General features: G+C 46.2%; 10 protein-coding genes, 1 long non-coding RNA gene and 1 pseudogene across 29 annotated transcripts; 7 read left to right on the forward strand and 5 right to left on the reverse strand.

The window, feature by feature from the left end:
- Positions 1–12,445: 12,445 nt before the first annotated feature.
- LOC139029816 (zinc finger protein 34-like) lies at positions 12,446–21,128 on the reverse strand. 10 transcript variants are annotated; one of them, XM_070450616.1, is made up of 4 exons: positions 20,897–21,128; positions 16,959–17,144; positions 15,466–15,864; positions 12,446–14,509 (listed from the first exon to the last, which is right to left on the reverse strand). In XM_070450616.1, the coding sequence occupies exons 2-4, from the start codon at positions 17,061–17,063 to the stop codon at positions 13,808–13,810; spliced, it is 1,206 nt and encodes a 401-aa protein (XP_070306717.1). In that variant the 5' UTR covers positions 17,064–17,144; positions 20,897–21,128; the 3' UTR covers positions 12,446–13,807. The 10 variants fall into 10 exon arrangements, with proteins under 10 accessions (XP_070306717.1, XP_070306710.1, XP_070306716.1 ...); XM_070450609.1 differs by having other exon boundaries at positions 16,959–17,168; XM_070450615.1 differs by lacking the exon at positions 20,897–21,128 and adding an exon at positions 18,350–18,517.
- Positions 21,129–24,975: 3,847 nt separating this feature from the next.
- On the reverse strand, positions 24,976–48,138 carry ZSWIM9 (zinc finger SWIM-type containing 9). 5 transcript variants are annotated; one of them, XM_070450617.1, is made up of 4 exons: positions 47,870–48,138; positions 46,465–46,740; positions 38,406–38,718; positions 24,976–27,926 (listed from the first exon to the last, which is right to left on the reverse strand). In XM_070450617.1, exons 1-4 carry the CDS (start codon positions 48,097–48,099, stop codon positions 25,740–25,742), a joined length of 3,006 nt encoding a protein of 1,001 aa, XP_070306718.1. In that variant the 5' UTR covers positions 48,100–48,138; the 3' UTR covers positions 24,976–25,739. The 5 variants fall into 5 exon arrangements, with proteins under 5 accessions (XP_070306718.1, XP_020744030.2, XP_070306719.1 ...); XM_020888371.2 differs by having other exon boundaries at positions 47,866–47,948; XM_070450618.1 differs by lacking the exon at positions 47,870–48,138 and adding an exon at positions 47,433–47,729.
- LIG1 (DNA ligase 1) lies at positions 48,011–74,601 on the forward strand. Of its 2 annotated transcripts, XM_020888396.2 has the most exons (28): positions 48,011–48,384; positions 51,089–51,156; positions 52,216–52,305; positions 53,528–53,666; positions 54,961–55,087; positions 56,080–56,175; positions 57,647–57,754; positions 58,180–58,296; positions 58,513–58,588; positions 61,057–61,137; positions 61,434–61,490; positions 62,247–62,419; positions 63,057–63,223; positions 63,622–63,698; positions 64,447–64,538; positions 64,733–64,832; positions 65,438–65,523; positions 66,058–66,173; positions 67,155–67,250; positions 69,415–69,525; positions 70,051–70,122; positions 70,513–70,657; positions 70,819–70,901; positions 71,612–71,764; positions 71,874–71,927; positions 72,497–72,640; positions 74,107–74,199; positions 74,340–74,601. In XM_020888396.2, the coding sequence occupies exons 2-28, from the start codon at positions 51,140–51,142 to the stop codon at positions 74,421–74,423; spliced, it is 2,754 nt and encodes a 917-aa protein (XP_020744055.2). In that variant the 5' UTR covers positions 48,011–48,384; positions 51,089–51,139; the 3' UTR covers positions 74,424–74,601. The 2 variants fall into 2 exon arrangements, with proteins under 2 accessions (XP_020744055.2, XP_070306722.1); XM_070450621.1 differs by lacking the exon at positions 48,011–48,384 and having other exon boundaries at positions 58,183–58,296.
- A 3,905-nt stretch (positions 74,602–78,506) lies between these two features.
- Positions 78,507–86,846, forward strand: CABP5 (calcium binding protein 5). 2 transcript variants are annotated; one of them, XM_020888477.2, is made up of 7 exons: positions 78,519–78,569; positions 78,994–78,996; positions 80,262–80,292; positions 80,858–81,001; positions 81,920–82,029; positions 84,488–84,635; positions 86,821–86,846. In XM_020888477.2, the coding sequence occupies exons 1-7, from the start codon at positions 78,519–78,521 to the stop codon at positions 86,844–86,846; spliced, it is 513 nt and encodes a 170-aa protein (XP_020744136.1). The 2 variants fall into 2 exon arrangements, with proteins under 2 accessions (XP_020744128.2, XP_020744136.1); XM_020888469.2 differs by lacking the exon at positions 78,994–78,996 and having other exon boundaries at positions 78,507–78,569.
- Positions 86,847–87,819: 973 nt separating this feature from the next.
- On the reverse strand, positions 87,820–201,353 carry ELSPBP1 (epididymal sperm binding protein 1). 3 transcript variants are annotated; one of them, XM_070450625.1, is made up of 8 exons: positions 199,244–201,353; positions 103,183–103,271; positions 102,678–102,767; positions 98,130–98,267; positions 96,084–96,230; positions 94,873–95,031; positions 93,581–93,745; positions 87,820–88,141 (listed from the first exon to the last, which is right to left on the reverse strand). In XM_070450625.1, exons 2-7 carry the CDS (start codon positions 103,250–103,252, stop codon positions 93,588–93,590), a joined length of 762 nt encoding a protein of 253 aa, XP_070306726.1. In that variant the 5' UTR covers positions 103,253–103,271; positions 199,244–201,353; the 3' UTR covers positions 87,820–88,141; positions 93,581–93,587. The 3 variants fall into 3 exon arrangements, with proteins under 3 accessions (XP_070306726.1, XP_070306725.1, XP_070306727.1); XM_070450624.1 differs by lacking the exon at positions 87,820–88,141 and adding an exon at positions 91,246–91,664; XM_070450626.1 differs by lacking the exons at positions 87,820–88,141; positions 102,678–102,767 and adding an exon at positions 91,246–91,664 and having other exon boundaries at positions 199,244–201,350.
- On the forward strand, positions 114,138–122,460 carry BSPH1 (binder of sperm protein homolog 1). Its single transcript, XM_020888498.2, has 5 exons — positions 114,138–114,225; positions 119,363–119,383; positions 120,383–120,412; positions 121,319–121,450; positions 121,841–122,460. The coding sequence occupies exons 2-5, from the start codon at positions 119,380–119,382 to the stop codon at positions 121,981–121,983; spliced, it is 309 nt and encodes a 102-aa protein (XP_020744157.1). The 5' UTR covers positions 114,138–114,225; positions 119,363–119,379; the 3' UTR covers positions 121,984–122,460.
- On the forward strand, positions 145,443–148,034 carry LOC139030030 (uncharacterized). Its single transcript, XR_011482356.1, has 4 exons — positions 145,443–145,578; positions 145,660–145,692; positions 147,261–147,401; positions 147,863–148,034. It is a non-coding gene; the product is annotated as an uncharacterized lncRNA (long non-coding RNA).
- On the forward strand, positions 164,465–178,123 carry SULT2A1 (sulfotransferase family 2A member 1). Its single transcript, XM_070451902.1, has 6 exons — positions 164,465–164,667; positions 167,146–167,354; positions 173,023–173,149; positions 174,788–174,882; positions 176,372–176,549; positions 177,787–178,123. Exons 1-6 carry the CDS (start codon positions 164,532–164,534, stop codon positions 177,897–177,899), a joined length of 858 nt encoding a protein of 285 aa, XP_070308003.1. The 5' UTR covers positions 164,465–164,531; the 3' UTR covers positions 177,900–178,123.
- On the forward strand, positions 199,137–217,225 carry LOC110150756 (sulfotransferase 2A1). Of its 2 annotated transcripts, XM_070450622.1 has the most exons (7): positions 199,233–199,321; positions 202,841–203,098; positions 207,583–207,791; positions 208,856–208,982; positions 212,763–212,857; positions 215,020–215,197; positions 216,795–217,225. In XM_070450622.1, the coding sequence occupies exons 2-7, from the start codon at positions 202,963–202,965 to the stop codon at positions 216,905–216,907; spliced, it is 858 nt and encodes a 285-aa protein (XP_070306723.1). In that variant the 5' UTR covers positions 199,233–199,321; positions 202,841–202,962; the 3' UTR covers positions 216,908–217,225. The 2 variants fall into 2 exon arrangements, with proteins under 2 accessions (XP_070306724.1, XP_070306723.1); XM_070450623.1 differs by lacking the exon at positions 202,841–203,098 and having other exon boundaries at positions 199,137–199,321.
- Positions 217,226–221,601: 4,376 nt separating this feature from the next.
- On the reverse strand, positions 221,602–223,313 carry LOC139030031 (retina and anterior neural fold homeobox protein 2-like; annotated as a pseudogene).
- A 7,272-nt stretch (positions 223,314–230,585) lies between these two features.
- CRX (cone-rod homeobox) lies at positions 230,586–236,056 on the reverse strand. The gene is made up of 3 exons (XM_020913819.2): positions 235,957–236,056; positions 235,077–235,228; positions 230,586–233,518 (listed from the first exon to the last, which is right to left on the reverse strand). Exons 1-3 carry the CDS (start codon positions 236,054–236,056, stop codon positions 232,871–232,873), a joined length of 900 nt encoding a protein of 299 aa, XP_020769478.2. The 3' UTR covers positions 230,586–232,870.
- Positions 236,057–263,474: 27,418 nt separating this feature from the next.
- Positions 263,475–265,176, forward strand: LOC139030032 (tetrapeptide repeat homeobox protein 2-like). The gene is given in 4 exon segments (XM_070451903.1): positions 263,475–263,499; positions 263,953–264,122; positions 264,611–265,154; positions 265,157–265,176. Coding segments are annotated over 4 exon segments (759 nt in total).
- Positions 265,177–271,716: the final 6,540 nt, after the last annotated feature.

Here is a 271,716-nt window from a genome sequence, read left to right on the forward strand (position 1 = left end):
ATTTCACAGTATAAGGGTCTGTTCCCACAATAGGGAATTTTTTTTTTTAGCCTTAAATAGCAGGCATACTGTGGTTGATAAAACCCAAGCTAACCAATATTCCATGTGTATTTTTGACTGCAAAATATCTCCAATTCATATCTTCTTGTAAGCAATTTTATGTGCTTGTTACAAAACCAGAATTAGTCAGCTCACAGATAGAGTGTAAGAATGGTATGACCTCCATTAAGGCTGACATTCAAATTCACAAGGTTATTACCTCATTCATGTTTCTTGGAACTTGGAGTTTTCATGATTTCTGATTTCCTGGACTTTGTAATAAAGTAAGAAAAAAATTAGAAAGAATTTTTTTCATTATCTTTTATCATTAACATCATCTATACATGTTAAAAAGGAAACTAATAGAATCGTCAGCTTCAATTTTAGAATTTTTTTAAGTGATATACAAGGTTACTGGAAGCAAAGTCAGTATAAAAATCATCTGAATTTCTGTATTCCAGTAGGATAACTGTTTTAAAATGAAATTTAAGGAATTATACATCTCAACAACATAAAAATTTCTTGAACCTGGGAATTAATATATATTTAGTAGAAAATATGTAAAGCCTCTAAGATAAATGATGCAATCAAGCAGTTTTAAATGAAAATGAGTATCCTGTAATTCAATTTGAGATCAAAACTTATATACATAAAAATAGAAAGATGCTGGGAAAAACAAAAGTAAAGATAAGATTATAAAATAGTAATTAAATGAAATTGAGAGGCGTTGCATTATATCAAATGTAAATAAATATCAGTTAAGAGCTTCCCTTATAGCTCAGTCGGTAAAGAATCTGCCTGCAATGCAGGTGACCCGGGTTCAATTTCTAGGTCGGGAAGATCCCCTGGAGAAGGAAATGGTAACCCACTCCAGTATTTTTGCCTGGAGAATCCCACGGACAGAGGAGCCTGGCAGGCTACAGTCCATGGGATCACAAGTGTAGGACACAACTTAGCGACTTAACTACTACTACTAAGGTGTAGACAATAAAGAGACCCAGAAAAAAGCATTCAAAAAGAGATATTTGTCAAGTGGAATTGTTTGGAATTTTAAATAGCTGTTAAGAAACAAAAAAGTCAAAAGTACAATGTAGAAAATATGTTAGAGTTTTAGAAGAAAAATGAATTGTAGACAGTGAAAGAGTAATGAACAGCGGTTCATTATTTAAGCAGTTTAAGAAATTTAATTTAAGAAATACTAAAAAAGGAAAAGAATGAAGCATAAAAAGCAACGTACCTGAAGGAAAAGAAGTCATGACAATATTGTGAGAAAGAAGATAAATATATTCACATCAAACAGAAAATTAGCAGATTATATCTGAGCAAATGATGAAGTCTCTGTAAGGAGGCTTGGGATTGGGAGTGAAAATATTGAAAAGATTTTTAGGGACTTCCCTGGTAGTCCAGTGGTTAAGACTCTGCATTTCTCATTGCAGACGGCATGGGTTCAATTACTGGCGGTGGAACTAGGATTCCCCCTCCTCCTCCAGAAAATTAAAAAAGGATTTTATACCTCTTCATGGCTCTCAAACTGGAGTGTTTCCTTACAGAAAGCAACTGGCTTCCCCAAGAAGGTGAGGCATCTTGGAAAGACGGGGTCTGACCCGCAAAGACTGTATATCAGGGACCAGATGGCAGAGCGTCTCCTCCCCGTGGGTCTCCTTGTCACCTGTTGTCTCCAGCACCTTGTTTGTTGGGGTCATTCTGACTCGCCCAGAGGGCCAGCAAGTCGCTCTCCCAGACGCAAAATGATTCTCCTGGTAAACTTATTAGGTTTATTGACAGCAGGCAAAGGCACGATCTGGGGACTTACTTTTCCCATGTTGATCTACATCATTAAGTAAACGTCAGAGTCTAGACAGGTGATCAAAGTTAGTTTCCACTCCCTGATGGAAATTCCCACAGGACCTGATAAAAGCCTATGTCAGAGCAGCATCTCAGAAGATACATTCACTTTTCCAACTCAGCCTCCTCTTCGGAAGCTTGTTTTTTAAAACATCTTTTCTGACACAAAGCAATATATAACATGGGCTTCCCAAGTGGCGCTAATGGTAAAGAACCGGCCTGCCAATGTAGGAGACTTGAGAGACCTGGGTCCGATCCCTGAGTGGGGAAGATCTCTGGAGGAGGGCATGGCAACCCACTCCAGTATTCTTGCCTGGAGAATCCCATGGACGGTGAAGCCTGGCAGGGGACAGTCCATGGGGTCACAAAGAGTCAGACATGACTGAAGTGACTTAGCACAGCAGTACAATATATAACATTGAGTAAATTTAAGGTGTGATGATTTGAAGCTTCTGTATATTGCAAAGTGATTATCATAATAAAAGTTGGATACTTCACATAACTACCATCATTTTTTTGTGTGATAAGAATATATTTAAGATCAGCTGTCTTAGCAACTTTCAAGTGAACAATACAGTATTGTTAAGTATACTTTACTGTGCTGTCCCTTAGATTCCTCCAAACTATTTATCTTAGAACTGGAGATGTATGGCCTTTGACTAAGAGCTCTCTGTTTCCCCAACACCCCAGCCCCTGACAGCCGCCCTTCTGCTCTGTTTCATGAGTTTGGATGTTTTAGATGTCACACATAAGTGAGATCATACAGCCTTTGTCCTTCACTATCTGACCTAAACCGTTTAATGCTCTCAAGGTCCAGCCAAGGTCTTATAGGTTTCTTTTTAAAATTTTAATATTTATTTATTTATGTAATTTTGCCCATGTTGCACGTGGTCCCCCAATTAGGGATGGGGCCTGAGCCCCCGGCAGTGGAAGCTAGGAGTCTTAACCACTGGTGGTGGTGGTGTTCACTCAGTCGGGTCTGACTCTTTTTGACCCCATGGACTGCAGCCCGCTAGGCTCCTCTGTCCACGGGATTCTTCAGGCCAGAATACTGGAGTGGGTTACCATTTCCTTCTCCGGGGGATCTTCCTGGCCCAGGGATTGAACACAAGTCTCCTTCATTGCAGGCAGATTCTTTACCTTCTGAGCCACCAGGGAAGCCCCCAATATCTAAAGTAAACTGATGCAAAACTGGAATTTGGTTTTCTATCTGTTGAGAGGACAATTTTTTTTTTTAAAAATTGGTCTGCATTTGATTGTTGTTGTTGTTGTTGAGTCGCAAACTCCCATCTGACTGTTTTCAATTCCATGGATTGTAGCCTGCCAGGCTCCCCTGTCATGGGATTTTCCAGGCAAGAATACTGGAGTGGGTTGCCATTTCCTTCCACAGAGTATCATCCCGAACCAGCGGTTGAATCTGCGTCTCCTGCACTGGCAGTTGAATTCTGAGCCACCAGGGTTTCTAAAAAACTTTTTCCTTACCTTTAAGTCATTTGCCTAAATAAAAAAAAATCTTGTGCCATGTCAAAATAATTAGTTATGTTCTATGTTATCTTCATCATGTCTTTGGTTTTTAAGTAGATATGGTCTTGATAGCATTAAAAGATCTAAGTTTTCTCTTAGCTTCTGTATTTACCTACGAAATCATTGTAATTTTGGTTAAATGGATAACTAAGCATTGTTTCTAACTGACCTATTTGACTAAGTGCTTTAAAACCCTTTAATATTTTTTACAAACTTTTAAAACATTAAGTTAAATTCTAAACAAGGTCTTTTTGACTTTGGACTAACTTTAAGATATTCAGAGGCCCCTGAAATATCTCAAAGATTTTTTTTCAATCTCCTTATTGAGAAAAAAGAGATTAAACTAACTAGGTATATTTGATATATTAAATTACATGGGAAGCATTGTCAAATAAGTAACATTAACACTTTATTAACAATGTGTCTATAGAGGTATGTTATAACTGTCCCAGAAATTGTAGGAAATTCCTAGAAGTCCTATAGGTCCTGCCATAAAATTTTATCTGTCATCAAAATTAAGGCTTATACAAAAAGACTGAATTAGGGTATCAGGAAAATACCCTGGGCTTCCCTGGTGGCACAGTGGATAAAAATCTGCCTGCTAGTGCAGGAGACATGGGTTCAATTCCTGGTCTGGGAAGATCCCACATGCCGAGGAGCAACTAAGCCCTTGAGCCACAACTGCTAAAGCCTGTGCACCCTAGAAACCCATGCTCTGCAACAAGAGAAGTCACCGCAATGAGAAGCCCAAGTACTGCAATTAAAGAGTAGCCCCTGTTTCCCACAGCTAGAGAAAAGCCCTTGGAACAATGAAGACTCAGCGTAGTCAAAAGGAAAAGAATAAACATTTTTTAAAAAGAAAATACCCTAAATGACTTTTATGAAAAAAAAATATATACAGTCACCCTTCTTAATTCAGGGTGTCATATCCTTCAGACAACCTGATGGATATTCTTATAAAATGTTTTATCTATTTATATAAACTCAACATCATAAACATAATTTCATCAAGATGAGATATACCCCCTGATATAGGCCAAAAGATCTTCTATAGGTTATCAAATCCCTGGATGCTGGATATAAAAAACAATCTGTAATACAACATCCTTTGTAAAGGACTTTCTCTATTTGACACTTATAAAGACACAAAAAAGGAATATCTTCAAGAGTAGAAATTCATCATCTCAGGCAATATGATGCAAAGAATCATTTATATAAGACTTTATAAGATGAAATTACTAGAGGAGCTATGAACTGCCTTAAACTTTTTGAATAGTGAGGAAACATAGATTAAAATTTTGAATTGTCACTTGACCCCCAAAGCCACCTTTAGAAGTCAATTCTATAACATAAGAGCACCTATATGCAGAGCAAGAACATGGAAAGATATTCCCTGAACCGTTATATGTAGTGGGGAAAATAAAACCCATTGAATTCCTGAGAATAGTGGAATAGTTGAAACCAAAGTGGGAGAATCCATATCATGAAACAATCTCTGATTCTTTCACTGAGTTTTGTCTATAGGTGCCGATGTATTTTGTTAGGATGAGGTGACTTTGTCACACTGTTGGTGGAGCTGACCCTGTCATTTTGGGGTCCTCAGCTACTGGTCATCCTTCTACTGAATCTTCACAATGTCATCTCATCTCCTGCCCCATGATAGTGTCCAGAGATTCAAGGTCACCTGCACGATGAATCTCCTCTTGCCCAGGCAAGTTACCATCTTGCTTAGGTCCTGTCTACGTGTTGGGACTTCAAGCCTGCAGTCACATTCCAGGGCAGCTGGACACTTGCGTCTCCAGGTCTTGGCATACCTGGTCCTGCTTCCTTTCTTTAAAATGTCTGATCATTCAGATGATGAGTCTTTGGGTTTCTTGGTGTGATTTTTTTCATCCAGTATGGGAAGGGGCAATGCGTATGTCTCCTTCGCCATTCCCAGCATCCTAGATGGCTGGATTCATGTGTAGCCCATATAGACGCCCAAGGAATACAGGGATAAACAAACAAATGTTGCCACACTCTCCCTTACTCTTCAAGATCAAACTATTTTCTCTTGTGTAATTGTCTCTCGTTTGAAAAAGATTTTTTTTTTTGCCTAGCTACTAGCATGCTAAAACCTTAACAGACATAATGTCCGGCAACAATATTTCAGTTAAAAAAAACAAAACCTTTAGTGGGCAAAGCCTGGATAAAATAGGGCAATTATGAATGGCTGGGTTTTTGGATTGGTGAATATCAATAGGCTGCAATTAAAAAAAAAAACAAAAACAGATGGGACTTGCCTGACAGTCCAGTGGCTAAGACTGTGCTCCCAATGCCAGGGCCCCGGGTTTGATCCCCGGTCAGGGACCTACATCCCACATGCACTAACTAAAGATCCCAAGGGCCACAACTAAGACCCAGTGTAACCAAAATAAATAAAAATAAATATTTTTTTAAAAAAGGAAAACCTGCCATTTGGAACAATTTGGGAAACTGAGGATTATTATGCTTTTCGAGATAAGTCAGACAGAGAAAGGCAAGCCACATGATCTCATTTATATGTGGAATCTAAAAAAGCCTAATTCAGGATAAATATCCAATGGTGTTGCTTATATGTGGTGTCGAAGAAAGTGGTACAAATGAACTTGTTTACAAAACAGAAATAGAACCACAGATGTAGAAAACAGTCGTATGGTTAAAAGTGGGGGTGGGGAGGGGGGTAAACTGGGAGATTGGGATTGACATGTAACCAATGCTGTATACAAAGAGATAACTAGTAAGGACCTGCTTATAGCGCAGGGAACTCTACTCAACACTCCGTAATGGCCTATATGGGAAAAGAATCTAAAAAAGAGTCTATTTATGTACATGTATAACTGAATCACCTTGCTATACACCTGAAACAAACCACATAATTTCAGTAAAAATTTTAAACATAATAAAAGATATCATAATTTAAAATTTTAAAATGAAAATTGAGAAAGCCTGACTCCTAGGAACAGACTACAGAATGTGATTGTCAGGGGCTGGACAATGGGGGAAACTGAGAGATCTTGGTCAAGGGATACAAACTGCCATTTCTAAAATGAATAATTTCTGGGACTCTAGTCCATAGCCTGGTTACTATAGTTAACACTAATTAACAGTACTGCACTGTATACTTAGAGTGGCCGGGAGTGTAGATCTTGAATGTTCTCACACACAGAGAGACACAGGCACACAGATAATTGTGTGAGATGCCTGAGACACTGGCTTTATCTCTGTAGTCATTGTGCAATACCAGCTGACCTACAACATAAGGTCAGGGGCTCTGATGCCCGCAAGATTGAAAATCTGGTGAGCCCTCTGTATCTGTGGTCTTGGATCAGTGAGTTCAGTCCACCGTGGATCACGTAGTACCACAGGACATATGTAGTGGGAAAAATGATCCACATATAAGTGGATCTGCTCATTTGCAAACCCATGTAGTTCAGCATATCAGATCACCACATTATACTCCTTAAACTTACACAACGTTACATGTCAACTCTATCTCAACAAAGCTGCGGGAAAAGTAGGCAATAAAAGCAGGAGTCATAATATATATGGAATTTAGAAAGATGGTAACGATGACCCCATACGCGAGACAGCAAAAGAGACACAGATGTAAAGAACAGACTTTTGGACTCTGTGGGAGAAGGCGAGGATGCGATGATTTGAGAGAATAGCAATGAAACATGTATATTATCATATGTGAAATAGATCACCAGTCTAGGTTCGATGCATGAGGCAGGGTGCTCAGGGCTGGTGCACTGGGATGATCCTGAGGGATGTGATGGGGAGGGAGGTGGGAGGGAGGTTCAGGATGGGGGACACGTGTACACCCATGGCTGATTCATATCAATGCATGGCAAAAACCACCACAATATTGTAAAGTAATTAGCCTCCAATTAAAATTAATTAATTAATTAATTTAAAAAGCAGGAGGCATAAAAGGTTAAAGAGGGAAAGTGAACCGTGATTTCTGAGGAGCTGCTCTGAGGTCAGAGTTTAACAAATCCTGGGGGAATTTCCATCAGCAAAATGAAAACTGACTTTGATCATGTCTCTCAATTCTGAAGTTCATGATATAGATCTACTGGGGAAATGTACATCCCCAGACCGTGCTTTTGCCTCCTCATCAATAAACCTAATAAGTTTACCAGGAGAATCATTTTGCATCTGGGAGAGCAATTTGCTGCCCCTCTGGGCGCGTCAGGATGACCCCAACAAACAAGGTGCTGGAGACAGCAGGTGACGAGGGGACCCGCTGGGAGGAGACGCCCTGCCATCTGGTCCCTGATATACAGTCTTTGTGCGTCAGACCCGGCCTGCCCAAGATGCTTCCACCTTCTTGGGGAATCTGACTGCTTTCCTTAAGGATCTGAGACTCAGCCTCGAGAAAGGGACAACGGTATGGAGACTTTTCAGTATTCCCATTCCCCATCCAAAGCTTCCTTATGGAGTCTGCCATTTTTTTCAGACTTAACCTTCAGTTAAATTTTCTGTTCAATACAGCGTATTTTATCTCCTTTCTTATATTATTGCCCCCATTCTCTTTTCTATTGCTTTTGCTTTCTTCATTCTTTCATTTCTTTTACTCATTAGTATCACTGACAGCTCTCCAATACTGTTTCACTGTCCTTCTTTTTGTTCCCATTTAAAACCATATCACATTTTCTTTATTGTATTTTGACTTTCAGTGTATTGTTCACAACTATTTGAAAATTCCATATGGTCCACATATCAGCTAATATCACCCCATATTTATGTTTTCTTTTGTCTCTTCTTTATTCCCTACATTTGTGCTGTGCTTCGTCACTCGTGTCTGACTCTGTGAGACCTCATGGACTGTAGCCCACCAGGCTCCTCTGCCCCTGGAATTCTCCAGGCAAGAATACTGGAGTGGGTTGCCATTTCCTTCCTCCAGGAGATCTTCCCAAACCCAGGGATCGAACTCACATCTCCTGTGTCTCCTGCATTTGTAGGCAGGTTCTTTACTGAGCCAGGGGGAAGCCCTTTCTCTACATTTAGTTGTTATAGATTTACATGTGATAAAATTTGCCTCTTAGTTTCACTTCATTCCTTTTCCAGCCATGAGTATGTGTCACTTTTATTTTTCTATTTTAATATTTTATTTTTAATAGGTATTATCTATTAATTGTATTTTTATGGATAATGCCATTTATCTCAAATTATTTTACATCATTTTCAATTAAAATGCTTTAATCACATGTAGACAAATATATACCATTATTTTCTCTTAGAGGTTTTACATATTTCTAATCATACATTAACTCCTAGGTTTAACAAATTTTATGCTATATTAATAGCACTTTAAATTGCACTTAAAAACTATTTTTATGCTGGCACATAGAAATCCAAAAAAATTTTTTTTACTGACTTTGCTTTCAGTAATCCTGAAAAGCACTCTTATATAGTCTGATAATTCAACCAATGATTCTATTGGTTTCCTTCTTTACATTTATATACTGTCAATGACAAAAAGTCTTCCTTCTTCACTTTCTTTCTTTACAGTAAAGCCCATGAAATCTGATAAAATGAGGAATAGAAGGAGTGAGAGAAGATATTTTTACTTAGAGCTGATCTCAAATGTAAAGCTTTTCATATGTAACCTGAATTAGGAGTCTTGTCATCATTGATGCTTTTGTCAGGGTAAGATTACTTCTTTCTATTGTTAATACCTAAATATTTCTATCATAAATATATGTTGAATATCTTAAATTTTATCCTATGATCTTCTGCATATATTAAAGTGATCATCTACTTTTGTTCTTTTAGCCTACTAGTTTGGGAAATCATGCAGATGAAGGTTCAACTGTTCAGCTTATGTTTTGTGTTCAGATAAACCTTTGGTTAAGTGCCTGATGCTTTTATGCACTGTAAACATAATTTTACAGTTATTCTGTAACTTTTTAAAAAAAGTTTTTGTTTATGAAATAGAGTTGGCATTGTCTTTTCCATATTTTGTTATTTTTTTGCTTCCAAAGTTATGTTAAGCCCATAATATGATTGATGGAATATTCTGTTATTCTCTCCTTAGCAGTGGCTCATAGATGTTATTTATATCTGGTAGTGTTTGACACACTTCAGCATCGAAGTGTTCTTTGATATATCTTCTGGATGAATTCTTCCTACAGATCAGTGCTATCATGAGGAACTTTATATACTTATGTCTTTCTATTATTTCAATATATTTGGGGGGGTGAGTTAAAGTCTTCTGGAGTTTTGTCCCCCAATCTCCTAAATTTCCAAATTTATTGGCATAGATAATGGTGGTGGTGTTGTTCAGTTGCTAAGTCACGTTGGACTCTTTGACATCTCCTAGACTGCAGCACACCAGGCTTCCCTGTCCTTCACCACCTCCCAGAGCTTGCTCAAACTCATGTCCATTGAGTCGGTGATGCCAGCCAACCATCTCTTCCTCTGTCACCCTCTTCTCCTTTGGTTTTCAATCTTTCTCAGCATGAGGGTCTTTTCCAGTGAGTTGGCTCGATAATTGTAGTATCATGTTATTTTTCTAATAGTTGTCAACTTCTCCACTGCTGTCCTAACAACATTTTTAAATTCTGATATTATTTGTGAATTCTCCCTTTTTTAGAAACCTAATTCTATATCAGAGGTTCTCAAGAATTCCTGGAATTGAGGGTCTGGAAGTGACACATCTTGGCCTGAAATACAGAAGAGTTAAATGTTCCTACCCCTTACCTTCACACTGAACTGTCAATCCTTATACCCTTTCACAAGCTCCATTATGTAAAACTTCACAATATAATTGATTTTATTTTAAACCTGGCTGACTCCATTATAGTGTATAAAACATCAATCTCATAATGTTTCCAAGCGAAGTGATTTGGGGACTTTTCTTCGTATTTCAAATTAGTATTGGGTTCATGGGGAACTCATTGCTTTTCATGCTTTGTGTGTTTATCTTCTTAGATAAAAATCACCTGAAAAAACCCATAGATTTGATCTGTATACATCTGACCTTGGTCAATGCTTTGACCATCTTGTTCAAGTTGATACCAAACATTGTGTCATCCTTCGGAGTAAAACATTTTCTGGATGATGTTGGTTGTAAGGCAACTTTGTACATACATAGAGTTAGCCGGGGTCTTTCCATCTGTACCACTGCTGTCCTGAGTGGGTACCAAGCCATTACTATCAGTCCTGTTCATTCTAGGTGGGCATGGCTTAGATCTAAACTCTCTATGTGCATTTACTCCTCTTTCCTTTTCTTCTGGATCACCAACATGCTCATCTATATCTACATCATTGAAACTGTAGAAGCCGATCACAATTTCACGATTGTTGGTTTGGAGTATTCTACACTACACTGCCAAACGAATCAGTTGGGACAGAATCATTCGGTTGCATTTGGAAGTGTTGTAATAATTCGGGATCTCCTCTTTGTGATCCTCGTGATGTGGTCCAGTCTGTACACCGTGAATCTCCTCTACAAACACCGCCAAAGGGCCCAGCACATTCACAGCCCCAGCCTCTCTCCCCAGTCATCTCCTGAAATCAAAGCCACCCACACTATTCTTCTGCTGGTAAGTTGTTTTGTTTTCTTCCATTGCTCAAATAACTTCATTGTCTTTTATTTGTTTCATAAACCTGAGAAAAATTCAAGACTGAAGAGAATTACTGGGATATTTTCATCCTGCTACCCAACCATCTGCCCTTTTGTGCTGCTGAAAAACAGTAAGATTACTTCCAAATTGACTTCTTCCCTTTCCAAGCTGAGAATCATCTTTTCTCGAAAGATATTCAATAGATGGTCTCATACCCACAACTTTCTGTGACAACCAAAGAGTCTCCATAATTTATAGAAGGGAAAAAAAATGCTGTGTGGCTCTTGAATTCTGAAATGGAGCTGAGTATGAATTGGGACAAGTTCTCCATTAAAAAATACATACAGATTGGAAGTCTTGGAATGAAAAGAGCACACCAATATGAAATTAATAATTTCCATACTACTCGTTTACAATATTTTGAGTTAAAATACGTTATACAATGTGATTAAAACTAACTTTATCTGCTTGATTTTGCTCTATTAAAAATGTGGCTGCTACCTTGCTCAATCAACTCTGGAAATACAGTAAGTCCCCTACATACGAACCTGCAGGTTGTGAACTCTCAAAGATGTGAACGTGCGTTGGCAATCACGTCCAATCACATGAGTTAGTTCACATAGCTGGAGTACATTGTCTCCTGCACGCATCCTCTATAAATGGTTGTGTTTTGCATCCTTTACTGTACAGTACTATGTAGAGTGCTGTGGTACAGTACCTTTATTTCAAGCCAGATCTACAAGCGGATGACTTCATTGAACTCCCTGGTGTGCAACGAGGAGCTTACTAATGAAACTGATGAAGATCTGATGGAATCAGAAGCCCAGAGAAAGGACGACGAGAGACAAGAGGAAGAAGAACTAACGGAAGAACCGAAGAGATTCACGAGGCAGGAAGGGGCAAGGGGATTTTCTTCATTCCAGGAGGGACTGTTCGCGTTTTGAAGCACAGGACCTGACCGTAGAATGGTACAGGGAGGTTGCGACAGCCATTCAGAATGCAATCCAGCACTACCGTGTCATCTACGAGGAGGAAAAAAAAAAGAGCTACGAACCAGACATCACCAGATCATTTTTTCAAGGGAGTAGATAAAATTGAATCCAGCAAGGAACCAGAATCTGTGCCATCAACGTCAGGAGTGGGTGAATTTGTGGCTTGCCTTCTGTCTCCTATTGCTGACGATGCTTCTGCCATCCCCCACCAGGTCTCCCTGGTCTAGTCAGTAACTCTTCTCTCCTGTTCACTCCATGCTAGCCCCTGTATGCCAGCTACTGTACTGCACTACTGTACTTTTCGAGGTTCTTTAAGATTAAAAATAGTTTCTTTATTTTTAGTGTCTGTTTTTTTATGTATTATTTGTGTGAAAAGTATTACAGATCTATTATGGCACAGTACTATATAGCCAATTGCATTGTCGACTTAAAAAAAAAATAGCCACCACCTAAAAGTTGATAGTTATGTTTTATTCGGTGGGAATTTTTAGGACTTCAAGCCTGGGAGGCAGCATCTCAAATGACCCTGAGAGAACTGCTCTGAGGAGGCAAGGGGACGAGCCAGGTCATACAGAGGTTTTGCAACAAAGGGCAGGTAGTCAGAACATCAAATGATTATTGTTAATTAAGGAAAACCAGATATTCCAAGTGAAGGAATTCAGCGCTTTTTTATGTATGGGAAGACACAAGATGACCACATGACCCCATTACCACATTAATGTTTTAGTTATGAGGAATGCCGAAAGAGTCAAAGCATCACCTAACAGGCTACACCCGGAAGCAGCTGTGATTTGATCAAAGTTATTACCATGTACATTTACACCACATAATACCAGTGTGTTGGGTTTGAATGTGTGTACTTTCTGCCCTGGAATGAGATTTATAAACTTTCCTCTTAGCTTTTAAAGGGGGAAAAAAAAAGGCTTTGTTAAAGATCCTCTGCAAAGTCCTTCTCAAGAATATTAAGCAGCTCACATGGGCGTGTGCAGCAATTCTTCAAATGTCACAGCCACTGCCGGGCACCCCTCATGCCTTCAAGCCTTAGACTTGCACCGTCCAGGATGGCAATAACTAAATACCGGTGGCCGTTTAAAGGCAAATTGATTCAAATTCAGTGAGCTTAAATAGTCACTTATGTTTTGACAAACTCTGAATAAGATCTGTACCTGAGTTAACAGAATCTTATGGGAATCAATTTCCTGGTTATTGACAGTATGCTGGGGCTTCCCAGGTGGCTCAGTGGTAAAAAACAAAAAACACGCCTCCCAGTGCAGGAGACACAGGTTCAATCTCTGGGTTGGGAAGATCCCCTGGAGAAGGAAATGGAAACCCACTCCAGTATTCTTGCCTGGGACACCCTATGGACAGAGGAGCCTGCCTGGTGGGCTACAGTCCATGGGGTCGCAAAGAATCGGACAGGACTGAGCACGCATGCGGGCACACGGTGCCAGAAAGACTATCTAAGATGGTATCCATGGCGGGGAGCTGGGTGAAGGGTACATGGGAAAGCTCTGTGCTAATTTTTGCATCTTCTTGTGAGTCTTAAACGACTGAAAATTAAAAAGTTACACCCCTCCAAAAAAAAAAAAAAAATCACGTCCACAGGGGCACTAACCATGTTTGAAACGCTCAAAGGAACCACAGGTGCCTGGTCGCTAAGACACTGGACGGCCTAGATGCAGAGTGTTTCTGCAGAGATGCTATTGGACGGCGTTGTTTGAAACCGGGCGTCCACTGGATCCGGTTCCCTCCCATTCCAGCTCTGGGGACACGGAGCTCTCACTGGCTTCCTCGAGGCCCCACACCCCACCCTCACCCATCCAGATGCACGCTCTGATGCTGCAGCAAGTTGCTGGGATGCGCAAAGCCCTTGCCACAGAGACTACACTCGTAGGGCGTGTCTCCCGTGTGCAGCCTCTCGTGGACCGCGCGGTAGTTCAGGTCCTTGAAGTGCTTGGGGCAGAAGCGACAGGCGTGGGGACGCACGGGGCTGTGCACCCGGCGATGCTGCAGGAGCAGCGAGGGCCTGGAGAAGGCTTTGCCGCAGGCATCGCAGGGATAGGGCCGCTCGCCCGTGTGCGTGCGCTGGTGGATGGCCAGGTAGGACGATTGCTTGAAAGCCTTGCCGCATGTGGCGCACCGGTAGGGCCGCTCCCCCGAATGCACGCGACGGTGAGAGGCCAGCGCGTTGGACTGCTTGAAGGCCTTGGCGCACAGCGGGCACACGAAGGGCCGATCGCCCGTGTGCACGCGCTCGTGCACCCGCAGGCTGTGACTGTGGGTGAAGCGCTTGCCGCACACCCCGCAGGCGTGCGGCTTGTCCACGCAGTGCTGCCGCCGGTGGAGAAGCAGGGCCGGCCCGGCCGCGAAGGCCTTGCCGCAGTCCGGGCAGGGGAAGGGCCGCGAGGGGGCGTGCAGCGGCTCGTGGCGGTGCAGCTCGTAGGGAGTCTTGAAGCGCTTCGGGCAGGACTGGCAGGGGAAGGGACGCTCGCCCGTGTGGATGCGGCGGTGCTCCTGGGGACAGGGACAGCACAGGGGGTGAGGACATTCATCTCTGCACGACACGCCTCTCCAGACAGATTCACCCCTAGTCCTCGCAGGTCTCCAGGAAAGAGGCCAGGTCAAAGGATACATTTGTTGTGGTTTAGTCGCGGAGCCACGCCCGACTCTTTTGTGACCCCATGGACTGTAGCCAGCACGCTTCTCTGTCCATGGGGTTTCCCAGGCAAGAATACTGGAGTGGGCTGCCATTCCCTTCTCCAGGGGCTCTTCCCAACCGAACTGAACTCGCACCTACTGTTTGGCAGGTGAATTCTTTACCACTGAGCCATCAGGGAAGCCCATGAAGCTACACTTACCAACTGTCTAAGCATTTTTTAAAATTACAAATCAAACTATCAAATAAAATAAGTTCTTCCTTCTCCCTTAACAAATAGACCTTCACCATGATCTAGAAGCCTAGGTTCAACTTCACAAGTTTTGGAATCCTCAGAATTGCACACTAGAACTTGGTGGCCCAGGTCACCTGGCACCTTGCTGCCAGCTGGTTGGGGCTTTCCAGGCCTCAGGGGATATTGCACCCACAGTTGGACAGCCCTGCCCAGATGCCCAAGCCTCCCTGCCTCCCTTCCAGGCTAGAGGGATATGCCTGCTAGAGGGAGCAAAGTGCACCCTGGGGATGGTGGATATGGAGGGAGTCTTGGAAGCAGCCTTAGGGCTCTTTGGACAAAGAATTCCAGGGTCCCTGGACCCAATGGACGTAAGTGAGCAAACTCCGGAAGATAGTGAAGGACGGGGAAACCTGGCGTGCTGCAGTCCACGGAGTCGCAAAGAGTCAGCGACTGAGCAGCTGAACATTCGGTCCAACGCCCTTTCCCGCAGACCCCGCCCCTTCACATAGGCCCCGCCCACCTCTGACCCAGCCCCCGCCTCTCTTGGCCCCACCCCAGGCCCCGCCCCGCGGGCCGCACCTGTAGGTTGCTGGCTCGCTTGAAGCGCTTGCCGCAGGCGTCGCAGCCGTGCGGCCGCTCGTCGCTATGCACCAGCCGGTGACTCTTGCAGTCCGAGTGGCGTTTGAAGGCGGCCGTGCACAGGCCACAGCGGAAGGGCCGCGCGGCCGTGTGCACCACCTCGTGGCTCAGCAGCTCCCACGCGCGCTTGAAGGCCTTCCCGCAGGCGGCGCAGCTGAACCGCCAGGGCCGCGCCAGCCCCTCCCGGCCCTCAGAGCTGGCGCGGAGCAAGCCTGGCCCCCGCTTCTCGGAGCGCTCCTCCGCCGAACCGTCGGGCACCAGGCGCGCGGTCGAGTACGCCCCGTGCTCGTCGATGAGCTGCACCAGGGTCCCCGCCTCCGCCTCGGCTCCCCCGGGCGCCTGGGAGAGGTGGAGAGAGGCCACAGTCCTCAGGTCATCCGCCCCCCCCCCGCCCGGCCCCATTCCCCCGCTGACCAGGCGTGACCGTGGCTTGGAACTGCAGCTGTCTCATCTGCAAAATGGGCAGATAACGGGACCTCCCTCTTGGAGCGGCTACGATGCGGATCAAATGGGTTAAGATTGAAATCCTGTCCCCTCACTCCACGCCTGCCTCTTCTGATGCCTTCATCTGAGGAAAAGGCAGCTTCTTTCCTTCCAAGTGCTCGGGGCAAAAACCTGACACCTCTTTCTCACACACCTTCATCTAATCCCTTATTGAACCTGTTGGCGCCAACTTGAAAATACATCCAGAATCGGACCACATCTCAACACCTCCACAGACAGCACCCTCTTATGATCACCCTCTTATGATCATCTCTTGCTCGTGTGGCGTGCTCAGTCGTGTCCGACTCTTTGCGACCCTATGGGCCGTAGCCCGCCAGGTTTCTCTGTCCATGGGATTCTCTTGGCAAGAATCTGGAGTGGGTTGCCGTGCCCTCCTCCAGGGGATCTTTCCGACCCAGGGATCGAGCTCGCGTCTCTTATGTCTTCTGCACTCGCAGGCGGGTTCTTTACAGCTGGTGCCACTGGGAAGCCCCTGCATCTGTCTGCTCTCTTGGGTTCCCTGCCTCAGACCCCGATCCCCAGGTCTGTTCCCCAAGCGGCCGCCAGAGGGCGCCTGTTAACACCTACGTGAGCTCACGTCGGTTCTCCGCTCAGTGCCCTCCCCCGGCTCCCCTCTAACTCAGAGAAGAGCCGGAGTCCTCACCAAGACCCAGGAGGCCCTGCATGACCCGCCTGCGTTCCCCCTTTGACGTCATCTCTCGCCGTCTCCCGTAGGCTCACTAGGCTCTGGCCACACCCAAAGCCTCCTCAAGGGAGTTGGTGCCTGGAACCCTCTTCCCCTCCCTCACCTTGATCGGGTCTTTGGTCAAATGTCACTTTCCTTCTCATCAAGCCAGGAGGTGATAGACCTGGGGATAAAACTCACAGCTGCTTGAACCTCTATGCAGACTGAGACCCAGCTCCTGGGGTGGTGGGGGGTGGGGTCTCACCTCTTCTGGGTCCTCAGCATCCTCAGGGTGTGTCAGGTGAGACGGATGGAACCCCAGACGGTCTGGGGGTCCTCCAGGATCCACTTCTCCATCCCCCGGCTTCATGAGGTGGAGTCTGTCTTTGATCAGCTCTTGGGTTCTGGATGCTGAAGTGAGGGTGAGGCAGGGCTGCTACAGGTGAGGCTCCTAGTGGTGAGGAGGCAAAGGGGACTGTGGAAGAAAGAAGAGAAGTGACAGGGAGGGTTTTCTCCACGCCGCTGGTGTTGAAAGAAAGAACTCCTCCGAGTTCTCATCTGCCCTGGCGGGGGAGGGGGGGGGGAGGGGGGGGGCAGCAAGGAAGGCCATCTCTCTCCAAGACCCTCCTCGGAACAATGGCAGACATTCCCATGGCCTCCACCACCAACTATACACTGTACTCTCCCTCGCCACAGCCCTGAAACAGGTTCACGTGTGTCCTCGCCCAGCCTCTTCCCCGGCCTCCCTGCCTCCAGTCTGTCCTCTCCAGTCCATCTCGCTCATGGCCCCAGGCAGGTCTTTCTACACCTAGAGCTGATCTTGCCCCTCTGCAGCTCACAACCCGCAAGTGGCTCCCCAGTACCGCGGGACAGCGTCAGGCCCCTCAGCCTGGCCGTCCAGGCCCCTCTGATATGTCCCCTGCATCCTCTCCAGCATCACTCTCGTTCTGTTTGCCCGCGGACCTTACATTCCAACAGGCAGACCCTCCTTCTGCAAGTAGGTCCTTAACTCTTCCGTCAATGGGGCGTTCGCACCTGTTGTTCACCCACATCTCAGAGCCTCTGTTCTCTGTCAGAATCCAACTCCTGCCTTAAGGCACAGTTCAAACCTGTTACCTGTGCATCCATTCACCCTGACCCTCCCCATTCATACTCGCAGAGGTCATTCCCAAACATTGCCCAAATGTCTCCAAACAATGGTCTCTCCCAACCATTCATCCCCCTCAGTCGGACACACAATGAACTCGCCCACCCCAACGCCCACTTTCGCACCCAATGAACTCGCCCATCCAGAGGGCCCGCCTGCTTTTTTTGACAAAGGTCTTCCAGGCCCCGCCCCCTTGACACAATCTCCTGAAGGCCTCCCCGCTCCTCCTCTGTATGGACCCCCTTTCCCCCCTCCCCTCATTTTTTCTTGACCTCCGAGACAAGGGTCTCGTCTGCTGAATGGTCCCTGTCTACTACCCCCACCCCTCTGCTGGAAACTTGGTATGTCCTGGAGTGGTGGAAGAGAACCGGAATCGGGCGAGACCATTACCCGAGCGGGGCGGGGTGCGAAGTATAAAGGGAGGCCCTTCAACTAGGACTGAGCGGACCTCTGGCTCCCCCAGTGCCTTTCACATTCGACCCGTATCTTCCCAAACTTCGTCGCCTCACCTCTCGGTTCAGGTATATTGCGGATTCACAGGAGTCTGCAGGCACAATAGGAATGGAGGCCGCGGCCCATCCCCCACCCGAATGCGCATGCGTAGTGCATTTCTGGTACTGTGGCTGGTTTTTATCAGGAGGTTGACGAGGGGTTTTTTCTGTCCCTCTGTAACTTCACTAATCTCCACTTAACGTCAAACCACTGCTTCAATCTCTCAAAAAGAAACGGGAGAAGGCTGATATATAGTAATAACCAATTACTGATGTGCTTAACATGTGCTGAATATAAGCACAGTATTCTCAATTTTCAAAACAGCCTAGGTGCATTACTATTATCCCCATTTTCCACATGAAGAAACTGAGGCTCAGATAGAAGAAGCCTCAACAAATGCGTGACAGCCGTATTGGTGGCCTGCTGTGTATGATTCCGTTCAGACATTCTTTGCTAAAATGAGAGCCATTGAAAGTGCAGGGGTGGAGGTTGAGCGGGGAACTACCCTCCTCTCTGCCGTGTGTCATTAGGAAAGTCACTGAACCTCTCTGATTTAATTTTTCCCCACCTGGAAAACCGTCACGATACCCACTTCCTTGAGTGTTTGGGATGATCCTGTAGGTAAACCACCTGGCATAATGTAGTAGAGGGTTAATTAAATATCGGCCTGGGGGCAGGCATAGGATTTTGATGAGGGAAGAAGACCAATTATGAAGAGAGTTCTGTACTATCTACACAAAGAGTTACTGCTACCCTTTACTACAAAGAACACAGGCCTACAGTCTCCAATGGCCTTCAGCAGACTGGTTTCAAACCATATTTTTCGAAGCCTAGGGTTCGTCCCAGGTTCATGAGACTAAGCTTGGGGGTGGGGCAAGGGGGCAGGACGCTGTGTATACCAACTCCAGCTTTAACTTCAGTAATACTTTTGATGATGACAGGCAGTCTTCCAAACATATTGCATGTATTATTCCTTAGTTATTCTTCAAACTTATGAGATGGATACTACTATTATTTCCATTTTACAGATGAGGAGACTGAGGCATTCGGCATTTAATAATCCTGCAAATAGCAATGAGTTCCACGGAACATCCCAAGTCCTCCTCTTCCACCCCCACATTTATGTGTCTTTTTGTTTGTTTGCTTTGTTCATACATTTTCTTTTAAAAGTTTTTTATTTTTACTTTTTAATTGGAGCACACATTCGTTTTCTAATGTAACACTTATGTCCCAATTCCTTTTTTATCACTTGAATTCCTGGTATTAGTTCCTCTTCTATGTCCCCCGACTGTACTATGATTATAACACTCCTAATCTCCCCTGTAACACCACAGCTCTCAAATTCTGAATCGCCTCCATTCGTTTAATCAACAAAATTTATGACGTGTCCCCTCTGTGCCAGGCACTCTTCTGGGCACTGGAATTTTTCATGGTAAACAGCACAAGACCTCCCCCTAGTGGGGAAGATGAGCAATTAAAAGATAAATGATGAACAATATACTTTTTTAGATTCTGATGAAGTTTCTGAAAGAAATAGAGATGGGATAGTTGCTCCTGGTGGGAAGAGGGTGGTGGCTACTTTAAATAGGGCTGTCCAGGGCATCCTCTCCTGGGAGGCCTGAAAGGCAAAGAGTTGGATGAGCAATCCAGGTAGAGGGACTGGAAGGGGCAAACAATGAATTAAGCTGGTCCTGTTTTTGGAAAGTGATGGAGCCCGCTGTAGGTGAGGCAGCATGGCAAGCGATAAGAGATACGTCTGGAAGTTAGGAGTCAGGAAACTCCAGTTCCGTTTAGCATCCCAGTTCACCTTGTGTATCAGCGCTGGCTAACAGAACTTTCTCTGATAATGGAAATGTTCTATATTATCAGTGTCCAATACAGTGTTTGCAATGGAGTGACTATGACTGAAGAACAGAATTTTTAATTATATTTCACTGTAAGCCACATGCGGCTACCTGCTACGGTACTGGACAACATAGTGGTACAGTGTGAGCTGCTCAGTCATGTCGAACTCTGTGATCCCAGGGACTGTCGCCTGCCAGGTTCCTCTGTCCATGGAATTCTCCAGGCAAGAATACTGCCGAGGGTAGCTATTCTCTTCTCCAGGGGATCTTCCCGACCTGGGAAGGGGATCCAACCTGGGTCTCCTACACTGCAGGCAGATTCTTCACCGTTTGAGACACCAGTGAAGCCCATACAATTTACACCTCAACATCAAACTCTTCCTGTAACTCCCCCACTAACCCCAAACATTCCAATGCTTCCTAAAGCCACCACTCGTCTCTGTAAGAATCCTGTAACAACCGCACAAACAACCCTATTCTCGTTCCTGTTCTTTTTACATATGAATTTGCTAAAACCCCCCCACGCCCCTAGGATCTCATAACGCCCCCAATTTCACACCCGATTCCCCATCACACTCTCCTGGGCACAGTGTGTACAGAGCACCTGCGTACAGATGCTCCTCCGAGCATCTCAGTTCCTCGGGCTGTTATCCTCTTTTCTCCCATGACAACCCTTATATCCCTTCATCTCACCCCCATCCTCATCTGCCCCAGGGTTACCATGGCAACGCCCGTCTCTGATCTCTCTCTGCCCGCAGTCCCCCGCAGCAATCCTCTGCGCACCTAACCAGGCTCATCACTATGGAAACCGGAGCAGTTTCCTCCACCCACTTCACGGTGAGTTGTTCTGAGACCCAGACCCTTTAGACCCGAGAGGGCCAGAAGAAACTAGGGGGCCCCACAATGCTCAGCGAGCAAAGGGTCCCCCCCCCCGCCCATTCTTCTGCTTCCATCCTACCCAGCACCCTACGCCCGGAAACGCTCTAGTGGACCTCCGGGCGGCAGATTCTACTGCGCAGGCGCCCATGCTTAGCGGTCGGGGCTGCAGGCGCTCAGCTTGCCGGGAGTTGTAGTTTTCTGGCTGCCAGAGCGGAGACACCGGTGGCCAATGGGTGAGCCGGATAAAAACAGTTACTGAAGCTGAGAATCGTCTGGCAGGCTCCAATGTCACCATAGCAACAGTGAGGCATGATGAAGCACTAGCCCTACAAGCCAGTCTGCCATTTTTATTCTTTCATCTTTCTAGTTCAGTGCTCACTTTGCACTGGACACTGTTCTAAGCACTGGAGATACAGTGGGAAACAAGTTTATATTTTGACAGAGAAAGAGGGACTATTAATAACAATGAACACATTCTTAGAGCAAATCGCTAGAGCAAACGGTGTATTAATAGGTAACTGAGATGCTTTGGGAGAAGAGGGAATGCAGATCATGTGAGAACATCCGCACACACCCTAATTCATCTATCTCACAAAGCCCTGTGAGAGAGGTACTGTTGTCCCCAGTCTGGAACAAACAGAGATTAAGCTACAGAAACAGAGACTAAGCAACGGAAGGGCACATGGCAAGGAGTGGGGCTGGGATTGAACCAAAGTGCTGACCTGGTAGAGATGTGTGGTGTGATTTCAGGCAGTGATAGTGCTTGTGAAAAATACAGCAGAGAAAGGGGATGGGATGGCTCTTTAAATGGACAGTTTGGGGATGGCTTTTAGAAGAAGGTGCCATTTGAGCAGAGGCTTGAAGGGATTGTGCTGGGCATGGAGGCGATGTAGAGGTCCGAGGGTCACTGAACGTTAGAGTTTTCTCTTGCCTTCCCCAAGGGCAAACTGTTACACATGATGTTCCCTCTGCTGAGAATGCACTTCCCCATTCTTACCCTGTCAAATGCATCCTTCAAGATCCAGTTCTCTGAAGAAACTTCTGCTCTGTCCTGTTTTGCTGACCATAAACCTCTTCTTCCTCTGCACGCACATCCGATCCCTTTGTCACAAGAAAGCTGCCGGGGGTGATTTTATTTCTGTACATCCAACCAAGCCAGGGGTGTGTGTGTCTTTCACTCAGTTGTGTCCGATTCTTTGTGACCCCGTGGACTGTAGCCCACCAGGCTTCTCTGTCCATGGAATTCTCCGTGCAAGAATACTGGAATGGATTGCCATTCCCTTCTCCGAGGGGATCTTCCCAACCCAGGGATCAAACCTGGATCTTCTGCATTGCAGGTTGATTCTTTACTGTCTGAACCACCAGGGGAGCCGCATCAAGCCATGCCCTTGTGTGAAAAAAAATTTTTTGTAAGATTTTACCCCCTCTCTTTTTAAAAAGTTAATTTATTTTGCTGCATCAGGTCTTAGTTGCTGCACAAGGGATCTTCCTTGTGTCACATGGGCTCTTTCACTGCAGGGCACTGACTCTTTAGTTGTGGCATCTGGGCTTCTGTAGTTGTGGCATGTGGGCTTAGCTGCTTCTCAGCATGTGGGATCTTAGTTCCCCCAAAAGGGATGGAACCCACATCCCTGCATTGCAAAGCAGATTCTTAGTAACTGGACCACCATGGAGCCCCACTCCTCTCACCCCACATGAAAAACTGAATGGCTTCCCACTGCTCCCACGATACTCATCTCCTCCTGTTCCTCCTGTACCTCCTGTACCTTTAAGGTCCTGATGTCATTGTCCACATCTCTCCCTTTCTCATACCCTGACCCCCTTCTACTACCCCTTTTTCAATTTACAGTATGGCCGAGATCTTTCCCTCCTAGGACTCTCCCTAACCCACGTCCAAGAATCTAAGCATAAAACAGCTAAGTGGGGAGGTTTGGGACATTGACGTGCACTGGACCGTGGTGGGGTTTGCCTGCTCAGAATTCCTCCTGCCTCCTTTCTTGAACAACTCTCCCTCTCTGGAACTTCCCTGGTGGTCCAGTGGCTAAGACTCCATGCTCCCAATGCAGGGGACCTGGGCTCAATCCCTGGTCAGAGAACGAGATCCCACATGCTGCAATGAAGACCCAGTGCAGCCAAATACATAATAAATATAAAAAAACCCCAAACTCCTCATTCTCTGTGATCCTGTACATTGTCTGGCCTGTCTTCCTTTTATAGGAATAGGCAGATGTCCAGGCTGACTGATCAGAGCAGTGATTCTCCGAGCATGGTCTTTAAACCAGATGCATCAGTATCATTAGACGTGCAAATTCTCAGGCCCTACCTCAGACCTACTCAATCAGAAATTCAGGGTGATGTCTATGTCTTAACAAGGCCTCTGGGTAATCAATTTCCTGAGGCTTGCTCAAGTTTGAGCAACACATAAACAAGAGACAATGAAAGACAAAAAAAAAAAAAAATCAATGCTTATTGTTAAATAGCTTTGAAGTGTCATGGTTGTTACACAGCATTAATGTAACCATAGATAACGGATACCAATACACTTAGTACATCCAATCAGTTTCTTCTTTGAGACTTGATACAGGGATGCTGATGGAAAGATCTGTGGGGATCAAAATCTGAGGATATGAGATTAGGGCTCCAAGTCACTTTCTCAGCCAAGGGAGATAGCCTTCTTTTAAAAGAAACCATACACAAAAGGCAGAAGCACAAGGGACAAACCTGGCATTATTTGAGCTCCTGGGTCCAGCTGCATGTGAAGCCTCTGATTTCCCAGGGATGTGAATGGCTGGACCACCTTTTATGTCAAGCTCCTTTGTTGCTACTCAAAGTGTGCTCCCCAGCCCAGCAGCAACCGCATCATTGGAGAAACTTATACAATCTTGGGGGCTCCCCTGGTGGCTCAGCAGTAAAGATTCTGCCTGCCAATGCAGGAGATGCCAGTTCCTTCCCTGGGTTGGGAAGATCCCCTGGGGAAGGAAGTGGCAACCCACTCCAGTATTCTTGCCTGGGAAATCCTACGGACAGAGGAGCCTGGCTGGCTACAGTCCATGGGGTGTTGAAAGAGTCAGACAGGACTTAGTGACTAAACGACAACAATACTAAAATATTGGGCCCCATTTCCGACTGATTGGTGATTTATCCATTCATAAATTTTGAGGAGTGCTGAGCTATTTCTGCTTGGATTTTTATCATCTGCAGGAGAATTCAGTCCTCCACACCACCTACAATAACAGAAACCCCAACTCCAACTGCCATTAAGTATTAACTTATCTTTATCTTACTTAGGAAGTTCCCCAGTAGGCAGACTCCAGATACAGGTGTTTTTTTTCTTTCCTTTTGGCCATGCAGTTTACAGTATTTTAGATCCCTGACCAGGGATTGAACCCGGGCCCTCAGTAGTGAGAGTGCAGAATCCTAACCACTGGACTACCAGAGGATTCCCCAGATTTTCTTCCCCTCTTAGCTCTGTCGTCCTCAATGACATCCTTCATTCTAACATTTTATTAGGAGGCTTGCAAGCAGCTCTAGGCCGAACTATCACATTCTGGGGCTTCTCCTTAGGATTGAGAGAACTTTTAGAAGTCTCCTGCCCTAAGCAGACCCACTGGCCTGGATCAGGCCACATGCCCCATCTTAAACCAATCACTGGCAGTGGCTGAGACTGGCATGGACTAGTCATTGGAGCAAAGCATCCACAGATGGCAAGCTGTCCCCACGGCCTACTGGTCCAGGCAAGGGAGGATGGGGCCTGAGCTGCCATGGAGATGGATTCATTTTGGGTCCCCACGTTCCGTCAAGCCGCTGTAGGGCCTGTTGATAGGGGAAAAAAAAAAAATCGAGGAATGCTGAACCTTTTCAACTGTCTTCTGGGCCTGGGCCTCCCACCCACCCCCAACAAGCCAAGAACTCAGCACGAAAACCAAAATAGTACTGTTTTATTCCAATCTTGAAGCTCCAGAGTCCAGACGGTTCCCCTGCCCCGCTGGAGAGCCCCCAGCCCATCCCATCAGACCCCCAGGGCCCCCCTCTCATTCTGTCTCTTTCTGGAATGACCAACCAGTAGGCGAAGGCGATCCAAGACTCCAGGCCTCAGGGAAATCCCCAAATCAACCCCCTCCCGTTTCTTTTCTCCCCTTCCTTTCTTTTGCCGGTTCCCTTTCCCCTTCCCTCGGCTTCATCCGCTTCTCCTCCGCCCCTCCCCCACCCTCCTCCTGCTTGTCTCCATTTCTTCCTCCGTTCTGCCTCTTTCCTTGTCCTCGCTCCTCCGTGTCTGTGTCTCCTTTGTCCTGCCTCCCCTCCCCTCTCCTTCATTCCCCTTTGCTTTTCTCCCTCCTCCTGCCAGACTCTCCCCACATCCTGGTGTCCTCCCCTCCCCCAGCTCTATCCCCTTCCTTCTCCTGTCCCGACCTGACCCTGTCTACACTCTCTCACCCCGACTTTCCTCTCCGAAGGAGAATCCCTTGGCCACCACCATCTGCCACGGGAGGGACCTCAGAGACCACACTGTCGGCTCCCCCTCGGATCCAGAGAGGCCAGCTGCCAAGATGGGGTCCCTGGGTACCCTAGGAGGTGGCCGGGGACAGAATGGGGTGGCCCTCTTGGCCGCAGCCCTGTTATCTTTGGGATCGAAGCGTGCCCTCCCGCCCCCACCGTGGAGGGCCACGGGCAGGGGCCGGCGGGCTCAGGGCTCGGGGGCCCTCCCCCAACAATCCCTGAGCAGGTCCATGTGGAATAAGGCTGCCCCGGTGAGGAGGCGCGCGGCGAACACGTGGCGGCAGGGCAGGCGGCGCGCGGCGTGGATGGAGCAGGTGCAGCGCGTCAGCGCTCCGTCCAGGAAGAAGTCCGAGGTGCCGTCCTGCAGGGCGAAGCCAGCCCCGGTCCAGTGGAAACCGCGGGTCCCGTGCTGCCGGGCAAAGGCCAGCTCTTCGGCCACCAGCTCCGCCAGTTCTGGCCCGCAGGCTGCTCGGAACTTGGCCAGCGGCTCCCAGTCCACCTCCTCGTCCCCTGACGGGCAGCACGGCCTCTTTGGTTCCCTTGGGCCTTCTCCTCCACTTCCTTCCTGCAAGCTCTCCCCAGGGGCCGGGTACCTCCTCCTTCTCGCTGCCCGCTCTGGGTCACCCTCCGACACGGTCTCCCCTGGGGTGCTGCACGTGACTCCATCCCCCAGCCCTAAACAGCCCCCTCCTAGGTCCCCACACTCCCTGCCCTGCCCCCCTCTGCTCTTGGGGCTCCCAGCCTGGGCACCTCCTCCCTCTCCATTCTCCAGGCCCGCCATCCTTGGGTCCCCCAGCTGGATCAAAACTACATCCTCTAGGCCCCTTCTTCTTTTGACACCCAACCTCGCTCCTCCCTCTTCTCTAGTCTCTGGCCCTCTCGGCCTCTCATCTCCCCACTGGGGCCCCCTGGGGCCTCCATTCTCGGGGACCAGTTCCAGGGCCTTCTCCACAGGGACCCCCCTCCAGTTTCTGACCTCCAGCCCCCTCTCCTTCTCGGCTTCCAAATGCGGCCCCTTCCAGTCCCTGGTTTTCAGGCCACTTACCCACTCATCGTGCAACTTGGGCCCCCTCCAGGAGCTCCCATCATGACTCCTGGCCCTCTCGCAATCAAACTGGGTCCCCCTCCCGTCTGCGGCCTCCAGCACCCTAACCCTTCGATCCTCCAGCTGCGCCAGCCTCCAGGTATACCCTTCCAGTCCCCTCAACCTCTGGTCCTCCACCTGGGCCCCCCTCCAGATATAACCTTCCAGTCCCCAATCTTTCTCACCCTCCAACGGGCCCCCCCTCCAGTCTCTGATCTCGGGCGCTCTCAAGCGCTCCTTCTCCAACTGGGACCCTCTCCAAACACTCCCCTCTAGCCCTCTCACCTGGTTTTCCAACTGGACTCCTCTCCAGTCTCGGATTTGCAACCCTCTCCCCTTCTCACTTTCCACCTGAGCCCCTCCCCGGTCTCTGGTCTCCAGCCCTCGGGCCCACTCCTTCTCCAACTGGGCTTCTCTCCAAAAACTTCCCTCCTTCCGCGCCCCTCCCCAGTCTCCGGTTTCTAGGCCCTTCAACCTCTGGTTCTCCACCTGGGCTCCCCTTCCTGGCTCCCCCTCCAGCCATGGGCCCCCGTCATCGGAGACGTCGGGCGCTGCCTCCCCAGCGGCGTCGGCCCACTGCATGGCCACTAGATCGCGCAGGCACTGCGCCACGCTGCGCGAGGGGCTCAAGCGGCGCAGCAAACGCCGGCGGTGGCCGCGCACCAGGGCGCACGCGTCCAGGTCGCGGGCCGCTTCGAAGGCGCGGAAGCGCACCCACATGTCCCGGCGTGGCGCCCAGTTGCGCTCAAAGTAATCGACGAAGGCGGCCGGGCCGTGGGCGCGCAGCTCGGCCAGGGCCTCGGCGTAGGCGGCGGGGGACGACGCGCCCGCCAGGCGACACAGGCGGGGCCATAGGCCCGGGTCCTCGCGGCCGGCGCCGCCCAGCTCCTGCGCCTTGCTGAAGAGCGTCTCCAGGCCCTGCGCCCTGCAGATCTGGACGCGCGCGCCAGGGAGCAGCTGGCGCACGGCGGGCAGCTGCGCCGCCACCTCGGGCCCGGCAGTCAGGCAGCGCACGCGGCCCTTGACGTCGGGCGCGCTCTGCAGCAGCGAGGCCAGCGCGAAGCGCAGCAGGCTCGGCGTGCCCGGGCGCGCTACGCAGCAGGCGGCCTGACGCGCTCGGCCCGAGCCGTCCACGCACAGCACCGCCAGCAGATCCAGCGCGCCCTGCAGCCCCGGCAGCCGGTCCACCAGAAGCATGCGTGGGAAGCGCCGCAGCAGCGCCCGGGTGCGTGACGTCAGGAAGAACACGGTCTCCACCACCGCCTGGTCCTCCACGAACACCAGCTTCACCTGCGGACGGGAGAGGAGAGGCGGGGAGAGCTGTCAAGAGGCGCAGGGGTCGTCGCCCTGCCCACTATTTCCCCCTCGGCGGGAACTGGGACTCCATTCATTAATTCATTGTTGCTGTTCTTGTTCAGTGGCCAAGTCGTGTCCCATTCTTTGCGACCCCATGGACTGTAGCACTCCAGGCTTCCCTGTCCTTCACTATTTCCCAGAGTTTGCTCAAATTCATGTCCATTGAGTCTGTGATGCTATCCAACCATTCATTCATTAGTGCCTGCATTTATCCATTTGACCAGCAGGAGGCAGTGCAGGGGAATGATTTAAAACCCAGACTCCGGATTGTCCGGGGGCTTCCCAGGTGGAGCCGTGGTAAAGAATCCGCCTGCCAGTGCAGGAAACACAAGAGATGGGGGTTCATTCCCTGGATGGGGAAGAGCCCCTGGAGTAGGAAATGACAAGCCACTCCAGCACTCTTGCCCGGAAAATTCCATGGACAGAGGAGCTGGCGGGCTGCAGTCCATGGGGTCACACAGACCAGGACACAATTGAGACACTGAGCCTGCAGGCCAGATTGCCTGGATTTGCGATGCTGGCATTACTATCTAGGAGCTGTGTGGTTTTTGCCCACTAGACAGCATCTCTAAACCTCAGTTCCCCCCACTACAAAGTGGGTAGTCATTCCTTCCCACACTCAAAGGCAGTCTAGGGTAGGGGTTCTCAAAGTGTTAAGTCCTGGACCAGCAGCATCAGCATCACCTATTGGTTCCTTGACAGAAATGCATCTTCCCAGGCCCTCTGCAGCCCTGACGAGTCAAAAGTTCAGGGGGAGGGGCCCAGCAATCTGCCTTGACAAGCTCTCCCAGGGTTCTCCAGGGCTTCCCTGGTGGCTCAGTGGTATAAGAATCTGCCTGCAAGGCAGGACACATGGGTTGGATCCCTGGGTTGGGAAGATCCCCTGGAGGAGGGCATGGAAACCGACTCCAGTATTCTTGCTTGGAGAATCCCATGGACAGAGGAGCTTGGTGGGCTACAGTCCATGGGGTCACAAAGAGCCGGACAGGAAGAAGCGACTGAGCACGCATGCACGTGCTCAGCACCTGGGGTTCCCAGGCATGCTCAAGCCTGAGAGCCACTGGTCTAGAACTCAAGGGCACAGACTGCGGAGCCAGTTTGCCTGGCTTTGAGTCCCTGCACCACCACTTTCTAACCTTGTAACCTTGTGCCTCAGCTTCCTCCGTAACCTCCTTGTTTCCCAATTCCCCCTTCTGGGAAATGAAGAGTCATTCCTTTATACATGGATAGTCAGGTTTAGCATAGCATCTGGAGGTAGATGGCCTGAGCTGAGACCCTAGAGCCCACACTTCCTGGCTGTGTGTTGCTTCTGACCACTTCCCTGAGCTCTATCATTCGCAAATGATGATGATGAGAGTGTGATTGGGCAGATGAAATGAATGGAAGTATTTAGAACATCTCAGGGCACAAATGGGTTCCCCTGGTGGCTCAGTGGTAAAGAATCCTCCTGCCAATGCAGGAGACCTGGGTTCAATCCCTGAGTCAGGAAGATCCCCTGGAGAAGGAAATGGCAACTCACTCCAGTATTCTTTCCTGGGAAATCCCATGGATAGAGGAGGCCGGCCAGTAGTCCATGGGGTCGCAAAGAGTCAGACATGACTTAGCGACTGAGCATGCATGCATGCAGCACTGACAAATAACATCACTATTATTCAACGATACTCAATAACCAGTAAGTGCTCTTGAAGTACTTGTTATTATCGTAACTATCATCCATCCTTAAAGACCAGGTGCCCACAAAGGCCTTCTCTGACCACCCCATGTAAGCAAACACCCATCTCTCTCTAGCCACTTATAGCCATGGCACTTACCCCCCTGAAGCGTGTTACATTTTTATTTGCAGTTTCACTTGTTGCCTGTTTGTCCTCCCTAGGATGTCAGCCTCACAAGGATACTACTTCATTTCACTTTTGCAGTCCTTGGTGCTTTGAATGGCACCTGGCCTGAGCCACAGCTCAGTACACCCCTAGTAAGTGAGGGAATGAATGCATGAGTGTGTAGTGATTGCCACTGGCCACATCTCTGGAGTGGAAGTTCAGGGAATGCTGGTTTTGAATCCTAGTTTCGAATTCACCATCCACTTTATAGCTTAGTCCCCAGCACTCAAGACTGACTCTTAGCTCCTCTGTTTCTTCATCCTCCAGATGCAATTCATCCCCTGGGGACTTCCCTGGGGGCCCAGTGGCTAAGATTCCTCACTCCCAATGCAGGGGGCACGGGTCCAATCCCTGGTCAGGGAAGTAGATCCCACGTCCTGCAACTAAGAGTTCATATGATGCAACTGAAAATTCTTCTGCATGCTGCAACGAAGACCTGAAGCAGGCAAATAAATATATTTTTAAAAATTCGACCCATCCCCCAATTCTAGCAGCAACCTTTAAAATGAGTCCAGAATCTGACCCCTTCTCCCCATTCCTGTAGCCACTGGTCAGAGCCATCACCATCTCTCACCTGGATTGTTGTAGCCATTTCCACCTGGGCTCCCTGTCTCTCCCAGTACCCCACAGAGCTGCCAGGGGGCATTTTCAAGATCAGATCACCCCCTCCCCTGCTTGAAAACCTTTCCCAGAAATTCTGATCACACCTGGTCTTTAAGCATGGATGATAGTCAAATCCAGAGTTCAGCCCACAGCTCTCTGGCTGAATGATTGGGTCCTTGGACCTCATCTCCTGTCCCTCTCATCTGCCTTGGCCTCAGCCACTCTGGCCTCATTATTTTTGCATGAAAGTCACTTAATGGGGTAGGCAGATTAGTGGCAATGAGCTTAGGTCCCTTCTACGAGGCAGGCAGCTAGGCTGTTTCGGCCAGGCCCTGCAGAGCTGACCCATAGTTGAAGAACCAGGATTGGAATATAGTTTAAGCATAGATCTCTCCACAAACTATTCTACCATAATCTGACCTCATCCCTCAAAATGGGTTAAAAAGCAATGCACAGTTCTCCACATTCAAAGGAAAAGAAAAAAACAAACACCAAAACAACAACAACAACAAAAATTTCAATTAAAAAAAAGCCTAGTGGAGTCCAAAAAGAACACAGAAATTGTCTTCTTCACCCTAAAATTATACATTCAGCATCTTAAGGAGCAGAGGCATTCGATACATTTTATGGAAAAGCCTAGTCAGCTTATCACTGAACCAGTTGCAGCACCACAATCACTTTTTCAACCACCATTAATTTTTATATCTACAATTACTTTATGATTTATCTTAGCAGATGTTTCCATCTAGGACAGCTCTGTTCAATACAGTATCAATTTACATTTAAATGAAGATTTTAAAAGATGTAAAAATTCACTTGCTCAGTCACACCGGTCATATTTCACTGCTTAACGGCCACGTGAGGTTAATGTCTACTCTATGGGTCAGGGCAGACGGGGCATTTCCATCAACACAGAAAATCCTATTTGATGGAGCTGGTGTAGAATCCAATGTAAAGACAAAAGTCGTCGGATGCTAACTAGACTTACTGAGGCGATCATTTCACAATATATACAAATATCAAAACCCTTATGGGGACTTCCCTGGTGGTCCAGGGGTTAAGAACCCACCTTGCAGTGCAGGGGATGCAGGTTCGATCCCTGATTGGGGAACTAAGATCCCACATGTCGTGGAGCAAATAAGGCCAGCGCCGCAACTTCTGAGCCAAACACACTCTGGAGTCTGGGCACCACAACTAAAGAATCATTGTTCCCAAAGGAAGATCTTGCATGCCACAGCTAAGACCAGACACAGCCAAGTAAATAAATAAAAATAAGTAAAGATAAAAAAAAAAAACCCTTATGTTGTACACCTGAAACTAACAGAATGTTATATGTCAATTACGTCTCAAAAAAAGAAAAAGAAAGGATAAACAACAAGGTCCTACTGTATAGCATGGGCTTCCTGGGTGGCTCAGACGGTAAAGAATCCTCCTGTAATGCAGGAGACCTGGGTTGGATCCCTGGGTTGGAAAGATCCCCTGGAGGAGGGCATGGCAACCCACTCCAGTATTCTTGTCTGGAGAAACCCCATGGACAGAGGAGCCTGGTGGGCTACAGTCCACGGGGTCGCAAAGAGTCAGACACGACTGAGTGAGTAAGCACAGTAGTGTATAGCACAGGAAACTATATTCAATATCCTGTGACAAACCAAAATGGAAAATAACGGAAAAAAGAATGTACATGCATGTACAACTGAATCACACTGCCAATCAACTACACTTCAATTACAAAACAGAAATGAAAAGAAAATATTAATAGATACAATGGGTTAAAAGAAACCCAGAACAACCTTACATGTTTCCCTTGTATTAAGTAAGTTCTTATCTTTTTCTCCTTGGGAAAAAGAATAAGAGAATAGCAAATGGCGCAAAGGGCTTCCCAGGTGGCGCTCATGGTAAAGAACTGCCTGCCAATGCCGGAGATGTAAGAAGTATCAGTTTGATCACCAGGTTGAGAAGATGCCCCGGAGGAGTCCATGGCAACCCACTTCAGTGTTCTTGCCCGGAGAATCCCACGGACAGTGAAGCCTGGCGGGCCACAGTCCATGGGGTGGCAAAGAGTCGGACACGACTGAAGAGAGGCCATTTAGCACACATGCAAAATGCTGGGAAGAACTAACCCCACAGTTCTGAGAAATTAACTTTTTCAACCGCCACAACAATCCTGAACAACAGGGCCCGTTATTCCCATCCCATTTTTCACACGGGGAAACTGAGGCACAGAGTGGTTCAGTTGCTTGTCTGGGGTCACACAGGTAGTAAGCAGCAGAGCTGGGATTTGAACTCAGGCACTTTGGGCCCAGGGTCCGTGCTTCTGACCACTAGACCCTTCACAAAAGTGATCGGCCCTGCCTCCCAGGCTTCCAGGGTGAGGTGCACAGTGGATGGTAGGGCACGAGCGGGGGTGGAGTGGCCGGGGGAGGAGCAGCTTGGAGGATGAGAATGAGCGTGGGTACTGTCTCAGACACACAGATCGGTGGCCCTGGGATGCAGCATCCATAGGCCAGATTCCACATCAGAATGTGATGTGAATATCGGAAACCATGCCACCTAACACTCCTCACCCACACATCTTCCTATATTCAGGCACACAGCCTCCTTTTTCACATGTACAGAATAGCAGAACACCATGAGGACAGTGTCCAGACTGTCACCCCCAAAATGAAGGAATACAAATAATAGCTAAATAGCCAAATCATATAGTTTCCAACTTTCTGGGCTCTGTTCCTTACACACACACACACACACACACACACACAACTACAAAAACAACAACCCTAAACCCTATGAAAGTATTAGTCGCTCACTCATGTCCGACTCTTTGTGACCCCATGGGCTGTAGCCCATCAGGCTCCTCTGTCCATGGAATTCTCCAGGCAAGAATACTGGAGTGGGCAGCCATTCCCTTCTCCAGGGGAATCTTCCTGACCCAGGGATTGAACCCAGGTCTCCCACATTGCAGGCAGATTCTTTTATGGTCTGAGCCACCAGACTCTAAACCAACCCCCCAAACCCTATGAAATAGTATCTTTGATTATCTCCATTCTACAGATGAACAAACCAAGGTCCAAAGAGGTTATGTATTAATAAGTTATGTTCACAACTTACTGGATGTTCCCCAGCCAGGAAATGGTACAGCTAGAATGTATATCACGTTTTTAGTGTACGTCCACATAAATAAAAGCAAATTTCTAGCTGTTACTATATCACCCCCCAAATGACTTTCCTGATGTGAAAAACAGGACACAGAGAAGATTCGCTTTGGGAGCCAACAAGAGGCAGAAAGGCTGAGACTGAGCTGTGAGAGATCAGGGTAACCACAGACCAGGGGGTACATGAGCCCCAGATTCAAATGGGGCTCTGGGACACCCTCGGTGAAATGGCTCTATGTGCTTGTCTTTTTTTACCCGCCAGCCAGCCAAGTGGTTGGAGTTTTCTCAGGGGGATTTGAGCGGCCCCAGAGGAAGAACAAAAGATGCTAGCGTCTGGCAGGTCCCAGCATACAGAGCAAGATGCAGGAAAGTGGGTGTGATGTGCTGCCTTGCTGGGGGAGGGGGTGAGGGGAAAGAAGATTAAAAATAAACACATGCAAATGTTATCTGTGCAGAGAGCTGTGCGTTCCGTTCTGTGCAGAAGGCACTAGCCACATGGGGCTACTGAAATTTCCATTCATGTAATTCAGTGAAGAATTCAAGGGACTTCCCTGGCAGCCCAGAGGTTAAAACTCCACACTTCCACTCCACTGGGGCATGGGTTGGTTCCTTGGTGGGGGAACTAAGGTCCTGCAAGTCACAACTTAAAAATCCGGCACAGCACAGCCAAATAAAATAAAAGACTTCAGTTCCTCAGTCAGACTGGCCATATTTCCATATTTCAAGCACTCAATAGCCACATGAGCTAGCCTACTGGACAGCAAGACACAAATCATTTCTAGCATCACAGAAAGTTCTGCTGGACAGCACTGGGCTATAAAACAGAAAGAGACAAATGAATAAGCCACTGACTACTCCAGCAGCCTCTAGGGAGGAGCCCTGAGGGACAGGATATGAGAAGGGGACTTGTCACTACATACCCTTCGTACCTTTTGAATTTAGGACCATGTGAATGTCTTACACATGCAAAACACTAGTATTTAAATTTTTATTTTAAAAGGAAGAGCCCTTTCACTACTCCGTGTCTTGGTTTTCTAGAATTTCTTCATTTCTTTCAAAAGTATTAAGGCAAGTCGACATATAATCCTGCAATCCCACTCCTGGGCATATATCCAAAGAAAACTGTTAATTTGAAGAGATACATGCACCCTCATGATAACAGCAGCATTATTCACAGGAGCCAAGACATGGAAGCAACCTAAATGTCCATGGACAGAAGATCAATGGATAAAGAAGATGTGGTGTGTGTGTATATATACATATATATGTGTGTGTGTGTATATATATATATTTACATATATATAAAAATGGGTTTCCTAGGTGGCATTAGTGGTAAAGAACCTGCCTACCAATGTAAGTAGACATAATATACCAGGTTCAATACCTGGGTTGGGAAGATCCCCTGGAGGAGGGCACAGCAACCCACTCTAGTATTCTTGCCTAGAGAATCCCATGGACAGAGGAGCCTGGTGGGCTACAGTCCATGGGGTGGGAAAGAGTCAGAGATGACAAAGCGACTTAGCGTACACACACACACACACACACACTGGTGCGCGCGCGCGTGCGTGTGCACAATGGAATATTACTCAGCCATGAAAAAGAAGGAGGTAATGCCATTTGTAGCATCATACATGGACCTAGAGATTATCATCCTAAGTGAAGTAAGCCAGACAGAGAAAGACAAACATCATATGATAATGCTTATATGTGGAATCTGAAAAAAGCATACAAATGAACTTCTTCACAAAACAGACATAAACTCAAAGACTTAGAAGCAAAAAGACTTATGGTTACCAGAGGGGAAAGGCAGGGGGAGGGATAAACTAAGAGTTTGGGATGAACATACACACACCGTGCTGTGCTCTGGTTAGTCGCTCGGTCATATCCGACTCTGTGTGACACCATGGACGGTAGCCCACCAGGCTCCTCTGTCCATGGGATTCTCCAGGTAAGAATACTGGAGTGGGTTGCCATGCTCTCCTCCAGAAACATATACACATTACTATATATAAAAGAGATAAGCACCAAAGTTGAGTATAACACAGGGAACTAAACTCAACATTTTGTAATAACCTATAAGGAAAAAGAATAGCTATATGTATACGCATAACAGAATCACTGCTGCATACCTGAAACTAACACAACACTGTCAATCAACTATACTTCAATTGAAAAAAATTAAGGCAGGGCAAGTCACAGACCCAGGACCAACCTCAGTTTAGGCTGGATTTCATGACAGTCTCCAAACTGGGAGCTAAAAGGATGACCCACTGACTTTGAAGTCTTTCCAATATGAACATGCTGCTTCTTGCAGCGGTGACCCTACACAGAGTGTTTCCAGGTAAGAGCTGGAACTGACAAGGAGGGGCGGGAACCTCATTTCCAAACTGAGGGATATACAGAGTGGTAAAGAGTATGTCCTTGGATCCAGACTGTGGGTCTGAAGTCCAGCTCTGTCGCTAAGTAGCTGTGTGACCTCCGGCCAGTTACTTGCCCCCTCTGTGCCTCAGTTTCCTCATTTGCAAAATGAAAATGAGGATGGTGAACTCCTTCCTTGTCGTGTGCTGGTGAGATTTTAAACAAATTACAATTTATAAAGCATTTAGGGTAGTGCCTGGCACATAGTAAATCCCTGATTAACATTAGTGAAATTATCAATATTACGTGTGGACAGAGGGCTGGGTGTGAAAGAGGGCTTGTTACTGGGCATGAGATGGGGATGGGAAGAGTGCTTGGACTTGATTCTAGAGAGTGGGTTTATTACTGGGAAGGGTTAATTTTGACTCCTTGCTGTTTCTATGACTTTAACCCTTGGGTTTTTTTTTTTTTTTTTTTTTTGCTGTTTTTGTTGTTTGTTATAATCATACATGATGGCCTGCCTCAGAGAACCCTGTCTCCTTGGTCTGACCCTTAAGCTAAAGTGCCTTTGTTTAGCTCACAGGGAGATAACCTGCCCCTACCTACCTATGAATGACTGTAAAGAAAAACTAACACATTCTCTTGCCTGAGACTTGCCATTCTAGGAGGTATTTTCAAGAATTAAATGGTCTTTTAAACTTGTTTCCTCACCTCCCTCCATCTCCTATCCATAAAAGAACATCCAGGCCCTGAGAATGTTACCGAGTCCAAGCTCGCTCTGCTTGCTGCACAATAGGCCAACGAATCCAAGAGATAAGGTGAGGTGTTGAGGCAAGGAAGAGACTTTAATCGGGGAGCCAGAAGACAGAGAAGATGGCAGGCTAGCACCTCAAAATAACCATCTTACTGGGGTCTGGACACCAGGTTGTTTTACAGATCAGAGAGAAAGAGGCAACAAGGAACTAAAGTCAAAAGGCAGAATAGAGAGGGAGATGCAGTGGGGAAGTAAAGTGAGAGGGTCTTCAGTCTTGCAAAACATCTCCAAGGGAATGTCCAGCCTTCAGAAGGGGTGTGTTAATCTCTTCTATTCACAGGTGGGCAGGGACAAACTATCTCTCCATGAGCTGAACAAAGGCACTTTAGTTTACAGTCAAGCAGAGGGGCAGGGTCCTCCAGGCAAGCCACTGAGTATGATTATAATAATAAAAGCAAGTCAAAGAAACAGTTTTCAACATGGAGTCAGAACTGGCTTCCTCCTGGTAACTAAGAAGATGGTTATTTTGAGACATTAGTCTGCCTTCTTCTCGGTCAGCTAGCTTTCGGCATAAAGTCATAGTCCTTCCTTCAACACCTCGTCCCTTGGATTTATTGGCCTCTCATGCAGCAAGCAGGGTGAGCTTGGATTTGGTAACAGGTTCACACCTCATCTTTATCCTGAGTTGGGACCTCTTCCATGCATGAAAGAAAAGCACAGCCAGAAGGAGAAAGAAGAAACCAATCTTCTTTCCTCCCCCCTTCTCTCCCTCCCTTCCTTCCTTCTTTCCCTTCAAGTCCTCCCTGGCTTTGAAGTCGGATCAAAGCAGCAGAGAGATTCCTCACTGAGGAGCAGTATTCTCACTGTTCCTCCAGCACCTGGATCTCCCCCAGCATCAGAGCCTCTGCAACGACTGTTCCCTCTGCCTGGAACCCGCTTCCTTCTGAAGACAGAATGGTGGTGGTGGGGGGGGTTCCCTCCCTCCAGTCTGTCTCCTCAGCTTCACCATCATGTCCTCACAGAGGCCTTCCGTGACCACTCACATTAAAAGAGGCCCCTTACAATGGTCCCTGTCCACACCCTTGCCCTATTCTCCTTTACGATTCTTCCCCAACCCCCGCAACCCCCATTCATCTTGTTAGGTAGTTAGAATAGGGAAAAGGAGTCCAAAATGGCGGTGGCTAAAAGACAAGGAAGGGGAAAGCCCGCGAAAATAGAACAGAGGAAGGTCAAAGGAAGGTCCAAGGACCGGAGTGAGGACTTCAGGTAGAACAGCGCTCCTGCCCAAGCCCAATTTGCATAGGGCAGGCCCAGGGGGAAGAAAAAAAAAATATAAAAAGAGGAGCCAAAGGGCTCTCTCTCTCTCTCTCTCTCTCCCATGTGTGCGTAGGTTCTTTCTCTTTCTGTCTCTCTCTCCACAGCCCCCCAAGGTTCTACTGCAGGGCGCGATCCTACAGGATGAGTTCTCTGAGGGACTGTGTGTGTCTTGCTGGGCCGCCTCTCACCCCCATCGCGTGCCTCCATAAGTGCTGAATGAATGCGGAAAGGAATGAAGGAAAGAAAGACAAGAATGAATGAATGGGAGGATGGACGGACGAATAAAGGAAAGACCCGCGAGACCTGGGCGTGGCTCTCCCCCGCCCCACGCCTGCCTCTCGCGAGACCCCACCTTGGCCTCAGGGTCGGTGCGGAAGAGCCCCTCGAGCACGTGCAGGGCGTCCAGGACGCCGTGGTCGCGGCCTTTGCAGTAGGAGAGCAGGCGGCGCACGTCGGCCGGCGCCACGAACTGCTTGGAGATCTTGTTGGTGGTGCGCACGGGCAGGCAGGCGTTGGCCAGCAAGTGGCCCGGGCGGAAGTAGTAGGCGAACTCCAGCGGGCAGGCCGGGTGTGAGTGGGTCAGCTGGCACTCCGTCACCACGAGGCGGTCCCGCAGCGGGCTCAGCTTGACGATGATGAAGGCCGGGCAGCCAGGCTGGGGGGGCCTGCGGAAGGATCACGGCGCCAGTCACATCACCCCGCTGCCCGCCCTCTTCTGCCCTCTCTCTCTCTCTCCTTTATTCTTAGTTTTTACCAGTAAGAATTGTTTCAAGGTGGGGGACGGATCCATTCAGTATGAGTTCCGGATTAAAACATACACAGTACTAAAATAAAATAAATACACTACTATATATAAACTAGATAACCAACAAGGACCTACCGTATAGTGCGGGAACCTATACTCAATACCCTGTCATAACCCACAATGGAAAAGAATCTTAAAAAAAAAGAATATATGTCTTAACTGAATCTCTTTGCTGCACACATGAAACTGACACAACACTTAATCAACTATCTTTCAATAAAATTGTTTTAAAAATAATTGTTTTGAGCATAGAGAAGAGTAGAGGGCCTTAAGAATATGCCGGCTGTGTGACCTTGGGCAGGTTGCCTCAGGTCTCCCGGCCTCAGTTTCCTCTTAAAAGGGAGGTAAAAATCATACATTTCTCATAGGGTTGTTGTGAGGATTAAAAGAGTTGCTACCTGGAAAGTATTGGAAAACAGTGTCTGGAACATGGGGGAGTGCTGTATATTTGCTAGAATTCTGTATCCACCACCCCCAGCTCTATTAAAAGTGAATGCATGGTTTATTTTACCTACCTTAATCAATTGGAAGAAATACAACATTTCATATACTCCCGTATCCGCTTCTGACTTAGCAATAACAACATTGCAAGCTGAGGCCTTCTGTGAACTCTGTCCCAACAAAATCCCCTCCATCCTTCTGTCCCTAGAGGTAGCCACTCCCCAAAGGGGGGTACTGAGCATTCCCACATGTGATTTTATGTATTCATAAGCAATAGAAAGTATGTTACTAGGTTTTAAAACTTTGTACACATGAAAAGGTGCTCAAACTGGTTAGGTATCAAAGGAACACAAAACTTGACGATGAAACATCTATATTATATATAGATGTAGATACAGATATGGTGGAATATTACTCAGGCATAAAAATAAAATAATGCCGCTTGCAGCAATATGAATGTACTTAGAGACTACTGACATTAAGTCAAAGACAAATATACAACACTGCTTATACGTGGAACTGAAAAAAATGACACAAGCTTATTCACAAAACAGACTCAAAGACATATAAAACAAAGTTATGGTTCCCAAAGGGGAAGTAGGAAGGGGGTGGGGTAACTTAGAAGTTCGGGATTAAAGTATACACACTACTATATATAAAGTAGGCTCCCTGTTGGCTCAGTGGTAAAGAATCTGTCTGCAATGCAGGACACACAGTTTTGATCCCTGGGTAGGGAAGATCCCCTGGAGAAGGAAATGGCAACCCACTCCAGTATTCTTGCCTGGGAAATTCCATGGACAGAGGAGCCTGGTGGGCTGTGGTCCATAGGGTTGCAAAGAGTCAGACACAACTGAAGCAACTTTGCACGCACACATGCCCACAAAGACTGTCACATCTTAGTCAAAGGAGCTGTGCAAATGTTATTGTATAGGGCAAACAGACTTTGCAAATATGATTAAATTCGGATTTGAGATGAGGAGATGGTACTAGGTTATGCAGACGGGCCCAGTGGAATCACAAGGGTCCTTAAATAAGGGGAAAAATGAAAGAGGAGCATCAGAGTCAGAGAACGATTGAAAGATGCTATACTGTTGGCTTTGAAAAGGGAGGAAGAGGCTGCAACCAAGGAATTGGGGTGGGCTCTAGAAGCTGGAAAAGGCAACGAAACAGATTCTCCCCTGCAGCCTCCCGAAGAAACACAACCCTGCAGACAACTTGATTTAGCCCACTGAGACCCGTGTTGGACTTCTGACCTTCAGCAGTGTAAGATCACACATCTGTGTGATGTGTGTGGTAAGCCACTATGCTTGTGGTAATTTGTTACAGCAGCAACTAGAAACTGATACAAGCATCACACTCTCTATAGCCTTTCGTAGCTTTCTCACTCATTAGCTCTCCAAGACTTTTCTCTTTCATTATTTGCTGCCTAATATTCCACTCTACAACTATGCCAACTGTTAGGTTGCCCCCAGTTCTCCCTTCTTACAGACAACACGTGAGCTAACACTCCCTTACACATCTCTATGTGCGTGAGCAAAAGCCCATCTCAGACAGAAGTTTTCAAACTGCAGGGTATGGCCTATCCTGGCACCTGGCATCAACTTAGGGAATGCCATCCGGCACGGTGAAAAACAGAAGAGAATAAGGGAAAAGAAAATCAGGGTACCAAAAAAAGAAAAAGAAAAAGAAAATCAGAGTGTATTTCTCTGATAATATTTAAATTGACATCTGTTGTCCAAAAGTGGGGGCCGTGTTTCTCCATGGGGAGGTGAGACTGGCATTTTTGGTAGATTTCACATTTATAGAGCAGGGGTCATCAAACGTACAGGTCCTGTTGTACCATAGACACAACCATGGATGATATGTAACTGAATGGGTGTGTCTGTGTGTCAAAAAAACTTTATTTACAGGGATGAGCTGCAGGTTGCATTTGGCCCCAGGGCTCCTAGTCTGCCAACCCTTCTAACATAGACCATCTGGGGCCTGGTAGAGTTAAGAAGGCTCCTGGGTGGTAAATGCCAGTAGCACACCCCAACCCCTAAATGCTCCCACGTTCTTTCTAAACAGTCCTTGAGGAGGGTGATCCTTCTCAGGATCAACCTGAGAAACCTCCAGTCTAAATACTTGGAATTGTCTCTGTTAAATCGGAGACAATTCTTTTTTTCCCTCTATGCACAAAGTAGAATCCAAGAGTTTAAGAGATTTTAAAAATCCACAAAAAGCATTTGAGACTTTTTGCCTAACAAAGTAACAGAAAGAATGCAAATTTAGAAAAATCTTCAGTGTACAAATCATTCTAAATAAAATATAAATGTGAAGCCACCCCGATGGGCTTCCCTGGTGGCTCAGATGGTGAAGAATCTGCCTGCAATGTGGGAGACCTGGGTTTGATCCCTGGGTTGCAAAGATCCTCTGCAGAAGGGCATGGCAACCCATTCCAGTATTCTTGCCTGGGAGAATCCCTATGGACAGAGGAGGCTGGTGGGCTACAGGCCATGGGGTCACAAAGAGTCAGACACGACTGAGCGACTAAGCACAGCACAGTGGAGCCACCATGGTGGTAACCGATGAAACTCACAGAATTTCCAACATGCAGCCATTTCTAATCTAAACAAATGACAAGTTCATGGGGTTCTACCCAGTACATTTGTCTAGGAAAACTCATGGGCTTTCTCTCTGGTCTGACCTCTTTGGGCCTGGGTGTTTCAGCCCCTAGAACAAGCCCCAACTCTGGGGAAGCCATGTATCCAGAAGAACGGATGTACCAGAGAATGGCACGTGCCCTCTATGGGGTCCCAGTATGTCACACAATGGTCTATGGCAGCCTCAACATGCCACTTCTCTCCATCTAACTGGGGGAATAATATCATGAGCCCCTCTCACTGTCAGCTCCACATGGGCAGGAATTTTAGTCTGTTTTGTCTACTGCTGGATCCTCAACACCTAGAACAGCTCTGGCCCCTGGGAGGTGCTCAGTAATACATGAGTGAATGACTGTATGCCACTGTCTGAACCCCAGGTACACCCCTGATTACTCATCCCACCAAAATCACCCACCACCAAGTCCTGCCAATCACACCTTCTAAACTCCAAACCATTCATTCCCTCCCCTTTCCATTGCAACCAACCTACCATAAGTTCTTTCCCTCTTCATGTAACATCCTTCTCCCTTCTTTTCATCTAGATAACTCCTACTCATCCTTCACAACTCAGAGCCAGCATCACTTCCTCCAGGAAGCCCTCCCTGACCATCCCTGGGCAGATTCCATCACAATATTGGCATGATTTGATTGATGCGCATCTGTAATGAATGCTCCCCACTGAAATCACAGCACCTAAAACACATACACCCTGCATATAGTAGATGCTCAAAACAAAACTCGATGAAATGAATAAATGCAAGATGCCTAGGACCAAAATATCCTTAGGGTGTCAGCACATTCAACTCTCACATTAATGATCCATGATTGAAATAAAGATGAGAGGAAAAAGAGGGAGATAGGATGGTAATTAAAAGCCTGGGTTTTGTGGTCAAATTGTGTGGGTCTAAATTCTGGTTTTCCCTCTTAGCAGCTGTGTTATTTTGGGAAAGTCTTTTAACCTCTCTGTTCCTCAGTTTTCTCATCTGGAAATAGAGGCTAATAATCATACTGACCTTGCAGGGTCGTTGAGGATTCAGTGAGATGATTAAAATATATGGTGAGAAAGGGGGCTGACATCTAATGAACATTTAATTAAAAAGTAGCTGCTATTTTCAAACATCTTTTTTCCTTCTAAAAGTACCCTTCCTAGGACTTCCCTGGTGGTTCAGTGGTTAGGACTCTGCACTTTTGCTGCCCAGGGTGCAGGTTCCATCCCTGGTTGGGGAACTAAGATCCTGTAAGTCTTGCCATCAAAAAAAGTACCGCTGCTGTGTTCTGCATTCCACTCACACAGTTCTTCTGGATATTTCAGGTTCTCAAGATCTTTGTGTTTTCAAAGGCTGGTGTGTGTTGGGAAAGGTTGGGAGTTCTGTTCTAAAGAGGGGAGTGCTGTGAGAGCTGGGGGAGATACACCAATGGTGATTTGGGGGTCACTGTGCAACCTCCAGGAAAGGATGGGCTAGAAAGATGGCCCTTCTGTGTGTTTCCTGGACCCTCAGCCCCAGCTGCCTCTCTGGTCTCTGGTTTCCCAAATCTAGTCCATCCCCTATCAGGCCCCAGAGGGTTTTCCTACCCCCAGAGCTGACCCTGCTCACAGCCCCATGGAGCACCAGCATGAAGTCCCAGCTCTTAGACTCAGCTCTGCAGGTCCAGGCCTGACACCATTCCAGCCATGTCTCCGGACCTTTCTCATGAACTAAATACCCAGACACTGTCCTTGGTCCCTGGACACTGGAGAGGCCCTGCCTGAGCAGCTGGAGGGAATACGGGGCTCAGAAGTGATGGGCCCCCATGTCCTCAGCCACTTCATCAACCACCTCCATTCCCAGGCTCTGCATCCTGGGACCATCCCACTGTCCTCCCAGTCACCAGGCTCAAGCCCAAGGCACAGTCCTTGCTCCCTTGATGCTCTGTCACTCCCTCCCATCCCTCCTGCCACCGGGTCCCTCTGAAATGTGTAGAGGGACAGTGCCTGCATGTAGTATGTGCCATGTGTTTTTTAAGTCACAAACATACATAACACAAACATATAGAGAAAATACCACCTACTGGTCACCTCTTCCAGGAAGCCTTCCGGATCTACCCTGGGAGCTCTCGGTAGAGCTGATCATTCCTCTTTAATCCTCCTCCATCTTTCTCATTTTTTGTTGTTGTTGTTGTGGTGGTGGTGGTGTTTTGTTTGGTCGCTAAGTTGTGTCCAACTCTTTTATGATCCCATGGACTATAGCCCCCCAGGCTCCTCTGTCCATGGGACCCTCCAGGCAAGAATACTAGGGTGGGTTGCCATTTCCTTCCCCAGGGATGGAACCTGCGTCTCTGCGTTGGCAGGCAGATTTTTCACCACTGAACCACTAGGGAAGCCCATCTTTCTCGTTACTTAGGGCCATTTTTTGGGGGTGGTGGCCTTTGTCTCCTCCATTAGATTCCTGAGCTGCTCAAGGGCAGACGTCAGCTCTCTGGGTTCCACATGCCCTGTGGAGAGCATGAATACAGTGGGGGCTAAGTGTCTGTTGCTTTCAATTGGGTTCTGTTAACGAGGAGAAAAAAACAAGGAGAGATTCCAGATTGTGCCTGAGCTCCCAACAAGCTCTCATGTTCTAGGTATCCGGGTGATAATGAGTGTTTGATACTGTTCTACTTCTAGCCCTCCAAGTCTGTTTCTAGAATAAGCAGTGGGTAAGCTACTGAAAAGACCCTGATGCTGGGAAAGATTGGGGGCAGGAGGAGAAGGGGATGACAGAGGATGAGATGGTTGGATGGCATTGCCGACACAATGGACATGGGTTTGGGTGGACTCCGAGAGTTGGTGATGGGCAGGGAGGCCTGGCATGCTGCAATTCATGGGGTCGCAAAGAATCGGACACGACTGAGTGACTGAACTGAACTGAAGCTACTGAGAATAATCCTCACAATAAAAGCTTAATCAACTCTGGATGAGAACTGTAGTTACTAAGCAACCACCTGGGCTGAATGATCTCAATCTATTCGCTCATTGAATCCTCACAAAACCTATTGATCAACACTATCGTGTGTGTATGCGTGCCAAGTTGCTCCAGTCATCTTCAACTCTTTGTGACCCTATGGACTCTAGCCCTCCAGGCTCCTCTGTCCATGGAATTCTCCAGGCAAGAATACTGGAGTGGGTTGCCCTGCTTTCCTCCGGGGCATCTTCCTGACCCAGGGATCGAACCAGCGTCTCCTGCATCTCTTGCATTGTAGGTGGATTCTTTACCACTGAGCCAACTGGGAAGCCCATTAATATATTACTTCTCCCATTTTCCCAGGGAGGTAACTGAGGCCCAGAAAGGGGATGTCACAAGCTCAACATCACGGGCTGATGAGCAGTGGAGCTGTGGGGGGCCCCAGGCTGCCGGCTTCGGGCTCTGTGCATGTGACTGCTATAACAGTTCTTATGTATTGAGCTGCCCCGTGTTCCAGGCACTGGAAAGCCGCCTTCCTGTTCATGGTAACCTTACAACAGCCCTCTCCACAGATGAGAAAACTGAGGTTTGGAGATGTGAAGTTTGCCGCCCAAAGAGACCCACCCAGGAAGTGGTAGAGCCAGTCTCAAGCAGCCTACAGGCAGAGCCTGTGTTAAGCGAAGCTCTCTGTCCCCGGCTCCCCATCCAAGGGTCTCCAACTCACACATGGGCAGGGGCCAGACAGACGAAGGAAGTGGCAAAGGAGGAGGTGGCAGAGAGTGGTGGGGTCTGGGGCAAACCTGAGAGCCAGATTGGGGTGGCTGTCTGCCACACGGGAACAAGGTCTCAGCCTCCTCCCGAGTCACAAGGGAAGCTGGAAACCCAAGACAGTATGGGGAATGTGCAGGGTTTAAAATTAGGGTCAGTTAAAATACCCCTGGCCACTTGGTTGTGCCTCCTAGTCCTCTTGGATTCCTCAAGCCCTCTGAAGCATTACAGTTAGAGGGAACTATTATCCGTGAGCTTGTTCATATCATGTCAGTCTTCTCTCGCTTTTGAAAGCAGAAGGGCTGGGAATTTGTCTGTCTTGCTAAACTCCCCACCTCCCCGAAGTGAAATATCCCTACCTCCTGGCAGGGGACCTAGCCTGTATTTACTGAATGCATGGATATTTTTTTTTTGACTATTTTTGTCCTGTGGCTTTCTCTGCAGCTAGCCTCTTTATAGGTGTCCTAAATCTGGCTCTCATCTGTTTTTCTGGCTGGCTGGTGTCTTTGGTGCTATGTCTCCATGTTTTGGGAATTTTCTTTTTTAATGTCTCTTGGGTGTGTGTGTGTCTGTCTCGCTCTGTGCCTCTCCACGGGTCTCTAATAAAACCTCTAAGTGGAGGCCACACTTTGCAAGTGGCTCTCCATCCCTCTAGCAAACTGCCTCTGTCTCAGGAAACTTCCCTCCTTGACCCTCTTAGTCTCTCTTCAAGGTGTATTTAGCGGTTTCATTTGACATCTCTCCCCTCCCGGTCTCCCGGGTGCGGGCTCGCTGCTTCCTCCTCCCCCAGGACGCACAACACCCCCCCGCCAGCCCCCAGCCCGGCTCACGCACCCCACGGCGGGCCGGCTGGGCGCGCGCACGTCCTTGCACACCAGCCGCACGTAGCTGTACTTGAGCACGTCGATGAGCGTGTAGAGCGGGGGCGCGCTGGCCCAGCGGCAGCGCGCCAGGTGCATGGAGCTCTTGACGAAGAAGAGTGCCAGCCGCTGCTGGCACCACGCGTCGAAGAAGCGACTGAACTCGGCCCACGAGAAGAAGGCCCTCTCCCGCAGCTCCTGCTCCTCCTGCCCCGCCGCTGTGCCGGGTGGAGGCTCCATCCTGGGGCGCCTGGGTGGGAGAGGTGGGGAGGACACCCGGATATCAGATCCATCCTCTCCCGAGGAGGTCTCCCGCTTGCTCCAGTCTCCGCCTGCCTCTTCAGAGCTGACGCCTCTCTCCAGGTGGGACCGGGGGCGGGGGGCGGGGAGCGGGGTGTACCCGTTCATCTCCAGCCCATCTTTGGCCTCCTCCCACGCCCAGCTATATTCCTGGGACAGTTAGAACCTGCCAGGCTGATCTTTTAACTCCAGTTCTGATCTCCTCCTTCATAGACGTACGTGATCCCTAGGACAGCTGCGGTCCCCCTCCCAAAATATGACTCTTAAAACTCAGTTGTGCACCCCTTCCCGAATGTGTTCCCAGCTTCCAAGTAGGATTTCCTCCCCTTCCGGATGTGCCTTCTGCACTTGGCGGTAACCTCTAGAGCCTCCGTTCATCTAGAACGCCCACTTTTATGTGCCTATACGGGGGCTGTAACCCACATCCAGCTGCGAGCCACCCCCCCCCCCCCCCCCCGCCCATCTAAAGTTGCTCGATCTCCGGATGTGCTCCGCACCTCCAGTCATAGATCGCTCATCCCCTGTCTTATTCTTCATGCACCTGTGGCTCTCTCCTCCCCAGATGTGTCTCAGATACTAGGCGGCTGTTGCCCCTCTCCCAGATGGGGCCCCATGGGTTGCCACATGCAGCTGTGCCCCTACTTCCAAGAGATGCTCTCGTATCCAGACGTCCTCCCCACATCGAGTATGGCCCCTTCGCATACAGGTGTGTGCCCCATTCACTTATGGCCAATTCTCAAAAGTGTCACCAATATTCATCTGCGGTCCCCATCTGCCCAGATGCACTGCGCGGCCCAGCTGTGGCCCCCTCCTCCCACGTCCAGCTATTATCCTCCCCCAGATTCGCGTCCTCGCCCTAGACGTGGCCCGTTGTCGTTAGACGGGCTGCATCGCCCCAGATGCTCCCCCACGTCCAGCTGCGCCTCCCCCCCTCTTGGAGCCACTCCCAGCCGGCTCCAGGCTCCACAAACCCTCCCAGCCCTGCCAGCCGCGGCACCTCCCATCCCTGCTGTCCCACCCAGCTGTGCCTCTCCCCTCCCCCAGATGTGCACCCTTCCCGCCCCTCCCCACTCACCTACCCGCCCCGGAGCGGCGTCCACCTCCCACAATGCCCCGCGCCGCGGCCCGGCCCGGCCCGGCCCTTGCTCCCGGGATGCCCCGCGCAGCCTCCCGCCTCTCTTCCCGCCGTGCCTCGCGCGGCGGCTCCCACCGAGTCTCCGTTTTCCCGCTGGTCACTCCTCAATCCAGAGCAACAGTGGCTCGGGGCTGTTTCCCAGCGTGCTCTGCGGGAGGGCTCGCCCCACTTCATTCCCTTTCCAGGGAGTCTCACGTCCGGGAGACTACAACTCCCAGCGTCCTCCTCGCGACGGCGGCGCGGACGTCGCCCGGCCCCGCCCCCCGACTCGGCCCCGCCCCCGCCCGCTGAAGTCTGCGCGCGAAGTCGGTGGCGCGAATTTGGGGACTGCCGGGAGATTGCGGGCGAGACGCTCAGGACAGCGGCGCGCGAGCCTGGCGCGAGGCAAGTGGCACCAGCCGGGGCTTCAGGGCTTTTGAACAGCGCGCGTCGGCAACTCGGGGCTCCAGCTTTCGCCGAGTAGGTCGGCTGCAAAGGAGAGGACACGGGGGCACGCTGAGGTGGCCGGGAGCGCGCTGCGTAGGGGAGTGCGCGGGCTGCGGGCCGCCGGAGGGGCGGGACGGCGTCCGTCAGAGGTTCAGGATCAGGTAGAAGGTAGACGAAGACCGAAAACTCTGCACGGGACAGGATCCGAAGAGAGGCCTGGATGGACTGGACTACCTGAAAGGGGCGTGGTTATATAGTGATGAGGGGGCGGGAAAGGCTGTCGGTGGGCGGGGTCATCCGGAAGTTGGTAGGGCCGGGGAGGCGGGCCCACCTGGAAGGGGGTGGGCCTAGGGAAAAGTTTAATAGTGGGCGGGGCCGGGGAAAAGGTTGAAGGAGAAGGGTCTGCTTTAAGGGGAGAGCCCAGGGAGAAGGAGGTGGGTCGGGGGGTGGGGCAAGTCAGTGGTAAGATCTAGGCCTAAAGCAAAGGCCTTTAGAGGGGGCGGAGTCAAGGGAAGAGACGTGAAGGTGTGGGTTCCAGGGGAGGGGAGCTGAAAGGTCTGGGCTTATTGTGGGCTTCTCAGGTGGCGCTAGTGGTAAAGAACCCGCCTGTCAATGCAGGGGACTTGAAAGACACGGCTTCGATCCCTGGGTCTGGAAGATCTATCTCCTGTTGGAGGGCATAGCAATCCACTCCAGTATTCTTGCCAGGAAAATCCCTACCGTCCATAGGGTCACAAAACTCTGAAACGACTTAGCATACACAACACTGCGCTTGTTATTGCCAGGGATGGTGGAGGGAGGGCTAGAAGAGCTTGGGGAGGGAAGAGAGAAAGATCTTGAGCTCGTTTTATTGGGTCTGAGATATTGGTTAGATATCCAGATGGAGATATCAGCATAGAAAACTAGAAATATGAGTCATTGAATTTTTTTTTTTATATTTATTTACCGACACCAAGGTGAGGGTGTGGTATGAAGAAAGAATTTCAATAGAGCAAAGAGTCAGATGTTTCTAATCCTGCTGATGGGCCAAGATGAGGAACAGGAGGTGAATTCTGGAATTAGCAACCCAGAGATCCTCTATCACCTTGATGAGCAGGGCCAGCTGAGGGATGTGGAGAAACTGGAAGGTTCAAGCAGGGATGGGAGGAGAGAGACTGGAGATGATGCCTTGGGACAGTTCTTTCTATGATGTCTCTGAAAAGGGGAGGAGAGATGGAGTGATAGCTGCTGGAACATGTAGGCTCAAGAGAAGGGATTTTGTTTGATTTTTAAGGTGGGACAAATCACATCAGATTTCTAAATCGATAGGCATGGTCTAATAGAGAAAAGTTGATCTAAAGGAGAGAAAGGAGGGGTTACTGGAGCATAGGGTTTGAGGAGGTGAGAGGGCATGAGATCTGGTGCGCAGGTAAAGGGTCTTATCTCGGGTGAGAGCACAGCTGGGTGGTCGAAGTACCTACAGCTGGGATTCGCAGTGGTGCGCAGGCGCAGCAGGAGGTAGATAAGGCAGTGGGAAATTGCCTTTCTTGAGTTTGCTTGCATTTTCTCGGCGGCGGAGGGTGAAGTCGGTGTTGGCGGCTGAAGAAGCCGCTTTGAAGTGTAGCCTGAGAGAGCTGGAGAATTGAATGGTCTTGGGAAATGGAGAGGCTCGGACCGCAACCCGAAGGACTCCTGGCAACCAGTCCTGCTCTCCTCTGCGGGTGCAGGAACAGGGTGGGTGGAAAGTTGGCTTCAATCAGCAGCTTCGGGGTTTTGCCCGGTGAGACGGAGGGCAGGAGGCAGGGCCCAGAGAGCGATGAAAGGTGTAACGGAGTCTGACAGAGTTAAGTAAGGAAGGGAGGACGTGATGGGGAAGGACAGTGAAAAGAGGGAGCATTGACTGGCTTAGAGACTTAGGGAAGGACTGGGGAACATTTGAAGTTGGAATAGAAATAATATTATAGGAATGGAAAAGAGTTTTATTTGAGCCAAACGGAGGATTCTAGCCCAGGAGAAAGCCTTTCAGTTCTGAGGAACTGCTCCAGTGAAGCGTGGTTTTCAGCAGATTTATATCTTGTTAGAACGAAGAGTGGGCCTCCCTGGTGGCTCCATGGTAAAGAATCTCCCTGCAGTGCAGGAGATGCTGGTTGATCCCTGAGCTAGGAAGATTCCCTGGAGAAGGAAATGGCAACCCACTCCAGTATTCTTGCCTGGGAAATCCCATGGACAGAGGAACGTGGGGGCTGCAGCCCATGGGGTTGCAAAAGAGTCAGACACATCTTAGTGACTAAACAACAACAGAGCGAAGAACGTATATCAGATGTGACCAGGGACACATTCTTTCAAGTTTTCAAAAAGAAGAAAAAGATTAACATATACATACAGGCATTATGGCCTGGGCACCTGGGAAAGGAACCTTGTCTTTGAAGAGCTGCTAGTCTGGGTTCATAGGAAGGAAGGCTTTTAGCCCTGTCTTCAGAGTAGACTTTTTATTTCTGGCAAATGCATTCTCTTCTTTAGTTGGTTAAAGCAGCTGCATATTATGTTTGACAGCCCATATGTCAGGTCTGTCAGTGTGAAGTTGGAGCCAAATGATGTAGATTTCAGGGTGATTTCCCCAAACCTCAATTCATGAAAGTTTCTCCTCTCCCATCAGAGGTGTGTGCGTTCCGATCTCCACACAATCAGTGTGTTTTGTGTTTGGATCTCTGCACGAAAATGAGTATTCTCATCAAGTATTTTTGGATGTTCTTTTCAGAAACTGGTGACCAGAGAAGAGGAGGAGGGGGGAGAGAATTCTGATACCATCATGCAGCGAAGTATCATGTAAGGACCCCCACCCCACTCACCAGCAGCTTCTGTTCTCCAAATTCTCTGCTCCTGTCTCTACCTCTGCCCTTAACTTAGAAGAACTTGGATTAGTCTTCATGTAGGAATTTCCAGGAGTTGAGCAGTATGGAGAGTGGGGAGGGGGATTGGAAAACCAGGTGGTGTAGTAACTGAGAATTTTAGTTGCTGCAAGGTTCAGAGACCCTAGCCCTGTGGTTCTCAATCTGGGGCAGTTTTCAACCCCCGCCCCCAGCAGGGACTATCAGACATTCTTGGTTGTCACCACTTGAAGGGAGAGGGGGGCTTCCCTTAGCATCTGGTGGGTAAAGGCAGGGCAGGCTGTTAATATCCTACAGTGCCCCAGGTAGCCCCCCACAACAAAGTATGATCTAGCATAAAGGGCCAGTAATGCCTGGGTGGAAGGGAGGCCCCATTACTTTACCTTTTCCAGAGCACATAACACCTCCAAACATTTCATATTAGCTACTGGCTTCCCTGGTGTCTCAGACAATAAAGAATCTGCCTGCAATGTGGGAGACCCAGATCCTGGGTTGGGAAGATCCCCTGGAGAAGGAAATGGCAACCCACTCCAGTATTCTTGCCTGGAGAATCCCCGTGGACAAAGGAGCCTGGTGGGCTGCAGTCCACGGGGTTGCAAAGAGCTGGACACACTAAGCAATGAACACATTACTTAATGTCTGCCTACTCCTGGAGCGTCAGCCCTTTGAGGGCAGGGACTTTATGTGTCTGGGCTGCTCCTGTGCCCCTGGGTTCCCAGGACAGGCCCTGCCGCATAGTAAGTGCACAGTTAATACTTGTAGAATGGAAATTGGGATGTGTCCTAGGTCTCACGTGAGAGGTTAGCTGAGGCAGAAAAGTACATAGTGCTGCCTCCTCTGTCCGAGCCTCAGTTTCCTCATCCATCTAAGGGGATTGTTCAAAGTCTTCTGTGGTGTGCCAGTAATGGGGACAGACTTCAGAAGCTGTGGCATGTAGCATGTGTTGGAGGGGTATTGGTACTGTTATCATTCACTTCCCCCTCTTCTGCTCCTCCAGGTCATTTTTCCAGCCCAAGAAAGAGGGCAAAGTGAAGAAGCCAGAGAAGGAGACATCCAACAGCATCAGAGAAATGGAGTCCCCTCCAAAGTACGTTCTGGGGCTGGGAGGTCGTGAATCTGTTCCTTTTGTCAGTCAGGACTTTCTTGGCTGCAAGTGTTAACAAACTCGGCTCAGAATGTCTCAGGCCTCCATGGGGAAATTTTTGTTTCTTGTAACCTGAAAGGCTAAAGGTAGTGTCAGCCTCAGGTATAGTTGGATCCAGGACCTCCGAGTTGTCTTCAGGACTCTGGCCCAGTGTCTTAACTTCATCTGGCGCCGACTTCCTTCACAAAGCAGGGACCCTGCCACTGGCTGCTTCTGAAGAGAAGAGAACAGTGTTCTCTCTGCCACCATTCTTGTCATAAGTTCTTGGGAAGAACGTGTCCCTGTACCATTCAAGGTAGATTTAGCTTACCTTCCCAGTTTGGGGCCCTGAGAGAGTAACTTCACTTCCTGCGCCTAGTTTCCTCCTGGGTAACGGGGTATCATGATCTGTATCAGGCTTTCAGTGTGGACTTGATGCATTAACACACTAACAACTTACAGAACAGGGCTGATTCATAAAAGATGCTCAGCAAGTGATAAAGATCAGGTCATGATTTATCAACATTTCTGACTTTGAGATCCACCCTTTCTGTTTTTATGTTGCTGGGAAGTGTAGTCCCTACCTAGAGGATCAGGGTCTTACATGACTGACTGAAAGAAAGTCTCCAAAGGAATACTGGAGGCCATTGTCTGCCCTCGGTAGGGACTTCATGTGTTCCTCCAGCATCGCCCACCACAGGGTGGGCACACAGGAGCCCTCCAGAGAAGTGGGACAGGGAGATGGGTATTTCAGGGTATATGCTGAAGGCTTTCCTGGCGGCTCAGTGGTAAAGAATCTGCCTGCCAATGCAGGAGACACAGGTTCAATCCTTGCTTCAGAGAGATCCCACATGCTGCAGAGCAACTGAGCCCATGTGCCATAATTACTGAGCCTGAGCAGTATAGAGGCTGGAAGCCATAACTAACATACTAAGTTTGAGCACCCTAGGTCCCATCTGCAACAAGAGAAGCCACTGCAATGAGAAGCCCATGCACCACAAGTAGAGAAAAGCAACAAAGACCCAACATAGCCTAAAAAAATATATATGCCAAGGAGGCTTCTCGAAAATGTTCACTGCATGCTTGAAAGGCAAGGAAGGGAATGAAACATAATGAAATTGCTGGAGAGTCTGGGGGCAGCGTCCCCACTGTCTGCTGGAAAAACCTCCATTTTTTCACTTTCCAGGGTGGCGCTGAAGGAGCGGAATAGAGTGGAGTCCGAGGGCGACTCTCCAGTGAAGAGGCCGGGGAGGAAGGCGACCCAGGTCCTGGGCAGCGAGGGCGAGGAGGAGGAGGAGGAAGCCCCCACTACCCCCGGAAGCCAGGTGGGGCCCCAGCAGCCTGCCCCCACTTGCCAGATGCCTCATTCCCTTTGACCTTGGAGCTGAGTGCAGCAGCTACTCAGGAAAATTCTGGAGCTGATGCCCCAGGGGGCAGAGGAGTTCAGTGGCTGTGCCTGGTTTCTGTGCTCCTAACCCCGCCTCTGCCCTGGGGCCTGGGTGTGGCTCCTTGCCCTGGTGATGCCTTGGCAGGCAGCCTCAGGTGGCTCGGGCAGCTCCGGGTAGCTTCCCCCATCACAGGTGGCATGGAGGTGCTATGAGTTGATTTACATGGTGATGGGAGAGAATGCCTGCTGTGGAGGAAGGGTTCAGAACCCACGGAGTCAAAGGCTTTCCATCTTCCCCAAGCGCATCGGTTCACTTGCTCCCCTCATTTAAGTCATTTCTTGCCTGTTGTCTGCTCTCAAGATAACATCCGAAGTGCAGCACTTCTCAGTCTGTCGATGGTGAATGGACATCCTGTTTCCCCCACTGCTCACCCCACTTCCGTCTTCAGCTCTCCCCTCCCCCCAACCCTGGGGTTGCCAGCTCAGGACAAAGACAGTCCTGATGGAGCCTCCAAGGCCTCTCTTGAGCCGCCTCTTGTCATCTGTCTTTTCCTAGGCTCAGTCTGCCCCAGACTGTATTCTGCTTCTGTATTGTTGCTCACCATCCTTAGATGAAGTTGTCCAAGTGAATGCCCACATTCAGCCAGTGGGAAGAGCAGGGCACTCCACTTGCATTTAGGTGAATGTTATTTGAACCACTTGCCCTTACATTGATCGGGTAGACCTGGGGCTTCTGACCTAGCTGCAAGGGAGCCTGGGAAGTTTTTGGTTGGGCCATATTATGTGCTGTGCTGTGCTTAGTCGCTCAGTCGTGTCTGGCTCTTTGCGACCCCGTGGACAGTAGCCCACCAGGCTCCTCTGTCCATGGGGTTTCTCCAGGCAAGAATACTGGAGTGGGTTGCCATGCCCTCCTCCGGGGACCTGCAAAGTCTCCCGCATTGCAGGCAAATTCTTTACCATCTGAGCCACCACTTTTTGGTTGGGCCATATTATGCTTAGCTAAAAATCAAAGATCTTGTCACTTTAGGGGAAACAAAAAAGAATTGTTACCATGGTCCATAATAGGGACAGTCTGGGTCCATGAAACTACATAGAGTGGAGTGATGGCCCAGGTAAGAGGCCAGAGCTGGGGCTGAGTCACTCTGTTCTCTCAAGTGTTTGGAAACTGATACAGCTGGGTGCTGCCTCCTTCCTCCTCCAACTCGGGAGTTGCTCTTTCTCTCTCTTTCCAGAAGCCTGCTTCAGATTCTCCACAGGCCTCACCTCCCAGTCCTGTCATACTGCCTGAGAGCAGCCCTTCCCGCTCCAACCCCTCTCCAGCGGTTGTCTCCCCATCAGGGATCCCGAAGCGTCGCACGGGTAAGGACCCCCGGGCCATGCTGTTTCAGCTGCCTGTCTTTGTCCACCTGTGGATTTCTCCACCATTGAGCCATCCTCCTGACAGCTCTGGTCTTAGCATTGTGTTTAAGAGCATGGCTCCACCAACCCCTGACTCTGTGACCTTGGGCAAATGACTTCCCTTCTCTGGGCTTTCTCACTGGTAGATTGTATGAAATCTAAACACATCAAGTATTTCTGATGAAAATTCAGTGCCCAGTTGAGATGTGCTTGTAAGTGCATCAGATATTGAAGACCTAGCATAGGAAAAAGAATGATACTGATTTTAAATATTTGAAACATGTTGGAATCATCATATTTTGGTTATGCTGGGTTAAGTAAACAAGATTACCCAAACTTAAATTCACTTGGTTCTTTTTCCTTTCCTCAGTGTAGTCACTGGAAAGTTTAAGACAACACATGTGGCTCAGTGTGTGTCACTGACGATGCTGCTATAAGGAATGACGAGCCCGCACGGGGGTAGCTGCGGATTGAGGCAGGGCCCAGGGGAGGGGCAGTCTGGCCTGGGTCTTGGATCAGGGTCTTGGTCTGGGTCGGCTCTGTTGAGAAAGGGTGACAGGGAAATGTTGCTGCCATGAAAAGCACATGTGAAGGCCTCGGGGTGGGAACAGCACAGCAGGTGGGGGAATCCCACACACCTCGGAGTCTCTGAGAATGAGATGTGATGTGGGGAGCAGGGAGGGCTTGAGGACAGTGTGTGGTGAGAGGTGAGGCAGAGAGGAGGGCGGGTGCTGGCTCCCACGATGAAGGAACCTACCTGCCACAGTCACACGGCCAGGAAGCAGAAGCCTGAAGGATGAGGCCTGCACCAGGGCGGTGGCTGGGGGGGGGGCAGGCAGAGAAGGGCAGGGCCCCAGAGCCTTCTCAGGGGCCATCACCACGAGGGTCTGAGCCCACTGTGGCAGGTCCGGTGGGCCAGCAAGGAGGCCACACTGAGCCCTTTGTCTTTCCAGCCCGGAAGCAGCTTCCCAAACGGACATTTCAAGATGTGCTGAAAGAGCAGGATGAGGACGAGGACCCAGAAACTAAGAAGAAGAAGGAGGAAGAAGGTGAGATCCTGGTCGGGAGGGAGGAAGCAGTGGAGAGGCTAACTCTGTGTTTCCGTGTGTGTGGGATCTGGAAAGGTGGGGGCCTGTCTGGGAGGACAGGGTGTGGGGACCCCACTTGATTTGACACTTCAGCTGGGAATCCACACGTGTCCGTCAGAATCCCACACCGCCGCCCAGGGAATTTTGTCATGAAAGCATTCTGGAATGCATTAGCTTGGCCATCTTAATTCATACAGTTTCCTATTTTTCTCTCTTTTTCTTGTATGGAAAATATTTTCCTCTATATGATTTGTTTTTAAGTTTTGCCAAAAAGCAGAGAAGTGTACAAACTTCCAGGGCCCATAGTGTCTTAGTAACTGCCTCATTGCCCCAAGGGCTTTACTGTTCAATTTGTCGAGTTATGTCCAAACAACTATTTATGTTCTAGCAGCTTGGGCATTTGAGAAAATAATATACATAGCATTGAAAGGAAAGAAAAATAATTTTTCACTCCTAAATAATCACAGTTGGTTTCTAACAGGATGTTTCCTGGGCACTGCACAGTTGCTCAGACCTTGGAGTCCAGTTGAAAACTGCTGTCCTTGTTTTCTGTTCATGTTGATTTTCATGTAATACTTGGTTTTTACCACACCACCCATGAGTACCCAGCTTTGCAGAAAGCTATGTCATGAATTACCAAGAATGTGATCTAATAATGACAAGTGAAATGCCCTGAGCTAGTGGTCACACGGTGTCCAGCCCATTTGCCTTGAAAATGTAAAATATCTTACCTGGGAAATACAGCCATAAACATCTGGTCCACAGATCATTTGGGGCCTTTACAAGATTATAATAATCAGTCTTTGTCACCGTCATTTGTTTTAATAAGAGGTCCTTATTGGGTTTGTCCTCTCCAGGTAAGGTCTGAATTTGGTGGAGATCTGATTTTTGGTTGGCAGTTTTTAGTCAGTAACAAATTTTACTGTAAATGATGCAGTTTTAGCCCTTATCTGTGTCCAGGGGTTTTGGGGGCCAGGTCAGAGGATGACTTCTTTCTGCTAAGACAGATTATTCCTAAGTCAGTTGATGCAGTTATTATTATTACCCCGGAGGTGGGGATTTTTTATTTTTTCAGTCCGCTTAAAAAAGCTTTATTTTTATCACTAACAAGTTATCATTGGCATTTTGAACCCTTTCCAGTTCTATTTCACCATGAATAATTCAAAAATTCAATAATTCAATAATTCAAAAATTATAAGAAAAGCCTGACCCTCCCCGTTTCTTAGCTATACAAGCAAGCATTGGGGTTGGCTTCCCTCAAGGTCCCCATGTGGCCCAGGGCTGACCAACCCTCACACCTCCCATCACTTCACACATGCGTGGTCAGCACAGCAAAGAAAAAACGGGGCAGAGTGTCTTGGGAATTCAAATGCCCTTAGGGAGGGGTTCACAGTGACATTTTTTGCCATCTACCTTTTTTGTCTGTCATCAGAAGCAGAGACACCAACAGAAAGCCTCCCAGAGCCTGAAGAGGGCAACAAGGAAGAAGCAGAAGGCAGGGACCAGCCCCCGACGCCCCTTGAGCCCCAGAAGACCACCAGTGAGTGTCTGACCGTCTTCCTCCCTGGGGCCCCCTCTCTCTGTTTTTTTTTTGGGGGGGTCACATGTCTTTGGAGGACAGTTAATGTAAATAAGGCTTAGATAAGACTTCAATAAGATTCTCCAATGTCTTGTCTGAAAGCAAATTCTAGGGGAAACTTTAGGTTTTGTTACTATTGTTATTTTTATTGTTGTTTTTCTCCACACATGTGGGGGAAAAAGAGCCGGTCATCCTCCAACAAGTTATCTTTCAGAAATCATAGGCACCGAGGACTTCCCTGGGGGGTCTAGTGGCTGGGACTCTGTGCTCCCAATTCAGGGGGCCTGGGTTCCATCCTTGGTCAGGGAACTAGGTCCCACATACCTGTGGCCAAAAAAGACATTTTTTTAAAGTTTGCATCACCATCTGACCTCTCTCACTTTCAGCAGAGTCCTCGCCAGAAAGCGTTTCAGAGCCCGAGGTGATGGTGAAGCAGGAACCACAGGAGGACGGCCAGGCTCAGCTGCCCCCCAAAGCACCAAAGACCCTCAGCAGTTTCTTCTGTGAGTGTCTGCCCCGCACTTCGCAGGGCCGTGCAGGGAAGAGGTGGGTGGGTCTTGCTCTAAGGAGCTCGGCCTTCCCGTGGGTGAGAAGGCCTAACTCGCCCCTTCTGCCGTGTTCCCGCCCCAAGCATGGGGCGATGCCACCTGGAGAGTTCTTGGGAGCTGGGGGCTGTGGGAAGGAGAAAGGGTCCACTGTTCCCCTGCTTCATTCCCCAGCCCCCCGGAAGCCAGCTGTCAAAAAAGAAGTGAAAGAAGAAGGACCTGGTGCTCTGAGAAAGGACGAGACCAAGGGGTGAGTCAGGATCCATTAAGAGAACAGCAGATGAAACAAAGTAAGCCAGTGAGTCCCAGGTCTCACCGGTCTGATTGTAGGTGGGCCTCCAAAACGGAGACCAGTAATCACCTAGTATCCTTTCAGTGTTAGAATTTTGTGATTCAGGTTTAATTATTCTAATAAAAAATTTGGGGTTCTTAATGACAACTTTGTACCCCAGTCGGAACCTTATTAGTGAGATTAAATGGCCCCATTTCAGCACGTGACTGCACTGTAGGAACAGTCGGCTCCTTTTCTTGAGCCTCCTCTGTATGAAATCACATCCAGAAGGTTTCTTTTATGCCTTTTTACTTCATCTCTGCAGGCCTGTGCAGAAGCTGGTGTTTTAGCCAAATCACAGGCATTGAAACCAGTAGCCCAGAGCAGCTAGGTCATCTTCCCTGGAACACACAGGGAGGGTGGGGGTAAGGCCAGGCCTGAAAGCGGAGTTCCCCTGATTCCTAAGCCGGGCCTCTTTTCTGCACCACTGTTGTGCCTCTGGGCACGCATCCGTGCTTATATTACTTGTAAGTTTCTCTCACCAACTTGGTGTCTGACATGAAGTACTACGTCCTGATTTTTACTTCTTGGGATACTGTGATCGTTTTTCTTACACCGTTCTCAACCTGATCACTGATGGCTGCCTGCAGGAGACAGACAAGCTGTCAGGACCTCCAATTTCCTCACCTTTAATATGAAGACTTGTTAATGGTAGAAAGCACACCCTTTTATCCATTGTAAACGGTGTGCCCATCACCAGACACTGCCCTCCATATCTGGATGCATTGAAGCCTCACAGCAACCCTGTGCATCGATTCTCTTGGGACTCCCATTTCACAGATGGGAAAAGTGAGGCGTGGAGGCAGGAGAGTGCTCTGGAGTGCTTGGAAATCCCAGCTCTACCTTTGTCAGCTGTGTGACCTTGGCTAAGCGACTTAGCCTTTCTGGGCCAGTTTCCTCCTGAGGGTTTGCAGACTAACGTCTGGCCATGCCCACACTTGGCAAGTAGTAGCTGTTGTTATTAATTTTGATTGCCTTGCTTAGACCACAGATGAGTGTGGCAGAGTTGGGATTTGAGCCAGGCAGCATGGCTGCAGAATTTCTTACACCTCAGCTCTGCCATTTCTCCTTGTAATATAATAGGAAGAACCAGGAGGGTGACCGCTTACCAAATACTGAGGCCATACAACTCACTGTGCGTGCTCCGTCCGGCTCAGCCATCCTCAGCCCTGTCTGCACAGGATCAGCTGAAGAGCTATAAATAGTCGGCAGTCTTCTCCCTCACCCCATGTTTGGCAGAGACATAGGTCTGAGGCTGGGGAGTCAGTGTTGTAAAAATGCTCCCCACAAAGCACAGGGAACTCTCCCCCTAATTTCTTCCTTAACCTCAGGACGTGTCAGGGCAGGGACTCTGGGTAGCTCCATCATACGGTTGGTTCAGAGGGAAATTGCTTCCTCACCAGGACACAGCTGGTCACTGATGGAGCAGCGATTTTAACCCAAATGAGTGTGACTGCAGAGTCTGGACTGCGGTGGCTCTGACGGGGTAGATGTGAGGCATTTCCCGAGGCACGTATGATGTAGAAGGTTAGAACAGTCTCAGAACTGTGCTGCTTACTAGCTGTGTGACCTCGGGTGAGCTACTTAACCACTCTGTGCCCAGTTTCCTTATGTGACTAGGTGGGATAGATGAGTCCCTGCCTGCAGGACTGATTTGCTAGCAGATGGAGTGCCCTTAGCACGGTGCCTGGCTCCTTGGGGCACCCAGGGACTGCACCTTCCTCCTGTTCTAGCCAGAGTTAGGGCGGGTCTGACCCAGAGGCGCTGGGGGGATCCTTGCCTCTCAGAGTGGACTCCGAACAACATGGGCTTCCCAAGTGGCTCAGTGGTAAAGAATTCGTCTGCCAGTATAGGAGACATGGGTTCAATCCCTGGGTTGGGAAGATCCCCCAGAGGAGGAAATGGCAACCCACTCCAGTATTCTTGCCTGGGAAACCCCATGGACAGAGGAGCCTGGCGGGCTACAGTCCATGAGATCGTAAAGAGTCAGACACAACTGAGCGACTAAACTGAACAATATTCGGATCACACTGCTCCACTTCAACCACACTGACCCCTTTCCTGTTCCTCTAACATGCCAGGCGTGTCCCTACCTCAGGGCCTTTGCACTTGCAGCTCCCCTCTAGAATACTCTTCTCCCTGGTCCCCACTCTGCTAACCCCTCACATCATTCTGCCTGGATGTCTCCTCTGGCCTTCCCCAACTGTCCTCTGAAGCAGCATCTGCCTTTCTGATTCCTCCCCCTACTTGGTTTTTGTTTTAAAAATGTTTTAATACCTAAAATGATGTATTCTCTTCTGCTTTTTGGTCTTGTTTGTTTTTCACCCCCAACTCTCACACTCCTCGACCCAGGCATCTACCCTGCAGCCTCCCCTTTCCCTCCACAGACACCTGGACCCACCAAGCTACAATCCTGCCAAGAACAACTACCATCCCATTGAAGATGCCTGCTGGAAGGCAGGCCAGAGGTGAGGCGTGGCCCTTCCCAGAACCCTTCCTCTGGTCCCTGGCACTGCGGGAGGCCCTGTCCCCGGAGGCTTCAATGAGAGATTTGCCAGTCCTTCCCCCCACACAACCCTCAGTTTTGGGGAGACCATTGGCCGCTCTGAAGGGGATGGAGAGAGAGAACCCCAGGCAGGAGTCAGACAGGACATGTGCGAGCACCTGGGGATCAGCAGGTCACCGGGAGGCGTGTGGGGGCAGGGGGCTGGGCGGGGGGCAGTGGGGGTGTACACATGCTCCTGTTTTCCTTCTCCTCCCCCAGGGTCCCTTATCTGGCTGTGGCCCGGGCGTTCGAGAAGATTGAGGAGGTCTCTGCTCGGTAATTAACCAGACCGCCTGGCCGGGGCCGGGGGGCCTCTCCTGGTTCTGTCCCAGTGGCGCTGGCTGTGCCTCCAGCTGTTTAATCCTCTTAACCCCCTCCTGGCTCAGCTGCACCCTCACACACGAGACCACAGGTCTGGCCACAAGAGCGGCCACAGGCCATTGTTTCTGCCTGGTTTGTTGGTCAGAGCAAGACAGGAGGGTGACCCGTGATCCCTGGCATGGGGAGACAGGCCTGGCGGAAGGAACTGGATACTAAGCTCAAGTAACCAAGAGTACCTGCAGCCTGGCTGATACTCCCGATCCTCAGTGTTAGAGAAAACCCACGTCTTGTTTGTAGTGAGAACCTATCTCAGCCTGATACTCACTAGCTCTGTGACCTTGGCAAGTTACATAGTCTTTTGTGCCTCAGTTTTTTCACTTGTAAAATGAAATAATATCTAGCTCAAGGCAGCTGTGAGAATTCAGGGAGTCAGAGAGCACTTTGAAGGTTTAATACCAATGCCTGGCACCCGGAAAACAGTCCATACGCATCAGCTGTTACTTCCTGTAGATGATCGTCCCCTTCCTCGTTGTCAGATGGGGTTCCTCTCCCACCAGCAGCCTGTGACAGCCCCTGTGGCTCGGGTCACACGCCCGAGGGTGCTGGCTGGGAGCCTTCTTGTCGTCTCTCTTCCTGCATTTATCACCATGCTCCCTTACCCCAGTGTGACCTTGAAATGTCACGTGTTCTCACCCCCATCCCCTCCTCCAGGCTCCGGATGGTGGAGACGCTGAGCAACCTGCTGCGCTCCGTGGTGGCCCTGTCACCTGCCGACCTCCTGCCCGTCCTCTACCTGAGCCTCAACCGCCTGGGGCCGCCCCAGCAGGGCCTGGAGCTCGGCATCGGAGAGGGCATCCTCCTCAAGGCAGTGGCCCAGGCCACGGGTGAGGCGCGGGTGGTGGATGCCCCGGGCCGGGTGGGAGGGGCTTCCAGGGAGGCCATGGAGAGGCCAGGAGATGATGGGGAGGGACTGGGAAGGGACCACTGACAGGCTGAGAGCGGAGGGGCCAGATGGTGGGGGGGGTGGGGATCAGGACCAGCACTGCACCCAGAGCAGGTGGGAGAGGGGGAGGCTGCAGGCACAGAGCAAGGCCGAGGGTCGGGGCTCATGGAGGTTGCAGAGGTCCTTAAGGGCTTTGACCAGCAGAGCCATGAGGGGAGCTGGGGACAGAGTGCAGTTGTGGGCGGGCCCAGCAGTGACCGGGAGAGGCTGGCCGAGTGGGCGGGGCCTGCCTGCCCAGGGCCTGGGGTGCTCTGTTTACTGTGCGGGTGTCGGGGAGCCGTGGAAAGGTCCCAGGCAGGGTCACTTCTGGACCGCTGTGGAGGACGGACAGGAAACCAGGAGGCCAGGGAGGAAGTCGGGGCCGAGATCCAGGGCTTTAAATCCCATCTCCATACTGATGGTGCCGCCCCAGACGACCCCTCTAGTGTAGACGGGCTCATCATCCCGGCTTCTGGAGAGGGGAGTCCGGCGGCCACACCCCTCCTGGCGCTCAGCCCCCGATCCCTCTCCCCCACAAGGTCGGCAGCTGGAGTCCGTCCGGGCCGAGGTGGCCGAGAAGGGTGATGTGGGGCTGGTGGCCGAGAGCAGCCGCAGCACCCAGAGGCTCGTGCTGCCCCCGCCCGCACTCACCGCCGCCAGCGTCTTCGCCAAGTTCCGGGACATCGCGCAGCTGGCAGGCAGCGCTGTGAGTGGGCGGGCGGCTGGCCCTCCCCAGACCCTCTCCTCCTGGGGACCCGGAAGGCTCTGGTTCGATTGCTCAGGGCTGGGTCGCCTCGGTCCTTCCTGCTTTTGGGATCAGAGCTTCTCTCCTCTTGCTGCTTTCAAGACTGCGGGACCCTCCTCCTGAGACCACAGCCCCGATGTAGTGCGGGCGTGGGGCTCCATGAACACCTGCTGAGCAGAGCCGGGGTGGGAGGCCAGAAGGAGAGCCAGCTTCTAACTGTTCTCTGCGCTCCGGGCGGTGGGACTGGGGAGCAGGTGTGGGAGGTGGGCAGGTCTCCAAGGGTGGCAGCTCCCCAGGCAGCGAGGATGGCGCCCCTCCCTTCAGCCCCGTTACTGACCGCCCTGCCCCCTTCTCTCCAGTCCACAACCAAAAAGATAGATGTCATCAAAGGCCTCTTTGTGGCCTGCCGTCACTCAGAGGCGCGTTTCATTGCCAGGTGAGGGTGTGGGCCTGTGAGGCGGGAAGGAGGGCTGGCAGGCGCATCACTGCTGATGCCCTGACCACCCTCGGATGGGAGCACTGTGAGCTGGGCACGGAGCCCAGGCGCTCCTCTTCTCAGCAGTGCTGGCTGGAAAAGGCTGGGCTCGTGGGTGAAGTGTGCTGCAGTCGATTAGTGATGTCTGCCCTGGCCTGCGTGGGAGCCTTTGCCTGCCGCTATCACTGGGATGTTTCTTGGGTGCCCTGGCCTATGCCTCGCGCTTTCTGCCATGAGCTCCTCCCTGCAGCTCGGGGGGGGGTGGGGGTGGGGGGTGCTGTGATCCTCCCCCCGTTTAGAGAAGGGGAGATGGAGGCACAGGAGGTGCACCCTCCTGCCCGAGATCGCTGGCTCAAGCAGGGCCCGTGCGGGGACAGGTTCTTGGCCATCATACCTGGCACCCTGGGGCAGGCTGTTCCAGGCCTGGCTGTGCCCTGGTTCCACCATCTCTGCTTTGTCAGAGGGCAGCTGAGGAGAGAGACGGAGACCTTGCGAGGCCCCTAGTTCTGCCCGCAGTCACTGCCCGCGGTCGTGACGCTTCATGGCCAGCCTCCGTTTCCTCCTCTGTCAAGTGGGGCTGTGTGATCGCGGGTCCCTTCCAGCTCTGGAGGCTGCTCTGGTTTAGAGGAGAGGGTCGCGGTGGGGAGACTGGAGGAGGGAGGAGCAAAGGGCTCAACAGGCCCACCCCCATTACCCGCTGTCCCCCCAGAGCCCTGAGTGGACGGCTGCGCCTCGGGCTGGCCGAGCAGTCGGTGCTGGCGGCCCTCGCCCAGGCTGTGAGCCTCACGCCCCCCGGTCAAGGTGAGCCCCAGTGGCTGGCCCCACGCCCACCACTCGCGTTAACCTGGCCACCTGACCCCCACCCCCACCTGGTTCCTCTGCCCCTCCAGGCCCCGTTCCCTGAGGAGCCTTTCACCAGCACCCACTGTGGACCCGGGGGTGGCTGAGGGGGGTCGGGCCCATCCCAAAGCCCCTTCCTCTGGGGTTCATCCTAGAATGCCCCCCCACCTTGGTGGATGCCGGGAAGGGCAAGACAGCAGAAGCCAGAAAGACGTGGCTGGAGGAGCAAGGCATGATCCTGAAGCAGACCTTCTGGTGAGACCTGGGGGCCCGGCAGGGGAGCCCGGGGGGCGTGGGTGACTTGGGAGGGGCCAGCAGCCAGCAAGCATCCATAACCCTCATGGGGCTGGCGACAGAGCCCTGGGTGGGGATCCAGATGATACGGGCTCTGGGCACGGGGAGGTGACAAAGATCAGGGAGGCGGCCAACAGTGGGGGGTCAGGGACACAGGGACGGGGAGAGGCGGAGATCCTGACAGCCAAGGAGAGAAGCAGGCAGAGGCTTCTGAGTTCCAAGCAGGACTGTGCGTGTGGAAAGGCCACGAGAAACCCAGACGGGGCCTGGTGACGGGCACACTGTGAGGGTCGTGACGGTCATGGAGAGGACTCTGCCCCTGCGTGGAGACCTGCAGACTGTCGCTCTCAGGCCGGCCCCAGACCAGTTAAACTGGAGTCTTGGGAGGTGGAGGCCGGCCTGGAAGAAACATGAAGGACCACGACAGACGGGTCGACAAGGGGAGTTGAGGGAGGCAGGAGCCGGCCCTGGGAAGGGGCGACAGGCAGGCAGTGGTGGGTCTCGCAGCCAGCGAACAGGGCTCTAGAAGGACACCCCCGCCCGCCTTGTTCTTGCCCCTGCCCCAGCGAGGTGCCTGACCTGGACCGGATCGTCCCCGCTCTGCTGGAACACGGCCTGGAGCGGCTCCGGGAGCACTGTAGGCTGAGCCCAGGTACTTGCCTCTGGGAGGTCCCTCCCGCCCCTCGCCGTCCATCCACGGCCTCGCCCCAGGCTGGATGCCATCGGGCTCCCCTCCCTCCGTCCCCCGGGGTGGCCAGCACAGGGCCCTCTGCTCAGAGAGCACCCCTGTCCCGAGCCGTGCTTTGTCTCCATGGAGTTCCCGCTTCTGTGTTGGAGCTGCTGTACCGAGATACCGAGAGGCAGTGCGGCAGACAGACAGCATCTCCTTCTCCTGTATATGGAAGGACCCGGAGGGGGGCAGGCGGCAGGGGAAGGGCCGCGCCGCGCTCCAGGGCTCACTCACCCAAGTTCCTTCTGTCTTCACGTCGTCATCCCAAGGCTGTCGCTCTAATATGTGTGACCAGAGACTGCTGGCGTTTCTGTTTTAGTTTTCGAGAAGGGGGCGACCAGACTCTGTGATGACAGAACCCAGGTGTTGCTTGCATCGCTTCTGAGTGCAATTAGCAGTCTCGACCCCGCCCACCCCCAGTAAACTCTATCTGAATTCACTCTCCTCCCCTCCCAGGGGTTCCCCTGAAACCAATGTTGGCCCACCCCACCCGGGGTGTCAGCGAGGTCCTGAAGCGCTTTGAAGAGGCAGCTTTCACCTGCGAGTACAAATATGATGGGCAGAGGGCACAGGTAAGGGGGTCCCTCAGACCCAAGCTCAGGGCCGGCCGGGCTCGCCATGACTCCTCATCTGGTCGCGCACGGCCCTCAGGGCAGTGGTGTGGTGTGGTGTGATAATAGCCACCTGATTGGCTCCTCTGAAAACAGATCTTACTAGGTAACGTCATCAGAGTCCAGACCCACGGCAGTGGGAGCCCAAGCGTGGGCTGCACTTGTGCCCTGCCGGTGGGCGTGTTAATGTAACAGGTGCCCTGCGTCCCCCTCAGGTTACCTGGACGTGTGTCCCGGCTCCCAGGGCCGGAGACGGCCTTGGTCTGGGCTGTGAGGATACTTGTGGTGGCTCTTCTGTCCTGGGGGGAGTGGGGGCCGCTCCCTGGTCTCACCTGGGGACAGGTAAGCGAGCTCGGTGGGCGCCATCCTATGGTATAGGCTGCACACAGTAGATTCGATAGACTCAGCATAGATGGATCTTCGCAATACAGTGCTGAGCAGAAAATCAGTAAAGTGACTTAAGATAGCGATAGCTACTTACACACATGTATATTTGAAGTCACGTTATACACATATATACTACTATTTCTTGGGGTAATATACACGTTGCTGCTGCTGTGGCACATAATATAGTTCTGCTCAAGGACTGTGATCCAGACATATTAAAATGAATACATTTAAATCATAAAAAACAAGAATGTTATTTACAGCACCACAACATCCAGACAAATCAACACCCCGCCCCCCCCCCCCCAAAGCACCTTTGCTAGCCGGGAGAGGAGGGTGTGGACTGGAGATGAAGACGAGGTGGCAGGGGCTCCACAGACAGGCCTCGGAGGTGCTCTCTGAACCCAGGAGAGGATTCACTCAGGTCTCTGCCTCAGTTCCTCCTGCAGAGCTTCTGGAACCTCCTGCCCATGGAAGTGGGGTCAAGAAGAGAAAGTCGGGGCTCCCGGGGGTAGGCCCGTCTCTGAGTCCCTCTCCCCTCCCCCACGGTGGCAGATCCACGTTCTGGAAGGCGGGGAGGTGAAGATCTTCAGCAGAAATCAGGAGGACAATACCGGAAGGTACCCCGACATCATCAGCCGCATCCCCAAGGTGAGCTCCTGCCGCCGGCTCCACCTGGGGGGTCTGGGGGATGCTGGTAGGGGAGCGGAGAGTGGAGGGCCAGCCAGGCCGGCCCAGTGCAGCGGGCGTGATTGGAAGGAGATTGGAGTGTGTTGGGTTATAGATAATAGAACACCTGCAGATTTTTTTTTTCCCCCATTAAATCTGAAGGCGGGTGGCCATGGGCTGGCTCAGCTGAGGACCAAGGTCTTCCCGAACCCAGCTGGGTCTGCTGTCCTCTGCTCACTGCCTTTTCATCCCAATGCCTGGCCCCTTGGTCTTCAGGTAGCCGCCACACTTCTAGACAGAAAGACAGATGGGAAAGGGATTCTAGCTGCTGTCCCCTCCCATGAGGAAAGTTAGCACTTTTCTGGGCACCTCCCATCAACCCCGGCTGACTGAGGCTTGGGGGTCCCCTGTGCAGTACCGGGTCACGGGCACTGGTGCAGCCAAGGCTGGGAAAGGCAGGATCATGCTCTGACGGGGAGAGGGTTTGGCATGAAGCCTGCACGTTGGCTGCACAGTCTGTAAATAGGGATCGATCTCTAGGGCCCTGGAGCCAGGCTGTCTCTGCTCCCAAGGGCCATTTGCACCTACTTTAGGAGATCTCAGTCAAACAGGACTTTGTCATTGTTCAGTTGCTAAGTCGTGTCCAACTCTTTGTGACCCCATAGACTGTAGCCTGCCAGGCCCTTCCATCCATGGGATTTCCCAGACAAAAAGACTGGAGTGGGTTGCCATTTCCTTCTCCAAGAGATCTTCTGACACAGGGATTGAACCCCAGTCCAGGCGGATTCTTTACCACTGAACCACCAGGGAAGCCCACAGGGGAGCAGCCTTCCGTAATTACTGAGGACGTTTGTTCTTTCCTAGAGCAGCGAGGACAGAGGGACAGCACAACGCAAGCATTAATTGAGCTCCTGTGATGTGCTAGGTGCTGTTTATTTTTAAAACCAACTTAAGGTGTAGTTTCCATAAAAGGTTGATTTTATGTATAGAGTTTGAAGAGTTTGGACAAGGTCACCCAGCCACATAATCAACATATAAAACATTTCCATGTTTTTATCACTCCAGGAGAGTTTGCTTGTGCCCCACGCCAGGCAGGCCCCTCTCCCCACCCCCACCATCCATCTCCTGTGGCAACAACCACTGATCTGCCTTTTTCGTTGGTATAAATTCGTCTTGCCTGTGCTAGAGCTTCATGTAAGCGGTCACAGTACAGGGTCGGTGAGATCTGGCTTCTGTCACCCATTCATTCAAGTGTTTACTGGGCGTCTGCTCTGTGCTGAGCCCTGTGCTGGAGGCAGCGACTTTAACCCAGACGGCAGAGCAGGCAGGTCTTCATCAGAGCCCTGCTGTTGCCTCTGAGTGTACTCAGAGATCAGGCTCTGAAGAAAAGGTCCAGCGTCCTGTGAGCCTTTAACAGAATAAGACCTAGCCTTGGTGTCAGGACCGTCACAAAACACAGCCCAGGATACAGTGCGGATGGCCCTGGGAGCCATGCAGATGCTCAAGTTCAGAGCATGTGCAAAGGCCCTGTGGTTGGAGGGGCACAGTCCATTCCAGAACCAGGAAGGTTTGTGTGTGGGGGTGCAGAGAGTGAGTCTGAGGGGCTAGGTGAGGTGAAGGGGTGCGGGGGCTGGCCGAGGCGAGGTTCCAAAGCTCTGGGGAGCCGTGTGTTTTCAGCAGGGGTGAGCACCGAGCAGACGTGAGGTTTGCTGAGAGCAGCCTGGCTGCTGTGAGGAGAGTGTATTGGACAGAGTCAGTGCAGGAGCAGGGGGACTGGTAGGATGCTGTGGCTTAGGCTGGACTGGGCTTGGCGAGGTGGTGGCAAATGGACGACTTAGAGGTTTCAGAGAGAAAATGGACAAGTTCACGGCTGAATTGAATGTAAAGTGGTCAGAAGAGGAAGATAACAAAGGCTCCTGGGTTTCCAGCTTGTGGGACCACATAGTAAGTCCTCAGAAAACCTAGTTTTTTCCCCCTCTCAGTGGGGACCAGAAGGGGTCTGTTTACACGTGTCTCTAAGGCTGGCATCACTTTGTCATTGGATCTTCCCCATGTAGAAGGGAAAGAAACTGGTTTCTCTCCATCTGTCTTTTGGCCTCATCCACCACCTCTCGTGAGCTCTGGGTTTTCCCCTTTCACCTCTCAGATTAAACTCCCATCTGTCACATCCTTCATCCTGGACACAGAAGCTGTAGCTTGGGACCGGGAAAAGAAGCAGATCCAGCCATTCCAAGTGCTCACCACCCGCAAACGCAAGGTAACCTCTGCCCCACTCCAGCACCTGCCGTCATCTTCCACCCAATCCTGCCCTGTCCCAGACAGACAGAGTTGTCAATTGGAATGTAGTTCTTTCAGCCTTTTACAATGTGGCTGCTACAGCTCCAGCCATCATGTTCTTATCCCAGCATGCCAAGTAGGAAGGAGGGAAGGGTTCTTTTCTTATTATGAAAGATCTGTTCCAGGAGCTCCCTCAACCTGCACCCCAGAAAACTTCTTTACTCTCATTGGCCAGAATTGTCATGTCATCCCACTAGTTGTGAGCAGGCTGGGCAAGCAAATAACTAGCAGAGAGGAATGAGATGGTTGCTATCATAATTCAGTGCCAGTGGCTGGCATCATCGCTGTGCTTATAGGCATGCAACCTTTTGGCTGGGAGAAGGGGAGAGTGGCAGGTGACTGGGTGTCTGCCTCGGGCGTGATGGGAGGGGACCCAGGGACCCACCCACCTCCATCTCACCTTTCCCCATCCCCCACTCCGGGTCTCCATCCTGCCCCAACACAGGAGGTGGATGCGGCAGAGATCCAGGTGCAGGTGTGTCTGTATGCTTTCGATCTCATCTACCTCAACGGAGAGGTGAGTTCCGGCATTGTGTCTCGGGTGGTCGGGGGATGAAGGGGGTATGTAAACCTGGGAACCAGCGGGCTGAGCTGGGAGGTCACACTTGGGCAGCGGCTCTCAAAGTGTGGCCCCTGAGGCCTCCCCTTTCCACCTCCCCATCTGTGTGACGGTCCTGCAACCAGAACAACCTACTGCAGCCTGAGGGCAGGAGCAGATGTGAGAATCCAGCCTCTATTAAGCCAGACACTAGAGCATTGCCTAAAATGTAAACTGACGCCCTGTTTCACACTCATCTCCATCAGCCACAGGGTGACCTGTGACCCACCTGCTTCCTGCTTTGCCCGAAGTTGGGCTTTTCCTCTTTATTTTCATGGTGACGTCCGTCTCTCTCATCCCGCCCCGCAGTCCCTGGTACGTGAGCCCCTGTCCCGACGCCGGCAGCTGCTCCGGGAGAACTTCGTGGAGACAGAGGGTGAGTTCGTCTTTGCCACCTCCCTGGACACCAAGGACATGGAGCAGATTGCCGAGTTCCTGGAGCAGTCGGTGAAAGGTGAGGGCGTCCCGCGAGGTCTGTGCCCCTCCACACTGTCCCTCCCCGCTCCGTGATCTGCACCCACCCCGCCCCACCCTAGACGACTGGACCAGAGTCCCGCCCACGGCTGCGGCGAGGCTGTGAGCCAGGGTTTCACGTGGCCCTCCTGTGGTCCCTAGACTCCTGCGAGGGGCTGATGGTGAAGACCCTGGACGTGGACGCCACCTACGAGATCGCCAAGCGGTCACACAACTGGCTCAAGGTGCTGCCCACCCCCTTACCCCACCTACCCGCTGAGCTTGGGGCCCAGAAGCCACCTGAGCTTCTGTGCCCCATCCCCACCTCACCCCTTTCGAGCTCTGGAGCCCTTTGCTCTTTCCCTCCCACCTCCCGCAGCAGCCACCTCGGCCCTGCGGCCCTCACTGCTCCCCGTGAGCAAATTCACCAAGGGCTGGTGGAGAACTGCCTGTCTGGGTGCCCCAGATGGCGAGATGAGGGAGCCTGGGGAGCTCTCTGTTCTTGCCTTCCGTCAGGAGGTCAGCCAGGATGCAGATGGGATAGAGATGGGGAGTAACGAGTAGGGTAAAGTCGGGGGCAGGGCCACAGCAAGTGCAAAGGCCCTGGGGTAGGAACAAGCTCCTGCCTGGCACATAGTTGGCACTTAATTTAGTTTATGGAATGAGTGGATAAATGTTCTCCCTGTGAAGCAGTGGAATGTCCCTGCATACTGAAGGAAGGGGGGATCTGGGGTGACCCCCCGAAGTCTCCCCATCTTACCCATCCCCTCCATCTCCCCTCCTCCTCTAATCAGAGTGGCCCCTTTCTCATCAGCCTTTTAGCCGAGAAACCTGTCCCTCATCCGCTCTCCTCCCAGTGTCTGTCCTGGGTCTTCTTACCCAGCCCCCCCCCCACACCAGCAGTGGGGTCCACACCTGACTCCCCACCCTCATCTCTGGCCCTCCCTCCCCACAGCTGAAGAAGGACTACCTCGAGGGTGTGGGCGACACCCTGGACCTTGTAGTGATTGGTGCCTACCTGGGCAAGGGGAAACGGGCCGGCCGGTACGGGGGCTTCCTGCTGGCCTCGTACGATGAGGAGAGCGAGGAGTTCCAGGCCATCTGCAAGGTGCCGGGTGGACCCTGGAGGCGGGGGGCAGAGAGGAGCAGACCCGGCTCATCCTGGGCCCGCGGGAGCTGGGGGGAAGCAGAGCTACTGACCCCTGTCGTCCTCACAGCTCGGAACTGGCTTCAGTGACGAGGAGCTGGAAGAGCACCACCAGAGGCTCCAGGTGAGCCCTCCCCACCCGCTCAGGGTCCCCGTCCTCTGGGGACCCTGCTCCTTGGCCAGGGGAGCCCAGCACGTCCAAGTCCCAGTCCCAGCCCCGCCAGCTCCGGGCAGAGACGCCATCAGGGAGCCCTATCTGCCGCACTCAGGGCCGGGCGTGTTGTTGGCTCCCCGGGTCCACCCTCGGAATGCCAGCGCAGCCCTTCGTTGTGGGGTGTCCGCCGTCCTGGTGCCAGGCGTCTGGGGCGCGCTCTGGCTTCCTGCGTGTTCATGTCTCTGATCTCTGTGTCCCCGTCTTGGTTCTGTCTCTCTTGGTCTCTGACTCCCGTCTCTGGGTCACTGCTCCTGTCTCTCTCTCTCTGCCTTTAATTTCTTGTCTTGGCTCCCAGGGTCTTCATTTCTTCCTCCTCCCGTTTCTTTCATCACCCCTCGCCCCTGCCAGCATTTTAATTTGAGGGGTGTCTGTGTCTCCCCTTCCCCATCTTCTCCCTCTTTCCTTACTGCCCTCCCTCCCCCAGCCCTCATCCTTGACTTAGATCCAAGACTCTCTCCCCCTTCTCGCACCGGCTGCAGGCCTTAGTGCTGCCCACCCCTCGCTCCTATGTCCGGGCCGACGGCGCAGTGGCCCCCGACCACTGGCTGGACCCCAGCGACGTGTGGGAGGTGAAGTGCGCAGACCTCTCCCTGTCCCCCATCTACCCTGCGGCCCGGGGCCTGGTGAGTAACTGGGGGACCCTGAGGAGACCCTCCGAGAGAATCCTAGCTGAGTGGCAGGAGAGCAGTGGGAGGGGATTCTGGGGCCCGTGTCTGTGCTTCCGGGGTGATGCTTCGGGAGACCGGAGCTGGCGTTTTATTTGGGTTTCAGACAATGATATCAGTCTCATTAAAAAAAAGAAAAAGAAAAATTCCGCAGGAGTAGAAAACAATGAAATTGATTTCTTTGACTTTCAAATTTTTACATTTTCTGTCTTTAATTTTATGTTCTTATTGGAGTATAGTTGATTTACAAAGTTCTGTTAGTTTCAGGTGTAGGGCAGAGTGATTCAGTTAGTTTTGTTTAGTCACTAATCGTATCCGACTCTGCGGCCCCATGGACTGCAGCGTGCCAGGCTCCTCTGTCCATGGAGTGGAACCTGTCTCCTGCCCTGCAGGTGGATTCTTTACCTGCTCAGCCATCGGGGAAGCCCGCATTTGTATCACTTTTTTTTTTTTTTAAATCACTTTCTTAAATATCAGTCTCACATTCAGCTCTTAAGTAATTTTTGAAAACAGTTCTTTTCAGTAAAAACTTAGGATACTTCCTGCTGACCATTTATGAGAAAAAGAAACTACTGTTTCTTGATCAACGGTAATTCGTTTTCACGTTCCAGGTTTTAATGTTCCTTGGCTAACTTCTCTCACTAGTGATTCCATTCTCCACGCCTGCCAAAGGGTCTGTGTCCCGGGGGACCCCCACTCCCTGCCACCGACCAGCACTAGGGCAGCTCTTAGCATCCTCCTTCCAAAGAACAGGAAATATAATTTTTTAAAATTGAAGTCTAGTTAACTGAAGAACAGGAAACTTTAAAAGTGCACTCCCTTTGGGATTTCTTCTGACCCTTCAAAATCTGGCATGCGCATTTCTGCTTAGCAGCAGACTTCCACTTAAAGGCAAAGCTTATATACTTGTTACCTCGTTTCCTTCTTGAAATTTCTCACTCCTTCACCTGGGGCAGTCAGGGTTCCCTGGTAGCAAGCAATGGGAGCAGCATTTATCACACACCTAAGTGAAGCAGGCACAGCACTTGTTCACACTCATCCTCAGAAAAACACCAACCTTCCCATTTAACAGATGGGAAAAGCGAGTCCCAGGGTGCCTAATGCCCAGGTTCACTTGGCTTCTGAGTTGGGAGTCGGGATTTGAACCCCAAAGTCTGGTTTTAGAGTCCGCCTCTGGCTCTGTGCCCTCTGGCATTTCAACCCTAATAATAATGGCAACAGAAGCCTCAGCAGCCCCCAGTTCTTCTGCCACTTGGTGCAGCCCCAAACACTCGATTTACCTGATGTGATTTTTACAGTGACCCGTCACTTAGCCCCATTGTATGGATCAGGAGACTGAGTCCCAGAGGCACAGGAGCAGGGAGGAGACCTTGGATGGGGAATTCTGCCTGCTCTCTTTACCACTTCCCCCACGCCTCCCCCAGGTGGACAGTGAGAAGGGGATCTCCCTCCGCTTCCCTCGGTTTATTCGTGTCCGTGAGGACAAGAAGCCAGAGCAGGCCACTACCAGTGCCCAGGTGAGGCCCGTGGTAGAGGGGTGGGCTCACCTCGCCAGGCCAGCCTCTCGGAGAGCATGGGCTGTGGGCTGATTTGGCCGGGAAGAAGGTGGGGCCCCCCCGGGGCTTCTGACTCCACCACCACCACCCTCTCACCTCAGGTGGCCGGTCTGTACAGGAAGCAAAGTCAGATTCAGAACCAGCAGGGTGCTGAGCCGGACTCCGAGCAGGAAGAGTTCTACTAGAGTTCCTGCTGGCCCGGGGGGCTGGGCGCAACGGGGTCGGGGGTGTGGCTGCTAGTGCTCTGCACGCTGGTGTTGCCCTGCGCACGTGGGATTTGAAAGTCAGGTGTGTGTGAGGGGATGGTTTCAGTGGGGGTCTGGGGTTCGGTCATTTTTTTTCAATAAATAATAATTGAACACCTGCTCTGTGTCCTTGCTGGGCTCTGGGGGTATGGCCTTAACAGTTCACATTTTGGGAGTGTAACAGTGTGGCTCCCCTGGTGGCTTAGCAGTAAAAAATCCACCTGCCGGTGCAGGAGAACTTGGATTTGATCCCCAAAGGTCACCTGGAGAAGAAAATGGCAACCCACTCCAATAGTCTTGCCTGGAGAATCCCATGGACAGAGGAGCCTGGTGGGCTACAGTCCATGGGGTTGCATAGTGTCGGACACAACTCAGCAACTGAGCACACATGCACATGCAAGTGTGGGTGTGATGGCTGGAGCAGGGGCTGCCACCTTGTGATCATGAGGAACAAGCCAGAAGAGTCACAGAGAAAGTCACCCTGGTAACTGTTAACCAGTGAACCAAGGGCAGCAGCTGCCTAACTGGACTTGTCATGGGGGTGGGGTGGGAGTGGAAGAAAAAAATAAATTCCTTTGTGATCACACCACTGTACAAATGGGGTTTGTTTCTCAACATAGTTAAGAGTTCTACCTTAAAGCATTGGCAAGTTAATGTGCATCCATATTTATCACGTTCAAGTAACATATTAAGTGTTAAATATTGTATGTCTGGGGATCCCAGTGACCAGCTCTGTGTGGAATCCTGAGGTTCCCTTAGGCATGGAACAGGGTCTTCCTGAGGAAACTGGAACCAAGGACACTTCCCACCCACACCCCTGCGGGGCCCCTGTGAGCACACTCCTCAAGCACCCATGACTGCCCATGTCACTCTGCCAGGGTTGGGCAGGGATCTCACTAGTGACCCTCATGACACCCCTGCTAGGGAAATGCTTTCATTATCCCCATTAAGCAGATGAGAACACTGAGGCACAGGATGTGAGTTATTTTCCCCAAGTCTACCATTGAGGGAATGGAGGGCCAGGGTCTGGTCTGGGCAGTCTGCACTCAGCCCCCAACTGTAGTGCCTGGCCGTGAGCCCCACGTGCTGCTACAGGGTGTGGAACCTTATCTCACCGGCAGAGAAGGGACCTGGTAAGGTCTGGAGTGAAAAAATCATGTTGGAATACATGGACCCTGAAGAGATGAGCCTGGAGCTGAGGGGAGTGGTGGAGACCACGTTCTGGTGACATCGACTTCCTCTTAAAAACAGTTGGAACCCATCGGGAGAAGATGCTTAGAGCTGGGCTCTGGGGAGAGTCGGCGGGAGGGCAGTCAGGTTTGCAGGAACAAAAACTCATAGTCGCATGTAAGTTGGAATGTGTCATTTTGATTTGCTACATTACTGGTGACCTTCATTTTAACTATTTAAGAAAGTATCTATGGGGTCTCCCCACTATAAAGTGACTCTTTTGGAAATAGTATTTTGTACATGTGTGTGTGGTAAGTCGCTTCAGTCACATCTGACTCTTTGCTACCCTAATGGACTCTAGCCCGCCAGGCTCCTCTGTCCATGGGGATTCTTCAGGCAAGAATACTGGAGTGAGTTGCCATGCCCTCCTCCAGGGGATCTTCCTGACCCAGGGATCAAACCCATGTCTCTGTCTCCTGCATTGGCAGGAGGGTTCTTCACCACTAGTGCCACCTGGGAAGCCCGGTATTTTGTGTGGAGGTGCTTTAAGCTATCTACGTATTATCAAACTTTACTTTTTATATTTGTACAGACTCCCAGTTCCCTATTTCTCTGATATAGTTTGTTGTTATTTTGAGTTTCAAATTGCCCATCAAACAGTCAGTGGAGCTTTTTTAAGCTTTTGTTGCCTAGTCGCTAGGTAGTGTCCAACTCTTTTGAGACCCCATGGACTGTAATCCACCAAACTCATCTGTCCATGGGATTCTCCAGGCAAGAATACTGGAGTGGGTTGCCATTTCCTTCTCCAGGGGACCTTCCTTACCCAGGGATCAAACTTGGGTCTCCTGCATTGGCAGGCAGTTTCTTTACCACTGAGCCACCAGGGAAGCCCCTGTGTTCTTCTGGCATGCCCCATAACTCTCTGAGCACATTCTTGCTTTACAGCACAAGAAGACATAAATTTTAGGCTCATCCTATAATACTTGTCCTTCTCCAGACCCGAAATCAGCCATTGCTTCCAGGAGTCTTGGTTGCTATTTGGTGAAGAATGGTCAAGGTCTGGAAGCTAGAGGTATTCATTAATACTAGGCTGCGTCCTTTTAGCTGGAGAATATATGCTCCTGAGTCCCTACACACACGTGATGTCTGTGTTTGTTTGTATGTGTTCGTGTGTGCTGAGTTGCTTCAGTCGTGTCTGACTCTGTGCGACCCCATAGATGGTAGCCCGCCAGGCTCCTCTGTCTGCGGAGATTCTCCAGGCAAGATTCCCAGAGTGAGTTGCTGTGCCCTCCTCCAGGGGATCTTCCCAACCCAGGGATAGAACCTGAGTCTCTTACATTTTCTGCGTTGGAACGCAGGCACTTTTTACCACTAGTGCCACCTGGGAAGCCCGTTTATTTGTGTATCCCTCCCTATATATTGAAGTCCATGAGTGTATAACAGTGCCTCCAGTTCCAATCCAACACCACAGAGCTTGTTCTCCCTTTTCCCCTTTCTGTATTAACAACTCCCTTTTCCAGCAGCGAGAAACCCGATTCCCATTATCCTTAGTATAATCCCATGTGTAACCAATCTCCCTTCTCCTTTGCCATCTGCTCCTGTGGGGACACCATTCTCGCCATGATCTGGCTTCAACACCCTACACCACGCCACCTCCATGAGTGGATATCTTCACTCTCCTCACAGTGCTAACCCTTATCCTAGGTGATGTGATACCTGCATGTAGATAAACCTCGTCACCCAGCTCATGCTCCTGTTTCCCATACCAGGCTGCTCTTCCATGGGTTCATCCTCACCTTCCCAGGCCCCAACGCTCTGGGCCATGCAGACACCCTTATCGTCTCCCCACCCACCCACCTGTTTTATTTTTCTTTTTGTCTACACCACGTGGCATGTGGGCTCTCAGTTCCCTAATCAAGGATCGAACCTGCGCCCCATGCAGTGGAAGCCCAGGGTCTTAAATTCCCCCACCGGGGAAGTCTCTTCATCGCTTCACCATGGCCTTTGACTACCCCCATCAGCATGGATGCCTACCTTGCCCCTCCTGCCCTGAAATGTTCAGGAAGAAAGGAAGGGAGGAGATGAGCAGAGGAAGATCAAACACCACCCTCCTGACTCACTGGAAAAAACCCTGGTGCTGGGGAAGGTTGAGGGCAGAAGGTGAAGAGGGCATCAGAGGATGAGATAATTGGATGGCACCACCGATTCAACAGACATGAACTTGGGCAAACTCTGGGAGATGGTGAGGGACAGGGAAGCCTGGTGTGCTGCAGTCCAAGGGGGTTGCGAAGAGTCGCACACGACTTGGCGACTGAACTAGCCACTATACATGCCTATTGCCAAAGTCAGGTTGTCACGTGATGTTCGCATCCTGCTCATTTACTCACTTTCCTGGCTTACTCCAGAGCTCCTGGAAGCCAGGGGCCGTGTCCTCTCCATCTTCACGTGCACAAAGGCCAGCAGAGACCTGGCTTAGGCCAATCACACCACATGCCTGTTGGAACATTGTATGAATGGATGCTCTCTGCTCTAATCCTCATTTTTGAAACTATCCTCCAATTCTATTCTGGGGATAAAAGGTCAGAGCCTGACACTGGGTCCCCGCCTCCCTCCGGTCTCCCTCAAGCCAGATGGGGAGGCAGGAACAACTGTGATCCCTCCCCAACTCGAGTAGAGATTTCCCACCCAGCTGTCACAGCCCCAAGGGAGCCAAGGTGACCGGGGGACAGGCAGGCAGAGTTGGCCGAGGACTGGCGGAGAAGCCAAGGAGGCTGAGCCACCAAAGGGGGACCCGAAGTGGGGGGGGCGGCGTCTTGAGATTGGAACCTGATGAGTTCCACCATGACACCTTCCATGCAGTTTCCCATGGGCCCTGCCTGCATCTTCCTAAGAAAAGGCATCGCGGAGAAACAGCGGGTGAGGCTGGGGGCAGTGGGGAAGGACGGTGGGAAGGCAAAGGGAGCTGGGACGCGGGGAAGAGAAGGGCTGTGACCGGTACAGTGGAAGAGGGGAGCGGCACGAAGTGAGAAGGTTAGAGGGAGCACGGTGGGGACACGTGGGTCAGGGAGGGGAGGATGAAATCAGAAGTCAGGATCGAAAGGTGGAAGATGAAAGAGGAGGCAAACAAAAGGGGAACTGGGGTGACGTCACTGTTGACCAGCATCATTCTTTTCTACGGACACCCATAGTGATGCCAGTGACAATGGTGGTGGTGGGAATAAGAGTAGCTGCCATTTATTATTTTTAAATTTGTGCTGGGTCTTAGTTGCTGCATGTAGGATCTAGTTCCCTGACCAGGGATCAAACCTGGCCCCCGTGCAATGACAGCATGGAGCCTTAGCCAGTGGATCACCAGGGAAGTCTGTAGCTGCCACTTAAGTCATTGCTGTGTGCCCAGACTTGTGCAAAGGGTTTCACATTCTTGATATTATTTAATCCTCACAATCAATGACTCTTGAGGTCCGTAATACCTTCATTCCCATTTTACAGATGTGGAAGGTAAGGCTGCGAGTCATGAAGTCCTTTGCTTTAAGCTTTGACAATTAATGAATGGCAGGGCCAGAACCGTTTGATTCCAATGGGCATGCTTTTCACTGTTAGTCTTCAAGACTAACTAACTGGGGGGAAAGTGAAAGTGTTAGTAGCTCAGTCGTGTCTGACTCTTTGTGACCCATGAACTGTGACCCGCCAGACTCCTCTTTCCATGGAATTCTCCAGACAGGAATACTGGAGTGGGCTACCATTCCCTTCTCCAGGGAATCTTCCCGACCCAGGGATTGAACCTGGGTCTACTGCATTGCAGACAGATTACCTTCTGAGCTGCCAGGGAAGTCCCAACTGGAGGGGGGAAGGGGATACTGAAAAAGAGAAGGTGGGGAAAAGTCTCCAAGGATAAAGGGAGGTATGGGGGGGGGGGTGGTGAAAGAGGCCAGGGGTTGATGGAATTTCCCTGGGGATGTGATATGTGCTCAAGCCTGACCCTTCAGGTATGTCCTGGCGTGGCTAGTGGCAATATGAAAGGTTTCAGAAATTGATCATCCTGGCAGTGCTCATCCTGCCTGGCTGCCACTGAACACAGCTCTGACACCAAGAGATTCTCACCCAGCCACTTATGAGCTGTGTGACCTCAGACAGGTTCTTTAACCTCTCTGTTCCTCAGTTTTCTCTTAAGTAAGATGGGAATGGTATTTGGCTCTACCTCACAGTATGGTTCTGAAGTTTAAATGAAATGATTGTGGAATCCCAGCATAGTTAGCACTCTGAATGTGTTAACTGATTCTAAGTCTGACTTTCCTCATCTGGAGGAGGAGATTGGATTCCATGGCCACCAGGATCGGTTTGGCACAGTCCACTGGGGAAAGGCAGGAGAAGAGAGACCAGGGTCCAAGGATGGGAGAGAGGAAATGAGAAGGGGCTTGGAGGAGTGGGAGGAGCAAACAGCCAGGGAAGGGGAGTCAGGAGGTGGGAGAAGGAAGGTGAGAAGGGGAGAGGGGAGGGAGAAGGGAAAAGAACCAGGAAAGGATGAGGATGAGACGTGCTTGGAGAAGTGAATGTGGATCTCCGATTCTCTTTCCAAATCCTGCCCCCACTCCCCGCCTTCCTTTCTAGGAAAGACCGCTGGGACCAGATGAGATTGAAGGTAACACTTTCTCCCCCAAACATCCCGTACCACCATCCGCCCATTCACCTGCACTCTGTTCCTTTGTGCATTTCAGTACAAATCCCTCAACGCAAAAGTTTTACATCACTCTCTCTTCTCACTCAACTGTGATTTTGTGGCGGTTTAAGTACTTCCCAAAGTGTTCAGAAGCCATCCTGACCCCCAAGTGTCTCAGAGACCCATGAATGATGCCTGAGTTTTAAGGATGAGTCCAGAATTGTTCTTTTTTGTCTCTTGGTGATTTTGAAGTTTCTCATTACTTCACCCAACAATGTGAAGGACTTCAGTGCTATCATTTAGTGGTCTCGAGAATTATTCTTCTTGCTAACACACTTCATATATCCCTCCTATTGGACATCTTTAAATGTATTCTTTTACATTTAATTTAATTTATTTAATTTAATACATTTAAAATGTATTCTTATTAAATGTATTCTCTTTTGAGGAGTCTTGAGTTGGTGCCTCATTGACAGTTTCAAGGGATGCTCCATTTCCCCAGTGACTATTTCAAGTTACCCCAAAGTTCATGTCTCTTAACTTTCAGAGCTTCGGGAAGCATTTCTTGAGTTTGACAAGGACCGAGATGGGTTCATCTCTTGTAAGGACTTGGGGAATCTCATGAGGACAATGGGCTACATGCCCACGGAGATGGAACTGATTGAACTGGGCCAGCAAATCCGGATGAACTGTGAGGCTTGGGGGTGGGAGGAACGATGGGGCTTTGGGCGAGGGTTAAAAGTGAAGTTAGGAAGGATGTGGAGGTTGAGAGTAGAGTTGGAGATGGGGAGGAGGGAAGCAGGGCTAGAAGTCTGGAAGGAAACAGCTCAGACTGTACTTAGGCAAGCAGCATTTGAAGTGGCTAAAAGGGTGATTTTTAAGATAGATTTGGGTTCAAGTCCCAGTTCTGTTGTTTACTAATTGTAGTCATTATGAGAAGCAGAGTTAACCCCACTCTTGAATCTCAGTGAAGATGTTATCACTCCTTACTTAGTGAGATTGTAGAAAGGAAGGGATAAAGACGTTAATACAGGTAAAGGCTTAGCCTCCAGTAAATGCTTATTAAATATAGGTCATTGCTACCACCACTAAGATTCATCAGTGGAATGTGGGATTGGACCTGTATTTGACGCTGAAAACATACTAGGAGTTGGAGCCTAATTGTTGCTGAATAATGTAACAAAAAAGATGGGTCTTTAGATGGAGACTAGAGTTGATTTTATGATTGATAAGATTGCTCATGGGTTTGCATCTGAGCATGTTCCTGAGTAAACAACACTGAATTCAAGGAGATTCACCTCTGGAAGGGATTTGGTGCTCATTTAATTCATACTCTCTCTTCTCCAGATCTACAGATGAGGGAGCCTAGGTCTGAACCAATTAAGAGATTTTTCCTAAGGTCACATCAACAGTTAGTTACTTCCACTGTACGTCCTGCTCCTGTTCAGATGAGAGGAGCAAGAGGGCTTGAGTTGGCTGAAAGAGGAAGCTCTTAGAAGGCAGAGAGATTGGAGCAGATCTATTTCTTGAACAGAGTTGAAGGGCACAGTGAGGGAATGGAATGTGGGGGCGTATGAAGTCTCACCAGACCTGCCTCTTCTGTCTCCAGTGGGTGGCCGTGTAGACTTTGATGACTTTGTGGAGCTGATGACCCCCAAATTGCTTGCAGAAACGGCTGGGATGATTGGTGTCCAGGAGATGCGAGATGCCTTCAAGGAAGTGAGTTGCCTAGTGTTGGAGGTGGTGGAAGGAGACCCCAGGGTTCTATGATTAGTCATTAATGGGGGACAAAACCCTAGTGGCTCAGCAGTAAAGAACCCACCTGCCAGTGAATGAGACTTGCAATATGTCCATGTACATATATATAATTGTATTTAATTTTGGTTAATTTCTATTAACTTCATTTCTATTTGTATTCAATGGAATATGATTTCAGTTCATTTAAGTCTGAAAATGAATACTCAAAGCAATTATTGGAAAACTTTGATTTGGAACAACTGGGTGTGCCAGTCTACCTTCTCAACTATGTATTTTACCAAATTTAAACACAGATCAGGTATTTCTTATAACATTTGTGTCTGAATTGAGGTGTGCTCTGAGTGTAAGATATACGCTGGATTAAGGTTTACTATTTTAGCTTAAGTGTCCTTGGAGGCTGGCTGTGTTAACTAGCCATGCTAAGGACATACTAAATAAGTACTCCAGCATGGTATTATACTAAGTCTTATGAAATACAGCACTGAAAGTATATAACAGCTTTTCAATGACTGTGAAGCTGGGGAGATTCCAAATGGGAGAAAAACATTTGATTTCATTGTCCTCCCAGCCCTTTGATCCTCCTCTGAAGCCCATCAATAAAATAGTTTAATCCCAGAAAAAAACAAGAATGTAAAATAGCTCATTAATGAACTTTAAAAGATGTATTATTTATTTATTTGGCCATTCTGTGGGGCGAGTGGGATCTTAGTTCCCAGCCAGGGCTCAAAGCCGGGCCCCCTGCAGTAGGAGCTCAGCGTCTTAACTACTGGACCACCAGGGAAGTCCCCATTAATACTTTTAAAATTGATTACATGCTGAAATGATATTTTAAAGTAAAATCAATTATAGAAAATTAATTCCACTTGTTCCCTTTAAATGTGTGTGGTGGGGGGACAGCTGCTAGAAGAATTTGAAATTACCCGTGAGGTTCCCGTATTTCTTCTGGACAGGGCACTGCTCTAGGGGAAATCAGATCTCAGGATTAGGAAGCAGCTGGTAGGGACGCTGGAAGGCAGGAAGGCATGTCTGAGGAAGAGCAAGAAGCCTGTCCTATTTGGAGAGGCATGAGCCGGAGATAGAGGAGAATGAGAAAAACAAAGTCTCAGAGATGCTGAAGGCAGGTCCTCACCCCATAGGAGCGTGCCTGTTGTGGAGCGGTGGCAGGAGGGAGGGACAAGACCAATTGGTGTTCTTTGTTTTTAATAATTTTTATTATTTTTTTGGCCACACCGCACAGCACCTGGACTCTTAGTGCCCGACCAGGGATCAAACCCACGCCCCGTGCTGTGGAAGAGTGGAGTCCTAACCACGGGATCGCCAGGGAAGTCCCTGACTGGTGTTTTACATGAACTCGAATGTCAAATTCCGACGGGTAGAGAACAGATTAGGTAGGACCGCAGCGGCAGCTGGAACCAGACAGGAGGCTGTCGGCCATGATCCAGGCGGGAGAGGATTGTGGTTTGGACCCCGTTAGCATCGGTGTAGCCGGAGGACAGTTGGCTCCCAGACAGGTTTGGACGTAGAACTGACATTCTAAGACTTTCTAGTAGGTTAAAGGCGTGCAGGGACTTCGCTGGTGGTTGGGTGGTTATTACTCCGCACTTCCCCTGCAGGCGGTGGTGCCTGTTCGATCTCTGGTCGGGGAACCCAAGTCCTGCAGGCAGTGCGGTGTAGTCAAATTTTTTTTTTTTTTAAAGATGTGCAGCATCCCAAGGGGTAAGCATGGAACAGGGAACAAGAGTCTTTGAACCTGCCTTCAAGGAGCTGACATTTAGCAGATGATGTACCAAACCTCTTAACTGAGGGGGTTTTTTGGCCATAAGTTGAGGGATCTTAGTTCTTCCAGCAGAGATGAGCCCCAAGCACCAAGTCCTAACCCCTGGAACCACCAGGGAGTGCCTTTCTCTCTCTCCCCACCTTTTTTTTTAAAAAAACTTTTATTGCAGTATTGTTGATTCACAACATTGTGTTAGTTTCTGTGAACAGTCAAGTCATTCAGTTATAGTGTGTTAGTCGCTCAGTTGTGTCCGACTCTTGGCCGCCCCATGGACTGTAACCCGCCAGGCTCCTCTGTCCATGGGATTTCCCAGGCAAGAATACTGGAGTGGGTAGCCGTTCCCTTCTCCAGGGGATCTTCCTCCCCCAGGGATCGAGCCCGGGTCTCCTGAACCACAGGTAGATTCTTTACCAACTGAGCCACCTTACACAAATATATATATATACACACACACACATATATTCTTTTTAAAAGCATTCTCTTCCATTATAGGTTATTACAAGATATTGAGTATAGTTCCCTGTGCTTTTCAGTAGGTCCTTGCTGTTGAGTTGAGTCCTTGACTCACAGTAAGGGATCAGTACACACTGTATTATTATTGTGGTTGTTGCGGTTAATATTGTTCCCTGTGCCCCGCTTCAGTTTGATGCCAACGGCGATGGGGCGATCACGCTGGGGGAGCTGCAGCAGGCCATGCAGAGGCTCTTGGGGGACAAGCTGACGTCCCAGGAGATCTCCGAGGTGGTCCAGGAGGCTGACGTTAATGGAGACGGCACCGTCGACTTTGAAGGTGACGCTGTGTGGGGACAGACACCCCTATCTCCCCAGGGTGATTGTTTTTCCAAGTTGGCCATTCCTTCTCATTCTCCCTCAGTTTGAAGTTGGAGGAGGCAGGGTTAGATTTCAGAACTGTGTTGCCTCCCTTTCTGCCCATGGCATTTCCGAAAGCTCATGCCTCTCACCTCTCCTTGTATTAATATCTGCACTTGGCCGCTCCTTGGAACACCCTGTCCAGAAGCCGATTCCGACTTCACCTCTCCCATCCCTTCCTTGTTCCCTGGGCACCTTTGTCTTAGGAACAGGATGTCCCATCAGAAGGAGAGGGGACTAGTTATTTCCTGGGACGCTGGGGTCAGGTTCATGGGGTTCAAGTTCAGGATCATCTTTTACTAATGGTGTGGTCTTATCCTAGTCACTTTCTGTCTTTCAGTGTCAGTTTTCACATCTGCAAAATGGGGGTAAGGATGACACCTTACTCCCAAAGTTTTTTTTTTCTTTTTTTTTTTTATTGTAGTGGTTTTTGACTCCCAAAGTTTTAGTGAAAAGCTAAAAGAAATCATGCACTAGAGACTCCTCTGCTTGTATGCTGTCTAAAGCAGCCTTCATCTTTTCACTGGTTAAGCCTCAGTTATGCCCCTGGATAGTGCCCCCCTCCCCATCTTTCTGGCCAGGCTCAGCATCCTTGAGCTCCCATAGCACCCACACCTGCCTCTGTGGTGATGCTGACACATGACATCATGATAGCTTCCAGTCGTTGATTACCTGTTTCCTTCTGAGGCCACAGACGAAATGGTTCATCATTATACCCCCAGTTCCTGGCACAGAGTTCAACACGTGTATTGAGTGATTGGGCTTTCCAGGGGGCCCTAGTGATAAAGAACCCGCCTGCCAGTGCAGGAGATGCAAGTTCTATCCCTAGGTCAGGAAGACTCCTGGAGGAGGAAATGGCAACCTGCTCCAGAATTCTTGCCTGGAAAATTCTTGCCAGAGGAGCCTGCTGGGCTACAGTCCCTGGGGTCGCAAAAGAGCCAGACACAACTAGTGATGGAGGACACACACACATTGACTGATTGAATAAATGAGAAAGATTGGAGTCTTGAGAGGAAGGGATGGGCAGTCATTTCTGTGGGAGACACAGATAGGGCATGTCACGGTCTCATTGTGACATTCTCTGGTGCAAAAATTTCAGCATCTGACTGCTGTCTATAAGGCAAAAGTCTAAAATCCTTAGTTTGATATTCAAATGCATCCATGATGCCCCATAGTAGACATCAATGAAAATCTGGAAGAAGTAGAATTTTTGAGGAACTAGACCCTCGGGCCAACCACAGGCAAGAGAAGGACAGATGAGCCTTGAGACCTGGGTGGGACCAATAAGTTCACCTGACACTGAGTCACAGCCAAGTCAGGTACAACTGGGGTTCCTTCCAGGGTTTTCCATTCACCATCTACACGATCTCCGGCACATTGGTCAACCTCACCAGCCTCAGCTTGCTTATCTGTAAAATGGTATTTAACCCTCCCGGATTGATTGAAAAGATGAAATCAGAGACTCACAATGACTAATTATTGAACTCTGTGTCTTCTAAGCATTATATGGTTAAACCACCTGAAAGATCTTATAAGGTAAATAGCAGAAATCGAGGTGTAGAGGGATCAAGTCATTAATTTCCCAAAGATCTTTAGTGGTTTCTGACATGTAGTAAGGGCTGAAAAAATTAATGACAGCTGCTCTTACAAACAGGTCCTCACTTGGTGGGGGAGGGATAAATTAGGAGCTTGGGATTAATACACACACTAATATGTATAATATATGTGAAAGAGATAAACAATAAGGACCTATTGTAGAGCACAGGGAACTCTATTCAGTATTCTATAATAACCTGTATGGGTAAAGAATCTGAAAAAGAAGAATACATCTATGTGTATAGCTGAATCACTTTGTTGTACACCTGAAACTAACACAACATTGTAAATCAACTGCGTGTGTGCGTGCTAAGTCACTTCACACATGTCTGACTCTTTGTGACCCCATGGGCTGGAGCCTGCCAGGCTCCTCTGCCCACGGGGATTCTCCAGGCAAGAATACTGGAGAGGGTTGCCATGCCCCTCTCCATAAATCAACTATACTTCAATAATTAAAAAACACACACACAAATCCCTATTCTGCCTCACCAGAAATTTTGTTTCTGCAGAGTTTGTGAAGATGATGTCTCGTTGAGGAGGTCCTGGGATCCCCAGCCTCTCTTCACCTGCTCAACGTGGATCAAGTCATGGTGGAGGGGAGGACCACGTGCCCCACGGGCCCTCCAGAGAGAGAGGTGGAAGGGTGGGTGGAGACTGGTGTTGCAGCGCTATGGCTTGAGGGTAGCCTAGAAACGATAGCTTTGGCCAGATGGGGTGGTGTTACATCCCTAGAACTAGATTAAGGAGGAAGAGATCTGTGTGAACAGTACTGGGGTCTCCTTGCCACTCCCCCAAATCCCAAAGAAAGACTAATGACATCTTTCAACTCGTAATCCTAAATCCTTCCAACCTGGCAGGGTCTCTTCCCCCACTTCCTCTGGGTGAAAATAGTCTTTTCTCCTGTTTGATTCAGAAAGTTCAACACAGCATCTACCTTTCCCCCTTCTTGCTTCAACTGCCTTGAATCCCCTTAGTTTCTTCCTCTCGGTAGAAGAAGGCATGTCCATCATGAGGCTAGAAACAGGGTTCTTGATGAGACTGGGTTTGGAAAGGGTTAATTAAAGAGGCATCCAAGTGAACCTACCAACCCCTCCCCCCAACTTGATTTCCTGGAAACACAGTCTCTTTTCATCTCTCTAGCCCCCAACTTCCTTCTCCTTGTGTCAGATACTCCGGTCACCGAATTAAATCACAAATCTGGATTATCAAGGTTTAGAACAAGCTGATCCCCCAGGGGATTAGCCCCCCTCGAAAGGACATCATGCAAAGAGAGAGAGGATGGACACCTCCAAATCCTTGGCTCAGCCGGGTCACCATGAAGCCATTCCTGGAAGCCCCCTGCCTCCTCGTCCGTCTGCCCTGGGCCGTACAGAGATAGTCCCTCTGTTAGACTGGAAGTCAGTTCTCTCCCTCATACCCTGGCCCTGATCTGCATTAGCAATTGGAAAGATATATTCCTCCTTACCTCTGCCTTCGGTAACCCCAAGGTCCTCCAAATAAAGAGTTCATTTGAAACCTTCAATTATTTATTCGTAATTAGTTGACTGAGCCAGGTCTTAGTTGCAGCACGAAAGATCTTTAGTTGCAGCGTGTGGGATCTGGTTTCCTGACCAGGGATCGAAACTGGGTCCCCTGCACTGGGGGCATGGAGTCCTAAATGTGTGCTCAGTCGCTTCAGTCATGTCCAGCTCTTAGCGACCCAATGGACTGTAGCCTGCCAGGCTCCTCTGTCCATGGGATTTTACAGGTGCGAATACTGGAGTGGGTTGCCATTTCCTTCTCCAGGGGATCTTCCCAACTGAGGATTCGAACAGGAGTCTCCTGAGTCTCCTGCATTGGGAGACAGATTTCTTTTACCACTGAGCCACCTGGGACGCCCCCTTATCCACCCAGGAGGTCCCTCTTTTTCACCTTTAAAGTCCTAAGTATAGACCTGAGAATGGCTCGCCTAGTTCAATAGCCTCCCTTTAAGAAAATTTTAATTTAAATTTTAAAAAGTGGAATCAGAGTAATGTTTTCTAACTTTGCTGTGGCCGTGCTGTTTTGCCATTCTTCACTATCCCAAGACTATTTTATGGTTTTTCTTTTATTTTCTTCATTCCTTCCTTTCCTTCTTTCCCCCTTCTACCTTTAATTTATTCAGCAGCAACGTCTGAAGTGCCTGCTATGTGCCAGACATTTTTCCAAGCATGAGGAAAAATGAGGCTATAGCAGTGAATAAAATAGCCTCAAACTCTGGACTCAAGAAGCTTCCATTATAATGTGAGGAGATAGACATAGAACAAAATAAATGAGTAAATATAATCATATCTAGAATGTTAGAAGGTGATGAGATGTGGCGGGGAAAGGAGCAGAAATGGGTTGAAGAATGCGAAGGTTCTGGAGGTGGGGAGGGGTTGCATTCTCTGTAGGCACATCAGGGAGTTTATGGAGCCCTGGAAGCATGTCTGGGAAAGGGCAATTCAGACATGATAGAGTGCAAATGCAAAGGCCCGAGGCAGGAATTGCACCTGGAGTTCTGGAGGAATTGTGAAGAGACCAGGGTGGTTGGAGAGGGGTAGATGGTTTGGGGTCTGAGTGGATCAGGAGTCAACTCATGCAAGTATGCATTCTTAGAGGCCATTTTGAGGACCTTGGAGGGTACGGAACAGAGAAGTGTCATAGTTCATATCCCATTTAACAGATGACTTCAACCTCCTATCTTACCCATCACATCCCATCTCTACACTCATCGAGTCACCCATCCAATCATTCCTGCACCTGCTCAAACATAATATTTTCTGAGTCCCTGATATGGGCCTGGCACTGTTCCAAGTGATGGAAATAGAGCAAGGATAAGTTACTTGACTTCAAGAAGCTTGTAGTCTAGAGCCCCACAAGCCAATGGGATCTCCCGGTGATAATGGAAATGCTCTAGAGTTGCTGCGCCACCCAATACGGTAGCCACCACCTATGTGTCACTATTGAGTATTAGATGTGGGGAGGCTGAAAATATGGGAGTCATTTGATTTTTATTTCAGTAAGTTAATAACATTTTCTTAGTACACTATTGGTTTTATGAATTATTTGTTAAATAGCCCCATGTGGCTGTGCTAAGTCAATTCAGTCGAGTCTGACTCTTCACAACCCTATGGATGGTAGCCCGCCAGGCTCCTCCGTCCACGGGATTCTCCAGGCAAGAACACTGAAGGGTGTAGCCTTTCCCTTCTCCAGGGGATCTTGCCGACCCAGGAATGGAACTGGGGTCTCCTGCATTGCAGGTGGACTCTTTACCAGCTGAGCTTCCAGGGAAGCCCCAGTGGACAGTGCGTGTTTGTGCTATGAGCCTGGGATTAGTCTAGGTCCTGGAGATAGTTAAGTGATAAAGTCTTTACTTTCTTGGAGCCTACAGTGTGATGTGAGGGGAGAAGACAAAAATGATCATTTAAGAGTTCAGACTAGGATGAATACTTTGAGGAAGTGGAGTGGTTATACCAAGAGAATTGGAGGGAAGGCACATATGCAAGTCCATATGAAATTTAATTTACTGAAAAGGTCAGAAGGGCACTTAGAGATGAGCTGTCTCCAGTTGGGTTTCCAGGGTTTCTCCCTTGTCTGAGAGTGGAGGAGAGCATGAAGGAGGTTTATCAAACTGTATCCTTGGGATCGATACTTGGGAAGGAACTGGGATTGAGCAGAGGGAGAAGCTGAACAATGGTGCAAGCTCAACAATCTCAGCGGAGTCCACAGGCGCTCTTGACACAGCTCTTCCGAGTTGTCTCATTTGGGTTGAAATGGCTGGGTCTTTAAATCTGCCCGTAGTTAATTCTTGCATGTGGACTGTCCTGGGGCGGGCATAAGCTCGGGCAAGGGAGGTCTCTCTGAAGCGGAGGACATCCCTGATTCCGGCTTGACTGCTGAAGGCTGCCTGCAGACAGCACTCCCCAGAGGTGGGCGGCAAGTCTTCTGTAGACCTGGTGACACACACCCCTCTCCATCACGGGGCATTTCAGCAGAGACTGAACAAGGTGAGGAGGAGAGCTGCAGAAGCTCAAGAGGAGAAGGGAACCCCAGCACCAGCAAGGCAGAGGCTGGAGTGAGCTTGATGAGTTCAAGAAACAGAGGAGCAGTTTGAGTAGTGAGTGAGGAGGTTGGGGGGCAGAGGTAGAAAATGAGATGCGGGAAAGCGCCAAACAAGGCACGGAGATGTGGGATCTGGGAACAGGACGATGATGCTTACTAGGGTGTTTTTATATGACTGAGTGAAGACCTGTGCTCTGGCTGTTAAAGTGAAAAAGACCAACCATTCAGTTTTCATGTGTCTCTCACATCAATGCCACATCATGTGAACGTAACGATCAGACTGGCAGTGAATGAGGCTGAAAGGCTAAAATCTATTCCTAATGTCTGGCAGTGGTGAGGGACAATGGTAGTAGTTGTTCAGAGGGTTTTTCTGTTTTGTTTTTAAATATTCATCTTTGATGGCGACGGGTCTTCGCCGCTGTGTGTGGCCTTTCTCTAGCTGCGGTAAGCGGGGGCTGCTCCGCATTGCGGTGCATGGGCTTCTCACTGTGGTGGCTTCTCTTGTTGCAGAGCACGGGCTCTGGAGCTTGGGTTTCAGTAGTTGTGGCAAGGGGGTTTAGTTGTTCTGCGGCATGTGGGGTCTCCCCAGACCAGGGATCCAACCCGTGTCCCCTGCATTGGCAGGCGGATTCTTATCCACTGCACCACCAGGGAAGTTCACTGAGAGGGATTTTATGGAGGAGGACAGGGAGGGAGAAGAGGAGGAGGAGAGGGAAGAGGAGAAGGAAGGGGAGAATGGAGAGGAAGAACACCAACAACATGAGGTTGCATCTGGGCTCACAGGAAACAGATTCTGTGATCGATTATTGATGTCTGTCACAGGCACCATAAAGGAATAGTTGAGGCCATCTTGCAATGAATTTTCTACCCTCCATTGATGTACTAATTTATTTATTAGTGATTTAATAAGTACCTACAAATGCTCCACCCAAGTCTGTAACTTCCCAGAAAGAGACAGCAGGCTGCAATTATTTCCTAGAGTCCCTGGGCTGAGAATCTGATTTCTGCACCGTGTGACTCACCAGTGCTTCCTTCCCCACACTTTTGGATACCTCACCATATCTGTCATTCTAGGAAGCAGAAAAGGCAGCCCCAGAGTTAATGTGGGGCTCCCTTTTGGTGGTTAGACCACATTTTCCCTCTTTTCTTCACAAAGGACCAAGTGATGAAGCTAGATGGTGAACAGGTTCTTTCTAAAGGCGATTATCTAAGCTTGAAAGATTCGATGAAAAAGATGAAGCAGGTTCCAGACTTAATATGTCAGCCTTCCACTGGAGACGTGTCTCCTTCCCTTGAAAATAAAATCAAAAGCCAGTGTTCAGGTAACGGGTACACACTGACTCAAATGTAACGTGAATTAAGAAGTGACTTCATGTTGATTTTTAAGACTCAGTTGGGAATAAGATGATGCAGCTGAGCCAAGAGCAGTGAGATACCCCCTGCCCCTCACCTGGCTCGTGGGATCAAGTCAGTGAATAATAAGCACCTCAACCTCACGTATGCTGTAATAGGTTCGGTAGGAGCAGGACTAGCAAGGAGATGGTTCTGCTCTTTTTGTTTGTTTGCTTGTTTTTGCTTGCTTGTGGCACGGCATGTGGGGATCTTAGTTTTGCAAGCAGGGATCTATCCTGTGCCCCCTGTAGTGGAAGCATGGAGTTCTAACCACTGGATCACCAGGGGAATCCCGAGATAGCTCTCTGATGGTTACAAATTTGAGACTGGAGACTAAAAATGTTCTTAGACGTAGCCACAGATTGAAGACCACTGTGGATTTTTGTTTTTTTTGTTTTTTTTTTTAGTATTCACCCTGTTAAGATGGGGGCTTCTCAGGTGGTACAGTGGCAAAGAATCCACCTGCCAATGAAGGAGACACAGGGGACATAGGTTCCATCCCTGGGTTGGGAAGATCCCCTGGAGAAGGAAATGGCAACCCACTCCAGTATTCTTGCTGGGAAATCCCATGGACAGATGAACCTGGCAGGCTACAGTTCATGGGGTCACAAAGAGTCAGACACGACTTAGCGACTAAACAACAACACCAACAACTGTTAAGATGGCGCCTAGAGTCCCAAACAGACTTCTTTGCCTTTCCTCTGTACATGAAAGATAATTTTCACCATCAAACTAAATTTCAGGAAGAGTCACCCATTTTGGTTCTATCAGATAGTAAAGCGTCTGCTACAATGTGGGAGACCCGGGTTCGATCCCTCGGTCGGGAAGATCTGGAGAAGGAAATGGCAACCCACTCCAGTATTCTTGCCTATAGAATCCCAAGGACGGAGGAGCCTGGTAGGCTACAGTCCACGGGATCGCAAACAGTCAGACATGACTGAGCGACTTCACTCAAGCCACATGCAATCGCAAGGATAAATACTGTTGGAATCACCAGCGTGGTCACATATCTGATGAGAGGGCTTCTGTTTACTTTCAAATTCTAGAATTACAATGTGACAAGGTCAGTGCAGAAGGTCCAGAGAGAATTTTTATAGGCATTAGAATGTGGAAGCTGGAAGGAAAAGAATAGAAAAAAGGAAGGATGAAATGGGTCCTGTGGAGACAGTTGATGATGTATGGGCTGAGGTTGGGGAGAGGGTGAGAGGTGAACCTAAACTTTTTGTTGGTTAGCTACTCAGTGAAGCAGGTAAGGGATCAACAACAAGGTTTCTGGGGACGTGTGTGTGTGTACTCAGTCACAAAGTCATGTCTGACTCTTTGTGACCCCATGGAGCATAGTCCACCAGGCTCCTCTGTCCATGAGATTTCCCAGGCAAGCATACTGGAGTGGGTTGCCATTTCCTTCTCTGGGGGATCTTCCCAACCCAGGGATTGAACCTGTGCCTCCTGCATTGGCAGGCAGATTCTTTACTGCTGAGTCATCAGGGGGACCAGAGAGGTCTTGGTTATCTCCTTTCAAGGTTGTCCTTTCATTTAAAGTCTCAACTCAAGAAATTCCACTTTCTGAATTTTTCACACCCAAATCCTCCCAGGCCTAAACTTTGGAATGACACATTTCTGGTTCTGAAATCATTCGCTCGCCTCCTCACCCTGCTCCTCTGCTTTTCAGAGACATCCCAATTTCTTCTAGTCTTCTATTTTGGGAAGTTGTCCCAGCAACCCCCACCCTGGCTAAGTTCACCTTTTCTCTGAGAAATAGAACTTGTCTTGCTGGAAAACTCAGCAAATCACGCTGGAAGGAAAAGAGCTCACCTTTGCATCAGCAGTACACCCAAGTGTGGTCCCGGTCATAGTTGTAAGAGGTTGCACACCATAAAAGGTTCTCCTTTGATCCTTTAGTGGTGCAGTTAAAATAATTCTTGTTTTTGTAGTTGAACGGGAAGTGGCAAGGGAAGCCAGGAACCAATGAGGAAATTCCTAGGGAGGAAATGGAGATAAGACGGTGGTTACTCCTGTGTCTTTACACTACAGTGAAGGCTTCATCCTTACTTAAGCTTGTGTTGTTTGATCTCTGCTCAGAGGCTCCTGCCAAAGGGGTGATGTATTGTTGTTGTTGTTGTTTAGTCGCTAAGTCGTGTCAGGCTCTTTTGCAACCCCATGGACTGTAGCCAGCCAGGCTCTTCTGTCCATGGGATTCTCCAGGCAAGAAAACTGGAGTGGGTTGCCATTTCCTCTTCCAGGGGACCTTCCTGTCCCAGGCATGGAATCTGAGTCTCCTGGGGCCCCTGCATTGGCAGGCGGATTCTTTACCACTGTGTCACCTGGGAAGCCCAATTTGTTCAAGAGAGAGTCCAGTCATCTCTATCTGGTAGACGAGATAAACCCAAAGGTTTGGTTGTTTTTAGATGTTAGTGGATCTTGTATCTAATTTAGCAATCTTGCTTCAGCTTGGCATTCTTTTCTTCACTGACTATATACAATCGACCCTCAGTAGTCACAGGTTCTCTGAGGATTCAATATTCCACTTGAGGAATGCAATATCTGGTTGGTGAATCTGTGGATCCACAACCCACAAATACCGAGATTGGGAAGATGACCTGGAGAAAGGATAGGCTACCCACTCCAGTATTCTTGCCTGGAGAATTTCATGGACAGAGGAGCCTGGCAGGCTACAGTCCATGGGATCACAAAGAGTCGGACACAACTGAGCAGCTTTCACTTTCAACTCTTCTACACCATTTTATATAAAGGACTTGAGCATCCTTGGATGCTTCTTGTAAGTCCTTTGACTTGGCTTCACCATCTTTCCAGTTCCATTATTAACAGATTTTTCAAAACCTTATCATATAGTGTACTCATTATTTGTATGAGTGTTGGCCCCTTTCTCTTGAATCTTAAGGAGACCACCTTTTTGCCTGTTGTATTATGGCATTCTTTATGCTATTTGTTCATCAGATCTCTGAGGGCAGGAATCTGCATATTCATCATCATAGCCCCAGTGCTCGGCTCAGGGTCTGTTACACAGTAGGGCTGGAATAGATGTTTGTTGAGTGAATGAATGAAGGAATCCACCCATGCCCACCCAATCCCCTTCCCCATAGTACTGGTGTCGGCACAAAGACTCCACTTTCCGTCCTTATCCATGTTCTCCGTGGTTGGACACCAGAGCTTATTGTTTTCATCCTCAAGGCATTCAGAGACCACATTATTTCTGTACATGGCAGGGAAGATGCAGGGCTTGCTGAAAGAGTTTCCCCCGTACTCTGAAAATAATAATGGAAATGAATATAATTAGAACCTTATGTTCCCAGGTGGCGCTAGTGGTAAAAAAAGAAAAAAGAAAAAAACAACCCGCCTGCCAAGGCAGAAGACATAAGAGATTCGAATTCAATCCCTGGGTTGGGAAGATCCCTTGGAGGAGGGCATGGCAACCCACTCCAGTATTCTTGCCTGGAGAATTCCATGGGCAGAGGAGCCTGGCGGGCTACGGTCCATGGGGTTGCAAAGAGTTGGACAGGACTGAAGCAACTTAGCACACACACATGCAGAATCTTACATAGGAAGAAGTGTACTTGTAGATAGGTGCTTTGTATGCATTTTCATCTCTAGAGGCAGCAGTGCTTAGTGAGAAGGTAAAAAGGCACAGGCTTTGGAGTCAAATGGACTTGAATTCACATTTTAACTCTGACATCACCTTGGGCCATTGTTTTATTCAGACTATTTACTGAATAGTGGGAAAAAAATAGCATCTGGTAGAGCTTCCATGGGAAGATTCAGTGGGTTATTATATATAGAGCTTCTGGATCAGGATCTAACACAGAGAAGGCACGAGAATGAATGGGGGTTTTCAGTTAAGAGGAGCCTAGAAGTAAGAGTAAATGTTAAGATGCATTGAAATGCAGTTTGGGTGTGGCATTGGGTGAACCTAATTATTGTTGATTCTAGAAACAGAAATCCTTGAAAACCAGTGTCAGAACTACAGTCCATGGTTTTGGTCTGTGGTTTTTCACAGACCAAAGCACAAGTGGTTTTTCACGCTGGCCTTGGGGACTTGTAATGCAGGAGACCCTGCATTGATCCCTGGGTCGGGAAGATCCCCTGGAGGAGGAAATGGCAACCCACTCCAGCGTTCTTGCCTGGAGAATCCCATGGACAGAGGAGCCAGGCGGGCTATAGCTCACGAGGTCACAAGGAGTGGGACACGCCTGGGCAACTGAGCACGCGTGCTTACTGCCCTGCCCCATGCTCACGAGAATCATCACTGGCCCCCAGCCCCGCCCTCACCAAACACACCCTCCTTGTTGCCGTGCCTCACCGTTGGTTTCACAGTATTTCCACTGCTGCTTCTCATCAAAGCTGGAAGTGACTGAGCACCACTGCCTTCCAAAGAAACTGCCGTCTGTGATGCAGCCATTATGGGGCTTTCCTCGGTAGATGAAGGGAAAGACACACCGTGGGTAATCTGCACAGAAAGAAGTCCATGAGTGCTTTCACTTTTCTCTGGTCATTAATTTTTGGCTGCAAGATCTTAGTTCCCCAACCAGGGATTGAACCTGTGCCCCCTGCATTGGAAGAGCGGAATCCTAACCATTCGACCACCAGGGAGACCCTTGTGGACCTCTTTTCCAGCATTAAAAAATATATATATCTACTTGTAATTTTCTTATTCAGTTTCAGCCAGTTGATCCCGATTTGTTTGAACTGCAGAGGACTTTGCAATAGAGGCACTGCAGGCTTACCTTGTTTTTAGTCACTTTGTTTTATTGCGCTTTGCAGAGATCGCATTTTTCACACGTTGAAGGTGTGTGGCAACCCTGCCCTGAACAAGTCTGTTGGGGCCATTTTCCCAGTAGCATTGGCTCACTTTGTGTCTCTGTGTTACATTCTGGTGATTCTCCCAATAGTCCACACTTAGGAATTATTATTGTGTTTGTTATGGTGGATCAGTGATTTTTTTCCCCCTTTTTATTAACGCTTAGTTAATTAAGCTTAGTTAATTAAGCAATGCTTAGTTGCTCTGAGGCAAATGGGATCTTCCAGGACCAGGGATGAAACCCATGTCTCCTGCATTAGCAGGCAGATTCTTTACCACTGAGCCACCAGGGAAACCCAATCAGTGATATTTGATGTGATGCATGTAATTGTTTTGAGACACCATGAAATGCATAACCTATGGATAAGAAGTTGCTTCTAATGGACAAGAAAAGAAAGTGCTTTCCTGAGATGAAAACTACTCCTGGTGAAGACGCTATGAAAAGTGTTGACATTACAACAAAAGATACAGAATACTATATGAAGTTAGTTGATAAAGCATCAGCAGGGTTTGAGAGGACTGACTCCAATTTTGAAAGACATTCTACTGTAGATAAAATGCTATCAAACAGCACTGCAGGCTACAGAGAAATTGTTCATGAAAGGATGAGTCAATAGATACAGTAAACCTCTTTGTGTCTTATTTTAAGAAATTGCCAGTCACCCAACCTTCAGCACCCATTACCCTGATCAGTCAGCAACCATCAACATCAAGGTAAGACCCCCCACCATCAAAAAGATTACAACTCACTGAAGATTCAAAGGATGGTTAGCATTTCTGAGCAATGAGATAGCTTTCAAATTAAGAGTAGGTACTTTTTTAAAAGACATATAATGTCATTGCACATTTAGACTGCAGTACAGTGTGACATATCTTTTATATGTTCTGGGACAGCAGAAAATTCATATGACTCACCTTATTGCAATATTTGCAATGTTTCCCTTCTGGTAACTGTATGTTTGTTTTCTGTGTCTGTGAGTCTGTTTGTTTTATAAATAAGTCCATTTGTATAATTTTCTAAGATGCCAGTTATAAATGACACCATGAGATATTTGTCTTTCTCTGATTTACTTAGTGTGATAATCTCTAGGTCCATCCACATTGCTGCAAATGGCATTATTTCATTCCTTTTAATGACCGAGTAATATTCTAGTGTGTGTGTGTGTGTGTGTGTGTGTGCGCACACGCACATGCGTGTATCTCACATCGTCTTTATCCATTCATTTGTCGATGGACATTTAGTTTGCTTCCATGTCTTGAAGAGCACTATTTTTAACACCATTATCCCTTTTTTTTTGGACTATGTCATGTGGCTTGTGGAATCTTAGTTTCCTGACCAGGGGTTGAGCCCAGGCCCTTGGCAGTGAAAGTGCTGAGTCCTCAATACTAGACCACTGGGAATCTCCTCACTCTCTGATCCTTAACATTATTACCCATTATTAACACTCAGTGTTTGGTCTGCCAAAAAAAAGATCATATTATCCACATTCTCGTTTGTGATCCTTGCTCTGACGACACCTGCTGACAGGACGAGATGGTACCACTCACCTTCCGTCATGCAGTGTTTCCACCGTCCGTCATACACGGCTCTGGTCGAACACCAAGGGAATAAGCTGTTGGTTCTGGTGCAAGAGAAGTAAGTAGAACCCTTGTAGGTGAAGGGGAAGATGCATGGATCTTTCTTATCTAAAGGACAGATGGATAAAGTAGGGGATTAGTCCCAAAGAAGGAGCCAAGGATGAGACTTGGTCTGCTTTATATGATGGCCTGAAGTCTGCATGTATAGTCTTTGCATCTAACTTCCTAATGACATTTAAGAACATTTCCAGCTTAAGTTTGGACCCAGAGTAGTAGGGATGAGTTTCATGAACTATGAAGGCAACCAAGATACATTATGTCTCCAAACCAGCATGGCTACCACAAATGTCATACAAGACACTTTTGGTTAGGGGGTTCCCTGGGAGTCCAGTGGATATGACTTCACGTTCCAGTGCAGGGGATGTGGGTTCACTGGGGTAGGGGTTCGATTCTTGATTGAGAAGTTAAGATCCCACATGCCTGGCAGCCAATATATAAATATATATATATATATATATAAAACAGAGGCAATATTGTAACATAGTCAATAAAGACTTTTTAAAAAATGGTCCACGTCAAAAAATCTTTGAAAAAAAATTTGGTAAATTACAAGATTCCATCTGGTCTTGAAAAGACACACATGAAATAATTTTGAATCACAGACTAAAAAACCATTTCATTTTTCAATGCTTTTTCAATCCTTCTGATGACGTAAAAGAAAAAGCCTAAATTTAATGCTAGTATTTTGCTACCATGTCTCTAATACTTAATAATCTTCCTTTTTAACAAAAAAAAAAAAAAAGAGAGAGAGAGAGCGAGCAGGACTCAGGCTCAAAACACGATTAGGACAATGGTATCTAGTAGAGTTTAATAATAGGCTTTTGCTCTCATAGTATTTATTTTTATTGGTACTTCCTATTTATGGCAGTAGTAGTGCTTTTATAGATTACAGGGCTGATGCTAACAATTCGTTTAAAATAAACGTATTCAGGAAGCGTAAGCACATTGAAAGAGAAACGTTGAGTACAGAATATTTCTGATGGCATGCAGGCGGTGGCAGGTATGGAGGGGGTGAACTTGAATGAGTAAAATTTAGGAAACACAACTCTTGACCTTTCTGTCTTTCTGTACCAGGACAGGGACTTTATCTTTTACACCACTTATCCTGAGAACCTAGAAGAGGGACTTGATCATAGCAGGTGCTCAAAAAATAACTGACAGAACAAAATAAGTTTGGGAAACACCATGTGAAATAGCATTAAACAGATTTCTTCAATGATGGATTCATCACAAAAGTCCCTTTGCAAATGAGGATTTAGTTAACAAGAGTGAAACAGAATATATTGAGTTGTCCTTTTTATTTTTTTTCCCCTTTACTCAACAGGGCTAGAGATGAGTGGTCCCTGAAACACATCTTAAGAAATGCTGTTCTGGGACTTCCCTGGTGTCCAGTGGTTAAGATTTCGCCTTCTGACCTAGGGGGTGCGGGTTTGATCCCTGGTCTGGAAGTTAAGAGCCCACATGCCTTGAGGCCAAAAAAAGAAAAAAGAAACATAAAGCAGAAACAACATTATAACAAATTCAATAAAGACTTTAAAATGATTCACATCAAGAAAAAAAAACACCTTAGAAAAATGAAATGAATGCTGTGCTAACCCAATTCTTCATTTCATGGAGAAGGAAGTGAGGACCCATACAAGGAGTGATTTGAAGTTAATACCTTTCTTTTTCTTTTTTGTTTTTTTGAGCAGAACTAGTAGAGTGAGAGCTTCCCTGTTGGCTCAGTAGTAAGGAATCCACCTGCCAATGCAGGAGACATGGGTTCGATCCCTGCTCTGGTAAGATTCCCTGGAGAAGGAAATGGCAACCCACTCTAGTGTTCTAGTTTGGGAAATCCCATGGACAGAGGAGCCCGGCAGGCTACAGTCCATGAGGTCACAAAGAGTCGGACACAACCTAGAGACTAAACAACAATTAGAATGAGGACTTGGATTTTTTTTTAGCAGGATCGGAACGGCCCTTTCTTTCACTTTGCCGTCTCCTCCACATTCCTCTTTCCCTCTCTCAAAGATATAATGATGGGTTACTATGAGTAAGATGCTCTGATAGGTTATGTGTGTGTACACACATATGTGCATGCATGTGTGCGCATGTATGTGCATGCCTGTCTTCCTGCATGTGTGTTAGCTCATGTTACAAAGATGGTGAGGCAAAGCTTCCATACATTCACCAAACCCAGCTTCCTTCTCTTTCTGAGCTCGTAGCCAGAATCCATTTTGCTGTCTCTCTCTCTAGAGGTTTTTTGATGTGGACCATGTTTTTTAAAGTCTTTATTGAATTTGTTATTGAATTGCTTCTGTTTTATGTGTTGGTTTTTTGGCTGAAAAGCATGTGGGATCTTAGCACCCTGATCAGGGATCGAACCCACACCGCTGCTGTGGAAGGTGAAGTCTTAACCACTGGACTACTGGAGAAGGGTCTGCAGCTTCTCTTGTAGTTAGGTGGGGCTGTGGACTGAGTTATGACTCATAAAATGTGGTTAAAATGATGTTATCCTTTCCTGGCTCAAAAAAAATTTTCCAATCAACCCTCCACACTTTTTTGTTTCTCTGCCTGCCAGCTGGGCATAGAATGGTGGATCTCAATGGAGAAGGGGCAATCATTACCTCCCCTCCTCCAGGGGACATTAGACAATGTTTGGAGACATTTCTGGTTGTTACAAGAGGGAGAGGGAGGAACTGGTAGCTGTGCTACTGATATCTACTGGGTAGAGGCCAAAGGATATTGCTAAACGTCTCTTTTTAAAATGTATTATTGGCTGTGCAGTGTGTTTATTGCTATGCATGGACTTTCTCTAGTTGTGGCGCGGGGGAACCACTCTCTAGTTGTGGTGCACGGGCTTCTCATTATGGTGACTTCTCTTGTTGCAGAGCATGGGCTTTAGGGTGCGAGGGCCTCAGTAGTTGTGGTGTAAACGGGCTTAGTTGGCCCCTGGCATGTGGAATCTTCCCAGACCAGGAATCGAACCTGCGTCCCCTGCACCGGTAGGCGGATTCTTAACCACTAGACCACGGTTAGGATGTTGTTGTTATTTAGTTGCTAAGTCTTGTCTGACTCTTTGTGACCCCATGGACTGCAGATTCCTCTGTCCATGGGATTTCCCAGGCAAGAATACTGGAGTGGGTTGTCATTCCCTTCGCCAGGGGATCTTCCCCACCCAGGGGTCGAACCCGAGTCTCCTGCATGGTGGGCAGATACTACTCAACAAAAGTTAACTGTCGTCATCATCAAAGATTGTCCTCACCCAGGAACACCCCTGAGTATAGAGGATGCTGGAGGTGGTGGGGAGGGGGCAGGCTGGTACCCCGTGTACATAGAATTAAGTTTATCCTTGGGAGCTGTTAGCAAAAATCAACACTGATAGATACTATTAGCATCTGTAAAGTAGTCCAGCAGATGGTCTAATCTTCTTAACTGGGTTAAAACCCTCCATAATCCGAGACTTGCTGACCTCTCTGTTCTCACTCTGCGATTAACATTCCCTTGACCTTCCTCCATGTTCTTTGTCTTTGGAGTTTTGCTCATGTTCTTCATCCTGCCCACAATGACTTTGCTCTCTGCTACTCATTCATCAAGACCTAGTTCAGCCTGGATTAACACACTAGCTTGCTCTTATAATACTCTGGGCCAATCTTTGTAAATGTAGTTACCATTTTTAAAAAACTTTTTATTTTATATTGGAATATATCCAATTAATGATGTTGTGATAGATTCAGGTGGACAGCAAAGGAACTCAGACATACATACACACATATCCATTTTCCCCCAATCTCCCCTCCCATCTAGGCCACCCACATGACATTGGGCAGAATTCCCCACACTCTGCAGCAGGTCCTTGATGGTGATCCATCTTAAATATAGCAGTGACATACTCAGTTTTTAAGATAATATTATTAGTTTATGTATCTCTCTCTTCCATTCATCATAAGCACTCTGAGTGTAGGGCATGAGTTTCATTTACTGTTATGTTTCTGGACCAAAGCACAAATCCAGGCACTTAGGAGTCGCTCAACATATATGTATTGAAAGGACTTCCCTGGTGGTCCAGTGGCTAAGACTCCACACTCCCAGTGCAAAGGGTCCAGGGTTCGATCCCTGCTGGGAAACTAGAATCCACATGCTGCAATTAAGAGTTCACTTGCTATAACTAAAAGATCCTGGGTGCTGTGACTAAGATCTGTCTCAGCCAAATAAATAAATAAATATAAAAATGTGTATTGAATAAATTAATCTATAAACATGTGCATGTGGGGTCTTCCTGGACCAGGAATTGAACCTGTGTCTCTGGCATTGGCAGGCAGATTCTTTGCCACTGAGCCAAAAAGGAAGCCCCACAAGTTTTTTTTTTTTTTTTTTAATGAGTATAAAAGGAATGTCCAAGTAGGGGATTCTGAGCTTTCAGTGTACTGGAATTATAGAGCACCCCCCTTTATATTAAAATATTTATATCCCCCTTACCATGTGCTGATTCCCCTGGTGGATCAGACGGTAAAGAGTCTGCCTGCAATGCAGGAGGCCCGGCTTTGATCCCTGGATCGGGAAGATCCCCTGAAGAAGGAAATGGCAACCGACTGCAGTATTCTTGCCTGGGAAATCCCATGGATGGAGGAGCCTGGTGGGCTACAGTCCATGGAGTCACAAAGAGTCGGACATGACTGAGCGACTTCACTATCCTGGGCTGAATCTTTGAAAGAGGCTTGTGTCTGTTATTTTATTTAGGCTTCAACATCGTCCTATGAGGTAAATGCCATTATTCCTCTTTCAAGGCTGAGGACTGACGTCAGAGAGGTTACCGGGCATGACCAAGGTCACACAGAGAAAAAGTGGCAGATCCAGGGGCCACACCCCATGTTGGTCTGAGATTTCTACTAGGCTATCTTCTCCCCACTTGGATCCAGTCATCTTTACTTCATTCATTCTTTCCAGGTCCCAAACCCTCCCCATCGCTTCCCAGCATACTCACTTCCAGTTGTTTCATAGGAGTAGAGGAGGAAGGCCATCCACCCCACCAGGTAACTGGGCCATCCATTCATCTCGGCTGGCTTCTTCTTTCTGGATTGAAGGAAGACAAAAATTTGGTTCCCATGGGTTTCCTTCCTCTTCCACTAACTCCCAGGTTTGATGTCACGCAGGCTGTTTTCTTTCTATCCCCAGGGGGTAAGGAAAAAATAGCTTATTCTTACAAAGTGAAAAGTGAAAGGGTTAGTCATTCAGTCGTGTCCAACTCTTTTGATCCCACAAACTGTAGCCTGCCAGGCTCCTCTGTCCATGGGATTCTCCAGGCAAGAATACTGGAGTTGGTAGCCCTTCTCCAGGGGATCTTCCTGACCTTTGGATCGAACCCTGGTCTCCCACATTCCAGGGAGGTATATCCATATATATATTCTGTCATTATGGAGAGAAAGGTGTGATGGAAAGGAAAAATGAAGCATTTGTTGAACACTTACTATATTCCAGGCTAGACGCTCAACATACTTGATGCCACTAGGTTCTCATGCACCACACCCATCTCCTCGGCTGGCTATTAAAAGTACCTTATCAATCAGCATTACTATCCTCGTCAATCATAATTTCTATTGGCTCTGGTTGCCTCTATGCCATTTCCTCAGTGACACATAAATATGCCATTCTTGGCAGAAACGACAATGCCGGTCTCAGCCTAGGCGGTCTGGGTTTCCTTAGAGGCCCAGCTACTATTGCCTTATCAACTACTGGCTCCCAGTTACTGAGTGCCTCTTGTCTGCTAGATGGTCTAGGTTTTGTATCCACTTTGCTCCTTCCAGCAGGTGGAGGAGCCAGCATGGTGATCATCCCCATTTTGCAGAAGGAAACTGGAATTTGGGAGGTTGCATAACTTATCCGAAGACCACAGATGGTAAGTGACAGATAGCAGGTTCAACTGCTGTCAGTATTCTTCCCAGTCTCTTGAGTTACTCCCCCAAGAGTAAAGTTTTGCTCTTCCCGTCTCCTCCCTACATCCTATCAGTCATCAAACTCAGGTGATTCTACTTTTTGAATAGCTCCTGTATCCACCCCCCTCTCTCTGTCCCTGCCGTTACTGATCAAAGTCCGGGTTTTACCGTCTCTCCCCTAAACGCTTCTTGTGTTCCCCTTGATGATACATTGGCCTCCAGTCTCTTCTGGTCTGCTATACAAGGCTGCTGAAATAGAATTTCCCTGCTGACTTTACGATTAACTCCTCTATCCAAACTTTATTCCATTTTTTTTCCCCATTTTCCACCTCTGTACCCCCTCAGATTTGAGGAGTGACAAAAAAAGGGGGGAGATTGAAACCAAGCAATCCCCAGACTGGGCTTTTCTCTGGAGCAGACCCCTTCACATTCCCAAAGAACTGTTCAGTCTCCTGAACATCTCTTGAGTTTCAGAAAGTCTGGCTCGATGGTTCAGGATCAGAGGAATGAGAACGTGCAGTGACAAAGAACAGCAGTCGGGCGGGAGAACAGAGGCTGTGATAAAGGCTAACCGGGGCAAGGTTTTCGAGGTCGGGAAGTCTTTTCAGATAAAATGACATGTAAACTGAGACCCGGGGGAAGAGAAGAATGAGCAGACATGAGCGTGTGAGCGTGTGTCTGTGGCTCATCTAGGCAGAGACAGCAGGATGTGAGAAAAGGCTTAAGATGGAAAATAGCTAGATGTGTTCAAGGAACAAGACGAGCTGGAACTATATCACTCCAGTGGGATTTAGTGGTGTCACTAGATACTACTCATATCTGGCGCTATGAATAATGCTTGGTGAGGCAAATAGAGTGGACCCTGCAAAGTCATCCTTGTTTTCTAAACACAAGTTTGCGACTTCTCTGGTGGCACAGTGGCTAAGACCCTACGCTCCCAATGCAGAGGAGGGTCCAGGTTCGATCCCTGGTCAGGGAAGTAGATCCCATATGCCTCAATTAAGTGTTTTCTTGCGGCAGCTAAAGATGCTGTGGGGCAACTAAGACCTAATACAGCCAAGTAAATAAATATATATATATATATTTTTAATGCAACTGGAGGGCTTCCCTGTTGACTCAGTGGTTAAAGAATCTGCCTGCCAATGAAGCAGAAACAAGTTCGATTCCTGGTCCGGGAAGGTCTCACAGGCCTTGGAATAACTAAGCCCCTGCGCCACCACTGTGAGCCTGTGCTCTAGAGCTGGGAAAGTGCAGCTACTGAGCCCACACACCCTGGAGCCCGTGCTCCGCAAGAAGAGAAGCCACTGCAATGAGAAGCTTGCGCCCCGCAACTAGAGAGTAGACCCTGCTCGCTGCAACCAGAGAGAGCCCACACGGCAGCAAAGACCCAGCCAAAATGAAATAAATAAAACTATTTTTAAAATGCAACTGAAAGCTACTGGACGGATTAAAGTGGGGAGAAGCAGCGTTCATCAATTCAGAATTCTCCACTACGTTTATCATGAAATTCACAGTCTATGCTAAGCCCTCCCCTCAAAGCTCATTCCTTATCTCTCGTCCCCTCCTTTGATCTGTTCAGACTACACTAGTCTTTTTGCTGTTTCTTGCATAGACCAGCTGAGCTTGCTTGCTTCAGGGTCTTGCTCTTCTCTTCCCCTGGGTGCTCTGCCCACAGCCCCCACTCAGACCAGACATTTGCCTGGGATACCAGACATGTGTGTCATAAAGGATTTTTGTGCGGACTCGAGGAGCTGATATGGACTGCCATCCTGGAAAGTTAATGAGTCTACTTGGATCAAGTCGTGGATATTAATAGAAAACAGGTTGGGGGTGGTTCAAGGCAAGGAATGGGCTATAAAGTGAGTCTTAATAGCTGAACGTCTGGAACATTCAGGTTCGGACCAAGCGATTCCTCAAGCACCCGCACGTCCACACGCTTTGGAGGTCACTTTGTCCTGGGCCACGGGGTCATTGGAGCTGGCATCCTGCCGCTATCACCACACTGTTGGCTGGTAGGCAAGCGAGCTGCTGGGGTCTTGGAGTCAACCCACAGTCTGGCGTGGGTGCAGTTTCCCCAGTCATCAAGTCAAGGAGAGTAAAACCCAGCAAAGGACCTTATGATAAGAACCATAGATGTTGGAAAGTACTTTGCAAACGATGGAGGGTGTTCAAGCAAGATAATAACTACCCTTTGTGAATATGGGGGAAAGACAGATTTGAACCACTTCTTCTATTCTCTTTACCACCTACAATTTCATGCTTATATCTCTGCTTCACCATGCTCTCCGATATCTACACCTTCATTAATTCATTCACCTCAAGGTTTCCTTTCAAACCCCCTTCCCAAGATTCAAATTTAATTAATCATCTTTGGCCTATATACTAAGATATCCCCAAAGGCAGAATTTGGAATGCTGTTAGAGGCCTGAACTTGGTTGGAAAGCTTTGCCTCTTAGGACCTTTACGATGTTAAGAAAGTTCTTCATCGTGTTTATGCACCAGATCTTCTTCATCCAGTCACCTGTCGGTGGACATTTAGGACATTTGCTTCTATTTCCTGGTTATTGTAAATACATATGGCTGATTCACTTTGCCGTGCAGCAGAGCTAACACAACACTATGAAGCAACTGTACCCTAATAAATTAAAAAAGGAAGTTATTCGGGGCTCTCGGTCTCAGTTCTTCATCTGTAAAATGGAGACAATGATGGTAATTGCTGCTGTCTCCGAAAGTCAGGGTGAGGTAGTTAGCAGATGCTAATACCCCGATACTCATCATCGCCAAAGATGTCCACGCCCTAATCCCCAGAACCTGTGAATATGTTGCAGTACACAGTGGGGATTTCCATTACATTAAGGATCTTCAGATGGGGAGATTACCCTGGATGATCTGGGTGGGCTTAGAGTAACCAGAAGACTCCTTATAAGAGAGGGGCAGGGACCTCTCTGGTGGCGCAGGGGATAAGAATCTACCTGCCAAGGCAGGGGACACGAGTTCGATCTCTGGTCCAGGAAGATTCCACGTGCCGTTGAGCCACTAAGCCTGGGCACCACAACTGCTGAGCCCACACTCTAGAGTCAAGAGTACTGGCGTGGAGAGCTGCAATTACTGAAGCCCACGTGTCTAGATCCTGTCCTCCGAAACAAGAGAGGCCACCGCAGTGAGAAGCCGACATGCTGCAGCTAGAGAGTAGCCCCTGCTCACTGCAACTAGAGAAAGCCCTCATAGCGCAATGAAGACCCGGTGCAGCCAAAAATAAATAAATGCCTGTTTTTTTAAGGGAGGTAGGAGGAGGCAGGAAGTCAGATGGAACAAGGGAAGCAGAGGTTCGAGTGACGTCAGGAAGGGGCCATGAGCTAAGGAATGCAGGTCGTCTTTATGGAGTTTGGTACAACATCGCTTCTGTTTTATGTTTTGGTTTTTTGGCCCCCAGTCATGTGCAATCTTGTTTTCCCAGCCAGAGATCAAACCTGCACCCCCTGCATTGGAAGGCAAGATTTTAACCACCAGACTGCCAGGGAAGTCCTACAGAGGGGCAAATCTTTAGAAGCTGGAAAATCTGGGAAATGGCTTCTCCCCTAGAACTTCCAGAAGGCACACAGCCCTGCCAACACCCAGATTGAAGCCCAGCAAGTCTTCTGACCTACAGAGTGTTAGAGACTAGATCTGTGTCCTTTTCAGCTGGATGATTTTTTTTTTTTTTTTTTTTACAGCAGCCGCAGGGAACTAATACAGACCCAAAAGGCTTTGAACACCATAAAATGTGCTTAGTAAATATGAGTCGTTATCATTTTCGTCATCACTGTCCCCATCTGAGTCAGTCATCCTGGAAGATGTCCAGGAAAGATCATTTCCAACCCTAGTCCTCCTCATAAGCTGACTTTGTGACTCTGAGCATTTTGCCTCTCATAATATCTGTTTTAACAACTGCTAAATATATTTATCATTGTGGCTTTGACAAAGGATGGTCCAGACGTGAATTCCAGCTTATCCTGGGGATCTTGGACGTGATACGGGTGGTGATTGACTTTCAGGGTCTTGGTATACATATGGGACTACTGAAATTTACCCCGTTGGACTGTTTTCAGAATGAGATGAGACCGTCTAAGCAGAATTCTTGTTACATGAGCTCAATAAATAAGCTCAATAAATAACAGAGGTCAATATGTACTGAGCACTTGTGTGCAAAGCATAACTTTGGGTGCTTTGTTTAATTTGCATTTAATTATCACTAAACCCTATGAGGTGGGACTTCCCTGGTGGTCCAGTGGTTAAGAATCCGCCTGCCAATGTAGGGGGCACAGGTTCGATCCCTGGGCCAGGAAGATCCCACATCCCTTGGGTACCTAAGGCGGTGTACCACAGCTACTGAGCCCTGAGCTCTAGGGCCCGTGCTTGACAACAAGAGAAGCCACTGCAATGAGAAGCCCACAAACCACAGTGAAGAATAGCCCCTGCTCACCGCAGTTAGAGAAAGCCCGAGTGCAGCAATAAAGACCTAGGGCAGCCAAAAATAAATAAATAAAAATTAGTTGTAAAAAACTCGATTAAAAACCCCAGGAGGCAGAACTATTATTAGTTTGTGTGATAGAAAAATAGGCATGGAAATATATAGTGATGATCTATAAAAGTAGACACATAACTCAAGCCAGGCAGCCCAAAGAGGCTATGTGCTTCATCGTCAAACCAAACTAAGGTGCATTTCTACAGAGCCAAGTTTCTTCTTTTTTTTTTCCTTTGGAAATTAGTTTATTAATTCATTATGGAGACAGATACATGATCAATGCCTTGGCTTAATACTAAAGAATATTATAATAATAAAGAGAAAAAAATGCTGGGAAAATAAATAATACAGCAAAACTAAAATGTCATGCATCAGGAAAAGGTTTTTAATTGAGACCCTAAAACCCATAAGGCATTGATGGCAGATGACAAAGGGCCAGATGTTAAAGGCCAATGGACTCTTTTCTAATAAAAATACTGCTACAAAGACACAAACCTCACCCTTTCAAATTGCCCAGAGCTCAAATCATATATAATGCCAGTGAGTGATAACCACTTTATTAGCAACTGAGTTATAAGTTTAATTACCAGCTTTATTACTTATCTCAGAGCCAAGTTTCATGAGAGGATTCAATGCAACTTCAGACTTTAAGACTCTCTTAACTTTAAGATACCATAGTTGTGACTGTTACTAACCACTCTGCCTGGAGCCCAGAAAGACTGCCCAGCTTTGACCAGAAGGGAAACAGGTCTGAGAATGGGGTACCACCTTAGGTTGGTTGAAGAATTAAGGATGCAAAGAGGTGCTCACCCTAAACATCATGACACTCTCTGTACAGTTCAAAGTCTGACTTCAAAGCTACTATTTCAATCACACATTGAACTGATTGCTCTTAATCTACACCTTGCTTCCTCTAACACCCTTTTATCATGACCTTATCAGCTGCCAAACCAACATACCTCAAACCTTTCAAATATTGTCAGCTTTCCCAACCCTACCATCCCCCTAAAATCTCTTGTGAATCTGGCTCTCGTTCCTCAAATAAGGGTCACATTTCATTAAGTTTGCTGGAGAAGCATCAATTACAGGGGACCATAATGTTCAAAAGCATTTGGACTTTGTCTAATAGCAATGACTGGAAACAAGATGAATAGTGAACTCGGGAGAACTGGTACAGTGAGTTCTGATTTACCCACATGGGCCAACCCTGAGATACTTTTAAATAGAATGAACTGGATGTGTATATTCTGCTGAAAAAATACAGTATTAAGTGAAAAGTCCAAGTTCTAGACAATAGTGGACAGTGTGATTCTAAGTGCATGTAAAAATATCTATATCCACTTTTTGATTCACTCAGATGTTCATTTACTCATTTGTTACACATTTGTTATGCATCCACTATATGGTGTTGTCACCCGGACAGGTGAAGATAATTTTTTTTTAAAGCCTAGTATTTTACTGGGATGGGGGAGACAGAAAAAAGGAATAGAGGTTCCATCTGGGATGATAAACAAATCCTAGAACAAAATGGGAGTCATGGTTACACAATATTGGGAATGTACTTAATGCCACTGACTAGTCCATTTTAAAATGGTCCATTTTAGGGAATTCCCCGGATGTCCACAGGAAGTGGTTAGGACTCCACCCTTTCACTCACAGCGCTGGGTTTGATCCCTGGTGGGAGAACTGAGATTCCCTCAAGCCATATGGTGCATCCAAAAAAAAAAAAAAAAAGTCCATTTTAGGTTATGTGCAGTTTACCACAATAAAAAAAATATCATCGAAATCATTTCAGAATAAGTGAAATGAAGACAATAAACAGGGGGCTGTGGTAGATGGTGCCCAACAGGTGTCTGCTTTAGGCAATCAGGGAGATCCCCTCGGAGCACGACCAAGGTGAGGTTGGAGTCACAACCGAGAGTCAGCTACACAGTCGTGGGGACGAGCATCCCAGGCAAGGGGACAGTAAGAGCAAAGACCGCAGAGAGGGCTCTCCTAGGGACCAGAAGAAGGTCCACGCGGCCAGGCCACGCTGAGGGCCAAGGGAGGGAAAGAGTGTCAGCCACTGAGAGCCTTGTATATGTACATCTACCATATACATGGTTTTCTTAACTAAAAACAAAAACTGTACATGTTGTATCTGTATGCATATATAATATGGTTATACACATGCACGCACACACATGTATGCATAATCTATGCTGCCGGCACTAGTGCTGTCTTGTCTGACTCTTTGAGACCCCATGAACTATATAGCCCACCAGGCTCCTGTGTCCATAGGATTTCCCAGGCAAGAATATTGGAGTCGGTTGCCATGCCCTCCTCCGGGGATCTTCCTGACCCAGGGATCAAACTCGCATCTCCCGTGTCTCCTGCATTGCAGGCAGACACATGATAGATATTTAAATACATATACACAAATATGTACATGTTGCATAGACATATATACACAGACATGCAAATAATTAAGACTTGGAAAGAAAACATAGAAGAGCTTTGCAGAAAAGCAAAACTACAAAATTACAAATTTAAAATGACAAAATCTCAAATCTACATAGATAGCTGGCTTAAGGGTGGATTAACTTTATAAAGTAGCTCTTAGGGACCAAATTTACAGAACATCTATAGGGCAAGGCAGAATACCTGAGTCTTCCTCAGAGCCAGCATTTCATAGTGATTAAGAGACCGTGTAGACACTTCACTGATCTCTGGCAGAGTGACTCCAAGCAAGATCTGCTGCAATTAGTTAATTAAGAAAACTTACTTTGGGAATATTTTAAGATTTTCTTCTCTCTTTTCCTTTTTGTTATTTATTGTCTCCCAAACTTTTCAGAGAACGTTTCTGTCTAGCAAATGCTTTCCCTACTTAACGATATTCTGTATTCTTAATATCTGTTCACCTGTTTCCATTCATCTATTCATCCATTCGTTCTTCCTTCAGTCCTTCTGTCCATCCATCCATCATCCATCCTTCCATCTATCTACCCATCCTTCCTCCCATCCATACATCTGTCCTTCAGTCCTTCCACCCACCTGTCCATTATCCATCCTTCCATTCATCTCCCATCCTTCCTTCCATCCATCCATCCTTCAGTTCTTCTGTCCATTATCCATCCTTCCATCTCCCCATCTTTTCTTCATCCATCCTTTTATCTATTCATTCAATAACTATTACACAGCCCTGCCATTTATATTGTTTATTTGGCAACTACCAAAAGGAACTGTACACCATTTTTTATTTCAACAGTCAGATCTGAGACATCTGTATCTATCACCCAAGGTGGAAAACAAGAATAGCCACACCAGGTAGTATTAAGGTGCTGATTGGGGGCCAGGGAACAGCCTAGCCTACAGCCTCCGCTCTCTGGTTTTCTTAAGCCAAAAATATCACAGCAGAGCAATGAGAAAAGAATGACACCCAACCAATCGGGGTTCAGAGCCCACCTCTTCCATTTGTCTACTGGGTAGCCTTGGAAAGGTCATTTCACCTCTCTGACTTCCAGCTTTCAATGTTCTCATCTGTCAAGTGGAAATAATAACCCAACTATGACACGTATTGTGAGGATTAAGGGAGCTTATGAGCATAAAGCCGCTGGACTACAGAGTACCTTCAAAATACCGAGTTCTTTCGCTTCTCAGCAGCAAATAACCCCATGTCCTAAACAAAACCTCCACGTAAGACTCCCTCACAAACACACACACCCCTCTTCTATTATGGATTCAGAATGCCTTTGGAGGGAGGAGAACAGGACCTCGGGAAGAGCTCTCTGAATCTCAGCTTCCTCCCTTACCAAACAGAAAGAGTGAACCTTACCTTAGAAGAGTGAATGCAAAGATTCACAGAACCATGAAGCTATTCGTCCGCTAGCAGGAACTCAGCAGGCAATTTGTCCAGGCTAGTTTCCTTTTCTTCCCTCTCTTTCCCCCAAAGTCAGGATAAAGGCAGCATTTCTTAGCATGACATTGTTCACACAATGTGATTTCACCCACTCCTGACCTGCCCTCAAGGCTTCCTCCTCCACTTTCTCTGGATTTTCATTTCTAGAGCTCTAGAGCTGCATATGGTGGCCACTTGTGGCCCGTTAGCATTTGAAACGCAGCGAGTTTGAATCATCATAGGTTGTAAGTATAAAACACTGGACTCTGAAGATGCAGGGTGAAAAAAAATGTAAAGTATCTCATCAATATTATGTTGAGGACCTGTTAAGGTGATTTTTTTAGATATCATGGTTCAACAAAATGTATTATTTTTTAAATGGCACTGTTTCTTCTTATTTTTCTTATTATCAGTGTGACCACCATGATATAAACACCTCGCATCACAGTTGTCCCAGTGGACAGCGCTGCTCTAGACCCCTCCCTTCCTTGCTGTGGGGGCCCCAGGTCCCGATTCTCACACCGTTCCGGGTTTCTAGGTTGAGGTATACCTTTTAAGAGAGTCGTTTTCCGCCCTAGCTCTCTCCGTGAGCCCTCTTTAAGGTTCTGCCTCCAAAATCGCTGGATTATCTGGGGACTAGCCCGATTGTTTTGGCTCCAACCCGTCTGTAGGATGAGACTGCAGTTCCCCCAAGGAGGGTTCTCCGAAAGTGGTTACAATCAGGGGCAGTTTGGGTGGGATAACCCCATGGTTAATGATGTCCCAAGGGGACCTCATGCATACCTATGAGGCTCATAAAATTCAATCATGGATATATTAATGGGGTCTTGCGGGGGCTGGGATCATCGACAAGAATGTTAATGAACAGAGGAGAAAGAGTTCCTGGATATTGAGCTACAAGGAACTGGACAGGTTTCAGCTGGATAATGAAGCTCCTAGAGCCTGAGAATTTTCCAGAATGAAGGGAAGTGTGTATGTGTGTGTGTGTGTGTGTGTGTGTGTGTGTGCGCACGCACGCACGCGCTCAGTTGTGTCCAACTCTGCAACCCCATAGACTGTAGCCGCCAGGCTCCTCTGTCCATGGAATTTTCCAGGCAAGAGTATTCTTGGAGTGGGTTGCCATTTCCTACTCATGGGGATCTTTCCGACCCAGGGATCAAACCCGAATGTTTTGCATCTCCTGCATTGGCAGGCAGATTCTTTACCACTAGCGCTGCCGGTAGTTTGTTTGGTTTTTTTTTATGAACAAGGAGAGAAAGCAACAATTACTATAACCGAGTCCAAGTTTGTACTGCTCACTGCATGACTGACCAATTAACCTTACTTCTCAGAGTTGTGGGATGTAAGTGACCATAAATGGTGCATTGCTCATTCCCGGAACTGCACAGTCGCCTGTAACTCATTAGCTAGATTATCAAGGGCCACGAGAGAACCTTGGCTCACACCGAAGGTTCACGGAGCGTATACTGAGATGTTTGTATTCCTGAAGCAAACCTGCTTCCCCAGGCAGCCTCTCTGGCATCCTGCAGGGGATTCTTCAGCCCTGGCTTTCGAAGACCGGTAAGGTCCTTGTCTTATTGAATGCCAACTTATTATTGTGTGTGTGTTTGTGTGTGTATCTTCCTGTGAAAAAAGAGGAGGTCTGGCTTTGGGGCCAAGAGAGAGAGAAGAGGAAGGTGAAGAAAGAAGAGGAGGTGAAGGTGGAGAAGGCAGGTGAGAAGAGGAAAGGGAAGGAGGAGACTGGGGTTGATGGAAAAACAGAAGAAGGAGAAAGAGGAGGGGGGATGAAGGGGAGGGGACAGCGAGGAGACGGGTTGTGGCTATAAAGTCCCGAGGGCCCACCCCTGGTGGACCACTGCTGCCTGGAGGGAGGAGCATGGCGCTGCCCGTGGGGCTTCTGCTGCTTTCAGTCTCCTGGCTCCACAGTGTGGCCAGTCCCCAGCATGGAGGTGAGGAGCGATGTGACAGTAGCTGGGGCTGGACATTTGAAAACCTCTCCGGCCATATGTAATCAAATCAGAGACGCCATGATGGGTAAGGGCCATCTTTATCTCATGGTCCCTCAGAAAGAAAAAGATACTCTTTGTATTTTTTTTTTAATTTTTGAAAATAAAATAGACACAATCCACTGATGAACTTTTTTTGTTGTTGTTTTTAGAAAATTCGTTTGGCATGTGGAATCTTAGTTCCCTGACCGGGGATTGAACCCATGACCTCTGCATGGGCAGCATGGAGTCTTAACCACTGGGCCACCAGGGAAGCCCTAGGCTTTTTTTTTTTTTTTTTTTAAAGATGATTTGACAAAGAACAGGAATGTGAATTAGAAAATTTTGTTGACAGAAGTCATGTTCCTTGATGACCACGTGTCTCCTTTCATGCTAATATATTTTGTTTATGTACTTTTGTCCTGTTTTTTGGGGGGGATGAAAGGTTTGGCTACACAGTGAGGCTTGTGAAATTTTAGTTCCCGGGGCCCTTGGCAGTGAAAACACGGAGTTCTAATCACTGCTCCACCAGGGAATTCGCATGCTAATATATTTTAAATGCCTTATGAAGATGTTTTGAAAATGGAACTAATTTTTGGAAAGACTGTTTAATTCTTTTTACCAAAATCATGTTGCCTTCAACTGCTATAAAGTGGCAATAAAAGAAGGGATTTCATTATGGGTGCATTTCTTACATGTCTGAAGAGACTTACATAGAGTTGGCAAAACAACTTTTTTATGGAATGGCAAAAAACTATGATCCTGCACAAACTACTCTCAAGTATTCTTCAGGTGGTCTTTGCATGGAAAGATAAATCAAACATAGTATTGATTAATTTTTTTTAAAAAAAGGAAAAGATGCTTTTGGTATGACTAGTACTACCTTATAAGTTAGATTTTTTTTACACTTGTTGAAAAACAACACTTTTGCTTATACATAGGTTTGTTACAAGATGTCACTTTTGTACATTCATAAGAAGGAAATTATACATTAAAGAAGCTAGTTAAGATGTTCCTAAAATTTCTCTGCTTGTTGTATCTGGCCTTCTGAATTATTAAAGTCATATTTTTCCATATAACATTATCTTTTGGCTGCACAGAATCTCAGTGATGGCAGCATTTCTTGAAATAATGCATAAAACAATTAAAACTCATTGGTCCTGGGCAGTGAGCCAGTCTTAACAAGTAGGTAGCGGGTGATCTACTTTGAGTCTTTGAGACTGTTGCTTATTCACTGCCTCTCTCTCCTCTTGTAACCAGAGGTTAAGAAAGCCGATTCTTGTCTCCAGGGGTTTCTCTTTTGAGCCACAGACATCCATACTACTCGTTTTGATGCTGACTTCTTGAATACTGTCATCTTCAGTGCACGCATAACCACCACGTCTCCATAGCAACCTGATCTACAGATAATAAGATGCCAGCAGGTGTAAGGGGGAATTCTGATATTGGAAATGTTTGAATATGAAAAGCCAAGTATTTTAGCATCTTAGGAGCGATGAGATAGTAGGTTTTGGATCCTGTATGGTAAAGAATCTGCCTGCAAAGCAGGAGACCCAGGTTCAATCCCTGAGTTGGGAAGATCCCCCGGAGAAAGGAATGGCAACCCACTCCAGTATTCTTGTCTGGAAACTTGCATAAACAGAGGAGCCTGGTGGGCTACCATCCACGGGATCGCAAAGAGTCGGACACGACTGAGCAACTAACACTTTTCGTTTTTCAGGAACACAGGAAGCAGAGATTAAATGACATGAGTACCTCCACTCCAGTAGTTCACAGGCTAGAAGGAAGACTGTAAGTGCTAAATCACCTGGGCTTGCTTGGTGGCTCATGATAAAGAATCCTTCTGCCAATGCAGGAAACATGGGTTCGACCCCTGGGTTGGGAAAATTCCCCTAGAGAAGGAAATGGCAACCCACTCCAGTATTCTTGCCTGGAGAACCCCATAGATGGAGGAGACTGGCAGGCTACAGTCCATGGGGTCACAAAGAGTTGGACATGACTGACCAACAACAACAAGCTAAATCACCTATCTGCCTGTCCTGAAGTTGGACATGTGACTGACCTGGCCAGACTTCACAGAAGGCTCATCCGATTGATCTTGTTCCAGGGTGAGAAATTTGCCGTGCACAAAGTGTAATTTCTCCACTAGAGCAAGCTTCGAGGGGTACTCAGGGATCCCATGACAGTGGGGTCACTTGCAGGAAGGACTGTCCAGGCAGGCAGACCCTGACATGCCATGTGAACCCAGAGTTCTGGGATTGTCATCCATTGCCTGTTACCATTTCAGTCTCCTGTGGGGTTGGACCGCCCACTGGCTAACACTAACAGTTAAACTTCAGCAAAGTGTTAGTCGCTCAGTCGTGTCTGACTCTTTGCAATCCCACGGACAATAGCTCACCAAGCTTCTCTGTCCATGGAATTTTCCAGGCAAGAATAGTGGAGTGGGCTGTCATTTCCTTCTCCAGGGTGGGTGGCTGCAGTCCATGGGGTCACAAAAGAGTCGAACATAACTTAGCGAGTAAACTGCAGTGACAACATTCACAGAATGAGTTTGACTGGTTTAGACACTTCATATAAAATGGAATCATGCAGTGTTTTTCCCCCTAGGTCTGGTTTATTTCTCTTGGCATAATATGCCCTCCAGATTCATCTGTATCTTTGCCCATGGCCAGATTTCCTTCCTTTTAAGGCTGAAAAATATTCTATTCTGTATATGAACCACATCTTTATCCATTCATCATCGATGGACATTTAGGTTGCTTTCATGTCTTGGTTACTGTAAATAGTGCTGCAATGATATGATATGCTAATGCAGATCTCTTCAGGATACTGGTTTCAGTTTTTTCAGATAAATACCCAGATGTGGGGTTACTGGATCCTATGGCAATTCTATTTTGAATCTTTTGAGAAACTTCTTAGGGGCTGTACTATTTTACATTCCTACCACGAATGCTGCATAATTCTTTGCTGTTGTGATTAGGTCAGGTTTCCTTTTAAAAATATTTAAAATATTTGTGTTATGCAAGCATTTCCACATACTCCAAAGAGTTGTCTAATGCCCTCCCTTCTGTGTGAGTGGAAGGAAAATTTTCTAGCATTAAGCAGTGAGGCTCACATTATAATTTTATGTAGTACACAGGTGATACTGTGAAACAAGTATTGGGTTGACCACAAAAGTCTGCTCAGGTTTTCCTATAAAATATTATGCAAAAATCTGAAATGAAATCTTTTGGCCAACCCAGTATCTTGTACATTGGCTTGAATCTTATTAATGATGACAGTTGTGATGAAATGATGGTGATGATGATGATGGTGATAATATTTCAGTAGTTAGAACATTCTTGGTAACAATAGCAGCTACAGGCTATTAAGTTCTTTGTTTCAGGCACTATTCTAAGTACTTTATATGTGTAATAATCTGTTCCTCCTAACAGTCCCTTGTTGTTCAGTCACTCAGTCGTGTCCCATTCTTTGCGACCCCATGGACTGAAGTCCAGCAGGCTCCCCTGTCCTTCACTACCTCTGGGAGTTTGCTCAGACTCATGTCCAGGGAATCAGTGATGCTATCCAACCATCTCATCCTACGCCGCCCCCTTAACAGTCCCCTGGGGTAGGTAAAGTTTTGGTCCTCATTTTATAGGAGAAAATCTGCGGCACTGTGGTTGGAAACAGTGACTGACTTTATTTTTTGGGCTCCAGACTCACTGCAGATGGTGATTGCAGCCATGAAATTAAAAGACACTTGTTCCTTGGAAGAAAAGCTATGACCAACCTAGACAGTGTATTAAAAAGCAGAGACATGACTTTGCCGACAAAGTCCGTCTACTCAAAACTATGGTTTTTCCAATAGTCATGTATAGATGTGAGAGTTGGACATAAAGAAAGCTGAGTGCCAAAGAATTGATGATTTTGAATTGTGGTGTTGGAGAAGACCCTTGAGAATCCCTTGGACTGCAAGGAGATCAAACCAGTCAGTCCTAAAGGAAATCAACCCTAAAAATTCTTTGGAAGGACATGCTGAAGCTGAAGCTCCAATACTTTGGCCACCTGATGTGAAGAACTGACTCTTTGGAAAAGACCCTGATGCTGGGAAAGACTGAAGGCAGGAGAAGAGGACGACAGAGGATGAGATGGTTGGATGGACATGAAAGCCTGGCCTGCTGCAGTCCATGGGGTTGCAAAGAGTCAGACACGAATGAAGTGACTAAGCATATCCCATCGCAAGCTTGAATAAGTCTTACACTTCATAGTAGAAAATAATCAGGATTGTTGTAATAAGAGAAAGCCTTATCATTGCAGTACAATTGCTATCGTATTCGAAGTGCTTGCTAACTACTATCTGGGCAGTTAGCTCTAAACATATGTTTTTGATTTAATCTTCACAACAAACCTGTGAAATTAATGAAAAGATCCTTTTTTAATAGACACTTAAACTAATCGGACCTCATTTTAAGACAATTAAGTAAATGGTTGCTTCAAATTTTACTTTGCAGACAGTACTGAAAAGAAATAGAATAAAACAAAACAAGAAATAATCGTGAAATGATAAAATACATTTTTCCTATTATTGTGTGATTTATTTTGTAGGGAAGGTGGAAAAAGTAAGTCATTTACTTTTGCCTGCTGAATTTCCTTTTTTAAAAAATAACTTTAATTGTGCCTTATTCACAATATGTGGAAAGTACAGTTAAAGCAAAAGGAAAAATTAGAAGTCACCCACAATAACACCACTGGAAATAAACATTGAATTTTTACCTTTAAAATATTATTTTTACTAGAATAATTTGGTAGAGTATTTTATTTTTATTTTATTTTAAAGGCTAAATCTAGTGAAATAAAAATTCGTTTAAAATTGTGTCTTTCAGATAAATATTCACCAACTATGGGTGAGTTGAAAAGTCTTTTAAAATTTTGCAATAAAATGTGAAGCAATTGAATACTGTACTTCTCTTCCTGGTAAGAAATCATATTTTTCATGAAACTGCTATATTATGTCCTTGTATATAAGATAAAGGACATTCCATGTTAAAAAATAGTTGAGGAAAAAGAAGAGAGAAATCATAATTTTACTGCATGCTTTACTGATAATATTTTTAGGTCATCAAATATCTTCATTACATACAATTTTATAACGTAATTTTATTTTTCAAAAATAGCATCTTATAGAATGAAATGAAATAGAAAATGCCTTTTGTCATCTGAAAACAAAGTGTAAATGTTTCCATATCTATTTATATGCTCATCTTTTTTGATGCCTATATGATGTTATAAAGCTATATTTTGTTTTAAAATTCCCTTAGTGATTGATATTTTTGGATTCTTTTCTCTTTTCTTTTACTGTTATTAACCATGCTGAAATGAACATCCTTAATCCTAATGTCATTCCAACTAAAATCAGGAAACCACTGAGGTGTCTATTGTAAATAGAATTGATGAAAATCATTGGAAGGAGGTGGTTCTAATATATGTGCTATTTTCAAAAGGAAATAATCTGTAAGCCTGCAGAACATAACAGGCATAATTATATGGTTGTATACTTAAAGTCCTTAGGAAGACTAGTAGATGACTAGTTTTAGAAAGAGAATCAGGCTACATGACTGAATTGAAGATAGACATACCAATGCATTAATCAGTAGTTTTTCTCTATACAGGTAAGAACCAGCTAGACACTGATAGAAAATCAAGTCATTCTGTTTTATGTCAATGTCACAAAATGTTTTGGGGTTACATCAGCAAGAAATATGCAGGACTTATATAAAGTAAATGATATAATCATATTGAAGAACAGAAACCAAATTCCTAAAAAAGTAGAAGATCATGCCATGTTCTTGGATGAAAGACATGGGAATAATGAAATAAATGTCAACTTCAAATTTATTTTTCAGAAACTATAACTCATCTTCCAGAAGTCAAAGGTAAGTTGATCAGAAAACTTCTGCTAAAAAGCATGTTTTAAAAAAAACTGTAAAAATGGGGAAATCAGTGGGATAATTTCCTAGTTAAAAAAAAAATCTTTTTCCTCTTTTCATAAAATGTAATATAGGGACTTCCCTGGTGGTCCATTGATTAAGAGTCTTCCTCGCAATGCAGGTGACTGGGTTTGATCCCTGGTCAGGGAACTTAGATCCCACATGGTGCAGCCAAGAAACAAAACAAACAAAATCAAGATGGAGAAACCACTCTGAAATTTCACTGGCACTGTCTGTTTCTACTCTTTAATTTCTGCCAATCCAATAGAAAAATACCTGATTTTAAAGTTAATATAGAAAAAAAAGGTCCAAAATAATTAGTAATGTTATGAACAAAAACAGTGCTGGGGTTGAGAAATATCAGGTATGGAAATAAACCGCAAATATAATAGTATAAATAGCTGTGTGTGTACATGCATATGTGTGTGTGTGTGTGTGTGTGTGTGTGTGTGTGTGAGGATGAGGGTGTATGATGGTGGAAGAGGATGAAGAAAAGAAATATGGTGGGAGGTGGTGGTAATCATTTAATAGATAGATGCCTACATTTATGTTTCTAAGCTTAAGGTATATTTCTGGAACTGGGGTCAAATGCTGAGCAAAATTTCAAGACTGTTGATGCCATAGAAAATAGTGGGATGGATGTAGGAGTATAAAACAAACAAGTGAAAAAAAAACCTTTATTAATAGAGTTCCAACAGCTCCGCTATATTGTGACTCAATATTGTTCAATAAAATTGTGTCCTGATTTTGACTTCTGAGTACAAACCCCCTTCCAGACCCCAGCAGGAGAGTAACATAACATCTCAATGAATAGTCCCAGAGAGGGATGACCCGAATCTTTGTTTTCTCTAGAGGGCAAGTGTTTCTTTCCATTCCACTATAGAGATGGAATCTTCTATGACTGTGTCCAGTTCAAGGTAAAACATAAGTGGTGTTCCTTGAATGAAACTTACGAAGGATATTGGAAGTACTGTTCTGAAGAAGGTGAGAGTCTTGACTCAGAATTCAAGGTAGTGATATTGGTCTCGGAGAGTGGGGGGGGCTGGGGGTGGGTGAGATCACAAGAGGGTTCTGCAAAGGGAATTCACAGTCAATTAAATTACGAAATAAGGGATGAACGGTTCTCTGACGGTCAGAAAAATCACATTGCACCAAGCATCTGAGTGCTTCGACCATGTTACCTTGAAAAGATACCTTTCAGCAGAATCTCAATCCCTCACCAATACTGTTTGCATATGCTTATGGTGGAACAGAGCAGAGCAGATGGGAGTGGGAACGTGTGTGCATGCATATGTGTGTGTGTGTGTGTGATGACAGAGACAAGGTAAAAAATGAAAAATGTTCTTATTTTGATGGTTTCTCTCTTCTCTGTAGACTTTGCAAAATGTGTGTTTCCCTTCTGGTACAGACACCTCATCTACTGGGGATGTACCGAGGATGGGGATTCGTTTGGGAAAGCATGGTGTTCACTGACCCAGAATTATAACAAAGACAAGGTTTGGAAATACTGTGACTGATGGTGAGATTTATTTAGGGGAGGGCATGAAGATGTTCAATTGTTCTCATGGGAAAGATTATACAATTTTGGTTGGGAAAGGAACATGTAAGACTCTCATTAAAAGAATTTTATTCTGAGATATGAATGGAAAGTGATTGGCTGTAAATAAATCAGGATTTTGATTATGGACTATAAGGTTCTGATGTATATATATATATACACACACACATACACATATACACACATATCTTCTAGCTTCAGCACTTTAACTTTCTGATTATGTAAAATTGGGTCCTTTTAAAAAAATGTGTGGACTCTGGGTGGTAATGATGTGTCAATGTGGGTTCATAGATCAGAACCGATGTTGGGGAATTTTGATTATGGGGAGGGTGTTCATGTAAGGGGGTGCAGGTTATATGAGAAATCTCTGTATCTTCTGCTCAATTTTTCTGTGCACCTAAAACTGCTCTAAAAAAATAAAATGTATTAAAATTCATTATTTTAATACTTTTTTTAAAAACAGAAAAAATAAGCGATAATTGAGACAGGACCGAAGGTAGAAACATGGGGGTTGACTAGATGAAGTGTTGGAATGAGGCTCAGACTTCTCTGGCAGTCCAGTGGCTAACACTCCACACCCCCAGGGCAGGGGGCCCGGGTTCTATCCCTGGTCAGAGAATTAGATCCTGCGTGTTGCAACTAAAGATTCTGCACGCTGCAACTAAGACCCAACATGGCCAAATAAATAGATATTTAAAAAAAAAATGAGTCTCAGACTTCCCTGGTGGTGCAGTAGGTAAGAATCTTCCTGCCAATGCAGGGGACACTGGTTCGACCCCTGGTCCTGGAGGATTCCACATGCCACAGAGCAACTAAGTCCCTGTACCACAATCATTGAGGCTGTGCCCTAGAACCTGTGAGCCACAAGTAGAGAAAGCCTGCATGTAGCAACAAAGACCCAGCACACCCAAAAATAAATAAATAAAATTATTTTTTAAAAAATCAAAATGGAGTGACTATGGCTCAAGCCTTCAAGTAGAGCCAGGTGGCCACTGTAGATGGATGTGGTTCCAGACACATTCCTCCATCACAGAGAACTTGAATTTTCAGACTCAATAGAAACCAGATGTAGAGGAAAGAATAGAGGACCCTAGAGTAGAGAGAGAGAAAGCTCACCACAGAGAAGGACCTGGTGGGTTTCCTTCATGTCACCTTCACCTGCACTTGTCAAGAACCAAACTTTCATTGCTTTCAGCTCTGAAGTTTTCACATACTTTGCAGTACTCATGAGCCTCTCCTAATATAATTTGCACAAAATTGCTTGTCTGTCTAAATTGCGTCCCTGGTGGCTCAGATGGTAAAGAATCTGCCTGCAATGCGGGAGACCTGGGTTTGATCCCTGGGTTGGGAAGATACCCTGGAGGAGGGACAACCCACTCCAGTATTCTTGCCTGGAGAATCCCCATGGACAGAGGAGCCTGGCGGGCTACAGTCCATGGGGTCACAAAGGATCGGACATGACTGAGTGACTAAACACAGCACTGTCTAAATTAACCAACGCCAACTTTTGTGGTTTGTAAGCAAGATCCCTGACTAATAGAGCATGCCATCGGATTGAGTTTTAGTCCTCTGTTCATGCTGAATCATTTAGAGATGCAGTAAAGCACAGAAATTAAAAGATGCTTACTCCCTGGAAGGGAAGTTACGACCAACCTAGACAGCATATTAAAAAGCAGAGACATTACTTTGCCAACAAAGGTCCATCTAGTCAAGGCTATGGTCTTTCCAGTGGTCATGTAAGGATGTGAGAGTTGAACTATAAAGAAAGCTGAGCTCAGAAGAGTTGATGTTTTTGAACTGTGATGCTGGAGAAGACTCTTGAGAGTCCCTTGGACTGCAAGGAGACCCAACCAGTCCATCCTAAAGGAGATCAGTCCTGGGTGTTCATTGGAAGGACTGATGCTGAAGCTGAAACTCCAGTACTTTGGTCACCTCATGCAAAGAGTTGACTCATTTGAAAAGACCCTGATGCTGGGAAAGATTGAGGGCAGGAGGAGAAGAGGACGACAGAGGATGAGATGGTTGGATGGCATCACTGACTCAATGGACATGGGTTTGTGTAGACTCCGGGAGTTGGTGATGGACAGGGAGGCCTGGTGTGCTGTGGTTCATGGGGTTGCAAAGAGTCAGACAAGACTGAGTGACTGAACTGAACTGAAAGCATAGAAAGGGGTTGATTGCACTTACCCTGCAGAGAGCTAAAACTGGATTGTCAAAATCCGGTCTCCACCAATTAGTATGGAAAACTCACTGTTTACTGACCACCTCTAAGTCTCTGGGTTAGAGTTCTACCCTATAGCATTGCCATGAGCAATATTATAGAGAAAGAGATGAACAAAGATGCATGAGAGAAATTTTCTTTCTTCTTTGAAGCCAGAGAGAGACAAGTACCATATTATTTCATTTATATGTGGAACCTAAAAAAGCAAAACTCATGGAAACAGAGAGTAGACTGGTGGTTGCCAGGGGCTGAGAGAGTGGGCGAAATGGGCAGTGTTGATCAAAAGGTACACATTTTCAGTTCTGGATAAACAAATTCTGGAGATCTAATATTGTGTAGTTGAAAATTGATAAGAAAGTCAGTCTTAAACGCTCTCAACACACACAGACACAAATGGTAACTTTGCAAGGTGATCAAGATGTTAACTAATCTTATTACAGGAATCATTTCACATAATATATGTATGTATTGAATCATCACATTGTTTTCCTTATCTTACATAGTTATAGATCATAATATCTCAGGAAAGCTGGAAAAAAATGAAATGAAACATATGGTATAAAATTAACACACAGAAATCCCTTGCATTCCTATACACTAACAATGAGAAAACAGAAAGAGAAATTAAGGAAACAATACTATTCACCATCGCAACAAAAAGAATAAAATACTTAGGAGTATATCTACCTAAAAAAACAAAAGACCTATACATAGAAAACTATAAAACACTGATGAAAGAAATCAAAGAGGACACAAACAGATGGAGAAATATACTGTGTTCATGGATTGGAAGAATCAATATTGTCAAAACAGCTATACTACCCAAAGCAATCTATAGATTCAGTGCAATCCCTATCAAGCTACCAATAGTATTTTTCACAGAACTAGAACAAATAATTTCACAGTTTGTATGGAAATACAAAAAACCTCGAATAGCCAAAGTAATCTTGAGAAAGAAGAATGGAACTGGAGGAATCAACCTGCCTGACTTCAGGCTCTACTACAAAGCCACAGTCATCAAGACAGTATGGTACTGGCACAAAGACAGAAATATAGATCAATGGAACAGAATAGAAAGCCCAGAGATAAATCCACATACCTATGGACACCTTATCTTTGACAAAGGAGGCAAGGATATACAATAGAAAAAAGACAACCTCTTTAACAAGTGGTGCTGGGAAAATGGGTCAACCACATGTAAAAGAATGAAACTAGAACACTTTCTAACACCATACACAAAAATAAACTCAAAATGGATTAAAGATCTAAATGGAAGACCAGAAACTATAAAACTCCTAGAGGAGAACATAGGCAAAACACTCTTTGACATAAATCACAGCAGGATCCTCTATGACCCACCTCCCAGAACATTGGAAATAAAAGCAAAAATAAATGGGACCTAATGAAACTTAAAAGCTTTTGCACAACAAAGGAAACTATAAGCAAGGTGAAAAGACAGCCTTCAGAATGGGAAAAAATAATAGCAAACGAAGCAACAAAGGATTAATCTCAAAAATATACAAACAACTCCTGCAGCTCAATTCCAGAAAAATAAATGACCCAATCAAAAAATGGGTCAAAGAACTAAACAGACATTTCTCCAAAGAAGACATACAAATGGCTAACAAACACATGAAAAGATGCTCAACATCACTCATTATCAGAGAAATGCAAATCAAAACCACAATGAGGTACCATTACATGCCAGTCAGGATGGCTGCTATCCAAAAGTCTACAAGCAATAAATGCTGGAGAGGGTGTGGAGAAAAGGGAATCCTCTTACACTGTTGGTGGGAATGCAAACTAGTACAGTCGCTATGGAGAACAGTGTGGAAATTTCTTAAAAAACTGGAATTAGAACTGCCATATGACCCAGCAATCACACTTCTGGGCATACACACTGAGGAAACCAGATCTGAAAGAGACACGTGCACCCCAATGTTCATTGCAGCACTGTTTATAATAGCCAGGACATGGAAGCAACCTAGATGCCCATCAGCAGACAAATGGATAAGGAAGCTGTGGTACATATACACCATGGAATATTACTCAGCCATTAAAAAGAATACATCTGAATCAGTTCTAATGAGATGGATGAAACTGGAGCCCGTTATACAGAGTGAAGTAAGCCAGAAAGATAAAGACCAATACAGTATACTAACACATATATATGGAATTTAGAAAGATGGTAACGATAACCCTATATGCAAAACAGAAAAAGAGACACAGATGTACAGAACAGACTTTGGGACTCTGTGGGAGAAGGCAAGGGTGGGATATTTCGAGAGAACAGCATCGAAACATGTGTATTATCTAGGGTGAAACAGATCACCAGCCCAGGCTGGATGCATGAGAGAAGTGCTCAGGCCTGGTGCACTGGGAAGACCCAGAGGGATCGGGTGGAGAGGGAGGTGGGAGGGGGGATCGGGATGGGGAATACATGTAAATCCATGGCTGATTCATGTCAATGTATGACAAAAACCACTACAATATTGTAAAGTAATTAGCCTCCAACTAATAAAAATAAATGGAAAAAATTTTTTTCTCTTTAAAAAAAAAGAAACATATGTAAAAACAGCAAATAGATTAATCACATATATAAAAATAAATCTCACCCCCTCAAAAAAAAAATTCCCCTTAACTTCCAAGATAACATTTGACCAAATATCTGAGCAGCATGGCACAGCCAAGTTGACCCATAAAATTAACCAACAAATAAGGCAATCAATATTCAGACTACAGGGGCTTCCCTGCAGTCCAGTGGTTAAGATTTCACTTTACAAAGCAGAGGGTGTGAGTTCAAATCCTGGGTGAGGAGCTAAGATCCCCTATGCCTCGGGACCAAGAAAAAGTTTTTTAGATACTGACTAGGAGGTAGAATTTCAGGAGGAAGGGAAAAATATCATTCCCTGTGGTTTTGCAGACTCTCAGGATTCTTTTTATAAGAACAGCAACACAAAGAATCTTTTGTTGAACATTTGTAAGGAACAATATCCAGTGCCAATTGATTTATACACTTTTTTAAGGTCCTCGGGTAATCTCTGTGTACACTCAGGTTTGAGCCTCTCTGACCCACTCCGTCCGTATGTCATCCCAGAAGTACAGTCAGGTGATTTACCTGCACTGAGTCTTCCCACCCCATTCACATTTTCTTTTTTTCTCTTTCAGTTCAGCTCAGTCACTCAGTCATGTCCAGCTCTTTGTGACCCCATGGACTGCAGCACACCAGGCTTCCCTGTCCTGCACCATCTCCCAGAGTTAGCTCAAACTCATGTCCATTGAGTCGGTGATGTCATTCAACCTCTCATCCTCAGTCGCCCCCTTCTCCTCCTGCCCTCGATCTTTTCCAGCCCAGTTCACACAATGGGAAAAAAATCCCATTGGCAGAGGACATCTATTTCCTAAACACCTGTGATCTTCCTTAAAGAATTCATTGACGGTCAGAGAATATATTTGCAGCAAACATTTCATCAAAGGGATATATTTACGAATCCAAACTGTGCCACTTATGACAGGCAATTTCCTTGACCTCTCTAAGCCTCGGTTTCCTCATCTATAAAATTAGGACAAGGACTTCCCTGGTGGTTCTGTGGCTAAGATTCTGCCCTCCCAAATGCAGGGGGCCCAGGTTCAATCCTTGGTCTGGGAACTAATTTCCACACATTGCAACTAAGAGTTCACATGCCACAACTAAGATCTGGCAAAGCCAGATAAATCAATATTTAATAAAATAAAATGAGAATATTACAAAAAATAAAATAAGCACAGTAGATGTCTCATGGCTCACCTTGCACATAAAACGATACACTCCATTCCCATTATTCGCCATCGTTATGTCTGATAAAGTTGCTGTGAATGCTGAGTTAGTGACTACTGACTCATGGTTCCAGAGCAAAATACAGGGTTACACATTCACAACATGGGCACCAACTGATCAACACATAGCTTGGTTTTATGTGTTTCTGTTTAAAGACACCTTATTCAATACATATTGTTGGTTCATTCACAACGAACTCACAACCAACAGCAGCATAACTGAAGGCTGAAGGAATCTCATCTCACACATGTATTTTCTCCAGGTAATGCATCACAGCCTTCTTGGGCTTAAGACACCAGAGTGTATGTCAGCACTGTACTCGGAAGCATTTTAAACAGAAAAATCACCAGAAGGAAAACACATGCACTGTAAACGGAACCATTTGTACTACGAAGGCTGAAGCAGGAAGATGGAGATCTGTTGCCTTCTCTCTCAGCTGGGAACACAGAGACACTGAGATCCTCAAAGATATCACTGCTCTGCTCGGTTCTGTGAAGGACTCTGGAAAGGCAATGCGTGCCTATTGACTTTGTGGTTCTTAATTCATTCCAGCAAGTAAGTACTTCTACAAATAAGGGATCCATGAATAAGGAGACCCACAGAGTATGCAACTGTATCATGCATGGTTCCTAACACTAGAAAGTCATCAATAAATATTAGCTGTTTTTGTTACTGTTGAAAGAACTAGGACCTAGATAGATAGGAACTTCCCTCTTCATAGTATTGATGTCTGCAGCCTTCCACATATACACTTATACGTCAGTCAGTCAGTTCAGTCAGTTCATTCACTCCGTCGTGTCTGACTCTTTGTGACCCCATGGACCGCAGGAAGCCAGGCTTCCCTGTCCATCACCTACTCCCAGAGCTTACTCAAACTCATGTCCATCGAGTTGGTAATGCCATCCAAACATCTCATCTTCTGTCATCCCCTTCTCCTCCTGCCTTCAATCTTTCCGAGCATCAGGGTCTTTTCCAATGAGTCAGCTCTTCCCGTCAGGTGGCCAAAGTATTGGAGCTTCAACTTCAGCATCAGTCCTTCCAGTGAACACCTAGGACTGATTTCCTTTAAGATGGACTGGTTTGATCTCCTTGCAGTCCAAGGGACTCTCAAGAGTCTTCTCCAAGACTACAGTTCAAAAGCATCAATTCTTTGGCGCTCAGCTTTCTTTATATTCCAACTCTCACATCCATACATGACTACTGGAAAAACCACAGCTTTGACTAGATGGACCTTTGTTGGCAAAGTAATGTCTCTGCTTTTCAATATGCTATCTAGGTTGGACATAGCTTCTCTTCCCAGAAGCAAGCGTCTTTTAATTTCATGGCTACAATCACCACATGTACCAGATCATATTTTAAAATGTATTCTTACTGTCAGAAAGGCAAATATCATATGATATCACTTATAGGTGGAATATATACATATATATAAATGAGCTTATTTACAGAACAGAAATAGACCCACAGACATAGAAAACAAACACGGTTACCAAAAGAGAAGGGGGGCTAAATTAGGAGGTTGGGACTAACAGAAACACAGTTCTACATATAAAATAGACAAAGCAAGGACCTACTGTATAACACAGGGAACTATACTCAATATTCTATTACAATCTATAGGGGAAAAGAATCCAATCCAGATATATATATCTGAAACAGAATATGTATGTATTTATATGAACCACTGTGCTATTCAGCTGAAACTGACACAACATTGTAAACCAACTATACTTTAATTGAATACAAAAACAACAAATTAGTTAACTAATTAAATACTATAGATCCTGTTTTTTTTAAAAAAAGAAAGTCTGGAAACATTGTCTTTGTGTACCCAGAAGGCTTGTTGTAGTTTTTCATGAGGGTTAGGTGATCCTCTGAAAAGAATGCTTCTGATTTGTCTTTCTAGTCTGGAATTGTTGGTAGAAAGAATAGTCTTTGAAAAGGGTTTAACTCTCTCTATGGAGATGGGCAGACCCGGCAGTGAGTGAACCCAGGTGTTAGCGATTCTTCTTTTTTTTTTATTTCAAGTTTTTTCTTTGTATAATTTTTAAAATTAATTAATTAATTTTACTTTACAACATTGTATTGGTTTTGCCATATATTGACTTGAATCTGCCTGTACATGTGTTCCCCATCCTGAACCCCCCTCCCACCTCCCTCCCCATCCCATCCCTCTGGATCACCCCAGTGCACCAGCCCCGAGCATCCTGTATCATCGAACCTGGACTGGTGATTTGTTTCACATATGATAATGTACATGTTTCAGTGCCATTCTCCCATATCATCCCGCCCTCGCCCTCTCCCACAGAGTCCAAAAGGCTGTTCAATACATCTGTGTCTCTCTTGCTGTCTCGCATACAGGGTTATCGTTACCATCTTTCTAAATTCCATATATATGTGTTAGTATACTGTATTGGTGTTTTTCTTTCTGACTTACTTCACTCTGTATAATAGGCTCCAGTTTCATCCATCTCATTAGAACTGATTCTTCTTAAGGTGCAAAGAGACCTTGGTGATTACGCCAGGCAACAGGGATCACTTAACTAATTAGAGCCTAGGGAATGGTGGACCCTTGGAGACCTCTGGTGGTGATAATCTAAATGAAGCTTTTTCAGAAATAAAAACAACAAACAGCTCGCTAAAAGACCTATGACAGGGAAGATCCAAAGGGCCACCTTTGAGACCCCATGCTAGGATCAAAGCCCTTTACCTGATTTCCCAGCATAAGTCAGTTCATAGACTCAAAGCCTCTTGAATGAAGGGGAGGCTCCATCATGAAGACACACACTGATGCACTCCATAGGCGTATGCTGTAATCCTCCTTGGAAGACTTCCCCAAAGGGGCAACAGTGTCTAGTGCACAGGAGAAAGTTGCTGTTGTTCAGTCACCAAGCCGCGTCTGACTCTTTGCGACCCCATGGACTACAGCACGCCAGGCTCCTTTGTCCTTCATTATCTCCCAAAGTTGGCTCAAACTCACGTCCATTGAGTCGGGGTGATGCCATCCAGCCATCACACCCTGTGCCGCCCCCTTCTTTTGCCCTCAATCTTTCCCAGCATCAGGGTCTTTTCCAGTGAGTGGGCTCTTTGCCATCAGGTGGCCAAAGTGTTAGATAATGGGAAATACCTAAACTTTTCAGGAGCTACTGAATACTGGTTATGAGCGAGGGTTCATTTTCAATTGAATACAAAAACAACAAACTAGTTAACTAAATACTGTAGATCATGTTTGTTTGTTTTTTTAAGTCTGGAAACAGCATTTTTGTGGACCCAGGAGGCTCGTTTTAGTTTTTTATGAGGAATAGGCGATCCTCTAAAAAGTTTAGTCAGTTCGGTTCAGTCGCTCACTCATGTCCGACTCTTGTGACCCCATAAACCACAGAACGCCAAGCCTCCCTGTCCATCACCAACTCCTGGAGTCCACCCAAACCCATCTATTGAGTCAGTGATGCCATCCAACCATCTCATCCTCTGTTGCCCGCTTCTCCTCCTGTCCTCAATCTTTCCCAGCATCAGGGTCTTTTCCAATGAGTCAACTCTTTGCATGAGGTGGCCAAAGTATTGGAGTTTCAGCTTCAGCATCAGTCCTTCCAATGAACACCCAGGACTGATCTCCTTTAGAATGGACTGGTTGGATCTCCTCGCAGTCCAAGGGACTCTCAAGAGTCTTCTCCAACACCATAGTTCAAAAGTATCAATTCTTCTGAGCTCAGCTTTCTTTATAGTCCAACTCTCAATCCATACATGACCACTGGAAAAACCATAGCCTTGACTAGACGGACCTTTGTTGGTAAAGTAATATCTATGCTTTTTAATATGCTGTCTATGTTGGTCATAGCTTTTCTTCCAAGGAGTAAGTGTCTTTTAATTTCATGGCTTCAGTTACCATCTGCCGTGATTTTGGAGCCCAGAAAAATAAAGTCAGCCACTGTTTCCCCATCTATTTGCCATGAAGTGATGGGACCAGATGCCATGATCTTAGTTTTCTGAATGTTGAGCTTTAAGCCAACTTTTTCACTCCTCTCTTTCACTTTCATCAAGAGGCTCTTTAGTTCCTCTTCACTTTCTGCCATGAGGGTGGTGTCATCTGCACATCTGAGGTTATTGATATTTCTCCCGGCAATCTCGATTACAGCTTGTGCTTCCTCCAGCCCAGCATTTCTCATGATGTACTCTGCATAGAAGTTAAATAAGTCGGGTGACAATATACAGCCTTGACGTAGTCCTTTTCCTATTTGGAACCTCTAAAAATAATCTTCCATTAAAAATGGAAGATCCAGTAGTTAGAATGGATGATTCTAGGAACATGAGATTGAATCCTGACTTAAGTTCCTCATGCTCTTGGCTCAGCGTGATACCAAATATCCCCTGTAATGATTTTCCCAGGAAAAAACAGGTGTACCCAGATGCAGCGGTAATAAGGGATTTCCTGGTGGCTCAGTTGGTAAAGAATCGCCTGCAATACAGGAGACCCAGATTTGATCCCTGGGTTGGGAAGATCCCCTGCAGAAGGGAATGGCAACCCACTCCAGTATCCTTGCCTGCAGAATTCCATGAACAGAGGAGCCTGGAGGGCTACAGCTCATGGAATCACAAACAGCTGCACTTGGCTGAGCCACTAACACACTGTTTTTTGTGTGACTTATTTCACTTAGCATAATGCCTCTGGGTTCATCCACGTTGTCACAAATGGCATGATTTCCTTCTTCTTTAGGGATGAATATTATTGCATTATATACAACTGAGCACAGCACACAGTTACAGTTATACATACATAATGATATATATCATTTTCTTTATCCATTCATTCATCGATGGAGGCAGATTGTTTCTGGATCTTGGCTGTTTTGACCAATGCTGCAATGAACTTGGGGTGAGGTACAGACATCTCTTCAGGGTAGTGACTTTATTAACTTTGGCTATATACCCAGAAGTAAGATTGCTGGAGCATATGGCCGTTCTGTTTTTCGTTTTTAAAGAAACCTCCAAACTCTTCTCCACAATGTCTGGAATAGACATTTTTCCAAAGACTTACAGATGGCCAACAAATATGTGAGAAGATATTCAACATCTCTCATCATCAGGGAAATTCAAACCAGTACCACAATTAGGTATCACCTCTCAGGGGTGGGATGGTTATCATCAAAATGTCAAAGGTAAGTATTGGCCAGAGTGGGGAGGAAAGAGAACCCCCTCCCTCAAGAAATCCACTAGGGGTCAGGCTTGAGCCCATCACCGTTCAAGCTTCATGTAAAAGAGAAAAATTCTACTTCACTATTGGAGTAAAGCATGATTTTGTGAACTTGGGAGGCCCTTCCCAAGAAGGTCATGTAGTATGGAATCAGACAACATGAGATTGGAATTCCAAACCCACGTTTTACCAGTGGTTACGCTTCAGACAAATTGTGTGTTTTCAACCTCGATTTCTCCATCCACAAATTGGGTTCATACTATTGCTTACCTTACAGAGACTTTGATAGGATTATATAATATGGTGATAATTTTTACATAATGATTTTATTATTATTATAACTGTCCTAATAGTTCTTCTGACAGTGTGCATGTGTTAGTACTCAGTCATGTCCGACTCTTTGCAATCCCATGGACTGTAACCCACCAGGCTCCTCCATCCACGGGATTCTCCAGGCAAGAATACTGGAGTGGGTTGCCATTCCCTTCTCCAGAGGATCTTCCTGGCCCAGGGATTGAACCCACATCTCCTGCAGATTTTCCTAGCAGTAGCAAAGATTAAAGAAAACAATTATTGGGCACTTACTCTGTGCCAGGGAATTGTTTTAATTGCATTACACAGAATAACCCTTATAATACAGCAATCTTATAAATTAGGTGCTATTGTTTTTTTTTAATATTTATTTTTATTTCATTTACTTATTCAGCAGTGCCTGGCCTCAGTTGCAGAACATAGAAACTTCGATGCAGCATGTGGGGTGTCACTCCCTGACCAGGGGTTGCAGCCAGGCCCGCAGCCCTGAGAGCACAGAGTCAGCCACTGGGCCACTAGGGGAGTCCTTAGGTGCTGCTGTTATTCCAGCTTGTGCGTCAGCAAAGTGAAGCATAAAGCAGTCTAGGTTCAAATAGAGGAGCCAGCAGCTGAATCCAGGCAATCTGACAGCAGGAACAGCGTCCTCAATATTAATCATTACTTCAGTTCAGTCGCTCAGTCATGTTTCACTCTTTGTGACCCCATGGACTGCAGCACGCCAGGCTTCCCTGTCCATCACCACCTCCCGGAGTTTACTCAGACTCATGTCCACTGAGTCGGTGATGCCATCCAGCCATCTCATCCTCTGTCATCCCCTTCTCCTCCTGCCTTCAATCTTTCCCAGCATCAGGGTCTTTTCCAGTGAGTCAGCTCTTCCGGATCAGGTGGCCAAAGTATCAGAGCTTCAGCTTCAGCATCAGTCCTTCCAATGAATGTTGAGGATTTAACAAAGACAATTTTGTTCAGATATATAAATCTCTCCCACCAAGCCTTTGAGGGGGCCACCCATTCATTTGGAGAATCCCCTGATGATCCAGCGGATAGGACATTGTACTGCCACTGCACGGGGTAGACAGGTTTGATTCCTGATCGAGGAATGAAGATCCCACAAGCCAAAAAACAAAAACCCCCAAAGTCTAAAATAATGGCTGCTGAACACGTATTATTATTTATCTCAGGCTGTTTCATTCTACTGGAGATAAAGTGTTGATCAGGAGAAAGGCTGCCTCCTGAGTCCACACTGTCGTGGAGGAGAGAGGTAGCAGGCATTAAGCACACGGGGTCCTAGACAAGGATATCTGGGCATGAGTGTGGAGAAGCAGGCCAGGTGGAGATAAGCCCTGTGCAGACCGCTGACTCAGGCTAAGAGAGAAGGAGAGAGCGAGCTATGGGAGTCAGAACTTTAGACAGGAAGACTAAGGAGGCTTTAAAAAAAAATGAGGAAGTGCAGTTGATTTACAATGTTGTGCCAGTCTCAGCTGAGCAGTATAGTGACTCAGTTTGACACATATATACATTATTTTTTAAAACATGTTTTTCCATTACTGTTTATCCTAAGAGATTGGATATAGTTCCCTGTGCTCCACAGTAGGGATCTTGTTTATCCATTTCTTTTCTTTGTTTAAAAAAAATTTTTTTTAATTTGAGTAGTTGATTTATCCTGTTGTACTCATTTCAAGTATACAGCATAGTGATACAATTTTATTTATGTGTGTATATGTATCCTTTTATATACATGTAATATATAAAATAATATATATATATATATTTTTTTCTTCAGATTCTTTTCCATCGCAGGTTATTACAAGACATTGAGTATAATTCCCTGTGCTATACAATAGTCAGACCATGATGTTTATGTACTTATATGTAGTAGTGTGTTTCTGCTGGGCCCAAACTTTGAATATATCTCTTCTTCCCCTTTCCTCTTTGGTAACCATAAGATTTTTTTTTTCTGGATCTGTGGGTCTATTTCTGTTTCAGAAATAAGAAGGCTTTTCTGAGCAGATGGCCTTAAGTCACAGAGAGCTGAAGAAAGAGAGGGAGTGAAGTCTTGCCTGAAGCATTGGAGAAGCTGAGTCTCTGAAAGACCGACTGGCAGATATAAAAGATGGTGTGTTTAGGACGTTTGAGGAATAGCAGGAGGGAGCTTGTTTTGAGCGAGGGTTTGGGAGGTCAGATCAAGCAGGGGCTTTGGCATTCTTTCTGAAGTCATGGAACGTTATCATCCTAGAAGCCACGGGATCTCAGGAGTTCCCTGGTGATCCAGTGGGTAGGATGCCACCTTCCCAATGCAGGGGGCTGGGGTTCGATCCTTGGTCGGGGAACTAGATCCCATATGCTGCAACTAAAAGTTTGAATGCAGTAACTAAGACCTGGCACAGTGAAATAAATACTGGAAAAAAAAAAAAAAAAAGCACTGGCTCCTTGTGGAGGGAATTAGGGGAGACAGGGGTAAAAACCAGGGAAACTGGTTAAGTGGCTGTCGTGATTCAAAGGGATAATGACTGTGGCTGGATTGGAGACACAGCACTGGCAGAAGTGGGAGGTGGCTGGACTTGGGATAGATTTCAGGGGTAGCGTCTGCAGGACTGGCTGACAGATTGGCTCTATAGAGTGGAAGAGACGAGGCTCCAGTGGGACCCATGCGTCCCGGGGAATGGTTGTGTCATGTACAGAGATGCAAAGGCAGGATGAGCAGGTCTGGTGGGAAAAATGAAAAATACTTTAATGACCCCAATTTTTAAAAAGATTTATTTATTTGTTTGGCTATGTGAGATCTTTAAGTTGAGGCATGCAAGATCTAGTTCCCTGACCAAGGATAGAACCCGGGCCGCCCCCCTCCCTTGCACTGGGAGCCCAGAGTCTTCACCACTGGTCCACTAGGGAAGCCCCTGATGACCCCAATTTTATAGATGAGAAAAACCAGATTAGAACAGGTGAATCCAATTTGCTCAGAGTGTCCCTGTGAGAAAGAGGCAGATACTACATTCAAGCCCAGACATTTCTGGCCCCGAACCAAATGCTCACCCACTATCTCTTCAATCAGTGAATTCTCACATCTCTAGTTCTCTCTCTCTTTTTGTTTTGCTTGGTTCTGGGCTTGTGGTTTGTGAGATCTCAGTTCCTTGGCCAGGGACTAAACCACTGGACCACCAGGGAATTTCCCCTAGCTCTCTCTTGAAATTATCAACTGCACGAGAGCTGCAGACTAACATTAAGTTCCAGTTGTTTACATGTGGGTATGGGTCAACTTTTCCAAGAATCAAGATATCTTTGCTTTTTTATGTTGACTCACAATTCATGCCAATAACCTCAGATTCTCCCACTGTATAAGTGAGGCTGATACCAATAATCTCATTTTGCAGAGATAAATCAGGGTATTAAGGACTGAATGGTGTCCCCCACCCCCAAATGCACATGTGTCCCCAAAGAGACACCAGAGATCTATTTTCTTTGCCTTCTCTCTCTCTACCTGCCCACCCTGCCCCATCATGTGAGCACAGAGCAAAGACCTTAAGTTCAGCAAGAAGTAGCCTCCAAAAGCCAGGAAAAGACCCTTCTCCAGAAATAGAATTCACCAGCACCTTGGCCATGGACTTCTAGTCTTCAGAACCATGAGCAAATAAACGCATGATGTTTAAGCCACCCAGTCCATGATGTTTCGTTATGGCTGTCCCAGGAGAAGTATGCACAAGGTTTCAGAATTCACATATCTTATTTACAATGATTCAGTTCTTAAAAAACAACAGACACCAGTGAAGGGTGAACAACTTTTCTTCCTTGTGTGCTGTGCATCTATGAAATACAGATCTTAAACAACCCTTATAAAAGATAGTCGTTACTTAGCTATCGTCCCCAACAAATCAGTGGCAAATTCAGAATTTGAAAGTTAGTGTCCCTCTGACACGAATGCTCATATATTTTCTTCTAGTTCTAGAGTTGGTATTGCAAGAATCTAAACCCAGTGCCATGTATCTCTCCATTTGGCAGAAGATAAAGTTGAACCTCACATCACCGCCTTACTGTTAGAATCATCGGTAATTTCTCTGTTTCCCAGCGGTTAGAGGTATTTATGTAGAATCTCTAGGATTTCAAGCCCAGTGCTGCCTCTTTTGCTTTTTTAAGAGTTATTTATTTCTCTTTGGCAGTGCTGAGCCGTCGTTGCTGGCCCAACTTTTCTCTAGTTGCGGTGCGCAGGCTTCTCATTGAGGCGGCTTCTCTTGTTTCAGAGCACCGGGTTTAGGTGTAAGGGCTTCAGTAGCTGGGGCTCACGGGCCTAGTTGCTCTGTGGCATGTGGCATCTTCCCAGACCAGGGATCAAACCGATGGCCCCCGAACTGGCGGGCTGATCCTCAACCACTGGACCACCGGGCAAGTCCCCCAGCACGGTCTCTTGGTGTGTTCATGACTGTGGTCAAATTTTCCTTTCATCCTCACCCCACCCCTCCCAGTACTGCTGGCTAGACACCCACTTTGGTTTTGAAAAATAGTTTAGCACAGTTGGTTGAGTGCCTCGGGGCATAATGACTCTTCGGTTGAGCAGGAAAGGAATAATGGGTTCTCTTTAACGTCCACTTTGGCCCATCCAGAGCGTACGGTGTTCTCGGCCCTGCTCGTAGCGTCCCATCCATGACTTTAGGGTATGGGGTGGGATGGATCCCTAGAACGTGCGTCACCAACTGAGCACACACTCGTCACTGCCTCCAAAGCCTCATAAATATTCAGGAGTATAACCTCCCATTATCTTGGGGAGAAGTTATAATTAGAATCAAGAGTGTTTTTAAAAATTCACCCCAAAAAGAGAGAAACAAAGTCAAAGATGCACAAGCTAACGTCCCTAATCAATGACAGGAAGTCAAATATCTGCCAAAAGTATGAACCTATTAAATAATGGGTACAGAAAATAATAATTATAATAGCTATAGAAAATAATTGCTGAAGAATTGATGCTTCCGAACTGTGGTGCTGGAGAAGACTCTTGAGAGTCCCTTGGACACCAACGAGATCAAATCAGTCCATCCTAAAGGAAATCAGTCCTGAATATTCATTGGAAGAACTGATGCTGAAGTTGAAGCTCCAATACTTTGGCCACCTGATGTGAATAGCTGACTCATTTGAAAAGACCCTGATGCTGGGAAAGATTGAAGGCAGGAGGAGAAGGGGATGACAGAGGATGAGATGGTTGGATGGCATCACCGACTCCATGGCCTTGAGTTTAAGTAAACTCCGGGGTTTGGTGATGGACAGGGAGGCCTGGCATGCTGCAGTCCCTGGGGTTGCAAAAAGTTGGATACAACTTGGTGAATGGTCAACAACAATAGAAAATAATAATTATAATAGGTATAGAAAACTGACCTCACATTACACTGATTTTCTTGGTAGGTATCCTGAACAGTAATGGTAATAGACTATACAGTGTGATGGAAAATAATTAATTGAAATTACTCAAAGGAAAAAAAAGTATTCACTGGGCTTGCAAATTAGATGCAGGTAGCCCAGATGTTTTAGAAATCTGGTGTACAAGCTGAGAAAGCAAAAGCAATTTTGCAGAATCTCTCAACTAGCAAGAGTCTGAGATGAAGTGAGTTCGTGGGTAGAGAGTAAGAGTTGAACCTGTGACTCTGGAGAGACCAGGCTTCCTGTGAAGGGACCTGAAAGATCACTGTGAACAATGGGGCGTGAAAGAGCAAGATGGCTTGACATCAAAGTGAGTGCGTGCAAGCTCAGTGGCTCCAGTCGGATTCGACTCTTTGCAACCCCATGGACTGTAGTCTGCCAGGCTCCTCTGTCCTTGGGATTCTCCAAGCAAGAATACTGGAGTGGGTTGCCATGCCCTCCTCCAGGTGCCCGCGTTGAACCTGTTCCCTTCCACACCTGCACAAGCCATGTAACTCTGACAAATGATGTTGCCTCTTGGAGCCTCCGTTTCCCCAGATGTCAAACCACGGATACAATTCCCTTGCCACATAGTTGCGTGAGACTTCTCTCAGCTCCTTCCGGTGAAGTGTTGATACCAGCCATGTTGCTTACTCTTGATTGACAGGTGACCTCATTAACTGCAGAGAGGCCAGGCATCTATCGGTTCAGCAAAACAGAGATATAGAAAAAGCAAAAACCTATGCGTCAGACAGGGCTTCCCTGGTGGCTCAGTGGTAAAGAATCTGCCTGCCAATGCAGGAGACATGGGTTTGATCCCTAGGTGGGGAAGAGCCCCTGGAGAAGGAAATGGCAACCCGCTCCAGTATTCATGCCTGGGAAATCCCATGGACAGAGGAGCTTGGCAGGCTACAGTCCATGGGGCTGCAAAACAGTTGGACCCAACTTACACAACAACATCAATGCATCGGACAAGAGAGACTCAGGCTTCTCCATGCCTTTATCAGCTCCCCCTCTTCTCTTATATTCCGTTTTCTCATCTCTTTTTGGAAAGGGCACACATATGTCTAAGCAGTCCCCCATCTCCGTATGTTGGGGCAGAAGTGAAATAACGTCTGAAAAGATCTCAGCACAGACAAGATCTGCAGGATGAGCGTTAAGTGCCTCCCTTCCTGGCGTTGTCATGATACTTGGCCTCCAGCACAGTTTCTTCCTCGTCTTGGTTTGCCCCAGGGAGTCCAGCAAGACACCCGCCTCCTTCGGGGAAGTCACTCTTCCAGTCTCTTCTCTCTCTTATAAAGCACTCTTCCCAGATCCCTCCAGAGATGGCAGGTGGGGGAGGAATTCTAAAGTGGACCAAGATCCATCCTTTACACATACTGGCTGACCACAAGGCACGATGCCTAGCCTTTCTGAGCCTTACTTATTCAGGAAGCTAAAGATGACTTTGCCTTTCTTACAGGACTTTCTCTGTGTGTCTCTATTTATTTTTTCCCCAATGTCCAGGCTGAGAAACTTTGGTTAAATTATTGCTAGAGTTTCTATTAAATCAGGGATAGAAAACATGCATTTTTCTTTTGGAAATTCTTAATGATATTTCTTATTGGGGTATCATTGCTTTACAATGTTGTGTTAGTCTTTTTTGTTTTTAATAATCAAGGGAGTAGGTGATATGAAATAGATGAGGAAGCGTGAATCGAGCTCTAAAGCAGTGGTTCTCAAACTTTTTCGAACATTCGACTCACCAGGAGGTGAGTTGTTGCAACACAGGCGACTGGTCTCATCCTCGGTGTTTCGGCAGGTCTGCTGCAGGGGCCAAAGGACCTGCATTTCTAACAGGTTTGCAGGTGAAGATGGTGGAGCTGGTCCAGGGACCGCACTTCCAGAATGCTGCTAGAGAGCTTTCTGAGATGGTGGTTCCTGATTTTTCTAGGCAGCCTGGGATTCGGGGCATGGGAGAAAAGGCTGTGGAGTGAGTCTGTGAATAGTCAGAAGAGCAGGAGTAGGAGGAGCAGAAACTGGAGGGCATAAAGTCAGAAGCGACGCTTGCTTGTGCAGGCCACCTGCAGTTCACTGGGAGTGATGAGAAGCCTGGTGAGATGGCTGTCCCTGGTCCTCTGTCTATATGGGCTGAAATCAGGTGAGATCACCAGAAGTGTCGGGGAGGGGAGGATAGACTAAGAAGGTGAGACCTAAGAGGTGGTGGTTTGGAGTGAGATGGGCAGGAAACAGAGTCTAGCCAATGTTCATAGTATCTTTTAAATAGAGCCTAATGGTTAGTGCCAAAGCGAAGATTTTGAGTGTCCTGGGTTCAAATCCTGGCTTTTCCTCTTGCTGGTTGAGTGATCATCAGTAGGTAAACTTGCCTCTCTTTAAGCCTCAGCCTTCTCATCTGTATAATGGTTATAATACTTTAGGAAGGAAGAAGCCTGGACATCCTGTCGAATGGAACAGCACGGATGAACATGGGGGACATGACGCCAAGTGGAATAAGCTAGTCACAAAAGGACAAATACAGCGTGTTTCTACTTAGATGAAGTATCTAAAATAGTCACACTAGTAGAATTGGTGGGAGCCAAGGGCTGGGGAGAAGGGGCAATAGGGAGTTTGCTTAATGGGTGGAAGATTTCAATAACGCAAGATGAATAAGTTCCAGAGGTCTGCTGGAAAACATAATGTCTATAGCTAGCAGTTATTGGTTTGTGCACTCAAAAGTTTGTAAAGAAGGTAGATCTCATGTGAAAAGTTCTTACTACAATGAAAAAGAGAGAGAGAAGGAAGGAAAGAAAAAGGAGAAAGAAAGAAGGAAGAAAGGGGAGAGAAAGAAGGAAGGAAGAAAGAATGAATGAATGAAGCTTATTATGTATTGCTTTAGAAAGTTTACCAAGATCTTTTGTTAAGAGAGGAAGCTTCAAAATAAACAATATGTAAGTCAAGTTCTCCTTTGTCTAAAAAGGGACTAAAATGTTATTAATATATACATTGAATATACATGAACTATCTCTGTAGGTTTCACAGGAATTACAACATGGTTATCTGTGGGGAGGCAGGAGTTGGGGGTGGCTGAAAAGACTGACATGATTTCCCTTTCATAACCCCTTTGAAGTTTGAACTCAGTGTATTCCCTCTCCAGAAAACAATTCATTAGAGGGCAAATGATCTTTATCTCTTATCATTGTTGTAAGGATTATATAGAAAAGGTAGGTAAAATCATTGGAACTGTCAATGACCTGCATCTAACCCAAGCCCACCAGGAACACAGGGGTGCTGAACAAACTGGTTTCCCACTCACTGGAACCAGGAAGACCACACGGCCCAGGGTATACCATGGGCTGTCTCAGGAAGAGAGTGTTAGGATCTATTCTAGGGTTTGGGCTCTGGGTGGGAGACTGTAGCAGGAGCAGCTTAGGTTAAGGGAGCCGGGTCTCACCCAAGATTGGATGTGATCAGAAAGTGGAGGCAATGCTATGCTTGGGTATCTCGGTTCATCTTCTCTGGAGTGAAGACAGAATAGCATGAGAAAGGTGTAATTGACAAAGAGGCAGCGGTCACTCTTTTTGGAGGAGGTGTCTGGTAGTTTGTAACATGGTGAATGTGCTTTGGTCTGTGCTTCCACACACTGCTGAAGGGCTCTTGCTTTATCTCACTTTCTCAAGATCTCAGAGGACGCCTGTCTGAGATCGTGATTCTGGGAGTGATTGACGTCTGATTGGAGGACAGGGCTAGCGTGCCCCAAGTGCCTGGTCAGCCTTCAGATGTCAGGGGGCTGGGGTGAGGGGGAGAGGGCTGCCTTTAGCTTCCTCTTTCTCAGAACACACTGGGCATACAGTTGGTGGTGGCATTTATTCTCAGCATCAGCTGGAGCAAGAGAAGGAGGAAGAGCGAGGAGAGAAGGGGAGAGAAGAAGGAGCGGGGAGGAGGAGGGGATCTGATGATAAAAATGTAATGTCTGCCCAGGCATACAGTGTGATAAGGGCATAAAGTACAAACACAGAAGATCCATAAGGATTTAGTCTCGTTCATCAGTATTAGCAGATGAAACAGCAAAGGATCATCTCCAGGTTCGTAAAACAAATAACTTATTTCCTGAAATCAGACACAGCTGGGTGAGAGTTCAGGCTGCGTGCATTTTTTTTTTTTTTCTGACTGTGTGGGAAAGGTTTAAGTGAAAGTCTCTTTCTGCCCTTTCATCTGTAAAATGAGGAGAAGGCCGTGAAGATTAAAAACTGTGGAGATAAGAAGGTGTAAAGGTTAACTGCCATGGCTGAACAAAGCAGAAAACTCACGCAGCCACTGTTAGCGTTTATAACGAAATTTAAGCACCCATAGAAAGAAAAGAAAGTGTAGTCAGTCATGTCCGACTCTTTGCAACCCCATGGACTGTAGCCAGGCTCCTCTGTCCATGGAATTCTCCAGGCAAGAATACTAGAGTGGGTTTCCCTGCCCTCCTCCGGGGGACCCAGGGATGGAACCTGTGTCTCCCACATTGCAGGTAAATTCTTTACCATCTGAGCCACAAGGAAAGCCGTTAAGTACCCATGGTTTTATCCTAAAATGACCCTAATCTGCCCAGGGTGGAGCTTCAGCTTTGGGGCGGCACCACCTGGAAGAGGTCCAGAATTGGAAACAGCAACCCCCCAGAGGCAGGACTATTTCAGAGGCTCATTTTCTGCAGCCAGAGTACCTGAACTGCTTCTTAGTTCTCTGGCTTTTCTTCTTTTAATTGGAGGCTAATTCCTTTACAGTATTGTGGTGGTTTTTGCCATACATTGACATGAATCAGCCATGGGTGTACATGTGTTCCCCATCCTGAACCCCCCTCCCACCTCCCTCCCCATCCCATCCCTCAGGGTCATCCCAGTGCACCAGCCCTGAGCGCCCTGTCTCAGGCATCGAACCTGGACTGGCGATGTTTCACAAGTTCTCTGGCTTTTTAACAGTGATTTCCACCCCCTCTCTAAGCCTCCATTGCAGTATCTACAAAACAGAGATCATCATTAATACTCTGCAATCTATAAATATTACTGTTGTGGTGTGTGCGAGGGTTGGAAAAGAATTTCCAGACACGAGGCAGAATGAGAGGAGAATAGAGTTTATTATAGTGGGAGATGCTGGTGGGCTAGTGGCCAGTTTTTATAGCCTCAAGACAGAAAATTCCAACAGGAAGGGTGGCATTGAGTGAGTGGTTAGGATGCTACAGGGTGGGTACTTTACCTAATATGGGGTCAAGTAACTGGTCAGTTTAGGTGAGTAGGCTCATGGCAATAGTTGCTATGGGGCTTGGTTAATTCTGGAGATTTTTGTCCTGTGACCTTGGTATAAGACTCCATGCCTATGACCCTAGTACAGGGCTCCACAATAGCATGTAATAATACCAATCTTACCGTAGTGTTGTAAGCATCATTTCTGTGAGATAATTAGCAGAAGGTGTTAAGTGCAGGAAGCCACCCAGAACAATCATTTATTTAATCACGATTTCAAAAACGTTGACAACTTTTCAGCTACTTTCTGAAAAGCAGGGCTAATACTGGCTAACACAGATGACATACTCACCATGCCGTAGCTCCTGAGGCATAGAGTCTTGCGCAGACCTATGAGTGAGCATCACCATATCAAGGATCAGGAGAGTGAAGTATATTGGTTAAGTCACTTTCATAGGTAGGTGACAATTCCAAGATAATATCAATATTGTGTCCAGAACGCAGTCTCCGTACCAGGACTTCCTGGGTTGGAACCTTGTTCCCACCAGTCAGTGGTCATATAACATTCAGGAGTTTCCCATTGCCTATGTTTTCTCCTCCGTAAAACTTAGGTGGGTCAGGGATGAGAAGAGTGTTCTAAATTATAATCTCTCCTTCACAGAGTTGTTGTAAAGAGCAACTGAGGGCAATGGCTGGAACATAGGAATGGCCAATTAAATACAAGCTAATGCTGTTGGTTAACAGGTCTACATATTTCCTTTCTAGTCTTTAATTGGGTCCAATCTGACTTTAGGGCTTCCCTGGTAGCTCAGCTGGTAAAGAATCCATCTGCAATGCGGGAAACCCCGGTTTGACTCCTGGGTTGGGAAGATCCCCTGGGAAGGGAACAGCTACCCATTCCAGTATTCTGGCCTGGAGAATTCCATGGGCTGTATAGTCCATGGGATTGCAAAGAGTCGAGCATGATAGTGACTTTCACTTTCAACCTGACTTTTATGACAGTGGAAGTGCTGCTGAGACACTTCCTGAAACAGGTTCAGGGATGATAAAAGAGCAAAATGACGTGGAAAACGACACGAAAGGAAATCAAACAAAATCACCAAGGCTGCTGTAAATACTCAGCCCCTAGCACTGAACGAACAAACAGGTTGTTTTCCTGAAATGTTGGCATGTGGGCAAAAGCTAGATGTTCCATCCAACTTTCAGACCTGTGGAATTTCAACCAATGGGTCAAAGTTGAGTGACCTTGGATGGGGCGGATTTATCCTGACTTACACAAAGAAAGACCTGAGGAATAGTGAGTGCTCATACCTGAATTAATGGACTGTCTTGGGTGAACATAAATCCCCTGTCCAAATTAGAAGTAACCATAAGTCATCCAAAATGTGACAGTTTTCTGTAACAGAAGAGCAGTTGGCTGTGTCAGCTTCAAGGTACCTGTAATTGCCATTTGCCTGGGAATAGAGTATTTTAGGAGGCGGTCTAAATTCTGCCTTTTTTTTTTTCTCTTTCAGACTTGATTGTCCATATCTCTCCTCCATTCCCAGGTAAGGAGACATTTTTTTTTTAATTTGTTAGCATCTCAAATGCAAGGTCCCATCTCACCCCACCCATGAAACAATGTTACATTCTGAAAGTTCCTTGCACTTACTTTCCTGTTTGTTCTACTCTTTCATTCACTATTCTTCTTTTTTCATTCTTTCTTTCTTTAGTTAGTTAATTATTTTTGGCTACACTGCCAACGTGGGATCTTACTTCCCTGCAGGGGGATTGACCCCATGTCCTGCCATGGAAACACAGTCTTAACCACTGGAAACCCAGGGAAGTTCCTCATTCACTGTTCTTCTGGCATAAAAGACCCTTCCCTGATCGTGGTAGCCAAACCATATATTTCAAGGCCCAGTTAAGTCAGCTCTCCAAGATCCTCTCCTTTGGAAAAGTACTTTTTTCTCCACTGAAATTAACATCAGCATTTGTGGATTTTATTGTTTGTCGGTTAAGTTTCTCCTCTGGACCAGTCCTGACCTATCAGTTGACACCATGGGTCTACCGTTGAACAACATATATGTGGTCACACCTGGCAAATGAGACACTGGATGAGTCACTCCATATTAAATAAATATGAGAACTTATAAGAAGTATAAGGGAGCTTGTAAGGAAGTTCTATACAAGTGGATCCAGCATAGACTGGATGTTCAAGGGAGTTCCTCAGAGATTTACATTTAGGATGAACGTCAGGGGAGGGTAAACAGGAAGAGGGTGTGTGATGTTCTTGCCAATCAGAGATCACATCTATAAATCCCCAAGACAAGAAAGACGGCAGTACACGTGGGAGACCTTACAAAGCTTGAGCAGAGAGAGCCCAAGGAAGGGTGATCCAAGGTGAGGCTGGAGGTGCAGCTGGGAACCAGGTCAAGTAGGATATCATAAGCCACTTCAATGCTATTTCTTATCCTAAGAGTGATGGCTCGACTTCATGGCTAAGACTCCATGCACCCAATGCAGGGGGCCCAGGTTCGACCCCTAGTCAGGGAACTAGATTCCACATACTGTGACTAAGAGTTTGCATGCTGCAGTGAAGACCCAGTGCAGCCAAATAAATAAATAATTTTTTAAAAAAAAGAAAAATGGAATGTGAACAGAGGTGTGGCAGAGTCAGGTTAGTATTCAAGAATGAAGATATTTGCTGCAGTGTGAAGAAGAGATGGGGCAAATCAGTTAGAAGCATCCAGAAATAAGTCACTGAGTAGTCAAGACAAGTGGTCAGCTTTGAGAGATACCTAGGGACAAACTGTGAAAGGTAAGAGGTTTCTTTTACTAGGAGAGAGAGAGATAAAAGATGCTAAAAAATACTCTAGAATTGCGTCTTGGGTCTGGTGCACAGTGGGTAGAGGACTTCCCTGAAAAGGAAGCCAGTGACTCCAGTCTGCCCCCAGGTCCGGGATGAAACACACTTCCTTTGATACTCATTTGGCTATTTTTGTGCCAGACCCAGAGAAGGCAGGGAGAGAGATGAGCCGCATGTGGATGTGAGGGAGGTAGGTGCCATCAAGTGTGACAGACTAAGTTAGAAAGTCAATTCCCTTTGTCAGTTTGCTTTTTTTCTCTTTTCCAGTGTATAAAAACTATTCCTGTTTCTTTCCATTTGTGTATGATGACATTATCTACCACAACTGCATCTCTGTCCGCAGTGACTATGCCTGGTGCTCTATCGATGAGATATTCCAAGGTAGATGGCGGTATTGCACTGCGGAAGGTGAGCATTGCTAGCATGTGTTTAGATGACTAGGATCCAAGAAGCAGCTGGCTACATGGTTTTTGCTGTCAGATAAACCTGCATCCAAATCCTGCCTCTTTACAGGGTTGTTGTTGTTGTTTAGTCGCTATGTCGTGTCTGATTCTCTGTGACCCCATGGACTGTAGCCCTCCAGGTTCCTCTGTCCATGGGATTTCCCAAGCAAGAAGACTAGAGTGGGTTGCCATTTCTGTCTCCAGGGGATCTTCCCAGCCTAGGGACTGAACCTGTGTCTCCTGCATCTTCTGCATTGACAGGCAGACTCTTTATCACTGAGCCACCCCAGAAGCCCTTGATGTTGTTTAACCGCCTCGAAAACAGTTCTGTGTGGTAGAGAAAGCATGTGTTGTGAGTGCAGCGATGGTTAAGGCTAAGACTTTTTATGTTTATGTTTCTCCTTCTGCTCCATCCTTTCTTTGCAGATCCCCCAAGCTGCACCTTCCCTTTCTTGTACAGAAATAAATACTTTTATAAATGCACCAAGGAAGGCTATGTTTTGAGTCGGAGTTGGTGTTCATTGACAGGAGATTATAACAAAGATGGAAAATGGAAACAATGCTCTCCTTACAAGTAAGTTGGTTGAGGAAGGATGGAGTTGGGGGATCTTATAGATATCTTAAAGAGGGGATCCTCTGGGTTAATAGAAAGGGAAGCTTGGGGTCAAGATTTTCTTGTGATGGCTTAGATCAGGGGTCAGCAAACATTCCCGGTAAAGAACCTACTAGTCAGTAATTTAGGCTGTACAGGCCATACTAAGTTCTTCCTCGGAGGACAAAAACAGCCACAGGTTATAAAAATAATAATAAATATGGGTGTATTTCAATAAGATTTTATTTATAAGCTTTAAATTTGAGTCTCGAAAAAATTAAAAATAAACTGTAAGCAAGAAGGGATTTTCCTGGCAGTCCAGTGGTTAAGACTCTGAGATTCCACTACAGGGTGTGTGGGTTCGATCCCTGGCCAGGGAAATAAGAACCCACATGCCCCAAGGCATGGTCAAAAAATAAATAAATGAATGAATCTCATATAATTTTCAGGAGTCACAAAATACCAGTCACCTTGTGATTTTTGTTTTTGTTTCAACCTTTTTAAAAATATATATAATATCTCTGCTTCTCTATTATATTGCCCTTTCCTTCACTGGAAATACAACCACTGTTGTCAACCACTCAAAAATGAGAAAACTGTTAGTTCACAAGCCATCCAGAAATAGATGATGGGTGGGATTTGGCCTGCAGGCTCTAGTTTGCTGCCCCTGGCTTGGATGATTTGTCTGTGATCTCATTCAAACGAAGAACTGAAACTTTGAAACTTTTCAAGTTTCCATTGAAAAGAAGATAGGAGAAGGAGAAGTGTGGTTAAGGACACTGGAGAGCTTACCCATTTCTGGACTTCCCAGCTGGCTCCACGGTAAAGAATCTGCCTGCAATGCAGGAGACGCAGAAGACACGGATTTGATCCCTGGGTCGGGAACATCCACTGAAAGGGGGAATGTCAACCCACTCCAGTATTCTTGCCTGGACAACCCCATGGACAGAGGAGCCTGGTGGGCTACAGTCCATGGGGGTCACAAAGAATCTGACAGTGACTTATCACACACACCCCACACCAGACAGCCATTAATTTGGAAATACCTTTCCGGCATTACAATACCAGTAATAGGAAGACAAAGAGCCCGGGCATTCCCTATCCACAATGAAATTCTAGTAAATGATGGGGCTGAACTTTCTTGTCAGGCTTCCAGAAAAGGTGAAGCCCCATTGGAACCCAGGCATAGAAACTGTACTCTTTTATGTGTGTAAGGGGCCCCACTTCCTCCCCCAGCTGATTTGGGTTGATTCTTGAACCTTCCCTGGAGCTTAGTCAATAGTTGTTAATTCCTGGGTTGATCTGCAGACTTGCTTCTTGGTAAGATGCCAGGAGGTTTCCGTGGTTTCTAAACTTGGCCTTCAGTTGGATGCTGCCTCATCTGTGAGCTTTTCATTACCTTATAAAAGGGTATCAGTGGTGCTTGGCTATAGCTCTCCAATTCCATAATTTTAACAACTTCCTTAACATTGAAAATTATCAATTTAGGAAATTTGTTCAAATAATGGATTACATGCATTTGTGCTCAGTCACTTCAGTTGTGTCCAACACTTAGCCACCTATGGACCATAACCTGCCAGGTTTCTCTGTCCATGGGATTTCCAAGGCAAGAATACTGGACTGTGTGGTCATTCCCTTCTCGAGGGGATCTTCCTGACCTGGGGATAGAAACTGGGTCTCCTGCATTGCAGGTGGATTCTTTAATGCTGAGCCACCAGGAAACATAATTTATGCAAATCAGCAACTTAGAATGATCAATAATGGCATATTGAATTTGAGAGTGAGAGAGAAATACACCTTCTCTTTGTTGTTTAGTTGCTAAGTCGTTTCTCTTTTTCGACCCCAAGGACTGTAGCCCACCAGACTCCTCTGTCATGGGATTTTCCAGACAGGGAATCTTCCTGACCCAGGGATTGAACCCACATCAGGTTGTGGTAGGCGGATTCTTTACCACTGAGCCATCCTGTTCTACTTATTCATGCTGTGTAGACCTTAGAGGTAGACCAGATGTCCAATTAAGGAGAAGCAAGGGTTATCCTATCTTGGAGGTGACAGGCTGAGATACTGATGGTAATCTCTCTTTTCATCCACAGTCTGTAAGTCTTGGTGTTCTCAGAGAGGCAGAAGTTACAGGATTCTTCATCTGCCTCTCAAAATACATCCTTTCCCTAGTCATTCTGACCAATAAAGATTTCCTCTGTCTTCCGTGTGAATGACTCCTTCTCTCCAAAAAAGATACAACCAAAGCTCAGTGGTAGTCAGTGCAATGCTGGCTGGGGTGGGGGTGGGAGACCAGTAGTATATTTATGGAGATCAACTTGCATTCAAATAAAAACCCTGATGAATTGCCATAATCTGTGGCAAGTTAACTAAATTCTTAGAGAAACTCACTTCCCCTTACACAATTTTAAAATTATGGTATACACTTTTAGTTTTTTGAGATAAAATTTATGATATACAATTAACCATTTTAAAGTGAACAGTTAAGTGACATTTAGTACAGTTACAATGCAACCATCATCTGCAACCATCATCTCTGTCTAGTTCCAAAACATTTTCGTTATCCCGAGAGGAAACCTTGTACCCACGAGCAGTCATTCTTCAATCTCTCATCCCTCCAGCCCCTGGGAACTGTTAGCCCCAACCTTCTCCTGGATATTTCATATAGTACGTGACCATCAGTGTCTGGCTTCTTTCACTTGGCATGATGTTGTTGAGGCTCACCCCACATTGTCACTCATGTCAATATTTAATTTCTTCCCATGGTTGAGAAATATTTCTCTGTCTGGATATACTGTGTTTTATTTATCCATGGTTGTTGTTCAGTACACTAAGTCGTGTCTGACTCTCTGTAACCCCATGGACTGAAGCACACTGGGCTTCCCTGTCCTTCACTGTCTCCCAGAGTTTGCCCAAACTCATGTCCATTGAGTCGGTGATGCTTCTAACCATCTCATTTAGATTTTATAAAGCACATATGTCATATGTATACAGCTAGGTGAATTTCCACTAAACACTCCACGTAACTGATAGCTATATTAAAAAAAAAAAAACAAAAACATCATTTCTAGCCCTGCTTCATTCCCTTTTCCAGGTACTACCCACCCAAATGGCACCAATAGACTTGCCAGTTGAAGCAGGGTTGCCATAAACCTTCAATTTAAAAAAAAGGGGGGGTACTTCCCTCTTGATTCAGTGGTTAATACTCTGCACTTCCACTGCTGGGGACCGGGTCTCCATCCCTGGTCAGGGAACTAAATCCCACATGTGGCAGCTAAGACCCAGCACAACCAAATAAAAATTTTTTAAATGGGGAAGAAACAATGGAAAATAACTTCAATAAACAAAGAAGCAAAGAAACAAGAGAGGACTAAGGAAACAGAAAACTGTTGAAAGGCTGCGAGATTAAATGTGTTAGTGATAATAGTCAAGGAAAATAAGTTAAATACCCAAAAAATTTTTTAAAAAGAGAATTATTTGAAAAGAACAAAATTGCATCATATGGTGCTTCCAGGAAGCTCTTCAAAAAAGGGCAGGGATGGGATGTGGACACAGGATACGGTTGTGCAGGCAGCAGAGAGGATTGTGGGAAAATCTTGTGAGAAAGCAGGGGTCCTTGATCACTAGACAATTCAGGTAGCTCAAGTGGCTATTACCCAGTGCTGCTGACCATCTCTGCAAATCTAGTAAAGTAGTAACATGATGGCTTTTTGGTTCTCTCTGTGTCTGATGAGGGTAGTATGGATGTCGTTAAGGTTAATGAAGTGGAGAGGAGGGGAGCTTAATACTTTGTTCTCTCAGATGCCCCCTAGAACATTCTGTTCAAGGAAGAGATGGGACTCCTTCTGAAAGCACCATTAAATGGCCATCGCAGGTGCCTTGGGGGCAAAGGATGGCCTAGAGCCGTTTCTCCATTCCACCCACATACTGCTCTAAAGTTTGCTCTCACCTAGAATTCTCTGGTGGGGCTATCTGCGTATTCTGCAAATTTCCAGGCAAAGCAACTGCCAAGCAAAGCTATACCAGAATCTCTGGATTCCTTTCACATGCAGTGTATCGGGTGTTCCTTTTTGTACAGAGTATGTGTGGCTAAAGGATTGTACAGAATAGAATAGGCAGTGCTCAGTTGCTCAGTCGTGTCTGGCTCTTTGTGACCCCGCTGACTGTAGCCTGCCAGGCTCCTCTGTCCATGGGATTTCCCAGGCAAGAATACTGGAGTGGGTTGCCATCTCCTCCTCCAGGGGATCTTCCAGACCCAGCAATTGAACCCACGTCTCCTGCATTTCCTGCATTGCAGGTGGATTCTTTATTGCTGATTCACCTGGGAAGCCTGTACAGAATAGGAGAGAAGTTCTAAATTCTTAAGTTCCTGTTTCTAGGAGTCTGTCTTCCCTTCCTGGAATCCTAACCCTCATCCGAGATGGGTGAGATTCTGAGACGTCTCAGCTTTGCACAATGAAATCAATGGGCATCACCTTATAGGGAAGACTCATGTAGCCCTGAAAGAATGGTGTAGCATAGAATCAAAGAGCTCTGTATCAGATCTAAACGCAAGGCCAGATACTATAAAACTTAGAAAAATAGGCAGAACACTCTCTGGCATAAATCGCAGCAAGAACTTTTCTGATCCACACCCTTGAGTAATGAAAATAAAAACACAAATAAACAAATGGGACCTAATAAAACTTAAATCTGCCAAGCAAAGGAAACCATAAACAAAACAAAAAGCCCTCAGAATGGGAGATGATATTTTCACAGGAAGCAACCATCAAGGGATTAATCTCAAAAATATACAAACAACCCAATCAATATCAAAAAACAACCCAATCCAAAAACTGGGTGGAAGATATAAATGTTTCTCCAAAGAAGACACGCAGACCGTAAAAAACCACATGAAAAGATGCTCAATATCACTATTACAGAAACGCAAACCGAAACTACAATGAGGTATCATCTCACACTGGTCAGAATGCCCATTATCAAAAAATCTACAAACAATAAATGCTGGAATGCACGCTAAGTCACTTCAGTCGTGTCCAACTCTTTGTGACCCAGTAGACTGCAGCCCACCAAGCTCCTCTGTCCATGGGATTCTCCGTGCAATAATACTGGAGTGGGTTGCCATTTCCCAACACTGGAGAGGGTGTGGAGAAAAGGGAATCCTCCTATACTGTTGGTGGGAATACAAACTGGTACTGCCACACTGTTCACACTGTGGTGAACAGTGTGGAAGTTCCTTAAAAATCTGAGAATGGAGCTGCCACATGAGCCAACAACTCCACTTCTTGGCTTAGATGTGGGCAAAATCATAATTCAAGACATTCAGTTCATTTCAGTTCAGTCGCTCAGTTGTGTCCTACTCCTTGCAATCCCATGAACCGCAGCACACTAGGCCTCCCAGAATCTACCCAAATCCATGTCCATCGAGTCGGTGATGCTATCCAGCCATCTCATCCTCTGTCGTCCCCTTCTCATGCCCCCAATCCCTCCCAGCATCAGGGTCTTTTCCAACGAGTCAGCTCTTTGCATCCGATGGCCAAAGTATTGGAGTTTTAGCTTCAACATCAGTCCCTCCAATGAACACCCAGGACTGATCTCCTTTAGGATGGGCTGGTTGGATCTCCTTGCAGTCCAAGGGACTCTCAAGAATCTTCTCCAATACCACAGTTCAAAAGCAGCAGTTCTCTGGTGCTCAGCTTTCTTTATAGTCCAACTCTCACATCCATACATGACTACTGGAAAAACCATAGCCTTGACTAGACGGACCATTGTTGGCAAAGTAATGTCTCTGCTTTTTAATATGCTATCTAGGTTGGTCATAACTTTCCTTCCAAGGAGCAAGCGTCTTTTAATTTCATGGCTACAGTCACCACCTGCAGTGATTTTGGAACCCAGAAAAATAAAGTCAGCCTCTGTTTCCCCATCTATTTGCCATGAAGTGACGGGACTGGATGCCATGATCTTAGTTTTCTGAATGTTGAGGTTTAAGCCAACTTTTTCACTCTCCTCTTTCACTTTCATCAAGACATAGGCAACCCCTATTTTCAGGGCAGCAGTATTTACACTAGAATGAATGTGAAATGTGGAAATAGTGTCCTTTTGGAAGACGGCATCTATTATAAATATACTTCCAAATGATAGTCTGGTCCTTTCTCTCTGCCTCCATCACACTGGCGCTTACCCTCTTAGCCTGCATAACTTGTCCTCATTCTTGAGAATTTCAGCTTTCACATCCCTTCCTCTAAGAAACTGAGGGCTTTCCTGGTGGCTCAGCGGTAAAGAATCCCCTGCCAATGCAGGAGACGTGGGTTCGATCCCTGGGTCCGGAATATTCCTCTGGAGAAGCAAATGGCAACCTGCTCCAGTATTCTTGCCTGGGAAATCCTGTGAACAGAGAAGCCTAGCAGGCTGTAGTCCATGGGGTAATAAAAGAGTCGAACATGACTCAGTGAACAGCAAAGAAACTTGATTTTCAACCAGGAACATTTTGGTTGTCACAACTGAAGCAAGAGATTCTACCACCATCGAGTGGATAGAGGCCAGGGATGCTGCTAAGCACAGGACAGCAAACAACGATGGGGCCCAGTTCAGTTCAGTTCAGTCCAGTCCAGTCCAGTGGCTCAGTCGTGTCTGGCTCCTTGGGACCCCATGGACCACAGCACATCAGGCTTCCCTGTACATCACCAACTCCTGGAGCTTGCTCAAACTCATGTCCATTGAGTTGGTGATGTCATCCAACCATCTCATCCTCTGTCGTCCCCTTCTGCCCCTGCCTTCAATCTTTCCCAGCATCAGGGTCTTTTCCAGTGAGTCAGTTCTTCGTATCAGGTGGCCAAAGTATTGGAGCTTCAGCTTCAGCATCAGTCCTTCCAATGAATATTCAGGGTTGATTTCCTTTAGGATGGACTGGTTTGATCTCCTTGCGGTCCAAGGGGATGTCCACTCTGCCCAGACTGAGGTCTAAGGCTTGGTCTAACTCTAGCATCTCTCTCGCAGGGCTGGGTAACAGAGCCCCCTGGGAACTTCCTCAGGCTCTTCGATGTTCTGATCTGCTACTTTGAAACTGCCTACATTCTCCCTTTCTACCCTAGAAGTTGAGGGAGAATAGGAACATATTTGATATCTATTTCATATCCCTGGAGCACGTGGATGGCATTGACTTGCACAATTTCCTTTATAGAATAAAAGAAAAAAATTGGCTTTTGCTTGCATATCACATACTCTCAGCACTATCCATGGAAACTCTCGACTGAAGAAAAACACCTGCAAGGTTGTGTGTTGTTTTATTTGGGGAGCCTACTGAGGACTATAGCCTGGGAGACAGCAGTTCAGATAGCTTTGAGGAACTGCTCTGAAGAGGTAAGGGAGGAACCAGGATCTACACCAGGGTGTTTTTATTTTATTTGTTTTTGTTGGAAGAAAAAAAAGTGTAGTTGAACATCAAGAGAGTACTGTGAATTACAAAGAGCAGATTTCACAGGTTATTCATTTTATGGCTTTTTCATGTATGAGAAAATGCAAGAATCTGGATTCATTGAAATTATTCCTTAGATGTGCAGGATACTGAGGGTCAGTATCCAACGCAGAGAATTCTTCCTGCTTTTCTCCACCCTGAATTCCCCTAGAGGTGCATTATCAGTGTGCAGTCCTCATGGCTAAAGATCCTTGTAGAACTGGGATGGTGGGCAGCATTCTTTGTTTACAGCGTCCCTGTTGGTCATAAATGGACTAAGCTTTGGGAGGGATCTAGTGACCAGTTAGTCCTACAACTCTAAGAATTATGTTTCCTAGGTCAGACGAGATTTTGGTTGATAGGACACTCAATATGCTATTTTTGAATTAAGCCCCGTTGATAACCTAAAGTTCTCTGGATTGTCTGTCTTACTAGTCTATTATGAGTCCAGCAATGTTTGCCCTTGTTTCTTCTCATACTAGAGTTGCACCATTACAATTATTCTATATAATTATATATGTGATTAATTGCCTTACGACATTTAGCCATCATTTGTTTTGTCAGAGGCCTACATCTTGGGTAAAACAAGAGACAACAATCTTATAAAGTAGACAGGATATAAGTAATAAAGTTAGTGACATTAATAAGATCACAGTATACTAGAGAAAGGCACAAACCATAAATAATTTGAAAACCACAAAGAGAGAACAAATTAAAACACTGATTGTTATAACCGGTTCTGGGTGGTTCAGTGGTAAAAAATCTGCCTGCCAATGCAGGAGACACAAGAGATGCAGGTTCAATCCCCAGGTGGGGAAGACCCCTTGGAGATGGAAATGGCAACCCACTCCAGTATTCTTGTCTGGAGAATCCCATGGACAGAGGAGTTTGGCAGGCTAGACTCCATGGGATAACGAAGAGTTGGACACAACTGAGCACAAATCTGAATTGCAATAAGCTATCAAGTCCTGAGAGGACTCAGCTGGAGAAGCCAAAATCTGGAGGGATCAGGTAGAGAGAAAAAGATAAATATTTCATCTTTGTTTGCAAAGGTGTAGTTTGCCATCTTGCTGTAGTATGTAATTAGCATAAAAGGAAAGGCTTTCTGGAAAACAAAGATGAAAAGCCAACAATATTTCAGACAATCAGTGATACAGTTATGAGACATATTTCCCATTTCATTCACTCAGTTGTGTCCGACTGTTTGCAACCCCATGGACTGTAGCCCGCCAGGCTCCTCTGTCCATGAAGATTCTCCAGACAAGAATACTGGAGTGGGTTGCCATACCCTCCTCCAGGGGATCTTCCCAACCTAGGGATCGAACCCAGGTCTCCAGCATTGCAAACAGATTCTTTACTGTCTGAGCCCAGGGAGGCCCATTCAGGCCCATGCATATAATTAATTCCTGTTGATATAGCTGAAGCCAGCAAGTTTTCCATTACAGTTTCATAATTTTTTTTATCTCACTCAACAGTATGATCTGAAAGTCATCAGAATCATTATGTATCAAAAAGTCTTTTTATGAATCTTCTTGAAGATCTTCATTTGGTAAAAACCTCAGAGTAAAACAATGACTATAAATGACAAAAAACACTGATCTGCTGCCTAAATCATATTAAAAAATGGAATTACCCAACCACATTTTCTTCAGTTTGCTTTTATTAGTACCTGAATATGAATCTCCAGGTTTAACTTTTTGTTGTGTGGGCTCAGCTAACCCTGTCGGTTTCCTTATATGTGCTCAGTTGTGTCCAACTCTTTTCGACCCCATGGACTGTAGCAAACCAGGTTCCTCTCTCCATGGGATTTCCCAGGCAAGAATACTGGAATGGGTTGCCATTTCCTCCTCCAGGGGATCTTCCAAATCCAGAGATCAAACCAGTATCTCTTATATCTCCTGCATTGGCTAGTGAATTCTTTACCACTGAGCCACCTTGGAAGACCATACTGAACATTCCTTTAGTATACTTAATTAATATTACCTGAGGGGCAGATTTATAAGCCCTGTTTTATAACATCAGGCAGGGGAACATTTCCCCCACATAACGTCTATCCCATAATATAATTAGGGATCCGTGTAAAAAGTATCCATTTTACATTAGCAATGTAACCATCACATAAAGCCTTTTCTTTTATTTTTTTCTTTATTTTTATTAGTTGGAGGCTAATTACTTTACAATATTGTAGTGGTTTTTGCCATACATTGACATGAATCAGCCATGGGTTTACATGTGTTCCCCATCCTGAACCCCCCTCCCACATCCCTCCCCATCTCATCCCTCTGGGTCATCCCAGTGCACCAGCCCTGAGCACTTGTCTCATGCATCCAACCTGGACTGACGATCTGTTTCACACTTGATAATATACATGTTTCGATGCTGTTCTCTCAGATCATCCCACCCTCACCTTCTCCCACAGAGTCCCAAAATCTGTTCTATACATCTGTGTCTCTTTTTCTGTCTTGCATATAGGGCTATTATTACCATCTTTCTAAATTCCATATATATGCGTTAGTATACGGTATTGGTGTTTAACTTTCTGGCTTACTTCACTCTGTATAATGGGCTCCAGTTTCATCCATCTCATTAGAACTGATTCAAATGAATTCTTTTTAATGGCTGAGTAATAGTCCATTGTGTATATGTACCATAGCTTCCTTATCCATTCGTCTGCTGATGGGCATCTAGGTTGCTTCCATGTCCTGGCTATTATAAACAGTGCTGCGAAGAACATTGGGGTACACGTGTCTCTTTCAGTTCTGGTTTCCTCGGTGTGTATGCCCAGGAGTGGGATTGCTGGGTCACATGGCAGTTTTATTTCCAGTTTTTTAAGGAATCTCCACACTGTTCTCCATAGTGGCTGTACTAGTTTGCATTCCCACCAACAGTATAAGAGGGTTCCCTTTTCTCCACACCCTCTCCAGCATTTATTGCTTGCAGACTTTTGGATAGCAGCCATCCTGACTGGCGTGTAATGGTACCTCATTGTGGTTTTGATTTGCATTTCTCTGATAATGAGTGATATTGAGCATCTTTTCATGTGTTTGTTAGCCATCTGTATGTCTTCTTTGGAGAAATGTCTGCTTAGATCTTTGGCCCATTTTTTGATTGGGTCATTTTTTTTCTGGAATTGAGCTGCCAGAGTTGCTTGTATATTTTTGAGATTAATCCTTTGAAGCAAATAGCTTCATTTGCTATTATTTTCTCCCATTCTGAAGGCTGTCTTTTCACCTTGTTTATAGTTTCCTTTGTTGTGCAAAAGCTTTTAAGTTTCATTAGGTCCCATTTGTTTATTTTTGCTTTTATTTCCAATATTCTGGGAGGTGGGTCATAGAGGATCTTGCTGTGATTTATGTCGGAGAGTGTTTTGCCTATGTTCTCCTCTAGGAGTTTTATAGTTTCTGGTCTTCCATTTAGATCTTTAATCCATTTTGAGTTTATTTTTGTGTATGGTGTTAGAAAGTGTTCTGGTTTCATTCTTTTACAAGTGGTTGACCAGTTTTCCCAGCACGATTTTTTAAAGAGGTTGTCTTTTTTCCATTGTATATTCTTGCCTCCTTTGTCAAAGATAAGGTGTCTATAGGTACATGGATTTATCTCTGGGATTTCTATTTTGTTCCACTGATCTATATTTCTGTCTTTGTGCCAGTACCATGCTGTCTTGATGACTGTGACTTTGTAGTAGAGCCTGAAGTCAGGCAGGTTGATTCCTCCAGTTCCATTCTTCTTTCTCCAGATTACTTTGGCTATTCGAGGTTTTTTGCACTTCCAAACAAATTGTGAAATTATTTATTCTAGTTCTGTGAAAAATACTATTGGTAGCTTGATAGGGATTGCATTGAATCTATAGATTGCTTTAGGTAATATACTCATTTTCAAAATATTGATTCTTCCAATCCATGAACACAGTATATTTCTCCATCTATTTGTGTCCTCTTTGATTTCTTTCATCAGTGTCTTATAGTTTTCTATGTATAGGTCTTTTGTTTCTTTAGGTAGATATATTCCTAAGTATTTTATCCTTTTTTTTTGTTGCAATGGTGAATGGTGTTGTGTCCTTAATTTCTCTTTCTGTTTTCTCATTGTTAGTGTATAGGAATACAAAGGATTTCTGTGCGTTGATTTTGTATCCTGCAACTTTACTATATTCATTGATTAGCTCTAGTAATTTTCTGGTAGAGTCTTTAGGGTTTTCTATGTAGAGGATCATGTCATCTGCAAACAATGAGAGTTTTACTTCTTCTTTTCCTATCTGGACTCCTTTCATTTCTTTTTCTGCTCTGATTGCTGTGGCCAAAACTTCCAAAACTATGTTGAATAGTAGTGGTGAGAGTGGGCATCCTTGTCTTGTTCCTGACTTTAGGGGATATGCTTTCACTTTTTCACCATAGAGGATAATGTTTGCTGTGGGTTTGTCACATATAGTTTTTATTATGTTGAGACATGTTCCTTCTATTCCTGCTTTCTGGAGAGTTTTTATCATAAATGGATGTTGAATTTTGTCAAAGGCTCATAAAGCCCTTTCAAATACACCAATCGTTATAAACATTTTTCTCAGTTCTATCAACACTTATACCCTTTTAGCCTATCAACAAGTCTTGGTCTTACAAGGAGTTCCAGGAAGTTTCCTTTGAAAACAAAAAAGATTTTTTTTCCCAATGTGGACCGTTTTAAAAGTCTTTATTGTTCTCTTGAAACATCCCACCCTCGCCTTCTCCCAGAGTCCACAAGTCTGTCTGAGTCTCTTTTTCTGTTTTGCATATAGGGTTATCGTTACCATCTTTCTAAATTCCATATATATATGTGTTAGTATACTGTAATGGTCTTTATCTTTCTGGCTTACTTCACTCTGTATAATGGGCTCCAGTTTCATCCATCTCTTGTATATTATCTAGGGTGAAACAGATCACCAGCCCAGGTTGGGTGCATGAGACAAGTGCTCGGGCCTGGTGCACTGGGAAGACCCAGAGGGATCGGGTGGAGAGGGAGGTGGGAGGGGGGACCGGGATGGGGAATACATGTAAATCCATGGCTAATTCATTTCAATGTATGACAAGAACCACTGCAATGATGTAAAGTAATTAGCCTCCAACTAATAAAAATAAATGGAAAAAAAAAATTCTGAACCAAAAAAAAAAAAAAGTCTTTATTGAATTTGCTACAGTACTGTTTCTGTTTTGATTTGGTTTTTTGACTTTGAGACATGTGGGGCTCAACACCACAACCAGGACTTGAACCCACACCCCCAGCATAGGAATGTGAAGCTTTAACCACTGGATCACCATGGAAGTCCCAAGAAAGTTTCCTTTTTAATCCCTCAGCCATTTTTCATTTTGGGGTGTAAGGCTTTGAGGTCCCCAGTGAGGGAGTCAAGCAAAGGGACTCAGAACCTTTTGTCAATCTTGAACTTGATTAATTAATTGAACAATTGCCCCTAAACAATTGCCGGGATGGAATCTCAGTGTAATTTTCTTTCAGCCTTAAAAAAAAATTTTTTTAACTGGTTGTAAATAGAGCAGACTTGTTTGGGGCCCTTTAATGTTGGGGTAACAATAGAAGGTCCTTTTTGAAACTGGAGAATACTGGAGAATACTGGAATGGGTAGCTGTTCCCTTCTCCAGAAGATCTTCCCAAACCAGGGATCCAACCTAGGTCTCCTACACTGCAGGCAGATTCTTTACCAGCTGAGCCACAGGGAAGCCCAAGAATACTGGAGTGGGTAGTCTATCCCTTCTCCAGCATATCTTTCCTGAACCAGGAATTGAATCAGGGTCTCCTGCATTGCAGGCGGATTCTTTACCAACTGAGCTATCAGGGAAGTCCCCAATCATCAATTAGCTGCTGTCATTCCAATAAGATTCAGTTCAGTTCAGTTCAGTAGTTCAGTCGTGTCCGACTCTTTGCGACCCCATGAATCACAGCACGCCAGGCCTCCCTGTCCATCACCAACTCCCAGAGTTTACTCAAACTCATACCCAACATTCCAATAAGAATAACAGTTTTATTAGTGTTCCATGACCTACGAAGTGGGAGAAGAATACAATTTCTTCATATAATCTGTATATTCAGTGTTATAACTAAGGGGAATAACATGTAAAATGATCTGAGTATTGCTGACACATGTTCACTCTCAATAATTATTGGTCACTCACAGTATCATTATGATTATTGTCACTAACTAGAATTATTTAACAATTGTTTAGCAATTACAAGGAATGAAAATATAATTTTCACTCTCCCTATTGTTGATATGTGAACATGTGAAGCCTTTGGTCCTCAGAGAGATAGAAGGAGGGTACAATGAAGTAAAAATTGCTATTACGAATTTCAATGTGGCAGACATGAGAATTCTCTTAGCCCAGTCCCTAAAACATGAAATCACTTAATAAATGCTCATTATGTTAATGATTGGACCTCCCGGGGACTCAGTGGTGGAGAATTCCCCTTTTCCAAAGCAGGAGACAGGTTCGATACCTGTGTCGGGAAAATCCCCTAGAGAAGGAAATGGCAACCCACTCCATTATTCTTGCCTGGAAAATCCCACAGACAGAGGAGCCTGGCAGGCTACAGTCCATGGGTCACAGTTGATGGGGTCACAAAAAGAGTCAGACACGACTTACTGACTAAGCAACAACAGCAAAATGTTTATGATTAAATGCAAACAAGAACTGCCTCCTGTAGTCCATGTAGGTATAATATAAATTCAACCCCACAACCTGTGAGTCTAAAGCAAGTTCTTCACTCCTATGTTCAAAGAGAGAGATTTCAGGGACTGCCCTGGTGGTCCAGTGGTTAAAACTCTGAGCTTCCAAAGGAGGAGATGTAAGTTCAATCCCTGCTCAAGGAATTAATATCCCATGGGCTACGCAGTGCAGCCAGAGATTTTCTAAAAATTTTTAATTAGGTCGCTATAAAAAAGAGAGAGAAAGATCGTTGTTCACTTGAAACTAGCACAACGTTGTTCCTTAATCAGCTGTAGTATAGTGTTAGTCGCTCAGCCGTGACTGTCTGACTTTGCAATCCCATAGACTGTAACCCACCAGGCTCCTCTGTCCATGTCTCCAGGCAAGCATACTGGAGTGGGTTTCCATTCCCTTCTCCAGGGGATCTTCCCGACCCCAATACAAAATAAAAAATTTAGGGAAAAAAAAAAAGAGATGTCAGTCCATGGTTTCTCAATTTCCCTCCAGCTTCTTGTCACTATGCCTTTTTATTCAGTTTTTACTTTTATTTTTAATTATCTTCAAACTTAGAGAAATCTTACGAGACATACACAAAAAATTTTTGTACATAATTCACACAGATTCACCAGTGGTAATGTTTTCCAACATTTGCTAGATTATGTTCTCATTTCTTTCACTCTCATGGATAATAATAACTTTTTTAACCACTTGAGAAAAAGTTACTGACATCATTTCCTTTTATCCCTCCACACTTCAGGGAATATTTTCTAAGACCTCAGATATTTCCTTTATAATCTCAAAAAAATGATAGAAATCGAGGAATTTAGTATTGATGCAATGTTATTATCTAATCGACATTGTGCAATCAAATGTGGCCAGCCGTCTCAACAATAAAATGATAGCATTTTCTGTGGCCTAGGATTCAATCTAGGATTTAGTTTACATTCTCCCTTCTCGTTTCTCTGGACCATATCCTCAGCTTTTCTTTTCTTAGGGTTTTTTTTTTAAATAATAATTTGATATTTTGAATGGTACCAGATAATTATTTTGTACAGCTTCCTCAATTAGTTTACACAATATGTTCTCATTAATACCTTCAGGTCTAGACTTCACCTTTTAAATATACGCCCCCCCCCCCCCAAAAAAAAGGAAGGAAGCAAGCAAGAGACTTCTCTGGCAGTCCAGTGGTTAAGACGTTAAGCTTCCAAATCAAAGTGCACGGAATTCAATCCCTAATCAGGGAACTAAGATGCCACATACATCCTGGCATGGCCAAAAACAAACAAAAAAAAAGGGGAGGGGGTAGAGAGTAAATTTACTGTGGGGAAATCCAACAAACATCACCTCGGCCAAGTGATCAAGGTCAATTGTGAGTTGTCAAGTTGATAGTGAAAGCCCTTGAAACGTTAGGACTATAACAGTATTTTACCTCCATGATCATTGTCTCCCAAACCCAGAAACCCAGTCTAATTATCAGGAAAACATGGAGTACACCCCAAGAGAGGGACCTTCTCCAAAATATCTGACCAGCCATCCTCAAAACTGTCAAGGTCATCAAAGACAAGGAAAGTCTGAGAAATTGTCACAGCCAAGAGAGACCTAAGGAGACATGAAGACCCAGTGTGATGTAGTGTCTGGGCTGGAATCTTGGAACAGAGAAAGGAAATTAGGTAAAACTAAGGAAGTCTGAATAAAATATGGACTATCAGAATTCTTTATTCTATCTTTACCATTTTCCTATAATATAAAAATGTAGAAAATAATAATACAGATTATTTAAAATATTTTTTCAGGCTATCCTGGTGGTCCAGTTGTTAGGATTCTGCCTTCCAACGCAGGGGACAAAGGTTCGATACCTTGTCTGGAAAGTTTCCACATGCCATGGGGCAACTGAGCACCTGGGCCACATATTCGGCCCAGCAGCCTAGAGCCTGCACTCCGCAACAAGAGAGTAACCCCTGCTGGCTGCAGCTAGAGAAAGCCTGCACACAGTGACGAAGGCTCGTAGCAGCCAAAAAGATAAATACATAAATTTTAAAAAACAACACTTACCAAAGTGATTCATGAAAAAAAATAATAAAATAAATTTTCTTAATCCACCACGTGTCTACACCCTCCATCTTGTTACTAAACTCATTTCCTCCCATGACGTCAAACTCAGGTTACTCCAGAATGTTCTCTGAATGACTTCACGATTACCCAATATTTTCAGTCTTGTGACCCTCTCTTTTCATCAATAGGCACAAACCTCAGTGAGCAGGGAAAGATTAATGATTGTTTGATGTTGACTGTAAAACGGATCTCCCAGTCCAACAGTGACTATACTAAGGCTGAAACACCCACAAGAGGTACAAAGATCTCATTGTCATGACAGGAGAGTGTGTGTGGTTTGAAGGGATACCCTTCCCGAGCAGGGAATTCCCATCTGGACACCTGAGAGAGGTGCAGGAGAATTTTCTTATTAAAGATGAGGATGTCTTACTGCTGACTTACCCCAAATCAGGTAAGAAAGCAGGACCAGATGCTGAGAAATGCCTCCTCATTCATTCAACAGACAGGCGGAACACTTTCTGTATGCCGACAATGCTTTGGGGGAATAGAAATATGCACCGATACTGCTGAAGAGCTGACTCATTGGAAATGACCCTGATGCTGGGAAAGGTTGAGGGCAGGAGGAGAAGGGGGCAACAGAGGATGAGATGGTTGGATGGCATCACTGACTCAGTGGACATGAGTTTGAGCAAACTCTGGGGCATAGTGGAGGACTGGGAAGCCTGGCGTGCTGCAGTTCATGGGGTCACGAAGAGTCGGAGATGATGGAACGACTGAACAATAACAGCCACTGAATTTCAGAAAAAAGGATCTAGACAGGCAGTTACACAATAAGCTGAGTGTTTAGAGGGATAACCTAAGGCATCAGGGGAACCCACGGGAGTGAATCACAAGGCAGATTCAGGTGTATGCAGAGAGTGGTGGAAGGAGATGGATGGCCAGGGAAGTCTATAGACGAAATGGAGGAGGGAGGTAATTATGTGAGATGATGTATATGTTAATTAGTTTGACTGTGGTGGTCATTTCACAATGTGGTGTTTTGTTGTTGTTTAGTCGATAAGTCATATCCGACTATTTTGGGACCCCGTGGACTGTAGCCCACCAGGCTCCTCTGTCTTTGGGATTCTCCAGGCAAGAATACTGGAATGGGTTGTCATTTTCTTCTCCAGGGCATCTTCCCGACCCAGGGATCGAACCTCCTACATTGACAGGTGGATTCTTTACCACTGAGCCATGGTGAATCCCTCACAATGTGTACATATATCAAATTAACCTGTATACCTTAAAGATATGCATTCTTTTTTTCAAGAATTTTGATTTTTACCTTTTGATTATTATTATGACTTATCGTTGGCTGTGCTGGATCTTCATGGCTGAGTGGGCTACTCTCTAGTTGCGGTGGGCAGCTTCTCTTGTTGTGGAGCACAGACTCTAGAGCTTCAGTGGGGTAGCGTGGGGCTTGGTCATTGTGATGCACGTGCTTAGTTGCCCTTAGCAGGTGGAATCTTCCTGGACCAAGGATGGAACCCTTGTCCCCTGCATTGGCAGGCAGATTCTTAACCACCAGGCCTACATTCCTTTTTTTTTTCTAACTTTAAACAATATTTATTTTCCTTGATATTTATATATATCATATTTTTAAAATACATCAGATGCATTTCTATGTAAAGTATATGTTTATTCTTTTTCTCTTAATATTTTTGCTTTGTATTAAAGAGACCATAAGCTCCATGCTAGCAAGAACAAGGCTTATCAAGTTACTTGTACGATATAATGGGGCAATGGAGAGTTTAGTATTGCCAGGTTGACCCTACTGCTTTTGAACTGACAATGTTAAATATATACGATTTCATTTGTTAGTTATAATCAAGGGGGGGAGGGCAGGGAGTAAAACACAATTATCTCAGCCAAAAACAAAGAAGTGGAAGATGTGACATCTATAGTGACATAAAAGGAATGAATGTGAAATTATTTTGTGAAAAGGGATAGTTTCTGATAAAGGTATCAGCATCAATCGTGGCCAGGAATTGGAAAAAAGCCTGACAAGTCCAAGGGACAGAAAGGATGTGAATCATATATCTGTGAGGGGTGGGGTCGTTGAGGGACTGTGATTAGGCAAGAATGAAGGTTGATGACCTTAAAAGTTGTGTGATAGTGAAAAGCCAAGGGCAATGGGACCATAACATATCACAGGATTTATTAGAGAGGGAGGTGGGAGGGGGGACCGGGATGGGGAATACATGTAAATCCATGGCTAATTCATTTCAATGTATGACAAAAACCACTGCAATGATGTAAAGTAATTAGCCTCCAACTAATAAAAATAAATGGAAAAAAAAATAACCAGACGCTGGAAGCAACCCAATGTCCACTGATAGATGAAACAAAATGTTGTAGTTGCATATAATAGAACACTATTCAGCCTTAATAAGGAACGAAGTTCTGACTCACGTGACAACATGGATAAACTATGAAGACATTACCCTGAGAGAAATAAGTGAGACACTGTATGATGCCACGTAAATGAGGTTATCAGAAACTGAAACAGAATGGTTGCCTGAGACTGGCAGGGACTGGAAAGAGGGGAAAATGGAAAGTCGTTACATAATGGGTCCAAAGTTTCGGTTTTGCACGATGAGAAAGTTCTGGAGGTTGGTTACACAACAGTGTAAATATACTTAACCCAGCTGAAATGTACTCCTGAAAGATGGTGCCTTGGATTATCTGTATACTTTATGAGAATTTTTAAAGTCAGATTAAAATGGCTCACCAGAGACAGAAATGGCAGCCCACTCCAGTATTCTTGCCTGGAGAATCTCCACGGACAGGGGTGTCTGGGGGGCTACAGTCCAGGAGGTCGAAAAGAGCAGGACACGACTGAGCAACTAAGCACAAAATGACTGACTATGTTTTTCCTTTCTTTATCTAGGAACGAACTGGTTGATGGAAACTGTCTGCCTGATTCATTCTAAGGGGGACCCCAAGTGGATCCAATCTGTGCCCATTGGGGAGCGCTCCCCTTGGGTAGAGGCTTTCAGGGGGTATAATCTATTGAAAGATAAGGAAGGCCCACGTTTCATCACTTCTCACCTCCCTGTCCAACTCTTCCCCAGGTCTTTCTTCAAGTCCAAGGCCAAGGTCAGTGCACATAGTCAAGATAGGCTTGATCAATACTCATTAAACTTTAACTTACCTGGCAACCAGTTGAAGACCTGTTTGAAATGCAATTGTATTCAGTAGGTATGTGGTGGGACCCGAGATTCTGCTTGTACACACCACAGCCATACTAAGTACAAAGGTATAGAGCATTCCAGAGGTTCTATAAGCCAGATATAAGCCAGAGACAAAGAGAAACCATAATGCCCAAACCTTACATTTAAAGTCTAACTAGAATTTATAACTGTATTATACCCTAGATAACACTCCTTTGCCAAAGAATGTTCAACCTACCGCACAATTGCACTTGTTTCACATGCTAGTAAAGTAATGCTCAAAGTTCTCCAAGCCAGGGGTCAATAGTACGTGGACCGAGAACTTCTCAACGTTCAAGCTGGATTGAGAAAAGGCAGAGAAACCAGAGATCAAATTGCTGACATCTGTTGGATCATAAAAAAGCAAGAGAATTCCAGGGACACATCTATTTCTGCTTCATGGACTACACTAAAGCCTTTGACCACGTGGATCATAACAAACTGTGAAAAATTCTTCAAGAGATGGGAATACCAGACCACCTGACCTGCTTGCTGAGAAATCTGTATGCAGGTCAAGAAGCAACAGTTAGAACTGGACATGGAACAACAGACTGGTTCCAAATTCGGACAGGAGAATGTCAAGACTGTATATTGTCACCCTGCTTATTTGACTTGTATGCAGAGTGCATCATGTGAAATGCCAGCAGGATGAAGAACAGCTGGAATCAAGATTGCCATGAGAAATAATGATAAACTCAGATATGCAGATGACAGCACCCTGATGGCAGAAAGTGAAGAAGAACTAAAGAGCCTCTTGGTGAAAATGAAAGAGGAGAGTGAAAAAGCTGGCTTAAAACTCAATATTCAAAAAATGAATCATTTTTTGATTCATTCAGTTCAATTCAGTCCCATCAGTTCAGTTCAATTGCTCAGTCATGTCCGACTCTTTGCGACCCCATAGACAACATTACGCCAAGCCTCCCTGTCCATCACTAACTCCCAGAGTTTACTCAAACTCATTTCCATTGAGTCGGTGATGCCATCCAACCATCTCATCCTTGTCACCCCCTTCTCCTCCTGCCTTCAATCTTTCCCAGCATCAGGGTCTTTTCCTGTGAGTCAGTTCTTTCCATCAGGTGAACAAAACATTGGAGTTTCAGCTTCAGCATCATTTCCCTTCCATTGAATATTCAGGACTGATTTCCTTTAGGATGGACTGGTTGGATCTCCTTGCTGCCCAAGGGACTCTCAAGAGTCTTCTCCAACACCACAGTTCAAAAGCATCAATTCCTTGGCGCTCAGCTTTCTTTATAGTCCTACTCTCACATCCACACATGACTACTTGAAAAACCATAGCTTTGACTAGACGTATCTTGTTGGCAACATCATGACTGTGCTTTTTAATATGCTGTCTAGGTTGGTCATAACTTTTCTTCCAAGGAGCAAGCATTTTTTAATTTCATGGCTGCAGTCAACATCTGCAATGTTTTTGGAGCCCCTCCCCCCAAAAATAAAGTCTGTCACTGTTTCTATTGTTTCCCCATCTATTTCCCATGAAGTAATGGGACCAGATGCCATGATCTTCATTTTCTGAATGTTGAGTTTTAAGCCAACTTTTTCACTCTCCTCTTTCACTTTCATCAAGAGGCTGTTTAGTTCTTCTTCACTTTCTGCCATTAGGGTGGTGTCATCTGCATATCTGAGGTTATTGATCTTTCTCCTAGCAACCTTGATTCCAGCTTGTGCTTCAGCCAGCCCAGTGTTTCTCTTGATGTACTCTGCATATAAGTTAAATAAGCAGGCTGACAATATACAGCCTTGATATACTCCTTTCCTGATTTGGAACCAGTCTGTTGTTCCATGTCCAGTTCTAACTGTTGCTTCTTGACCTGCATACAGATTTCTCAGGAGGCAGGTCAGGTGGTCTGATATCCCCATCTCTTGAAGAATTTTTCACAGTTTGTTGTGATCTACACAGAGAAAGTCTTTGGTGTAGTCAATAATGCAGAAATATATGTCCAGCCCCATCAGTTCATGGCAAATAGATGGGGAAACAATGGAAACAGTGATAGACTTTATTTTCTTGTGCTCCAAAATCACTGCAGATGGTGACTGCAACCATCAAATTAAAAGACACTTGCTGCTTGCAAAAAAAAAAAAAACTATGACCCACCTAGACAGCATATTAAAATGCAGAGACATTACTTTGCTGACAAAGGTCAAAGCTATGGTTTTTCCAGTAGTCATGTATGAATGTGAGATTTGGACCATAAAGAAGGCTGAACACCAAAGAACTGATACTTTTAAACTGGGGTGCTGGATAAGACTGTTGAGAGTCCCTTGGACTGCAAGGAGATCAAACCAGTCAATCCTAAAGGAAATCAATCTTGAATATTCTTTAGAAGAACTGACACTGAAGCTGAAGCACCAATACTTTGGCCACCTAATATGAAGAGCTGACTCATTAGAAAAGACCCTGATGCTGGAAAGATTGAAAACAGGAGGTAAAGGGGATGACAGAGGACGAGATGGTTGGATGTCATCACTGACTCAATGGACATGAGTTTCAGCAAGCTTGGGAGATGAAGAGCGGGGTAGTAGCAAGGCATGCTGCAATCCATGGGGTCGCAAAGAGTCAGACAAGACTGAGCAACTAAACAACAACAACAAACCAACCTTTGTTGCTCTAAAAAATAATTGTGTGTGTGCTCAGTTGTGTTCAGGTTTCCGTGGTGGCTCAGATGATGTGTCTCCCTGCAATTCAGGAGACCCGGGTTTGATCTCTGGGTCAGGAAGATCCCCTGGAGAAGGAAATGGCAACTCACTCTAGTATTCTTGCCTGGAAAATCCCATGGATGGAGGAGCCTGGTGGGCTACAGTCCATGTGGTTGCAAAGAGTTGGACACGACTAAGCGACTGCATTTTCACTTTCTTTCAGTTGTGTCCAACTCTTTTGCAACCCCATGGACTGTTGCCCCCCAGGCTCCTCTGTCTATGGGATTTTCCAGGCAGGAATCCTGGAGTGAGTTCCCATGTCCTTCTTCAGGGGTCTTCCCAACCCAGGGATGGAACACGAATCTCCTGTATCTTTTGGTCAGGCAGGTTCCTGACCAATATACTTCAATTTAAAAAGGAGATTGTGAAACTTTGAATGATATTCACCTTTTACGAAATTTCAGTATGTCACAGCACAGTTTTTTTTTCACCCATCATTTTCTAAGATTATTTAAAATCAACCTATTTATATGAGACTGACTGGTGTTTGTGAAATGCCTGTACAGGGAAACTGAAGTTTAGAGAGAGATGAGTGAAAGTCACTTAGTCATGTCCGACTCTTTGTGACCCCAAGGACTATTACAGTCCATGCAATTCTCCAGGCCAGGATACTGGAGTGGGTAGCCTTTCCCTTCTTCAGGGAAACTTCCCAACCCAGGGATCAAACCCAGGTCTCCCGCATTACAGGTGGATCTTTACCAGCTGAGCCACAAGAGAAGCCCAAGAGCCTAGAATAATGTCACAAAGAAAGCTGACACCGAGTAGAGATGTGATTCAGATGTTGAAATGCCAAGTATTCTTGCGTGTGTGTGTGTCTGTATGCATACACTAACCTTAAGGATTAGCTCGTTCAATCTCTACATACATAGCTAACTCGGACACTTTCTTCCAGAACCCTGATTTAGAACATTTCTCCTCCCCAAGAATGTTTTCCCACACACTGCCCCAGTCAATGCCCACCCACAGAGGTAGCCACTCCCTTTGACTATTCACTCTAAACTTGTTCTTGATCTTCATGTACATAGACTCATATCACATGAACATCTGACTTCTTTTTAATATCTGTTTTTCTGGAGTCTGAAAAAAATTTTTTTTTTTAATTTTTAGCTATGCTGAGTCTTTGCTTTTGCTCGGGCTTTTCGCTAGTTGCCAAAAGCCGAGACCACTCGCCAGGTGCAGTGCTGGGGCTTCTCACTGAAGTGGCATCTCCTATTGCAGAGCTCGGGCTCCAGGGCGCGTGGGCTTCAGTAGGTGGGGTATCGGGCTCTAGGGCCCAAGCTCAATAGTTGTGGCACACGGGCTTAGCTGTCTGAGGCATGGGATCTTCCCAGACCAGAGATCAAACTCCTGTCTCTTGCATTGGCAGGCACATTCTTTATCACCGAGCCACCAGGGAAGCCCAAACATCTGACTTCTTTCACTCAAGATAATTGTTGGTACACAACGTCCTCAGGAATTGGCTGGGTATAATATGAAACTGGACTCCACATACAGAGGGCAGGGATAGACAGTAAGAAAGAGGCAGACCATTCCAGATTGGTAGGTGGCAGGTTTAATAAGCAAGGGAGGGGCTCTCCCGGTGGCTCAGCGGTAAAGAATCTGCTTACTAACCCAGAAAACATGGGTCCGACCCCTGGTCACGGGGGGATCCCACATACTGAGGAACAATTAAACCCATGAGCCACAACTACTGAGCCTGTGATCTGGAGCCTGGGAACTGAAACGATTGAAACCCACATGCCCTAGAGCCTGTGATCAGCAACAAGAGAAGCCAATGCAATGAGAAACCCGTATACTGCAATGAGAAAGCCGACACAGCAACAGAGACCCAGCACATACCAAAATAAATCAATAAAATTTTTAAAAATAAGCAAGGGAACTTACTCATGAGGTCTGTCTTAGGCAGCCACAAGACGAGTAGCTTTGTGTACTTGCCCACCCCATCTTAAAAGTTTTTATAGAGACTTTACCTGGTTTGAAACATGTACAGGATCCCCATTGTTTCAATACCACATTACAGTCTCAAGGCTCTATCCTTGGGCAGCTTCTGGTGCAGGGAAGTCAAGTGGAACACACTCCTTATATGAACATATAAGGGGGATGGGTCGGGTGCCTCCATTTGCCTAGATCCAGCTCACAGGTCAGTGATTCAATGAGTCAAACCTCCATGACTTTCCCCAACAATAACTGGGGGGAGATTCATTCATGATGTTGTGTATGTACAGATATATATTGCTGTGTGTCTCTAAGGATCTCATGATTTGTTCATCTATTCTATTAGTAATCTTTAAACTATAGTATGCAAATATAGTATCAGTGACATATTAAAATCTTCCTGTGCTTCCCATTGTGGGTGCATGCTAAGTCATGTCTGACTTTTTGCAACCCCATGGACTGTAACCCACCGAGCTCCTCTATCCATGAGATTCTCTAAACAAGAATACTTGACTGGGTTGCCTTTTCCTTCTCAGGGAACTCATGGATTGAACCCATGGATTGAACCAACCATGGTTCAATTGGATTGGATCCCAACCCAAGGACTGAACCCATGTCTCTGGCATCTCTCTCAATGACAGGCAGATTCTTTAGTCTATAATAACCGAGGGAAAGAACAGTGGTTTCCTCTTCCTTAGTTAGGGCTTTGCTATTGGTCCAGTGACTAGTTCACAGGAACTTTAAAATACATATTTGATTAATGAATATAATAACTAATTTATTAAAATAATCCATTGATTTTTAAAGGGCACTTTCTAGGAATTGGTTTTTTTTCCATTTTTATGATGATCAAGAAGGTTGGAAAATAACTATTGATTTTTCATGATCCAATTTTTCTCTTTAAGATGATCTACCTCATCAGAAATCCCAGAGATGTTTTAGTGTCTGGTTATTTTTTCTGGAGGAGTGCAAAATTGGTTAAGAAACCACAGTCACTGGAACAATACTTTGAATGGTTCGTCCAAGGAAATGGTGAGTGAATGTAAAATATGAAAGCTGGGAGTTGTCAGAGTCCTTCATCAGACCTCTTTTCATTTTTTTACCCAACTTGATGTCTCTACATCTAACCAATGCATTGGTATAGGGTTTCATCACCACTGGAACCCAAATTTTCTAAAGCCACATACTATCTTGTAAAGCAGAAGAGCTTCAACCAGCCCTTTTGTTTGCCCCATCAGAAACTATCCTAGCTATTTTCTGAGTCTCCATGACCTAATACTACTACAAAGCACTCATATTCTTCTCCTGTACTCTCCTAAATTTGTGAAAGTCACGAGACTTTCTGAAAGGCAGCTTTCGTTGGCCTCCTGGACAACACAGTCCTGACTTTCCACCATTTACGTGTGCATCTTTCAAAAAGTCCCTTAATTCTCTTGTCCTCTGTGTCTAAAAACTGTATGCATTACCCTGGGACTTTATGGGCTTCCCAGGTGGCTCAGTAGGTAAAGAATCTGGCTGTAATACAGGAGATGCAGGAGATACAGTTTCTGTCCCTGGGTCGGGAAGATCTCCTGGAGGAGGGCATGACAACCCACTCCAGTATTCTAGTCAGGAAAATCCCGTGGACAGAGGAGCCTGGCAGGCTACAGTCCCTGGGGTCGCAGAGACTCGGACAGGACTGTAGTGACTTAGCACGCACGCACCCAGGACCTCTATACTTTTTTAAAGTTAATCATTTATTTATTTGGCTGTATCAGGTCTTAGATGTGGAATGTGAAATCTCCCATCTTAGTTGTGGCAGGCAGATTCTTCCAACTTAGTTGTGGTTGGGGGTTCTTTCATTGCAGCATGTGGGATCTAGTTCCCTGACCAGGGGTAGAACCCTGGCCCCCTGAATCGGAGCACAGAGACTTAGCTACTGGGCCACCAGGGAAAGCCCTCTATGCTTTTAATTACGCAGAACTTCTAAGCATTCTCAGATACTTGAAGTGTTGCAGTTTTTCTAAAAACTGTGATGAATCTAGTATCACACTGAGGTCATATTTTTTATTGAGCTGATCCTAAGTGAACTCTTGCCGTATTTCCTGCTGTGCTTCAAGCTACTCTTTCAGAAAAAGAGCAGCAGGAGTTCCCTGGTGGTCCAGTGGTCCAGAATCTGCCTGCCAATGCAGGGAACATGGCTTCAACCCCTGGTCTGGGAAAATCTCACATGCCATGGGGCAACGAAGTGTGTGCACTGCAATACTGAAGCTATTTCCTGCCTTGGGATACCGAGTCGGTTTCCCAAGAAATAATTCCAACAGCAACAATGAAGGAAAGATGACAGAGGGGGAAAAAAGTATTGTCAGAATGTACCTAACAGGCAAAAATATCTCAAGGCTGAACATATTAGCCGCCCCCTCCCCCTGCCCAAAAAATGCCACTTCTCAGACCACATGATTCACTGGAAAAGATTTCCTTACAGACCCTGGAAAACTTATACAAAACCTGCTCCAAAGGCATTAGGCTTGTTAAAGGGCAAATGCATGGTGGTGGATACCAGTTATAACAAGCGTTAAATGCGCCCGGCATTGTGGTAGCAAGTGAGCCCCCAGAGTGAACTCAGTGTGTGGACCCCTGCTTTCATTCCATGTGTCATCTCCTCACTCTTTCTGCCTCCCCTCCATGCAGTGGTATTTGGATCGTGGTTCGACCACACTCGGGGCTGGATGTCCATGAGAGACAAGGAGAATTTCCTGATACTGAGCTATGAAGAGATGAAATGGGTAACTCTTGTTCTTAGAGTCAGCACCACCATCTTAGAGTCAGTCTCTCACCACCATCTGCAGTCCCCCCACCTTCCCTCCATTCCCCTGTGTCTCCCACCTTCTCAAAGTTTAGCTTGCAGTCAATAGGAGTGAGAATAGCAATACCTGGTCTTCATTGCCTTATTTCTGGTTGACACTTCAAATTTCCCTGCTCTCTTTCTGCATGTGGTTTTCTGTTTCACCGTAAGGTGAAGGGCTTTTTTTAAGAAAGAATTTTATTTATGTATTGGCTGTGCTGGATCTTCACGGCTGTCCTCAGGCTTTCTCTAGCTGCGGTAAGTGGGGGGTACTCTTTGTTGTGGTGTGTGGGCTTCTCACTGCGGTGGCTTCTCTCGTTGTGGAGCACAGGCTCCAGGTATGCAGGCTGACCAGTTGCGGTGCCTGGATTCTAGAGCACAGGTGCAATAGTTATGCCATATGGGTGAGCTGCTCCAAGGTACATGGGATCTTCCCGGACCAGGGATCGAACCCACGTCTCCTGCACTGGCAGGCAGAATCTTTTCCACTAAGCCATCAGGGAAGCCCTTTCTTTTGTTTTCATTAGGATTTTTGTTTTGTTTTGTCCCATGTTGTTGTTGTTGTTTTAGTATTTTTTTTTCAGGTGTGTGATTTCTTGGTAGACCATACTAAATGCTCATGAAATAAAGAAAAAAATTACAGCATTATAGCTCTAACAGGAAAGTCTGATTCAAAGCAAAGCCATTCTGGTTATAAAATCCATTTTCTTATCATAATCTCTGAAGATCATGAGCCAAGTTTTGACATAACAAATAAGATACGGTAAAGCTCTCTTGTGATAGCTGTGAAAAACAGCATTATTTGGGCACATAGCCAAGACTTGAAATCAAATCCCTATATTATTGTCAGGTTCTCCCTGAAACTCTCTTGCCTAATCTTGATCATAATTGTCTAGAAGCCCTTCCTAAGTCTCTTTAGAAACCCAGCATTTTGCTGTTTTAAGGTGTCCTGAATTCAACTATACTGAGAAATCCATCATGGTCCTTTCATCTATTTTTTTCAACCTTTCTCTAAATCATTTTTAAATTTCTCAAAAATTTTATTGAAGTATAGTTCCTTACAGAGTATATAGTTTCTACTGTACAGTAAAGTGAGTCAGCTATACCTAGGCATATACGCCTCTTTTTTTTTTTTTTTTAAATTTCCTTCCCGTTTAGGTCACCTCAGAGCATTGACAGGAGTTCTCTGTGCCACACAGTAGGTTCTCATTAGGTACCTATTCTTTGCTTAGTATTGACAGTGGTTATGTGTCAATGTCAATCTCTCGATCTCTCTGCACTCCCCCAACTCTATCCCTACTCACATCTCTTCATTTTTTTCTCTTTTCCTCTCCTCGCTCCTCCTCCTTTCTCTGCTGTCTCCTTCCCCTGATCTCCTTTTCTACGTTCTTGCTCTTTCACATAATCTCTCAGATTTTCTCTTCTTCTAGGATACGAGGAGCACTGTGGAGAAGATCTGCCAATTCCTGGGCAAGAAACTAGAACCAGAAGAGCTGAACTCAGTCCTCAGAAACAGTTCTTTCCAGGCCATGAAAGAAAACAATATGTCCAATTCTTCCCTCCTGAAGGGTCAGTATTTAGAAGAGAATGGAGAACTTTTGAGAAAAGGTAAAAGAAAATGTTCTGCCTTCAAAATGGATCAGAATATGCAGAGATTATTCTTGGCTTATAATAAGGCACTAACCATTGGGAGTAGGGACTGTTTGAATTTATCAACTTAAATTGCTCATCACTTGAGATCGTCTCTTGTGAGCCCTTATCAGGGCATTTCTTTTTAGAGTATTGATGTGGGCTGCAGGTTTTTGAGAAAGTTTATTATTTTAAGGTTCATTTGTTTTGGTGTGGACCATTTTGAAGTTTATTGAACTTGTTACAGTATTGTTTCTGCTTAATGTCTTTGTTATTTGGCTGCTAAACCAATAATGGCATGACCAAATAAATAATAAACAACTAAAAAAAGCAGAGAAGACTAGTGAGACATCTAAATACAATAATGCAGGTGAGAAATGATGTTGGCTTGGATGGAGGTGGTAGAAACAGAAGTTGTGAAAAGTGACTAGACACTGGTTATTACAGATCCCATGCACTGTAAACTTGCCAGGCTCCTCTGTCCATGAGATTCTCCAGACAAGAATAATCGAGCGGGTTGCCATGCCCTCCCCCAGGGGCTCTTCCCAACCCAGGGACTGAACCTGGGTCTCCTGCATTGCAAGCAGATTCTTTACCATTTGAGCCACCAGGCAAGATCTGTTATAGAACATAGAGCAGTATTATTGCTGATGAATTTCACGCAAGATGAGCTGGGAGAGAAGAGAAGGCAGGAAATTGTCCCAAGCAGGCAGAAGTGTAAATGAGTATGACCACTAGGCATATGAAAACAACAAACCATTGGTCATTCTGCTATACTAACTAGGATTTCCATGTCAAGCAGACAGAAGGAAATAGATCAAGGGCTTCCCTGATGGTTTAGTGGTTAAGAATCTGCCTGACAATGCAGGGGATGCAGGTTTGATTTTTGCCTACCAGCTGCGGGCAACTAAGCCCGTGCACCACAGCTGCTCAGCCCAAGCTCTAGAGCATGTGCTCGGCAACAAGAGTTGCCCACACACCGCAACTAGAGAGCAGCCCCCACTCACTGCAACTGGAGAACGATGGTGCACAGCACAAAGACTCAGCACAGCCACGCATAAATAAACGCTTTTAAATAAATAAAATAAAAGAGGTAAGAATGTGTTGTGTACTACTTAATAGCAATAAGTTAAAATAAATAGATCTAGAAGACATGTATTGGAGTCTCGAGACTGAGCCCTAGATCTGACATGATCCTCTATTTTACGTTTGTCAGGCGTGACTGGGGACTGGAAAAATTACTTCACGGTGGCCCAAGCTGAAACCTTTGATAAACTGTTCCAGGAGAAGATGGCAGACCTTCCCCAAGATCTGTTCCCGTGGAAATAATGATCAAAAACTTCTGGATCCTATATGGACAATGATATTTGTTCTCCTGTCTTCATACATGTGAAGGACTGGGAGTAATTACATGAAACCTGTTATCTCATCCTGGTGCCTCAATTGACCAAATTTCTTCATCTTTGAGGACCTGACTGTTAAAATTATCAGGGTACCCCTAATTCACTCTGTGGTAGCCCAGCTTTCAAAAAATGTTTATAGTGTTTCATTTCATTCATACGGAGTGGTCAAGAAATAACGCAAAAGTCATTGCTGTTCTTGTTCGGTCACTAAGCTGTGTCCGACACTTTGTGACCCCATGAGCTGCAGCGTGCCAGGGTCCTCTTTCACCGACTATCTGCGAGTTAGCTCAAATGCATGTCCATGGAGTCTGTTATGCAATCTAGCCATCTCATCCTCTGACACCCCTTTCTCCTTTTGCCCTCAATCTTTCCCAGCAGCAGAGTCTTTTCCAATGATCAGCTCTTCACGTCAGGTGGTCACAGTATTGGAGCTTCAACTTCAGGATCAGTCCTTCCAATCAGTATTCAGGGTTGATTTCCTTAGGATTGACTGGATTGATCTCCTTGCTGTCCAAGGGACTCTCAAGAGTCTTCTGCAGCACAGAAGCACCACAATTCGAAAACATCAATTCTTTGGGGCTCAGCCTTCTTTATGGTCCAACTCTCACATCCATAGAGTCAAAACTACAGTATTTGTAGTAGTCCATATGTTAGAGAAGCCCTGGATGGTCTTAATTTTAGCTGACTGAAGCCCACCAGGAAATGATAGAGCCTAGATATTTCTTTAATTACTTCTTGAGTCAATATTTCAGAAGTGGGCATTCTTCCTTTTGCTTATTGTGTGAATGTGGGAAACCTTGAATCCTAAAGTCCTCCACTGGGTAATAGAAGGTGGGACCCATAAAATAACAACTGCTATTATAGAATTTCAATGTGGCCAATATGAGAATTCTCTCAGCTCAGCCCCTAAAACCTGGAAGCATTTCATAAATTCTCGGTATGTTAATGATGAAATGACAAATAAAACTGGATCCTGCCGTGTAGTTAGGTATTTAAATTCACCCCCATACCTGTGAGTCTAAAGCAAGTTCTTGACTCTTATGCTTAAAACAACAGATTTCAGGGACTTCCCTGGTGATCCAGTGGTTAAAATTCTGTGCTTTCAATGCAGGGGGTGTGAATTTGATCCCTGCACAGGGAACTAAGATCCCACAGGCTATACAGAGTGGCTAAAATAATAACAACAACAATAATAATAGATTTCTTTAAAAATTAGGTTGCTATAAAATTTTTTAAAAAACACACAGAGATTTCAGTCCATGGTATCTCAATTTCCCTCTAGCTTATCATCACTACATCTGTTTATTTAGTTTTATTTTGATTTTTTAAGGGCTTCTCTGATAGCTCAGTTGGTAAGGAACCCCCTTGCAATGTAGGAAACCTGGTTCGATTCCTGGGTCAGGAAGATCCCCGAGAAGGGAGAGGCTACTAACTCCAGTATTCTGGCCTGGAGAATTCCATGGACTATGTAGCCCATGGTTCACAAAGAGTTGGACGTGATTGAAGGACTTATTTTTATTTTTAATTATCTTCAAACTTAGGGAAATCTTGCAAGAAATACACACAAAATCCTCCTACATAATTCACACAGATTTACCAACAGTCATCTTTTGCAACATTTACTAGAATATGCTCTCATTTCTTGCACTCTCATATACAATATAAACTTTTTCAACCATGTGACAGTAAGTTACTGAAATCCTTTCCTTTTATCCCTCGAAACTTCAGTGTATGGGGCTTCTCTGGTGGCTCAGGGGTTAAGAATCCACTTGTCAATGCAGGAGACATGGGTTCCATCCCTGGTCTGGGAAAATCCCAAATGTCCCAGAGCAACTAAGCTCGTGCGCCTTGACTATTGAGCCTGTGCTCCAGAGTCGGGAGCCACAGTACTGAAGCCCATATGCCCTAGAGCCCGTGCTCCACAAGAGAAACCACAGCAATGAGATACCTCCTCACCTCAACCAGAGACAGCCCCTGCTTGCCACAACTAGAGAAAAAGCTTGGGCAGCAACTAAGATGCAGCAGAGTCAAAAATAAATAAATACAATTATTTTTTAAGAAAACTTTATATTTTCTAAGATTAAAAATATTTCCTTTATAATCACACAAAAATGATAGAAACCAGGGAAGTTATTATTGATGCAATGTTATTATCCAATCCACAGTGTGCATTCAAATGTGGTCAACTGTCCCAATAATAAAATAATAGCATTTTCTCTGGGTTAAGAGTCAATCCAGGATTTAGTTTACATTCTCATCTATCTGGAACATATCCTAAGCATTTTTTTAAAATAACAATTTGATAATTTAAATGATGCCAGATAATGGTTTTCGAGAAGACCCTCAGTTAGAGTTTACACAATATGTTCTCATTAATACCTTCAGGTCTAGACTTCATGGTTTAAATATGCTGACATAAAAAGGAAGGAAGGTAAGGAGTTCTCTGGCAGTCCAGTGATTAAGACTCTGACCTCCCAAAGCAAGGGGTACGGGTTCAATCTCTGATCAGAGAACTAAGATCCTACATGCCATGCAGCATGGCCAAAAAAATTTAAAAACAAACAAATGAAAAAAAAGAAACGAAGAAAGGGAGAGTAAATTTACTGTGGGGAAATCTAACAAACATTACTTCTGCCAGGTGATCAAAGTCAACATCAACAATGAGATGTCAGGTTGATAGTAAATACCTTAAATGTTGTGACTGTACTAGTATTTTATTTCCATGATCTTCCTCTCCAAAACCCAGAAACCCAGTCTAATTATGAGAAAAACATCAGGCACATCCCAAGAGAAGGACTTCTCCAAAATACCTGACTAGTAATCCTCAAAACTGTCAGAGTCATCAAAGCAAAGGAAAATCTGAGAAACTGTCACAGCTAAGAGAGACCTAAGGAGACATGAAGATCCAATGTAGTGTAGTATCTGGGATGGGATCTTGGACCAGAGAAAGGATATTAGGTAAAAATAAGGAAATCTGAATAAAGTGTGAACTATGAGAATTCTTTACAATTTTCCTATACATCTAAAAGCATTGAAAAAAATAACAAAGCTTATTTTTAAAAATTTTTTAGGATTTCCTTGGTGGCCCAGTGGTTAGGATTCTGCCTCCCAATGCAAGGAACACAGGTTCGATACCTGGTCTGGGAGGTTTCCACATGCCATGGGGCAACTAAGCCCCTGTGCCATGTGTTCAGTCCATCTGCCTAGAGCCCAAGCTTGGCATCAAGAGAGTAACCCCTGCTTGCTGCAGCTAGAAAAATCCCACACACAGCAGTGAAGATCTAGTGCAGTCAATAAGTAAATAATTCTTAAAAAATAGTTAGTTTTAGAACTAACACTAAGGGACTGGAATGCATAAGTAGGAAGTCAAGAAACACCTGGAGTAACAGGCAAATTTGGCCTTGGAGTATAGAATGAAGCAGGGCAAAAGCTAATAGAATTTTGCCAAGAGAAAGCACTGGTCATAGCAAACACCCTCTTCCAACAACACAAGAGAAGACTCTACATATGGACATCCCCAGATGGTCAACACCGAAATCAGATTGATTATATTCTTTGCAGCCAAAGATGGAGAAGCTCTATACAGTCAGCAAAAACAAGACCGGGAACTGACTATGGCTCCAATCATGAACTCCCTATTGCCAAATTCAGACTTAAGTTGAAGAAAGTAGGGAAAACCACTAGATCATTCAGGTATCACCTAAATGAAATCCCTTACAATTATACAGTGGAAGTGAGAAATAGATTTAGGGGACTAGATCTTACAGACAGAGTGCCTGATGAACTATGGACGGAGGTCCGTGACACTGTACAGGAGACAGGGATCAAGACCAGCCCCAAGAAAATGAAATGCAAAACAGCAAAATGGCTGTCTGAGGAGGCCTTAAAAATAGCTGTGGAAAAAAGGGAAGCAAAAAGCAAAGGAGAAAAGGAAAGATATACCCATTTGAATGCAGAGTTCCAAAGAATAGCAAGGAGAGATAAGAAAGCCTTCCTCAGTGATCAGTGCAAAGAAATAGAGGAAAACAGTAAAATGGGAAAGACTAGAGATCTCTTCAAGAAAATTAGAGATATCAAGGGAACATTTTATGCAAAGATGGGCTCAATAAAGGACAGAAATAGTATGGATCCAACAAAAGCAGAAGATATTAAGAAGAGGTGGCAAGAATACACAGAAGAACTGTACAAAAAAGATCTTCATGACCCAGGTAATCAGGATGGTGTGATCACTGACCTAGAGCCAGACATCCTGGAATGTGAAGTCAAGTGGGCCTTAGGAAGCATCACTACGAACAAAGCTAGTAGATGTGATGGAATTCCAGTTGAGCTATTTCAAATCCTAAAAGATGATGCTGTGAAAGTGTTGCACTCAATATGCCAGCAAATTTGGAAAACTCCATAGTGGCCACAGGGCTGGAAAAGGTCAGTTTTCATTCTGATCCCAAAGAATGCTCATACTACCACACAATTGCACTCATTTCACTCACTAGGAAAGTAATGCTCAAAAGTCTCCAAGCCGGGCTTCAGCAATACATGAACCATGAAATTCCAGATGTTCAAGCTGGTTTTAGAAAAGGCAGAGGAACCAGATCAAATTGGCAACATCTGCTGGATCATCGAAAAACCAAGAGAAAAACATCTATTTCTGCTTTATTGACTATGCCAAAGTCTTTGCTGTATGGATTACAATAAACTGTAAAAAACCGTGAAAGAGATGAGAATACGAAACCACCTGACCTGATTCAGAAACCTGTATGCAGGTCAGGAAGCAACAGTTAGAACTGGACATGGGAAACCAGACTGGTTCCAAATAGGAAAAGGAGTACATCAAGGCTGTATATTTTCAGCCTGCTTATTTAATTTATATGCAGAGTACATCACGAGAAACACTGAGTTGGGTGAAGCACAAGCTGGAACCAAGGTTGTCGGGAGAAATATCAATAACCTCAGATATGCAGATGACACCAGCCTTAGAGCAGAAAGTAAAGAAGAATGAAAGAGCCTCTTGAAAGTGAAAGAGGAGAGTGAAAAAGTTAGTAATACTCAACATTCAGAAAACAAAGATCATGGCATCTGGTCCCATCACTTTATGGCAAATAGATGGGGGAACAGTATAAACAGTGGCTGACTTTATTTTAGGGGGCTCCAAAGTCACTGCAGATGGTGACTGCAGCCATGAAATTAAAAGACATTTATTCCTTGGAAGGAAAGTTATGAGCAACCTAGACAGCATATTAAAAAGCAGAGACATTACTTTGCCAACAAAGGTCTGTCTTGTCAAGGCTATAGTTTTTTCCAGTAGTCATGTATGGATGTGAGAGTTGGACTATAAAGAAAGCTGAGTGCTGAAGAATTGATGCTTTTGAGCTGTGGTGTTGGAAAAGACTATTGAGAGTCCCTTGGACTGCAAGGAGGTCCGACCAGTCCATCCTAAAGGAGATCAGTCCTGAGTGTTCATTGGAAGGACTGATGTTGAAGCTGAAACTCCAATATTTTGGCCACCTCATGCAAAGAACTGACTCATTGGAAAAGACCCTGATGCTGGGAAAGATTGAAGGCAGGAGGAGAAGGGGATGACAGAGGATGAGATGGCTGGATGGCAGCATCGACTCAATTGAGATGAGTTTGAGTAAACTCTGGGAGTTGGTGATGGACAGGGCGGCCAGGCGAGCTGTGGTCCATGGGGTCGCGAAGAGTCGGAGACACTGACCAACTGATCTGAACTCAACTGAACTGAAAGATAAACATTTTTAATTCACCTCATGTCTATACCTTACATCTTGTTACTAAACTCCTGGTTCCCACCTGTAAAGTCATGCTAAGGTTACCCCAGAATATTCTCTGAATGAATTTACGGTTGCCCAATATTCTCAATCTTGTGATCCTCTCTTTTTATGGGCAGGCACACACATCAATGACCTTGGAGAGATTAATGATTGTTCGATGTTGACTATAAAACGCATCTCCCAGTCCAACAGTGACTACGGCCAAAAGGCTCACAAGAGGTACAAAGAGCTCATCGTCATGACAGGAAGGTTTGTGTGGTTTGAAGGGACACACTTCCCAAGCCTGGATTACTCATCTGAACTCATGAGAGACATGCAGGAGAGTTTTCTTAAAGATGAAGATGTCTTACTGCTGACTTTCCCCAAATCAGGTAAGGAAGCAGGATCAGGTACTGACAAGCTGTGGCTATGGCCCTCATTCATTCAGTAGACAGATGGAATGCTTTCTGCATGCTGACAATGCATTAGGGGAATAGAAATATGCACTGATTCCACTGAAGTTCAGAGATAAGGATCGAGCCAGGCAGTTACACAGTCAGCTGAGTGCTCAGAGGGGGTAATCAAAGGCATCAGAGGAAACCATGGAAATGAAGCATAAGGCAGATGCAGCTATATGTAAAGAGGAGTGGAAGAACATGGAGAGTGAAGTCTATAGAAGAAATACATTGCTCTTGGTTAGTTGCTCATTCCTGTCTGACTCTTTGTGACCCCCTTGAACTAGCCCGCCAGGCTCCTCTGTCCATGGAATAATCCTGGCAAGAATATTGGATTGGGTTGCCATGCCCTCCTCCAGGGGATCTTCCCAACCCAGTGATTGAACCTGGGTCTCCAGAATTGCAGGCAGATTCTTTACCATTTGAGCCACCAAGCAAGATCTGTTATAAAAAAAGAAAAAAATAGAGCAGTATTATTGTTGATGAGTTTCATGCAAGATGAGCTGGGAGAGAAGAGAAGGCAGGAAATTGTTCCAAGCAGGCAGAAGTATAAATGAGTATGATCACTAGGCATATAAAAAGAACAAACCATTGGTCATTGTGCTATGTTAACTAGGATTTCCATGTCAAGGAGACATAAGGAAATAGATTGAGAACTTCCCTGATGTTCTAGTCGTTAAGAATCTGCCTGACAATGTAGGGGACACAGGTTCGATTAGTTGCCCACCAGCTGCGGGCAACTAAGCCCATGCACCACAACTGCTCATCCCAAGCTCTAGAGCACATGCTCTGCAACAAGAGAAGCCTGCGCACCGCAACTAGAGGATAGGCCCCACTCAACACAACTCTAGAGAGCCCGTGCACAGCAACAAAGATTCAGAACAGCCACACACAAAAAACTTCTATATAAATAAAATAAAACATGTAAGAATGTGTCAGCTGCTTCAATAATGAAATGATGGCATTTTCTGTGGCTTAGGATTCAATCTAGGATTTAGCTTACATTCTCCCTTCTCCTTTCTCTGGGCCATATCCTCAGCTTTTCTTTTCTTAGGGTTTTATTTTTAAATAACAGATTGAAAAAAAAATAATTGATATTTTGAATGGTAACAGACAAGTATTTTGTACAGCTTCCTCAGTTAGAGTTTACACAATATGTTCTCATTAATACCCTCAGGTCTAGACTTCATGTTTTAAATATGCCCCCTCAAAAAGGAAGGAAGGAAGCAAGCAAGAGACTTCTCTGGCAGGCCAGTGGTTAAGATGCCAAGCTTCCAAATCAAAGTGCATGGGATTCGATCCCTAATCAGGGAACTAAGATACCACACACCTCCTGGCATGGCCAAAAACAAACAAACAAACAAACAAAATGAAGAAGAAGAAGAAGGGGAGAGAGTAAATTTACTGTGGGGAAATCTAACAAACATCACCTCGGCCAAGTGATCAAGGTCAATTGTGAGTTGTCAAGTTGATAGTGAAAGCCCTTGAAACGTTGGGACTATAATAGTATTTTACCTCCATGATCATTGTCTCCCAAACCCAGAAACCCAGTCTAATTATCAGGAAAACATGGAGTACACCCCAAGAGAGGGACCTTCTCCAAAATATCTGACCAGCCATCCTCAAAACTGTCAAGGTCATCAAAGACAAGGAAAGTCTGAGAAATTGTCACAGCCGAGAGAGACCTGAAGAGACGTGAAGACCCAGTGTGATGTAGTGTTTGGGCCAGAATCTTGGAACAGAGAAAGGATATTAGGTAAAACTAAGTCCATAAAATATGGACTATCAAAGTTCTTTGTACTATCTTTACCATTTTCCTATACTTCTAAAAGTGTTGTACAAAATAATAATAAAGCTTATTTAAAATATTTTTTCAGGCTATCCTCATGGTCCAGTGGTTAGGATTCTACCTTCCAATGTAGGGACACAGCATGTTTCCACATGCCGTGGGGCAACTGAGCCCCTGGGCCACATATTCGGCCCAGCAGCCTAGAGCCCGCGCTCCGCAACAAGAGAGTAACCCCTGCTGGCTGCAGCTAGAGAAAGCCTGCACACGGCAGTGAAGACTCATGGCAGCCAAAAAAATAAATACATATATTTTAAAAGACAAAACTTATCAAAGTGATTCATTAAAAAATAATAATAAACTAAAATATATTTTCTTAATTCACCACATGTCTACACCCTCCATCTTGTTACTAAACTCATGGTTCCCTCCCACGACATCAAACTCAGGTTACTCCAGAATGTTCTCTGAATGACTTCATGATTGCCAAATATTGTCAGTTTTGTGACCCTCTCTTTTCATCAGTAGGCACATTCCTCAGTGAACTAGGAAAGATTAATTATTGTTTGATGTTGACTATAAAACGGATCTCCCAGTCCAACAGTGACTATACTAAGGCTGAAACACCCACAAGAGGTACAAAGATCTCATTGTCATGACAGGAGAGTGTGTGTGGTTTGAAGGGATACCCTTCCCTAGCAGGGAATTCCCATCTGAACACCTGAGACAGGAGCAGGAGAATTTTATTATTAAAGATGAGGATGTCTTACTGCTGACTTACTCCAAATCAGGTAAGAAAGCATGACCAGATGCTGAGAAATGCTTCCTCATTCATTCGGCAGACAGGCGGAACACTTTCTGTATGCCGACAATGCTTTGGGGGAATAGAAATATGCACTGATACCGCTAAAGAGCTGACTCATTGGAAATGACCCTGATGCTGGGAAAGATTGAGGGCAGGAGGAGAAGGGGGCAACAGAGGATGAGATGGTTAGATGGCATCACTGACTCAGTGGACATGAGTTTGAGCAAACTCTGGGGTGTATTGGAGGACTGGGAAGCCTGGCGTGCTGCAATACACGGGGTCACGAAGAGTTGGACATGATGGAACAACTGAACAACAACAGCCACTGGCTTTCAGAGAAAAAGGATCTAGACAGGTAGTTATACAAAGAACTGGGTACTCAGAGGGATAACCTAAGGCATCAGGGGAACCCATGGGATTGAATCACAAGGCAGATTCAGGTGTATGCAGAGAGGAGTGGAAAGAGATGGCTGGCCAGGGAAGTCTATAGAAGAAATAGGGGAGGAATCACACATAATTACCTGCCTCCCCTATTTCTTCTATGCCCTGACCAGTAACGCTGAAAAAGTTGAACAGTTCTATGAAGACCTACAAGACCTTCTAGAACTAACACCCAAAAAAGATGTCCTTTTCATTATAAGGGACTGGAATGCAAAAGTAGAAGTCAAGAAACACCTGGAGTAACAGGCAAATTTGGCCTTGGAGTACAGAATAAAGCAAAACAAAGGCTAATAAAGTTCTACCAAGAGAACGCACTGGTCATAGCAAACACTCTCTTCCAACAACATAAGAGAAGTCTCTACACATGGACATCCCCAGATGTTTGACACCAAAATCAGATTGATTATATTCTTTGCAGCCAAAGATGGAGAAGCTCTATACAGTCAGCAAAAACAAAACTGGGAACTGACTATGGCTCTGATCATGAACTCCCTATTGCCAAATTCAGACTTAAATTGAAGAAAGTAGGGAAAACCACTAGACCATTCAGGTATCACCTAAATGAAATCCCTTACAATTACACAGTGGAAGTGAGAAATAGATTTAAGGGACTAGATCTGATAGACAGAGTGACTGATGAACTATGGACGGAGGTCCGTGACATTGTACAAGAGACAGGGATGAAGACCAGCCCCAAGAAAAAGAAATACAAAAAAGCAAAATGGCTGTCTGAGGAGGCCTTACAAATAGCTGTGGAAAGAAGGGAAGCAAAAAGCAAAGGAGAAAAGGAAAGATATACCCATTTGAATGCAGAGTTCCAAAGAATAGCAAGGAGAGATAAGAAAGCCTTCCTCAGTGATCAGTGCAAAGAAATAGAGGAAAACAATATAATGGGAAAGACTGGAGATCTCTTCAAGAAAATTAGAGATACCAAGGGAACATTTTATGCAAAGATGGGCTCAATAAGGACAGAAATGGTGGGACCTAGCAGAAGCAGAAGATATTAAATTTTCATTCTAATCCCAAAGAAAGGCAATGACAAAGAGTGCTCAAACTACCATACAATTGGACTTATCTCCCACGCCAGTAAAGTGATGCTTAAAATTCTCCAAGCCAGGCTTCAGCAATACTGAACCGTGAACTTCCAGATGTTCAAGCTGGTTTTAGAAAACGCAGAGGAACCAGAAATCAAATTGCCAACATCTGCTAGATCATCAAAAAAAGCAAGAGAGTTCCAGAAAAATATCTATTTCTGCTTTATTGACTATGCCAAAGCCTTTGATTGTGTGAATCACAATAAACTGTGCAAAATTCTGAAAGAGATGGGAATACCAGACCACCTGACCTGCCTCTTGAGAAATCTTGGCCACCTGATGCAAAGAGCTGACCCATTTGAAAAGACCCTGGTGCTGGTACAGATTGAGGGCAGGAGAAGAAGGGGGCAACAGAGGATGAGATGGTTGGATGGCATCACCGACTCAATGGACATGGGTTTGGGTGGACTCTGGGAGTTGGTGATGGACAGGGAGGCCTGGTGTGCTGTGGTTCATGGGGTCATAAAGAGTCAGACATGACTGAACGACTGAAATGAACTGAACTGAATTAGTTTGATTGTGGTGGTCATTTCACAATGTGGTGTTGTTGTTGTTTAGTCAGTAAGTCATATCTGACTCTTTTGGGACTCCATGGACTATAGCCCACCAGGCTCCTCTGTCTTTGGGATTCTCCAGGCAAGAACATTTGAATGGTTTGTTATTTCCTTCTCCAGGGGGTCTTTGCCACACAGGGAAAGAAACTGCATCACTTATATTGGCAGGTGGATTCTTTACCACTGAGCCACGGTGAATCCCTTACAATGTGTACATGTATCAAATTAACATGTATACCTTAAAGATATACATTCTTTTTTTCAAGAATTTTTATTTTTACCTTTTGATTATTATTATGACTTATTGTTGGCTGTGCTGGATCTTCATGGCTGAGTGGGCTACTCTCTAGTTGTGGTGGGCAGCTTCTCTTGTTGTGGAGCACAGACTGTAGAGCTTCAGTGGGGGTAGCATGGGGCCCAGCCATTGTGGTACATGTACTTAGTTGCCCTTAGCAGGTGGAATCTTCCTGGACCAAGGATGGAACCCCTGTCCCCTGCATTGGCAGACAGATTCTTAACCACCAGGGGAGGCCTACATTCTTTTTTTATTATTATTATTAACTTTAAACCATATTTATTTTCCTTTATATTATATATATATATCATATTGAAAAAATAGATCATATGCATTTCTATGTAAAGTATATGTTTATTCTTTTTCTCTTAACATTTCTGCTTTGTATTAAAGAGACCATAAGCTCCCTGCTAGCAAGAACAAGGCTTATCAAGTTACTTGTATGATATAATGGGGCAATGGAGAGTTTAGTATTGCCAGGTTGACCCTACTGCTTTTGAACTGACAATGTTAAATATATACATTTTCATTTGTTAGCTATAATCAAGGCAGGAGGGCAGGGAGTAAAACTTAATTATCTCAGCCAAAAACAAAAAAGTGGAAGATATGACATCTATATTGAGACAAAAGGAGTGAATGTGAAATTATTTTGCAAAAAAGGATAGTTTCTGATAAAGGTATCAGCATGGATCGTGGTCAGGAATTGGAAAAAAGCCTGACAAATCCAAGGGACAGAAAGGATGTGAATCATACATCTGTGAGGAGTGGAGTCGTTGAGGGACTGTGATTGGGCAAGAAGGAAGGTTGATGACCTTAAAAGTTGTGTGATAGTGAAAAGCCAAGGGCAATGGGAACATAATGTATCACAGGATTTAATAAATAACCAAATGGTGGAAGCAACCCAATGTCCACTGACAGATGAAACAAAATGTAATAGCTGCATATAATAGAACACTATTCAACCTTAAAAAGGAATGACGTTCTGACTCACAGACAACATGGATAAACTATGAGGACATTCAGTTCAGTTCAGTTGCTCAGTCATGTCCGACTCTTTGCGATCCCATGAATCACAGCACACCAGGCCTCCCTGTCCATCACCAACTCCCAGAGTTTACTCAAACTCATGCCCATTGAGTTGGTGATGCCATCCAGCCATCTCATCCTCTGTTGCCCCTTTCTCCTCCTGCCCCCAATCCCTCTCAGAAATCAGGGTCTTTTCCAATGAGTCAGTTCATCTCATCAGGTGGCCAAAGCACTGGAGTTTCAGCTTTAGCATCAGTCCTTCCAATGAACACCCAGGACTGATCTCCTTTAGGATGGAGTGGTTGGATCTCCTTGCAGTCCATAGGACTCTCAAGAGCCTTCTCAAACACCACAGTTCAAAATCAGCAATTTTTTGGCACTCAGCTTTCTTCACAGTCCAACTCTCACATCCATACATGACCACTGGAAAAACCATAGCCTTGACCAGATGGACCTTTGTTGGCAAAGTAATGTCTCTGCTTTTTAATATGCTGTCTAGGTTGCTCATAACTTTCCTTCCAAGGAGTAAGTGTCTTTTAATTTCATGGCTGCAGTCACCATCCGCAGTGATTTTGGAGCCCAAAAAAATGAAGTCTGACACTGTTTCCACTGTCTCCCCATCTATTTCCCATGAGGTGATGGGACCAGATGCCATGATCTTAGTTTTCTGAATGTTGAGCTTTAAGCCAACTTTTTCACTCTCCTCTTTCACTTTCATCAAGAGGCTTTTTAGTTCCTCTTCACTCTCTGCCATAAGGGTGGTGTCATCTGCATATCTGAGGTTATTGATCTTTCTCCCAGCAATCTTGATTCCAGCTTGTGCTTCTTCCAGCCCAGCATTTCTCATGATGTACTCTGCATATAAGTTAAATAAGCAGGGTGACAATATACAGCCTTGATGTACTCCTTTTCCTATTTGGAACCAGTCTGTTGTTCCATGTCCAGTTCTAACTGTTGCTTCTTGACCTGCATACAGATTTCTCAAGAGGCAGGTCAGGTGGTCTGGTATTCCTATCTCTTTCAGAATTTTCCACAGTTTATTATGATCCACACAGTCAAAGGCTTTGGCATAGTCAATAAAGCAGAAATAGATGTTTTTCTGGAACTCTCTTGCTTTCTCAATGATCCAGCGGATATTGGCAATTTGATCTCTGGTTCCTTGGTCTTTTCTAAAACCAGCTTGAACATCTGGAATTTCATGGTTCATGTATTGCTGAAGCCTGGTTTGGAGAATTTTGAGCATTACTTTACTAGCATGTGAGACGAGTGCAATTGTGCGGTAGTTTGAGCATTCTTTGGGATTGCCTTTCTTAGGGATTGGAATAAAAACACCTTTTCCAGTCCTTTGGCCAATGCTGAGTTTTCCAAATTTGCTGGCATATTGAGTGCAGCACTTTCACAGCATCATCTTTCAGGATTTGAAATAGCTCAACTGGAATTCCATCACATCCACTAACTTTGTTCATAGTGATGCTTCTTAAGGCCCACTTGACTTCACATTCCAGGATGTCTGGCTCTAGGTCAGTGATCACACCATCATGATTATCTGGCTCATGAAGATCTTTTTTGTACAGTTCTTCTGTGTATTCTTGCCACCTCTTCTTAATATCTTCTGCTTCTGTTAGGTCCATACCATTTTGGTCCTTTATCAAACACATCTTGCCTGAAATGTTCCCTTGATATCTCTAATTTTCTTGAAGAGATCTCTAGTCTTTCCCATTCTGTTGTTTTCCTCTATTTCTTTGCATCGATCGCTGAGGAAGGCTTTCTTATCTCTCCTGGATATTCTTGGGAACTCTGCATTCAAATGGGTATATCTTTCCTTTTCTCCTTTGCTTTTTGCTTCTCTTCTTTTCACAGCTATTTGTAAGTCTCCCTCGGACAATCATTTTGCCTTTTTGCATTTCTTTTCTATGGGGATGGTCTTGATCCCTGTCTCCTGTATAATGTCACGAACCTCCGTCCATAGATCATCAGGCTCTCTGTCTATCAGATCTAGTCCCTTAAATCTATTTCTCACTTCCACTGTGTAATTGTAAGGGATTTCATTTAGGTGATACCTGAATGTCTAGTGGTTTTCCCTACTTTCTTCAGTTTAATTCTGAATTTGGCAATAAGGAGTTCATGATCTGAGCCACAGTCAGCTCCTGGTCTTGTTTTTGCTGACTGTATAGAGCTTCTCCATCTTTGGCTGCAAAGAATATAATCAATCTGATTTTGGTGTTGACCGTCTGGTGATGTCCATATGTAGAGTCTTCTCTTGTGTTGTTGGAAGAGGGTGTTTTCTATGACCAATGTGTTCTCTTAGCAAAACTCTATTAGCCTTTGTTTTGCTTTATTCTGTACTCCAAGGTCAAATTTGCCTGTTACTCCAGGTGTTTCTTGACTTCCTACTTTTGCGTTCCAGGCCCCTATAATGAAAAGGACATCTTTTTTGGGTGTTAGTTCTAAAAGGTCTTGTAGGTCTTCATAGGACCGTTCAACTTCAGCTTCTTCAGCGTTACTGGTTGAAGCATAGGCTTGGATTACCATGATATTGAATGGTTTGCCTTGCAAACGAACAGAGATCATTCTGTTGTTTTTGAGATTGCATCCAAGTACTGCATTTCGGACTCTCTTGTTGACCATGATGGCTACTCCATTTCTTCTCAGGGATTCCTGCCCACAATAGTAGATATAATGGTCATCTGAGTTAAATTCACCCATTCCAGTCCATTGTAGTTCGCTGATTCCTAGAATGTCGACATTCACTCTTGCCGTCTCCTATTTGACCACTTCCAATTTGCCTTGATTCATGGACCTAACATTCCAGGTTCCTATTCAATATTGCTCTTTACAGCATCGAGAAAAATAAGTGATACACTATATGATTCCACATAAATCAGGTTATCAGAAACCAAAAGTAGAATGGATGCTAGAGACTGGCAGGGACTGGAAAGAGGGTGATATGGAAAGTTGTTACATAATGGGTCCAAAGTTTTGGTTTTGCATGATGAGAAAGTTCTGGAGGTCGGTTATACAACAGTGTAAATATACTTAATCCAGCTGAAATGTACTCCTGAAAATGGTTAAGATGATGCCTTGGATGATCTCTATACTTTATGAGAATTTTTTAAAGTCAGATTGAAATGGCTGACCAGAGAAAGAAATGACAACCTACTCCAGTATTCTTGCCTGGAGAATCTCTATGGACATGGGTGTCTGGGGGTACTACAGTCCATGGGGTCATAAAGCACTGGACATGACTGAGCAACTAAGTACAAAGTAACTGACCATGATTTTCCTTTCTTTATCTAGGAACGAACTGGTTGATGGAAACTGTCTGCCTGATTCATTCTAAGGGGAATCCCAAGAGGATTCAATTTGTGCCCATTGGGGAGTGCTCCCCTTGGGTAGAGGCTTTCAGGGGTATAATCTATTAAAAGATAAGAAAGGCCCACGTTTCATCACTTCTCACCTCCCTGTCCAACTCTTCCCCAGGTCTTTCTTCAAGTCCAAGGCCAAGGTCAGTGCATGTAGTCAAGATAGGTTTGATCAGTACTCATTAAACTTTAGCTTACCTGGCAACCAGTTGAAGATCTGATTGAAATGCAATTGTATTCAGTAGGTATGTGGTGGGTCCTGGGATTCTGCTTGTACACACCACAGCCATACTAAGTAAAAAGGAATAGAGCATTCCAGAGGTTCTATAAGCCAGATGTAAACCAGAGACAAAGAGAAACCACAATGCCCAAACCTTAGAAAACCACATTTAAAGCCTAACTAGCATTCATAACTGTATTATACCCTATATAACACTCTTTTGCCAGAGAAGGTTCAACCTACTGCACAATTGCTCTCATTTCACATGTTAGTAAAGTAATGCTTAAAGTTCTCCAAGCCAGGGGTCAACAGTACATGAACTGAGAACTTCTCGATGTTCAAGCTGGATTGAGACTAGGCAGAGAAACCAGAGATCAAACTGCCAACATCAGTTGGATCACAGAGAAGCAAGAGAATTCCAGAAACACATCTACTTCTGCTTCATGGACTACACTAAAGCCTTTGACTGTGTGGATCACAACAAACTGTGAAAAATTCTTCAAGAGATGGGAATACCAGACCACCTGACCTGCCTCCTGAGAAATCTGTATGCAGGTCAAGAAGCAACAGTTTGAATTGGACATGGAACCACAGACTGGTTCCAAATCGGGAAAGGAGTATGTCAAGGCTGTATATTGTCACCCTGCTTATTTAACTTATATGCAGAGTACATCTTGAGAAATGCCAAATGAATGAAGCTCAAGGTGGAATCAAGATTGCTGGGGAAAATATCAATAACCTCAGATATGCAGATGCCACCACCCTTATGGCAGAAAGTGAAGAAGAACTAAAGAGCTTCTTGATGAAAGTGAAAGAGGAGAGTAAAGTTGGCTTAAAACTCCACATTCAGAAAATGAAGATCATGGCATCTGGTCCCATCACATCATGGCAAATAGATGCGGAAACAGTGGCTGAATTTATTTTTGGGGGCTCCAAAATCACTGCAGATGGTGACTGCAGCCATGAAATTAAAAGACGCTTACTCCTTGGAAGGAAAGTTATGAGCAACCTAGACAGCATATTAAAAAGCAGAGACATTACTTTGCCAACAAAGTCCTGCCTAGTCAAGGCTATGATTTTTCCAGTAGTCATGTATAGATGTGTGAGAGTTGGACTATAAAGAAAGCTGAGTGCCAAAGAATTGATGCTTTTGAAATGTGGTGTTTGAGAAGACTCTTGAGAGTCCCTTGGACTGCAAAGAGATCCAACCAGTCCATCCTAAAGGAGATCAGTCCTGAGTGTTCATTAGAAGGACTGATGTTGAAGCTGAAACTCCAATACTTTGGCCACCTGATACGAAGAGTTGATTCATTGGAAAAGACCCTGATGCTGGGAAAGATTGAGGGTATGAGGAGCAGGGGACGACAGAGGATGAGATGGTTGGATGGCATCACCAACACAATGGACATGTGTTTGAGTTGACTCCGGGAGTTGGTGATGGACAGGAAGGCCTGGCGTGCTGCGGTTCATGGGGTCGCAAAGAGTCAGACACGACTGAGCGACTGAACTGAACTGAATCTTTTGCAACATTTGCTAGACTATGCTCTCATTTCTTTTACTCTCATATACAATATAAACTTTTTCAGCCATTCGAGTGTAAGTTACAGAAATCCTTTCCTTTTGTCCCTCAAAACTTCAGTGTATGAGACTTCTCTGGTGGCTCAGTGGTTAAGAGTCCACCTGTCAATGCAGGAGACAAGGATTCCATCCCTGGTCTGAGAAGATCCCACATGTCACAGAGCAACTAAGCCCATGCACCACGACTATTGAGCCTGTGCTTCAGGGCCCGGCAACCACAGCTACTGAAGCCCTTTTGCCCTAGAACCCATGCTCCACAACAAGAGAAGCCACAGCAATGAGAAATCTGCTCACTGCAACTAGAGAAAAGCCTGGACAGCAACAAGGATCCAGCAGTTAAAAATAAAGAAATACAATTATTTTTTAAAGACTTTATATTTTCTAAGATCAAGAATATTTCCTTTATAAACACAAAAATGACAGAAATCAGGGAAGTTAGTATTGATGCAATGTTATTATCTAATCCACAGTGTGCATTCAAGTGTGGTCAACTGTCCCAATAATAAAATAATAGTATTTTCTGTGGTTTAGGAGTCAATCCGGGATTTAGTTTACATTCTCCCTTCTAATTTCTCTGGACCATATTGCAGTTTTTCTTTCCTTACAGTTGTTTTAAAATAACAATTTGATCATTTGAATGGTACCAGACAATTATTTTTTTAAAGGTTCCTCAATCAGAGTTTATACGAGATGTTCTCCATTAACACCTTCAGGTCTAGACTTCATCTTTTAAATATGCCCACATAAAAGGAAGGAAGGTAAGGACTTCCCTGGCAGTCCAGTTGTTAAGATTCTGAGCTTCCAAAGAAAGGAGTTCAATTTCCGATCAGAGAACTAAGATCCCACATGCCATTAGGCCTGGCCAAAAATATTTTTTAAAAAAAGAAGAAGAAAAAGAAAGAAGGTGAGAGTAAATTTATCGTGGGGAAAGCTAACAAACATTACTTCTGCCAGGTGATCAAAATCAACATCAACAATGAGATGTCAGTGAAAGTGAAAGTCAATCAGTCCTGGCTGACTCTTTTCAACCCCATAGACTATACAGTCCATGGAATTCTCCAGGCCAGAATACTGGAGTGGGTAGCCATTCACTTCTTCAGGGGATCTTACCGACCCAGGGTTCGACTGGGGTCTCCTGCATTGCAGGTGTATTCTTTACCAACTAATCTATGAGGGAAAGCCCCTTGTGGCTCAGCTGGTAAAGAATATGCCTGCAATGTGGGAGACCTGAGTTTGATACCTGGGTTGGGAAGATTCCCTGGAGAAGGGGAAGGCTACCCACTCCAGTATTCTGGTCTAGAGATTTCCATGGGGTCACAAGAGAGTCAGATACAACTGAGACTTCAGGTTCATAGTAAATACCCTTCAAATGTTGTGACTGTACTAGTATTTTATCTCCATGATCTTCTCTCTGAAACCCAGAAACCCAGTCTAATTATGAGAAAAACATCAGGCACACCCCAAGAGAGGGACCTTCTCCAAAATACCTGACCAGTAATCCTCAAAACTATCAAAGTCATCAAAGACAAGGAAAGTCTGAGAAACTTTCACAGCCAGGAGAGACCTAAGGAGACACGAAGACACAATGTAATGTAGTGTCTGGGATAGGATCTTGTACCAGAGAAAGGATACTGAGTAAAAACTAAGGTAGTCTGAATAAAGTATGGACTATGAGAAGTCTTTACACTATCTTTACAATTTTCCTATACATCTAAAAGTGTTGAAACAAAAATAACAAAGTTTATTTAAAATTTTTTTTTAGGATTTCCCTATGGTCCAGCAGTTAGGATTCTGCCTGCCAATGCAAGGGACATGGGTTCAATACCTGGTCCAGGAAGTTTCCACATGCCCTGGCACAACCAAGCCCCTGTGCCACATATTCAACCCAGCTGCCTAGAGACCCACATTTGTTGGGGTCCAGCCCCAGCAGGATCCAGGGGAACCCTTAGGATGAATGGTGTCGGCAAATGAGAGAGAGGGAGAAAGAGAGAGAGAGAGAGAGAGAGAGAGAGAGAGAGACCAGACCAGGATGTGCAGCAGTCTGGCAGTTGCTTTATTTTTCACCGTAGCCTTTATACCCTAAGCTGGTACATTTCTAAGGGGGAGATAAGCATAGAGACTTAGTTTAACGTTACATCAGCTTGTCCTTCAGGAAACCAGGTGTGCTCTGTATATTTTTGTTTATGAGAGTCTTTTTCCATAGATTTTTTGTACATTATCTTCTGGCCTTGAGCTTAGCAGAAAACAGAAAAGTGACAGTCTCATGATACAGCAGGTTATAACATAGTAGAAATACAATTCTGTTAACACAAAGGTTAATCTTTTTGCAGAAGTTCTCAGCTAAATTTATCTAAAAAGTTTAACACACAAAGACTCTGCGGCTCTGGTGAGGCAGCCCCTGTTTAGCACTCCTGGTTAAAATTAATAATTATCTTATTGTTTTTACACTAGGGCTAAATTCTTAATTTTCTAGATCTCCAACTATATTAACAATAGTTTCCACTGCACAACCTCAGCACATTAACAGCAATCAAATGTTGATCCAATAACCACTTTTAAAATAATATTTTTTGTGTTCTCTAATAGGGCTTCCTCACCCCGTAAAGGGCTCTGTGCCTATTAGTTCCTTTTTTATGGTTAATTTCTATGTATAATATCTTTTGGCTTTCAGGCCTGTTGACAATTTATTGCTTGCACCTGGTGTAAATTTAAGCAACTTCAGTAGCTGACTCTGTCTTTTTTGTGGTTAATCTATTTTCTATTAGGTGTCATCTCCATGGGAACTAGATAGGATTACATTTTTACAGAACAGAAATGCTAAGGACTGCAAAAACAGCAGATATGGCACAAAACAGGCTCTTAGTCTAAAAGTTAATTACCTGCAAGAAGTCACCAGCTAATCTCTAACTAAACTATTTTCTATTAGGCACATTTGTGGCTATTTGTGGAGCTTTTCTCACCCCGCAGAGGGACCTATGCTTAATAGTCTCTTTTGTTAGCGTACTGTGCTTAGGATGTTTAGAACAATCATGAGCATTTTTTTGCAACGAGAGCACACATTTATCAAACAAGCCAGAATGCCAGCAAAAGGGTTTGAATTGAAGCATTTCCTTCATCCTTGGCCCCTACATAGGGTGCCAGCATCGGTTTATTAATTAGGGTTTTAAGTTGGTCTTTATTCAGTGAAAGAGAAGCAGGGGAGCTCTCGGCAGGCAACCCAAGAATCCGCAGCAGGGCGAACAAGACCAACAGCAGAAAGGGGGGGAGGATCCAGGGTGGGGTAGAGGCCGAGGCCAACCTGGAGGGTCCCTCATCCTAGACGGCCTTGCCTGCCATGTTTTTCCTTCATGACCTCGTTATGGATGGGGTCCTGGACGGCCTTGCCTGTCAGGTATTTTCTTCACGACCTCGTCACGGGTGGGACCTCCCATAATGGCTCCCGGCACACCTTGGCAGCAAGACAGTAATCCCTGCTGGCTGCAGCTAGAAAAAGCCCACACACAGCAATGAAGACCTGGCACAGCCAATAAATAAATAAACTTAAAAATATACATTTTTAATCCACCGCATGTCTACACCCTCCATCTTGTTACTAAACTCCTGGTTCCCTCCCATGACATCAAACTCAGGTTACCCCAGAATATTCTCTGAATGAGGTCACAGTTTCCCAATATTATCAGTCTTGTGACCCTCTCCTTTTTGGGGACAGGCACACTCATCAAAGACCTGGGAGAGATTAATGATTGTTTGATGTTGACTATAAAACGGATCTCCCAGTTCAACAGTGACTACTGCTAAAAGGCTCACGAGAGGTACAAAGAGCTCATCATCATGACAGGAAAGTTTGTGTGGTTTGAAGGGATACCCTTCCCAAGCCTGGATTACTCACCTGAAATCCTGAGAGAGGTGCAGGAGAGTTTCCTTGTTAAAGATGAAGATGTCTTACTGCTGACTTTCCCCAAATCAGGTAAGGAAGCAGGATCAGGTACTGACAGGATGTGGCTATGGCCTTCATTCATTCAGCAGACAGATGGAACGCTTTTTGTATGCCAACAATGCATTAGGGGAATAGAAATGTGCACTGATCCCACTGATGTTCAGAGAAAAGGATCGAGCCAGGCAGTTACACAGTCAGCTGAGTGCTCAGAGGGGGTAATCAAAGGTATCAGAGGAAACCACGGGAATGAAGCATAAGGCAGATTCAGCTGTTTGTAGAGAGGAGTGGAAGAGGATGGAGAGTGACGTCTGCAGAGGAAATGGGCTGCTGTTGTTTGGTCGCTCAGTCCTGTCCAACTCCTTGTGAATCTCCTGAACTGTAGCCCACCAGGCTCCACTGTCCATGGGGTTCTCCAGGTAAGAACACTGGAGAGGGTTGCCATCTCCTTCTCCAGGGGATCTTTCCGATCCAGGGATTGAATCCTAATCTCTTCTGTCTCCTGCATTGGCAGGTGGATTCTTTACCACTGAGCCCCCAGGGAAGCCCTAGAAGAAGTAGGGGAGGGACGTAATTCTGTGAGATGATGTATATGTTAATCAGCTTGACGGTGGTAGTCTTCACCACGTGACATGTAACAAATGAACACGTGCGCCTTAAATATACACATTCGTCTTTTTAAGTAGAATTTTGCCTCTTGCTTTTATTGTTATTCTTGATTTATTTTGGACTGTGTTAGGTCTTCATTGCCGCGTGGACCTTCTCTAGTTGCAGTGTGAGGGCTTCTCAAGAGGTAGCTTCCCTTGTTGTGGAGCCGGGGTTAGGGCTTCAGTAGTTGCAGCTCATGGCACAGTAGTTGCGGCACATGGGCTTAGTTGCACCACTGTCTGTGGGATCTTCCCGGGTCAGGGATCAAACCCATGTCTCCTGCATTGGCAGGCGGATTCTTTAGCACTGAGCCCCCAGGGATGCCCTATTTCTGCTTTATATGAAAGAGACAATAAGCTCCCTGCTAGCAGAAACAAGTCTTATCCAGTTACTTGTATAACATAATGGAGCAATGGAGAGTTTAGTCTTGTCATGTTGCCCCCACTGTTTTTGAACTGAGGGAGTTAAACATATACGTCCTTAACATGTTAGTAATAAGTCAATAAAATGAGGTGGGAGGGCTGGTGTGGGGAGTAAAACATAACTACCACAGCCAAAAAACTAGGTAGAGGAAATTACATCTAAATTGAGATTTAAAAAAAGAGTGAACATGGGGCTTCCCTGGTGGTCTAGAGGTTAAGAATCCGCCTGCCAATGGAAGGGACATGGGTTCAGTCCCTGTGTCCACATCCTGTGGATCAACAAAGTCTGTACACCACAAGTATTGAGCCAGTGCTCTAGCACCCACAAGCCACAACTGCTGAAGCCCGTGTGCCTAGAGCCTGTGCTCCACAACAAAAGAAGCCACCACAATTAGACGGCTTCTCAGCAGCCCCTGCTCACTGCAACTAGAGAAATCCCCAGTGCAACAATGAAGACACAGCACAGCCGTAAATAATAAAATAAACAGATTTTTTTTTTAGAAAAAGGAAAGAATTAGCAGCAAGAAAATAATATGTTTCTTTAAAAAAAAAAATAAGAATGAATGTGAAATTATTTTGTGAAAAGAGATATTTTCCAGGACTTCCCTGATGGTCCAGTGGTTAACAATCTGCCTGCCAATGCAGGGGACATGGGTTCAATCCCTGGTCCGGGAAGATCCTGCATGCTCTGGAGCAATTATGCCCGCGTGCCACACCTACTGTAGCCTGCCGGCTCTAGAGCCCATGCTCTGCGACAAGAGAAGTCACGGAAATGAGAAACCCGAGCATCATAACTAGAGAGTAGTCCCCCACTCACCACAACTGGAGAAAGCCCAAGTGCAGCAAGACAGCCAAAAACAAATGCATAAATAAATATAACTTTTTTAAAAGGAGGGACTTTCCAGTAAAGTATCAGCATAGATAGTGGTCAGGAATTGGAAAAGAACTTGACAAATCCACTGAACTGAAAGGATGTGGATCATCTATCTATGAGGGATGGGGTCATAGAGGGACTGTGATTGGGCAAGAAGCAAGGCTGAAGTTATCGGAAGTGCTGTGGTAATGATAAGCCAAGGGCAATGGGAATTTGTTCAAAGGCCAAGAGCAATGGGAACACGTTCAAAGGATTTAAGCAAATAGCCGAAGCATAGAAGCAATCCAGAGGTCCACTGACAGATGAATGGGTAAACAAAATTTACTGTCCACATATTGTAGAATATTATTCAGAATTAGAAAGGAATGGAGTTCTGACACATGCTATATAACACAGATAAACTATGAAGACATAGTATATATGAAGGGAAGTGAAAGTGTTAGTCGTTCCAGTGATGTCTGACTTTTCATGATCCCAGAAACTGTAGCCTGCCAGGCTCTCCTGTGCATGGGATTCTTCAGGCAAGAATACTGGAGTCTGTAACCATTCCTTTCTCCAGCGATATTCCTAACTCAGGAATCAAACCGGGGCCTCCTACATTGCACCAACTGATATATGAGGGAAAGCCCCTTGTGGCTCAGCTGGTAAAGACTATGCCTGCAATGTGGGAGATCTGAGTTCAATCCCTAGGTTGGGAAGATCCCCTGGAGATGGGAAAGTCTACCCACTCCAGTATTCTGGCCTAGAGAATTTCTTGGGGTTGCAAAGAGTCAGCTAGAACTGAGATGTCAGATTAATAGTAAATACCCTTGAAATGTTGTGACTGTATGAGTATTTTACCTCCATGATCTTTCTCTCTAAAACCCAGAAACCCAGTCTAATTATGAGAAAAACACTGGACACACCCCAAGAGAGGGACCTTCTCCAAGATACCTGACCAGTAATCCTCAAAACTTTCAAAGTTATCAAAGACAAGGAAAGTTTGAGAAACTGTCACAGCTAAGACAGACCTAAGGAGACATAAAGACCCAATGTAATGTAGTGTCTGGGATAGGATCTTGGGCCAGAGAAACTATATTAGGTTAAAAACTAAGGAAGTCTGAAAGAAGTATGGACTATAAGAATTTTTTACACTATATTTACAACTTTCCTATACATCTAAAAGTGCTGAAAAAATAACAAAGCTTATTTAAAATATATTTTTAGGATTTCCCTGGTGGTCCACTGGTTAGGATTCTGCCTGCCATTGCAAGGGACACAGGTTCGATACCTGGTCCAGGAAGTTTCCACATGCCCTGGCACAACTGAGCCCCTGTGCCACATGTTCAGCCCAGCTGCCTAGAGCCCCAGCTTGGCAAAAGAGAGTAATCCCTGCTGGCTGCAGCTAGAAAAAGCCCACACACAGCAATGTAGACCTGGCACAGCCAATAAATAAATAAACTTAAAGATATACATTTTTAATCCACCACATATCAACATCCCCCATCTTGTTACTAAACTCCTAGTTCCCTCCCGTGAAGTCAAACTCGGGTCACCCCAGAAGTTTCTCTGAATGACTTCACAGTTGCCCAATATTATCAATCTGTGACTCTCTCTTTTTACGGGCAGGCACACTCATCAAAGACCTGGGAGAGATTAATGACTATTCAAGGCTGACTATAAAACACATCTCCCAGTCCAACAGTGACTACAGCTAAAAGGCTCACAAGAGGTACAAAGAGCTCATCATCATGACAGGAAAGTTGATATGGTTTGAAGGGATACCCTTCCCAAGGCTGGATTACTCACCTGAAATCCTGAGCTCTCTGCAGGAGAGTTTTATTATTAAAGATGAAGATGTCTTACTGCTGACTTTCCCCAAATCAGGTAAGGAAGCAGGATCAGGTACTGACAGGATGTGGCTATGGCCTTCATATATTCAGCAGACAGATGGAACGCTTTTTGTATGCCAACAATGCATTAGGGGAATAGAAATGTGCACTGATCCCACTGATGTTCAGAGAAAAGGATCGAGCCAGGCAGTTACACAGTCAGCTGAGTGCTCAGAGGGAGTAATCAAAGGTATCAGAGGAAACCACGGGAATGAAGCATAGGGCAGATTCAGCTGTTTGTAGAGAGGAGTGGAAGAGGATGGAGAGTGATGTCTGCAGAGGAAATGGGCTGCTGTTGTTTGGTCGCTCAGTCCTGTCCAACTCCTTGTGAATCTCCTGAACTGTAGCCCACCAGGCTCCACTGTCCATGGGGTTCTCCAGGTAAGAACACTGGAGAGGGTTGCCATCTCCTTCTCCAGGGGATCTTTCCAATCCAGGGATTGAATCCTAATCTCTTCTGTCTCCTGCATTGGCAGGTGGATTCTTCCCACTGAGCCCCCAGGGATGCCCTAGAAGAAGTAGGGGAGGGACGTAATTCTGCGAGATGATGTATATGTTAATTAGCTTGACGGTGGTAGTCTTCACCACGTGACATGTAACAAATGAACACGTGTGCCTTAAATATACACATTCGTCTTTTTAAGTAGAATTTTGCCTCTTGCTTTTATAGTTATTATTGATTTATTTTGGACTATGCTAGATCTTCATTGCTGCTCTACGTCTTCATTGCTTCATTGCTTTCTCTAGTTGCAGTGTGACAGCTTCTCTAGAGGTAGCTTCTCTTGTTGTGGAGCCGGGGTCAGGGCTTCAGTAGTTGTGCCTCATGGCACAGTAGTTGCGGCACACGGGCTTAGTTGCCCCACTGCCTGTGGGATCTTCCCGGGTCAGGGATCGAACCCATGTCTCCTGCACTGGCAGGCACATTCTTTACCACTGAGCCCCAGGGGATGCCCTTGGGGCATCTGCTTTGTATGAAAGAGACAATAAGCTCCCCGCTATCAGAAACAAGTCTTATCCAGTTACTTGTATAAAATAATAGAGCAAGGAAGAGTTTAGTCTTGCCATGTTGCCCCTACTGTTTTTGAACTGAGGGTGTTAAATATATACGTCCTTAATTTGATAGTAATAAGTCAATAAATCGAGGTGGGAGGGCTGAGGTGGGGAATAAAACATAACTACCGCAGCCAAAAGGCAAGGTAGAAGAAATGACATCTAAATTGAGATCAAAAAGAGTGAATGTGGGGCTTTCCTGGTGGTCTAGAGGTTATGAATCCTTCTGTCAATGGAAGGGACACTGGTTCGATCCCTAGTCAGTGAAGATTCCACATCCTGTGGAGCAACTAAGCCTGTACACCAAAATCATTGAGCCAGTGCTCTAGCATCCACAAGCCGCAACTGCTGAAGCCCGTGTGCCTAGAGCCTGTGCTCCACAACAAAAGAAGCCACCACAATTAGACGGCTTCTCAGCAGCCCCAGCTCACTGCAACTAGAGAAATCCCCAGTGCAACAATGAAGACACAGCACAGCCGTAAATAATAAAATAAACAAGTCTTTTTTATTTTAGAAAAAGGAAAGAATTAGCAGCAGAAAATGTTTTTGTTTTTCTAAAAAAAGAGTGAAGGTGAAATTATTTTGTGAAAAGACATATTTTTCAGGACTTCCCTGATGGTCCAATGGTTAACAATCTGCCTGACAGTACAGGGGACATGGGTTCAATCCCTGGTCCAGGAAGATCCTGCATGCTCTGGAGCAATTATGCCCGCGTGCCACACCTACTGTAGCCTGCCGGCTCTAGAGCCCATGCTCTGTGACAAGAGAAGTCACGGAAATGAGAAACCCAAGCATCACAACTAGAGAGTAGTCCCTGCTCACCACAACTAGAGAAAGCCCAAGTGCAGCAAGACAGCCAAAAACAAATGCATAAATAAATATAACTTATTTAAAAGGAGGGATTTTCCGGTAAAGGTATCAGCATAAATAGTGGTCAGGAATTGGAAAAGAACTTGATAAATCCACTGAACTGAAAGGATGTGGATCATATATCTGTGAGGGGTGGGGTCATAGAGGGACTGTGATTGGGCAAGAAGCAAGGCTGAAGTTATCAGAAGTGCTGTGGTAATGATGAGCCAAGGACAATGGGAATCTGCTCAAAGGCCAAGAGCAATGGGAACATGTTCAAAGGATTTAAGCAAGTAGCCGAAGCATAGAAGCAACCCAAAGGTCCACTGACAGATGAATGGATAAACAAAATTTACTATCCACATATTTAGAATACTATTCAGCCTTGAAAAGGATTGGAGTTCTGACACTTGCGACAACATGGATAAACTATGAAGACATAGTATGTATGGAGTGAAGTGAAAGTGTTGGTCATTCAGTTGTGTCTGACACTTGGTGATCCAATAGACCCTAGCCCTTCAGGCTCCTCTGTCCGTGGGATTCTCCAGGCAAGGATACTGTAATGTGTAGCCATCCCCATCTCCAGGGGATCTTCCTGACTCAGGGATCGAATCCGGGTCTCCTGCATTGTAAGCAAATTCTTTTATCATCTGAGTCACCAAGCTCTGCATGGTATGAAGTATCAGAAACAGAAAGTAGAATGGTTGCCAGGGACTGGAAGGAGAAGAAAATGAGAAGTTGTTACTTAATGGGCACGAGGTTCAGCTGTGCAAAATGGAAAAGTTCTGGAGATCATTTGCACAACCATGAGAATATTCTTAACCCTACAGAGCTATACAGGGCTGCCTGGTGGCTCAGTGGTAGAGTCCGCCTGCCAATGCAGGAGATGTGGGTACAACCCCTGGGTCGATAAGGTCCCCTAGAGAAGGAAATGGCAACCCACTCCGATATTCTTTTTTTTTTTTCTTCTTTTTTTAAAAATTAATTTATTTATTTTAATTGGCAGCTAATTATCTTACAATATTGTAGTGGTTTTTGCCATACATTGACATGAATCAGCCATGGATTTACATGTATTCCCCATCCTGATCCCCCCTCTCACCTCCCTCCCCATCCCATCCCTCTGGGTCATCCCAATGCACCAGCCCTGAGCATCCTGTCTCAGGCATCAAACCTGGACTGGTGATCTGTTTCACCCTAGATAATATACATGTTTCAATGCTATTCTCTCAAATCATCCCACCCTCGCCTTCTCCCACAGAGTCCCAAAGTCTGTTCTTTACATCTGTGTCTCTTTTGCTGTTTTGCATATAGGGTTATCGTTACCATCTTTCTAAATTCCATATCTATGCATTAGTATACTGTATTGGTCTTTATCTTTCTGGCTTGCTTCACTCTGTATAATGGGCTCCAGTTTCATCCATCTCATTAGAACTGATTCAAATGAATTCTTTTTAATGGCTGAGTAATATTCCATGGTGTATATGTACCATAGCTTCCTTATCCATTTGTCTGCTGATGGGCATCTAGGTTGCTTCCATGTCCTGGCTATTATAAACAGTGCTGTGATGAACACTGGGATGCCTGTGTCGCTTTCAGATCTGGTTTCCTCGGTGTGTATGCCCAGAAGTGGGATTGCTGGGTCATATGGCAGTTCTATTTCCAGTTTTCTAAGAAATCTCCACACTGTTCTCCATAGCAGCTGTACTAGTTTGCATTCCCACCAGCAGTGTAAGAGGATTCCCTTTTCTCCACACCCTCTCCAGCATTTATTGCTTGTAGACTTTTGGATAGCAGCTATCCTGACTGGTGTGTAATGGTACCTCATTGTGGTTTTGATTTGCATTTCTCTGATAATGAGTTATGTTGAGCATCTTTTCATGTGTTTGTTAGCCATCTGTATGTCTTGTTTGGAGAAATCTCTGTTTAGTTCTTTGGCCCATTTTTTGATTGAGTCATTTATTTTTCTGGAATTGAGCTGCAGGAGTTGCTTGTATATTTTTGAGATTGATCCTTTGTCTGTTGCTTCATTTGCTATTATTTTCTCCCAATCTGAGGGCTATCTTTTCACCTTGCTTATAGTTTCCTTTGTTGTGCAAAAGCTTTTAAGTTTCATTAGGTCCCATTTGTTTATTTTTGCTTTTATTTACAATATTCTGGGAGGTAGGTCATAGAGGATCCTGCTGTGATTTATGTCAGAGAGTGTTTTGCCTATGTTCTCCTCTAGGAGTTTTGTAAAAGAATGAAACTAGAACACTTTCTAACACCATACACAAAAATAAACTCAAAATGGATTAAAGATCTAAATGTAAGACCAGAAACTATAAAACTCCTAGAGGAAGTGCATTCATTAGCTGCCACTCTGGTATTCTTACCTGGGAAATCCCATGGACAGAGGAGCCTGTAGGACTGCAGTCCATGGGGTTGCAAAAAGAGTTGGATAGGACTGAGCGACTAAACAGCAACTGAACCATACATTTAAAGAGGGTTAAGATGGTACCTTTATGACCTGTATACATTATAAGGATTTTTTTAAGTCAGATTAAAATGATTGATCATATTTTTCCTTTCTTTATCTAGGAACAAACTGGTTGATTGAAACTGTCTGCCTGATTTACTCCAAGGGGGATCCCAAGTGGGTCCAATCTGAGCCCATTTGGAATCGCTCCCCCTGGGTAGAGAATAAGTATGGGTATGAATTACTAAAGGAGAAGGAAGGCCCACGTCTCATCAGTTCTCACCTTCCCATTCAACTCTTCCCCAAGTCTTTCTTCAACTCCAAGGCCAAGGTCAGTGTACAGTAGTCAAGACAGTCTTCATCAGGGCTTCCCTGGTGGCCCAGTGGTGGTGCTCTGTCATTTAAGTCGTGTCCAATTCTTTGCAGCCCGATGGACTGTAGCCCACTGGGGTCCTCTGTCTCTGAGATTTTCCAGGCAAGAATACTGGAGAGGGTTGTCATGCCCTCCTCCAGAGCATCTTCCCAACCCAGGGATTGAAGCTGCATCTCCTGTGTCTCCTGCATTGCAGATGGATTATTTATGATGAGACACCAGGGAAGCCCCAATGCAGGGGACACAAGTTCAATTCCTGGTCAGGGAAGTTCTGCATGCCGTGGGATGCAGCCAAAAAACAAAAATATAAAATAAAGATAGACTTGAGCAATGCTTGTTAAACTACAATTTGCTTAGGAATCACTTGGAAATCTGACTGAAATGCAATTGTATTCAGTAGATATGGGGTGGGACCTGGGAGTCTTTATTTGATGGTGACACAGCTATACTGGAATACAAATGTGTAGACCATTCTGCAGGTTATGCTAGCTAGGTGTAAGCCAGAGACCAAAGGAAACGATCATGCCAAAATCTTAGAAAACCACATTTAAATCCAAACTAGAATTTATAACTGTATTATACCCTGAATAATCCTCCTTTGTTGCTATAAAAAATAATAATAATAATTAGCCAGTATTAATTAAATAAATACCTCCTGCCACTTATGTAGACGCACCAGAGAGTTGTTCATATGAGAAGCAGCACACTTAAATCAATGCCTAAATTCAGGGTGATTACTCAGCCTTCATGACTGGTTTTTCTAACCACTATGTGTTTCTACATCCAGATGATAGCCTGGGTGGTTTGTTTGTGTGGCTGTACCACACACCAGGTGGGGTCCTATTTCCCTGACCAGGGATCAAACCCACACCCCCTGCAGTATAAGCACAGAATCTTAACCACTGAACCACCAGGGAAGTCTTTGTCTTTTTCTCCATTTTTATGAAAGTCATAAAGGTTGGGGACAAGAAGGAAGGTTAGAAAATGACTTGATTTTTCATCATCCTATTTTTCTCTTTAAGATGATCTACCTCATCAGAAATCCAAGAGATGTTTTTGTGTCTGGTTATTTTTTCTGGAGGATTGCAAAATTCGTTGAGAAACCAGAATCACTGGAAGAATATTTTGAATGGTTCATCCGAGGAAACAGTGAGTGAATGTAAAATATGAAAGCTAAGGGTTGCCAGAGTCTTTCATCAGACTTCTTTTTTCCCCTTTTAAACCCAACCTGATGTCTCTACATCTTACCAACCCATGAGTATCTCCATCACCACTGGAACCCAGATTTTCTAAATCCACATACTGTCTTGTAGAGCAGCAGAACCTCAACCAGCCTCTGTGTTTGCCCCATCAGAAACTATTTTAGCTGTCTTCTGAGTCTCCAGGATCTGTCTAATGCTAGCACCAAGCACTCATATTCTTTCCTCTACTCTCCTGAAAGTCAGCTTTCATTGGCTTTCTGAGCAATACAATCCTGACTTTTCACCATTTTTCAGATGCATCTTCCCTATTCCTTTATTTATTTATTTTGGCCCCATTGGGTCTTCACTGCTGCACGAGCTTTCCTCTAGTTGCTGAGAGTAAGGGCTGCTCTTCATTGCAGTGCACAGGCTTCTCATTGCAGTGGCTTCTCTTGTTGTGGAGCTGGGGCTATAGGGTGCTCAAACTTCAGTAGTTGTGGCACGTGGGCTGAGTAATTGCAACTCCCGGGATGAAGATCAAAGATCTCAGACCCAGCCCAGACAAATAATTTTTTTTTTTTTTAAAGAAAGAAAGGCTCAGACATGGTAGTGTCAGTCGCTCAGTAGTGTCCAACTCTTTGCAACCCCATGGACTGTAGCCTGCCAGGCTCCTCTGGCCATAGGATTCTCCAGGCAAGAAAACTGGAGGGGGTTGCCAAACTAACAGGACTAACAGGAGCGCAACTCCACCCATTAGCTGATGATTGGATTAAAGCTTTGTTGAGAGAGGCTCTGTCCACCAGAGCAAGACACGAACAGAGATGAACAATACCCTGGAAGGAATCAGTAGCAGAATAACTGAGGCAGAAGAATGAATAAGTGACCTGGAGGACAGAACAGTGGAAATCACTGCCACAGAACAGAATATAGAAAAATAATGAAAGAAAGAAAATGAAGACAGCCTAAGAAGCCTCTGGGACAATATTAAATGCACCAACATTTGCATTATGGGGTCCCAGAAGAAAAAGAGAGAGATAAAGGACCCAAGAAAATATTTGAAGAGATAGTAGCTGAAAACTTCACAAATAGTCAACCAAGTCCAGGAAGCTCACAGAATTCCAGCAGGATAAACCCAAAGAGGAACTCACCAAGACACATAGTAATCAAACTGACAAAAATTAAGGACAAAGATCAAATATTAAAAGCAACAAGGGAAAATGACAAATGACATACAAGGGAACTCTTATAAGGTTTATCAGCTGATCTCTCAACAGAAACTCTACAAGCCAGAAGGGAATGACATGGTATTTTTAAAGTGATGAAAGGAAGAACTGACCACCAAGAACACTCTACCCAAGAAGACTCTCATTCAGATTTGATGGAGAAATCAAAAGCTTTCCAGACAAGCAAAACTTAAGAGAATTCAGCACCACCAAACCAACTTTACCACAAATGCCAAAGAAACTTTTCTAGGCAGGAAACACAAGAGTAGGGAATGACCTAAACAAAATACACCCAAAACAATTAAGAAAATGGTAATAGGATCATACATATCAATAATTAACTTACATGTAAATGGATTAAATCCACCAACCAAAAGACATAGACTGTCTGATCAGATGAAAACGTGCATATATGCACTTCCACTTACCACATCACTCTACTTAACCACCCAACTTGTACATAATTATTTTATATTGTTGAGTTAATCACATTTCCATTATGGGTTACAATTTTAATTGTCTTTTACTCTTTGTCTGGCTATTGATTGTGAAAAACTAATAAATATCTTTTACTATTGTGATTATGTAACTATTACTCACTTAACACCATTGCATCACAATTGATTAACAGGAAATAATAGAATTTTATATCATCAAAACTACCATTTAATAGAAAAACCTGTCATCACTTTTTAAAATCCAGATTCATGTTAGAATTATCTTGAAATTTTTTGAAAAATACAAATGCCCAAGTTTTGCCTTTTTTTCCCAAAGCTCCAGATGTGTTTCTAATGAGCAACCATGTTTAAAAATAACTGGACTATATGCTGATCTTTTATCTAGCTTGTTTCACTTTTTCTATTTGGTGATCCCATTTCATTTAGTTTATGTTTTCCAATTTCTCCATCTCCCCCTTTTTTTGATGTTCTTTCTCAAGCCTTTATCAAGCATAATAGAAAAGCTTTCATATACATATATGTATGTATAAAATATGTATAATATATGTTTTAGAAACTTACGAAATTTTGCCTACCTATAAAACTTAGAACATTTTGATCCCACTTGTTTGACTTAGTATGAATAGAATGCTAGATTCTAATTAAAAAAAGACTAGATATGCAAAAAGCAACAAAGGTTTACCGTATAACACAGGGAACTGTAGTCAATATCTTGTAAAAATCTATAATGGAAAATAATTTGAAAAATAATAAATAATATATGCATATTGTTGTTGTTCAGTCACTAAGTCATCTCTGATTCTTTTCGATCCCATGGACTGCAGCATGCCAGGCTCTTCTGCCCTCCACTATCTCACAGAGTTTGCTCAGATTCATGTCCATTGAGTCGATGACGCTATCTGACTATACACCCTCTGCCGTCCCCTTCTCCTTTTGCCTTCAATCTTTCCCAGCATCAGGGTCTTTTCCAGTGAGTCGGCTCTTTGCTTCAAGTGACCAAAGTGTTGGAGCTTCAGCTTCAGCATCCGTCCTTTCAATGAATATTCAGGGTTGATTTCCTTAAGATTGACTGGTTTGATCTCCTTGCTGTCCAATATGTATAACTGAATCATCTTGTTGTACACCTGAAACATTGTAAGTCAACTAAACTTCATATAATATATATATATATATACATATACTAAGAAAGAAAAAATACAGAGAAAGGAAATCTTCAAGAAGACATGCCTCGGAATTTCCTCATTGATGAAATCTGTTTGAAGAACCACAAAGCCTTGCAAAGAATTATTACAAACAAATCACCTAGCCTCTAAGAAAGCTGTAGTAGGAAAAAGAAAAGAAAACCTTAAACCAGAGGAAAGACAGTTTCCCAAAGAATAATGATTCCAACAGCAACATTGAAGGCAAGATGGTGGGGGGGTGGAGGGCAGGGAGGAAGCAAGAGGTGTGGAAACAGTGAGAATAGACCCAACAACTAAACATTCGAAAGGCAGAACATATTAGGGGCAACCAGATCACTACTTCTTAGGTCACATGGCTTTCTGGACAAGATCTCCTTACAGCATATAAAGCTGTATACAAAACCTGCTCCAAGTGAACTGGCCTTGTTTAATTTTATCGGGTTTCTAAGTTTTTTGGTTTTGGCTGAGCTGGGCCTTCACTGCTTTGCTCGGGCTTTCGTTGTGGTGAGAGGGGCTGCTCTCTAGTTGCTGTGTGTGACTTCTCACCGCACTGGCTTCTCTTTGCTGTGGAGCACGGGCTCTAGGCATGTGGGCTTTGGTGGTCGTGGCCCACGGCCTCAGTTGCTCCAGGTCATGTGGACTCTTCCTGGTCCAGGGATCAAACCCTCATCCCCTGCACTGGCAGGCAGATTCTAATCCACTGCGCCACCAGGGAAGTCCCAGGCTTTTTAAAGGGATAGTGCATGATGCTGGATACTAGTTATAACAAGCATAAAAGTGCCCTGAGTTGTGCCAGCATTTATGTCCACAGAGTGAACATATATATGGATCCCTGTTTTTATTCTGTGTATCATCTAGTCATTCTTTCTACCTCCTCTGTATGCAGTGCCATTTGGATCATGGTTCGACCACACTCGGGGCTGGATGTCCATGAGAGACAAAGAAAACTTCCTGATACTGAGTTATGAAGAGATGAAATGGGTAACTCTTGCGCTTATAATCAGCAAACTCTTTCTCATCTTCACTCCCTCTAACTTCCCTCCCTTCCTCTGTGTCTCTCTTCCACCTTCTCGAAGTTTAGCCTTGTGCATGGTCGTAAGAAGTGAGAACTTAGCCACCAGGTCCTTATTGCCCTGTTTATGGTCAAACGCCACGCTGTCTTTCATCATGTATTCTTTATCTCATCTTACAACATCCGAGAACTGACTCATTGGAAATGACCCTGATGCTGGGAAAGATTGAGGGCAGGAGGAAAAAGGGACGAGAGAGGATGAGATGGTTGGATGGCATCACTGACTCGATGGCTATGAGTTTGAATAAACTCCAGGAGTTGGTGATGGACAGGGAAGCCTGGCATGCTGCTGTCCATGGGGTCGCAAAGAGTCGGACATGACTGAGCGACTGAACTGAACTGAGCTGGACAACATCCAAAGGGCTTTTTCCATACACTGAGGCAGAGTACAATAGCTTGTGCTCACACTGGTCACTGGTTCTGTAATTTCTAGAGGCATATCCTATGGTGCTGCTGATAACCTAGTAGTGAGAGGGGTCTGAGAAAGAAGATGGGAATGGGTAGAAGCAAGCTGAGTTCCAGAGATGTGTTCAGCTGTCTGACATCCCAGATGGACTGGTGGGAGAAAAATTAAGTCATAAAATCGATCAGTATGATTACTCTGAGGCCAAGTACTGAACTGAGCAGGGATAGGCAGGAAAAGCTGGCAGACGATACTCAAAACCAGTAAAGCTGATGAAACCACAGAGAGAAGAACTTTAACCTTTCGTGGTATCTTGGAGAAAAGGAAAATAACACAAACACTGGCTTTTGCTTCTATCCGAGAAACATTACTTTCCATCATCTTCTTCCAGCTACTTCTGTTCAATCCTCAATGGCATCCACACGAATTTCCTTTTTACCAAGGAGTCTTTTGTAAATAACAATTTACCCCAGTTATTTGTTTTCTTTTTCTCTCTCTTCCCCCCCCCCCCTTGGGGGGATGGTGGTGGTGATTTTTGTTTGTTCAGTGTTGCTTTTTTCCTTTTTCCTTCTTTTTTCTTTCTTTGATGTTCTTTTGTTCTTTTATATTTTTTCACTGTGTGTTTTCTTGTTAGACCATACTGAAGGCTCGTGGAATAAAGCAAAAAAATTAAATCATTTTAGCTCTAAGAGGAAAGTCTCTGATTCAAAGCAAAGCCTTCCTGGTTATAAAACCTATTTTCTTATAATCTCCCAGGATCATGGGCCAAGAAGTAATTATTGAGATAATAAATAAGAAGACATGTTAAAGCTCTCTTGTGTTTTTCAAATGTTAGTTGTGAAAAACAGCATTATTTGGGCACATAGCCAAGGCTTGAAATCAATTCCTTAAATTTTTGTCAAATTCTCCCTGAAACTCTCCTGCCTAATCCCGCTCATAATTGTCTAGAAGCCCTTCTAAAGTCTCTTTGGAAAACTCAGTATTTTAGTGTTAAGGTGTCCTGAATTCAACTATACTGGGAAATCTTTCATGGTCCTTCCATCTTTTTTTTCCAACTGTTCTTTAAGTCATTTTTGTTTGTTTGTTTATTTCTTAAAATTTTTAGCTCAGTGGTAAAGAATTTGCCTGCCAATGCAGAAGCCCCAGGAGACACGAGTTTGATCCCTGGGTTGGGACGATGCCCTGGAGGAGGAAATGGTAACCCACTCCAAGGCTCTTGCCTGGAAAATCCTGTGGACAGAGGAGTCTGGCAGGCTACAGTCCGTGGGGTCACGGAGAGTCAGACACACCTGAGCACAAACAGGCATGGTTGCTTTACAATGTTTGTTGTACAGCAAAGTGAATCAGCGAGGTGTTTACATATTTCCCCTTTTTTGGATTTCCTTCCCATTTAGGTCAACACAGAGCATTGACTAGAGTTCTCTGTGCCACACAGTAGGTTCTCATCAGTTACCTATTTACTTAGTATTGACAGTGTCTATGTGTCAATGTCAATCTCCCAGTTCACCCACTCTGGACTCCTCCAACTCTATCTCTACTCACGTCTCTACACTATTTCCTCTTTTCCTCTCCCCTCTCCTCCTCCTCTTTCTTTTGTCTCCTCCCCCTCATCTCCTTTTCTACGTTCTTGCTCTTTCACATAATGTCTCAGATTTTCTCTTCTTCTAGGACATGAGGAGCGCTGTGGAGAAGATCTGCCAATTCCTGGGCAAGAAACTAGAACCAGAAGAACTGGACTCAGTCCTCAGAAACAGTTCTTTCCAGGCCATGAAAGAAAACAACATGTCCAATTATTCCCTTGTGAAGGGTTTGCATTTAGAGGAAAATGGACATCTTTTGAGGAAAGGTAAAAGAAAATGTGCTGCCTTCAAAATGGATCAGAAAATGTAGAAGTTACGCTTACAACCATAACTGGTTAGTGCACTAACCATTGGGAGTAGGGACTGTTTGAATTTATCAATGTAAATTGCTCATCACTTGAGATTGTCTCTTGTGAGCCCTTATCAAGAGTGTCTCTTTTTATAGTACTGAGGTGAGCTGCAGGCTCTTGGAGAAAGTTTTTCAGATATAGTATGGTGATCAGTCTTATGCAAGGCCATTCAAACTCTCTCTCTCAGAATTTAACATGGAAGATATTTCTTCTGCAAACAGTAACCAGGTTAATTCACTATTCTTGCTAACTTGCTAGCTGTGATTGACCCAGAAAATTAGGACAGGATTAGGAAAGTTCATGTTTCTGTTACTCCTAGTGATTGAACCTAGAGAAATATCCTCAACAACAACAACATGAATGTATGAAGAACAGCTCAATTGGAAAAAAGGAAAGAGGAAAGACTTTTCACTTAGCTGAGAGCCTGTCTTGTTATCAGACATTATAAAGCTCCCTGTGATGAGAAATTAATCATGTCCATATCCTTGAACTCAAGATGAATGAACAGAATATACAGCATAGAGGGGGAGGAGCCTATTTTCCCAGAATCCTTTAGTTCAAATAGATCGAAGACGTGATTCATGCAAGGAAGAAATGAAATGGACGTCCCTGGTCGTCCAGTGGCCAATACTCCGTCTCCCAATGCAGGGTGTCGGGGTTCCTTCCCTGGTCAGGCAACTAGATCCCACATGCTGCAACTAAGACGTCAAATGCCACAGCTAAAGACCCCACATGCTACAACAAAGATCAAAGATCTCGAGTGCCACAGCTAAGACATGGCACAGCCAAATAAATAAATAAAAATAAACAATTTTTTAAAAACCAGAAAGACCAGTTAGATTTCTAATACAATAATCCAGGTGAGAAATGATGCTAATTTGGATGTAGGTGGTAGAAGTAGAGGTTGCGAAAAGTGGCTAAATACTGGTTCTATCAGAAAATAGAGCTGCATTATTGCCGACAGATTATACACTGGGAGATAAGAGAACAAGGGAAATTGTTTCAAGCAGGCAGAAGTCTAAATGGGTATGACTGCCAGGCAGTATAAAGCAACAAACCATTGGTCATTCTGCTTTATTAGCTCTGATTTCCATGTCAAGCAGACAGAAGAAATAGATCCAGGGCTTCCTTGGTGGGCCAGGTGTTAAGAATCAGCCTCTAGCGCAGCGGACATGGGTACAATCCCACATGCCTTGGGACAGCTAAGCCCATGCATTGTAACCACTGTTCCACAAGAGAAGCCACTGCATTAGAAGTCCGGGCAAGGCTGGAGAGGGGCCCCCAGCTGCTGCAACTAGAGAAAGCGGTGTCGGCAACAGTGACCCAGTGCAGCCAAAATAAATAGATAAATAATTTTTATAAATAAATAAAATAAAAGGTGCACGGATGTATTGTGTGCTCCTTAATAGCAATACACTTTTAAAAAGAAAAGCAACAGATTCAGGAAGACAAGTAGGGGAGTCTTGAGACCGACCCCCAGATCTGACATGAGCCTCTATTTTATGTTTGCCAGGCGTGACTGGGGACTGGAAAAATCACTTCACGGTGGCCCAAGCTGAAATTTTTGATAAACTATTCCAGGAGAAGATGGCAGACCTTCCACAAGAGCTGTTCCCATGGGAATAATGTTCTAAATCTTCCAGATCTTATATGGATATTGATATTTGTTCTCCTGCCCTTATACATGTGAGTGACTGGGGGTAATTGCATAAAACCTGTTATTTCATCATGGTGTTTTGAATGATCAAATCTCTGCATCTGACAACTTGACTGTTAAATTTTATCAGGGTACCCCCAATTCACTTTGTGGCATCCCGACTTTTTAAAAACGTTTATCATGTTTCATCTTATTCCTATAGAGTGGTAAAGAAATAATATAACAATTACTCCCCAATTATGTCAATTTTTAAATAAAACTGAGAAATAAAATTACAAAGCAGATAAGGTGTCTTCTCTTTCCATTGCCTGTATCTCTACAATTTACTATTATGATGACCTTGAAGTATATCATTTCCAACCTAGCATTATTCCCTTATTATGTGGTGTTTGACCATAAACAATATATAGAATTTAGGGAGGGTTTTTAAACCTAGAAAAATGGTGTCCTGAATAATGCACTCATCAACTTGCTTTTCAACTCAGTATTTTCTGTTTGGGTGTCTCTGCATGTTGATTGTATAACTCATTCATTATTAGGTATTGAGATTTATAATTTAATCACCTATCCTCCTTCAGATTAATTTGGATATCTTCCCTGCCAATTTCTCCTGATTTAAAACATGGCTTTAGCCTAACATATGGCCTAACCTCGGAGAATGTTAGATAAATGGATTTTTTAAATGTGATATATACAAACAATGGGATATTATTACTGAGTCTTAAAGAAAGATGTTCTGTGAAATATGGATGAACTCGAAGGGCATTCATATTAGTGAAATAAATCAGACAGAAGAACAAATAGTGTGTGATTCCACATACATAAGGAACATAAAAGAGACAGATTCATAGAAAAAGAAAGCAGAATTGTGGTTGCCAAGGGCTGGGGGAAGGGGACATGGGGAGCTGTCACTCATCAGGTGCTGTCTTAGTCATACAAGATACAAGAATATGTTCTAGAGACTTACTCTACAATGTTGTGCCTATAGTTAACAATACTGGGTTGTGCAATTAACACTTTGTTAGAGGACTTCCCTGGTGGTCCAGTAGTTAAAAATTTGCCTGCTGATGCAGGGGACACAGGTTCAATTCCTGGTCTGGGAACTAAGATCCCACATGCCTCAGGGCAACTAAGCCCATGCTCCACAACTACTGAGCCTGTGCCCCAGAGCCCAGGAGCCACAACCACTGAAGCCCTCGGCCCGAGAGCCACCACAGTGAGAAGCCACCCACAGCAACTAGAGAAAAGCCCACGCAGCAACGAAGACCCAGCATAGCCAAAAAAAAAAAAAGATTAAATTAGTTTAAAAAAAATTTTTAAATCAATCAGTATACGTCACCATACCCACAAACTAAAGTAAGAAAATCACGTAAGTGTATCAACTGATGCAGAAAAATCATTTAATAAAATTCAATATATATCCTTTTCTTCTAATGTTTGAGAACCAGTCGTTTTTCATTTTATTTTATTAAATTTTTGGCCTTACTGTGCAGCATGCAGGATCTTATATCCCCCCATCGGGATCAAACCTGCAGTGAAAGCACCAAGTCCCAACCACTAGACAGCCAGGGAAGGTGTCTGGTACAGATCTTTTTACCTCCTTGAGTACGTTTATTCCCAAGTATTTTATTCTTTTGCTACAACTATAAATGGAATTGTTGGCTTAATTTCTCTTCCTGGTAGTTTGTTGTTAGTGTATAGAAATACAACAGATTTCTGTATATTAATTTTGTATCCTTCAGCTTCACCAAACTCATTCATGAGTTCCAGTAGTTTTTTACTGGCACTTTTAAGATTTTCTTTGTACAGACTCCCGTCCTCTGCAAACACTGACAGTTTTACTTCTTCCTTTCCATTTAGATTCCTTTCATTTCACTGTGGGGCTTCCCTGGTAGCTCAGATGGTAAAGAGTCTGCCTGCAGTGTAGGAGACCTGGGTTCAATCCCTGGGTAGGGGAGATCCCCTGGAGAAGGAAATGGCAACCTGCTTCAGTATGCTTGCCTAGAGAATTCCATGGACAGAGGAGCCTGGTGGGCTACAGTCCATGGGGTGGGAAAGACATGACTGAGTGACTGAGACTTCCACTATTTCACTGTGGGTGAAGCCAGGTCCCCAGACTAGGGTTAGCCTGCTGGCAGGCAGAGCTGGGTCCTGGGTTCTGGTGGCAGGGCCCAGGGGTCACAGAGCAGGTGTAGGGCCACTGGTGGGTGGGGTCAGTTTTGTCACAGTTAGCTGCAGGGCCCAGGGTGTCTCGATGTTGTGACCTGCTGGTAGGTAGGACCTGGGCCCAGCCAGTCCCCAGGGAAGGATGTGACCTGCTGGTGGCTGGGCCTGTTCTGCAGATTCAGGCCTGCAGCCTTCTTGCTCCTGTCTGGCCCCCTGGTGGGTGGAGCTGTGCTAGAGGCTCTTACTGCTGTTCAGTTGCTCAGTTGTGTGGGAAATTTTCAAGACCTGCCAACCGGAAGTTGCCACCTCCCTTCTTCCTGAGCTGAATGGGAATTCCAGATGCTTCCATCATCGTGGATGGTGAAGACACAGCCTGAGATTGTGGAGGGAGGAGGAATAGAGCCCAGGAGAGCTTGCAAGGGGGTAGCAAAGATTCCTGGATTCAGAAGGGGGTGGGGGAATCCCTAGGAGCACCACCCTCCCTCCCCCATGCCCAGAGTGAGTCTGAATCTTACCTGAATCTTACCCCCTCTTCTGTCCCCGAACACTCACAGGGACTTTCCCCACCTGGGCTCCTTCTCCTGGAATAAACAGAAGACTAGACTCCTCCCTGCCCTCCCCTACAATGTCAGGGTTTGAGTGGGGTGGGGTTCCAGGGAGTGGTGTGCGTACTTCCCCATCAGGGTCTGTTGTGTAATCAAGAGAGTTCTCATTATACCCTGGCATTCTGTCTCCCCCTCCCCCGTCCCCCGACACTTCCCCCCAGAGCCTGTCACATGAGCGTCCCCCTCCCAAATCTGGTCTAATTCTCTCTCTGCTCTGCTGAGGCTGGCCTGGCCTTAAGAGGATTGGAGCATTTGCTAAATGGGACCAGGCCAGGGTCAGAGGACTGACTGTGGGGGGAATTCAGGAGGCAGGGCTGCCTCAGGGAGGCGGTCAAAGGAAGAGGTTGATGGAGAGACAAGAGGAGTAGAGAGAAGAGATGAGATTCCTACAGCCATTTCATAAAACCAAAAAGGGGATAACAAACACTCCCTAGCTCTGTAGGAAACAGTGCTTACAAGATGACCATGAATGTTACGAATTTTCAAATTATCAAGCCCAAGACAACATTCAGATAAGTTGTTACAATTTTTTTTTAATTGAGCCAGGTCCCTAAATACAAAATAAATCTATCCACAGACTCTTATATACTGAACACAGATTTTTTTTAATTTTAATTGGAGGCTAATTACTTTACAATATGGTGGTGGTTTTGCCATACATTCACATGAATCAGCCATGGTTGTACCTGTGTTCCCCATCCTGATCCCCCCTCTCACCTCCCTCCCCATCCCATCCCTCAGGATCATCCCAGTGCACCAGCCCTGAGCACCTGCCTCATGCATCGAACCTGGACTGGCAATCTATTTCACATATGTTAACATACATGTTTCACTGCTATTCTCTCAGATCACCCCACCCTCGCCTTCTGCCACAGAGTCTAACAGTCTGTTCTTTACATCTGTGTCTCTTTTGTTGTCTCGCATATAGGGTCATCATTACCATCTTTCTAAATTCCATATATATGCATTAATATACTGTACTGGTGTTTTTCTTTCTGACTTCCTTCACTCTGTATAATAGGCTCCAGTTCCATCCACCTCATTAGAACTGATTCAAATGCATTCTTTTTAACAGCTGAGTAGTATTCCATTGTGTCTATGTACCACAGCTTTCTTATCCATTCGTCTGCTGATGGACATCTAGGCAGAACACTGATTTTAAAATAAAAATTTAAATTCATCTAAAATATCAGGTAATCACAAGACAAAGCACTAGAAATAAACCTACAGAAATAATAACACTTACCAAAGAATTTTTGTAAACAACCAAATGAATGATTAATAAGTAATTTACCTAGATTGGAAGGCTCAGTATTGTAAAGATGCCAATTAGCTCCAAAACTATTTATGGATTTAATGCCCCCCTTTTTTATCTGCAAATATTTGAAACTACAGGTAAGAATAGTGAAGTGAAGTCGCTCAGTCGTGTCCGACTCTTTGCGACCTCCTGGACTGCAGCCCACCAGTCTCCTCCATCCATGGGATCTTCCAGGCAAGAGCACTGGAGTGGATTGCCATTACCTTCTCCATTAGTAAGGATAGAGACAAGCAAAAACAAAAATCTCTAGACATCAAGGGAATGTAAAGATTTAAGGCAATTTTAATTAAATTCCCAATGAGGCTGGTGAAAATCCTATAGCAAGTTCCCACAACAGTGAAACAGACGCTGTGAACCTCTGACTTAGAAATCCATAGAAATATCCACGTGTGCCTCAAATACTAATGACGGCGGGGACAGTCAGAGCTTCGAGACCTGAGATAACCTCATAGTGACACGCAAAAAAACGCCCCCTCCCCAGGCTGGATCAAGGGGGGTGCGGTCCCTCTGCGGACAGGAAACCAGCTGTGAAGACCAAGCCATGACACCTTCCGCATGGGCACCACGTGCAGACTCACAAGGCCCTCATCCCCTCTAGCCCCTCGGGGACTGCAGGACTTTTGGGGACAGATGACCACGACCCTATGAATTCGTGAACTGCCGGGGGCCTGTGTCGTGGTCATCCCCAAAGCTATCCCCGGTTTGGTACCCAGACGGCGGGGAGGAGAGCTCCTGGGATGAGAACATCAGGGCACAGTCAGGAAGCAGAACCGGAAGAGGATCTGGGCGGTAGTTCGGCGCGTAGGGGTCCTGAGGCCAGCCCGGGGCAGGGGCCGGAGCCGGGGTTGGAGCAGCCGGGCGGTACACGTGGACGCCCTGTGCCGGGACCCACGCGGCCGGTTGGTGGCTGGAGACACCCGGCTCACCCCGCGGGGCTGGGGGGAGGAGGGCGGCTGTAGAATCCCGGGCCGCCTGGGAAACTGGGGCTCGCAGCTGCGGTAGCAGATTCCAGGGCGGGGGCGGGGGCGGGGGTCCAGGGGGCTCCGAGGTCCCTGGGCGCATCGCTGGCCCTCCGGTATCCGCCCTCGGCGTGTCGTTGTTCCAGGCGGGAGCATTGGGCCCGGCGGTTCTTGAACCACACCTGGGGGGGGGGGGGGGTGAGGGGGACCGGGAGGAGGGGGTGTGAGAGGCCAGGGGCCCGCGCTATCATCTCTGATGGTGGGGGGCGGGGGTGAGGCTGTCCTGCTGAGAATCCCACCTCCCCTCTCCCTTCGCCCCCCCAGACCCAATTAGAGGCTCCTGGGGTTCAGGAGGCAGCAGGAAGGGGCGTGGAGGGCAGAGGGCAGGGCTGGGGCTCCCACGGGGCAGGAAGGGGTCTGCCCGAGAGGGTCCACGGAGTCAGAGGCCCTGAGGGCTGGGCGCTGGGACACCCCGGGGCGATGGGGCCTTCAGGCAGGCCGGATGCGGTTGGCGGGGTTGATCCAGCCCAGGGTTGAGGGGGACCGGGGCCAGCCCTGGGTCCACAGCGGGGAGACCCCTTGCTTGCTGCGGGACCCGGGCAGCCCTGGCCCCTCTGGCCTCGCGGTCCCCACCGGCGGCCCCGGGCGGGCGGAGGGGCGGCCGGGGCGGGGGGCTCGGACCTGCACTCTGTGTTCGTCCAGGTGCAGCCTGGCCGCCAGGCGCATGAGGGCCCGGTAGCTCGGGTACTCGGTCCTCAGGAAGGCTTCTTTGAGCACCTCCGACTGCTCTTTGCTGTACACGGTACGCTCCCGCCGCTTTCTTTGGGGGCGCTGATCTCCCCGTGGGGCCTGAGCTCGGGGCAAACAGGGTCCCATGAGGCCAGGAACAGCCCCCAGCCCGCCTGGCACCCTCCCCCTCCCTGGACCAGCCCCAGGTGAGCGGGTGGGACTCAGGCCCGAGGGCGGGAGGAGAAGCCTGGGGCATCCGGTGTGAGGGTGTTGCTCAGACCCTGGCTGTCCGCCCTCCAGCCCTAACCCCTGCACCTCTCTGGGCCGCAGTGAGCACAGCTTGGAAATGGGCTTGACCTCAGCCCGTGGAGTATTCCAGGGCCCTGGCCTGGGGAGGCAGGCAGGACAGGCTCCCTGGTGACCCTTGGTGGCCTCCCCAACCCCCCACTATCTCCCATCCAAGGGGGGAGCCACCCTGACAGGGGACCCCCGGGGGCCAGGCTCTCTGCTTCTCTCCCCCAGGAATGTGATTCCACCCCCAAACTTCACCAAGTCCCAGGAGGCCAGACTCACTCATGATGGACTCGGGTTCTTGCATCCTCCTGCTGTTCTGCTGTGGGAGCTTGAGGCTCTGCTCACAGGCCTGGGCCAGACATCCCGGTTTTATGCTGTGCCCACCTTAGGCACACCCTAAGAGTCCTGAAACCCACCCTCTCTTGCCCCACCCTCAGCCTGGCAAGAGAGTGATGATAATTGGTTAATCCTTTTATTATTGAGCAACTACTAGTGGGTGCAATAATAAAAGGTAGCTTAAAATTCAACATTCAAAAAACTAAGATTGTGGCATCCGGTCTTATCACTTCATGACAAACAAATGGGGAAACAGTGGAAACAGTGACAGACTTTATTTTCTTGGGCTCCAAAATCACTCTAGAAGGTGACTGCAGCCATGAAATTAAAAGACCCTTGCTCCTTGCAAAGAAAGATATGACAAACCTAGACAGCATATTAGAAAGCAGAGACATCACTTTGCCAACAAAGGTGCATCTAGTCAAAGCTATGGTTTTTCCAGTAGTCATGTACGGATGTGAGAGTTAGACCATAAAGAAGGCTGAGCACTGAAGAACTGATGCTTTCGAATTGTGCTGGAGAAGACTCTTGAGAGTCCCTTAGACAGCAAAGAGATCAAACCAGTCAATCCTAAAGGAAATCAGCCCTGAATGTTCATTGGAAGGACTGATGCTGAAGCTGAAGCTCCACTACTTTGGTGGATGTGAAGAGCTGACTCATTGGAAAAGACCCTGATGCTGGGAAAGATTGAAGGCAGGAGGAGAAGAGGGCAACAGAGGATGAGATGGTTGGATGGCATCATCAAATCAATGGACATGAGTCTGAGCAAACTCCAGGAGACAGTGAAGGATAGGGAAGCCTGATGTGCTGCAGCCCATGGAGTCGCAGAGTCAGACACGACTTAGGGACCAAACAATTAGTGGGTCCTGTGCTGGAAGCCACCAAGAGCCCTCCATATTAAGACACCTTGGGGGAACTTCCCTGGTGGCCTGCTGCTAAGACTCTGTGCGTCCAGTGCAGGGGGTCCAGGTTCGATCCCTGGTCAGGGAACTAGTCCCACATGCCACAGCAAAGATAGAAGATCCCCTGTGCTACAACTAAGATCTGGGGCAGCCAAATAAATAAATATACTTTTTTGACAAGACAGCTTGGCTCCTGCCCTCTGTGGATGAATGAACTGGATCTGGTTTGTCTGTTGGAGCTTGGGTCTTAGGAGCCTAACTTTGTGTTTCTCCAGGCTGCATAGACCTGGGGTCTAAGCATCATGATGAACTTGGGGCAGAGGTCTCCTGGGACTGAGGGCAGGGGAGAACACAGCTCACAGTGCTCATCCCCTGGGACTTTTATTATCATCAGTGCAAGATGACAACTAATTAAGTGATCAAGTATGACATGAAACAAAGCAAAGAGATCTTGTTCTTCGATTTCCATCACTCTCTGATGCTCATGGGGCAACCTGCCATCAGTGGACATGTACTCCGCTCCTTGTTTGGCAACCTTCTGCCATAACCGGAGATCTTTTCTGCTTCTGGAGCAGCTGGGAACGCTTGGTCACCAAGACAGTTGATGACGCTGCTGTCGACAAGAGAGAACCTAGTAACATCCTTGGTCTATAAGATGTGACTCTAGGCTGCCTTCTCTCTAGTTTTTAAAAATTTTATTGAAGTGTATTTGATTCAAAATGCCATGTTAATTTCTGCTATACCGCACAGTGATTCAGTTATTCATCAGTTCAGTTCAGTTCAGTCGCTCAGTTGTGTCCAACTCTTTGCGACCCCATGGACTGCAGCATGCCAGGCCTCCCTGTCCATCACCAACTCCCGGAGTTTACTCAAAACAGTTATGCATATATAGACATTATTTTTCATATCATTTTCCATTCTGGCTTATCACAGGATTCTGAATATAGTTCCCTGTGCTATACAGTAAGACTTTGCTGTTTTGCATTCTATCTATAATAGTTTGCATCTGCTAATCTCAAACTCCCAATTCTTCCCTCACCCACCCTCCCCCCATCACGGGCTCCCTACCTTTGAAAGGAAATTAAATGGAACACTGTGATGTTTAGATGAGCAAAGACTGAGAAGAGACTTCATGCTGGGGACAGGTAGCTGAAGGGATGGGGAATCTGGCTTTCCCATGTTTGGGGAGAGTAGGTTGGTTATTGAGACAGACTTGGTGATTGCTGTCAATAACCTCAGCCACAGACCGTCAGAAAGCCCCACTGTTTGTGCAAATTGATTGTCTCATTGGGTTTCTTGGGTGGCTCAGTGGTAAAGAATCCACCTGCCAAGCAGGAGATGCAGATACAACCCCTGGGTTGAGAAGATTCCCTGGAGGAGGAAATGGCAACCCACTCCAGTATTCTTGCCTGGAGAATCCCACAGACAAAAGAGCCTAGTGGACTACAGTCCACGGGGTCACAAAAAAGTTGGACAGGACTTAGTGAGTAAACAGCCAACAACCAAACAACTGTCTCATTGCAATGAGGGAGAACACTCATGGGAACATTAGGGACATCTCAGTAAGAGGCTGTTTGAAAGGACCATCAAGGACTTTCCTAGTGGTGCAGATGGTAAAGAATCTGCCTGCATGTGGGAGACCCAGGTCTCCTGGATCCCCTGGAGAAGGGAATGGCAACCCACTCCTGTATTCTTGCCTGGAGAATCCCACGGACAGAGGAACCTGGCGGGCTACAGTCCACAGTGTCCCACAGAGTCGGACACGACTGAAGCAACTTAGCACGCACACACTGTAAGAGACAGCCCATCTGGCCCACCCTGGTCCCTGGCCCTGGCCTCAGTCCCAGAGCTTGGTTTGTTTTAGTGGCAAGAAGGGGCCAGCAAGGCAGAAAGAGGAGGGTGGAAGGGTAAGCCAGCACCAGATTGTGCCAGCCTTGGAGAAGCCCTAAAATTGTTCCCAGAAAACAGAGAAAGGGAAAGTGAGAGTTATAGAGATAGGCAGACAAACTGATATGAGAAGCAGAGACAAACACAAAAACATTAATATCTATAAGAGAAAGGGAGGGACTTCTCTGATGGTTAAGAATCCACCTGCAGGGGACACGGGTTTGATCCCTGGTCTGGGAAGATTCCACATGCAACTAAAGCCCGTGCATCGCAACTGCTGAGCCTGCACACCCTGGAGCCCAGGCCCTGCAACATGAGAAGCCCCCACAATGAGAGGCCAGCGCACCGCAACTAGAGAGCAGCTCCCGCTCGCTCACCCTGGATAGAGAAAGCCTGCTAGCAGAAATGAAGATCCAGCCCAGCCAAAAAATAATATAAATAATTTTGCTTTAAAAAACAAGAGAAAGGGAGCAAGAGAGAGAAACAGAGAAATCCAACCACATTTTTTCTTATTTGTGGCACTTATGCACTATTCTAAATGTTTTATATTTGGCTGCTCTGTGTGGCGTGAGGGATCTGCGTTGGGAGAGAGGGGTCATGACCACTGGACCGCCAGGGAAGTCTCAGTGGCTTGTAACTACTAACCGGGGTCTCAGCTCTGCTTATCCCGTCCTCTGCCCTGACAAACTCTATCTTGTACCTTCTTTCCTCCCAGTTGGATCCACGGATACAATTACATATGTGTTAACTAAATGAAATACAAAATTAACCTTCTTTAAAAGAAAAAAAAAAAGCCTCCTCCAGGCCCATATGCTTCCCTGTTGAATTCTGTCACATGCTTAAAGAAGAAATAAGACCTTGTACAAACTCCCCTCCTGACATCTGTCTTTTCTTTCCCTACCTAATCGCCTCCTCCGCTCTGCTTTCTGTTCTGCATTTTCTGCTTGGTTTCCACCCTCTCTTGACCTCTTTCCCTCTCCTTCACCTCCTCCAAACTGGGGGTGGGGAGCAGGTGCTGAAAGGGTCACCTTTGAAGTCACCAAACAGAGGGTTCATTTGCACATGCTGCAGCCCCAGGGCCATCCTATTCTTATCTCCCAGACTCTGTTTTTTCACCTATAACTTGAAACTACCAGGATGGCTGGGACAGGACCCCATCACTTTGGGAAAGTTACTTAACCCCTCCTGATCCATCAAATAGGGGAGATGGGGGTGGCCCCAACCTCATGAGGTTGTAATGAAGATTTAATAAGGGAGAAATACAGAAGTGCCTGCCACACTGTAAGCCCTTCGTAACAAATTTAGCTGTGGACTTTCTTGGTGGTACAGTGGATAAGAATCCGCCTGCCAGTGCAGGGGACACGGGTTCGATCCCTGGTCCAGGAAGATTCCGCGTGCCATGTGGCAACTAAGCCCGTGGGCCACAACTCCTGAGACGGCGCACCTACAGCCCATGCTCTACAACAAGAGCAGACACTGCGATGAGAAGCCCGCGAATCGCAATGAGAGGGTAGCCCCCTCTGGTGGCAATGAAGACCCGGCACAACCAAAAAAGAATTCAGCTGTGATTTTTATTACTATTGTGTGTCCCAGGCATGGTTTCACATGGAAGGGACAAGGGTGGATGAGGCCATGCCTTAGTTAAAACTCACTTGTCTCCACGAAGTCCCCTCCCCACAGTGGGTCATGGGTCTGAACCTAATCCCCGCTAATTCCCCTGCCATTCTGCTGAGGCTGGGCCATCATAAGAGGATTGGAGCATTTGCTAAATTAGTCCTGGTCAGGGGCAGAGGAAGCAGCCAGGGAGGGGCTCAGAGATCAGGAGAAGCAGGAGGTCGGTTGGAAACACATGGGGGTCAGGAGAGAGACAAAGAGGGGAGTAACACTTGAGCTTGAGACCAAAGACGAAAGAGACAGGCGGGAGAGAAGCAAGGAGAGGCAGGGTCAAAAATGGGGAGGAGGGGGGAAATGCCAGGAGGGCCTGGAGGGTCTGCCTTCCAGCACGAGGACTGTACATCTCAGTTCTTATCTCTTCCTGGTTGGGGGACCTTGGGCAGGTCACCTGACCTGCCTCTGCCTCGGTTTGCTCATTTGTGAAGTGAAGAGGATCATAGCATCTATCTGATAATTATAGCATCTCTCTGGTAGATTGCTTTGAGAATTTGAAGAGTTAGGACTAACTTTCTCCAGTACTGGCAAATAGTACCTGCTGAGTAAGTTTTTCTTTCCTTTCCCTTCCAATTTATTGGGGTATAATTCATATACTATAAATTCCACCCATTTTAACCATGCAGTTTGATGAGTTTGGGCAATCATATACAGTCATGGAAATACAACCATAGTCAAGATAGAAGATATTTCTAGCACCTCAAAAAAGAGCCCCTTTGGGGGACTTCCCTGGTGAGCCATTGGTTAAGACCCCATGTTTCTGAGGCAGGTGATACCAGTTCAATCCCTGGTCGGGGAACTAAGATCCCACATGCCAAACAGTGTGGCAAAAAAAAAAATTTTTCTTTAAATTTTTTTCCTTTTGTCCCTTTGCAGTGAATCTGATCTATTGATTCCCCAGCTCCTGCTAATCAGTAATCACCTTCTGCCAACTGGTTTTATCTTCTCTAGAATTTCATGGAAGTGGACTCATACTATATACACTGCTTAGAACCTGGCTTCTTCCACTCATTATTGTGTTATTCATTCAGTTGTTCTGTACATCAGGAGTTCATTCTGTTCTATTGCTAAAGACACTCTCTAGATTCACCAGCTTCTTTTAGCCATTCACCTATTGACGAACATTTGGACTGTTTCCAGTTAGAGGCCATTATGGATAAAGCTGCTATGAAGGGCACAAGTACAACTTCAGGGGAAATGCTAGGTTAAGATACACATTTAGCATAATGTCTTCAAGGTAGATATCAGACTGTTCCCATCTTTTTGGTTATTGTGAATAGCGCCACTGTGAACACAAGAGTACACCTTTTTGAACACCTGTTTTCAATTCTTGGTGGCTCAGCTCGTAAAGAATCCGCCTGCCATGCAGGAGACCTGGGTTCAATCCCTGGGTCAGAAAGATCCCTGGAGAAGGGAACTGATACCCATTCCAGTATTCTGACCTGGAGAATCCCACGGACAGAGGAGCCTGGTGGGCTACAGTCCATGGGGTCACAAAGAGTCGGACATGACTGAACAACTTTCACAATAGACTAAGGAGTGGAATTGCTGGATCCTATCTAATTCCAGAACTTTTTCATCACCGCAAAGAGAAACTCTCTCACCCATTAAGCAGTTCCTCCCCAACTTCCCCTCCCCCCAGCAAACACGAATCTGTTTTCCATCTCCATGGATTTGCCTCTTCTGGACATTTCACATAAAGGGATTCATTTGATATGGAGCCTTTTATTTCTTGTTTCTTCTGTGAATATATTTAATACCGTTGAGTTGCACACTTTAAAATGATAATAATGGTCACTTTTATGTGATGTGCATTTTACTATACAAATAAACACTTATTGGGCTCTTACCATGGACCAGACTTCAGGGCCAAATACTTAACACACTGATGTCATTTAATTCTCTAGGTGGGTCTTCTCAATGTCTCATGTTACTGAGGGGGAAACTGAAATTGGGAGAAATGGATTGCCCAAGGTCATAGGACCAGATGTGGCTGAGCCAGGCTCAAACAGCAAGTCCATCTGACCTCATCAGCTCTGTGTTAAACCCACACAAACACACATGTTTTAACCCAGGATCCAGCGAACAAGAGGGACATTAGCAGAGGTTGATGACCTGGCATTGGAGAAACAGAAAGACAAAGGATAAGAGAAGAAGAGGAAAGAAAGAAAAATTTAAAAACCAGCAAAAAGAAATGTGGACCTTGGAGTCTGAGATTTGACAGTCAAGAAGGAAAAAGGGGAGTGGGGAAAAAAGAGAGAGAAAACACAAGAGACAGGAGAGAAATGGTGGGAAACTGAAAGGGACCAGAATGGGAGAAGAGATGGAAGGGAAGGCGGAAAGGATGGAAGGGGGAAGGGGGAGGTGTGTGATGAAGCCACAGAGCATAGGAGCCTGATGGGGAGGGCTCCAAGAATTCCTCTTCCTTTGAGCGAGCGCCAATTGCTAAGCACCTCCCAGCACACCACTCCCTTCCCAAGCTACTTTAATCCTCATGTGGCCCACTGAGGCAGGAAGCATGGTCACCACCCCCTTGCAGCAAGGAGTCATAGCAGGTGGAAGCTGGCTGTCTGGAGCCCATATTCCTGCTTAATTGGCTTTATAGAGATGTCACAGAAAAGACAGTGAGCAGACAGAGAAACGACATGGAAAAACACCCATGCCCCCAGAGACAGAAGGTGGGGGAGAAAGGAAGGGGACAGAGCAACCCCTGTTTTTACCTCCATGCCCCTCCACGGAAACAACAACAAAAAATCACCCAGACTTTAAGCAGGATCCAACATTTTAATCATTTTCACTCCACAGGTGGCCATCGAAGGGAGACCTGGAGCTCCAGTGAGTGGGCAAGGGGAGGACAGAGGACCTGACATAGAATGAGGGAGACCTCTTGTTCTGTCCCCACTTCCTTTGACACTCTTCCTGGCTTTAGGAATCCCCACAGGACAGCTGAAGAACCAGCCTTCAGGAGACTGGCCCAGGAGAAGGAACCTGGAATCTCCTGAAAGATTTGACTCCTTCCTTTGTCCAGCTCCTAGAAAACTCTTAGAAGACCCCAAGAAGTTGTGGGGGGGAGGGTGTCTCTTGAAGTCTTACTCCCGTTGGCCTGTGTCTGTGCCCGCTCGCCCCCCCAGATTCTATTACTGCCTCTGAATCATTTGCATAAGACACACCCTCCTCTGTGAATGGAGAACTTGGTGAGGCAGGGAGACACTCTACTCACACCTGAGACCCCAGCCTCCAGCAAAGAGTGTGGGGAAATGCCTCTGCAAAATGCCTAATGGACACTGCATCCTGGTCCCAGCATTTACACAGATCCAGAGCACAATGCCATCTCCTACCTGCCCATCCCTGGCAAATTTTTGCCTGGATCGGGGGATTGGCATCCATCCCATATGTCAATATATGTTGTCCTTCTCTGTTTAGATATTGCTTCCCACAGTGGATTCTGGGTCTAATGTCCCAGCATGACTCAGACCCAGGAGAGATGATGCATAAGCCATCTTTGGGGTCTCTAGTGATCTCAGGGTGCCGCTCATGGTTTCTCCTGACTTTGCATCACCTGATGCCACCTAGTCTGTCTTTGCATCATGCAATTCCTCCTGACCTTGCTTCCCGCCCAGGGGGCCTGGAGCCAGCTTGTCCTGGGTAGTGAGCACAGACCATAAGTGTCTCTTCCTAAGTTCAGGGACCTCAGCCTGATGCCTTGACATCAGCCACAGTGGGAGTATTTACACCAGAGAAATGGGCAACACTGACAAACCAGGATTTCCTCTTCCTTCCAGAGCCCATTGTTAAGTACCTCCCAGCATACCACTTCCTTCCCAGACTACTTTCTTTCACTCCTGGCCTTGTGAAACCCACCAGTGAACAGCTCGTGGCTCCTGCCTCCCCCACCCAAAAATAAAAGAACTCAGACTGAGAAAGCAGGCGCCAAAGTACCAAACTTTCAAGAGTGTTGGAATGCCTGCATCCTTCTTCAGATTCTTATACTGCTTGTCTCTGCGGCCATGGGTCAGACTGTATTAGAAGACATACAGTGTTGCCCCAGGAAAATTTCCCAGGCCAAGCTCTATTTATAGTCCAATCCCACAATCAAAACTGAAAACAAAACCTCTAAAAGAGAGAGTGTGAGTGTGGGATGTGGAGCTGCCCCCAAATCCATTTCTCTTGCCCCACCCCTGTCTCTTATATATTTACAGGTGGGAAGCCTGTCCACCTCTTCTTCTCTTGGAAATAGCCACAATCTAGCTGGTGTACCCCACGCAGCAACCGTGATTCTTCCAGTGTTTGGGTGAAGTTCACCTTTAAAAAAATGCTAAAATGAAAGAAAAAGTAGACGTGAAATAGGCAACTTGCCTTCCATTCTTCCACCAGATATGCCCATTTCCAATGTCATGAATGAATGAATGATGAAATGTCTTTAAGAAGAAAGTAACAAGAAGAAAATATATATGTATGTGTGTGTGTATATATATGTGTGTGTGTGTGTGTATATATATATATACATATATATATTAAACAGTCCCCTAAAACTATCATGTAAACCTGACATCTGTGAAATCTGGAAAATTGCCAAATGAATTTCTGAACTTAACAGTACAGTTGGCCTAAAGGTTCCACCCTGGGGCTTTGTAAAGTCTGTCTTTGGAATTTCTAGAAGGGTCTCTACCCATGAGCTAAAGAAGTGTCCTGAATGGAAAGTTAAAGAATCAAGCCTCCCTACCTGTTTGTTCAACCGCACTGTGATTTTCTGACCTAAACATGACCCCAAGTCAACTGCCAAGTTTGATTTAATTTCGTCTCAGGGTGAATTCTCAGCACCAGTTTCTGGAGCCTGGGGCTCACGGTTTGAAATGCCAGTTGGACTCCGTATCAGACCACCTTGGGGTTGAGAGGATGACTAAGACCTATCAAGCTCCCCGGGAGGAAAGGGGTGGACTGTGTTGGTCACTGGAGCCAAAGAGGCCATGACCTTTGGAAGGACTCCTGCCACCTCCCCCGGGATGCTGTCCCAGGGCGGGTTGGGACAATGTGCAGCGGGGACAAGAGGTGGAGAGAGGAGGGTCTTCTACAAGATCTGAAACTTCCAGGCACTCTGATCCTTGTAGTCCAGGGGGTCCATGGGGTTGTAGGTGAATTTCCAGGTGCCTGTGGGGTCCTTGAATTCTAAGCTGTCCACAGGGCTGTAGGTGCCGTAGCTCTGGCCTGACAGGGAGGTGGGGGACTGGGTCAGGGAGGGCGCCACGGGGGGGCCTGAGAGGGGACTGAGGGCCGGGCCCCCCAGGGGGGGCACCATGGGAGACAGGTAGGGGTCCAGGCCACTGAAGTAGGAGCTCGGCGACCCATAGGCTGAGGGAGAAGAGCAGAAAGCAGAGGCGGGGGCGTAGGTCATGGCGTAGGGCGCTGAGGTCAGAGAGGGGCCCGAGGCCACGAGCCCCGCCCGCTGTGCCTCGGGCAAAGGGGACTCTGAGGCCGGACTCCAGATGGACACCGTGGCCACTGCCGTGCTGGGGGAGGCCGAGGGCCCGGGGAGAGGGGGGCTGTAGGACTCTGAGATGCCCAGGGGGTCTGCACAGACATCCGTGGAGGACCTTGGGGATGTGCCTGCCTTCCTCTTGGCAGGACGAGCCTTGGCTTGCGCCCCTGGGGGCTGCTGCTGCTGTTTCTGCTGCTGCCGCTGCTGCCGACATTTAGCCCGGCGGTTCTTGAACCAAACCTGGGGGACGAGAGGGGAGATGAGGGAGGGCGAGTGGGCAGGGGAGCCTTCATGAGGCCCAGGAGTGATGATGCTTATCGGTGAAGCATGCCAGAGTCCTAACTCTCCACTTTGCAATCAGCTATGGGGCACTCTGGGGGCTTCCCAGGGGGCACAGGGGTGAAGAATCCGCCTGCCAATGCCGGAGACACGAGTTTGATCCCTGGGTCAGGAAGATTCCCTGGAGAAGGAAATGGCAGCCCACTCCAGCATTCTTGCCTGGGAAATCCCTTGGACAGAGGAGCCTGGTGGGCTACAGTCCATGGGGTCACAAAGAGTCAGACACAGCTGAGCGACTGAACAACAAAACAACATGGGGCACTCTGTTCAACCACCATCTACCCAATTACTTACATATACGACTGTACAGCCACACACATACCATCATACACAGTACACACAATTGTCCATGCATACATTTGTGTGTACATAGTTATACACACATATACACATTCTTCCAGCCAATCATATGTACATACCTATGTCATGTAACATACAAATATATACCTATACATTCGTCTGTCCACCTAATCATTCATACACACATGCAGACATACAGTCATCCATATGTATATTCACCATCTAATCATAGGCACACACATAACTATCATGCGTAAGTACAGCTGTGTGTATATACACAATGATGGGCTTCCCTGGTGGCTCAGGTGATAAGGGATCTGCCTGCAATGCAGGAGACCTGGCTTTGATCAAGGGAATGGCTACCCACTCCAGTGTTCTTGTCTGGAGAATTCCATGGACAGAGGAGCCTGGTGGGCTACAGTCAACGGGGTCACAGAGTCCAACATGACTGAGAGGCTGACACTTTCACTTCACATACAATGATACATAGTTTCACCTTCCCAATCCTATGTACATATGTACACATATTATCATACAAACAAGCATATATACATTCATATATACATCATACATACATACAAACACGCACATATACATATATCCATCCATCCACCCATGCATCCATGCATCTATCCATCCATCCATTCAAGTATTTAATAAACATGTATTCTTCTACTCCTTTGGGGACACACCAGTGAAGCTGACATTCTAGTTGAGAGAGACAGCATATAAATAAATGGTAAGGAGGGAAATCACATAAAATTTTAGAAAGTGATAAATACTATGGGCGAATCTATTGAGCAGAGTAAGGGGGAGTAGCAGGGTTGGGATGGCAGGAGAAAGTTGCAGCTTCTAATGCCAGGGGTGGTGTAGGTCTCATTGACAGGCAAGGTGACTAGATTGGTTGATAAACAAAGACTTGAACAGGGTGAAGGGAATGTATCTTCCAGGTAGCGGGAACAGAGAGTGTTCTTGGTGGGAACGCTAAAGGAGGGACCGGGGCAGTGCTCATGGAACGAGAAGGGATAGGCGTGTAAGAGAGGAAGCCAGTGAAATGATGCGGGTGAGGGATTAACAGGACCCTGTGTGACTTCGGCTCTTCGTCTGTGACCTCTCCCTCTTCCCTCCGCTCTGAATCCCAGGGACCAGGACACCCCACCTGAACCCTGGATTCAGGCAGGTTGATCTTCAGAGCCACCTCCTCACGGGCATACACATCCGGGTACTGAGTCTTGGCAAACAGGGCTTCCAGCTCTTCCAGCTGGCTTCGCGTGAAGGTGGTCCGTTCCCGCCGTTGCTTTCTCGGGGCGCCTGGGGTGAGGACAGAAAAACAGGACCTTCGGGTGACCTGAGACCCCATTCTCTGCATCAGCTGACGCAAAGTTCTGAGAAGGCATGGGATGCTGACAAGCCTCTTCTGGGTGTTCATCTCCCCAAACTAACGGGGTGCTGATTCCCTCAACTTCTAGACCTCACTCTGTCCCCCTGGGAAATGGGTTCTCCCTTTGCCTGTCCTTAGGGGGACTCTTGCCTCACCCCGAGGAGAACTGGCTTTAGCTGTGTAAGGAGGTATATGAGTTTGGTTTTTATCCCCTTTCTAAAATTTCTTCTGCACCAAGACATTCACTTGAAACATGACATTTGGGATATCCAGCCGTTTGGGGATATCCAGCCTATAAAAGAGGCAGGACCGTAATGGTCAACTTAATAAAAGAATAATACCATCAAAAATAGAACGCTTCCTTCGCTAAGAAATAAAGCATTGCTGACAGATGGGAATTCCTCTGGGTCCCCCTTCCAGATGGCGTCCCTCCCTCACCCGAGAGGGAACCACTGTCCTAAATTTCTATGAAGGTCCACATGCTTTCCTGCATCCCTAAGAGATGTGGGGTGGTGCTTTGCATTTACAGATGAACCCGTTTGGCTGGTGTATGGCCCTGATGTCACCCTTATAAGTGCCCATCCTCTTCCTGAGGGCAAGGGACCCCAGAAGATGGGGGCCAGCAAGGGGGGCGGGTGGGGAGGACGACTGTACTCACTTGGGTAGGACACAGCTGGGTGCATCAGATCCACACTGGGGCCGCTCAGGGCCAAGGCGTTGACGGAATAGTGGGGCCCCGGGTTCATATATGCCATCATGATCTTCGGGGATGCTGGGGCCCAGGTCAGGGGGCCTGCAAGGAAAGAGTGGGTGCTCACAAACTCCCCAGTTCATCACCGCCTCAGTCTCTTCCTAGAGACGTGACCTTGGGCAACTTATTCCCCCACTCTGTGCCTGGGTTTCCTCACCTATAAAACAGCCCTCTGCTTAAGGTCGTCAAAGCGTCACTTGGACTCTGTAAAGCCGAGATCGAAAGCTGTAATGAGCATTCTAAGCGGAAGCTCTTATTCCTACTCTAGCCTTTAAAAACTCTTCTGTCTAACTCCCTTGTCCAAGACCCTTTTCCCCACCGTGCGTTAGTGTGAGTCGCTCGGTCGTGTCCGACTCTTTGCAACACATGGACTGTGGCCCTCCAGGCTCCTCCGTCCACAGGATTGTCCGGGCAAGGACGCTAGAGCGGGTTGCCATGTCCTTCTCCAGGGGATCGGCCCAACCCCTAGGACCTCAAAAAAGATGTCCTCACGCAGAATCATGGCAAGTAGGGTGACCAGTGGTCTCGGTCTGCTTTCTAAAGATGGAGAGCTTTCTAAGGTTGTGGGATCTCAGTGACAAATCTGAAAAGTGCCAGACAAATCGGGATGGTTAGTGACCCCAAGGGAGTCACAGTCAAATGACAGCAAGTAATGATCTCCCGTGACTGTTTTTGACCCATCAAGTTGGCAAAGATCAAAGAGGGTTGGTAACTCTAGGGCTGGCCTCAGAACAGGCTTCTCATGTCAGATCGGTAACAGTGTGAATGGAACAAACTGCAAACATTTATCAAAGAAAAATGCTGTCTTTCCTTGGCCCCAGCAACTCGCCTTCAAGGTGCCTCGGTCACCTCATCAGAAGATGGGACTGAAAAACAGCACTTACTTACATCTTTAGGTTGATGTGAGGGTCAAATGATTTATTGTGCATCTGATCCTTAAAATAGCACTTGACAGCAAATACTACAAAACTGTGGCGGTTATTATTATTTGCAAGCAGACATTTGCATAGAGTTTGTGCTAGGATACTTCTCATTGTAGTATAGTTCATTTACAATGTTGTGTTAGTTTCTGGTATACAGCAAAGTGATTCAGTTCTGTATTTTTTTCATATTATTTTCCATTATAGGTTATTACAAGATAGTGAATAGAGTTCCCTGTGCTATACAGTAGGTCTTTGTTATTTCTCTCCTTTATATACCATAGTGCATTTCTGTTAATCCCAATCTCCTAATTTATCCCTCCCCACACAAGTTAGGATTTTTAATGCAGCATATTTATAATTGCCACAATGTAGAAGCACCCTATAAGTCCACCAAAGGGGACATAGTAAGTAAGTTTTTATGTAATTTAAGTAAGTTATGTTACGATTATGGCACATCCAGGCAAGAGAGTACTATAAAGTCATTGAAAACTATAAGTCTCTGTGAATGGACTTGAAACAACCTCTAGTGTATGGTTAAGGAAAGATTATTCTGGGACTTCCCTGGTGGTCCAGTGGTTAAGAACCCACCTTCCAATGCAGGGGACTTGGGTTCGATCCCTGGTCAAGGAACTAAGATCCCACATGCCGTGGGGCAGTTAAGCCTGAACACTGCAACTGCTGAGTCCACGTACTCTGGAGCCAGTGAGCTGCAACTAAAACCCAGCACAGCCAAATAAATAAACTAAAAAAAAAAAGATTATCCTAAACTTGACAATGAGACAAATGATTGACAGCAAGTCACTTCCTGGTGATCTGGCTGACCAACCCAAGCAATAGTTTCTTTTCTAGGGGACTGTACCCTTGTTCAATTGATTCTTCACTATTGATTAGGATCCAGACACTGACAAGTTCAATGGAAAGTTTCAGATGTTTGGTCACCAGTGATTTCTCTCTGGTACAAAAGATAACCTCAGGGTTACAGTTTGGCTGCCTGTAGAACTTGAACTAGTTCTGTACCTAAACTGACCAGCTTTTTTCAGCACACCTTTTGTGAGCAACAGTATTAACCTCTCTTCCTTGAATTCTCCTTGGAAACAGCCAGTTCATGACTTAAATCTTTGTTTTGGGCTTATTACATGTGCCTAAGAGTCAGGTTTTTAATTTTTTTATTACATTTTGGCAATGGGGTGGGTATGTGTCTGTGTATCAGATATCATATTTTACCAAACTATGGGCTTCCCTGGTGACTCAGTGGTAAAAGAATGCGGGAGACACAGGTTCAACCCCTGGGTGGGAAAGATTCCCTGGAGAAGGAAATGGCAACCCACTCCAGTATTCTTGCCTGGGAAATCCCATGGATAGAGGAGCCTAGCAGGCTATAGTCCATGGGGTCACAAAAGAGTTGGACACAACTAAGTGACTAAACAACAAAAACCAAATTATACATACAACATATATTCGAAGGGAAAATACTGTGGTGCTGTGTATATTAGATATAATTTGTTACCAAATTATATACACAATATATATACATATTTCAAAGGAAAAAACCCTGTGTATAGCATGCTACCATTTGTGGTTTTTAAAAATATATACATATATATATTTCTGCCTGCCAATGCAGAAGACTTAAGAGACACGGGTTCAATCCCTGGGTCAGAAGATCCCCTGGAGGAGGAAATGGCAACCCACTCCTGTATTCTGGCCTGGAGAATCCCACGGACAGAGAAGCCTGATGGACTAGAGTCCATGGGGTCACAAAGAGCTGGACACGACTGAAGTGACTTAGCACAGTATTTCTATTGCACAGAATGTTCCCAGGAAGAAGCACACGATATACAGTAAACTGGCTGCCCCTTGTGTTGTATCCGTTCCTTGTTTTCCAGTTTGGATTACTTTTTAACCACGTGTGTGTAAATTACCTTTTCAACTACAAAACCGACAATACCACCTATTCAAAAGAGAGAGAGAGAGAGACGCTCTCCAGAGCTCCCTACCGCCCTAGTTAAGATGACCTCAGGAGACCTCTCAGCTCTCCAGAAACTTCCAGTAACTGTTCCGGGCCAGGAATACCTCTCCCCTAGCCCTAAGCCCCTCTCACCAGCTGACTAACCCCTTCTGCTCCTCCAGGACACAGCTCAAACATAACTTCCCAGGAGAGCCAGCCCACACCCTAAACAGGATGTCACACACACACACACACACACACACACACACACACTTTCTCCTGTTCTTCAGGAATCACGTGTACTAAGTATGACATATTTACAAATGTGTTTGCCTTTCCCTCCCCTAATCCAGCTACCTGACAATGGAGACTAGGAAATTTTAGTCCCTGGGGTGTCCCCAGCATGCCCAATAAATATCTGAAAAACAAATCAATGCCTAAAATGGATGGCATTTATGTGAGCTCCCACCTCATCCTTCTCTCACTGCCCTGTCCTTCTCAACCCTCATTTGTGAGAGTTTTATTTATCATAAATTGAAGTTCTGCTGTCCACTCAGTAAATATTTTCTGAAAATCAACTATGCTGTAAGGTCTAGGGAGACAATAAGAAATAAGACACACAGCATCTCTGCTCTCATGGGATTGAAATTTGAGGTTCTGATCAGGGAAACAAACATCGAACAACGAAACAGACTTTTATTAAGAAACTCAAAATGCTTCCAGAGAGTTTCAAGAACTCCAAGGAAAATTAAATGGGGTAGTAAGAAATTAAAAGACGCTTGCTCCTTGGAAAAAAAGCTATGACAAACCCAGATAGCGTATTCAAAAGCAGAGACATCATTTTGCCAACAAAGGTCCGTGTAGTCAAAGCTATGGTTTTTCTGGCAGTCATGTACAGATGTGAGAGTTGGGCCATAAAGAAGGCTGAGATGCTTTCGAACTGTGTTGCTAGAGAAGACTCTTTTGAGAGTCCCTTGGACAGCAAGAAGATCAAATGAGTCAATCCTAAAGAGAATCAACCCTGAATATTCATTGAAAGAGCTGATGCTGAAGCTGAAGTTCCCATACTTTGGCCACCTGGTGAGAAGAACCAACTCATTGGAAAAAACCCTGATGCTGGGAAAGATTGAAGGCAGAAGGAGAAAGGAAAGACAGAGGATGAGATGGTTGGATGGCATCACCGACTCAATGGTCCTGAGTTTGAGCAAACTCTGTGAGATGGTGAAGGACAGGGAAGCCTGGTGTGCTGCAGTCCATGGGGTCGCAAAGAGTCAGACACTGACTCTGAACAATGAAGAACAAAATAAGTGAGTGATAGAGTTTGAGGTAAGGGTGAGTCGTCTGATTTAGGCGAATGATCAGGGAAGTCAGATGTCAACCAGGGCTGCTGTCACTTGAAGCCTTGACTGAGGATGACAGTCAGATTCCTTGGGATTCATTCCCATGGTTGTCAGCAGGAGGCCTCAGTTCTTGCCACACAGACCCTGCCACAGGACTGCTGAAGCATGCTCTGCGGAAGCATGATCAGGGAAGACCTCTCTCTAAGGAGGTGACTTTGGGGCTGCAAAACGAAGGACTCTGCATCTGCTGTGAGAGGATCTCGGGGTAGAGGTCTCCAGGCAGAGGGAGCAGCAGGTGCAAAGGTCTGGAGGCCGGAATCGTTTCATCTCATGGGAGGAGAACCAAGGTGTCCAGCACTACTGGAGCAGAGTGATCAGGATGGAAAGTGGACTAAGTGTGTGGGACCTGATAGAAAGGTCTCGGGGACACTCGGTGTCAATACTAATTATTAAAGTAGAAAGAACACATACAGCCTAAGAATCAAGAGGTGTCCTAGGTAATGACTGGTATTTACACCCTAGAGTTGTCCCCTCCCACGGAGCAGGGCTGCATGTGCAGCCAATAAGATATTGTGGAAATGACAGTATGACCTCTGAGGCCGGCCCTCTCTCTCTAGCAAAGCAGCTGTGGGACCGAACATGCTTGTACCGTCCTGTGGCGAGGTCTGTGCGGCAAGAACTGAGGCCTCCTGCCGTGGGAATGAACCCCGAGGAATCTGACGGTCCAGCCTCAGTCAAGCTTTCAAGTGATGGCAGCCTTGATTGACATCCGACTACAACAGCACAAGAGACCCTGAGCCGGAATCATCCAGTGATGCTGTCCCTGGAGTCCTGTGATCTCAGAAACTTCTGTCCGTTGTTCAGTTGCTCAGTCCTGTCCGACTCTTTGTGACCCCATGGACTGTAGCATGCCAGGCTTCCCTGTCCTTCACCATCTCCCAAAGTTTGCTCAAACTCATGTTCATCGAGTCGGTGATGCCATCCAACCATCTCGTCCTCTGTCATCCCCTTTCTCCTCCTCCCTTAAATCTTTCCCAGCATCAGGGTCTTTTCCAATGAGTCAGCTCTTCATATCAGGTGGCCAAAGGATTGGAGCTTCAGCTTCAACATCAGTCCTTCCAATGAATATTCAGGGTTTATTTCCTTTAGGAAACTGTACAGCATCATAAATATGTATTTAAGTTGCTAGCTTTGGGGTTAACTTGTTACACAGCCACAGGTAACTAATACACAAGACTTCCCAATGCAACAGGGCATTGAGTCCTCAGCCCAAGTCTGGGTCATAGAGACAGTATTACTATTATGTTCATATTTTATAATTGAGAACATCTTCAGACTCAGGTGCTGGGACTTGCCTGGGTCACTCAGGCTGTGAGTGGGGACCACCCTCCTGGAGGCCCTGTTCTCCCAGCTCCCAGCCTGGGTCCCCTCTGTCACCTTCCTTTCCTCCAAGGACTGATAATATTTCATCAAAACCTCACAAGAAAAGGGAAACAGGGAGCCTGATGAACTTGCCCTCTAGGGACAATTTGCAGAGCTTGGAACAAAAGCATCCTTTTCTAGGGCTTCCCTGGTGGTACAGTACATAGGAATCTGCCTGCCAATGCAGGAGACACAGGTTCAATCCCTGATCCGGGAAGATTCTACATGCCTCAGAGCAATTAAACCCGAGAGTCACAACTACTGAGACTGCATGCCCTAGAGCTTGTGCTTCGAAATGAGAGAAATCACTGCAGTGAGAAGCCCACGCATCTCAACAAAGAGTAGCCCCTGCTCACCGAAACTAGTTGAGAGCCTGCGCAGCAAAGAAGACCAAGAGCAACCAAAAATAAATAAATAAATTTTTTAAAAAATCCATTTCTACTATCTTCACCAGGGAATCTGCATCAAGCTGCCCAGCTAAGGGGTTGGTCTTCCAGGAAAACCTAGATCTCTCTCCCTGGGAGGATCCCATTCTACAGGCAGGAAACTTGAGCCTCGGGGAGATGAGGGTGCTTGACCAGAATCAAGCAGCTGATAATGATAATGACCTCCGAGGTCAAGGGTTTACCCACTCTGCAGATCATCCAATAAGCAAGCATGTGGTGGACAAGACATCAGCAAAGAACAATAACAACAAAAGTGATGTCAGACACCCACCGAAGCCCTTCTCTGGGTTTGGCAACTAGATGAGGTGGTCGATGATATTAGACCTTCCGGGACTTCTCTCCTCCAAACAGGTTTTGTGTGTCCAACCTCCAAGAGCACAGACAACAACCACAGTGTCCATCTTTCATTGAGAATTTGCAGTGAGCCTGACAGCCACCCTTTATCATCCTGTCAGGCGAATTTCAAGGCAGTGATGTTTCATAGTCCCAAACGTGGAGCTGGGAAGATCACTGTCCTTGCCCTGGGGACCAACCAGTGGGGTCTGAGGCTGTTGCTCAGGGTTCCTGGGGTCCAGCAGCCCTGGGGCCAGACTCCCACCTGAGCAGGTGCTCAGACAGGTGAGGTCTGAAGGCTCACACCCACCTTGTGGGTTGTCCTGGAGATAATCTATGGCTGAAGAAACCAAGCCTTGGGGGAGGAAGGCGCCTGCCCCCAGACAAGCAGAAAGTCCTCCATCCAAGGACCTCCAGTTGGAACCCCTAGCTGCTCAGGAACAAGATCTCCAGGAACAATAATCCAGTGAAATCCTCCCACGGGGTAGGTCCTATGTCACCTCCACTCCACAGAGGAGGACGCCGAGGCTCCGAGAAGCAGAGTCCCGGCTCCCATCACACATGTCAGCAGCAGAGCCAGCACCCTCCCCCCAGCCTGCATCCTCCTGACCACCAAGCTACACGACCTCAGGATGCCCCCCACAGCCCCCTGTGGAGCTCACATGCCCATTTCTCAGATGAGGAAGCTGAGGCTGAAAGGGGTTCTGTCAATTTCTGAGGACACACTGGAGTGAGTGGCACAGCCAGGAACAGAACCTGGATGTCTTGGACCTCAGAGCCTTGCCTTGTCCCCCAAATATGCTCAGGATCCCCCAAAGTGGGATGAGGCCAGCCCTCTCCCCTGCACTCACAACAAGCCCAGGTCTGGGACATGAGCTTCCCATGGCTCATCTGACTGGATCATGACAGCAACTTGTCATTGTCCCCATTTTGCAGATGAGAAAACTGAGGCTCTGAGCAACCTCACACAAACCCACATGGCTCCAGCTCAGTCTGAGCAAGACCCACCCCCAGCTTTGTCGGATCTCTGCAACCCGCACTGGCTCGGTCACCCAAGAGACAAGGAGCCGGCCATGTTATGTGGTAGCCTGGATGGGAGGGGAGTTTGGCAGAGAATGAATACATGTGTATGTAGGGCTGAGTCCCTTTGTTGTCCACCTGAAACTATCACAACATTGTTGATCAGCTATACTCCAATACAAAATAAAAAGTTTAAACATTAAAAAAGAGAAGAATCTAGGGGTTGTGCTCACCACCCAGGATTGGACATGGGGAAAGCCAGAGCCTCAGGGGACAGCGAGGTCCCCAAATAATCAATTCACCCCCATTTCATCCCCAAACTATCGCATCCCCAGCCCCCTGGGGTAGTCTCCTAGTCTCCCCTCCATCTTTCCTGCTGCAGCCACAAAACCTGGCCACTCTGTGTACATGTCTCTACAATTCTATTTTGCTCATCCATCCATCCATCCATCTATTCAACAAATACTTAAGCATCCCAACCACATGGCAGGCACTGGGGGGGAAAATCAAGGTTCACTGGGGAAGACGGGCAATGAGTAGACGAACGCACACATGAAGAGGGAGTTTCAGGCTGTGCTAAGTTGTAAACAAAGTAAGAGGAGATGTGTCAAGGAGTTGCCTTCAGGCTGTGAAAAGCACCCAACCCTGGGAGCTGGCGGACTTGGTCATATCACTTCCCCAATGAGCCGCCCTGAAGGAGCCTGCATGCCATGGGCCAGCTTCTTCTGTCCATCCTCACTGCCCCCGGCTGCCATATTTCCCCAAACATCAGGACAGACACTCTGATCCCTGTACAATCATCCAGCCAACATCACACATTCCCACTCCTCAACCCTGTGCCAGACCCTGAAAACACAGCCATGAATAAAATGAACCCACGTCCTGAGCCCTCCTCTCCCCTCTCTCGCCCCCACTTCCTCCATCCCCTTTCCTTGGCTTCTCCTGCGGACACTCACCTTCAGAGAGTGGGGACAGGGTTCTCCTGGGGGGCCCGGGGATGGAGTCATCAGACAGCAGGGACTGAAGGAAACGGGTCCCCTCACATGGGGAGATTTTAAGCCCTGGCTGGGAGTGATGTCATCTGCCGTGGCCTGGATCTCGGAGGGTAATCCTGGCCCCCGGGTGGGGGACTGGACTGGGCGCCAGGAGGTGACATTGGCGGGGAGGGGGAGGGGCACCCGTCTGCCTAATCCCCTCCTCTCCTCCCCCGCTGCCCCCGAAACCATGACATCTTGGCAATTAGGGCTGATGGGGATGGGAGGCCCCAGCACCCTGGGACCAGGAGCCTGTACTCCTCAGGGAAGTTCTTCCTTCGGTCTAACTGGAGTCCCTTGAGCTTTGGCTGCTGTCCATCAAAGAGCAAGGCTGGGTGTTCTGAGAGATCATTCGAGAAACGAGGGGCACGGGGCTTTCCGGCTCCCTCTCTTGGGTCATCCTTTCTCTCCCCAGCAGTCTATCTGCCCACTAAGTCATCTCTGCACGGCCCTGTTGTTTCCTGCCTCAGTTTCCCTTTTGCTTCTTTCTTTGCCTCGGCTTCTGTCACTTGTTGCTGTTCAGTCGCTAAGTCGTGTCTGAGTCTTTCCCACCCCGTGGACTGCAGCACGCCAGGCTTCCCGGTCCTTCACCATCTCCTGGAGTTTGCTCAAACTCATGTCCATTGAGTCAGTGATGCCATCCAACCATCTCTATTGCTCTTTGATATCAACGTCTCCCATTTCCTCCCCGCCCCTGACCCCCACTCTCTCTACCTGTATCATCTCCATCTCCATCCGTCCCTCCCTTCCTCCATGCCTTTAGTCTTTGCTGGGGATTTCTGTGCCTCCATTTCTGTTTTCTCTGACCCTCAGGGCTCCCGCCAGTCTGCCTTGAGTACGCCCTCTCTCATTCTTCAGCTCCGGATCCCTCTGATCCTGTCTACTGAGTTATCATCTGTCTGTCTTGGTCCCTCTTGCTGTCTCTCAGTCACTCTCTCTGAGTCCCTGTTCCGGTTTTGATTTCGGTCTCTGTCCTTGTCTCTCTGTGTCTACAAGCATATGGGTTTCCCTAGTGGCTCAGATGGTAAAGATTCTACCTGCAAGGTGGGAGACCTGGGTTCAATCCCTGGGTCGGGAAGATCTCCTGGAGAAAGGAATGGCAATTCACTCCAGTATTCTTGCCTGGAGAATTCCATGGACAGAGGAGCCTGGTGGGCTACAGGCCATGGGGTCGCAAATAGTCACACACAAACACACACACACACACACGTGCCTCTCTGTGACTCCAGTCTCTCCCCCACCCCACCAGTACCGCTGTGCTTTACCCAACCTCTTAAACTTCAATTTCTGTTCTTGGTTCTCCCTCTTCCCTGTCTCCCTCTGATTCTTGCTTTCTTTCCCTCTAGTTCCCCCTCCATTTCTTTCTCCCTGTCTTGATACCTTTCTTGATCTGTACTTCTGGCTCTCCTTGTTTCTGTCTCTCTCTGAATTTTCTCCTCTCTGTCTTTTTCTGGGTGTGTGTGTGTGTGTTTCTCTGGATATAAACATCTCCCTGAGCTCCTGACCCCACTCGGGTCTGTTTTCCATCCCAATGTATCCCAACACCTACCTATCTACCTATGTGCGTGCGAGAGATCTCAGTAATCCCGCCTTGTGGCTGGGTCATTGTGTCTCACCATAAGGGACCCTTTCTTCCTTCACCCCCCCGCAACCCCCTGCCAGGAGAGATTAAGGCCAGCAGCCTGGCTGGGGAATCAGGACCCGTCTCATTAGCTTGAGCCAGGGGTGACAGGGAGAGAGGGAGGGGCCACCTGACCCTCACTGACCTGCCAAAAGGCTACTGATGGGATGACCCAGTCCTGTAACAGACCCTCCTGGCCCACCGGAGAGGGGAAAGAAAGCTGGTCATCAGAGGGAAGACTGATGGGGACTGCCCTGGAGGTCCAGGGTTCAGGAATCTGTGCTTCCACTATGGGGGGCACATGTTCAATCCCTGGTCCGGGAACTAAGATCCCACACAAGGGGCTTCCCTGGTGATTCAGTGATGGAGAATCCACCTATCAGCGCAGGAGACACAGGTTCAATCCCTGGTCCGGGAAAATCCTGGAGCAACTAAGCCCATACGCCACAACTACTGAGCCTGCGCTCTAGAGTTCACACCCCACAACGAGAGGCCACCGCAAAAGAAGTCCAAGCACCGCAGCTAGAGACAAGCCCTCCCAGCAGTGGAGACCCAGCACAGCCAAATTATTAATTTTCTAAAAAGATCCCATATGAAAAAATTTTAAAAAGGAACAAGTCCTTTCTGTACAAGATTTCTGTAATCAGAAATCTTCCAGCAAACAAAAGCCCAGGACCAGATGGCTTCACAGCTGAATTCTACCAAAAATTTAGAGAAGAGCTAACACCTATCTTACTCAAACTCTTCCAGAAAATTGCAGAAGAAGGTAGACTTCCAAACTCATTCTATGAGGCCACCATCACCCTAATTCCAAAACCAGACAAAGATGCCACAAAAAAAGAAAACTACAGGCCAATATCGCTGATGAACATAGATGCAAAAATCCTTAACAAAATTCTAGCAAACAGAATCCAACAACATATTAAAAAAATCATTCATCATGACCAAGTGGGCTTTATCCCAGGAATGCAAGGATTCTTTAATATCCGCAAATCAATCAATGTAATACACCACATTAACAAATTGAAAGATAAAAACCATATGATTATCTCAATAGATGCAGAAAAAAGCCTTTGACAAAATTCAACATCCATTTATGATTAAAACTCTCCAGAAAGCAGGAATAGAAGGAACATACCTCAACATAATAAAAGCTATATATGACAAACCCACAGCAAGCATCACCCTCAATGGTGAAAAATTGAAAGCATTTCCCCTGAAATCAGGAACAAGACAAGGGTGCCCACTCTCACCACTACTATTCAACATAGTTTTGGAAGTTTGGCCACAGCAATCATGGGCAGGAAGAAGATGGAGAAATGAATACATGGATAGGGAAAGAGATTTGTTGTCATGAAACTCACACATGTTTGCAATACATATCCTCTAATACAAAATAAAGAGTTTAAACATTACAAAAGAGAAAATTAGGTATGTGCTCACACCAGATTGGACATGGACAGCAAGCTTGGACAGGAGTCCAAATAATAATTACCATTCATCCCAACTATGAATCCTCCCTGGTAGTCTCTAGTCATCACCCAATCTTTCTGTGCAGCCACAAACAACTGGACACTTAGTGTACATGTCTTACAATTCCCATTTGCCAACCAATCCATCATCATAATCAAAATACTTAGAGATCCCAACCATGCAGATGGGGGGGAAAATCAAAAGCTTCACATGGAAGACGGCAATGAGTAGACGACTGCAATGAAGAGGGAAAGTTTCAGGATGTGTAGTGTAACAAAGTAGAGGAGAATGTGCCAGGTTGCTTCAGGACTGTGGAAAAGCACAACCTGGATGTGCGAGACTTGGTCATATACTACCCAATGAGCCGCTGAAGGAGCTGCTGCATAGGCAGCTTCTTCTGCCATCCTATCAACTGCCAACGGCTGCCATTTTTCCAAACTCAGGACAACACTTGAATTCCTGTACAATCATTCAGCAACATCACACATTTCCATCAACCTCCGATTGCCAAGTATCCTGAAAACAGCAATGAATAAAATGAACCAGTCCTGAGGACCCCTTCCCAATCTCTGCCCATTACTTCATCCCTTTCCTTGGACTCTCTCTAAGCGCACATCACTTCAAGAAGGGGAAGGTTCTCTGGGGGCCCGGGGAGGAGTCATCAGACAAGCAGGACCGAAGGAAACGGGTCCTACATGGAGATTAAGCCCAGAGTGGATGATGTCATCAGCCGTGGCTGGATCTCGGAGGGTTATCTGGCCGGGTGGGACAAGGACGGGCCAAGGTAGGTGACAATGGCGGGGAAGGGGAGGGAACCTCGTCTGCTAATCCCATCCTGCTCTCCCGCTGCCCAAAACCATGCATCTTGGCAATAGCCTGTAAGGAGGATGGAGGCCAGCACTGGACAGGACTGTACTCCTCAGGAAAGTTACTTCACTTCGGTCTAATGGAGTCCTTGAGTTGCTGCATGTCCATCAAACGTATCAAAGCCTGGGTGTCTGAGAGACATTCGAGAAAAGGGCAGGCTTTCGGCTCTCTCTTGGGTCATCCTTATCCCAGCAGATCTATATGACCACAGTCATCTCTGCAGGCGTTGTTTCCTGCCTCAGTTCACTTTTGCTCTTCTTGCCAATGGCTTGTACTTGTTGCTTTCAGTCGTAAACGTGTTGAGTTTTGCACAACACGTGGAAACTGCAGCACGCAGGTTAACAGACAGCCATCTCTGGAGTTGGTGAGAAAATATGTCCATTGAGACAGTGATGCCATCAAGATTAATGCTCTATTGATATCAAGTCCAACTTCCTCCCCCACCCGAACCAACTCTATTACCTCGTATCATCCATCAAATCGGCCCTCCCTATCCTCCATGCTTAGTCTTTGCTCGGATCGGACTCATTGTAACTAGACACCAGGCACGCCAGTCTGCCTTGAGTACACCCTCTCATTATCAGAGGACCTTATGTCTAATGAGTTATATCGTCTTTTTGGTCCCTTTGCTGTCATCTTGTACCTCTATGAGTCCGTTCGGCTTTGATTTTGTGTCTGCTTCCTAAAAGTCTACAAGCATATAGGTGTCCTAGTGGCTAGAGTGGTAAGATTACTGAAGGGGAGACCCGTTCATCTGGGTCGGGAGCATTCCTGGAGAAAGGAATGCAATTCACTCCAGTATTCTTGCCGAGAATCCATGGAAGAGGAGCGTGTGGTAAGCCAGAGTTCTAAATAGTCACACAACACAAAACACACTGCCTTCTGTGATCGATCTCCCACACACCCACGTACCATTGTGCTTACCCAAAGCTCGTAAACTTCAATTTCTGTATGAGTCTCCACTTCCTGCCCCTGATTCTGCTTTCTTTCCTTAGTTCCCTCCATTCTTTTCCTGCTTGAATACTTCTAGTGTACTTCTGGTCCATGTTCGATCCCGAATTTTCTCCATCTCTGTCTTTTGGGATGTGTGTTTGTGTGTTTCTCTGGTTACAATTCACTGAGCCTGGACCACTGACTGTTTCCATCCAATGTATCAACACTACTATGTGCGTGCTGAAACTTCAGTAATCGCTTGTGGCTGGTCATTGTGCTACCTAAGGGGACCTTCTTCTACACCCCCCCACAACCCTGCCAGGAAAGATAAGCCAGAGCCTGTGGTGGAATCAGACCTCTATTAGTTGAGCCAGGTGACAGGAGAGAAGGTAGGGCACTGACCCTATGACCGCCAAAAGGTACTGATGTATGGACCAGTCTGTAGACCTCTGGCAGAGGAGAGGGGAGAAGTGTTCAGAGAGACAGATGAAAAACAAGTCTTTGGGTGACGGTACTGAGGTCCAGGTTGGGAACATGTGTTCACTATGGGGGCCATGTGTCAATCCTGGTCGGAAAGACCCCAAGGGGATTCTGGTGATTCGAGTGATGGAGAGTACTCAGCAGGAGAAAGGTTCAATCTGGGTGGGGAATACCTGGAGCAATAAGCCCATAGCCAGCTACTGCCTGCGTCTGAGTTCATGTCTAACAAGAGAGGCCACCGTAAAAGAAGGCCAAGCACCGCAGCTAGAGACAAGCCCTCCCAGCAGTGGAGACCCAGCACAGCCAAACTAATTATTGACTTTCTAAAAAGATCCCATATGAAAAAATTTTAAAAAGGAACAAGTCCTCAAAAGCCCCCGGGAGAAGGTGTCAGCTGCTTTTTATCACTTCCCCCAAATTTTCCCACCCAGAGTCTCACCAGGCTGGGTAGGTGTGGACAGGTGGGTTTCAGGTCATGCAAGTAGTTCTGGGAGGTCAGTTAAGCTGAGTCTAAATCCAGGCTACTCCTCCCCTGAGGCAATTAGCTTTCTTTTCTCATCTACACCCAGAAGAAAACTTTGGCAATCAGCCTTGCCTTCTCCCTTTTTGACTCAGCATACCCCTCCTCCTCCTACACACATCAGATCCACCCATAAATCCTGTCATCTCTTCTTTCATCTAACTGACCAGCTAAAATTCCAAAACACTGCTGGGAGAAAAGAAACAAGACTCAAATCAATAGTGACATATGGGATTCGCTAGTGACTCAAATGATAAAGAATCTGCCTGCAGTGCAGAGGACCCGGCTTCAATCCCTGGGTTGGGAAGATCCCTTGGAGAGGGGAAATGGCAACCCACTCCAGTATCCTTGCCTGGAGAATCCCACGGACAGAGAAGCCTGGTGGGCTACACTCCATGGGGTCCCAAAGAGTTGGACCTGACTAAGTGACTAACACACATGTCAGGAATGACAAAGATCAAAGAGATATTTCTTGGGACTTAGTTCTCCAGTGGTCCAGTGGCCTATATATAGTCAGCCATATAGTCGACATATGGTAACATATAGCCTGCCCTCCTAGAAAAAAAAGATAAATATTTTCTTGACCTCAAGAAGCAGGCAAAGATTTCTCGAATGGGACACAGACAGCAGTAACCACAGGGAGGGAGAAGGGAGGGAGGTTTGAGAGGGAGGAATCATGTCCACCGGTGGCTGATTGATGTATGGCAGAAACCAACCCAATATTGTAAAGCAGTTGTCTTTCAGTAAAAAAAAATTTTCTTTAAAATTAGACTTAATTAGAATGGGGAACTTCTGCCCTTCAAAAAACTTCAAGTTAAAGAAACTCCTAGCTACAGTCTGTTAGAAGATATTCGCAAAACCTTATAGCTGGCAAAGAACATGTATCCAGAATACATAAGGAAGACTCCAACTCAGTAATAAAATAGCTGAAAGAGATCCTTCACAAAATATATACAAATGGCCAATAAGTGCACAGAGATATTCTTTGTCATTGGAGAATGAACCACACACACACACACACACACACACACACACACACACACACAGAAGGAGATTCTACACATAACCACCAAAATGGTTACAAAGAAAAAGATCAACACTGAAAATGTTGGTGAGGTTGTGGAACAACTGGGAACTCTGGTACTTTCTGGTGGGAATGGCATGGTCCCACATTGGAGTACGACTTGGCTGTTTTCTATAAAGATGAGTTATTTTAACCTCATAAGTAGATCCACTTCTAGGTATTTATCTAAATGAAATGAAAACATATGTCCACCATAAGACCTGTACAGAAAAGTTTATGGAAGCTTTTTTCATGTCCCAATTCCCAAATGGAAAACAACCAAATGTCTTACTGAGCTGTAAAAAAACAGAGTGTGACACAGCCATATGTTGGAATATTACTCAGCAATGAAAAAGGAACAATCTACTACATGTACAACATCATGGATGACTCACAAAATCTTATGTTGAGTGAAAGAAGCCAAACACAATAATTTATTTATTTATTTGGCTGCACCTTATCTTATTATGGCACAAAGGATCTTTAGTTGTGGCATACAAACTCTTAGTTGCAGGATCTAGTTCCCTAACCAGGGATCAAACCCCTGTCCCCTGGATTGGTAGTATAGAGTCTTAGCCACTGGACTACCAGGGAAGTCCCAAAAATATATCTTTAACCTTTGTCATTCCTGGCATGTGTGTTAGTCACTTAGTCAGGTCCAACTCTTTGGGACCCCATGGAGTGTAGCCCACCAGGCTTGTCTGCCCGTGGGATTCTCCAGACAAGGATACTGGAATGGGTTGCCATTCCCTTCTCCAAGGGATCTTCCCAACCCAGGGATGAAACCCGGGTTCTCTGCATTGCAGGCAGATTTTTTTACCATCTGAGTCACTAGGGAAACCTATTCCTGGAGCTCCTAAAACCTTTAGGATTTCTTGTGAGGAGATAAAGATGTCTTTTGTTATGTTAATGAGACACCCTTCAGAAAGCCCTAGGTGACTCAAGGATGGACTGATTGCCTGGGGAACCAATCTTGGGATTAAAGGATTAAAATTTCAGTCCCTTCCACCTCACTCCCACTCTCCACCCAACTACCCCCTCCTTGGATGTAAAAAGAGCTAGAGATTGAGGTCAAATGCCAATGACCAAGGATTTCATCAATCATGCCTATGTAATGAAACATCCATACAACCCCACAGGATGGGCTTCCAAGAGCTTCACAATTGGTGAACTAGGACACAACTCTGTGCTGCAAGGGTGAGAGAGTGCAAGTGTTGGACTAACACTTCAGTCGTGTCCGACTCTCTGCGACCCCATGGACTGTAGCCCGCCAGGTTCCTCTGTCCATGGAATTCTCCAGGCAAGAACACTGGAGTGGGCTGCCGTTCCCTTCTCCAGGGGATCTTCCCAGCCCAGGGATCAAACCTAGGTCTCCTGCATTGCAGGCATATTCTTTGCCTTCTGAGTCACCAGGGTAGCAGATCCAAAGCCCAGAAGCTCCTGTGTTTGGGTCTCACCATCTGCTGTTGTCCTGTCACGGTCATGTCCAACTCTTTGCGACCCCTGGGTTGCAGGCGTCTCTCTCCTCCACTCCCTCCTGCAGTTTGCTCGAATTCACATCCATTGAGTCGGTGATGCTATCTAACTATCTCTTCCTCTACTGCATCTGGCTGTTAAAATCCTTTTATAATAAAGTGATAATTTAGTGAGTGTTTTCCAGAGTTCTGTGAGCCCACTCTAGCAAGTTAATGAAATCCAAGGAGGGGATCACGGGAATATCCAATTTATGACTCGTTGGTCGTGGGCACAGGTGACAATCTGAACTTGAGATTAATGTCTGAAGGGGAGGACGAGGGCAGCCCTGTAAAACTGAGACTTAACCTCTGGAATCTGACCCTGTCTCTAGGTAGGTAGTGTCAGAAGTAAGTTCGTTACTTGGTAATGTTGGAAGACACACACTGAGCTGTATAATTTAAAAGTTCAAGAACAAAATATCTGATTTTTAAAAAGAAGAATAAAATTGAATTGCCATAAGACTTATGAAGAACAAAGACTGAAACAAAAAACTCATTATCATTATCATTTAGTCATTAAGGAAATTAACCCTAAAATCACAATAAATGACCAATAAACTTTCCCCAAAAAGAGAGAAAAAACAAAAAAAAATTTTTTTAATCAGAAAATCACTGCCAGGGCTGGCACATGTATGGATAGAGAATGGAGAGTGACTGTTTCGTGGACACAGACAGGATTTCTTTGGGTGATGATGAAAATATTCTGAAATTAGATTATGGTGATGGTTGCACAATCTTGTGAAAATTCTATAGAAACACCACTAATGTGTATACTTTCAATGGGAATTTTATGGTATATGAATTTGATCTCAAATTTTAAAAAAAATTAGAAAAAGCAGTTGCCTGGAGAAGGAGTACTGACTGCAAAAGGGAACTTTTGGGAGGCTACAAATGTCCTACATCCTGACAGCATGACATCTGTCAAAACCCGTCACGCTAATCACTTAAAATACATGCATTTTCTTGTATGTGCATTGAGTCTTGGGACTTCCTGGTGGTCCAGAGGCTAAGGCTCCACTCTCCCAGTGCAGGGGGCCCAGGTTCGATCCCTGGTCAGAGAACTAAGATCCCACATGCCGCAAAGAAGACCGAAGATCCCATCCATGTGCCACAGCTAAGAGGCAGTACAGCCCCCAAAATGTGTGTGTGTGTCCTTAGTCGCTCAGTCGTGTCCGACTCTTTCCCACCCCACGGACTGTAGCCCGCCAGGCTCCTCTGTCCTTGGGATTCTCCAGGCAAGAATACTGGAGTGGATTGCCATACCCTCCTCCAGGGGATCTTCCCAACCCAGGGATTGAACCCAGGCCTTTTGCATTGCAGGTGATTCTTTTATCATCTAAGCCACCAGGGGAGCCCAATAATTTTTTAAATTGTGCCTTAACTTAAAAAAAAAAAAAAGAATATTGGCGGGAAATATTATCTCCAATCTAGCTTATTTCTCACTACGTGGACTGCTTGTAGCCTAGACAAGAAGGACTGCAGAAGCTTCTTTTTGCGCCACTATAGCCCCAGTCTCCATCAGTTCTCTGCCCAGGATCACAGTTAGAAGACAGTCCACCCTGTGCCCATCTCTGTGTGGACGGGCTCCTAGCCACGCACTCCCCCTCCATCCCCCCGGCTTCCTTCTGTCCTCACAGCTAGCCCAGCACAAGGAAGGAGCCCAGAAGGAGAGAGGGGGACCCGTGACAGACAGGGTCTCAGAGCAGCTGGGGGTGAAGAGCAAGAGAGACAGGGATACTGAGGGAGAGTAAAGGACAGAGAGATGTAGCGAGACAGAGGAGAGCCAGAAAGAGGGTATAAATACCCATTCATTACAACGATGGAATGACCAAGACAGAAAGGCTCGAAAGAGAAAGAATCTTGGTGCTTGTCAAGGAAGCTCAAGGGCCCATGACTGCAGTGGGAGGGAATGGGGTTAGACCTTGGGGGTGGCCCCAGGTCGTGTGAGATGCTGCAAGACCCTCGCTTCAAGTCACTGAAGAGTTTCAGTCTCCGCCTGACCACAAGCCTGCGGGCTCCTCACACCTGCACCCCTTTAGCTGCCTAACACATTCACACCATTTTATTTTCTGCAAAACTCTTATCACTGCTTTTGAATGTAGTACTTCCTGCCTGTCCAGGGGCAGGCGCTTCCCCACCCACCTCCCGGCCCCCAGGCTTGGCTTCTCCAGTTGTAGATTATCTCCAGGACAACCCACAAGATGGGTGTGAGCCTCCAGACCTCACCTATCCAAGCACCTGCTCAGGTGCTCAGCTTGGACCCAGAGCTGCTGAACCACAGGAGCCCCAAGCAACAGCCTCAGGCTCAACTGGCTGGTCCCCAGGGCAAGGACGGTGATCTCCCTGCCTCCACCGTTTGGGATTATGAAACATCACTGCCTTGAATTTCACCCAGGTTGCAGAAGACTTAGACAGGCATTTCAAAAATGAAGCCAGCAAATGGCTCGTGAACTCACGACACAGAATGACTTTTCATCAGTCATCAGGGAAATGGAAATTAACACCTCACAGTGATGCCTCTATGGCCCCTCAGGATGGCTAAAAGGGAAGGCTGACAATAATGTGTGTTAGATAAAGACATATATGTGTGTAATATTACATATATCATAATTCTGTATTATAGGTCACATGACACAGTGAAAATACTACACTTATACATTTGCATGTGTATGTATGCACATATATGTGTGTATATATATATATATATATTGTATATATAAAATATTCTTTGGGCCCAATAGTGATGGCAGAGCCTGTGCTGCTGGATTAGGTCCTAAGGACATTAACTCTGTTATGAGTAGACCATAAGGACACCCAAGGTTCCCAAACAATGGGACCCCAGAGGAACATAGGGATAAGGGCCTCAGTCAACCCAATTTTCTCAGCAATGTCCCAGTTTAGAAGGCTCAGTGGTAGAGAACCCACCTGCCAATGCAGAAGACCTCGGTTCCATCCCTGAGTTGGGGAGACCCCCTGGAGAAAGAAATGGCAACCCGCTCCAGTACTCTTGCCTGGAGAATCCCATGCACAGAGGAGCCTGGTGGGCTACAGTCCTTGGGGTCGCAGAGGTGGACGTGACTAAGCACATGCAGTTTAACACGGGAAGCCCCGCATACTGGGAACCCCTGAGCCCAGACAAATGGGGAGGAAGCTCCCTTTACTGACCAAACTCGGGAGCCTCTTTGGATAGAAGAGCTGGACTCCACACTGGCGTGTATACTGGACAGACTGTCAGCTTCAGAGATGAGAACTATCAACTTAGGTCTTCAGAAGAGGAAAACTGAGATGCAGATAAAGGAGAGACTTGCCCAGAGACACACAGCTAATGGCGAAGCGAAACAATATTTGGGCCAAGGTTTCTTTGCCCATTTAAACCAACGCCCTTGAGTCCACCGCTACCCTTGACTCATTCTTAATGGGATGTACACGGGGAAACAGACACGACCCACGACCTCACCAGCTTTTCAAAGTTACCGAGGACTCAGGAAGCTTGGTTTTATCAGTTGCTATTTAGTGTATTCAAAGTTAAAATGGAGGCATTTTTTAAATGTTTCTAATTTTTTAAAATGTATTAAAAATGTATTTTAAATTCCGAATTTTTTTTTAATTGAATGCTTTCCTTGAAAAACCCCAACACTACAAGGTACCTCGTGTCTTAAGGTGAAACTCAGGGCTCTGCAGAAAATTGCTGGCATGTCAAATCCTTCCAGAACATTGTCTGACCAAGAGCCCCAGGTCATCTCTGAGAGCCCTGGTCAGACACACCCAGAGTCCCTCACTTGTACCCTTTCCCCATCTCTAGAACTCCCTGTGACTCCCAGGGGGACAGAGAGGAGAAAGAGGGCAGGAAATCAGGATACAGGTTGAAAGATAAATTTTTTCCATCAACCAAGTTGGCACCCTCCTAACCCTTTAGATGTTGCCCAAACAGCCAGGGAGTGCGCATGCGCCCCGGCACGCCGCACCCCGCACCCCTTTTCTGCGGTGGGCTCCTCGTCGCCTCTGACGCCCTCCTGCGGCCGCCCTGGCCCCTGGGTCTCCCCACAGCTGGTCCTCTGACCCTGGCCTGGTCCCATTTAGCAAATGCTCCAATCCTCTTAGGGCCAGGCCGGCCTCAGCAGAGCCGAGAGAGAATTAGATCAAATTTGGCGGGGGGAGTGGAAGGTCATGTGATGGGCTGGGGGGAGGGGAGTGGACAGACCGTCGGGAGAGAAAGAACTCTCCTGCTTGTTGCAGCCTCCAGAGGAGGTCTGCGGCGTCTCACCCACGGAGACCCCCAAGAGGAGACTCGGGTGTGGGGGAGAGTGTGGGGGTTGGGGGAGCAGAGGGACAGGGCGGGGGCACCTGGGAGCCGAGGTATCTTACTCCCCACGCCCGGAAGAGCCTGACGCTTCTGTGTGCGTCTTCACACCATCTCGCCTCTCTTTAAGGATTTTAGTGTCTCTTCTAGAATCCTTACTTCTTGGCACGTGTGTTTTTATGAGACAGATAGTGACAACCTTTGGGCTGCCCTCAGAATCTCCCCACCACCACCTCCCCAGCCTCCCACCCCCTACCTCCACCCCCGCCTTCGAGTTCCAGCCGGAGGGACAACGGTTAGACTCACGAAGGTTTTCCAGAACAGAGCAGCAGGCAGCCCCTGAGGGCAAGCCCTTTCTCCTTTAGCATCTGATGAACACTCTGGGCTTCCTCCCCGAGGCTACCAAGCTGCAGGCAGCCCCAGACACTCACGGGTTCCACATCCCTTATTCTTTCCAGAATCTTCTGAATGGGGCAAGGATGAGACCGCACGGGGGGGGGGGAACTTGTGGAGGCAGAAACCTGTCTGGTCAGGGAGCCAATGTCAGGTTCCACTCTTCCCAGACACTTGACACTTGGCTGGGAATTTTCACACTTCCCCCACCAGATTAGACCCCAGGCTTGTTATGCCTGCGGGCTCCCTCCCTTCCAAGCTCTGAGCTCACAGGTGACATCTTTTGCTGTGATTTTTTGAGTAGTTCTGTATTGTAAAGCCACTTCAAACACGGAGTGCTCGTATTCAGTTCTGCTTTTAGGTTTCTCAGAGCCTCCGCTTGCCTTTCCATCAGTCAGTATGTCCCCCTGTTTCATGTATGTTCCCCTGTTTCATGTATGTTCCCCTGTTTCATGTATGTTTCATGTGTGTTTCTGTTTAAGGACACTCTTTACTATGTATAGTTGATTCTTGCACATTGAGCACATGGCCAGCATTTACATGGGAAGGAAACTTATCTCAAACATGTATTTTCTCAGCAGGAGACGTCACTGCCTTCTGGAAAGGCACAGAAGACAATTCAGCACTATGCTTGGGAATCTTTTAAACAGTAAGATTGGGACTTCCCTGATGGTCCAGTGGTTAAGACTCCTCACTTCCAATGCAAGGGGTTCGAGTTCGATCCCTAGTCAGGTAACTAAGATCCCACATGCTTTGTGTCACGGCGAAGAAGTAAGTAAATAAAAAAAATAAATAGTGAAATCACCAACAAAAAGCATCAAAGTACCATATAACTCAGTAATTCTGCTCCTAGGTATATATCCAAAAGAACTGAAAGCAAAGACTTGAACATCATGTCATTAGTTCAAGCACTCTTCACAAGAGCCAAGAGCTAGAAACAACCCAAGGGTCCATCAACAGATGAATGAAGAAACAAAATGCAGCATATGCATATATATAATGGACTATTATCCAGCCATAAGAAAGAATAAAATTCTGATACACACTACAGCACAGCAGAACCCTGAAGACAGTCTGCTTAGTGAAATGAGCCAGACACAGAAGGAAAAAATATTGTACCATTCCACTCAGAGGAGGTAACCGGAGCTTTCAAGTTCAGAGAGAGGCAAAGTAGTGCAAAGTTACCAGTGGCTGGGGGAAATGGGGAGAGTTTGTGTTTAATGGGTCCAGAGTCTCCGTCACGATGATTTAGGTATAGAGAGTGGTGATGGTTACATATCGTGAATGTTTTTACTGAATTCTATACTTGTGCTGTGCTGTGCTACGTCGCTCAGTCATGTCCGACTCCTTACAACCCCATGGACTGCAGCCCGCCAGGCTCCTCTGTCCATGGGATTCTCCAGGCAAGAATACTGGGGTGGGTTGCCATGCCCTCCTCCAGGGGATCTTCCCAACCCAGGGATCGAACCCAGGTCTCCCGAATTGCAGGCAGATTCTTCACCATCTGAGCCACCAGGAAAGCCCAATGGAGTGGGTAGCCTATCCCTCCTCCAGAGGATCTTCCTGACCCAGGAATCAAACTGGGGTTCCTGCATTGCAGGCGGATTCTTTACCAGCTGAGCTACCAGGGAAGCCCAAACTACATGCTTATGAATGGTTAAAACAATATTATAAAATCTACCAAGTTTTTTTAAGCACAAAAATAGCCCCCAAATGCGACCCAAATAGACCTCAAAAAGGGCATTTGTTTATAGCACAACAGCGGAGACAAGAAGGCAGAGTGTCCCTGTGTACCTGGTCAGCTGCGAGCACGTGAGTTTGGCTCCTTGAATTTTTCACAACTCTGTGCATGTCTTCAAATAACTAGAAACACACTGGAGTCTTACTTCAGCTGTTGCAAAGCAATTTTACCCAGTAGGCAAATTGGCCAATAAAGAATCTGCAAATAGTGAGGATCGACTGTATTTCAAAAATGAAAGAAGAGGCAGAGAGCAATGTCTAGAGACCCAGAGAAGAGCCCCAGTGATGGAAAGACAGACCAGGAAGTTCTAGAAGGCAGAGATCAAAACTCCAGCCCCCGTCTTCTCTCCATCTCCCCAGCCTTGTCTTCAAAGCCCAGATTGCTCTTTTAGTGTTGCCTTAGGTGGTGCTAGGGGTAAAGAACCTGCCTGCCAATGCAGGAGACATAAGAGACTTGGGTTCGATCCCTGGGTTGAGAAGATGCCCTGGAGGAGGGCATGGCAATCCACTTCAGTATTCTTGCCCAGAGAATCCCATGGACAGAGGAGCCTGGCGGGCTACAGTCCATAGGGTCACAAAGAGTTGGACATGACTGAAGTGACTTAGCATGCACTCATTTCAGAGACCCGGAGAGGTCTCTCGATGGGCATCTCTCGGGGAGGAGGCAGAGACGGAGCAACTATACAGCGAGGGCCAGAAGCAGGGCTTGCCCGGAAAGGGAGCTGCAGAAATCAAGTAACTTATATTGGGAGAGAGCCATCGTTTCTGTTCTGATTGAATCAAAAAATGAAAGTAATAACTTTTCCCTCTTAACACCAATGTTTTCTGACTCCTTTTCCATCTCTGTCTCTTCTGCCCAAGGAGGAACCTTCAGGAACGCTTGCTTCCCCCAGCTGTCCCTGGATGGGCTCTGCCCTCTGGGCTTCCATCCAGCCCAGGGATAAATGAGGTCAGAGAAACAGAAGGTAAGGCGTCCACGTGGCCTGGGGCAGCACCCAGAGCCAGAAACTAGCCTTGTTTCCCTGCTTGCAAATTAAAAAAAAAAAAGAAAGAAAGAAAAAAAAAATTCTCCCCAGAGATAATCCCTTTTGATAAAAAAAAAAAAAAAGTATTATACTCATTCACTCCTATTCAGTTTCACCAATTCGATCTCCAAAATCTCCAAAAATCTTTTACCAACCTTCATTCCAGCAGCAATGAGAGAAGGCCACATTCCCCATCCTGTGTCCCACCCAACTTGATCAATCTAGTAGGCAGTAAAATTAACATTGCATTCATGACTGTATTTTTACTGATAGGTATTCACACAACATAAAATTTACCCATTTAAAGTATACAATTCAGGGTTTCTTAATTTATTCACAGAGTTTCCCATTCATCACCATAATCCATTTTAGAACTTTTTCACCACCCGAAATAGACCAGTTAGTCTCCATTTTCCCTTCTCCCAAGTTTCTGGAACGTGCTAATCCACCTTCTGTCCCTATGGCTTGTCTCTTCTGGACATTTCCTACAAATGGAACCACACAACATGTGACTTTTGTGTCAGCTTCTTTCTATGAGCCTAATGTTTTCAAAGTTCATCCATGCTGTAGTGTGATCAGTACCTTACTCCTTTTTGTGGTTAAAACAATATTTCATGGTATGAATAAATGACATTTTGTTTATACCTCCATCAATAGATGGACATTTTTGTTTCATTTCCACCTTTTGGTTTTTGTGAATAGTGCTTGCCATGAACATTTTCACATTTAGTGTATACATTTTCCTAAAATAGTATCGGTAAGTTAGGCCATCTAGTTATACTCTTATTGGCCAAATAAAGTGCCACACTAGAAAATCTTTGAGGGGAGGGAAATTGCTCTTCTCATCACTCCTGCTTTCCCACCACATTTGTTAGGCTTGATAAGGAAGAGTTGACAGATGATGGAATTTTTCTATATATAACACTAAGTAATAGTTCAAAACAATGAACTTGACCTATAATAACGTTTCTGTTTTATTTAATTTTTTTTTTTTTTTTTTTTTTTGCGCTACAGCTTGCAGGCTCTTAGTTCCCCAACCAGGGATCGAACTTTTGCCCCCCTGCAGTGGAAGGGCAGAGTCTTCTCCCCTAGACTGCCAGGGAAGTCCTTGTTATATTTAATTTTGAATTTAATCTCCCATGTATTTCTAGCATCCTGGACTGTAAGTCTTATCAGTCATGCTCTCCCTTGACCCTTGACCCCTGAACTCATGAGGGTACCACCAAAAGAGGATAGAATCACCCACGCAGGTCTCTGGACAGAACAGATGTACCATCACTGTCCACCTGATGGTCTTTGGCTGAGGGTATTGGCAGTGATCACCGAGTCTGTCTCAGATACCAACCTACACTCCCAAAGCATGAGAAAGCCAGATTCTCCATCCCCTCAGCTACCTGTCCCCAGCACGGTGTCTCTTTTCAGTCACTGCTCATCTAAATATCACGATGTTCCATTTATTACCTTGAAAAAGTAGAGAGAAGGTGGCCTCCAGTTACGTCCTATAGACCAAGGACATTACCAGGTTCACCCTTGTTGACGGCAGCACCATCGACTGTCTTGGTGACTAGTGTGTTCCCTGCTGCCCAAGAAGCAGAAAAGAAGTCCAATTATGGCAGAAAGGGAGCAGAGTAAATGTACACTGATGGCAAAATGCCCCCATGAGCATCAAAGAGTGACATAAATCGAAAAACAAGATCTCTTTGCTTTGTTTCATGTCGTACTTGATCACTTATTTGTCATCTCCTGATGATAACAATAAAAGTCCCAGGGGGGCTGATTCATGTCAATGTATGACAGGAACCACTACAATATTGTAAAGTGGTTAGCCTCCAACGAATTAAAAAAAAAAAAGTCCCAGGGGATGAGCATCATGAGCTGTGTTCTCCCCTGCCCATGGTCCCCCAGAGATCCAGGCACAAGCCAGGAACTCAGTACGATGCTTAGATCCAGATCTACACAGCCTCAGTTCAGTTCAGTCGCTCAGTCATGTCCAACTCATTGCAACCTCATGGACTGCAGCATGCCAGGCCTCCCTGTCCATCACCAACTCCCAGAGTTTACTCAAACTCATGTCCATTGAGTTAGTGATGCCATCCAATCATGTCATCTTCTGTCACCCAGTTCTCCTCCTGCCCTCAGTTTCTCCCAGCATCAGGGTCTTTTCCGAAGAGTCAGCTCTTTGCATCAGGTGGCCAAAGCATTGGAGCTTCCACTTCAGCATCAGTCCTTCTAGTGAATAGTCAGGGTTGATTTCCTTTAGGGTTGACTGGTTTGATCTTCTTGCTGTTCTAGGGACTTTCAATAGTCTTTTATTATTGTGTCTTCTCAATAATCCTTTTATTACTGAGCAGCTGCAAGTGAGTCCTGTCTTGGGAGGCACCAGGAACCCTCTATATTAAGACAGCTTGGATCCTGCCCTTCGTGGATGAATGAACTGGGTCTGGTTTGCCTGTTGCATTCAGGAGCTTGGGTCCCAGGAGCCCGATTTCACACTTCTGTGGTGTTGGAGAAGACCACTGAGAGTCCCTTGGACTGCAAGGAGATCAAACCAGTCCATCCTAAAGGAAATCAGTCCTGAATATTCATTGGAAGGACGGATACTGAAGCTGAAGCTCCAATACTTTGGCCACCTGATGCGAAGAGCTGACTCTGGAAAAGACCCTGATGCTGGGAGAGACTGAGGGCAGGAGGAGAACCAGGTGACAGAAGATGAGATGACTGGATGGCACAGATTCAATGGACATGAGTTTGAGCAAACTCTGGAAATAGTGACGGACAGGGAAGCCTGGCAAACTGCTTTCCATGGGATCTCAGAGTTGGACACATTGAGAGACTGAACACAACAACAAATAAAAGGATTAACCAATTATCGATCACTCTCTTGCCAGGCAGGGAGGCTGAGGGTGGGGCAAGAGAGGGTGGGTTTCAGGACTCTTAGGGTGTGCCTAAGGTGGGCACAGCATAAAACCGGGATGTCTGGCCCAGGCCTGTGAGCAGAGCCTCAAGCTCCCACAGCAGAACAGCAGGAGGATGCAAGAACCCGAGTCCATCATGAGTGAGTCTGGCCTCCTGGGACTTGGTGGAGTTTGGGGGTGGAATCACATTCCTGGGGGAGAGGAGCAGAGAGCCTGGCCCCCGGGGGTCCCCTGTCAGGGTGGCTCCCCCCTTGGATGGGAGATAGTGGGGGCTTGGGGAGGCCACCAAGGGTCACCAGGGAGCCTGTCCTGCCTGCCTCCCCAGGCCAGGGCCCTGGAATACTCCACAGGCTGAGGTCAAGCCCATTTCCAAGCTGTGCTCACTGCGGCCCAGAGAGGTGCAGGGGTTAGGGCTGGAGGGCGGACAGCCAGGGTCTGAGCAACACCCTCACTCCGGATGCCCCAGGCTTCTCCTCCCGCCCTCGGGCCTGAGTCCCACCCGCTCACCTGGGGCTGGTCCAGGGAGGGGGAGGGTGCCAGGCGGGCTGGGGGCTGTTCCTGGGCTCATGGGACCCTGTTTGCCCCGAGCTCAGGCCCCACGGGGAGATCAGCGCCCCCAAAGAGAAAGCGGCGGGAGCGTACCGTGTACAGCAAAGAGCAGTCGGAGGTGCTCAAAGAAGCCTTCCTGAGGACCGAGTACCCGAGCTACCGGGACCGCCTGCGCCTGGCGGCCAGGCTGCACCTGGACGAACACAGAGTGCAGGTCCGAGCCCCCCGCCCCGGCCGCCCCTCCGCCAGCCCGGGGCCGCCGGTGGGGACCGCGAGGCCAGAGGGGACAGGGCTGCCCGGGTCCCGCAGCAAGCAAGGGGTCTCCCCGCTGTGGACCCAGGGCTGGGCCCCGGTCCCCCTCAACCCTGGGCTGGATCAACCCCGCCAACCGCATCCGGCCTGCCTGACGCCCCCATTGCCCCGGGGTGTCCCAGCGCCCAGCCCTCAGGGCCTCTGACCCCGCGGACCCTCTCGGGCAGACCCATTCCTGCCCCGCGGGGGCCCCAGCCCTACTCCCTGCCCTCCGCGCCCCTTCCCGCTGCCTCCTGAACCCCAGGAACCTCTAATTGGGTCTGGGGGGCGAAGGGAGAGGGGAGGTGGGATTCTCAGCAGGACAGCCTCACCCCTGCCCCCCCATCAGAGGCGATAGCGCGGGCCCCTGGCCTCTCACACCCCCTCCTCCCGGTCCCCTCTCCCCGCCAGGTGTGGTTCAAGAACCGCCGGGCCCAGCGCTCCCGTTTGGAGCGAGGACAGACCCAGGGCGGATACCGGAGGGCCGGCGATGCGTCCACGGACCCCGGAGCGCCCCGGACTCCCGCCCCCGCCCTGGAATCTGCTGCCACAGCTGCGAGCCCCAGTTTCCCAGGCGGCCCGGGATTCTACAGCCACCCTCCTCCCCCCAGTCCCACTGAGGTGCTCCCAGCACCCGAGCCCGGCGTCTCCAGCTGCGGCCAGGCCACGTGGGTCCCAGCACAGGGCGTCCACGTGTACGGCCCCGTTGCTCCAACCCCGGCCCCCGCCCCGGACTGGCCTCAGGACCCCGACGCCCCGAACTACTGCCCAGATCCTCTTCCGGTTCTGCTTCCTGACAGTGCCGTGATGTTATCCCAGGATCTCTTTTCCGACTCCTCCTCTCCCTTGAATTCTGTGTCCCCTGTGGACGAGGACGATTTAGGCTCCCAGCGGTTCACGAATTTATAGGGTCGTGGTCATCTGCCCCCGCAAAGTCCTGCAGACCCCGAGGGGCCGAGAGGACCAGGGCACTGTGAGTCTGCACATGGCGCCCATGCGGACCAGGAAGGTGTGATGGCTTGGCCTTCACAGCTGGTTACTGTGTGCACCTCCCTTGATCCAGCCTGGGGAGGGGGCATTTCTGTGTCACTGTGAGGCCACCGCGGGTCGCGAAGCCCTAAAGATCCCTGCCCAGTTATTTGGGGTGCAGGTGGGAACTGCTGTCAATAGAATTGCTACTGGCCGTTCGTGTGTGTTCCGGCCTCGTGGACGCTGCATGAGAACTTTCTGTGCAAGTGAGACCAATATCATTTGCCCAGCCCCCCGAATGTTGAGGATTTGAGACATTTTCATATTTGTTGATCTGCCTTCTTTCGACTTCTTTGTAGTTTTAATACTGATGCCTCCAATGGTGCAGAAGTTAAGCTCTTCTCAGGTGTTAACTGGACATTAGAAATACTTGTAAATTGTCCTCTCCCCTCCCCCTCCATTTTTCTGAATTTGTTGGGATTTATATGTCCATCTCTTTTGGTGGTTAAAGTGTTGCAAACATTTTTCCCATGTGTGTTTTCTATAAGTAGAATTTTCTTGACTTTAATGTTGTGTATTTCAGTGCCTTTCCTTATCTTTTGTGATGAATTCGTGTTTTTCTTTTGTTTACATCAGTGGCATGCTGATATGCTGAAAAAAATAGAATAAAAAATTTTTAAATAAATTTAAAATGATTTTTTACAAGATAGGCCCCAATTTTCAAGTTGACATAAAAGTTTATAAAAGCTGACTGTTTGGGGTTTCCCTAGTGGTCCAGTGGTTAAGAATCCTCCTTGCAATGCCAGGGATACCAGTTCAATACCTAGTTCAGGAAGATCCCACACGCCACAGCTACTAAGACCTGCACATCCTAGAGTCTCTGTAACAGAGAAGTCACCTCAATAAACTAGAGAAAGCTTATGCAGCAATGAAGACCCAGCACAGCCAGAAGTAATTTTTTTTAAAAACTTGACTTTCAAGGTCTACTTGCTTTGTCACAAACTAAAAACCGTTTACAGATAATGTTAGTCTGAGATTCCCAGTCTGCTGTTTCCAGTATAGCTCAGGGGTTTCAAATGGCGACCCACTCCAGTATTCTTGCCTTGGAGAATCCCATGGACAGGGGAGTCTGGCAGGCTACAGTCCACGGGGTTGCAAAGAGTGGGACAGGACTGAACGACTAACACGGGGGTTTCTGGGGCGGAAGTGTGGAGGGAGGAGTTGCTCTTTTCTCCTCTAGCATTACTGCTTTTTAAAAACTATTCGTTTGGCTGCATCTGGTCTTAGTTGGGGCATGTGGGATCGTCGCTGTTTCCTTGCAGCCACTGTAGCATGCGGGCTCAGTATTTGTGGCATGCAGACTTCATTGCTTTGCAACACGTTGAATCTTAGTTCCCCAACCAGGAATGGAACCCAAGTCCCCTGCATTTCAAGGAGGATTCTTAACCACTGGACCACCAGGGAAGTCCCTACTGCTTTTGTCTTTCCTCTTGTTTAAGATCTCTTTCATTATAACATAAAGATAATGTCTTCTTCCCTAAAATCGTAACAGTTTTAACTCCCACATTTAGGTCTTAAAACAACTGGAACTGACTGTGGATGTGTGGTGTGAGGTAGGGATTTCTTTTTGTTTTTTTTTTTTTCCTCATGGATTTCCATCCCAGGGGGCTCAGTGGTAAAGAACCTGTCTGCCAATGCAGGAGATGCAGGTTCGATCCCTGGGTCAGAAAGATCCCAGGAGAAGGAAATGGCAAGCCACTCCAGTATTCTTGCCTGGGAAATCCCACGGACAGAGGAGCCTGGCGGGCTACCATCCGTGGAGTCTCAAAGAGCTGGACATGACTGAGCAACTGAGCATGCACATGGATTTCCAGTGGTCAGTTTGTGGACAGGTTGGTTAATTTGTCATCAATCAAGGGTCCAATCACAGATGGATCTATGTCCACAAAGTCTTCACTTGGGGTCCTCGATCTTTATAACTTTCCACCAATTACCTGTTCCTTCTGCCTCGTTTCTCTGCTGCTCATCCTGACCCCTAGGTCTCCCCACAGCCAATTTTCTGGCCCCATCCTGGTCCCCTTTAGCAAATGCTCCAATCCTCTTAGGCCAGGCCAGCCTCAGCAAAATAGAGTGAGAATTAGCAGGGATTTAAAGGTCCACGTGACAGACTGTGGTTTGGGGCGGTGGAGAGACAGTTGCGAGGATAGAATGAGACCGTGCTTATCAGAGAGGCCCTGGTAGGAATGGAGCCAAAAAAAAACCCCACACAGACCCCGCAAGGAGACTGAGGGGCAGAGAAGGAGAGCGACTGAAGGCAGAGGAGACACACAGAGAGGGGGAGTTAGGGGGTGGGGCAGAAAGGAGAGGGAACTGAGGCGCCCCAGCCCTGCTCCTTAAACGAAAACAGACAAGGTCCCTCCCGCATGTGTCACTTTCCATGTGACAGCTGCTGTCCTCCATCCACTAATATCCTTACGAAAGGTCCTTTAAGGCCAGCAACCTAAGCCCTTACCTACAGGAGGTCACACCAAACATCAGAGCCTTTAGCTGCCTCTCTGAGAAGACGGTGGGCGTCTGAGCTGAGCATGAACCAGGCTGCCCAGCTGAACACCTCAGTCCTTAACCCCTCCGCTCTCTCGAGTTTTACCAAGTTTATCTGCTTCTTGGACCACTCAGAGAAAGCCATGTGGACCGCTGGACCTCTGTGAGACTTTGGGTAACAGTCATCACCTGGGGGTGGGTGTGAATTACACGGAGTGTGCAACTGACACACTGGACACTGATTTACAGGAAGTGTTGAGTAAATGTGTGGTCTTATCCTGCCGGGCTTCCCAGGCGGTGCTAGAGGTAAAGAACCTGCCTGCCAATGCAGGAGACTTAAGAGATTCGGGTTCCATCCTTGGATCGGGGAAGATTCCCCTGGAGGAAGACACAGTAACCCACTCCAGTATTCTCGCCTGGAGAATCCCATGGACAGAGGAGCCTGGTGGGCTACAGTCTGTAGGGTCGAAAGGAGTCGGACACAACTGAAGCGAGTTACCACGCATGTGGGCACTGTTCTACCACTGAGACAACCCCCAACCCCCATCCCCATCCTTTCCCTCCTCTGACTCACCCATCTCCCATCTCTCTGCCCTGTGGGCTTCCCTTCCTTCTCCCTCTCTCTGGCCTCTCTCTGGCCTCTCCAGGTCCCTGAACTTCTCCCCAGCAGGTTTCTTTGGCTTTGACCTAGTCTGACTCACCAAATGCCCCAACCTCTTAGGCCAGTCAGGCCAGCATCTGCAGAATATGAGCACAGGCACAGTCAGAGGTGGGCTGAAGGGGACATGGGACTCACTGGCAGATGAAGCTCAAAACTTTCTCAAACCCCCACTCACATCTTCCTGTGTTTCCTTGGTGACGAGGAGATTTCTGTTTCTGCAGTTGGTGCTGTTGGGGTCTCCGGGATCCCCTCCCCAACATAAGTCCCAGGGAGATCCTCTCAGGAAGGAAAGATGAAGCTGCCCAATCTCCTCTAGTCCTGACTGATCCGCAGTCACTCGGGCAGTGGACGGAGCACGGTGTAGATCTTCACAGACATACTTGGTTGCATTTGCATTTGCATTTTTTATTCAAAATTTCGGTACACTTATCTCCAAACTCATTCAGCTGGATACATTAAATATACACAGTTTTCTGTAGGTCCATAAAAGAGGCTTATGAGGAGTTGATATAATTCTACTCCTTTGCACAGTGACTAGCACCATACTGCTTGAAACTCCAGACAATGTTTCTTTTCTCTCTCAGTTCCTCCATCCCCCTCTTGCTCACACCCTCTTCATTTATAGCTTATCTTATTTATTCTTTAAATATGCAGCCAGTGACCCTGCAAAGGGCTCCCAGGTGGCGCAAGTGCTAAAGAACCTGCCTGCCAATGCAGGAGACTGGGGTTCAATCCCTGGGTCAGAAAGATCCCCTGGAGAAGGGTGTGGCAACCCATTCCAGTATTCTTATCTGCAGAATCCCATGGACAGAGGAGCCTGGCGGGCTACTGTCCATGGGGTCACAAAGAGTCGGGCACAACTTTACATGCATGCATGAATGACTTAGCATGCATGCACACACGACCATGCAAATACTGCTAACCGTCACAGCCAGGGAGCACGTCCTCTCTTAAAACCTTCCCTCTCCGTCTTTTTCGTCCTGTCTCGGGTGGGAGCATCACTCACCGCTCCTTCCAGCTCCCTCTTCCTCTACTGCCCCCTACTGCCTTCCTGCAGCCGTCCTGTCCCCTGAGTCTCCCCCACACCCCTGTTCTGGTCCCATTTAGCAAATGCTCCAATCCTCTTATGCCGGGCCGGCCTCAGGAGAGCAGAGAGAAAAATTAGATCAGATTGGAGAGAGAAGGAAGGGAGTCATGTGACCGGTGACGGAGGTTGGGGTGGGGGGTGGACAAACACAACAGGATGGACAGCTCTGGGGGCTGCCAAGATGTAACAGAAGCTCCTCCCGCTTATCCAGCAGACGCTGTTAGGGATCGATGCAGAAGCACACTGAAGAAACAGGGGCAGAGGATGGAGACCCAGAGGCAGAGGCACTGTTGATTGGAATGAGTTTCTCCCACTCACAGACACCGAGAGTTTCCCCCACTCATAGACGTGGGGCGTCTTGACCCCTGAGGGCCTGGAGATTTTGATATCTCTCATCTAGATTGCTCGGAGCACAGATTATCGTCTCTAAATATCATTTCCCTCTGGGAGTAACCCGAGTTTTGGCGTAAAGACTGGATCCAGGTCTGAGGCAGGAAAAAATGAAGGTAAACTGAGACCATCTCGTCACAGAGAAAGCATAAAGCTCTCAGAGGTGATGGGGTTTCTGTCCAAATGCTCGGGGACCAGCCTGAAGAAACCAAAAGTGGGACCGTTAGAGTGTCAAAAGAAGAACGTCCGCAGCAGGTTGAAAGATGTCAGATACATAAAAACCCATAGGTTCATAATGGTCCTCAAAAATAGAGGGGGATTAAAGAGAGAGAAATTGGTTGAAGCTCTGATTTAAACATTGCCATCTTGCCACCAGGAGGCATAAACCAAGCACATGAAAACCCAAAAACTAAAGAAAGGAAAACAGGAAAATACAGAAAAGTTCTGGGAGACTTCCCTCATGGTCCAGTGGATATGACTCCGCTTTGCAATGCAAGGGACACCGGTTTGACCCCTGCTCCGGGAAGATCCCATATGCTACCCAGCAACAAAGCCCGTGCGCCGCAACTATGGAAGCCTGTGCGCCTAGAGGTCAAGGATCAGCAGCAAGAGAAGCCTCCGCAATGAAAAGTCCACGCACTGCAACTCTAGAGTAGCCCCCGTTTGCTGCAGCTAGAGAAAGTCCACCAAAAGCAAGGAAGACCCAGCACAACCAATAAATAAATGTATCTTTAAAAATAGTAATAATAATAAAAGACTACAAGTTTCCAATTCGGGGAGTGTGGGCTCGATCCCTGGTCAGGGAACTAAGATCCTGCATGCCGTATGGCAAAAGAAAAAAAAAAGTGTCATGTAACCAAGCCTAACATGGTGATTCACTTTACAGCAAATCTCGTGGAAGTGATCCCACGATGTGATTCTACAGTGCATACGAGTGATCCGAGGGGATGTGGGAAGCTGCAATTCTCCAAAATGGCACATGGTGTCGCTGTTGGAAAAGAATTCAGTGTTTCTCCCAGTTTGGGCTTCCAGAGACAATCCTGCTGAATTTTTTTTCTTGAAGACGTGAATTGTCTTGGTTAAGCCACAATAGGGTCATGGTATTTTCTCCTCCACGCATAGGCAAAATCAAAAGGAGCCTGGTAGATATTTCCACCGCTTACTATTTTTTCGGGCTCCCCTCCCTTTCCTGACCACCGCCCCCAGGTGTGTTCTACAGGTGGGTGGAGCTTGTGACCGTTCTGGCCAATGGGCTGTGACTAGAAGTGAAATGCGTGTCACTTCCTGGCCAAGGTCTTTAAGAGCTAGTGCGTGTTTTTCCCCAGCCATGCGGATTGAGGATGCTGTGGGTCCAGGTGCAACAACAGGAGAAGAGAATCTCTATCTGTCTAGATCTGCACTGTCCAATAAGATAGCCACGAGCCCCCCTTGCCATGAATTTGAATGTCAGTTGAAATAAAGTAAAATAAAAACTCAGTTCCAGACTTGCCTGGTGGTCCACTGGCTAAGAATCTGCCTGCCAATCAGGGGACCCAGGTTCGATCCCTGGTTTGGGAAGAGTTCACATGTCTCGGGGCAACTAAATCTGTGGGCCACGACTACTGATGCCTGCATGCCTAAAGCCTGTGCGCCACAACAAGAGAAGCACAATGGGAAGCCTGTGCCCCACAGCTAGGGAGTAGCCCCCACTCATCACAACTAGAGAAAGCTGGAACACAGGTATGAAGACTCAGCACGGCCAAAAATAAATGAATTAATTATGGCAATGGAAGGCCCGGTGCTCCCTGAGGCTCGGATAGCAGCAGGGCTCGGAGTATGGCCGACGTCGAGCGGTGCAGAGGCCGCGATCCGCTGAGAAAGTCCGACAAG

Source organism: Odocoileus virginianus, chromosome 20 (assembly GCF_023699985.2).
Source record: "Odocoileus virginianus isolate 20LAN1187 ecotype Illinois chromosome 20, Ovbor_1.2, whole genome shotgun sequence".
NCBI lineage: Eukaryota > Metazoa > Chordata > Mammalia > Artiodactyla > Cervidae > Odocoileus > Odocoileus virginianus.

Bases quoted from the DNA above. Each gene is read 5' to 3' on its own strand.
- LOC139029816 (XM_070450616.1), bottom strand. From the start codon at position 17,063: ATGAAGCCGGGGGATGGAGAAGTGGATCCTGGAGGACCCCCAGACCGT. The intron at 15,865-16,958 runs GTGAGACCCCAC...CACCTCTCCCAG, and splicing joins ATGCTGAGGACCCAGAAGAG to GCGCCCGGGGGAGCCGAGGC. The intron at 14,510-15,465 runs GTGCGGCCCGCG...CCCTGTCCCCAG, and splicing joins AGCGAGCCAGCAACCTACAG to GAGCACCGCCGCATCCACAC.
- ZSWIM9 (XM_070450617.1), bottom strand. From the start codon at position 48,099: ATGAAGTGGGGCGAGCCCTCCCGCAGAGCACGCTGGGAAACAGCCCCG. The intron at 46,741-47,869 runs GTAGGTGAGTGG...TCTCCCACCCAG, and splicing joins TGGACGCCGCTCCGGGGCGG to GCGCCCCAGGATGGAGCCTC. The intron at 38,719-46,464 runs GTGCGTGAGCCG...ATCCTTCCGCAG, and splicing joins CCCAGCCGGCCCGCCGTGGG to GCCCCCCCAGCCTGGCTGCC.
- LIG1 (XM_020888396.2), top strand. The intron at 61,138-61,433 runs GTGAGGCGTGGC...CTCCTCCCCCAG, and splicing joins TGCTGGAAGGCAGGCCAGAG to GGTCCCTTATCTGGCTGTGG. The intron at 65,524-66,057 runs GTACTTGCCTCT...CTCCCCTCCCAG, and splicing joins GCACTGTAGGCTGAGCCCAG to GGGTTCCCCTGAAACCAATG.
- CABP5 (XM_020888469.2), top strand. From the start codon at position 78,507: ATGCAGTTTCCCATGGGCCCTGCCTGCATCTTCCTAAGAAAAGGCATC. The intron at 80,293-80,857 runs GTAACACTTTCT...CTTAACTTTCAG, and splicing joins GGGACCAGATGAGATTGAAG to AGCTTCGGGAAGCATTTCTT. The intron at 84,636-86,820 runs GTGACGCTGTGT...TTGTTTCTGCAG, and splicing joins CGGCACCGTCGACTTTGAAG to AGTTTGTGAAGATGATGTCT.
- ELSPBP1 (XM_070450625.1), bottom strand. From the start codon at position 103,252: ATGAATGGATGGCCCAGTTACCTGGTGGGGTGGATGGCCTTCCTCCTC. The intron at 98,268-102,677 runs GTAAGGGGGATA...TCTGTCCTTTAG, and splicing joins ACCAGGGGAATCAGCACATG to ATAAGAAAGATCCATGCATC. The intron at 93,746-94,872 runs GTACTATGGGGA...TTTCCTCCCTAG, and splicing joins GAGTCTTTGTGCCGACACCA to GAATTTCCTCATTGGTTCCT.
- BSPH1 (XM_020888498.2), top strand. The intron at 120,413-121,318 runs GTAAGTTGATCA...TGTTTTCTCTAG, and splicing joins TCATCTTCCAGAAGTCAAAG to AGGGCAAGTGTTTCTTTCCA. The intron at 121,451-121,840 runs GTGAGAGTCTTG...TCTTCTCTGTAG, and splicing joins GAAGTACTGTTCTGAAGAAG to ACTTTGCAAAATGTGTGTTT.
- SULT2A1 (XM_070451902.1), top strand. From the start codon at position 164,532: ATGACAGGAGAGTGTGTGTGGTTTGAAGGGATACCCTTCCCGAGCAGG. The intron at 164,668-167,145 runs GTAAGAAAGCAG...TTCTTTATCTAG, and splicing joins GCTGACTTACCCCAAATCAG to GAACGAACTGGTTGATGGAA. The intron at 174,883-176,371 runs GTAACTCTTGTT...CTCTTCTTCTAG, and splicing joins GCTATGAAGAGATGAAATGG to GATACGAGGAGCACTGTGGA.
- LOC110150756 (XM_070450623.1), top strand. From the start codon at position 199,186: ATGACAGGAAAGTTTGTGTGGTTTGAAGGGATACCCTTCCCAAGCCTG. The intron at 207,792-208,855 runs GTCAGTGTACAG...TTTCTCTTTAAG, and splicing joins TCTTCAACTCCAAGGCCAAG to ATGATCTACCTCATCAGAAA. The intron at 215,198-216,794 runs GTAAAAGAAAAT...TATGTTTGCCAG, and splicing joins TGGACATCTTTTGAGGAAAG to GCGTGACTGGGGACTGGAAA.
- CRX (XM_020913819.2), bottom strand. From the start codon at position 236,056: ATGATGGCATATATGAACCCGGGGCCCCACTATTCCGTCAACGCCTTG. The intron at 235,229-235,956 runs GTGAGTACAGTC...TCCTCACCCCAG, and splicing joins CCCAGCTGTGTCCTACCCAA to GCGCCCCGAGAAAGCAACGG. The intron at 233,519-235,076 runs GTGGGGTGTCCT...CTCGTCCCCCAG, and splicing joins TGCCTGAATCCAGGGTTCAG to GTTTGGTTCAAGAACCGCCG.